This window comes from Lepisosteus platostomus, chromosome 24 (assembly GCF_059453375.1).
Source record: "Lepisosteus platostomus isolate fLepPlt1 chromosome 24, fLepPlt1.hap1, whole genome shotgun sequence".
In the NCBI taxonomy this organism is placed as follows: Eukaryota; Metazoa; Chordata; class Actinopteri; order Semionotiformes; family Lepisosteidae; genus Lepisosteus; species Lepisosteus platostomus.
This window is the reverse complement of record NC_142634.1, coordinates 17548237-17833947: the sequence shown is the minus strand read 5'-3', so window position 1 is coordinate 17833947 and position 285711 is coordinate 17548237. Positions and strand designations below refer to the sequence as shown.

At 43.8% G+C, this 285711-nt stretch overlaps 8 protein-coding genes and 3 long non-coding RNA genes across 34 annotated transcripts in view; 6 read left to right on the top strand and 5 right to left on the bottom strand.

The window, feature by feature from the left end:
- tpcn1 (two pore segment channel 1) overlaps positions 1-26554 on the top strand; it is a 29116-nt gene extending 2562 nt beyond the window's left edge. For 2 of the 3 annotated variants that reach the window (XM_088618259.1, XM_088618258.1), the window contains exons 3-28: positions 7865-7995; positions 8834-9010; positions 9638-9751; positions 10025-10155; positions 10273-10361; positions 10460-10494; positions 10896-10954; positions 11437-11536; positions 12103-12219; positions 14336-14460; positions 15543-15591; positions 15677-15740; positions 15894-15938; positions 16816-16872; positions 17581-17634; positions 18030-18102; positions 18550-18657; positions 19004-19075; positions 20038-20127; positions 20583-20698; positions 21631-21677; positions 22183-22251; positions 22643-22739; positions 23108-23247; positions 23974-24054; positions 24612-26554. In XM_088618259.1, the coding sequence (XP_088474385.1) occupies positions 7865-7995; positions 8834-9010; positions 9638-9751; positions 10025-10155; positions 10273-10361; positions 10460-10494; positions 10896-10954; positions 11437-11536; positions 12103-12219; positions 14336-14460; positions 15543-15591; positions 15677-15740; positions 15894-15938; positions 16816-16872; positions 17581-17634; positions 18030-18102; positions 18550-18657; positions 19004-19075; positions 20038-20127; positions 20583-20698; positions 21631-21677; positions 22183-22251; positions 22643-22739; positions 23108-23247; positions 23974-24054; positions 24612-24740 (2369 nt within the window). In that variant the 3' untranslated portion in view covers positions 24741-26554. Of the gene's footprint in view, positions 1-5910; positions 6227-7864; positions 7996-8833; positions 9011-9637; positions 9752-10024; positions 10156-10272; positions 10362-10459; positions 10495-10895; positions 10955-11436; positions 11537-12102; positions 12220-14335; positions 14461-15542; positions 15592-15676; positions 15741-15893; positions 15939-16815; positions 16873-17580; positions 17635-18029; positions 18103-18549; positions 18658-19003; positions 19076-20037; positions 20128-20582; positions 20699-21630; positions 21678-22182; positions 22252-22642; positions 22740-23107; positions 23248-23973; positions 24055-24611 lie in introns of all 3 variants that reach the window. The other variant, XM_088618260.1, reaches the window with a different exon arrangement.
- An 802-nt stretch (positions 26555-27356) lies between these two features.
- On the bottom strand, positions 27357-47260 carry slc8b1 (solute carrier family 8 member B1). Of its 3 annotated transcripts, none has more exons than XM_088618268.1 (16): positions 46900-47257; positions 46103-46393; positions 43994-44146; positions 43837-43889; positions 40030-40087; positions 39318-39423; positions 37864-38031; positions 36969-37082; positions 36018-36080; positions 35221-35354; positions 34778-34919; positions 34057-34178; positions 33563-33716; positions 33013-33093; positions 31914-31978; positions 27357-31332 (listed from the first exon to the last, which is right to left on the bottom strand). In XM_088618268.1, exons 2-16 carry the CDS (start codon positions 46313-46315, stop codon positions 31135-31137), a joined length of 1824 nt encoding a protein of 607 aa, XP_088474394.1. In that variant the 5' UTR covers positions 46316-46393; positions 46900-47257; the 3' UTR covers positions 27357-31134. The 3 variants fall into 3 exon arrangements, 2 of the variants coding, with proteins under 2 accessions (XP_088474394.1, XP_088474395.1); XR_015929815.1 differs by having other exon boundaries at positions 31249-31332; positions 31914-32246; positions 32884-33093; positions 46900-47260; XM_088618269.1 differs by lacking the exons at positions 43837-43889; positions 43994-44146; positions 46900-47257 and having other exon boundaries at positions 46103-46361.
- Positions 47261-48791: 1531 nt separating this feature from the next.
- Positions 48792-63825, bottom strand: LOC148641827 (acyl-CoA dehydrogenase family member 11). 3 transcript variants are annotated; one of them, XM_088618797.1, is made up of 15 exons: positions 63761-63825; positions 62261-62555; positions 61022-61254; positions 60129-60228; positions 59319-59436; positions 58500-58642; positions 56973-57122; positions 56763-56857; positions 56235-56334; positions 55088-55228; positions 54676-54768; positions 53738-53845; positions 52536-52707; positions 50913-50979; positions 48792-50365 (listed from the first exon to the last, which is right to left on the bottom strand). In XM_088618797.1, the coding sequence occupies exons 2-15, from the start codon at positions 62510-62512 to the stop codon at positions 50236-50238; spliced, it is 1902 nt and encodes a 633-aa protein (XP_088474923.1). In that variant the 5' UTR covers positions 62513-62555; positions 63761-63825; the 3' UTR covers positions 48792-50235. The 3 variants fall into 3 exon arrangements, with proteins under 3 accessions (XP_088474923.1, XP_088474922.1, XP_088474924.1); XM_088618796.1 differs by having other exon boundaries at positions 63751-63822; XM_088618798.1 differs by having other exon boundaries at positions 62261-62552; positions 63761-63805.
- On the top strand, positions 54714-55391 carry LOC148641828 (uncharacterized). The gene is made up of 2 exons (XR_015929901.1): positions 54714-54839; positions 55002-55391. It is a non-coding gene; the product is annotated as an uncharacterized LOC148641828 (long non-coding RNA).
- Positions 63824-81241, top strand: thoc5 (THO complex 5). 4 transcript variants are annotated; one of them, XM_088618792.1, is made up of 20 exons: positions 63824-63913; positions 65256-65372; positions 66033-66176; positions 66527-66640; positions 67138-67235; positions 67529-67675; positions 68205-68319; positions 68720-68852; positions 69098-69175; positions 69972-70012; positions 71055-71154; positions 72666-72774; positions 74015-74116; positions 74684-74780; positions 75195-75309; positions 76770-76873; positions 77958-78045; positions 78684-78799; positions 80409-80599; positions 81027-81241. In XM_088618792.1, exons 2-20 carry the CDS (start codon positions 65280-65282, stop codon positions 81088-81090), a joined length of 2049 nt encoding a protein of 682 aa, XP_088474918.1. In that variant the 5' UTR covers positions 63824-63913; positions 65256-65279; the 3' UTR covers positions 81091-81241. The 4 variants fall into 4 exon arrangements, with proteins under 4 accessions (XP_088474918.1, XP_088474919.1, XP_088474920.1 ...); XM_088618793.1 differs by having other exon boundaries at positions 63855-63997; XM_088618794.1 differs by lacking the exon at positions 63824-63913 and adding an exon at positions 64000-64020.
- Positions 81242-86667: 5426 nt separating this feature from the next.
- Positions 86668-96810, bottom strand: LOC148641825 (uncharacterized). The gene is made up of 4 exons (XM_088618800.1): positions 95941-96810; positions 90383-90582; positions 89613-89737; positions 86668-89119 (listed from the first exon to the last, which is right to left on the bottom strand). Exons 1-4 carry the CDS (start codon positions 96746-96748, stop codon positions 87142-87144), a joined length of 3111 nt encoding a protein of 1036 aa, XP_088474926.1. The 5' UTR covers positions 96749-96810; the 3' UTR covers positions 86668-87141.
- Positions 96811-99563: 2753 nt separating this feature from the next.
- Positions 99564-117851, top strand: LOC148641824 (uncharacterized). 2 transcript variants are annotated; one of them, XM_088618801.1, is made up of 9 exons: positions 99564-99739; positions 100870-100965; positions 104635-104833; positions 107221-107411; positions 108690-108866; positions 109471-109626; positions 112643-112780; positions 113566-113658; positions 115748-117851. In XM_088618801.1, the coding sequence occupies exons 1-9, from the start codon at positions 99725-99727 to the stop codon at positions 116162-116164; spliced, it is 1482 nt and encodes a 493-aa protein (XP_088474927.1). In that variant the 5' UTR covers positions 99564-99724; the 3' UTR covers positions 116165-117851. The 2 variants fall into 2 exon arrangements, with proteins under 2 accessions (XP_088474927.1, XP_088474928.1); XM_088618802.1 differs by lacking the exon at positions 100870-100965 and having other exon boundaries at positions 99566-99739.
- A 2354-nt stretch (positions 117852-120205) lies between these two features.
- On the top strand, positions 120206-129040 carry mzt2b (mitotic spindle organizing protein 2B). 5 transcript variants are annotated; one of them, XM_088618075.1, is made up of 5 exons: positions 120206-120331; positions 121094-121281; positions 121861-122009; positions 124234-124371; positions 127997-129040. In XM_088618075.1, exons 2-5 carry the CDS (start codon positions 121097-121099, stop codon positions 128161-128163), a joined length of 639 nt encoding a protein of 212 aa, XP_088474201.1. In that variant the 5' UTR covers positions 120206-120331; positions 121094-121096; the 3' UTR covers positions 128164-129040. The 5 variants fall into 5 exon arrangements, with proteins under 5 accessions (XP_088474201.1, XP_088474199.1, XP_088474202.1 ...); XM_088618073.1 differs by having other exon boundaries at positions 124234-124422; XM_088618074.1 differs by having other exon boundaries at positions 120262-120331; positions 121054-121281; positions 124234-124422.
- Positions 129041-129475: 435 nt separating this feature from the next.
- Positions 129476-179942, top strand: rbm19 (RNA binding motif protein 19). Of its 9 annotated transcripts, none has more exons than XR_015929853.1 (26): positions 129476-129625; positions 130876-131058; positions 133088-133219; positions 133529-133642; positions 134361-134607; positions 135222-135451; positions 135720-135782; positions 136201-136279; positions 137446-137517; positions 138589-138792; positions 139255-139385; positions 139597-139718; positions 140113-140209; positions 140750-140860; positions 141947-142147; positions 142948-143047; positions 143563-143690; positions 144668-144728; positions 145333-145412; positions 145846-145901; positions 146346-146462; positions 164455-164560; positions 168811-168931; positions 174872-174967; positions 178251-178312; positions 178344-179942. XR_015929853.1 is itself a non-coding variant. In XM_088618433.1 (25 exons), exons 1-24 carry the CDS (start codon positions 129590-129592, stop codon positions 174949-174951), a joined length of 2826 nt encoding a protein of 941 aa, XP_088474559.1. In that variant the 5' UTR covers positions 129476-129589; the 3' UTR covers positions 174952-174967; positions 178251-179942. The 9 variants fall into 9 exon arrangements, 7 of the variants coding, with proteins under 7 accessions (XP_088474559.1, XP_088474558.1, XP_088474557.1 ...); XR_015929854.1 differs by having other exon boundaries at positions 178248-178312; XM_088618433.1 differs by having other exon boundaries at positions 133574-133642; positions 178251-179942.
- On the bottom strand, positions 160906-164458 carry LOC148641822 (uncharacterized). The gene is made up of 2 exons (XR_015929857.1): positions 163954-164458; positions 160906-163225 (listed from the first exon to the last, which is right to left on the bottom strand). It is a non-coding gene; the product is annotated as an uncharacterized LOC148641822 (long non-coding RNA).
- On the bottom strand, positions 173408-212648 carry LOC148641820 (uncharacterized). 2 transcript variants are annotated; one of them, XR_015929856.1, is made up of 3 exons: positions 212520-212648; positions 175575-178019; positions 173408-175246 (listed from the first exon to the last, which is right to left on the bottom strand). It is a non-coding gene; the product is annotated as an uncharacterized LOC148641820 (long non-coding RNA). The 2 variants fall into 2 exon arrangements; XR_015929855.1 differs by having other exon boundaries at positions 173408-178019.
- Between the last annotated feature and the right edge of the window lie 73063 nt (positions 212649-285711).

Here is a 285711-nt window from a genome sequence, read left to right as displayed (position 1 = left end):
TAGACTGCTCCACAGAGGGCGCCAGAGCTATAGCTAGCAAGCCAGCTGCTGTCTGTGCTAATCACGCATCTGGAGAGACTCTAGACCTCCATCATCTGCATAGCAGGATACAACCCAGGAAGAATGACTTTGTTTTTTTTTTTATTGTGTTTACTGTTTAACCTCTTTCAGGAGAGAGAAAGGAAAAGCACAGAATCTACCAGGCACATTTCAGAGTATTTCACTAGAATGGGTTACACTTGGATTAAAGCACAGAAGCATTTTCGACTAGCACAACATGTTTGTAGAAAATATATGCAGAATAAGTCTCCTATTCAAAAATCTCATTTCATGTTTAACCAGTGGTGAAATTGGTCAACAGTGTCGGCTGTATTTGGCTGTATAAACATTTTAATTGACATTTAAAAGCAGAACAGATGGATCTGCCCCAAGATGTGAAAGATGCTTAAGCTGGATGTCTTCATCCACGCTTTTTGTGCAAGACTCACAGGTGTCCCGCTCGCTGCTTGACGTTGGTCAGTGTCATGCGCCAGATAGTGTTTTTCACGCTGATTCACCCTAGAATGCTAATGGAACATTGTCACTGCAGATGAAGGCTAACAAAAGCCATTTGTCTACAAAAGAGAAGTCACTGCTAATCTAGCCACCAGTCAGTGTGCTAATTTACAGAAGAATATTTTACTTGCAGCTCATTAAAAAGTCAAGGTGTTCTAGGAAAAGGTGTGGTTAAGAAAAGTGGGTTATTTTTGGGATGTACTTCTAAATCACTGTGTGTTACCCTGAGCAAATCACTAAACCATCTTCAGCTTTATGCTTTGCAATGTTCTTACTGACTTTGCTGCAGCTGTTGTTCTTGCGACTTTTGGCATCTGCTACAGTAAAGTCACTTTGGACAGAAGTGGTTCCCGAGTGACTGAAGCGTCCATGAACTTCAGCTGCTAAATTAGTTCATCTTTACGTGTGCATTAGTAAGCTTTCAGATTATAGTCCCCCCACGGCCTTCCACTGGAGTCACGATCCTGGCACAGAAAAATGGTATTAGTTCACTTGTGCTGTTTTTTAAATGGACAAATGTGATCACTTTTTGTAGTTTGGACAATATTTATGATGTGTATATTTATTTTATAAGGATGCATATTGACGTGGACAGGATTTCACCCTCGAACAGGGTGACATCATGTGCCCAATGGTTCTGGTTTCTTGTAAAGTGGGATACACAGAGCTACACACTGCCACGTTCAAGTGAGCTCAGATACACAGAGCTACACACTGCCACGTTCAAGTGAGCTCAGATACACAGAGCAACACACTGCCACGTTCAAGTGAGCTCAGATACACAGAGCAACACACTGCCACGTTCAAGTGAGCTCAGATACACAGAGCAACACACTGCCACGTTCAAGTGAGCTCAGATACACAGAGCAACACACTGCCATGTTCAAGTGAGCTCAGATACACAGAGCTACACACTGCCACGTTCAAGTGAGCTCAGATACACAGAGCTACACACTGCCACGTTCAAGTGAGCTCAGATACACAGAGCTACACACTGCCACGTTCAAGTGAGCTCAGATACACAGAGCTACACACTGCCACGTTCAAGTGAGCTCAGATACACAGAGCAACACACTGCCACGTTCAAGTGAGCTCAGATACACAGAGCAACACACTGCCACGTTCAAGTGAGCTCAGATACACAGAGCAACACACTGCCACGTTCAAGTGAGCTCAGATACACAGAGCTACACACTGCCACGTTCAAGTGAGCTCAGATACACAGAGCAACACACTGCCACGTTCAAGTGAGCTCAGATACACAGAGCTACACACTGCCACGTTCAAGTGAGCTCAGATACACAGAGCAACATACTGCCACGTTCAAGTGAGCTCAGATACACAGAGCTACACACTGCCACGTTCAAGTGAGCTCAGATACACAGAGCTACACACTGCCACGTTCAAGTGAGCTCAGATACACAGAGCAACACACTGCCACGTTCAAGTGAGCTCAGATACACAGAGCAACACACTGCCACGTTCAAGTGAGCTCAGATACACAGAGCTACACACTGCCACGTTCAAGTGAGCTCAGATACACAGAGCTACACACTGCCACGTTCAAGTGAGCTCAGATACACAGAGCTACACACTGCCACGTTCAAGTGAGCTCAGATACACAGAGCAACACACTGCCACGTTCAAGTGAGCTCAGATACACAGAGCAACACACTGCCACGTTCAAGTGAGCTCAGATACACAGAGCAACACACTGCCACGTTCAAGTGAGCTCAGATACACAGAGCTACACACTGCCATGTTCAAGTGAGCTCAGATACACAGAGCAACACACTGCCACGTTCAAGTGAGCTCAGATACACAGAGCTACACACTGCCATGTTCAAGTGAGCTCAGATACACAGAGCAACATACTGCCACGTTCAAGTGAGCTCAGATACACAGAGCTACACACTGCCACGTTCAAGTGAGCTCAGATACACAGAGCTACACACTGCCACGTTCAAGTGAGCTCAGATACACAGAGCTACACACTGCCACGTTCAAGTGAGCTCAGATACACAGAGCTACACACTGCCACGTTCAAGTGAGCTCAGATACACAGAGCAACACACTGCCACGTTCAAGTGAGCTCAGATACACAGAGCAACACACTGCCACGTTCAAGTGAGCTCAGATACACAGAGCTACACACTGCCACGTTCAAGTGAGCTCAGATACACAGAGCAACACACTGCCACGTTCAAGTGAGCTCAGATACACAGAGCTACACACTGCCACGTTCAAGTGAGCTCACCATTCGCCAGACTGTCCTTTGCTTTGCTGTGTTCATCTCAGTAATTTGGATTGTTGATGTGCAGTCTAAAACATATCCAGTCAAAGAGCATTTTAGTGTTCTCAGTGTGTGTGTCATCTTCTGATTCTGCTCTGGGGTGAGACTCGTACTTCCACCCAGGAAGCTCCTTAACCGCAGGAGCTGGAGCCTGTCCCAGGAGGCACCGGGCACACGGCAGTCCATCACAGGGCAGATACAGACACACGCTCACAGCTGGGCCAGTTTTCCCAGAAGCAGATTAACCTGCCAGGATGTCTTTGAAACCGGAGCACCAGGTGGAAACCCACACAAACACGGTGTGAACATGCAAACTCCATGCAAATGTAGGGATGGCACCCCAGGCATTGTGAGGCAGTAAAGCTCAACAACACTCAATTTCAGAACAACACTGGGATACGCTGAGAAAAAAAAATACATCACTTTTGGGGGGTATAAAATGGACTTTTGTGGTTTTAAGCAAATAAAATAAGCATCCCAAGCTAAGAATCACAGGTTCATGTGCCCACTAAATTAATCCTGCAGCCTTAGTGCCCTCTCACTGACTAGAAACTGCTTCCTCAGCAGCAGATGTCTGTCTGTCTGTCAGCCCCCTGGTCCCCCCAGGGGTGGGTGGAGCAGTTCTGTGCCATGGGGGTGGGGACAGTGGCTGAACCCCCCCCACCCCACCCCCAACAGAACTCTCTTTCCTCTTGTAGACTCCTGCCTCTTGCTCTATGGGAAGCGGCTGGTACTCTCTGGGTGTTTCCTTTTTCCGAACGAGGGGCGTGGGCATTAGGGGAACAGGAAAGCTGGATCATCACTGTCCCCGGGAGCTTATTTTGCCTCAAGCTTGCTGTGCACAGAAGTGATCTATACAGTGCCACTGGGGGATTGTCAGAAGAAGCTAGCCTTAAGTTGAAATGAAAGAAAGAATATGCCTTTGGATTGTTTTTTTATTTGCTGGTTCAAGAAGAAAATCAATTAATGTATTTTGGTTATTTTTTAGTTTTGTGGTCTCACTGCATTTCCAGTTATCTATCATCTCTCATTTTGTGACCTAACACCTGGGTGGAGTTGGTTTAGAATTTAGTACAGCACTTTGCAAGCTTGAGACCTCAGTGTTTTTTTTTTTCATTTTTCTCTGGATGACAGAAGAATTGCTGTGCTTTTTTTTAACCAAGGGCCAGTGTTTTACAGAGTTGGCAAAGGAGACCACATCCTGTCTTGTGGAGAATGAAAGTTAAAAGCCTGCTGTAAATCCAGTCTCAGCTTTTTGATGCTTGACTCCTGTTGGCAATTTCAGTGGAAAGCAGCGTGTCGTTCCAGAATGTGGGTTAACAGGTCTGGTTCTCCACAGAAGCCCTAAGCAGGTGGTTCTGTACCACAGGTTTTGTCTCCACACAGCCGTCAGGGCCACCTGTCGCAGTTGCAGCCGCCTGCTGTAGATTCAGAACCCGGGAGCAGGATTTCCTTGCTCATGAGGGCCTGCGCCTTTCCTTGTGAGTGCTGTACAGCACAGGGGAAGTGCTTTGGATCTGTATGGAGGATCAGAAGACGGAAAAATACGGCTTTTCATTTTATGAACCCCTGCTGTCTACAAATGGATGGACAAACTTTGTGCTAAAACCATGACAGCATTCCAGGAATAAAAAATTGCTCGATCTGGTAGCAAGAAAGTATTTTTCTTGAGAAGTGGATTTCTGTGCTGGAATAAGGAGTACGTGTTCATAAGGAGAGATGAAATTATGACTGGTTTTGCATAGGAAATAATTCTTAGCTTCAGAGATATTACCAGATCTTGTAGTATTGTATATTCAGTGACGCCAGTATCCTCAAACTTAAAAGTATTCATGGAAGAGCTGATTTAACTGTCATAGAAAGAATGGATGATTATCTCATATCTACGTGAACCACAAGCAGCTATTAAAGCACACCAAAACTATGCACAAGTTGTACTTCAATTGGTTTGAACCCAGGAGAGGTTTGTGAGCTTTGAGGGGTTAGTGAACTTCTGGTGTAGATTAGTGTGCTGATGGCTTTACGGAGGTCACAGTCTGTCTCGGTTTATGGCTTCGTGTTGCAGGCAGAAGAACAGAGAACGCAGGCTGACAGTCTATTCGCTGCAGTGCTGTGGAAGAAGTTAGCTGACATATATCTAACTCTAAATACTCTCTTTTAAAGCTCTAAAGGTTTGAGTTACTGTAATTAAAAACGTGCTTCTTTGCTTGTTTGAGTATAAACCTATTTCTTTTGGTTAGTAGAGTAGCAATTGAATCAATTATCTCTCAGTTTTTTTTCAGAGGGGTGTATACAGAGGATTTTAGCCAGATTAATTTTTCTTTGGTCATTCACTTAGATCTTCTACCAAGCCACTGCTAACAGATCACCACATGTTGCCCTTTAAGAGCAGAGAGAAACACTGTAGTCCTCACTGGGGTTCAGAACTTTGGCCTTTAAAAGATCCCTAGAGGAGAATGTAGGGTGTGCCATCTTCAGAAAACAATTATACTGTGTTTTTATTTGAAAGAATAATTATTCTCTTTTCCTGCTCTGGGAGGCTGTGGACCGTAGAGCTTATCACTTGGTTTCCATTCGGGTTCATCTAAAGAGCAAAGAACTCTTTCAGGTTGGGATCTCTGCAGAATAGTGTCCCTGACAAAAAACAGAAGTAAAGAATATTGTGAAGTTACTGAAAAATAGTCAATGCTGTGTTCAAAGGGTAAAGACTTCATAGCTGAAGAGGAACGTTCCTGTGTGTCAGCATTTACTGCAGTCGGCTGCATTAGCCCTGTTCACAGGCGGTGGGCCAGTGACTGTCTTGAGCAGTGATCTGGGAGCAGGCTGGAAACGAGACTTTCAGCTTACAGATCCAGCGTTTCAAGCCCCTACTTCCCAAACCCATTGGAAAGTAGCCTGTGATCTTCGGTCTCGCTCTGCGAGCCAGACAGCTCTGACCTGGGACCAGCGAGGGCTCTCTGCTTGTCTTATTTCTCTTTTAAGGTTTTGTTTTAGTTTCTCTGTTATTCTTGTGAAAATCCACAAGATCTTTTTTAAAGGCTTTATGCCTTTTGTTTTGGAAGTGTGTGATGCGACTTCGAAGGGAATGTTTAAGAGACAATCAGAAGACTTGCACTGAACTCAGGAGAGCCTCTGGGAGTATGACTGGCCCAGACTGGGAGTGAAGTGGAATGCAGAGACTTGCCTGAAGTGTTGCAGAGCACAAGAGAGCAGAAACTGCCAGGCTCCATCCTGTTGCAAGGCATTGACGGCGTTCCTGACTGAGGCCAGGTGCCATGCCTGGCAAGCAGACCAGCGCTGCTGGCGAAGCCCCTCCAGAGCCAGATCCAGAGACCCCTGCTCAGATATCCTCCTTTAGCCAGCTGGGTGATGCCGTGGGTATGTGTTGGCGCCAGCCTGAGATACTGTACACTTGTACAACCTGTACATTACAGACACACCCTGTCTGAAGACTACACCCTGTCTCTGTTCTGCGTTCTCAACATTTGCCTGTTCTTTCCCTATAGTCTGTCAGTTTGTGACAGCATTTACAATGCAGATCAGGGGGTTTTAGTTACTTTGCTGTTTTTTTTCCCACTTTTTATTCATATAAAGTGACGTTCTTCTCTCCAACCAGACAATCTTTTCAACCTTTTCTTACCAAAATTTCCATTTAAAATGTGAAATTATTAGAGTCATATAAAACGTCCTGCACCAGCTTTCGGCAAACAAGGATCTGGTTGTAGAGGTTCAGCAGGTGAATTTCTGCACCTGATTGTAGACTGTCACCAGAGTTTGTCGGTTTCATTCTGGTATGATCGCTGAGAGCTGCCTGGCTCCTCTTCCTGGTGCAGAGGGCTTGTTTATGTTGCCTTCCTCTCTTCCTCACTGGTACTGTGGCTGTAGAGGTGAGCTACGACGAGGACCGTTTGGTGTCTCTCTGTAGTTCTCAGCTGTAGAGGGGAGGAAGACAGTTTAGGTCTACAGTCAGCAGTACCTGCAATGCAAGTGATGTAGCTGTTGCTCAGTGGCAGGATTTCTCCTAGAATGACAGTGTGGCAGTACACATCCTTACTCCCCTGACAGCTGTTCATCTTGTGTTTAGAGCTAACTGAGACATAACTGCATGATGCGATTAATACAGTATAATCCACATTTCTCATAATTCAGTTATAGCACCTTCTGTTGCTGGTTTAAGGATTGGAGACTATTACGCTCCAGAGTAAGGGTGTTATTTTTTTACCAGAGCACAGTTCTTTGTGTTGTAGCACTGTTTCAAGGAGAGAGAAAAAACAGTAGGGAGGTGCTGTGGATAAAAAGTACAAGAGAAAGATTTTATCCTACTTGTTTCTGCTTTGATCTTCATTCCACTAAAGACGAGCAGCTGTTTGTAGCTCTAGATTCGGCAGTAGATTTGGCACCATCTGTGTGAAATTGGAGCTCTCTTGCGTGCTTGAAGAGACCAACATTGCAAGCACATTTGGGTCAGTCTGACTTTGTTCCTGAAATGACTATTTCTTTTCAGCGAAGGCCCCCAAATCTGCCCACCTTTGGATTGAAGGGAGGAAGTCAAGGCGCTGGGTTTGTAGGCATCAGTGTTCCTCACTGATTTCTTACATCAGTATGCATCTGTTAGAATTCTAAACATACCAAAAGTTGTTTTTGGATTATATTTTTCTGTGTTCCCAACTTCATATTTTTACATTCAATTCTGAATTTTCTTCAGACATTTATTTGGTTCCCAGCAGAATATGAAAATAGAGACTATCCCTCCATCTCTTGTGCTCAGGAGTTTTTCACCCAAAGCTGTTCTAAACCCGTTCCCAGCACTCTACGTAACACATGCATAGAGATGTAGCTTTGCATGCGATTGCGGCCTGAACCCTTGTCCTTCTCCAGCCTCTGCAGCAGAAATCACCAGCCCCAGTGATGACGTTGTACCTGGTGTTACGCTGGGCGTTTAGCGTGGGCTTGTGCTCTGTGCTCCCGGTTGAAGATGAGGTCACCAGTGGATTGTCTCCTCTCTGCCCTCTCTAGATGGAGGTGGCTATGACATTGTTAACAGCACAGCAGTCTCCACCCCGGGGATGCAGGACTACAGAGCTCAGTGTGGCTCCCTGCGCCAGAGCTGGGAGATGAACTACCAGGAGGCGGCGATATACCTGCAGGTGAGGAGCGGTTATTGGCCTCTGGAGATGCTACACTTTGTAAAGTGTTGTACTTGATTGCTTGTAGGTGCTTCTGCTCCTGCTTAGACCTTACTTTGGAATTACAGTTAATCATTCCAGGATAAAGAAAACCTGGAATGGCAATGTTGAGTGCAGGGAATGGATTTTTTGTACAGGTTCCAGAAGCTGTATCTGTGGGCTTCAGAGCACTGTGCAGTGCTGTGATGTTTTCCCGTCTTATTTTAATTTAGAAAAAGAGAAATATAAGCATCAACGCCAGCTGACAAATCTACAGCATGAAAATAATTAATTTAACAAATTTGGGGTTAGTCACATTTATGCATTTTTATTTCTTATTTGAAGAAGGAAACCCTTTTGTAACCTTGTCTGAAACAGACTGCCTGTGAGTTGAGGGTTGGTATGTCTGCCAATTTGTCTTTGGTTAACAAGAAACTGAAGTTCTGTTACCTCCTAGGGAAGAGCTTGCAGTTACTGCCACTCCTCCAGGTGGCACTGTCTCCCCTGTCAGACACTGCAGCATGTTCAGTGTATCAGGTGCTGAATGGTTGATGGGTGACTTTGAGGAGTGTGTCCAAACTTTATTTGTTATTCTTTCCTAGAGGATGCAGGAGCTGAGACACATATAGGTGCCCAGAACAAAATGGACAGGGATCAAAATGGCAGCGCCATTCATTTTTCTCTCATTTCTTCCTTAAATTAAAGTTGTTTTCGGCGAACCCGTCCCAAGAAGCTGTTGAATTTGTTGAACGTGGAGGTCCAGCTGGGAGTGTAGCAGCTCTCTCAGGGTGCTGTTCCTTGTGTGTGTGTTGCCTCACAGGAAGGGGAGAACAATGACAAATTCTTCACTCACCCCCGCAACACCAGGGCGCTGGCCGCCTATCTCTTTGCTCACAACCACCTGTTCTACATGATGGAGCTGGTGACTGGGCTCCTGCTCATGGTGCTGTCGCTGTGCGAGGCTCCAGCTGTGCCCAGCCTGCGCCTGGACGTCTACGTGAGTACAGCATGTTCTCCGCCTCCCACAACTCACCCAGCTGCTCTGTGGGACGGATTATTCTGGAGCTCCTGTCTGGCTTGATGAGTAAAAGTCCCCTGTCAGCTCTCCCTCGGTCATTGATCCGCTGTGGCCAGGGTTACCCAAGCAGCTGTGCATAACCAGCTTCAGGTGAGTTTGTAGTCATCCAAGGTAACAGCCAGGAATTCAAGCAGCCAGCTGTCCAGGCTGTAAGTCCTAAAAGAACCAAGACTGGGACGTCTCAGATTTAGAGACGTCTGAAAGGAAAATGTTAGACAAGCTCTTAAATGTCAAAGATTACAGGGGACCACTTTGCAATGAAGTAGAATTCCAAACTCACATATGGTATTTTTCAGAGGAGTCTGTGATCTAAAGCTTCCTCTTCAGAAACTGAGTTTGTAATTTGGAGGTTTTTTTGTTCTAGAGCAGAGAGCATCTTTCTGCAGCTTTGTTGAACGTTCCTGTCAGCAGTAGTCTTCTCATTCTAAATCCACTGTTACCCTTTAACAAGTTGAAATGGGAGTTTCCATGAACGTCTGTTTTGTCAAGCTTTTCCTCTTCACTCACACTGGCTCCTCTCCCTGCTCCTGGCTGTGGGGGCTGCAGGTTCACGCTACCCTGGAGCTGCTGGCTTTGCTGATGGTGGCCTTTGAGCTGTGCATGAAGCTCAGGTGGCTGGGCTTCCAGACCTTCATCCGCCACAAGAGGACCATGGTCAAGGTCAGAGCAGCCCGAGAGGCTCATGCTTACAGTGCATCTGGGTGGGGTCACCTGGTTTAGAGCGTCGGCTTCTTCAATGATTTCTACCAAGCATGGATGGGTACACGCCACACGAAATGAAATCTTTTCTCTTGGTGTGTTTTAATGGTTCTGAAATGTTGTTGGGTCACTGGCAGGCTGAAGGAACTCAACCTTTTTAGTTGCAGAGGTGACGCAAGTCCAGCACTGGCTTCTCTGTGGTTGACTGGTCTCGCCCTCTGTCTGTCCTCTCAGACCACCGTACTGCTGCTGCAGTTTGTGGAGGCGATAGTGGTCCTGGTCCGACAGACCTCCCACATGCGGGTGACGCGCGCACTCCGACCCATCTTCCTGGTGGACTGCCGGTACTGCGGCGCTGTCCGGAGGTAGGGGGAGGGAGATGGGCAGCCGTAGCCCCGAGTCTCTTGTAGATCAAACCATTTGAATTGCTCTGCGTTCAGCGTCTTTTCTGACTGGTGTCTCTCTCTCTCCTCTCCTTACAGGAATCTGAGGCAGATCTTCCAGTCTTTGCCTCCTTTCATTGATATTCTGCTTCTGCTTCTCTTTTTCATGGTTATTTTCTCTATTTTAGGTAAGTATTTTCCCTTTAACCCTCCTCTGAGTACACTTTATTACTATATAGTGTGTTATATTTTAAATTATTTCTGTATGTTGTTTTATTTCTTCTAGGATTTTATTTGTTTTCCCAGAATACGTCAGACCCAGTAAGTTTCTGTTTCTGAGGTTCTGTATCTTCATTTTCTTCTGTGGCAGATCAGTCCTAATCAAGTATATCACTCAGATACAGAATTTGTTTCTGGTTTTGCTTCATAAGAAAGATTACTTAGATTATTTATCTAAATCAAAACATTGGAGCATAATGTTTGGAGTTTAGGGGTGTTCTGTACTTTAGCTGAGCCTTGCAGTTAAAGTTGATTGCATTCATACTGTGGTTTAAATCACCACTGCTGATAAATCTGTATATAATGTCTTAGCTGTACCAATCATATGTTGTATATTTAAATAGAAACTCAGTCTTTATCATCTCCATCTTGTAAGCAGCTTTGGAACCTTCTTCTTTCAGCTGCAGTGTCTTTCTAACTATGCAAATGTACCTGTTTTTCAGTATTTTAACACTTTGGAAAACAGCATCGTCAGCTTGTTTGTGCTTTTAACAACAGCCAAGTAAGACCTGTCTACCTTTTTATGTTTTTACTGTTTTCTTTTAATCAAGGGTTTTAAACATCAGCCCATCTCTTCTAGTTTTCAGATCCAAGCAGTTTTCCCAATTTCCACTATGATGTGTTTTATAAAAATATTTTTTGTCTGTAAGCAATAAGGTCCAGTGAAAGCATATTACACTTCCAGATTCAGTAAAAAGGAGGTGAAAAGTTTAAGACCTGAGAAGGACTAAACCGATCCAGTAAGCTCTTAAACTGTTAATGATTTAAAGGCTGGATTGAAATACATTTCTTCGTACAGAAAGATTTGGCATTCCCAAATTGAAAGGGTCTAAAACCCAGAACAATCTAAAACCTTTTGAAATGGATCATGGACCCCGGAGCCCCTGGTCTGTAAGAGCCTGGCCAGCAGAGCACAGATGTGCGTGTAGTTCGGATTTTCTTCTCCACCTTTCCTAAAGAACAGCCCTGCTGTCGTCTGTACAGCTTTCCAGATGTGATGATGCCGGCGTATTCCAGGAACCGCTGGTCCTGCATCTTCTTTATCGTCTATCTCTCCATCGAGCTCTACTTCATCATGAACCTGGTGAGTACAGGGCGGGCGCAGGGGCAGGAGCAGGGGCAGGAGCAGGGGTAGTGGGGGCAGGAGCAGGGGCAGGAGCGTTGGGAGGGGCAGCAGGCGCAGGAGTGGGTGTGGGGAAAGTGGGGGCAGGGGCAGGAGCAGGAGCAGGGGGGGCAGGAGCAGGGGCAGGAGCAGGGGTAGTGGGGGCAGGAGCAGGGGCAGGAGCGTTGGGAGGGGCAGCAGGCGCAGGAGTGGGTGTGGGGAAAGCGGGGGCAGGGGCAGGAGCAGGAGCAGGGGGGGCAGGAGCAGGGGCAGGAGCAGGGGTAGTGGGGGCAGGAGCAGGGGCAGGAGCGTTGGGAGGGGCAGCAGGCGCAGGAGTGGGTGTGGGGAAAGCGGGGGCAGGGGCAGGAGCAGGGGTAGTGGGGGCAGGAGCAGGGGCAGGAGCGTTGGGAGGGGCAGCAGGCGCAGGAGTGGCGTCGGGGGCAGTTGTAGCGGGGGCAGAGGCAGCAGGCAGCATAGTTTAACAAAAGTGTGTTCTTAGGGAAGTCTACTCCTTTTAATCAGATCGGACTCTGTCCTTGTCTGTCTAGCTCCTGGCAGTGGTGTTTGACACTTTTAATGGTGTGGAAAAGATGAAGTTCAAATCCCTGCTTCTGCACAAGAGGTCAGCCATTGACCATGCCTTCCAGCTCCTGGTCAGCAGACAGGTGAGTGCGAAGGGAAGCCCAATCCAGATGCAGTTTGATCAGAGCACCGTGATCTGCAAGAGCTGCTACAGGGGTTCCATGTGCTTAAAGCTTGGGCTTTAACTCTGCTTGTTCAGGGTGGTAGTCTGGTTTCAGGTTTCTTACAGTTATTAAATGAAATAAAAATGGTTTAGTAGCAAAAAGCGTGTAATAGGTTTAGATAAGTCTTAACTGTTACCCAGTTTGTTAGTAATTTGTGATTAAAATTAGGACTCTGGGTTCAATTCTGGACCTGTTACAGTACCTGTTTGGAGTTTGTATGTGTCCGTGTTTGAGAGTGTTCCCTCTGGATGCTCCAGTTTCCTCTCACAGTCCTCAAAGATACTGAGTTAATTGGCCATGGTGTGAGTGAGTGTGTGTCTGTCTGTCTACATAAGAAAAGTAGTTCATTCCTTACGAGATCAGGAATTTTGATTTATTCTTTTAAATTTTTAAGTGAAAAATTATATTTTTGTTTGTTTTATAAAGAACTAGAACTTTTCCTCTTAATTGTGTGCAATACTCTTAGAAGCACTGAAATTAAAGACATTATTTAAATATACATTTATTATTGGATGCTTTTTGTCCCTCCTGAAAAATTTGTAAGATTGATCTAGGTATATAGTTTTTATTGAAATAATATTGGCTTAATCTGAACTACTACTTTCAATTTCTTTGTTCATTGACAATTTTTTCTGAGCAAATCTTTCCTGGCTGTGAAAAGAAACTTGTGAAAAGAATTGTCTAGAGTTTCTTTGTATGCTTTCAGCATTTTTTTAACTGATTGAAAACACGAGTAAAACCTGACAAAAGCATTTTCAAATTAATTCAAGCCTCAGTTGCTATGTGTCTAAGTGATGTATATTTTTGTGCATGGATACAAGTTGTGTCCAAAGAGGATTTGATACACATCACTTCCATTTTTAAGTTTTGTTTTTCAGTTTCTCACTTCTTTCATTTCCCCTTTTTCACAGTAAATCTTTTGGCGTTTCTGTTGTTATTTATTGTTCTAACTCGGTGTTCTTGAAGGGAGACACAGCTCAGAGGCATGTGTGCAGAATCCTAGTCCTCATGAGACACAAGATCTTGGTGAAGTCCATTCCCTACACCAGCTCGTAGGCACCTAGAAAGTCTGTCTTTGGAGGACTTTCGCCATGCCTCTGTGCCAATGACTGAATTTTAGGAAACTGTTTCCAGTTTTCCTGTAGAGCTTGCGTGTTCTCCCCATGTTTCTTGACAGATGCTCCAGTTTCTCCCAAAGACATGCTGGCCCACATTGCATCCCCGTGTGTTTTTGTACATGATTGAACCCCATGCTGGACTGGAATCCCATCCAGGGTGTAGTCTCACATTGAGCCCCGAGCTTCCAAGATAGACATTGGTTTGCTATGAGCCTTAATGGAAATAAGCAGCTTTCTGATAATATGTCCTGTAACTGTCCAGCCTTGGTTTGGGGGATTAAGCCACTTCACACAATGATATGGAGTTCTGAGTCTTTATTTCTGGGGTAAATTCACAAATCATATGCAGTTTACGAATTCAAATAAAAAACAATCTACCGTCTTGGCTAGATCCTCAAACAGAAAATAGATCATAACTCAGTTCCTTAAACAGGCTCCACAAGTCACCACTGTACTTCCTAACCAGTCTAAGTTCCCAAGTCTGCTCCCAAGCTCACATTCCTCACACTACCTATAGCCATGCCCACACCTGCTACACATCAGCACACAGCACAGGACTCATTGATTTGTGCAAAGCAATTACCTGATTACCAAATGCCAACAATCAAGGAACTAATTGAGTTAAACAGTTGTCAAAAGGACTAGTTTACCTCTTTGCAGCTCATATTGCTCAGGTTTAATTGGTGTGTCAGTATCTGAATACAGACAATCCTATGGCAGTTTGCTTCCTTGCTGTATGAGCTAGCAATCTGTTTTAATAAATGTTTAGGGCAGCTTTTAACTGTGCTTTTGGTGAATTATGATTTCAACAGAATATCTGAAATCTGCAAGAGATTATTCCAGAGAAGGTTGTTCTAATAAGAGACAAGATCGAATGTCCTCAGTAGCACTGTTAAGAGTAGCCTGTCTTCCTTCAGCGACCCAACGGCGTTTCCTTCAAGCAGTTCGACGGGCTGATGCGGTTTTACCGCCCGCGGATGAATGCCAGAGACCGCTTCCTCACCTTCAAGGCCCTCAACCGGTGCGGCAGCCCCCTGCTGAGGTAACCTCTTCCCTGCCCAGTCGCAAACTCGCACCCTGGAGACTCCTCTTCCCTGCTGCCAGCCGTTCTTGAATATTGTAGCCGATTAACGCGTTAGTGTTTTCATGCTGTATGTAACACAACACCGGCCAGGTGTGCCAGTTGTGTTATTTAATCAACTTTGGCTGATTGAACCAAATTGTAGAGTACAGTTTCCATTTGACACTTAAGCCTGCCGTCTTGCTGTGCAAAACTTTGAAGAGACATGAGTTTGTTTATAATTGACTGGTTCTGGCAGTCGTGGATAATTCATATTCACACCACTAATTTGAGTGATTTTTCAATTTAAGCAACAGGACATAATTCAGTCTTGAACTATTATTTTTTATCCCAGAAGATGCTTCAAGTATTCATCCTGCAGCCAGGCAGCTTCCATTAACCATGGCAGTGGAAGAGCTTGGTTAAGCCATTACCAAAGACCCTACCAGCCTATGCATAGCTTACTGGTCTTCTTCGCAGGCTGTCCTGTACACAGCCCTGTCCTCTTCTTTGCTGGAATTTATCAACAATGGAGACGGCAGATTGTAGCACATAAAGCAGTGACCCAGGCCTCAAGCTGGAATTACTCAATCCCTGGATCTCATTTTTAAGAGGGTGTTCTGTTTTAGGCTTTTTTTTATTTAAAACATTTTTTGATAATCTTAACAAGATACAAAAAAACCCCACAAAAAACTGCCAAACAAAAAAGCTCAGACTTGCTTATGCCTTTTTACAGTTTTCTAGTTCACATAAAAATTAAGTCTGCGATAGATGTAATCAATGTCATAAACAGTTACGCATGGAAGCAGTATGAATCTCATTCTTTTTCAAAACATTCAAGAAATTAACCCCGGATCCAATGGAATCGCTCCAGAATGCCTGTCCTATTGAAATAAGTCCTCTCTAGTGAAATTGAGCAGATCATCTCATTGAGCCAGCTCTGGAAACAGGGTACAATGACACATAACCATTCTTTAAGAAGAATATTTATTTTTCCCCAGATACCAGACAAGCTTTCATTCCTGTTACCCTTGCAGTAATGCTGTCTTTTTGCTGTTTTCCAGCTTGAAGGATTTTTATAACTTCTATGAAGTAATTGGCTTGAAATGGAAGGTATGTCTCTATCCGTCTCTGCTAGCTCTTGGTTTAAAGTTTAATTTGTCTTGTTTTGGCTGACCGAGCTGTGTGTTTTATTAAGGCGCGGAGGAGTGGGGAACACTGGTTTGATGATCTCCCTCACACTCCCTTCCTCATTTTCAAAGGTAAGAAGATTGTGATGAATATGCAATGCGGAATTGTGAGAATTAATTGGAATATTCCAGTTTTGTGAAACCTTCTACTTTAGTATTAGATTCTTCAGCAAGACTTCGGTTTGAAATTAAGGCCTTTAATTAGTTTTTTCTGTTCTGTTACAGGCATTAATATTCTTGTAAAATCCAAAGCTTTCCAGTATGCAATGTGTAAGTCATCTTTTATTTCCTGGTTTTTGTCTTTTGAACTGAAAATACCTACATTTCTAGCATTAGAGTGCAAAGTGCATTGAAGTGACATGCAGATAATCAAAGGAAATAAATTGAAGGGTCTTGCAATCACAGTCTTCCTTCAGAAATGCAGTGACAATAGAGGTGAGAAGAAAATTGAGCTAATCTAGATGAGGGGGAGAGACAATGACAAGATAGAGGTAATTAAAATCCAGTGATGTACACTAATACTCAAATTATAGAGCGACACCTTGAAGTGTTCCACCGTGGCAAAAATTAAATCAGAACTTTGTTATACCCACTAAATGCAAATTACAAGCCCAGTACTTACCTGTGGGTTTCAGTTAGGTAAATGAACCCACATCACGTCTTGGGTTTCTTATTCATAGTTGGCAAATGAGTGTGTTTTAATTAATCCCGGCCAGCATGTGACTGCAGATAAGTCATTCTGTTTGATACCCTCCTTGAAATGTCCAGAATAAAATTAAAGTGACCCCTAGTGTTTTATATTTAGTGACCTTTTGGTTATTAATTGCCAAAATCTCGATCAGTGCCTAAGACCAAGTGTTGTACATAACCTGGGCCAGAAGATGGTGAAATTGTTTCTATAAATTGGGCAGCATGAAGAATACCAATCATATGGTATCAAAATATTTTCTAATTTCATCCAGAATCTGTATAACAAGCCACAGATAGGATACATTTATTAGAAAAACCCTTATGGTTCTACATGGAAACTGTTAATCATAAAACATTACGTTTGCATTCTGTGAAAGCATGCGATTAGCACTCAGCATATCGTACCAAACATCCTCTCATGAATTAACTGTTGAACATTTTTTATTTTCTCTGGCAGATGCTGTTGTTGCAGTAAATGGTATTTGGATCCTTGTAGACACCTTCATGTTAAACAGTAAGAATAACCTGCTAATCCTCATCATTGAATTATTTCCAAAAAGCCAAGAAATACATTTTCACTCTTAATGCAGTCTTATGTTATTTACATTCTGAACATAATGTGTTGCTACATGTTCAGGGTACATGGGTTAGGGAATTCTAAAAAACAGTTAAACATTAAACATTTATAACTATTATTTACAATCGTGTGGCGAGTACTGTATTGTGGGAAGAAGAAATCAGATAAAACGGCATTGATGTCTTTTTAAATTATAATTGAAATACATTTAATTTAATAAAAATATCACTATTTTTTTTTGCCGTGCACGATTGTTCCTTGTGGATATATCCAGAGAGTGTGGTACTGTTGTTTCATTAAAGCCGTTTCACCTAAATCAGTATATCAGTATCAGGGCCTACACCTTTTGCTGTTTCTACATTATTTACAGCATGAAAATAGTCTTACATCAGATAAAAAACAATGCAAAGCTCCAAAGTGTCTGAGCCAGTAAAGGTCCGCACTCAGTGTACAGTCTGAGCGCTATACTTACAGTATCAGTAATTCATGTAGTCCATTTTTTAACCTTTTGTTAAGGTGAAAAGAATAATCTCAATCCTGCTTTCGCTTGGCGTAGCTTCTTCAGCTTGTGTCGCCCAAAGTGTGCAGGAAGCTGTTGTGCTACAAGTGCAGGTCATGACAGCTCTTCCTTTCGCCTGACTCTAGGTGGATTCTCCTTGTCCAAATTAGTGCCCTGGAGCTACATTTTTTTCCTCACAAGTAAGTTCACTTTTTAACCATCAAAACATGAGGCATCTGAATATTTGTTGTATCATTGAATTATTTATTCTTTTCCCCTTTTTTTGCTCAGTGTTAAAACATCTGCCTATCTGTGCTATTCTTCTCATTTCTGCCTGAGAATACTTAGAATCAACTTGAAAGCCTAATAAATGAGAGCTGTGTGAAAGATCAAATTCTGCTGATTTTAAAAATCGACGTCTTCACTGTCTGTGAGGTTTCAGACTTTGTTAGTGTTGGCACCTGACGAGGCGCCCTCTAGAGGAGTTATCACTAACACGCTTCAGTGGTGCAAGACCCCTTCCAGCCTCTAGAGGTCACTGTAAGACAAGACAAGACGAGACTAGATGAACCTCTCGAGTTTCTTTCTCTGCCAGTTTATGGTGTGGAGATGCTGTTAAAAATCTCAGGACTGGGACCCCTAGAATACTTCAGCTCTGGATGGAACCTGTAAGTATTAAAGACATTTTAAGTGTCCTTCCTAATACTTGCAACTAAGGTGATGCAAAATATTGAACAATATTCCTATTCCTATTGGGAGTTCAGTGGCTGGATTTGAGTAAACCCCAGGTAGTCAGATTGAATGGGTTCCACACGCCCACAGCTCTGTGGATAACGATGATCCCTTTGTCACTCCAGAAACTGTTTACTGATCCTGGTTCCAGCTACAGGACTTCCTTAATACTCCTACCCAAGAGCAGGAACGGGTCCTCATTTTCCGTTCCAGATGGTTTGTACAAATCAGCTGCCAGTTCTGCTGGGGATTGGGAATGGATTTTTGGAATGGGAACTGAAAACCTCAAGTGGCACCAGCCTGGACATCAGCTCTATGAGGGGTCTGTGGGGTCTTTGGCAGGAGTCTGTTTTCTGATGATCTTTTGCTGTGTGTGTCCCCAGGTTTGACTTCTCAGTCACAGTCTTTGCCTTTCTGGGCCTCCTCGTCCTGGCGTTTGATATGGAGCCCTTCTACTTCATTGTGGTGCTCAGGCCACTGCAGCTGCTCAGGTGAGGCCGGGCTACCCCGCCTGCTCTTCCCTCTCACCACAGTGTGTGCAGGCGAGCTCAGGCAGAGCAGGAGAGCGGGCTACTGTATCCTGGCAGACTCTCAGCAGGCTCTGCTCTACACTCACACCAAGAAACCTTGTTGTCTGGAGGAAAGTGAAGAAGAGCTGTCTGACTGGATATTAGAATTACTCGATTCCTCTCTTTTATCTCACTAAATGCAAAAGTGAACAAGCTGAAGTCTCCCGAGGAGCTGAAGGGGTAAATGTGCTCATTCAGAGGGCAGGGTGACAAGGATGTTTCTTGTGTGTTTTGAAATTTGATTTTTTGCCGTGTTCTTCTGTTTCAGGCTGTTTAAGATCAAGCAGAGGTACCGTAACGTCCTGGATACCATGTTTGAGCTGTTTCCCAGAATGGCCAGGTAACCTTCAGGGGCACTGTGAACAGTCCTACACTTCATATGGATCCACCCGTGTTTCACAATGGAAAAGGGCTGGAAATAGACAATTTAGACAATCTGCTGTTGATCTATTTTCAGACCAACAGAGAAAGTTTATATTACAGGTATATAGTGGGAAAGTCCCACGCTGGCAGGCTGTCATGATGTAGGAGCTGGGTGCAGAATTGTCTTTCTCACCAAAAGAGGGAGTCTGACCCTCAACACCACACTTGTGACTTTCTTCATGTAAGACTTATAGTATTCTGGACAGCACTGGACTTTATACTGGTGTGTATGCCTATAGGCCTGGTGTGTACCTGCAGTCCTCAGGAATCAGGGGACACACACCTCTGAGCTATTCCCCCTACATTAGACAAGATGGACCTTTCCAGCGGAACATACCATTCTTGTAATATCTTGAGCTGACATATTTAATATAGAAATCAGATTTGGTCAAATGTATCTGACTTAATAATTATAACCAGCACTGGAATTCCAGAATTTAAAATTCTACATTTCTCCATCTGTGTTGTAAAGTAAATTGCAGTACTTTGTTACTCTTAATTGTATTGATCCAGCTAATCTCAACTTGGAAATCTGATTAATGCCAGTTGTCAGTCAATATTCATACTTTTTTCATAGCTGTTAATTTTCACCCATTCTGTCTAGACTGCTGTTTGCTTAAAGACAGATAACAATGCCTCAGGAACATGAGAACAGTCAGCAAGAGCCTGTTAAGTTGTTATCTGTCCTTTTTTAATCAGAGAGCCTTACAGCTCACAAGTGTTCATTCAAAGTTAATGTACTACAAAGACCACCCACTGGTTTTTGATGTACTTAACATCCCTGTGGGATTGTGACGAGACTATTTTAAAGTGCCCTGCTCTATGGCATTTCATCATCAGGCTGGTGGTGATCTCTGGTGTCTGTGTTTTTATCTGCAGTCTGGGACTGACCCTCATCATTTTCTACTACTCCTTTGCCATTGTGGGGATGGAGTTCTTCGCTGGTGTTGTCTACCCAAACTGCTGCGTGTAAGATCATTAATAAAGCTAGTTTTTTATTTTAAACCCAGTTATTTACCTAGTTCTGCTGCCAGTTGTCCCAATCCTTGGTTTTGTTCTTCCTCAGTTGTTGATTGAGACATCAGAAAATTGCAGTGGTGGTCCATGTTGCTCTGCTCATATCATACAAAGATTCAGCTTTCAAAATGCTTGAACTGTGGAGAGTTTTGCTGATTGCTGCAGACGGTTCTTGCACTCCCAGTCCTGTTCGTGTGCAAATATGGCACTGGGGATAACTGGGCTGCTTTGGAAGCAGTAATGAATACAGTTATACATACATGCATGTTTGATTTTTTATTACAGAGGAATAAATAGGTTTTCCAACTCTTTCTGCAGTATTGCTCACCATATTATTCAGAAGCAATTGGTTAGCTCACAAAATCCCAAGCCTAAATACATCCTAATAGACCCGTTTTGTCTCTTAGCAACAGCACTGTGGCCGACTCCTATCGGCAGGTCAGCATCACTGTGGGCAACCGGACTGTGCTGGATGAAGGCTACTACTATCTCAACAACTTCAACAACATTCTCAGCAGCTTTGGTAGGGTTAAAGATGCCAAGGGGTGTGATTGATCGCTCTGGGTTTTTCAGTGGATGAGCAGAGTGACTACCTGACCTCTTGCCCTTCAGCTGAATTTATTTTTTCAATGAAAAATTTTATTCATTTTTGAATTCAAAAGCATCCCGTTGGTTGGCAGACCCTTTATACATACTGTAGATGTAAATATGGAATTCCTGGTGTTCACAGGACTAAGGAATGAGGGAGGTAACAACACAAAGTATGGACACATCTGTGCTTGATGGGTCACTCTTTCATAGAACTGAAACATCCCAGAAAGAACCACAACGAGACTTGACTAACTCACACCTCCATTACCCATGAGAGAGAACTAGGAAACAAGAGGAGAGAGGCATATATTATATAATTGATGTCATAACTGATCTATGTGTTAAATTTAATTTAATACTTGTACTGTATCATTTTAATCTGAAAGTTGTTTTTTTTTCTGGTAAGACTGTGATATTCAGCGCTGATCACATACTGTAGTTGGCAAATTTCACTTGCAATAATTCTAGTATTATTCTGGCTCTTGATACAGAAAGTTCAGGTATAAATGCAGTCATCATTCTCAACTTGCTTATAGGCCAAAGGTAATTAAATTGAAATCCCTAGGTGATCAACTTGCTAGATGGCCTCAGTTGTTTTAAAAAGATGAGTGAAGATTCCATACAGATCTTTGCATTGTGCCTAATAGATTTAGGTTGGTGTCAGACAAGATCAAGGCAAGATCATGACAAAATGTACATGTACATCAGACTAGTTTGTCAAATTCTTCTTCTCCATCCAAGCCTTCGTGTGGTAACAGTAACGCTGTATTTCATTGTTTCCTGATCTGAGTTGTTTCATGTCCTGCTTAGCAAGTCCTTTGTGTTGAAATGAAAAACATTTTTTGCTGTTATCCTTTCTTTCAGTGACACTGTTTGAGCTGACTGTTGTCAACAACTGGTACATAACTATGGTGAGTGTGAAGCATCATAGATGATGAGGTCTTGCTCATTTGGTTAAAGATGTGCTCCACTAGGTAATGACTAATAATTATTAGAAACTCATACGTTTGTTGCAGTAGACAGAAAAAAGGAACCTGCTCATCAACTGTAGTCTAGAAGCCAAGTCATATTGTTCTTTCACTATTGTGATGAGAACAGGCCATCAGCTCATCAGAACTAATCATTTTCTTGTATGCTGAATTCTGAAAAAAAATAAAATATATTTTGTCCATTTGCTATTTTCTTCATGAAGTTTTATTTATTAACTCATCACAAACTCTTACTTTCAGAATTTCCACTTAGGCATTTATGTTCCATACACTGTAGGCCTTGATATTACTATAGTTAGTCTTTCTTATTCCCTTTAAGAAGCTTCGTAACTCAGACTTAACTGTTGGAGCTCCTTCAGTCTGGCTGTAATAAGTCATGTCCCCGTCATGGCCTGTGTTCCTGACTCCTCTGTACTGTTCCCTTCAGGAAGGGGTAACGTCTCAAACAACACACTGGAGCCGCCTGTACTTCATGACCTTCTACATTGTGACCATGGTAAGCTCAGCCACAAGCTCGCGAATAAACAGTCTTGTTACAATTCTTCTGAGGGGAAAGACATACACTTGCAAACTTCCATTTTACTTCTGTGTTGGAGCTAAATGCTAACATGCCTCTCAGAAGCTGGGTAAACTGCCTGCTTCTCAGAAAATGCATTGAGCCAAACCTGACTGCAGCTTTTCCTCTCTGACATGACGCATGCTTCAGTTGTACACGATTCCCATTTTCTTTTGTAAAGGTAGCAACGTTTTAAAAGCATTTGGTGAAATTGCTGTACAGAAGGAGTCACTTGCACCGGGGTATTTAGCCCTGCTGATTTACTGACGCTGGCTGAGGTGGGAGACCGATGTCCGGAGGTGTAACACACCTGTCTTTCTGCCTGACGCAGGTAGTGATGACCATCATCGTGGCCTTCATTCTGGACGCCTTTGTCTTCAGAATGAACTACAGCCGCAAGAACCGCGCGCCCGTGGACGACCCAGAAGGTCAGGGAAGACTGTATTTGTGAAGACCATGCGAGAAGATATCCTTACAAAGACAGTACATCCTGAGGAATGGACGTTGTGAGAATTGGTTAGGCAGAGAGATTTTATTGTTGGTCTCTGGATAAACCTGAGCCAGGGCAGTGCCTTCAGTTATTGGTTCTTGAGAGACAGCAATTTATAAAAACATGGCACCAACACTCTGCTTTAGTAATTGAATCACTGAAACGGGAAACGGGCTGGCTTTTCCTAACTCCTGAAGCGGAAGGGTGGCTCTGGGAATACGCGTGGCCAGCTGGAAGGAGAAGAGCCGCGGCGCAGTCGTGGGTGTGGGTGAGCGCCGAGGTGACGGTGTGTCTCTCCCTCCACAGGTGAGAACGGCATCGTGTTCGAGGCAGAGGTGACGAGAGTGGAGGTGTTGGCTACTGTGGAGCTGTACAAGAAGACCTGCCCTGGGGCATCTGTCCAGTCTTCCCTGCAGGGGGTGCTGTTGAATATGGAGCGCAGTGGGGTGAGAGCTCAGTCCTGACACTCATGCATGTATCCCACCTCCCTTATACACAGGCCGGCTGATTGGTACTTAAACACTCTTTAATCCTGGGTGACCAGAGGTTTATTAATTGGGAACACATGTAAATTATTAATCATTAAAACCAGTAATTTGTTCAATCATTAGAAAAAGGTTATTTAGAGTGATCTATAAAAATTACTGGATTGTGGCTTTCTGGGGCAAAGAATGACCAGACTGCGGCTTTCTTCTTTGCACTGTTACACCCTGTGTTCTGTAAGTGCAACAGTAATTGTTATAGTGCAGAGGTTTTCAGTCTTTTCTGCCTGGGGACCAGTTTTCAAGAATTTTCTCCCAAAAAGGACGACCCAGTTAACACCAAATGTATATTTCAGTTTGATATAATGGAAAAATGCCATTATTGCTCTTTAAAATCAGAACTGCAGATTTGCCAGTGCTCTTTGAGTGTTGAGTTTTACACTCTTTACAACTTTAAAGCCACTCCACCAGGGGGAGGGAACAGCACCCCTTTATTTCTGGGGTACCCCTGGACAGTCTCTGAGGAAGCCCAGGGTGTAGACCTCAGTTTTGTTAATGAAGAAGTTAATTGTAGCCCTGTTCTGCTGTGGCCTGTTGCTCGCTGTTTTATTGTGCGTCCAACGGGAAGCAGAGCCAGACAGAATCCAGCCGGCTCTCTCAGCGTGGCCCTCTCTCTCCTGCCCCCTGCAGCACGAGCCTCTGGTGTTCCTGGGCAGGCGCTCCCGCACGAAGAGCGATCTGAGCATGACCATGTACGAGGAGGAGATCCAGGTAGGGTGTGGGGGGTTATCACACGGGCAGGGCAGCACTGACTGTGTGAACTGACCCTGAGCAAGCAGCTAGGGAATCTTAAGAGCCTTGCAACTGTTATCACAACCACTACCACCCTGCAGAATTGAAGTATTCCACTATTACACCTAGTGTGCGTTCATCTCCCATGTTATTTTTGTAATGTTTGGCTTCAGTGGTGCGGTGGTAGCATCTCTGCCTCAGACCCCTGCGACCCCGGGCTCAGGGACTGTGGTGCTGGTTCTCTCAATGTTTGTGGGGCTTTCCTCCCACTGGCGTCGGGGAGAGCTGGCCCTGGTGTGAGTGTGCGTGTCCTGCGGTAGCCTGGCGTCCTGTCCAGGGTGGTCCTGTCATGCGCCTGTTCCCAGCCGGCTCCGGCTCCCCTCACAGCCCTGTATTAGATAGCTGGATGGATGGTTTCAGAGGGGAGTTTGGATATGGAGAAATGAAGCTGCTCTCGAGATGATCGGCGCCTCTGCTTTGGGGTGGCCTGTCTCAGCAGTCACGCTGTGTGCCCTGTGTCCCGTGCCGTGTTTCAGGAGTGGTATGAGGAGTATTCCCAGCAGAGCCAGCTCCAGCAGGAAAGAGAGCCGGCAGTGAGGACCAGTGGTTCCATCAACCAGGCTGAAGCTGTGGGTGGCCGCCAGCGCTCCCGGACCGTTAACTAGGACCTCCCGGGTCAAGAACGTGCAGACCGGACTCCTGGCAGCAGGCCCGCGGGCTTCGTGTGCTGAGCTGCTCATCTGCGCTTTCCTGAGAGTGAAAAAACCTCTACCTGCCCGGATGAATACACCTGGGATCTTTCATTCCGGGAAAACATATTGAAGGTTTGCAGTTCTTAAAGGTTCTGGGGACTGGCATTTATATTTGCTCCTTAAATTACAATAAAGAAATTAATCTTTTAACTGTCACCACTTTTCTCTGGGGGGGAGTTCTGTTTGAGTGTAAAGAATGAGCTTTCTGTTTGTAGTGATGGGGAGTGTCTCCTGGACAGGCAGAACATTTGACTCACAGTACCTTAGCCATGCCTGTTTATATGAGGAAGTAGATAATTGGTCCCAGTACAATACATCAGCAGGGCAGAGTTAACTGGCTGATTGGTACTGAAAAGCTCAAGAAAAATTGTAATTATAATACATGATGTTATAGAGTTGGGTCCCTGGGTTTTGTAAGCTCCTCACATGGAGAGCAATTGATCATTATCAGTGTTTCCCAGTACATCCAAAGAGTCTTTAAATATTCCACCCATGTTTCTGTTGATCTCAAGTGGAGCAGATTCACTGTACTGGGAGCTTATAAGATTTAAACTGGTTGGGGAAATGAAGGGTACTAGAACACTTCTAGGAGAAAATATAAGCTATTACATTCCTCCTTAACAGGGCTTTATTATTTTTTTAAAATCAGGTAATGCATATAGACAAATCACGTTTTATTGCACTAAATCTGAGATCCTTTATGGTTTTTTAAAACATTTAAATTGTGGTTCTAAAGGCAAATGTACTTGCTAACAAGCAGCCTTTTGCTGCATGATGTCAGGACATTTTCAGAGCAAGTTTCCTTCTACAAAGTCCTACAACTACAAGTTATTAGTGCAGAGAGTTTTTTGAACAACTCTCTTGAACCCAATATTAAATGGGCTGATAGAAGAGTAAAGAAAAGAGCTTTATTTCTCAAGCAAGAGAGAGGAGAGGGGGTAATTTATTGGAGATTTTCAGGAATGGCAGGGCTGTTTTGTAAGAAACTCATTCTTCATTCTGCTCACTGCTGGGCTGTGGCTGATACTCTCGGTTACTTTAAACCTTTTTAAACTACGTCAACTACAGAAAGTGGTCATGCATATTGTTTTTTTATGAAACATTTAGCAGCTGGCCAGCTCTAGTCCTTTTGTCTTTTTGCAAATGTTCTTAAATGCTCAAGAAGAACTCCTGAGAAATTATTTTACAATACTGAGGGTGTCAGAAAACTCAGCCTTCTTTAAGTCTTGATATTTATACTTTTGGACAGCTTTTCAAAACCAGCTACCTCTGGGTGGCCTTGTTTTATCATACAAAACCTGACTGCTTTGTCCTTCCCCAGTCTCTTCAGGGCTGAAGCAGGCTGTTCAAAGCCATGCTGTATTCTCACAGCTCTCGAACAGGGTTCTGGGCTGGGAGAGGCGATTTCAGAATGATACAGAACATGGTCTGGCCTTGCTGCCTGCTGTTCTGGATTGCGTACAGAGTATTTGTACCTACTGTATTTATAATTTTATGCAGCACTGAATGGGTGTGCACTTATCATCTTCTTGTCAATTCAATGCCCTGCTAATCTATATTTCCTCTGTAAACTCCTGGTTATATTCAGCTTGTAACAGCCCGTGACACTTGTCACCATTTATCCTACTAAACGAAAATAATGTACTCATGTTTTAAAGAAATACAATTTTAATTTTATAATATTATTCTGTAACTGTATAATTTTGTGTATTAAATTTTACCAAATACCTTTGTGTACTGTTTTAATTTTTACCAGATCTATACTCTGTTGCTTAAAAACTGGGCCTTTCAGACTGTGTCAGTCGTAATACCAGGGCACAACCAGCTCCTCCTGTTTGATTCATATTTATGTCAAGTAAAGCCTCACTGAACAGGCATGAAAGGACTGGTATTTGAGTTGAGGCTCTGAAAACAGTGAAACTGCCACCTTTTCATTTCTTGTCTAATTAATTCCCTACTTACTGTACCAGGGGAGCAAAGTGTGCAGCTGCTGGTGCTTTTTAGTATGAATAAGTGCACAACAAATTAGGGACAAAATATAGGTCTGAGCTCCTAGTTACTGAATTAAAGTTAGAGATATTGTACTCAGTAGAAGACAAAGCTATAACAAAATAACTGGTGTGTGACTGTAGTTGGCACAGTGCCCTCTGGGAGTCCAGAGTGGAAACTGGTACTTCTAATAGACATGTTCCTCTAGCTTCCCTTTTTCAAAGGAGAGGTTTCTGCACAGCATTGTTTGTGTACGGTCTTCTGGCTCTGGTTTCAGGAGCCAGAACTTGACTTTCTGTTCAGAAACTAACAGTTCTCCCTTTCAGCAAACCACTTCATTTGTAACCATCTTCTTTGTCCTAAGTAAATTGTAAATTTTTACTTGGGAGGGAAAATGTAATTGTATCTCGAATAACCTGTATTCCAGTTTCTCTTCCTTGCTTAAACTACATGTAATAACTCAATGAAAGGCTCTGAACAATGCTCTAGATCATACTAGGAATATATTATTCTGAAGAGACAAATAAAATATTTATAATGTATATTTTAAGGTTTTATTTAATTCACATTTTGTGCAAAACATTTAAAATGCCAAATTTCAATTGATTGAAAACAGCAATTAACTCAATCAAATCAATACAAGGACCTTAATCCCAATCAACTGCTTCAAACAAACCCAAGTCGGGGTTATCAAATAGTTCCACACAGTTCTAAATCCCGTGCTGCAGATGAACAGTAAGTATAGCTACAGTATACCTGTTCAGCTCCTGAGAGTACAAAAAGGTAAAAACCAAATTAGGCATGTGAATCTGGTAACAAAATCAAGCAGTAGAAAAGTGTGCAATGTTACATCCTTTAAAAAACACAGAAATATGTATTTCATTACTTACAATCTACATGGGGCAGCAGGGAAAAACACAGGTCCAAAAAGGAACTGAACAGGATCAGAACTAGTATTAACAAGTGCAAAGAATGGCTGGATTAAATATCTTGGAATGGCAAAATGCACTAATTTCATTAGAGATGCACGGTCCAAGTATTTATTCAGATTTTTGGTTTATTTTGTGTTGAAAGAATGCTGATTAACACTTAAAATAAGAAAAAGAAAGATGATTCACTCTGTGAAGGGTTAAGGATTCGCAGCAGAATGTTTTCAGAATTCATTGTTCTACCTCATGAACAGAATGTAGAAAAAAGGCAGTAACTCTTTGGAACAACCGTCGCCTACTGTACACCCAGTGACCTAAATACTGTTCTAGTACACAATAACACGAAGAGTTCTAGAATAAGTTCCACATACTCAATTCTGAACTCTGCCCTGTTAAGATAATCTGAATAATGACTTCATGTAGCTCTGGTATTCACGTCATCTCTCCTAGAATAAAAGCATTTAAAACAAATCAAAAGGCATTAACCCTGTGAAGAAATGGTCAAACTTTCAATTCTGATCTCTTAGCTTGATCAAAACAGATAGCCACAGTATATCAATTAAAAAAAATAAAACTACATCAATGTTTTAAAATTTAAGTTTCATTGCGCAACTCATTTTTGTAAAAAAAAATATATAATTTTTTGTCCAGGCATGTGTCTTCTCATCTTATTTTTAATTCACCCCTGCTTGGGGGAAATTAAACTCCTTTTTCCCCCATCAAACAAAACGTGTGTGAGTTCAGAGGAATGTCGCCCAGCACGTTCAGACCACACCATGCAACTTAAAACTTGGCTTTCGTTTCCAGCTGGACTCCAGAAAGGAGTGAGTTAAGCCAGCTAGGCCAGTCGAGCTGCTAGGAAGAACAGCAAAAAGAAGACAAAAGTGAACTGGCTTTATACACAATGTGCAAGGACAGAATATGAATCTCCATCTAATGGAGAAACCACCAAAGAAAGAGTAACTAAAGGCATGGAAGGGAGGCATAGTAAGAAAGCCTTCACATGCAGCCTGGTGACTGCTTATATCCCGACAGGCTGAGGGCTTTTTCAAGCACACAGTCCATGACTTAGCTTTGTGACAGGAAGTCACAGAGCAGTAGCTCAGCTGATACAGACCCCTACCTTATTAAAATAAGAAACCTTGACAGAAGGTTTTCTGTACCAATGACAACACCAAAAGTCCGCCAGCATCTTCCTCTTTAACAGCACGAGACGACACTCCAAACCAGAGGGTTTTAGATAAGGATGCATGGATTTAAGAAAAGTGATGTTCCTACACAACACCACAGTAAAACGCACAGTGGGTATAACAGTGTGCCTTACTATACATGAATCGATACTATAAGCTGAAGTCCTACTGAGCGCAAAGAAAAATCCACCACAAACGCACCCAAGACGAACGTGTGTGAGCAGAGGCCAGCCTTTTCCAGCATCTTTACCACTCTTCATACAAGAAGCAATGAGTACAGCCACACAGGAAGACCACAGCACTGAACAAACGTGTGGTGTAGCTACTGTAGACGTCAGCACTATTCCACTAAACAAATACAGCCTTTTACCCTGTACACGTACTCAATATATCTGCACCCTCATTCACTCCAAATACTGAATGCAGTGTTACAAATGTTTGCTGTGGTTTACCCTACTGAAAACACTGCCAAGCAAATAAAAGGCATGGTAGAAAATGGCACCCACCAGTAAAAAGTAAAGCAAATGAAAGTAAGGAAACTGGCCAAAGCACTGTGCTTACTGCAGTATGCTTCCACATGGGTTTGATGAGCATTTCTGTAAAGCAAATGGTTCTTTTGTAACACCTTGTCTAATTCACATTGATTTTGTAAGCCGTGTGGTTGTGCCAGTTGCAGGTTTAGAGGCACTTTCTGCTTGTTTCTCAGCCAGCCCACACAACTCGCTCCTACCCTTCTGCTCTGCGATCGCTCTGTCGAGGTGTTCTAACTCTGGGCAACTTCTCTCAAAGGCTTTGTGCCCGAGTCTGCAGCTCAAGTAGAAAAGTATTCACGCCCCTGCGTTCTGTACAGGCTCCTCAGAACCTCTGCAACACAGACGAATCCAACGTGCACTGCACTGTCAACAGAAAAGAGATCAGAAGTGCTGAAGTAGCTCTGATCATCACCAAGTCCAACTCACACTCAGTCTCAGATGGACCGTGAAGGAAGACAGCCAGGAAAACCCACACATGTACAAAAGCTCTCAGTCACCATTAAATTCAACATGCCATTTTTATAAAATGAACGCCTTCATGCAAAAACAAAACTTCTAACATTTTCTTCTAATTGTAATGTAGGGGTATTTCTTCATATCAAGACACATTTAGATATTTTAGAGACTCATATATTCACATTATCTGAGCTGCTGTAGTATGTGAATCTTTAGTATTGGTGCCAAGTTAGACGTGACTGAATGTTTGGTCTGTGGCTGGTGTTAAAGAAATTGGCACCTGAAATACAGAAACCAAAATGAGGGAAGTCCATAAAGTGTTCCCCAAATTACGTTCCAGTCTAGTTTATGTAACTGGTAACTCCATCCAAAAAGGATTTCCAGCTCTACAGCCTGACAGAATAGTGAAGCTCAGAAAGCAAGACTTGAGGCAAATGGTTTTAACAGCACCTGAACATCATGTGACAACTGCAATATACCGCACAGAGCTGGCTGAATGTTCTGAGAAAATGCTCAACTGCAGTAATGAATTCATTTTCGCCCTGGAGTTCGCTCAGGGCCAGTGTTAATGCAACACAATCGAGACAGTGCCGTACAGAGTTGGATCCACAGATAAAAGGCACTGAGCTGTAACAATGGACGAAGACACTACAAACACCTAATTGAGTTTTGACTGTAGTCATAACCGTGAATAAATTTTATTCAAAATAACTAAAAGCAGCTTTCTAAGGCTCTCAGTACTCACACATGACCCAGTGCAAAAATTCTGGCTCACCATTAATTCTGCAAGATGAGTCATCAATTACCGCTGTAAGCTATCAGAAGAGCCCTTAACGGTGGTACAGGCCCAAAACAGATGGAGGCCTGAAGTGTGACAATTCATTTGTCAGAGAAAAACAGAGTGTCCATGACTGTAGTGCGTTTAAAACTCAGACCTCCACGCCAACAAATAAAGGGGTAAAATCAAATAATTTAATACAACCTCAAACTTAATATACTTATAAACTTATAAACTTAATATAATTAGACTAAAAACACAATAGTGTGTCATTTGCCTCACCTACAACAAGGCGTCTCACCTTTGAACAAAGGCACAGTTTCCAGATGAACAGAGCAAGGTTTGTTCTCCAGACTGCTGCAGTTCATGAAGACGGGGGCGCCCAGAGTCTTTCTGCTGGGAAGACGGGGTCCGACACTGGCGGCGAGCGGGTCAGGCGCCGCCCAGGCGGATCTCCCCGAACTCCGTGAGCAGGGCCACCAGCAGGAAGGCCACGTAGAAGAGCAGCAGGAAGACGCCGTAGACGCGGCTCAGGTGGAAGCACTGCAGCGGGACCAGGATGAAGGAACACGCCAGGCTGAGGCCCAGCGCCCCGGCCAGCTCCCATCCCAGCAGCCCCTCTGCCTCCAGCTGCCAATCGAACACAGGGGGACAGGCGTCAGGGACTCACACCCACCGTGAGAGCGCCACCTGCCTCCCGCAGGGCTGTCTGCACCACACTATGGACAGGATACAGGACCGCGGGTCTGTGGTTCTGAGTATTGCGCCCGCTGCTTGTCAGGATGGGCTCTGGCTCCCCTGAGACCCCAAACTGGATGTTGGAAAACAGATGGATGTTTTGCAACACAGTTGAAAGTTTTAATGGGTAGTGCTATCCTATTCTTGCTTTGATTAATTCATATCCATTTTATACATGAAAACTACTTCTACTTAAACTACTACCTGCTGCCATTTAGGTATAAAGGAAGAGCAGCAGGTAAAATGATTCATCTGAACTAACTCCGGAGGGGTTAGCAAAGTTTCCAACAGAAACCCCTTTTTTCTGCTGGATTTTGTTTTATTTTGGTGGATAAGCTGGTCAGCAGACCATTTAAAGTTCAAATGGAAACAACAGGTGAACCTTTAAGGAAACGGATTTGAGCAGTGTCGGTAGAACAATGCAGTTCCATCCTCAGCCTGGACTGAATGGAAGAGCAGGGTCTCTCTCCTACCTTGACAGGTTGATGATTGTGAAGCATCTGGACCAGACAGCCCAGTCCCACTCCAAACAGCATGTCTGAGAGAAGCTGGTTAAAGGTTCACGCCAAAGAGAAAGTTCTCCACACAGCCTTGACCAGCCGGCGGAGATGGGCCATCTAACCATCATGGGAAAACCTCTTCTTCTGGGTAAGGCAAGGCAACCGGGAGCCCCTCCAGGAGGAACAGTGCGCATGGAAAGGCTCCGTCCTGGGAAAGGTACCAGTTCATCAGGCATACTGGACTATTTACAGACACCAAGTGACTTAAGTGGAGTGTCTTGGGAAGTCAGGAGGAAACTGGAACACCTGAGGAAAACGGGGTGAACATGCTTACTCCCCACAGACCCAGAAACATGCCTTTTCAATTCTATTTCTAAATCTCTCCTGCACACATTTTTTTTTATTTTCCAGCATCATACTTCTTCACAGGGCTGAATGAAGTTGCATGAAATATCGTTACACCAGGAGCAGGACTATTCTGCTCTGCTCACACACCCCACTCACTTGGATGTTGGGGAGAGGGCAGTACCGATCTCCAGAATTCACCTGGCAGGAGTCTAGATGTTTCACTGCTGCCTCATCCCACACTAATGCATTCTGTAGTGGAGAACTCAAGAGCCGAGATCTTTGCAGTTTAAGTGCTTTCAATGGCTGGCATCCAGTAAATCCCCCCATCGTGCAGGAGATCAGTCTACACTCAAGTCACTTTGCAGGTTGGAGCGGATGACAGTTCCCACGTCATTAAGCAGACAAATTCCCTGTGTGCCCTTGGGTTGGGAGAACGCTTCTTTGCGGTTGTATTCGCAACATTGCTGGTACCCATGGGTACGGGCTGGGTGGACCATAGAAATGAGCACTTTGCTCAGGGATACAACAACACTGTCGCAGCAGGAACCTGAACCTGCACCTGCAGCCTAATCGTTACCATCAGAGTCAGCCTTACTAAAAACCCCGTGACTGTGGTCGGTGCTGCTATCACTTCCCTGCTCTGCTGTCAAGCCCAGACCCAGGGGAGGGTGACCCGGGAGGAGGTGATGGCCAGGGAGCAGCACGAGTGCGGATGAAAGGATACTGAAGATGATCCCTCCGAAGCAGGCAGAGATGGCCATGCGCGGGTACCCCTGGTGTGCTATGGTGATGTCCGAGAAGCAATCTGTGGAAGCAGATGGACACCATCATCACCGCCTTACCCCACCTCCCACACCCTCTGCACGTCTAACACCAGTTTCTCCAATTTACTCTCATTTCTGGAATAATCGCCACACTGTCCTGCCCCTTCGCCTCCTGCTGACACCAGAGGCCCACTCACTGGCTGGCTGCCATGTTTCTCACCAAAGGTAACCCCACAGGACAGACTGGACACAGGACTACATACCCAACTGATTACTGGCTTGAAGGAAGAAAGTAACTCAGCACTGCTGGCAGGTTATGAGAAGTTTTATTTTAAATGAAGCAGCTTATAAACTGTATACTCTTGCGTCTGTGTTGGATTCATATCAACCACTTATGTTCCAATCTCAGCCTGGTTTTTATGAGTCACAGAGAAATGAATGGACATGTGTAAAGCTAAATGCAACCAAATTCATTCCCAGTCTTGGAAGGTGGGAGAGGGCGTTAGGTACCTCCGATGCTGTTGCCCCAGGCCAGCAGGGTCAGGCCGAGGACTGTGTTGCTGAGGTTAAAGATCACGCCCACGGCGCGCAGCAGGCTGACCACTTCAGTAGCCGCAGCGTTGATCCACATGGCACTGACCACGAATCCCAGCAGGGAGAAAAGCTGCAGGCACAAGGAGCAAAGATCAGCCCCCTTCCGCCAGCCTCTCATTCCAGGCGTGCGGTGTAGGGATGTATGGATCAGGACGTCTGGAATCACAGCCAGTTATTCTTCTTTCACACTGCGGTGAGCATCAGTATTCGCAGTTTTCATTAGGTTGGTTAAGTGTGACTGGGGTTGGAAGACGAGCAGAAAATGCGAAGCCCTCTGGGGGCAGACTGGCACGGATTCAGCCTCAGCTAGGGAAGACACTCCGAGCTGTCATGGCCGGATTCGATCTACTGCTCTGGGAATGGGCCCGATTTTACTCCTGCCGCCCGGCAGCACGTGGAGGCGCCCTTACGAAGTGGTATCTGGGGGGCTGCTGGTTGGACGTGGTGCAGAAGACGATGGCAGCGAGGAAGAGGCCGACGAGCAGGACCAGCGCCCACACGGGAAACTCTCCCTCAATGTAGTGCAGGCCGTCTGCAAGGCAACACGCACCACAGGGTCAACACAGCCAGGGGCAGCAGACAGACACCACAGGCGCACCCCTGCTGCTTCTGTCAAGCAGCCAGCTGGGCCAGCCCACACGCACACAGCTGGGAGGTGTCAAACCACACAGATCCCTTCACACAACTTTATATTTAGACATCTAGAACCGATGACTCTCACGTCACAGAAACTATAAATGTACATCCAAAAACATTCAACGAAGCAGGCACAAACACCAGCCACTTTCCTTACACCAAAGGCCCCAAAGAAAACACTAAGCTATGCGACTGTCTATCCCACCAGCACTTATCCTTTCTGAAAGAAATGGGCAACCTCACATTTTAGTGTGGCCGCTTCAACTGTGGTGGGGACATGCGGCACAAACGCTTAAACACAGTGCTGACAGAACACAGCGGTATATACTTCTGTACAGGGGCCCCAGCAAAACTGCTGAGTGCTAGAGGACAGGGGAAAATCAACAGGAGGACACACTGGCCCATGAAGTGTAGCCTGACTGAGTCAGAGAGAGCGCTGTGCGGGGGCGGTGATGGAGAAGGGGAGGACGGACAGAGCCAAGAAAGCGAACTGACATTCTCCCGACTTGAAGGTGAGCACGCAAACCAGCGGCCCCGTGACGAGGTGGAGGCAGTTCAGAGGCCGCTTCCAGTCGCGGTCTTCTTTGTCGGGGTCCACCACTGGCACGGTGAGCAGCAGCAGCACCTCTAGCGGCACCTAGTGGAGAGGAGGAGGAAGTACAGCAGGTGGAGAGACCAATTACAAAGGAAGTTTCAAATGGCACATTTAAAACCGCATCAGCACTCAACAGGAAGCCAGTATCAAAGACCTGTAAATCACGAAAACCATACAGCCTTCATGTTCCTTGAGTCAGGTGCGTTCAAAACTAAGACATAACCTTTCTAGACTTTGCAAAATCTCAGGATATTCAAAAGTGAAGAAAACAGAATCGGGAAACGTGAAGGATGTCTATGTCGATTCTGTAAGGTCTCGGCATGGCCAGCGACCCCCGGCCTACCTTGAACACTTTGGCCGCTCTCCAGTACCACCTCTTCCTCCTCCACTTGCGGCTGTCCACTGGGTTGAGGGAGGAGAGCAGGATGTCACTCGTGGACTCGATGTAGGGGAGGAGGAGGGGCTGGTACTCGTTCTCTGAAAAGACACAAAACGTACCTCAACACACACATGGCCCGCAGCATCACCCGCCTCACACTGGTGAAGACCGATACGATTCAAGAAGAATAAAATGTACGGAAACAGACAGTAAAACCCAGTGAGACACTATGGACTAACTGCCCATCCTTTCACCAACAGACAAAACCTTCACAAGTTTGTTTTCGGACAGGATGATACAGCTCTGACGAATAAAAAATCAGTATAGAACAAGGATGCACAAAGTGAGACAGTCTCACACAATAAGTTATCATCATGTAAATGGACACCTATGAAATCCAAATTCTCATCAACATCTGGTTTAAACTCACCAAGTGTCACCATTTCCCACGTTTTGAGAAAAGATTTTACACCAACATTGTCTAGAAGCAACTATAGCTGGAATAAATGTAATATTAACGCTGTTGATATTAAGCTCGGTTTCTCAAAGCCTTACAATTACATGGACCTTTATCTAAAACAATTATAGATGTTGATTAACTTTCAATATTGTGGTTTTCTCCTGTCGTCAGGAGAAAATTAAAGACCCAGATGTGCACAAACATTCCTGCCTTTGAAGACTGAAAGCACATGGGGTCCGGGACAGTCACAGACAGCATGGGAGCCCAGGCCTCCTGGCAGCAGGAATCATGGTTAACGTACCACAGTCCTGGATGTTCTGATTGAGAAAGTTGGGAATCTCTTCATCGGAATCAGACACCAGATCTGTCAAGGCCGAGACAAACCGTTAGTGGTCAATGTACGTCCGCACTGAAGGCTGTTTTATTGCAATGCTGCAAAATGTCAGGATGCATCAAGCTAGTTAGCCTCCCATTTTGATGGGAGCTGGCACAAACTGGATAAAGAGGAGGAAATCTTCTCTCATGGACAACAACAGGACACCTCAGATGGCTCGAACCTCCAGCCATGTCTGCTATGTCCTGCATGTGTACCCTGCCTTCCTGTTCAGCCACCTGCAGCAGGTCTGTCTCCACATGAACTCCCCCTCACGGCCCCATGGGATGGTTACTGATCCTCATGCTACATGTCTTTTCACGATACAGTTGTTTGGACAGGCTAACCAGCTTTAGAAAGACTCATGCAATTATTAGGATATCTAAAAATGACATTAAAAAGATGGCTGATTAAGAAAATTCATTTCATTTTAGACATGGTCTTTCTTATGGTGAAAGTGGTTCAATTCTGTTTTTTTTTTAAATCAGAGAACATCCACCAATATAAAGAAGCCACTAGAAATAAACCAGATTAAAATACACTTTATACACTTTATTTATGCCATTTAGGGACGGTTAAGAGCTAAAGATTGAGATAATTTTTCTCAATGGGAATGGAAGTCTGTGCAGATCTGGGAACACCAGGCGGAAAATGTTCTCTCACAAAAAGAAAAAACTGACTGATTAAAATTAAAGAGATAACCACGGATTTTTAAGTTCTATACATTACAAATCAACTTTGAGTAAAATGCTTTTACTCTAATTAAAACTCTATTGCATGATCTTTTGCATGACCCTGCCTTGAACCTTCATGCGCTGAATCTCTAGGAAGCGGACTCTGCCAAGACGGACCTCTGGGCCTGTGCCTCCTCAGCCTCACCTGGTCCAGGGGTGCCATTCTGCAGAGGGCCGTTCAGGCGCTGTTTCTGCCGGTTGTAGATGTAAGCACTGACGATGACCGTGAAGACGTACACCAGATACAAGCTCAGGTAACCTGGAGGAGGACACAACCCAGCATGGCAAACTAAAACCTTACTGAGAAACACCACAGTCTTGTCCTATTTTCCTAAAATAGTCAAGAAGGGTACAGTAACCTATGAAAATAAAGATCTCGCTTCCATAGGATATCCAACAGCAGCAAGTAGAACATCTGACACAACATACTGTAACTGCATGTCAGTTGCAACCAACCAACTTCTATGGTGTTAAAATTGGGACTATAAGCATATGGTACCACCAAAGTCAAAGTAAGCATAATATATAAAAGTTATACAATGATTTACATTTCCCTTTGGGATTTACACATTTATAATTCATTTAATACTTTTATGGGTGGCATGATGGCACAGTGGCTAGCGTTGTGCCTCTCAACTCTGGGTTTAATTTCTGGACCCGGGGTACGGTCTGTGTGGAGTTTGTCTGTTCTCCCGTGTCTCTACGCGTTTCCTCCTGGTGCTCCAGTTTCCTCCCACAGTCCAGAGACATGCTGGCTGGTTAACTGGCTTCTGGGAATATGGGCCCTGGTTTGACAGTGTCTGTGTGTGTGTGTGTGTGTGTGTGTGTGTGTGTGTGTGTGTGTGTGTGTGTGTCCTGCCATGGACTGCCATTTCGTTCAGGGTCTTGTGCCCATTGCTTGGATAAAGCAGTTAGAAGACTGAAGGACGGACGAACCTCCTTCTCCCACAGGCAAAGGACAGATCAGTAAACCTTCACAACAGCCACCGTCCCCAGCCTCACGCCCCAGCCTTGCTGCTCTCCCAGCAGGGCAAGCTCACCCAGCGACTCTCCCAGGGAGATTCTGCCCCGGAAGAGGATGAGGAAGGTCCAGAAGACGGCCACCATGTAGAAGACCACATCGCGCAGGAAGGGCCGGGAAGCCACGGTGAAGGGCTTGACCAGCGCCACACTGCCGGCCACCACAGTGGTCACGAAGATCCCAGCACCTGGGGGGGCGGAGCGCACATCAGCCAAGAGACACACCCACTACACGGCTGTCTGCTCTAATCACTGGTGTCTGATCCTGACCGCAGGCTGGACACTGAGCAAAGCACGCCGAGTCCGTGCTGTGGAACGGAACCAAAACCCCAGCTTCCATCTGAGTCAAGAGTCTGCTTCTATTGAGGAGGTGGAAGATGGAATTACCCTGCTGACACTTTCAGAATCTCTTCAAGTTTATTAACTTTATTTTTCTTTCTTCACCTTCCTCGTCTTCTCGCAGGCAAGAGGCTCAGGGACTATTGCAGAGTGACAGATCGGTATCGGGTGTGAATCTAGACGGCCTCACACCAGTTCACTGGAGCCGGTCAGAAAAAGGCGATTTGGGGCAATTTCAGTATGTTTGTTCGAAATAAACTGCGTCACGTTATGAAAACGAGTTTCCAGCCCTAGGAAAGAAACAGGGGACCAGCATCCCAGTCCTACCCTGGAAAGCAACCTCGTGTGTAAGAGGAAGACCCCTGGGAAGCCACACTCTCAGGCTTGATCCACTTCTTTTACTAACTGTGGGTACTGTGACTTTTTACTCTCCGCTAACTGTTCCTGGAACTAACGTTTACACTTTCAGATGGCTGAAGAAGTGAGCACAGCACAATCTTTTTCTGAATACAAATTCATTTAATGTCTTTTCCTGTTATTTCCCCGATATCATACTTCACATCCTGTTCTTAATCCTGCTTGTAGTGTCCCATTATCTCTTCTACTTGAACTGTTATTGCTCGTCTCAACTTCCTTCTCAGACCACCCCTTGGCTTGTGACGGCCTCTGAGCCTGCTTGTTATTTTGACAGCTTCTTCGGAATTTTCCCTTTGGCTACGAGCTGCGTTTCGCCATGTTTCCTGGATCTGACCCTCGCCTGCCTGACCACAGACTTGGAGTGCGTTGGCTTCCCAAATTCCACGTCTTCCTGAATGCACAGCTGCCGCTCCCCTGTGTGCACACAGTACTGCATAGCTTCACCCGTCTGCATGCAGCGCTGGGCGTGGCCCTAGTCAGCGCACTGCTGTGCAGTTTTTCCCCATCGCATCTGCCTCCTGCCCAGCACCTGGGTCAATGCAATGAAAACAGACTGCTGCTCGTACTCTCTGCAGCAGCGGTATACTACAGAAAGCCAGTATAATAAAATCAGAAAGCAGAAAAAGTAGGGACAAGCATGCAGAAAAATTTAAATAGGAAAATGCCAAGGACATGAATCCTTCCCACTTGAGAGTGTAAAATCCCCCTCAAATCTCACCAAAGAGAGCCCCGATAGCCAGGCCTGCAGTCCGAGGATGGGTGAAAGCAGCCACTGCACTGAACACATCTGGAGCACCATTTCCAAATGCAAGGAAGGTCACACCCTGCATGGAAACAGGTCAAGGACAGAACCAAGATGCACATGAAACCCAACACTCCCACCTGTCTGGCTTGCACAAGGACAATCAGTGCCAAACTGAGCACTGTAATTCACTGGCAGGGAAGCAGTATTAGTGTGGCACCATACATGCAGTTCACACTCATGTTGATGTAGAAAGAGAATCCATTGCCCTTGACTCTGCAATATGAAGTCAGCACTAGTGTACAGCAGGAAATTATTCAAGCAGTACTATGTTTGTAACTTCCTCTCATATTAAAAAGTGATGTTTGCAACGAAAAGGCACCTTTATTATAAACTCAAGAAGTGTTAATGATAAAAACTCATTATTTTTCAATAAAGATCTTCAGCTACAATTTTTTCCAGACACTTTTAGAAAAGTGAGAGGCAACACTGGTGGTCTAAAGGTGTCTAAATATGACTAGTGACTGAATTAAGGCAGTTTTGAAAATAAATGACATTAGAAATAGGAATCATGTTTTATAAGCCCACATGACAGTTAGCATAACAGTTGTTTCCACAGCTAGTGTAACAGAAGTATACCAAGTGCGAGATGAGTCAGTGCAGGGCCCAGTGAACAGGAAAAGGATACAGCCACGTTGTGGGTCAGTCTGAGGCTGGTGGAGATAGCAGACAGGTTTGGACAGAAACTGCAGAAAGAAACGGAGACAAAGCCATCGTTAAACAGGAGAGTCAAACAACTGCGCCTGTCTAGGTAGGAACAGAGTTGTTCTGAAGCTGTAGATGTGCAAGGCAGCCCTGCTTTCCAAACACATGACAGCGAGCACACGAGTCATTAAGAAAAGGAGGCAGCGCTTAGTCACCAAAAACCATATCAGATTCACAAGGCATGAAAAAAGTCAGCAAGGGAAAACCACATACTCAAAGACACAGTGACAATCACAAACCAAGTAGCGCAGCTAACCTTTGAGTTATTTTTGAACTGTACGGAGAAACACTTCGATAAAGGTTTAACAATGATACACGAAACTGTAGACTTTTTTTAGTAAGGGCTTTTCAATGAAGTCATACAAGCTTTCAGACTAAAAAGTGAGCTTGTTTTACTCATTGGATACATGTTTCTTTTACACAGATCGGCACGTAGGCATCAAGGTGAGCATGGTGGCACAGTGGCTACCCTTGCTGCCTTACAGAGCTCGGGCCCTGGGGTGCTGCTATCTTCTCCCCGTGTTCTCCTGTCTGTGTCTGTGTGCCCTGTGAATGACTGGCGTCCCATCCAGGGTGGACCCACAGCTCACAAGTCTAGGCTCCAGCTCCCCCACAACCCTGAACTGGATGAAGCAGCTTGAAAATGGTTTAGCCATCCATCTAAATGGCCTTAACTGCACTTTAGGTGTACTGTTGAGCAGAACAAGAGTAGCAGAACAAGAACGGGGTTCACATTGCAGCAGGATGCTGCTGTAGAACGTCATTCAATTTGCTCCAACAAAATGCTTGGCTGTAGAAACTGGTCTGCAGGTTGTCTTTGTAAATGAGAACTCTTCTCATTTGACTTACAGTACAGCAGATATCTAAAGTAGCCACCCCCCCTTGGACTTCAATTTATTCTGAAATCATGTGAAGCACCCTAACTGCACACAGGTGGACTCCATTCAATAAACTGCGTTGCTTCTAAAGACATTTGGTTGCACCAGAGCCTCCTTAGGTGTGTCATAGTAAAAGGAGGTGAATACTCATGCAATCAATTATTTTCTGTTTCATATTTATAATTAATTTAGGAGGATCTGTAGATCTTTGAGCGTTTTCTGGCAATCAATGGCAAAAATCCCAGTGAAATACATTATGGTTCGATAATTAACACAATATAATGTAAAAAAGTCCAAGGGAGGGTGAATATTTTTGATAGCCACTGTACCAGACACAATAAAGGAATACAACAAACACGCCAACATCACAAACTGCACAAAGGAAAGAATTTGTCATCTTCACTCCGAGAAGAAAAGAGTGGCACGAAGGTTCTTCAGCACACTGATCACTATTTTATATACCTCCAGGTGCCTTTTGGCACATTGGTTGTCAAAAATGGTGTTCAGCTAATTTTCTTTTACTTACTGCATCACAATTCAAAGGCCAAAAGGACAGTCGGGCCTTACAGCTATTTCCTGCATTTCACCAAAAAACAAAATACAGCCAAATTACAAAATACAGCAGAGTATCAGACCGCTGATTCAACAACCAAATGATATGCAGAGGCCTCAACTTCTGGGAAAGGAGCTTCCACTTCTGCTTTCAGGGCCATTAAAACAAAACTGTATTACCCAACGTGCTGTATGAAGACAGAAAAAGATTCATGGATTCAGGGTTCGGTATAGTGAGGTTGTAGCACTTATAACAGATCTATATTTAGATCTATATTGCATTTCTAGAAGTGACTTGGGGCTGTTTACTCCAGTATGGTGATGATGTGTACAGTATGTTACAAAATCTCCAAGATAACTGCTGCAGTGACGGGTTCTTGTCTAATGCTGCACCGTGGCTGTGGCAACACTGCGAGGGTGGTCTGACAACATCCCCTGGAATCTCCAGATAAGCATTGCCACAGAACACTGGACTGAACGGCAGCATTTGTGCTATGTTGCCACAATTGTGTTTGCCTAGCTGGGTCTTTGTGTACACAGCACTCCTTTAGAACTAGATCTTGAGCACATTGGGCAATAGTGCTAGCACATCTGTTGGGCTAACAGGTGCCTTGTTGCAGAATTCTTGCTTGAAATGCCAAACAGGATATGGATACTGCCTCACTGATTAAGTCTAAACACAATAGTTTAGAATTATCTAAAATTTTTAAATAAAAGACGGGGAAGGTTAAGCTGTAAGTTTGTTTAATGTTTAAATTAAACATACTATGCTGCAACCCAGTGTTTTGCAGAAATACTGTAGCTGGGCTCTGATCAATGTCCTTCAGTTTCATGTTAATGAGCAATGTATACAATTAAAAGAACATATCCTACTTCTAAAACAAGGTTCAGATTTATAACTCATAGCAGGCACATACACACATAAAAACGTCAAGTACGCAATATATTGACCGAAATCAACATTGCTAAAAACATTCTCCATCTGCCCGTTTCACTGAAGAACTCTAAGATGAGGAACAAAAGGTCACAATCCTCCTGTTGATGTTTCTGTAAGCTAATCTCAAAGCAATCACATGAGAAGCCAGATCCCTGCGCTTTACTGAGGGCAAAAAAACTCTGCAATTGTTGAAAGGAAGGACTAGCTGGGACTCCAACACTACCTGAGAGAATTGTAAAGGAGGATCTCAAAACTGGAACATGATGTTCAAAAAATTACAAACAGCCCCTAGTTCAGGGGTTCCCAAATCCAGTCCTGTAGGTTTTCATTACAACCTTATTTAACAATCAACGAAACTTATCTGAAGCAATTTAACAGCTTTTTCCAGCTCCACGATCACTACTGATTTAAAGACACCTGTAAAAACTGTGGGCTCCAGGACCTGATTGGGGAACCAGACTAGATTTATATGAAGACTCTTTGTGGGTAAAAGCACGGTAAGTCGCATTAATGCACACTTCCACAGAAGACCCATAACTAATCAACCTCCCCATCTGTTGCCGTCTCGCCATGCCGTGGCTCCGGGTTCGATTCTGGACCTGGGATGCTCTCTGTAGGGAGAACACGCATGTTCGCACATGTTTCTCCAGGTGCTCCGGCTTCCTCCCACAGTCCAAAACATACTGGGGAAAAACTGGCCCTGGTGTGAGTGTGTGTGTGTTTCTGTCTGTGTGTGCCCTGTGATGGACTGGTGTCCCACCCAGGACGTAGCATGCCTTGTGCCTGTTGCTTGCCAGGCCAGGCTCCTGCTCCCCCATGACCCTAAACTGGACAAAGTGGGTAGAAGATGGATGGATTTAAGAGCCCACAGATGTCCTTCCATATGTAGAGCAAGATCGACAGGAAGAGTAAGAACATGTAACACTGTACATAGATGTACAGAAAACGAATTAATCTGTAGTGCATATAGTACTGCAAAATCTGCAAACCTCCACCAATTTAACTTTGGAAGGTAGTGACAAATGTTTAAGTTACAGTATGCACAGGTTACATGAATGATGATGGCACACTGGTGCACAATTCCAGTACTTTGGGCAGGTTTTCTAGATCTCTTTAAAACCTCAACCTCTGAAGACCTCTGTGAAGTGTTATATTGTTCCAGTGAAGATAGCAGTTAGCTCAGGTGGGTCATTAAGAGCTGAGGCAGAATGAAACCTGCACAGACTGTGGCCTTTCAGGACTGGATCTGTGCAACAGATTGATCTTAAAATGTTTTTCATTGCACTTGTTTTACATGTATATTTAGAGCACAAGAAAGTGTGCAAGTTCTAGGGTTTCTCTGCAAGGTGAAATAGTGACTTACAATTTGGAAGCAGTGATTCCCAGGGCCATGAACAGAAACAACAGCCAGAAAACCTGCAGAAAAAGAGACGCACAATGACAATGTCCTCTCTCTCCCCTGTGACCTTCCAAAAGCCCCGACTGGGTCAGTAGAAGAACGAAGCAAGATGCACACTCACATCGAGCAGGATGGCGAGAGGCAAGAGCTGGGGTGGGAAATGGCAGAAGACCCCCTGCAGGTAGTCGATGAAGCCGTCGTCCTGGCTGCAGTCTGGGGTGCTCTGGACAAACGTGCATCGTCGCTCCACTGACTGATTCATCACAAGGCGACACTGCAGACACACGCAGAACAGGACGTGCCTTGAGTGACCAGCCTTACACTAACCCATCCCTGAGGTTAGAAGAAAATATTCAACCTTTGAGACATCACTCAAACTGCCCCTGCTAGTCCCATCAGAGGTTTTAAACTGCTAGTGTAAAAGATTCAAAATATTCCAAGGTGTGCTGTAACCCATCTTGTTCCCAAAGTGTCAAATTGTAAGTGTTGAGGGTTGCAAGTTGTTCCATTTCAACACATAACTGGATCACTTGCCTTTTTTCTCAGGTTATTCCACAGACGAGGCTTTTAAAAATTGCATTTAGGTAATTTAAGCAACCACACCTGTAAATCATTGTGAACTTACAGTTCTACATTCAAGAATCACACATGCCAAAGCTTATCAAATACATTGAATGGCTACGTTCCTCCATTTCCGTCACATCCTAACGGCTTCACCCAGCCCGGGGGATCCGGAGTCTAGTCTGGCAAGCAACGGGCACACGGCAGGGTACACCCTGGACAGGACACCAAGCCCCCAGGGCATCACCACTGGGGAGACACATGCAGACACGCACACACTCACGCCAGGGCCAGACTCCGACAGAATCTAATTAACCTGCCAGCACACGCAAAAGGAGAACATGCAAGCTCCACACAGACAGCACTCCAGGAACTGAACCCAGGGCCCCGGTACTATTGCTAACCACTGTGCCACTGATCCAGCCACAAACATATCTGGGCCGTGTTTCAGACGTTTGTCAGAGACACTATGATGGAAAATGTCACTGGTACTGTAAATAGGGTTTTGGCTGAAGAAACGGTATGCTTTCACCCTGTGTGACACTCTGGTGTTAAAACGCATCAACTACAGATAACCCCCGGGAACCAAAACACTGTGGGCAAGGGTAGGGCAAAGACCTCCCTCTTCTGTCACTGCGCAGTACAACTTCACTTCTAAACACGAGAGCGACTAAGATGTTCAGTCTTTCTATCTTTATCTTTGCGGTACTTTATTTAATCAGCTACTTCCTACAACTGGTATTTAAGGAAATGCAATGATTTAGGTCATGTACTATTGGACTTTTTGCTGTTCCTCTCTGCAACGAATTCTTACAAAATCAGGTTCTTCATAGCTTGTGTCAACACTCACTCCAGAAGCAGGTTTAGGCTGAAATTTCACTGAAATGCCTTGGTTGAGTAGACCAGGGATCTGCTGCCCTGTAGCACAGGCCTGCCTTTGGTTTTAAAGCTTGAAAACAGATTTTTCTCGTATTTATTCTACATGATCCCCTACTTAATGTTTTCCTAAAACTGTTACCAAGCGTGACTGTTGGAATGACCACTGCTGTCTCAGGAAAGTGAAAGGTTTCCACACAGCTGAAACAGAGGAAGTAAACTGGGGAAGTATTTTAGGTAAACATGCATTTAAGATTTTATTTCCAAAGGGCTTTTCAGGCTTGCGCAAGACTAAAAAGCTTCCTCTTCACACTTTCATAATCTCGACATTTTTTTTATATTTACACAGTAGTAACGCTGTTCCAACAGAAACATGGACAAATACTTGGAGCGAACATTAGAAAAGACGTAAATGACAGCAAAACATATTAAAATCGAAATCATGAAACCGCAGCCATAAAGGCTAACATTTTTAGTTTACAGTAACAACTTTAGTTTAAAGTAATAATCTCAGGGGAACACCTTCTTGATTTGGGATGAAACTGGGTGCACACAGTAAGCACTGTAGCGAATTAAAAGCGGTGCGACTAAGCACTAGTCGCTAATTAAAGTGATGGACCAACCCGTTAAAATATTTTTGTTTTTAAAAACGTGAAGCTTCCCCAATACCACACACTGGTTTATCAGTAGAAAACAAAAAGCCTTAAGCAAGCGCAAAATTAAGGAGACAAAGTTTTAGCTTCAAATGGGGAAAAAAAACTTCTCTTCACCGAGCTGAAGTCATATGACTTACCTCGTCTGCGGCTCCTTTCGGTCCTGCGGTAAGGCTGCGCTGCACTTGGAAGTTAGTCCCGGGTCTGGTGCCGTTTGTAAGGGAGCCATATGTGAACAGCTTCTGCACAGCCTCGGGCTCCAGAGACGCGCACAGCACAAGGGGCAGCGGGATGCCCCCCAAGACCAGCCCCAGGAGACCGGCTGAAGCCCACATCCCCGACTTCACGGGCATTGTTAACTGCTGTTTCCACGGTTCCCCACTTGTCTTACTGCGCTGTCATGTGCCCATCAAAGCGACACCGGTTATGTCCTGTAAAAAAACAAACACGTTCACGCTTACATACGGTATCTCAGAGTATTTCCCAGCCCGTCCGGGAGGCGGACGCACGCCAGAACAGCACCATCAGGGGAGTCTCATGGTACACGTCTCCTGTTCTGCACTTGTTTTTGAATTGGTTTTAAACCAGAAGCGCAAAACACACCAGGACTATTTGCTGATTTTCCTCTTCATGTAGAACCACAATTCTTAACCAGTAACATGTAAATAACCAATTCACTGCATGCGAAGGTCCCTCTAATGTTCTGAAATATACCAAACTACAACTAGCCTTTAATACGAGGTTAAACCATAATTTCTTCTGATCAGAATCATAATACTGTACCCATTATGTATTCGCTTTTGCAGTGACCTGTGATAAATGTTTAATCTCGTCGGTTGCGTAACAACCTCCTTCATCAAGGTTTCTAATAAACGTCGGTGCAACTTTGCACGTCCTTTTGCATTTTAGTAAGATAAGAAAACACCGACTGCCTTACCTTTCTGCCTGCTCCACAGCCTGACATTTGTGTCAACAGCCTCGGCTGTTTAGCTCACATAATCCGGTGATTAACTACTGTAGCTGGAGTAACTTCACTTCCTAAATAAGTCACGTTGACTGAGTGGCTTTTTAAAACCCTCCTTCTTAAAGGAGAAAAGGTCCTTCTGTGGCGGAGCCGCGGCCGCTGTCTGCCGGGAAGGAGGAGGGCAGTCAGTTTTCTCTGAAGAGGTTTGGACGTTGCGGAATAACAGCTCGACTGGGATGTTTGTGAGAGTACTGGGGCGGCGAGGCACAACGTATCAAGGGCTTCCGTCTGCAAAGCGATGGTCGAGTTTTTAAACTGCTTCCGACCGCGGAGCCTGTCGCTGGATGTGTACCTACTCTGTGCTCAGTTTGCAAAAGATCAGTAACTTACCTGTCAAGGTAATGTGTAACCAGCCCGAGTGGCTCCCTAACAATAGGCCGACATGCTTCAGCTGTACAGAACGTAGGAGCCATTGATTGTTTTTCTCAAGTCTTTATATGAGAATTTTATCACATTCAGTTGCCTTTTACAATCATAAAGTTAACAAGATAGGACTTGAATTAGATGCATTTACCTTGGAACCCTATCAGAGGGCTGGAGGAAAGGGCTTTGCCTTGTCGTGTGAATCATTGAGGCCAGTAAAGTAATTGCTGGGTCAGTGGGGACAGAAGAGAAAACACTGCCCCCCATTTTCTAACCACTTCTTCAGGTCAGGGTCGCAGGGTAGCTGGAGCTGCAGGTCAGGGTTCACCCTGGACAGGATACCAGTCCATCACAGGACAGGCACACAGATACACACACGCACACACCCTGGACAGGACACCAGTCCATCACAGGACAGGCACACAGATACACACACCCTGGACAGGAAGCCAGTCCATCACAGGGCAGGCACACAGATACATACACACACACACACCCTGGACAGGACACCAGTCCATCACAGGACAGGCACACAGATACATACACACGCACAGACCCTGGACAGGACACCAGTCCATCACAGGACAGGCACACAGATACACACACCCTGGACAGGAAGCCAGTCCATCACAGGGCAGGCACACAGATACATACACACACACACACACCCTGGACAGGACACCAGTCCATCACAGGACAGGCACACAGATACACACACTCACACACCCTGGACAGGACACCAGTCCATCACAGGACAGGCACACAGATACACACACTCACACACCCTGGACAGGATACCAGTCCATCACAGGGCAGGCACACAGATACACACACCCTGGACAGGACACCAGTCCATCACAGGACAGGCACACAGATACACACACCCTGGACAGGACACCAGTCCATCACAGGGCAGGCACACAGATATACACACTCACACACCCTGGACAGGACACCAGTCCATCACAGGACAGGCACACACACTCACACACCCTGGACAGGACACCAGTCCATCACAGGACAGGCACACAGATACACACACTCGCACACCCTGGACAGGACAGGCACACAGATACACACAGTCACACACCCTGGACAGGATGCCAGTCCATCACAATGATGTTTCATACCCTGCCATCTGAAGCACTTGGAAAATGCATCCTTTCTTTATAATGCACAACTGGTATAAAGTGCTGTATAAATTGAGATAAATAGCAATTTTCATGGTAGATTATCAAAATACAGAAAAAGTATTAAACAATCCTGTGGTGTTTTTAAAACTGTGAGGATGAGACCTTTGAATGTAAGATATAATACACCTAATTTGATATTCACCTGCAGTTTCACAGACACAAATTTCCATATTATACCTTATGCTAATTTAGGTAAACAAGTCTGGTAAGAGTCTCTTTTGAATCATTTGACAGAATCAAGGACAGATATTATAATTAATGTGTTTATTTTTAAACAAATCCTATATTTTATACCATACTCTATATACTTTATTACATATGTAGAACATTTATAGAATATTTCAAACTCAGGATAAGTATCATCATAATCAGATTTTAGTGTACTTTAGGCACAACCAATATGCTACTGTCCACTTAACCACCATTGCCAAACTTACAGCCTCATTTATAAAACTATCTGTGACGTGATTGCTAGATTACACCATAATTAGAATCTACTTTTTTGAATAGCCAATTATTAATCAACAAATGTGATGATTTTAATGTTTTTGTACTAGCACAGGAGATATTTAAACAGGTCCTCTGCTTTCTTTCTCATTCAGCCAGTGGCACAAAAAGACATGTGATGAAGGTCAAAGTTCAGCTGTCCTTGACAACACTGCAGAGCTCAAAGGTGCCCAGCAACACACAGGGGTCACTGCTGCACATCGAGCAGGTATTAGGAGTAATAATTGTTTGAGATTAACAACAGAAACAAATCTGATTTCAAAGTCCCTGTATTTTAAATTGTGGTAACAGTACAAAGCTTAGGAATGTTTTATAAATCTGGTTTAAAACAATAAATGTATAATCAATATAAAATATTGACTGAAGAACATTAATGTTCTGAGAATAAAAAGTAGCTGAGAACATTTTCTCAGCCATTTTACTACCAACTTTGCCTTCCAGATGCCCTTATTCAGGGAATTCTCTGTAATCAGTTCATCTTAAACTCTTTACTGACAAGAACAAGGCAAAATGACTGACAATCAAAAATTAGATGTTACCAGTCAGGCAATGACGAGCCAACAGTACTCATCTTGACCCTTGATTTCACTGAATCAGTTTATACTCTTTCCCCTCGGACATACAATAATACACTTAAGAGTGGTACAATAAAGGTCTCACCTACAGTAGGAATACACAAGGAAGCAAAAAGCTTTTTTCAAAGGTGTACATACTTCTGGTATGAACTCTCCAAGAATGATTAAAATGGAACTGAAGCACAAAGTATGAAGGAAATAAATTCCTAGAAGATCAGTGTTTATGCTGTTACTATAAAGGTCATTTTCTGCTTTTGAACTGCTCTCAAAACCTTACAGCTACGTAGCTGCTCTACTGATCTGACCTTCACTTACAGTACATAAGAAAGTCAGGATCAAATTGTTACTCCTATTTTGATATCCTATATGATTTTTTTCTTACCACACTCCAAATTACAGTGCTTTGATCATTCCTTCATAATATTACAAATATAGTTCCTTTCTGCATAAAAATAAATTTGCAAATCATCTGTGTAATACAAGGTTCCAATATGTTTTGTAAAACAAGATAATTACATTGAAAAGATCTCTGATAACTGGCAAGCAGATGACTGCAGCAGTAACTTGGAGAAGGTCAGCCTGGAGACTGGTAACACAAATGCAGACATGGATCACAGGGCACTGTGAGTGATAACGGGACTCCCATCATACACCAGGGCTGTGTCCATGGCAACTGCCTCCTGCTCATAGCAGCCATGCGTTTCCTTGGTAACCACAGGGCACAGGTCTTGCTCACACCATCTGCAGGGTGACCAAAAAATACCCATCATTTAAAAAATGTACATAGAGTCCCACAATATCAAAAAGAACACACAGAAAACCAGTATTATTGTTAAATATTCTACCAGTACTGATGGAATTCAATTCACAACTTGACCATTATCTGCTTCAGGCCCTACATGAGGCTCAAGGTAAAACTGCCGTGTTTCTGTGAGCTCCATTTTGTGGTTGGTTTTCTGTTCTACTTGTGTGAGTGGGACACCAAGTCTAATGGCCTTTAATATGGCAGGGTTTTTACCTCTCTGCTGAAGTCCCCTGAATAGAAAGGCTTTGCATGGAGTGCAGAATAAGCCTAAACTCTTGAGGGCTACAACAAAACCTGTTTGATTTAGATAGTATGATGCAGCTTCCTACAGTATGAATACTAAAGTAGTCTGTGCAATTGACAGGACTTGGCTGGGCATCTTCAACACGGGACAGTCAGGAGCTGAATTCAGCACAGCACAGCTGTCTTTCAACAATTTTCACACCGGGCCAGTAGCTCTTGAAAGTCTTGGAGGAGATGTACCTCAGTGCAGCATACAGGTCTGTTTTTGTGGCCCCCTCCCAGGCAGCATGGTCTACCAGCAGGGCACCTGAGGGAAGACAGCGGTGAGACATTAAACAGGCATTGTGACCCCTCTTTCACTCTGCCTTACTCAGCTTACTCACACTGCTGGGCAGGGACCCAACACAACACCATTCCTTCGAGCTGGGACACCCCGTTCCCTGCCCCCCCAGAAAATACTAGCAATACATAGCACGAACTGGCACATCCAGTTCATTTTTGGATCCCTGTTTTTCCTGTTATGCACACTCTCCAGTTATACTTCCTGATTGTCTCCCACAACACAGCACAATAAAACACTCTACATAACTTTCCAACACCATTTGCTTCTCCTCTCACCCTGCCCTGGCAAACCTTTTGATTAAGATTAAGATCACTTTATTAGCCATATACAATTTCTTGCATTAGGAATTCATCTTTCGCATACCCCAGCTTGCTCTCCATGAGACACACAGAGAGGGAGAGAAGCCTGGGGTCAGAGCGCAGGGTCAGCCATTGTACAGCGCCACTGGAGCAGTTGGGGTTAAGGGCCTTGCTCAGGGGCCCAACGGAGTAGGATTCCTTTGCCAGCCACGGGATTTGAACCAGCAACCTTCCTGCCACAGGCGCAGATCCTGAGCCACAGAGCCACTGCTCCACCACTTGAGCAGCAAGTAAAGCCTTTTCCTTTAAGCAGGGTTCCTCGCACCATTAATAAAGTTCTGCAGTGAGTGCAAGACGCTAAAGGAATCAATGTAAAGACATAATATCTGTGCTGTGTACATATTTAAGGAATAAATCATGTATTAGGTTTTGATTTCTAAGCATATGTTGAAAGTAGAGAATATTTTCATAGTGAAACACTGCCCTCTGCTGACAGGCAAGAAGTAGGGCTGCAACCCAGTCCAAACAGCATTAGAAAGGCTGTACTGAAGATGCGATTATTCAGTAAAAACAAAGTATCAGAATTAAGCTAATTTTATGCACAGTATACAAAACAATTTAAATACAATTATTGGAAGCAGGGTTACCACCTTATAGCTTGATCATCACAGAAACTAAGCAAAGCTGGGCATGGTTATTACTAGGTTAGGGCATTTTTAAGGAAAGTTTGCTGCCGTGAGTGGTGTTGATGGAACCTTTCGACCAGAATCACAAAACCAGTGCCGAAACATGGTCACCAGGGACAGTGTGCTGTTTGACTTTAAACCTATGTCCTGACTACATGTTTATTAAAGATCCTGTGGCGTCCAAACGTAGCGATGTTAACCTTTAACCAACTGCCCTGCCTACATTCCATTTTGGGCTTTTACAATATGAACTTCCTAAAGATCCCCATTACTTCAATTCGAGATGACCAATTTCTTACTTCTTTGCCTGAACTGCTATATAGTGGGGCTGCTGCTGCACAATGGCTACATGTTATCCAGCTGGGGACTACACTTCAGTGACGGATGAACCGGACCTCCTCCTGTCTGTGCAGTAATTTGGCTTCAAAGGTGCTGCACAAGTGCAAGGAATTACTATTAAGTGCTGGATTTCGGTATTTATAACTGGCAGGCGAGTAAAAGCTTGGATTTAATCCTAAAACCGGCGGATAAGTACCCATGTAGATGCGTGCCAGGCTGTATGCCAGGTCTCGGGCTGCAAGCTCCAGGAAGCGAGGGGAGAGCTGTGCCACTGTCCGTACCAACTGCCCCAGCCTGCCGAGGGCGCTGTCCACTGCCGTCACAGCTGGGCCTAGTTCCCGTTTTCCTGAGGCCGTGGCCAGTTTACTCTGGAATGCAGATGGCACGTACAAGGAAGAACAGTCAAGGCATGACTTAAGACAGTACTAGAGTGAAGCCTGAGCACTAAACCCTTAACCTCGTCCGACAACAAGGAACTGTGGAGAGCCCCTTGTGAACTATACCCTTTTTGATGTATGCTGTAGTTTAGTACTGTACACACTTCATTTGTTGCAATGAAAGGGAACAAATATAAATAAAGGAATACTTCTGAGGTCAGCTACCAACATACATCTGTCCAATATCTAAAGGCTTTATCCAATACAGGGTGACACACCCGAGGAAGGCTCCACAGCCGAAACGTTGTGTTCCCTTTCTTCTCTTTTCAGCATGGAATAAACCTTTACTTGTTCCTTACCAACATACATGTGTCCATTATCTAAAGGCTTTATCCTGGAGTGACACCACAGTTGCCATTAACAGCTATTCTTGTCTTTCTGTTTACAGCAGGACTAAAACACTTTGCCTGGAACCATATCAAGACAAAATTCCTGGCTATCATTGTGCAATTTCAAATTCTTTAAATTACTTTGAGTTAAAAGAAGCTGGGTGGATGACAGAAACAGCACTACTGGATTGTGCAATCTAACAGCCGTGAAAAAGGCTGAAAAGAAACCTTTCAAAAAAGTAAAACTGAAACGAACATGATAGCTTTACAGGTTTTCACTGGCATCAGTGTATGTTGCTCTTTGTTAGAAGCTAGTTGGCCAAAGCAGCCTCAGATTGGCATTCAGAATTAAACCCTGCAAGCGTTAACACCACTCCAGTCAGGCGCTGTGGAGATCACAGCGTACAGAACAGCAAGCCGCTCCAACAGGAGGACAGGGTCAAACACTGTGTGCGCGGCTACATTCTCTCAAGAGAGTATCCAGACTTTTACTGACTGGAGATCACAAAGTGGTAGGATAGGAAACTGAAAAATAATAGGTGATTCCTCCTTTTAGGAAAGGAGGTGGCATTATTCCCCTTTGAAACTGCCTCCCAGCTGACCACACAGTTGCCCGCCTGTGTGAAACTCACCTTGGCATCAGTGAAGAAGGCTTCCAGAACCTGGCCGTGGCTCTTGGCCACACATCGCAGCACGTCCAGGGACAGGATGTTCGTGGTGCCCTCCCAGATACTCAGGACCTGCGAGAGGCAGAGACAGACATAGTGGAAACTTTAAAAGGAATAGTTTCTAGTTTATGTGCTCTCATGACAGTATTCCTCCACATATTTCACATTCTACTGTATTGTATCCAAAACAGAAATAATCATTCCTGTAACTTGCAGGCTTCATAGGGAACTTAAAGATCATCAATGGCAAAAGACCTGGAAACAGCAGAGATTTAAACCAGTCAGTTGCTTCAATGACATCCCTTCAAGTTCTAACAGAATGAAAACTATGACACAATGTGACCAGCCTTGACAAACAATCATTCAGGTTTTTATGCTTTTACTTGCTGGTGATATTTCATACTAAATGTAAATGCTGAATGTTATTCAATATCCATGGTATTGAACAGATCCATCCATTCATCTTCTAACTGCTTCCTCCAATTCAGGCTCACAGGGGAACCAGAGGCTGTCCCAGCAAGCACCAGGCGCGAGGTATGACACACCAGGGACGAGACGCCAGCCCTCACAGGAAGACACAGACACAAACACACACACACACTCACACCAGGGTGTTTTCCCAGAAGCCAATTAACCCGCCAGTAGGCCATTGGACTGTGTGAGAAAACCAGAGCACCTGGTGGAAACCAGTGAGAAGATACAAACTCCATGACGATTGCACTGCAGGAAATGAACTTAGGGCCCCAGCACTGCGAGGCAGCAATGCTCATGAATGGGACAGTACTCTTTTACTTACAAGCTAGCTTAAGAATGCTCAAGTGTATTTCTCACAATTTATCTCTCTAAAGCCCCAGATAATTCAACCCAAAGTCAGATTCTGAGCTGATCTCTGGAGACCCTACCTGTGCATCTCTCAGCATTCCTGGCAAACCCGTGTCCTCCATGTACCCCTGTCCACCGAAACACTCCAAGCCCTCAGACACCACAGACATAGCCTGGCAGAGAGAGACAAGAGGACGAAAGCAGGGCAAGAGAGAAGGATGAGAAGAAAGAAGGAAAATTAATGGTAACGTTCTTGTTGAAAATATGAATTCAAATGAACTAGCTGCCAGCAGAGTCTTAGAGTAGTTTAACAACTACTTTTCTGTCTCTTCCATGATGTTCCCAGAGTTAGTGATCTAAATCATTTTACAGCAGCTCCCTCAGAGGCTTGTACTTTCATCTCCAGAAGCCGTCCAAAACGGGCACTGGGAGTGGGAGAAATGACACGAATGTTCTCATGCCCACACTCAGCCATCTCCATACTGGCAGTACCTGTTTCCCAGTGTACAGTTTGGCCACGGGGGTCAGCAGGCGCAGCAGGTGCAGCTCCAGCTCGGAGGCCGACCCCAGCTCTTCCCGGCCCAGCAGGCGGCACACGGACATCATGAGCAGGAAGGCCGCGCGCGTCTCCACCTGGGCCCAGGGACAGACACAGCCACGTCTGCAGGGCGGCCTACTGCATACATATCCAGTACTACATCACCACTACTTAACCACACTGTGGAAGGTAGCAGAGTAATTGCAGGGATCTTTACCAAAAGGCATGTTAAGATAGAATAAAGCTGTCTTTCTTTAATAGTTGCAGCAACTAATTTCCTCCTACAAGGTGTTAAGTAATCACATATCAGAGAACAGGACAAGTACTCAAAGTGTGAGAGAAGACTGAAAAGATAAAGAGAAGACTTAGATAAAGACTGAAACTACACAAGACTGTCTCCTGCTCTTCTAATGGAGAATGTCCCACAACAAAGTCAGACATATTTTCAGAAGCTTTTATCCAAGTAATCAAAACAACATACAGCACAGTGGAGGAGTCTGTGACATTTCAATGCAATACTTCTCATCATTTGTCTTACTGCTACCGTACTGTAGTGGTTCATTTAAAACATGCAGTAGAAAACTCTTTAACAACAAAATGACAAACTGTGCCAAATACACTCTAAAGTTCAGGTTACACTTTGCTTAAATGTTTTACATTTCCAAGCTTTGTTTGCTTCTGTGTGTTTAATCAGATTTTTGTGATATTTTATACCACAAACATTCCAGAAATATTCCTCTTATTTTTCTCTGACTCCGGGTAATTTCACAGGGTCTCAGTCTGATTCACATCTGGACTTTCTGGTGACTAGTCAATCACTTGCCATGGCATCCAGCTTGGGTTCTAAATACCTCTTACTATTATTAGCACAGTTTGTCATTATCTTGTTTAAAAAAACTTGGATGAAAATAACCTAGCCTTTATGCACAGTAGTATGTTCCCCATTAACTACGAATACCTTACTGTGTTAATTGGTTAATTAGGTCTGTAACAGGAAGTGTTCTTTCCCAGGACGTCTTTCACAAGAAGTGAAAGGTATTCACATCATGGACTGCAGAACCCCCTTCTCTTCTGTAAGAGCTGGCAGCAGTTCCAGTTTACCTCCATCCTGGCCAGGGTCTGCATGTGGAGAGGATGATCCTTGAGGAACTTCCCAAAGACAAAGCGCTTTGTGGCATAGTCCCGGCCCAGAGCAATGATCCTGCCAGGGAGAGCAGATTCTTTATTGAGAATACTCCTAGAGCCCGGCGGTTTTCATTCGCTTCACGAAACAAAATCTCACTTGTCTGCCGAGATCCCTTTTTTAATACATCATACACTATTACAGCATGTATAGCACATGTGCATTATTAAGTTAATTTAGAAAATACTCTATTGGTAGTGTCACCGACCGTGCCACTTTGAAACCTGATTTGGTCTGAGATCTGAAGTCGGGGAACAGGATGCCTACTGCACAGGAGAAACATCATCTGTACAGAGACACTCAGATGGAATGCGAGTATATTTAGCACCCTTAAGATGTGCTCATTTGCTAGCGATACATCTTAAAACATTCGAGCAATAGATGAGACGCTTGAGGGAATCAGAGCTGGACTGTGTGTTGGTGTAGCAGTGAAGCCCATGACCCACCTCCTCATGCCAGCCACCGCTGACACTGTGTTGTGGAGGCGGGTTATCGTCAGCATGTTGGCAATGGAGGCCACTCCTCTGCCTTCCTCCGATACCTGAAGGAGAGAGACCGGAGAGGGATCGGCTAGGGAAGGCAATCGCGGCGGCCCTTCCTCGTCGTCTGTCTGCACAGTAGGGTCGCCGGGACACAGCCCGAGCCCTGGCGCTCACCCTGTGGGCTCGCAGGCCGTCCAGGAGCAGCTCCGCAGTGGGCACCTGCCTGGTCCCCAGCTTGTCCTTCAGCCGCTGGACCTCGATGTTGTTCAGGTGGCCCAGCTCGTCCCGCACCTCTGCGTAGAACAGCGACAGCCCCTTACTGGCCTGGGAGCACAGCACAAAGCACGGTCACCCGGTGGGCCAGGCTCCAGACCCCCACGGCCCTTTCTGGGAAAGATCTACAGGTAGAGCCACGGGTCTTGGATCATTCACCTCCGAACAAAAAGAATCGAACAGACTCCTCTGGCAGTGACTATTCTTCTACTGTAGTAGACTCCCACTCTCGTTCCTGGTTCCTTTTCCTTAATCTGCTATGGTCCTTTACCTTCCTCCTTTTCAACCGAGATTCAGGTTCTTTTCCAGTTCTAGCATCTCTCAGGGCTGTTTCTGAAATGCTTTCTCAATGTTTAACGAGAGAGTATCCCTCCATTTTCTAACCGCATCTTCCAAATCAGGGTCGCAGGGGAACCAGAGCCTGTCCTGGCCAGCAAAAGGCGCAAGGCAGGCAGGCACACCCTGGATGGGACGCCAGTCCATCGCACAGCAGACACACAGACACAAACATTTACACACTCACACCCAAAACTAATCTTCCCACAAGCTAAATAGCCTAGTAAGACTACCATGTTTTGGGATTGTGGGAAGAAAGCAGTGCACACAGAGAAATCCCATGCAAATATTAGGAGAACATACAAACTCAAACGCAAACAGCACCCTAAGTCCACAACTGAACCCAGGAGCCCAGCGCTGTGAGGCAGTAATGCTGACCACTACCCCACCAAGCTGCCTGCGAGAGAGCATAATGTGGTGAACTGAGCAGCAGCTTGTAGCTTGAAAGCTGATGTTTGTACTGCTCCACCAACCTTGCATGACATTAATCTACCTTCTCCATACCCATCCTGCCATTTGGCTTACAAGACTTCAGAAGCCGTTTTAGCCATGAAAAGTTATAACAGATTAAAGTCTGTTTAAAAGCAAAACATCGAGAAGTTGCATAGATCAAGTGCCAGTCACCAGGAGTGTGGTGATTTTCTGTGGAGGATGAAATGAGCAGCTTCCAGTAGGTACTAAGAAGAAGGAAACTTCTGAATGGAAAGTACACTACAAAGTCAAAAGACAAGGAATCGTTATTCTTTTATCCAATTAACTGAGCTTGATTCAGTCTGTAAAAATTACATAGTTTACAGAATATTTAGAAGAAGATGAGGACTGACTTCTACTCAAAGTGTGAGAAAGCAAAGGCAAAGAACCATAGAAACAGATTACAAATGGCAAAGCCATTGAACATGCTGATTTTGTATTTTGCAGGTTAAGATAATAATAATAATAATAATAATAAACGTTATTTTATATAGCGCCTTTAAAGGTGGCTTCTCAAAGCGCTTGATACAGTACAGTACAGTACTGTACAGTACAGTACAGTAAGGTACAGTACAATGCCCCTAAAAGCAGGTAAAAGGTTTATAAATATGAGATATTCACCCCTACAGTGTGGCCAAGGGAGTCCTCCACTCTCCCCAGAGTCAGGGTCATGTCAGAGTCGGTAGCAGAAGTGAACCACTTGAATCCGTACAGTCTGTAGGTCCCATCGGGCTGCAGCCGGGCTACTGTCTCCGTCCCACTGGCTGCAGGGAGGAAAGATAGAGTTGCTCACCTATAAGAATGGCAGAGCTTCACCCTGATCTACATTTCCTACATCCAAACTGGAGGCACATTGGTCTTATCTGGTTATTTGCGAGATAATCTGTTATAAATGTATTTCCTGGCAGTGGTCTCCAGAGAGCATAAGGAATGAATGAAAATGTAATACATGATGCAGAGAGAAATTCTCTAAGGCAAAATAAATCCTACTCTTACAACTAGCCTTCTTGGTGAGGTCAATACTCTGGGCTGGAAGGTCACATGTCCAGATCCCAGATGGGACACAGCAGTTGCAGCCTTGAGCAAGATACTTCTTGCAAATTGTGAACGCCGCATTTTTCAGTGAAGTTTCACTGTAAGTAATATAAATGTGGTTTGTGTTCCTGGCTTATCTGTTTAAAACTAAAATGAAAGGATTCCCCAACATATTTTCATTTCAGAATCTTCCCTTTAAAAGGCGCTAAGATGACATTGCCAAATATCTTCTATGCGTCACAGGTAAGCCCATCTCTGTTACTCTGTAACTGCAGGAGGAACATTGCCGTCGTTGGACCACCTGTACATCTCCGGAGGCAAAGCAGCTTAGAAACCACAGTCAGCATCTGTCAAGCACAGTGCGTCAGGGGCAGCTGTCAAGCACAGTGCGTCAGTGGTCCTTACCCACGTCAGAGCCCCCCTTCCGCTCTGTCATCCACTGGCCAGAGGTCCAGAACTGCTGAGGGTCGCGAGAGGTGAGCCGCTGGAAGGCTTTGTCCAGGGGTCCAGACTTCCCCAGGGACTGGAGGATAAACGCAGCAGATTGGTCCGCAGCAGCGATACCACCCTGCAACTCACAACTGGCAACTGCTGGAGCTCAGCAGGTGTGAGCCTGATCAGTACCTGGATGGGAGACGCCTGGGAAAGCTGAGGTTGCTGCTGGAAGAGGTGTCAGTGTTGGCCAGTAGGGGGCGCTCACCCTGCTGTCTGTGTTGGTCTTAAATCCCTAATATAGGGGGGCAACTATACTGTAATAAAAGGTGCCGTATTTCGGATTAAATGTAAAACAGAGATCCTGACTCTCTGTGGTCATTAAAAATCCCAAGGTATTTCTTGTAAAGAGTAGAGGTGTTAACCCCAGTGTCCTGGCCAAAGTTCTCCCCTGGCCATGGTCTCCTAATAGTCCCCATCTCTGAACTGGCTGCATCACTCTGCTCTCCTCCGCACTGACAGCTGGTGTGTGGGGAGTGTACTGGTGCACTATGGCTGCTGTCGCATCATCCAGGTGGGGCTGCACACTGGTGGTGGAGGGGATCCCCATTACCTGTAAAGTGCTTTGAGTGCAGTGTCCAGAAAAAATATTATTATTACCTTGATACAGAATTACTATATGTGAACCTGCTATGTCACCTTTTTTATAAGGGGTGCAGCCCCTGTGGGTTTGCAAAGATGTCGGCACCTCAGCGTAAACGATACAGGATGCAGTTCACTGACCTCAATGACTTTAGCTGCCCCATCAGTCATAGCCAGAGGACAGGTGTAGAGTCCAGCAGAGGGAGAGCAGAGGTATAGTTTGGACATCTGGTAAACACGGCTAAGGAAATATACACCAGTATCATCCACCTAATTTGACACTACTTTTGTAATACAGGATATACATTTTATGCCTTCAATTCGTCTACTTGAAAATGCTGTTTTGTGAAAGACTGCTCAGTATCATCTTTCATAACATGCTGGATAACTTGTTCCAGACTCCCACAAACTGCTCAGTCAAAAACTGCATCCTGTTCTTAGTTTTAAATTCACTTCCTTGTAGTAACACATCTGGACACTGCACTGTATGATTTCCGAGAAGCAATGTTTCCGTGAGGTCCACAAATATTTTGTGGTGTATAATCTGTGGTGAGTAATTTTCCACTGTTCTCTTCAGAATGCTGTGTATCCACTAGTGTTGTATTCATCAACATCAGTCTCCGTTAGCTGTTTCAGTGATGCCAATTGCATTCTAATTGCATGCAAAATTACAAGAGATATTAGCAATGGAGTTGCTTTAATGTCTTGTATTTTATTCCTAACAATCTTAGCATCAAGATAGAAGCATTTAATTACCTGTGTAATTTTGTTTCATATGATTAATACAAGATCATACTGTAAATCACAGGGTTATTATTTGCTAACTGTGTCATCCAGTTCAGGGTTGCAACGGATCCTGCTGTTTATGCTGTGAACTTACAGCAGGAACAGAGAAGGAGAACCTGACACTAGAATTTGTGATTGCATATTTTCTTTCCTTCTACTGTGCTAGGAGTCTCCATATGAGGAGAACTAACAAATGCCCATTCCAAAACTCAGGCACAAGAAACCACCAGATGTGTGTGTCACCCTACCTCCAGTCACGGAAAGTCCTCTCGTAGCCAGCAGCCACCAGCCCCTCCTGGGCCGAGATCTCCTTCATGCGGCCCCAGGCGGGGCAGGTGAGGATGCGATCAACCCGCCGACCCCAGGCGTCACAGTGTTGCAGGCGGGGGGGGGTCTCCTCACACTGCCGGCCCAGAGCGTCCACTTCACTGCAAATCCGTTCCCCAAACCGCTCCAGATCTGCCCCGACTGCGCTCACAGCCTGGAACGCACATACACTACACATGCCCATTCTGTTCTTGTAATGCCGCTATTCCTACCTGAGTGAAAGTAGCGTCCCAGGGGCATCAGGAGAACCCGAAAGCAGGCAGAGCAGGCAGGCTGGCGTGGACAGCAAGCAGGCAGAGCAGGGTGGCATAATGAGCATGCAGGCAGAAATAAACAGTCTAGAACGTAAGGTTGTAGCTGAGAGATAAAGAGGCAAAGCATAAGGGGAATCCGAAAGCAAAATTAAAGTCAAGAGATGCCAAAAACCTGAAAGTATAAGCAGAGCTGAGAATGCCAAAACTAATAACTGAAACTCTAAGACTGAGCGCAGAGAGACTGGTCTAATATTGACAGATCCCAGTGAGGGCAGTGTGGTCATTAACTACAGACGGGTGGAACAGATTTTTAACCAGAGCTCGTAGTCACGGCAATCGCCTGATTGACAGGTCTTGTTGAGGCTCCGTCGGTTGCTGTGTTGATCCTAGCGCGTCCTGTCGTGCTCCGGTGGGAGCAAGCATGACAGTTTTAACATAAGCATATCATAAGCTAATCCAAACCAGCTTCCATATTGAGATTGGAGTAGTTTCACAGACCACGAGTGGCATGGAAAACAATAACACTGCATTCCTATATGGGTCTACTTCCAAAAATTATTTCTTCGTTACATTTTTAACGACATCTGATCAGATTTCGTTTTGCACTATATCTAATTTGTCACCTCACAATGAAGTCTTAAAAGTCAAATAAGGTGAGTGCACATACCAGAATACGTACAGGTATCTATGAAGCAGCAATAAAATGACGTTGCCACCGACTTCTTTGAGGAGCAGAATGTTAACAGCTCATCAAGGTTTTGAGAAAAGACGTTTCGAGCCAGGCTGTGTATGAGGTCAGACAGGCAGCAGAAGTACCGGTCGACTGGTGTCTTGAAAGTCTGTGGATAAGGGTTTTCTCCTGTCTATGCCTATAAAGTGGTCAAGGAGAAGTAAAACCAGGCCCACCTGAGCAGGGAGGTGTCTTCTCAGGTAGCCCTGGAGCAGAGCGTCCTGCAGAAAGGGGTTCCTGAGCTGGGGCCTCTCCTGGAAGAAGCTCCCGATGGAGGACCTGGAGAAGTGAGGCCGCTCCTCCTCCTGCGGAGCCTCTGTGCGGCCCCGCGGAGCGGTGAGGTGCGAGCTCCCTCTGCTCGCCCTGCGGCTCCAGGCCCCTGCCGCTGGCCGCCCAGCCAGGGCCAGCCTCAGGACACGCGCGGCCATCAGGCACCTGCAGCACAAACGACCTGCCAGTCGCTTGCCCCTGCTTGTGAAGTGAATGTGAGGAAGCATACTGAGCTGTCTTCTGAGAACCTGTTGTCATCCGTCTTCGTTAATTCACAGTAAAGGGTGCTGATGTTTATTTACGAGTGCTTATTGCATGTCACTACAGCAGGATAGACTCAGCTTTTTCAGCTCCGTTAAGTTGCCCTCCCAACAAACAGCACAAACGATGAAACATCGATGAAACATTCATTAGTGCTGCATTTGTGCTGCTTTCGTTCCCAAAATATAGCGCCTTGTTTTTCGGGTGATCAAGTGACCGTGCACGGTGACTTTGACCTCCAGTGACCCCGTCTGCCGAGTTCAAGCGCTGTTACTGGTGCGAGAGTAACAATTCTGCAATTGTGTTTCTGTTTGCCCGGTTGGGGAGCGGTAGATTTTGCATTAACACCAGTATCTTCTGTGCGTTTGTGTGAACAGAAAAAAATAATTTGTCTTCAATATCATACCCTCAACAGTTGCAGGTGTAGCCTTAAAAAGCGAACATTAGCGAGCAACTGCATATTCTTTAAAAAAGCCTTTAACTAGTACATCTCAATACTTCGTAGCTCTTTCATTTTATAAATCAGAAAAAAACAACAAGATTCTCCTTGCGTTCTTTAAGGAATGCGGTGGGTTTCATCGTTTGTGCGTGTGTGTGGGGAGGCAACTTCACGGAGCTGGGGTTTAATAGGGATCAGTGGCTATCCAAAAACGAAGGATAATAATGTTATTATTGGCTGTCTTGAGATTTACAATCATTTTTAATTATTTCGCCAGCGTATGTAAGAAAAAAACGCATTCTTTCTACATTATCAAGCTCGACACGTTGGTCTATAATGAAATGAAATTGTATTAAACCATTCCATTAACTCTATACTAATAAAATACAATTTTTAAATATCATTTAACTTATTTACGTGTGCTTTTTCTAAAAGATAATTCACGACAGTTTATTCGCCTCCATTTCAAGTTCCCTACATTATTTAAAATATTAGCAAAACATATTGATATTTAAACCCTAAATGTACTTTGAACTATAGAGGAATACAAGAAGTAGATTAAAAGTTCGGTTTACTCCGATTGCAAAGTTATCTGCACTTTAGGCTAACTTATGATATCTCTAACATTACTAATGTGTTCCTAAAACGGAATGAGACTGACAGCACGTGTATAAATTCTGTTGTTAATAAACTTACCACACATTACCTTTCAAGTAAACTCTACCTGCGCCTTGATGTTGTTGATCTCTCTCTTCCGCCCCCTCTCGGTCGGAAAGGTAACTGCGCTGCCCCGGGATCCCCATCCGGGTCAGAGGTCAAAGTTAAAGTCCTCCATGTTTTTTTGGGGGGGGAGTTTAGGGTAAGTGTTGTGTTTAGTGAATGAAATGTTATTTTTAGTTGTTTAAAAAATACAGAGCCTTTCGTTGCCGAATTTGTGAATAAGGTTGGTGAGTGCATGATTTAACGGTGCATTGATGTATGGCTGTTTGAAGTCTGCGATAAGCAAACGGCTTTTTCTTCTGTACGCGCACTGTAACTTGTGAGTCGAAGCATTTTAATTGATCGCTGCTGCTAAGGAAGAGCCTTTGTACCTTGTTTACACTCCCTGCCCAGGAGATAAAATCTATAAAACGACTTGCAGATTAATTTATGTTTGCGAGTTGTTATGTGCGTTGTTCCTGAAAACAGAAAGCCAAGACGGTGATCATCTCGGGTGATTATGTGAACTGTCGTGGATGCGATTTTAGCAGTATTAACAAAATCAGTTATAACGATACACTCCTTTTATTTTTACTTTGATGTCCCGTTGTTTGTACATGTCAGTACTGTGAGCTACCGAAGCTTAACTCGTTTCTAATATATATTTTTTGAAGTCCTTGTTAAATCCATTTGTACTTTTTCTTTATAACTATGTACACAATGGTCACTAGTTCGCACGTTCAGGACTCTGAAACCAACTGGGAATGTGTTAAACTAGTGAAAGATACAGGGCACTTGCTCTTATATCGTCCTCACTGTTGATTTGTATATGTGCAGCTTGAGACCTTCTGTGTACCTCTTTCTGCCGTCTTGGCGTTTTAACAGCACAATTCCATCTGCTCTTCCTGAAAGAACTTGCCTGGAATTGGTGAATTGAATTAGCTAAGCATGCTGTTAACGTGTCTTAAAGAAGGATAAGTAACTGTAGCCAATAAGGATCGGATTTCTGTAGACATTCCTTAGGTCTTACAATAACAGGCTGCTTAAGACTTAATACATGCCATTAACTAAATTGTTAAAGTCAGTAATTAAAAAATCTCAGGCCAAAAAATTACTTATTGGATAGTTTTATTTAACTCAAAGGAACTGAAACCATTTTGCTATAGATGGGGATCCACTTAGTGACCTTTGAAGTGTAGTAGCCAATTACGCTACAGTATGTGCTTGTAGCCCCATTGCTACTAGAGGGAGAGAAATGAGTTCAGTTAAATTAAGAGCGAAGCCTTCATAACTCTTCTGAACAGTCCCATTGATTCTTTAATGATCAAGTAGTCAGGACCTCCCCTGCAGGTGACCGCAGCAGTGTCCTGTTGCAGGCGTGGGTAGGTTCCTCGTAAGATAAAGCCTGAGCTTTCAGTTTTGTGGTCATCTTACTTCAGCTGGGACTTACGGCCAGTCCATAACATATACCTTGCTGACCCCCTCTTCTACCCTCTCACCAGGAGCGCTCCTAGAATCGCCTGCAAATGTCGGCCGACACCCTGAAGAAGAGGAAGCCCAAAGTGATCCGAAATGAGGGTACCCCAGAATCAAAACGCAATAGGGGAGAGGGGGACCAGGTGAGGGTCGCTACTGGAACTGTCGAATCAAATGGCAGTGGCACTCATGATGCAGTAGATGGCAGTCTGCCTTCTGGGCCAGCAGGCTGGGCTGTATCAGCAGTCAGAGAAGGACTTGGCACTGAGACTGTGAACACACCAGCGGATTGATTGAGAGTGTCTGATCATAGATTTTACAGCTACAGTGCAAGAAAGGCAACCCTGCTATAATGAGCATCTTGCTACAATATGACTTTCCTGTACTAGGTCAACAGTGTGGTGTCCCACTGTAGCATGTAGTCTGCCATTTTGATCCCAGGAGTGCCTGCCCATTAGTGTGAGCTTCCTGCTTCAGCTGGGGTCCTTATTTTGAAGCATTACTTACAGTTGTGATCATCAGAGCTCTATCGGTGGTACAAATCACCCTCTGTGCCTCCTGAAGGGCTCAGCCGGCAGGCTGGGCTGTGATTGTGGGTGTGAGCCATAAATCGCATGACCTACCATGGTCTCTTATGGGGTCAGCGGCCGTGAACCACTCAGTCCCATTTACAACAGCTGAGTGAACTGGAGTAATCAGGTTGCGCCTTGCTTACTTTTTCCGGGGGGGGTTTCTGCCACAGGGGCCTGAACCTACGACTCTCCACGTGAGCCCTAATCGCTGGTTATTTTGCTGTGCTGCAGGACGTGAGAGTGTACAATGAGGAGGTGGAGCTGGAGAGCAGGGATACCAACCAGGACTACACTCTGTACAAGCAGACCTGTCAGGACCTGGCCAAACTCATGGCTGAGATCAACGAGCTGAAGACCAGTGGCAGCAAGGACAATGTGAGCCATAGTGCGACTCGTGACACTTTGAGCGATTCGTCTGTGATGAAGTGCAGGAGTGTTGCAAACCCCAGAAGAGACAGTGGGCACCCAGGAGAGGGCTGGGAGCTGCTGCCTTAATTGATCCACCTGCGTGGCAGCAGGAGTTGGCCGGGGCTGAATTCTGCAATGCTTGGGTTTTGTGGTGGAAAGCAAAGTCTTCAGAATTGCAGCTTCCAAGCATCACACTTTGGGCCTCCCTACTCTGTTCCCTCTTACGGAATGCGTCCAGGCAGGAAGTGGCAGGAGCTGCTGTTGACAGCCACAAGAGCTGATTTTCTATTTGTTTCTTTTCCTCCTGTGTCTTGCAGTCGGCAGAGATTGAAGAGAAGCGCATGATGGGGTGCATCCACTTCATGACCCTGAAGAAGCTGAACCGGCTGGCTCACATGAGGCTGAAGAAAGCCAGGGATCAGACCCACGAGGTGCGGCTGCCTTACGTTCCTGTTCTTGGGGGTGACAGGGCTTTTCCTGACCGCAGTCACTCAAATTGATTGGAAGATATGATCACTTGAACTTAATAGGAGGTCAAGTAAAAAAAATCAGAAAGTGTTAAACTTGATTGATTAATAAGCTAACGGAAGTGCAAACAATTCTTTTCCTAGGTTGCCAAGAACATTTATTTTCCCTAAGACATTGCTTGATTGACTTGGTCATCTCCAGTCTACAGTGTCAGTGAGAAAACATCACCCTTCCCAGCCTTATTAACATTCCTCCCAGAAAAAACGGTACAGAGAATGAAATGACACTTTTCAAAATAATGAAATCCTGTTCACCAAGGTGTGAATTGTTTTCTTCAGTATTGTGCAGGTCCTGTCACTCACCCACATGAGTGCTGATCTTCTGGGTTTCTTTAAGTCCTGGAGCTTTCATGAGACTTACCTCTCTCCACTCTCTCTCGCTCTTTCCCTGTCCTGTCCAGGCAAAGCAGAGAGTGGATGCTCTTCACCTCCAGCTACAGAACCTGCTGTATGAGGTGATGCACCTGCAGAAAGAGATCAGCAAGTGCCTGGAGTTCAAGTGAGTGCCCAAGTTCCCGGGAGGGGGAAAAGAGAACCAAACAAAACAAAGAAATATAAACCAATCTGACTGAGAGTCTTTGGAAATCTTGCTTTGAAAATACTGGAAACTTAAGAACAACTTCTTTGGTGTCACTGTAACAATGTCGGGAAGTTCAGATCAACTCAGCAATACAAAAACTATGAATATCTCATTGCCACTGAGGTGACAGATTTGCCCAGATCTTCACTATAACTCCCACACGTGTGATTATCAGAGAGGAGTTTGAGATCCCTGTTTCCTCCCTCCTCCAGATCGAAGCACGAGGAGATCGAGCTGGTCAGCGTGGAGGAGTTCTTCAAGGAGGCCCCCCAAGAGATCTCCCGCCCTAACCTCACCAGGGAAGACCCTCACCAGCTCACCCTGGCCCGTCTGGACTGGGAGCTCGAGCAGAGGAAGAGGTACATAGGGACAGCTCAGGGCTGGCCAGCGGCTCGATCTGCTACTTGCTCTGAATGCTTTTTGCTCAAGTAAAGTCGGTCCTCACTCATAAGGAAGCGGGTCAAAACATATCCTGAACCTACAAAGCCATGTTAGACAAATGTACTGATGCAATCAGGATTCTTTATTGCACAAATCTTCCATCCCATAAATCCTCAGGCCTCACACACAGGGGTGGGAAACATTAGTAATTAAGAAATGCCTTTGGCTCAAGACATTAAATAAAGGCAAACCAATCAGTAAAAAGCCAGGATGTGCAGCATGCTTTCTAATGCATACAAGATACTGTAAAAAAGTAAATAAAATGACTACCCCTCATCTCACAATTTACATACAACAGAAAAACCTAAGTCAGTGTAATGTCTGTGTGTTCTTTAGCTAGCTGCAAAATGTCTGAGTTGTGAAAGCACTGCTAGGGAGCTATATCTTGAATGGGAGGCCTCTCTGTGGCATATCTGTTTCATCTCTGCCCTTGCCTTTACCCTGCAGGTTGGCAGAGAAATACAAGGACTCCCTGTCCAGCAAGGAGAAGATCTTGAAGAACATCGAGATAAAGAAGGAGTACCTCAGCAGCCTGCAGCCAGGCCTCAACGCCATCATGCAGGTAAGCTCCAGAGGGCAGCCTTGGCCCCTCTGTTCCTGCGTTGGGTAACCGAGCCATGAATAAGCCGAATCGCCTGCCCCCATCTGGAACATGACTGCATGTAGTTGGCGTACCTCTTGCAGAGCTGTTCAAATAACTGTAGGTGCCAGTTCAATGTTTTCTTGTTTGGGCTCAACCTCAAATTTATTTGCTTCTGTTCATAAAATGTTGTAAGATGACATGATCTGAAAAAGGATAAAATCATACTGTGCTGTATTATACCAATTTTAATTTGCTCTATGGCTGTTATTTTTAAGATTCTGCATGTTGAATGAAGGGTTCTCCAAAGCCACACTGAGGTCTGAGGATGGGGAGTTCCTCGACCTCTGATCCTGGTCTCACTTTCTCTCTGCTCTGCCAGGCTTCGCTGCCGGTCCAGGAGTACCTGTCCATGCCCTTTGAGCAGACGCAGAAGCAGAACGAAGTGGCGCGCCATCTGCCCCCGCCTCTCTATGTGCTCCTGGTTCAGGTCAATGCGTTTGGCCAGGCCTGTGGTGAGCAGAAACTTCACTCTTTCACTATCACAGTATTATAGTACTGCGATATGCTTTTCATGGTAAAGAAAGGTCTCAGTTTATAAACTAATTTTCCAGGACCGGTTAAGGGGACAGGATTTGGCGCAGTGCTGGGGCCTTGGGTTCAGTTCTGGGCCTGAGGTGCTGCCTGTGTGGAGTTTAAATTTAAGTCATGCTAATACAGCTTGGTGAATTTAGACCTCTTGTTTTTGTGTCCCTTTCAGACAAGAACCTCTCTGTGTCCATCAGTGGGGATGTGGACGAAGCCAAGGCTCTTTCCAAGCCCCCCGAGGACTCCCTGGGTGAGTGTGTTTCCCTACAGCCACCCATCGGCATGCAACCACCCACACAGCTCAGGCGTGGTGAGACAGCAAAGTCTCCTTTATATATCCGTGCTGGCATCTCCAGTGTTGCTGTCCTACTGTGCTCAAGGCACGTAAGATGTCTTACAGTAATAAACGGGGAGTTAAGACTCCCATTATGGAGAGAGGGCAGTGAAGAACTCCTGTACCAGAGAGCAGCACTGCAGTGCCCTCACTACTGTAGGAGTACAGTAAGGAACATGGTAGCAGTGAAATTGTACAGTTTTGTAGTTATAACTTTGCATCACTATACTGCCAGTCAGCCAGGCCTTCCTTTGTTATTGACAGGCAGAATTTCAGGCACTGCGTGTGAACAAGAGCTTTAATATTCCATTGCAGGATTCCTGTTCGTTTCTGACAGTTACTTCAATGGAATAAGAAGCTGTCTCTCCCAGTGTAAAGTTCTGTAGTGGTAACTGTAGTGACTGGATTATTAAACGAGCTCACAAGTGGCTTGTTTGTTTTTTCCCTTTCTAGCTTCCTTGCAGCAGCTTGCCTGCTTCATTGGAGAAAAAGATTCCTGGCTTAAAACTAGGACGCTTATTCTTGTGTTACCATATTTTTTTTCGTTGTTTAGTTGTTAGCATGTTATTTGTGCTAAGCAGTTCTAAACCATCTGTAGTGCGTTGAACATTAATTTATGTTAAAACAAAACTCGTACTCGTACAAGAACTGGACACAGATTTGCAGTTTAATCCCCATGTTTCTCCTGAAGTGACAAATATTTCTCTTCCAGACGATGAGAGTGATTCTGATGCAGAAGAAGAACAAAATACGGTGAGTGTGAGCCAGTGTGTGATGAAACAGTGTAGTTGTTCTTACTTGCGTTTTTAATTATTTTCTAAAAAAATCAGGCATATCTCATAACCCCAGAAAGGGCATCTCACACCCCCGGTTAAGAACCATCAGGTAGAGTTCCTGTTCATGAAGCATTGCTATTCATAACAAATGTTTGGTACTCCTATTGCAAAATGGCTAGCCCTGAAGTGTTACATGGTGTGTGAAAACAAACTTTTGCAGAGTAATTAATGTGGGTTTAGGAACACTTGCAGAATGCCAGGGAATTTCAGTGGCACTGTGAATTGGTTCTACAGGAGTGAAAAGTTATCAGCTGAATTCTGTCTTGCTTATAAAACTCCTGGTCTAGATAGAAAGTTGTGGTAAACTTGTTACACTGTAGAAAAAAAAGTTGTCACTTGTCAAGCACTTTTCCTAAATTTAGTCCTGTCTCCAGTACTGAACACCTAGATTGCTTTATCAAGAAATATGATAAATGCTAATTAGTAAACTTAATTTTTAATTTTGTTTCCTGTGCTGGTTCACCTGATTCATTCTGTCCTCCTTGTAATGATGCATACATGCGTAATGCATTCAATCCTGACTTCTGTAGAAGAGATAACCACTAGATGTCATTATAATTCCACTCTTTGAATCCGATGCTACAGAACTATAAGGTGCTGAGTCATGGCATCCTTGGTATCCCACAACGCATCAGTTTCCTGTATTTTTAAAAATCCAGGCTCTCTCCACACTAAGTAAAGGATTTTTCCTTTAACATTGGTCCTGTTCAGTCATTAATACTTTGGCAGGTGCGGGTTGGTCAGAATTGTTTTAAGTTATGTGTACTGGCCATTCATGTTGAACTAGGACCTCTCGGTCACTAAGCAAGTGGAATTAGCCACGTACTCCTCACCTGCTGCTCAGCCTTTCTAAAAGGATATTTGTCCCTTTCAGGGGTGGTGAGTTTGTCTCTGCTTTTCCCTACCTGACCCCGGACTGCCCAGCTCTGATCTTAGCGCTGTGTTCTGATTGGTTGCAGAAGCGAAGGCGGCCCACCCTGGGCGTCCAGCTGGATGACAAGCGGCGAGAGATGCTGAAACGTCACCCCCTGTCGGTCTGCGTGGACCTCAAGTGTAAAGGTGAGCAGAGGAGGGCTGGAAGGATGTTAGTGACATTGGCAGGTTCTTGGTTTCTGTGCTAAAGTGAGCTCATCTGATTGTAGTTCAACATCTGCTGGTTTGGGTGTAATCAGAAGTCCCCCCTTACAGGGGAACCTATTAACTTCATCCTTTTTTTGCTACAGTGATGTGATTTTTCTAGTGAAACCTGATGACTTCTGTTCACCTCAAATCATGTCTGAGGACACTGTAAAGCAAAGGATAGGACAGTTTAAGCAGCACTGATGTTCATAACACATCTTTGGTTTTTGATTTTCTGCATTGAATATGAAGAAAAAAGCTCCCAGATGGGAGATTCCCACCTAGTGTGTGGCAGTGCAGCCTGAGTGTTGTTTTCTCCATGTGCTGTCAGCCAAAGCAAGCAAGGAAGGGAGCTCTGCATTGCAGGCGTAACTCTATCCTCGCTGGCTGCTTCTGGCCCTGCTCCGGCTCTTGCCTGGTGCTTTTCTTGCACAGCTCTGCTGAGACTGCTGCACACAGCAATCCATCAGGCCCTGGCAGCAGCAGAGCTTCTGCAGCATTTGACTCTGCATTAAAATAAAAAAATCTCAGCTCTTGAGAACTTGCAGGAATGCAGATATGGTCATGAAAAGAATGCCTGCTCTTTTTGTTTTTGTGGGGTTACAAAAGGCCTTTGGTAAGCTATTGCAGAAATGCACATTTTCTATTGTATTCTGGCTGTCTCACAAAGGAATATTTTTTTTTTATTTTTGCAACCCTTAAATTCACTATTAGAAGATCAGATATAACTGCAAAAGGGTATATATTTCAGGTAGTGGCGCTGCACAGGACACATGTAAAAATATTTGCAATACATCCCCAAATGTACTTTTACTTTACTGCTATTCTTTTTTCCCTGTTTATGCTCACATAGGCAACACAACTTGAAATTCAGTCTGACCTTCCATTGAAGATCTAGACTGATGCAGACAAGTATAAACTCACGTCCTCCAAGGCATAATAGCATCAAAGCTGTTGATTTGTAACTTGTAAAAACCTGTGAAGGGAATAGATGAGCTTTTTGTCCAGCACAGTTCTCACATGTAAAATAAAATGTTGTTGTGCCGAGTGATGGCAGAGTCATTTTGATGTGTTCTCTGCTTTTGCCACTTCATTTGCTTGACATTGTTTGTCTCTTTCATATGAAGACAAAGGAGCTGCTGTTTATTTTTTTGAGAAAAACAAGTGGAAGGTGTCTCTAAACAAAGTGATAGCGTTCTACACCAGGCGTCTGTCCATCACTTACTTCATGTGTGTGTCATTCAGGGCTTTTCCACTTGAGAGAAAGTTTGCCAGTGATGTTTATCGATATACCAAGCCAGTCAGAATGAAGTCTGCTGAGTGTTAAAAAAGTGCTCTGAAAGAGCAGTCCTGCAGCTTACCGTCAGGCGATGGTGTAAGATACAGCAAAGACATGCTGGCTCTTCTGTGTGGTGGTGCCACTCTCACTCCCTCCTTCCCTCTCTCTGCAGATGGCAGTGTGCTGCACCTCTTCTTCTACTACCTGATGAATCTGAATATCATGACAGTGAAGGCGAAAGTGTCCACAGGGACAGAGCTGCCAGGAGCCATCAGTGCAGGGTAAGCAGTCACAGCTGTCTCCAGGCAGAAGAGCTGATCCGAGATGCCCTCTGGTTCTCATGCTTACTGTACTCTGCCTTTCTGTACAGTGAGCAACAGTGAAAGGCTGGCTGACCATAAGGGTTTATATATATAGAGTAAAGGCCTCCTGGTTTCTCTGGCCTCACGTCTTGAGATGGATTCCAGCCTTATTTTTTTATTGTTTCTCGTCTTCTGTTTTTTATTGCATGTGTGCTGTTTCTTCTGTACGTAGGAAAACAGGCCTACAAGGGAATATGAGTTAAGTATATCTGTGTTGAACACAATGGCACACAGTGTGAGCTGGTGCGTAAGCCGTTCACTCATTCAGCATTTGAGCTCTTATGTTTTCAGCAGTGATGGTTTTAATCTGTTGAGATAACAGTTCCTTTTTTTGTGTGTGATGCCTGTTTTGTTTGTGGTGCCAGATTTTAGTGTGTGAGTTACTGCTGGTTTGTGGCACAAGGGTGAAGGGTTTTAAAAACTGTTCTTTTTTCATTCTGCAAATTTGGAATTACCATTTTTATATCCCCTTCTCATTTGCAAAAATTAATCAGATTGGTTTTACAGCAGTGATCTTCATAACTGCATGATCAGCTGGGGTTCTTATCAACATTGTAACTCCCACGGACAGCAATGTAAGCTCATAAGTGCCCTGCCAGATTCAGGGGTAGCTTTTGCATTGCAAACGGAGGAAAGCTTTGGCTATCTGAAGCCCAAATGACCCTAGCAACACTTAACAAACTGTTAGCATCTGGCCTATGATTAAACTTGCCCTCCAGTTGAGCATGTGTGTTAGTTAATTTTGCATTCCAAACCTTTACTTACTGGTTAAGTGGGGTTACAACTGATTTGTCAGATGCAGAACTTTTTTTTCCTCTCCCAAGGATGACACATCACAGCTTCAACTTGTAGACGTAAGATCTCCATGACCTTCGCGCCAAGTACCATTTTTAGTCATCCATAACATTCATTTAATACTTAATTTCAATAACCATAAACATGTCTCGCCATGCACTGAGGCTCATCTGTAGGAAGGAACTGGAGTGATCTTACATCTGCTGGGCTGTTAAACAGGATGATTTTTACAGTGTTACATTAGCGGAGTGTGTATCACACCCTTGATAACCATGCAGGTACAGTCTGCGTGCTGCTGTTCTGGAGGATCGGTCTGGTGTGTGTGTATAAGTTCCTAATCTTTCCATTTGGTATCTGTCTGCAGAGAGCTGCTCAACCCGGAGACTCTGCTGAGCTGTCTTTATGCTGGAGACCAAGGCACAGAGACGCCCAACCCTGCCAATCGCTACCAGTTTGATAAAGTGGGGTACGGCACCGTATTCCAACCCTCCGGCCATGGGGCACAGACAGGCAGGATATGAAAAGAGTGTGAGCTGGATCAGACAGCTGGCGGAACTTTGACCATCTGTCTCCAGTGCAGGAGGCACGCTTGGAGTTTGGGGGTGATCTCCCCAGCAGCAACTGCAAATGCAAAATAAAATGAACACAGTTCGGGTGCATAATTAGACATTTTGAAGGAGGATTTGGTACCTTTTGAGGCAGTCAAAATGAAAGATAATGCCACTATTGGAAACGCCAGCATGCAAATTGGTTATTGAAGTATTAAAAACGGTGCTATTGTTATTGGTAAATGTTTTTTCTGCCTATCACTTCAAAACGTTGATATTTTTTCCCACAGTTTAATTGCTTCAGCCACTTGAAAACAATAGATTGCAATTAAGGATGCACCTGGAGTCAGACGACAGAGTTCATGTTAGTGTCTGGCTACCTCTCGCTGTCAGATATGTGGACATGCCCATCATTGGGCTGCAGTACCTCAGTCAGGAATCTTATATTCCCTGTCACTGGCTGATCAGTGTCCGTCTCTCTGCAGGATCCTGACGTTTGGCGACTACGTGGCAGAGCTGGGTCACCCCTACATCTGGGTACAGAACCTGGGTGGCCTGCAGTTCCCTACAGACAGACCAGAGGTAAAGCCCACTCAGCACAGCCGTCCTTTGCATTCACTGCATTTCAGAAAAGCTGACATGGGTTTGTGCTGTATCCCGCATGTATGTCCCATAACACTCTCCAGAATGAACTATTTTTAATGCTTCCTCATCCCATTGTGCTTCCCCTTTGTAAAAGACGAGAGGGGGCCGTTGGCCTGATGTACACACCAGCAGTTATTCTCACTGTTCTTTGGTTAAGCCTTTACAGTGTCTTCCAGCATTGCATTTTCTTCTGTCCATGTGGCAAAACCAAGGTAGAAGCCACTCTTTTCCACTTCACTTTATAGCCCAGGGTTCTGCCTGCTTTTGTGTTTGTGCTGGCGAAACGCTTCAAATTTTCAGTTTAGTCTTTTTATCGCATCAAGATCAAGACGAGAGACTTTGTTTTAACAGCGATCAACCTCCAGAGGGAGCTCTCTCAGCGCCAGTCACATGGAGACCACCATGAAGCTTCTGAGGAACCGCCTGCAGTCCCGGCTGGCTCTGCACAAGCAGTTTGCTTCTCTGGGTGAGCTCTTTGCTGCTTGTGATCGGTTGACCAGGCCTCACTCAGTTCTTTCAGACACTTCATGTCTTCTGTTGTTCCTGAGCCTTCAATTGCTCAGCTGATACAAGCCTCTACGATAACTTCAGCAGCTCTCCAGACTGTTTTAAAGACAGAGAATCTTGCCTCCTTCTCCTGGAGTTGCTGTAGTGTTTTCTAGATGTCCTTTTCTCTCTTACCTTTCTAGATGTTTAATGCACTGTGCGTGTTTAATACTGCTTTCCAGGGTTAAAAATTGTGATTTGTGCTATTCTGAATTAATTGCACAGTTTAAGCAGCTGTAGAAGCTGAGAAATGTTCATACATGCCATTGAGCAAATCATAACAACAATTTGAAAAGGGGAGCTGTAAGAAATCCCCCAAGATCTAGACCTTGATAATTACCAGACTAACCCCTATGGGGAACTCAAACATTGTACGTTTTCTGGTTTCCCTTTGGTTTTGTCAAGTCCATTTAGAATTTGCACAAAGTTTCCTGTCAGTGATATCCTGTGGTCACTGCCTTTTTTTGTAGGAGCAAATTCTTTTGGAATTTCGGTCTTTAAATTTGTTCGTACAAATGAAGTTTCTAGACAGATGGCCCACAGTGGTGGTGAACAAGCAAGTCTTGTGATGGATGAGCCCTCCATTAACAAGACCTGTGAGAGAGCTGTGTGCTGATGTAAGGGGCCTTGATAAACTACAGTACTGCGGTTTCACTCTTCACCTGTGTTTCAGCCAGCCCTCTGTCGTTTGTGATCATACTAACTTTGATCCATCTTAGATCCGCTTATGCTGACTGAACTAGCAGCTGGGCGTTAACAACAGACTTCTCCAGAAATCACTGCCGGGAAGGGACAATGGGTAGTAAATCATAGGGGAAGCTCGATTTAGGCACTGTGCAGTGAATCCTCTCCTAAAACTAATGAGCAGCCCTCAGGGGATTGTTTAGAATTGTGTAATAGTCATAATTTGCATGCTTATATAAATATACTTTTAAATTCCTATTACTGGTCCATTATACTACATTTTTGTCTTTTGTTCACAGACACAAAATGATTAATTGTATATATGTACTGCAAATCAGGATAATTGTGTTAGGTTGCAGACATAGACCTATGTTATTGTAAAAGTAAAATGATAATTTGATGTCACAGTATTTGCATTTCAACACCGATTTGTTATAATTGTGATTATAGCCAATAACAGCTGTATTAAAATCACAATTAGCCCCAAATCTGAGGTAATTCCTCTGCATTTCTTCCTGTGCTGCACAGAGTATTTTTGGGTGCGGGCATCACGTGTCATCTTGGCACAAACTGTGCAGTGATCAGGGGTGGCGAAGGAGCGCTGGGGGGCTGGATGAGCCCGCAGGCTGTGGTTCTGGGAGACGCACTGCCGGTGTTGCAGGGGGGATGATGCCCGTTTCTGCCCTTGCTTTCCAGAGCACAGCATCCTGCCCGTGTCCGGAGAGTGCCAGCACCTTTTCCCAGCCAAGATCGTCTCCCGGCTGGCCAGGTGGACCACCACGACCTACCAGGATTACGTGGTGAGTAGTTGTCCGTCTGAAACATGAATGGAAATCTGCTGCAGAATCTGATTCTTCCTCCTGGAGCAGCAACAGCTCTCGCTCCCTGGGCTCTTGTCTTTGGAGATCAAAGCTGCGATCGATTCTCAGTTGGGGTGGATGATGGCGTTGGTATTAAAATTCAAAATTGCCGTTTTGCAAGTGATCTGCAATCCCCTAGTTAGAAGACTGCTGTACTTCTGGCCCTAGCCCAGGTTGATTTGTATTGCAAACCTGTTGAAAACGGTTGCAGTGCTGTTGCCGAGACCTGCAACACCCTTTTATTTCCAGTTGTGATAGTGTCCTTGTTTCACTTCTGCTGTCTGAAATAGTCCCCTGGGTCGACAAGTACTGCTTAGGATTTTTGTATATTCGGATCAAATATCCCCTGTCATCTTTTTTCAAAATTGAAGAGATGCAGTTCAAGCTTGCTTGAATATGACAATCCCCTGAGGCTCCATGTTGCTATTTTATTAGCTGTAAAGGTGTATCATTTTTGGAAGTTGTAGCGTTTTTTTCTGGCTGAATCTAAACATAATATTCTTTTAATTAAATTATGCTAGTGCATTGTGAAGCATGATTGTGAGAATTCTGCTAGCTTTTTTTTTATTGCTTGCCCACGTTGTTTTCCTGAGCCCCTGGGAGAATCTGCACGGAGCTTGCTGCAGCTCAGAAGCGCCCAGGCGATGTGCGTGGTGTGTATTGCGAGGTCCTGTGGGGATCCAGTTGTACTTATCAAAGGCACTCTGCCAGTGTCTGCCCACTCCATTCTTGTGTTTTTTGACAGCTCCCTTGCAGCAGTTTCTGTGTTTTCCACTCTGCCTGTGTGTCAGAAAGTTGGGAATAAGCTTTGGTTTCCTCCACACTTGAGCTCTTATTCAGTGAGGTAAGGGGAAGCAGAGGAGGGAAGAAATCAAGAATAAGAGCTTGTGCCGAGACCGGCGTGGTGCAGCGAGTAGTGTGAGGAAGCTGAAGAGGATGGCTTTGTGGGGGGGATGACTAAGCTGAAGACGAGGTGGGAGACCATCCATGGAATCAGTCAGTGACTCTCTGTGCCCAATCCCAGGAGCTGCCCTTCACCCGGCACGTCGTGGAGGCCGGGCTGGCCCAGGACACAGACCTGTACTTCATGGCTCTCGTCGAGAGGGGCACAGGTGAGCAGGCCCTGCACCGCACCGCAGCTCGTCTGCCCCTCGTACACACCTGGGACACCTCCCCAGTGTCAGCCCAGCTGCGAGTCAATCAAATTGGTCAATCAATCAAATATGGAAGAGAAATTTAGTAACAGGTTTTTTAGTACAAACCTACCTAAGGGCCCCAGTCCAGTGCTTGGGGAACAGGGCTAACAAGCTCATGATGTGTCATGCTATGCAAGTTCCTGAACTTCCTTCAAATGTCCAGTCTCCTGAAAGAAGACAGTATCCCTGTTGTGTGGCTGCAATGAAAGGTCTTTATTTAGGCTGACCGGGGCCCTTGAAGAATATTTGACCGCTGAATGTTTGTGAGGTTTCCAATGTCCAAAAATATCAGTTTTAATTATCTTTCTGACCAGACGTATATCTTAACAAAGGAGACTATGTGTCTGGCATAGTGTTTGAGCTTTAGAGCTGAGGGAATGAGACAGGAATGCTGTTGTCTCCCTGGAGGGCACTGTGACTTCTTGCCTCCCTGTGATCGATGAGGAAGGTGCCCTATAGGAGTGGCTGGGGAAACCTGAGGAAAAGTGCAGGGAGCATCCCGAAGGCGGTCTGGGACTGCGGGAATCCTCACACGCTGTGTTCTCCCCCCTCAGCCAGGCTGCAGGCTGCGGTGGTCCTCAACCCTCGCTATTCGGAGGTGTCCCCTCTTTTCACCCTGTCCCTCAGCTGGAAGGGAGAGCGCAGCGGACGCACGGACGATAACCTGAGGGTAAGAGTGGCACACCTGGTGAGGGGGGTGTGGGGGGTGTCCCTGTCAGTGTGGAGCCACACGAGAGACGGATTTCCCCAAGAAACTCCAGATAAGGTCAATTCATTCAAGGTGAATAGCTTGAGCTGTACGGTTTTGTGCTCTTAGCGGCTGGAGATTAGAATATAGTTTTTACACAGCAGTAATTCACCTGGGTCACAGTAAATTAATGTACATGTTTGTTTGTTTTTTTGACGCTTTGCTTCTGAAGCAAAATTGGAAAGTAACAAAACTTTTGCTTAGTTGGATCTTTGGATATTGGAAAAGGGTTTGATTCTAAGGAATTACGTGAGGAAATTACAGCATCCTTTCGCGATCTTTTTCTTTCAAAATTCCAAATAAAGCCTTGCCAGGAGTTAAATCAAACTCAGTAAGAATTTGTGTGATGTGGGAATGTACCGAGCGTTCCTTGCCTTGACTGTTTTCATCTTTCTGAACTTCTGTGGAAAAGACCTGCAGCAGAACTGTCATAAACTGTGCTGCAGTAGTCATCAGAATGACATCTGCAGGACAATCACATTTTGTATATCTAGATCCAAAAAATAACTTGTTTTTCAAATGTATCCTTTTAATATCCAGTGGAGCAAGCCTAAATGAATCAGTCCATGTGAGTTACAGTTTGATTACTATTTCTTTAATTTTATTCCCTATTGTGTATTAATTTTATATTCATCAAGGACTATGCAAAATAAACCCAATTGACAGAATTAATTCATATTTTTCCTGAAAAAAATTCCAAAGTTGTGTGCTTTGAGATCTGCAGCAAAGGCAGTGTTGGACTCTAGCAGCCAGACAGTGCTGAGTTAGTGGCTTTCTGTCCTAATGCAGGTTTTTCTTTTATGTGTTTTTTTTAGACTACAAAGTTCATTTTAAATCACGAGTCTTGATGAACTAAAATGCAAGTATTTTTAAATGTGCATTCCAATGTGCTCTAAACTGCATAAATAAATGGCATCCCAATTGTTTTAGTAGAAAGTTGTATCTGAACTGACTGAACAGAGACCAGGAAGTAAATTAGAAACTTACTGTCTCATCTAAAGGTCAGCAGGCAGTTCAGTATCTGGGTGTGGCAGTGTAAGTGGCAGAGTAGGACTTGAACCAGCAACCACCTCATGACCGGACCTGGATCTTAATGAGGCAATTCGTCCTATGTAGCGCCAGCGCTCCTTCCAGAAGCTAACATACGCTTGAGGTCATGTGTGTCAGATGCACAGATCCATCAGATTTTAACATCAAACACTTCAGAAAGCTGCATTCCAAACTGAACTCGGGAGGCTCTTCTTTTCTTCGTATGTCTCGAAACAGTAAGTATGAAACGAGCAGCCCGGCTGTGCGTTGAAACTGATGCCCTGGCTTCTTGAAGCTTGAGATGAGATCCTTAGATCCAGATCAGCTTTCTGGGACAAATGACTTCCTCTCAGTTGTAACGGAGCAGCAGTCCCTTGTGTTTTAAGTTGGTTTTTGCAGACACTATCCAGATTTGCCCCTGCTCATTTTTCCCATTATGAGTTCCACTGGATCCGCACAGGGGAGCAGGGATTAAGTGAAAGGAGTTGCGGTGTTTCTGCAGGCCATTGAGAGTGAAGTGAACGTCTTCAAGTCGGAGCTGCAGGGACCACACCCAGGCCACCAGCTGCTGACCAACCAGCTGCAGCGCCTGTGCCTGTGCCTGGACGTGTACCTGGAGACGGAGAGCCAGGACGACAGCGTGGAGGGGCCCCGCGAGTTCCCCCGAGAGAAGATGTGTCTGAGGACCGTGAGGTCGGTCCCCGCTGCCTGCCGAGTGCTCCGCGGAGCCCCTTCCAGGGCAGTTCACACCTGATCACGAGGTTTCCATTCGAGTGCATTGAGGCGTAGACGCGTCTTCCTTCCGTAGCTGTGCACTCATTCAGAAATGGACCGTAATTTTCATTATATCCTGTGGACAGAATACCAGTAATCCCATTGCCAGTGCCCCAAAAAAGCCATCGCATGTTGCTCAGGTGTAAGAAATAGCTGTCCTGGGAGTGCATTCACCTTGAACCCAGGCTATAATTGTGTCTGATAGAGCCCATTCCCCATGCAGTTTCTTTCTCCAATGCTAGGTGTGGCTGTACTAAGGTTACTGTATTCCTCTTCACCCGGGTTTCTTTTGGTGACTGAGCTTCTCCATTGCTGGGTCTCTAATTTGAGCTCTTGTCTCTTCTAGGGGTCCTAACCGCCTGAAACCATTCAAGTACAACCACCCTCAGGGCTTCTTCAGCCACCGCTGAGCACAGCCCCCTCGACCCCCCTCCCTGCCCCTCCACAGCGATGCACATGGAGGGAGGGGCTGATGTGGACTGAAGTCTTCACTGCTGTTCTGCATCTTTTAGATGGTGTCCTTACGTGTCTGGTTTGACTAATAAAACTTCCTTTCTCACTCTCCTGCTTTATTCCTCTGCATCATGGCAGTCCTCATGTGCAGGGTATTCAACTCTCTCCAGTGGTTTCCTTGCACTGCTCAAGAAATGCCCCCGTGCCAGAAGGACGGTAGGAAGGAAAATGTCCACAGTTGTCTACAGGAGAGAAAAGCTAGGAATATTTTCCTGGGTTTTGAGCCTTTTCCGCACATTCTCCTATTCTCCCAGCTTGGCCAAGGACAAGTAATTCCCGTTTCAAGGACAGATTGAGACTGTGGCTGGAATGTCCACACCCCTCTGCTCTTGTGCTCAGACGTGTTCTCCCCTTTTCCTGGCCGCAGTGTTTTACAGAAGATGCACAATGAGACTGAAATGTGACCAGCTCTCCCAAAACATGACTAAAGAGGAAAATTCTCAATATCAGGCTTTTGATTCTGGGTGGTTTGTTCTTACAGCTGCTTGATTTCGCAAGCTAATAGAAATGTGGTCACCAGCTCCTTTAGGAGCTGTCTTTTAAATCCTCCTAGTACAAGTTGTATATCCTGGTATCCTGTTTGATAAGTTAACCCAGAAAAGTCCAGTTTTGTGAGCCTTTCCTCCACCCTCTAAAGGTTTCTAATTTCAGTTCTGTTTCTTCTTTGGAAGCAACCCCCCTTTGAACACTTTAAACACCCTTCAAATGAATTGCAAATACGTCTTGTGCAATGTTTCCTTTTCTGAGCATTTTTTAACCCCATTCCCACATACAGTATGCAGCAGGAAGCTAAGCTGTGATTCTGTTGTACATTATCAGTCTTCATCTGTTCCAAGACAGATGTGCCATAATAAGAGCGATGGAGAGTTCTCTCCAGTTAAGCCTCTCTCTCTAGAGGACTGCAGCCTCCCTGCTTGTCTCTGTCTCCCCCCTTCCTGTCCTCTCAGCACCACCGAGAGCAACAAAGCAGTTATAAATAGACCTACTGGGTCTGCAGTGCACCAGTGCTGATTAGCATTCTGACGTACTTCAGCTCCGCTGCTCGCTGAGTCATTGAAAAGAAGCCCTCTGCAAAATTGGAAGCATGCAATCCTCTCCTTTCTCCTGGGGCTCACCGACTGACAGAGCCCCAAAGATACCCACGCATGCAGTGGCACATGTGCAGCACAAGTGCTTCACGGCATTGGGGATATCCTTTATCCTAATAGTTATGTTACTTTGATCCCTAATGGTTCTTTACTCCTGAAAGTGGAGTCGGCCAATCCACAGTCATCAACTCCATGTGACTATTGCTTGAAATTCGCTGCCTGTCTCGGCTATCTCCCTGAGACCTTTGTATTTACTCTGAATTCCTGAGAACTAATCTGAGAACTAAGTGCACACAGACTGTCCATTCAACTAATTGTGTGGTTTGTCAAAGTCATTTTGTGACTTAAGTTTGATTAAAATTCATTTCCATCGAAGAAACCCATCTTTACAAGGGGGTAAATACTTTGGCGAGGTGGTACAGTGGCACAGCGATTAGCATTGCTGCCTTGTACTGGCACCCTGGGTTCAGTTCCAGGGCTGCTGTCTGGGTGGAGTTTGTATGTTCCTCCAGGTGCTCCAGTTTACTCCCACAGTTCAGATATTCTGGTAGGTTAATCCGCCTCTCTGAGAACTGGCCCTGGTGTGAGTGTGTGTCTTGTGTGGCTGTCTGCCCCGCGATGGACTGGCAGCACCCTGCCTTGTGCCCGTTGTGTACCGAGATTGATTTGGATAAAGTGGCTGGAAAATGGAGGGGTGGAATAGTTTCACAAGGCACTGTATGTGTATACCACCCAAAAATGAAACACAGGTCACCACTGATAGAAATGCATAGTCCTGAGAAACTTCCACATATTTCCAGGCCTGCACACACCACAAAACAGCCATTCTTCACTCTTCTCCTTTTTTAGGTATTCGAATGTCCTTCTCTAATATCCAGAGGAGTACAGTTTGGCTGAATGATGAATTTTCTTTGCATAGCAATTGTTTCTACATTATAATCTGCTGTGCTTTGTAAGCTTTAATAAATTGAAGCTGTATTCTATTTTTCTTATTTTTTAATTTGCTTCTTCTTGGCTTTAATGAGATTGATTGCCTCCAGAACAGTAGCTACTTGTTCTTTCCTAGTGCAATGCCTCAAGATCTGCATCATTCTGAAAACTATGCTCACATATGCAAAGCTACAGTGCATTAAAACAGTACAGAACAAACTTCTCCTGAAATGTTACTAATAGATGGTGAGGTTTTCTGGCCAAGGGCAAATTCAGATGGTTATTTGCAGGCTGAAGGATGACATACAGTACATGGCAGAAGACCAAAATTGGATTTTAGGACGAGAGGGGTGCCCGTTAGCACTGTGTGTTTTGGCGCCGTCTACGAAAGTGAATGTCAACGCAGACATTGATGGGAGTCTAATTTTAAAGCTGTCTTTCGTGTGGTATTATCACCTACTGGCACAGATTTGAGGCCACTGAAATATTAATAAACCTCTCAGCTTCACTTTCTAAGTATCACTTGGCCTTCAAACATCTTATTGTCATCATTGTCGGATCCCTGGCAAAGTGATATAAAAAGTGAGCTTTGTTTCAGTAAGCAGATGGATTCCAAGTATCAAAGCCATTGAAACCAGAGTGGATGAGTCCAACCAGGTTTAGATGTTAATAAATCAACCGAAAACCAGAAGCATTGAGTTGGAAAAGGCCTGTAAGAACATGCTGGAGTAAACAGTACTGACATTGAAGGTTTTGTGGAGTTGAACATGCTGGAGTAAACTGTACTGATATTGAAGGTTTTGTGGAGTTGAACATGCTGGAGTAAACTGTACTGATATTGAAGGTTTTGTGGAGTTGAACATGCTGGAGTAAACTGTACTGATATTGAAGGTTTTGTGGAGTTGAACATGCTGGAGTAAACTGTACTGATATTGAAGGTTTTGTGGAGTTGTTTCTAGGTATGCGTATTGGAAAGCAAGGCAGAGCTGCACTTGACTCGCAGGTGAAGAGATCGCCCCAGATAGGACTCAAGTCATATTGCACAGTCAGACCACTCAAGCCAAACCTGGTTGTTGTAACTCTCTAGAAGAAACTGTGTTCAGTCCCCTTCTTTCTTCCGAAACAGAGTAACAAAACCCTTTTCCCTCTCTCTGAAACAGCAGCCTTTTTTAACCTGCCTCATTAATCCTCCACAGGGCCTGATACAGAGAGTCTAATTCATCACGGGTCTCTATAAAGCCTCATCAATATGCATAAGGACCGGAGCCCAGGCTTAACTTGTATTCCCACAGACAGAAGAGCATTCATGATGAATGAAAACTGGGATGAACCAGTAAAATAAGATCACCGGCGTTATAAATATTGATATCTCCTATGACCCTTCTCTCGAAGGTATAAAGATTAATGTTTTGATACATTTCTTCTTTACAGCAGGCAGATGTTAAAGGCATAGGTCTGTTGGCACTGATTACAATTAGGCCCACTCTGGCTCACTTAAATTAATGTAAGTGGTCCAGTTAGTGATCATTTAAGTACTTGGAAAGACTTTCTTGCCTCACAAGGTGAATATAACTTTCATACAAGCTGTATTCATTCAATGTAAAAATTGCATAGTGGAGGAATCCATTTGGTCTCTCTTGCACACCTAGCTGTTTAAAGTCATTTTCTTTATTATTGGTATTATTAAAATCATCAATGCCTCTTCATTAAACCCACAAGATCAAATACTGGGCCTGTGTGAATGAACCACGTTTTTGAACTGAGACACTCCACTGCACAGCACATTACTTAGATGAGTTTGTACAGTGTCATATGGAAATGAGGTAATTAGAGGCAATTCTTCAGTTCTTTTCTTTGTCAGTCCCTTTATTTGTCTTCATTTGAATTAATGATTAAGTATGCAGGGTGTTTCTTAAACAGCCCTGATTAATTCTGGTGTGGCCTACACTGATTTGTACAGTCCCAGACTGGGATCATCTATGAATTTAAAGTAATAGATGGTATTAAGATAGGTCAAGATTAAGTAGTAGAGCCTGTGAATCCTAATATGCATGCAGACATAAGGAAGCATTGCTTTGTACACAGAATTAGAAGGTTTCTCAGCAGGAATGTTTCGTCACAGTGTGTCTCCTGCAGTGTCCAATTCAATGCTGCCCACCTATGTGGATGCCTTCACCTCGGAGCTACTGTTCATAGTGTTTATCTTATTGTTTAAAATCTGATCACCTAATTAATGGAACTATCCAATTTAAAATGTTTCTAGAGGTCAGAGTACCGATGCCTAAGCAGTTCTGCTTTCCAGCACTGGAGACTTGCCAATGAGCTTTTTTGTTAATTATTATACTTTTTGGAGTTATGACATTTTGTTCAGTGGTTTTGAACCATGATTGTGTGATTGCTGTTGTAATAGATGGAAATGCAGATTAAAATTCACTTCTTTAACCAGTCTAAACTGCTATATTGAGAGCTTTTAAGACATCTTAACTCTTTTTGTTATTTTTATACAGTTTGTAAAGCTTGAGTCTGGCTCTCTTTTCCATTGATAGGGCTGGAATTTCTGATAAGATATATACTGATCCTATTTAATGCTATTTTAAAGGTTCATGTTCAATTTGAATTGGACAAATTAAATATAATGAAATTCAATTTGAATGGCACAAAACTAACAGTGTAGCCGAGATAACAGAAGTAGAAGAAAACTAAATTTATTTCACGTCTCCCTGTGAGTTTTTGGGTTCATTTTAAAATCCATCTTGCAATTTATGAGTTTTAAATCTGTTTTTCTCTGAGCTCTAAATAATCTGTTTTAATCATCTTTTTGTGCTGGGGCCCTGGGTTCGATTCTAGACCTGGGGTTCTGTCTGCTTGGCATGTATGCTCTCCTCATGTTTGCATGGGTTGGGTTTCCTCTGGGTGCTCCAGTTTCCTCCCACAGTCCAGAGACATGCTGGTGGGTTAATCGGCTTCTGTGAAAACTGGCCCTGCTGCGAGTGTGTGTGTCTGTGTCAAATCCTGCTTTGTGCTCGTTGCTTGCCGGGTTAGTCTCTGGGATAGACACTGGATTGGACGGAGCTGTTAGAAAATGTATGGTTATCAAGTTCCCTTGCTCAAGATGGAAAATGTTCAGATGTTTAAGACTCCTGCACTAACCTCTCTCTATCTGGAAACTGATATTTATATGAGCTGACTAACTCAAAAGGTCTATACAGTCCCGTTATGGACTCAATTTTCTTTTTGTAAAAGAAAACAAGAGGAAACCAGACTCACAAACTGGATTTGGGAAAACCTGCATTCAATACCAAAGGAATGCAAGACAACATACACGCAGGACATTTTTTTCCATTCTTTATTTAGCTCAGCTTGCTTATTGAGTCATATACAGTATTGCATAATCTCAGCAGTGCTCACTCAACAATCATTTGGGGTTACAGTACAGTAAGTGCATTTGTTTTCTTGAAAACCAAGAAGAAAGTTGTGTAAGGTGCATGACAAGCAGGTACTTTAAATTCTCTTCTTTTGTATTTTTTGTAAATATATTCATATATATTCCTGTGAGTCTAAGTCTTTTTTATTTAATTCAGAACTACCCTCAAAGGCTTTGTCCAGATAAAAGTTCTGTCTATATATCTCCAGTCAGTTGGACATTTATTAAATGCACTTAATTGTTAGGGCAGTTGTCACATTCAGGTGTAATAAAAGAATTCCGCATTCACTACAATCATATATAGAAGCTATCATAACACGTTTGGCCATCACAGGTGTTAATACCTAAAGACACTATTGCTTGTTTACTTACTTTGCCACCCAGTTTTCAAAAGGCTACTTGTGTCCGTTGTGTACCTCCCATCCCTCCCACCACCCCTTGTTTCCCAGAGGTCTTTGGCGTTTGTTTCCCCTGCCCCTAAGCTGTTGCTTCCTTGTCTGTTTTATTTACTTCTTGTCTTTTTCCTCGGTAGTCTTGGTCTCCTTTGTGTCGGTGCTGGAAGACTTCTCAGCTTTCTGGGTCTTGGAGTCTGCGGCCTCCTTCTTTGCTGGCTTAGTGGCTTCAACATCTTTCTTTTCCTCCTTCTTGGGCTCCGGCTTCGTCTCCTCCTTCTTGGGCTCTGGCTTCGTCTGCTCCTCCTTGGGCTCCGGTATCTTCTCTTCCTTCTTGGGCTCCGGCTTCGTCTCCTCCTTCTTGGGCTCCGGCTTCGTCTCCTCCTTCTTGGGCTCCGGCTTCGTCTCCTCCTTCTTGGCCTCCGGTTTCTTCTCTTCCTTCTTGGGCTCCGGCTTCGTCTCCTCCTTCTTGGGCTCCGGTTTCTTCTCTTCCTTCTTGGGCTCCGGCTTCGTCTCCTCCTTCTTGGGCTCCAGTTTCGTCTCCTCCTTCTTGGGCTCCGGTTTCTTCTGAGGAGCTTCCTCTTTCTTAGCTGGCTTTTCCTCATCTTTGGGCTTCTCTTCCTCCTTGGCTTTAGCTGGCGCTTTGTCTTCGGTCCTGGTCTCCTTGGGAGCTGGTGTATCTTCCTTCTTGGCAGGAGCAAGGGCTTCTTTGGGCTCAGCCTTAGGAGAGGCCTTCTCTTTCTCCTCAGCCTGGGCTTTGGGTTTCTCCTTAGCCTCCTCAGGCTTCACCTCAGTGGGCTTGGTAGGGGTCTTGGGTTCCTGCGCTTTCTTGGGAGGCTCTTCTGGCTTGCTCTCCTTCTTACCTTCCTCAGGAGCAGGTGCCTTTTCTTCTTCTTTCTTTACTGCCTCCTTGTCCTTTGGCTTTTCTTCTTTCTTGCTGTCAGGTTTCTCCTCTGCCTTGCTTTCAGCTTCCTTCTTCTTGTCATCTTTGGGAGGCTGGGGTTCTTCCTTGGGCTTCTCTTCCTGGGGGGTCTTTGCCTTCTCCTCTTCAGGAGCCTTTGGAGCAGCAGGTTTTGGCTTCTCCTCAGCTGGGGACTTGGCTTTCTCCTGGACAGGTGATTGAGGACGAGGAGATTTAGATTTCTCCTCTGCAGGAGATGTGACTTGTTCCTCAGTGGATGGTTTCCCCTCAGCTGGTGTCTCAGCTGGAGATTTGGGCTCTGGTGATTTGGCTTTATCCTCAGTGGGAGATTTTGGCTGTGGTGACTTTACTGCTGCAGACTTGGATTCCAGAGATTTCTTGGATTCATCTTCTACAGGGGGTTTTGGTGCAAGTGACTTAACAGCAGGGGTCTTGGCCTTGTCATCTGCCGGTGATTTTGGCTCTGGTGATTTTACAGCAGGTGATTTGGGTTCAGGAGATTTCTCAACAGGTGATTTGGGCTCGGGAGATTTCCCGGCAGGTGATTTTGGTTCAGGAGATTTGTCAACAGGTGATTTGGGTTCGGGAGATTTCTCGGCAGGTGATTTGGGTTCAGGAGATTTCTCGACAGGTGATTTGGGTTCGGGAGATTTCTCGGCAGGTGATTTGGGTTCGGGAGATTTCTCGGCAGGTGATTTGGGTTCAGGAGATTTCTCGACAGGTGATTTGGGTTCGGGAGATTTTTCGGCAGGTGATTTCGGTTCAGGAGATTTCTCCGCAGGTGATTTGGGCTCTGGTGATTCAGCTTTTTCTCCAGCAGGTGACTTAGAATCCTCCTCTTCTTCTCCTCCAGCAGATTTGACATCCTCTTCTTTTTCCTCTGCTGCTTCTCCTTCTGCCTCCTCTCCTTCTTCCTCAGCCTCTTCCTCTGCTTTTCCCTCCTCCTCCGCTCCCTCTTTCTCTCCCTCTTCCCCATCTTCTGTCACCTCCTCTGTCACCTGGGTCTCATCTGTCTGCTCCTCCACAATGACTGTGTCCGATTTCTCTGCCACTTTGGTTTTGTCCTCTTTCTTGACCTTGACGTGAGTGGAGATCTTAGTGGTCGTATCGATGTATGAGTAAGGGCCCAGGCCAGAGGTGAATCTGGTCTCCTCTCCTTCCAGCAGTTTTCTACAGGGAGATACAAGACAATAAAAGTTTGGAATATGTTTATTGGTTTGCTGCATTGCTGTAGGTATTTTTATTGCTACCACTTCAACCTCAGGGAAGAGCAAAGCACCTTAGGCACCCTCTGTACACATCTGTCTCTCCCTGGCATTAAAATAGATTGCAAATAGTGACAAAATCTGATGGTTGGAGTTTTAACTCTGCAGGTTATTAAATTTAAAAGATTAACATCTCTGTAAAGTAATGTTCTGTAATTATTATCTAAATCTCATCAGGGCAGTGAATCGTTTTGTAGCTTTGTTCTGCTGCAGTGGTTCTAGTATTAATATTATTGCTTTGCTGTTGTATTGCTCTGATGATCCAACAAAAGACATTTTGTTGGAGTAACATCATTTTGCTTTGCTATATGATTGCACTGAATCGGTTCCAATATCCAAAATCAACAAAACATCAAAGAACACCTCCAGAAAGATAGGGAAAAGGCTTTTCTGCACACCTGTACGCAGCAATCTCAATGTCCAGGGCCATCTTGACATTGAGCAAGTCTTGGTAGTCCCTCAGCTGAGTGGCCATCTCCCACTTAGTGCTTTTCAACTCATTGTCCAGCTGATGGATGGTCTCCTGCAAACACAGAACACCTCTGTGAAGGATTCTCACTGGCTTCATATCCATGCATTGAAACTACCATATTGTTCTGCCTTTTTCCAGCTGACAGCTATAGTCAGTGAGCACTACAATGCATGATTCTCTACTAGAGTTCTACTATGCCAAGAGTTTCAGTGAGTTAAGTTAAGTCTGCTGACATGCCATGAGCCAGCAAAGATGAGAACACAGATGACTTAAGTTGTCATGGGAGTCTGGAACAAGCTACCCAGCCATGATGTGGAACTTGATAACATCTCTTGTTTAAGAAAAACGATGGAGCACTTAGTGATTAAAAGGCAGATAAACTTTCTTATGCTCCTGAGAGTCCACAGTGGGCACTGTCCCCTACCTGGATGCAGTACATCCTGTGTCTGGTGGGACAAGCTTTTTAGACTCCCAGTCGTGGCAAAAAAATGGCACCTGCTCTATAAGGGTATCAGGATGTGAAAACGTACCTGGTACCTGCTGGTACCTGGAAAGATCTTGCTTCGTTAAAGCTCAGTTTTTATTTTAGCAGTGCCATATGAGTAAAAGAGGTGGCCTGGGAAATGGCCTCTGCAGTCATCAGCACGGAATCTGTGGGGCTAAGCGAAGGCAACGGACAGAGAGACGGTGACCTGCCTGCAGGGACACAACGTCACTGTGATGGCGGTCTTCGATCTCACAGCGCTGCCTCTCCAGAGACTCCTTGGTGCCCTTCAGGGTCTCCAGCTCTGTGGTACGAGACTGTAGCTGGCGGCGGTACTCGGCGATCTCATCCTGGGCGCTGCGGATGGCGTCGTTGTTGAAGCGCGCAGCCTCCGACAGCTTTTCCATTCGCACTGCCAAGCAACAGCCAACACAGTGGTCACCACCTCCGTGCAGAGTGAGAACCCACCAGGAGGAAGATTACTAGGGAGGTGTGCATGAAACTGCCTGCAACTGCAATGTTTTCTCTGCACGATGTTGCACAGAATAATGAGATGTCTGAGCCTCGCCTTTAACGAGTGTTCATGACCCTGGGCTCTACACACTCCGCTCTGTGTATTGTTCAGTTTTTAAACTGGCGTGTGTTTTAGGCTTGGGAATGCACACAAAGGCATCCAGTTGATCTTGGATGAGCATGTGGCAAGTGACACTTCAAAATAAAATTAAACAGTATTTGAAATGTGTCCTTTAGCAAGTGTGTTTGCTGAAGAAACAGTGCCATTCATGAAAACTGATGTGCTCATCCAAGGTCAGCTGAACAGGTTTGTGTGGATCACAAAAGACAATACACAACAGTCGATGAATCACACATTTGTTCTTAATTGTGCCAAAACAGCACTGCGAGGTAATCCAATGCAGGATGGATCTCTTGATTTACTTTCCTACTTGCTCTACAGAGAGGTCTGAGGTTGTTTTTCCTCTACTTCTTCAAGGGAGGAATTCTCTACTGCAGTTTCTTCCCCTGCCCCTTGGAGCCTCATTCTCTCTTTGTCTTTAACATCCACAGTTTTAGTTCAGTTAGAAAAGGCAGCTCCAAGACTGGACATGTTCCCCCTTTTTGCCTGTGTTAGAGGAGGAGCTACAGGACTTTCATTCCAAACACTCCAGTAAAACTCCGCTTCTCCAAACAAATACGGATTCACATCTACATATGTTGTCAGCATGGAAGTCCTTTTTTTTGTTTTTCACACTACATTGACTGACTCTTCTACCACAGAATGAATTTAGATTGTCTCTTGGTTAGACTCTGTCTGGCTGAACTCCTGTTTCAATCTTAAATGCTCCAAATATAACAACAGCCAACTGCTCTTGGAGAAAGACGCTCCTCTACAGACTTCAGACTGTTGTAAGAAGCCACATCTTTTGTTCACTGTTCTGGTGAACCAGCTGCTGTAATGCTGTCACCGAATGGGTCAAACATTAAACTGTGTTGCTAAGATCAAAGTGTACTTGGCCCTGCTGTGATTGGTAAATGGCTGCTCCAAGAGAACATCAGTTTCAAGACCTCTGTGGTGTGGAAGCCTGTGGAGTGGGTTAGGATTAACTGGGAAAGGTAGTATGGATGCTGCAGACTGCATGGCTGCTTCTGTCATTTTCATTTAACAGCAGCCTTTGGCCAAACGTTCTTCTGTAGTCTATTAATAAGTATTTGAAACTGTCTCCCACCATCTTCTATCTCTAAAGTAATGAGCCAGTCAGGACCATCAGTCATTTTGTACAGATTTCTCTATTGCTAGGCAGGACGTTAAGGGCTCTTCTGAACTGTGCACTCTCCAAAGAGTACATGCTTTCCAGATAGGGATTAGTTAGCAGGTGAGAGGTGCTGTTGTCAATAACACCCACTAATGTCTTTGGACTGGACGTGATTTAATGATGAAGAGCATTTTCAAGGACACAGCATGCACACTCAGATCTGTTATCAGTTAGGGTGTGGTAGTGAATACAAAGACACAGTGGTTCTCAAATACTTCACAATGCTTCACAATTACACTATGGAAGGATGTGTGCACAACAATCTCTTGACTAGCAATGATTGTTAATTCAGTCCAATCATTTCAGGGATAGGACATATGCTTCCAAGGCATGGCAATTTTAGCCACTTACTTTTATGAATTACCAGCTTGTTGGTAATTCATAGTGGTTACATATAGAGATGTAGATTCAACATGCCTGCATTTCTGCTGCATCCATACAGTTTGAACAATATTCAAGAAACCTGAAATGGCTCAAACTGCTCTGCAATGGGAACCTTATTTTCTGCCCTGACCAAGGACAGGACCTTCACAGCTGACAGCCCTGTTGTTTGACTGATGGGGAATGGAGCACACGGATTGGCGCGAGACACAGCCTGTCTGTCCGTGTCTCTGTTTTGTCGTGCTTCCCGTCTGCCAGATTGTCCTTGGAGCAGCCTATGTGATCTTGGCAGCGCAGAGGTCCGTGTTGTCATTGACACTGTGGATTAAACCCCATGCTCCACACAGCTCCCATGCTCCACCAGCAGTCTCACAGGCAGGTCCACACAGAGCACTCAACACCTGCACACTGCTCTCCCACAGGCATGTGCAAAACACAGAGAGAAAATAACACAGACCATGCACTGCTGACTGGTCACTTACAGTAACTCCACTAACACGCAGAGAAAACCTGCAGCCACTTCATTGCTGTGCTGTGGGTGTGTGTACTGTATGTGCCTGGGGGATGGGACTATGAAATACTGAAGATAACAGAAAATAAAATCAAGTGTTGTCCTGTTTTGACACTAGAGAACATTTTATATATCTATTCATAGATCTGGTTCAATGGTTTTGAGCATGAAAACTTTATGCCTGCATGGTTTCCCCCATTAATACCTCGCTGCAAAGGATGATGCTTAAATAAGGAACAAAGGAAAATAGAATAGTATGACTTCACAGTTTAAGCATATCATCCAAGGAGGGAGTTTAATTAAGTGACTGAAACAGAAATGACCTCTAATCCTTATTCTGCTTTTAATATTGTATGTTATTGTTGTTGAGTATGCCATAACCTCCACTAATATTTTCACTCACAGTGAAATACATTGGAAATTTTAAAAGGTGAAGGCTTGCACCTCTCTGGACAGCACCACAAACACGTTTATATCCGATAACAGGCAAACACGCACTACACTGGACAGAACATGCAAGGACACACCCACTAATCTCTCACCCAGCCGCTGCTTGTGGAGCAGATGGCGCGAAGGGCTCCCCCTAGTGTTAAGTACAGGGATAGAAATGAATAGTTCAATTTGTTAAAGATCTGTGGCTGGATTTTTAACTTCGGAAAACGGACTGTATTGTACTTTTGGAAGAGGGAACAATCAGCGGTGGTCTAGAACACTTCTTCTTATCAGTGAAGGCGCGGTATTGATTTTAACAGAACCGGCAAGGCGGTCACGAATGACTAACAGGGCTATCCTACGTGCCCCTACAGAACCTTTTTTGTGGCTAACGCCGGGTCGACTGGCATTTTGTCTCGAATACTAGATAACTTATGATTTAGCGCAGATCACAACAAAATAACTGAGACTTAAAGGGCATTCTAACTTCTTAAGCCTGTCACGGCCAAAACACTGCAAATCGCACCCCAATTTCTTTGGGTTGACCTAATGTCTTAATTGCCGAATTCCAGAGGAAGTTTAAGATCAGCCTGCGATTGAAAGCGACAGGAGCTGCGACAGGATGCCTGCGGAAAACCCGCAATGATCCACTGAAAACGACACAAGGCCGCTTTAGAGTAAAAGGGAGAAGTTCAAGCTCTAACCGGTGATATTTTGCTAAAGTGTTTTTTTTTTTTACCAAATGGTCAGTCTGAACACAGGGAAGGCAAAAACCCAAATGCTTTTATATTGCAGAAATTATAAGAAAGGTCCTCTCGTCTTTATTAAACTGTATAAATAACGTTGAAGTGCACGAATGACTATAATATAATCACAGCCTGGATCATTGAGCTCAGCTGCCTGCGGGATGTGTTGCGGGTTCCGCGCAGGTTGCTGACTCACTGCACTGCGCTTGGCACGGTACAGCCGCACATCTCTAACCTGATTCGCCTGAAGGGCTCGTTGTTGTGTGTTTTAATTCTATTGCTTCAGTGTTGCAGTTCATGACGCCACGACTGTAGGAGCTTGTAAGGCTAAAGCTGTCCAGCATCGCCGTTTGTTTGTCCCGTTTGTCTTTAAAGTCTGCTTTGACGTGCAGCTCTCTTAACTAATAAAAAAAACAATGTAACTACAAGAGCCTTTCTCTCTTAACTAATAAAAAACAATGTAACTACAAGAGCCTTTCTCTATTAACTAATAAAAAACAATGTAACTACAAGAGCCTTGCGCCTGGGACGGAATTGTTAACACTTATCTTGTCAGAAACGCTTTTCCACTCGTGACAAAAAAATATTCCCCTGACAAAAAAAAACATATTGAAAAAGCTGCATAAAAAGGCGACATACAGCTGGCAGTTTCGGGTAGAGTCGGTCATGTTAAGCAGAGCCCTGCCGGGATGGTGGGGCAGATCCCCGGCGCTGTATTGCTCTATTGCGGCAGACTGCCTGCGCGCCGTGTCAGCACTGCGGTGATCCGGGGGCTCGGCGCCCGTTTGAACTCTGAACCGCAGCGCCGCGCCTGCAACCCGCTTCAGCAGTCTCTCAGAAACACCCGTCCGACAGGGGAACAGCCTTCCGTGAGCAAGGCCTTTCAAAGTGCCGCCGGAGTTCCAGCCAGAATAAAGAGAACGAGGACGGAGACTGATTCTGTGATACGGAGATGCAAAGTGACTCCAGTGAGCCTGAAGCAGTTTAATGTACCATTAAGATGGCACCACTCACTTTTTAACGAGGATCGAATAATTCATGCTTTTCCCTCAGTATTTATTTTACATATAGACACGTTCCAATGCGGATTTCTCACCAGCTGGGAGAATGACCTTAAAATAAACGAGCTATACGAATTCCTCATTAATTGTTCTAAGTTATTTAAACGACAATATCATTTTCGTTTTACGAATTGATTTAAAGTACTGCATTTAATTAGGATACATTCTTAAGCATGCTACGTGGTGGTTTTCACAAGCATCTGACGGCCTTGTGAAGTGAAGCGTTCGATGACAAAATTGCTAAGTATTCAAAGATGAGTGCCCAATCGATAGAAATGAGCAAAACCTTTAACTAAGCGTGTCCTAAGGACTGCAATAAAAGAACATGCAGTCCACATGTTATGAGCACTACAATAGTTTAAGAGGAAAATGCCACATCATTAACTTTTCTAAATAGTGCTTTAGTGTTAAAATCTATGAGTAAATCACAAATAATCTTTCGGAACCTTTAAAATTAATATTCGAGTAAACTCGTATTTTATTTTCTTTCTAGAAGTTACAAACCATATTCCTATACCCCCTATCTACGTAGTCGATTCAGACTGAACCGTTTTTACTAAAAACTTGAAAAGTCTTGTTATTACTCTCGTACCGACTCCGGCTATTTGTTATTAGAGAGCCAGCGTGGCTTGGCACGGGCATTTAAAGAGCCTACATGAGGCTGCTATCCGGCGGTATAGTCACCAAGCCCTACCTGAAAGGTATTTCCCTTACAGAAACCTTGTTAAAGAACACTTTGGGAGACCGTGCCCGCCTGGCTGACGGGATGCGCTCGGGTGGGCGCTGCGGCGCACTGGCCTGGAGCAGCCGGCGAGGGGGGCATCTTACCTTTGAACCACTCCTCCGCCTGCTGCGCGCTTTTGGAGGTATGTCCGTCCAGCTGGCTGCGGATCTCCCGCAGGGCGCTGGTCACGTCCGCCTTGAGCGCGTCCCTGACCTCCAGCGTCACCTGCGAGCCCTGGATCTGCGACAGGAGGTCCCCCACCTCCTCCTCGTGGTTCTTCTTGAGGAAAGCCGCCTCCTCCTGCAGCGACTGCAGCTTCTTGTCCAGCTCCAGGCGGGCCAGACCGGACTCCTCGATGTATCTGGACATGGCCCGGATAGCTGCCTCTAGCTCATCCCGCGTCCGGGTCTCGTCGTCCAGCCGCTGCTTGAGGTGCTGGATGTCCTCCTCGATGTGCTCCTGCTCTAGCTGCACCTGGGCTTTCTCGCTGCTCAGCTGCACCACCACGCTCCTCAGGTCGGTGATTTCGCGCTCGTACAGCTCCCCGATGGCCGATCTGCCAGCCTGGCTCTGGCGCAGCGCCGCCGCCTCGGCTTCCAGGTTCTTGTTCTGGAGCTCCAGCTGCCGCACTTTGTCGATGTAGCCGGCAAAGCGGTCGTTGAGCAGCTGCAGCATTTCTTTCTCGTTGCGGGACCTCATGTCTCCGTTGAAGGACTCCAGGCTGTCCGCGGAGGAGAGCTGGCTGTAGCCTCCGCGGCGGTAGGAGGAAGCGGAGGATCCCCGGGACCAGGACTGCGAGTGGAAGCCACTGGAGGTCAGGGAGCCGGACGACCTGGAGACATTGCGCTGCGGGTCGCCGAGCACCTTGCGGTAGGCGGTTGTGCCGTACAGGGTATCCAAAGTGTAGCTCATCTTTCCTCTGATGAAATCAGGGGCACTGCGGCAGGCTGAGAAGCGCTGCAGCCCTTTATACTGCGGCGGGGAGGAAAAACCCAATTACTCAGCAAAGAGTGGGACAAATTCAACCTGTCCCTCTTAAAGGAGTATGCTCAGTTTTTATTAACTCGTGCAGGCAGCGTTTGTGCATCGGCTGATTCCACCTAGGGCAGGAACCAGGGGACTGCACCGCCCCCGTTTTGTGTTTAGAACTTGGTAAACCATGAAATACCCCAATTATATTTTTATTTTTACAAGCTAAAAAACAGTGGAAAGATGCAAACCATAGTCCTGGCCTAATAATTCCCTAAAGAACTCAAGTTCTCTATGAAGAGAAGCGTTAAAGTGAAACATAAGCATACAGGGACCTCGTCTTTTAACTGTTATACAAGACAGTATATATTTTCACACATTAGTCGGGTGGCACAGTGGTTAACATTGCTATCTTGCAGTGCTGGGACCCTGGGTTCAATTCTGGACCTGGGATGCTGTCTGTGTGGAGTTTGTATGTTCTGCTTGTGTTCACATGGGTTTCCTCCCACAGCCCAAAGACATACTGATAAATTGTCTGTGTGCCATGAGATGTACAATACAAACACCCCACCCAGGGTGTATCCTGCCTTGAGGCCTGTTACTTGCTGGGATAGAGTCTGCCCTGAATTGAATAAAGAGGTTTAGGAAATGGATGGATGATTAACGACTCCATCCATCTCAGAAATCTACTATTACTGCCACTGCTTTCACATCTACTATTATAAACACAAACAACCCAAAGCTGTTGAAAACAGTATGACCTGATTTTATTGATAGAAAAAAGTGCATTATCATTCAAGTTAAAACATATTCAGAATAAAAATATGTGTGGAGGTTCTAAAAAGAGCAGGGAGACCCTATAAACAAGAGGGCCAGAGGATACAGACCCTTCTGATTTAATCTGTGCTTCTGTCATGCTGCTGAAGCTCTCAACTCAGACAGTCTCTGCCTGCCCTCATCAAGTGCCTGTCCACTGCTGTGGCATTCATACCTGTCTTCCCCCACTAGTCCAGAGGAGTGGCGCTGGGACACATCCTGTAAAAACAAGAATTACTTTTGCACAAATCAGGTTAACATATGAATAAATATGGGAGTCTGATGAGCATGAGCAAACACACCTACTGTACCTGACGACCCTTCCCTGTGACAGAAATGGGATCTTCAAGCTTTCTCTCTTCTTACTCCAGATCTGTGTTTGAACACTGCAAGCAACGATTTCGCTCACACTGTCTGCTTCCCTTAGAACCCTGCTGTCAACCGAAATGACCCACAGCGCAAACTGTTCTGTCACCCCAGGGCCCACTGAGCCTCAGTGGTGTACAGCCATCATACTGCCTGAAGAGCGTGAAAATATTTACTTTACTTGTATTTGCTTTATTCCCCAGTCCCTTGAGATGGGCTGTGGGTTTAAATGTCAAAATTATTAATTGCTATGAGGAGGTCTATAAATATCCATCACTGTGCATTTAAATAATTAAGTCTTTGTGTTATAGCTCAGGGCATTATTGGAGAAGCAGTTATGTTTTATTGACCTGAAAAACTGTAGGGATTCTGATCATTGTATTGTATTAATACTTTACAGACGTATGTAGTGAATCACAGCTATTGTTATTGTAATCTAGAATAATTGATCATCATAAATAGGTAGTTATATGTGTGATTCATTTACATTTCTGTGGCTCACAACTATTTAGACAATCTACTGTAAAAACATGCAGCACTAATTGGGGATGAGGTGGGGAGTGTTTTTTTACGTTTGCAGATAATTGTATTCATGTGTGAGGCTATCACAATGTGCTTAAAGTCCCATTTGAGTGTTTAGCTGAAAGTGATCTCATTATGGGGGACAGAGAAGGTTATCTTTTAGGGTTACAGAGAGTTGGGGCACAACTGTACAGAATTCAAATACTTCCTTTCCTTGCCTACCTGTTGGAGACATGAAGATAAATATTTTTAGCAGGGTGTGTGAGGAAACTGGCCCTGTATTTTCTCAAAAGACAGAAAGAGGACTTTATTCAAGACACCTGTACTGCTTTTCACAGACATTTACAGTGTAAATAACCAGGAGTGTTGCATTAAACTTGGGCTCACATGTGAGAGAGAGAATTATAAGTGTTGTACAGCAAATTAAGTTACCTCATAATAACTTTTTATACTCATGTTGCCTGTGCTGACTTGCATGCCCTTTAGAATCAGTTCCATGTACAGTAACAGAAAACACCAAACAGAGCTGTACATGGTATACATATTACTACTTACACAATTTACTGTAAGAACATTAGTATAATCTTGTTATCACTTGGTGTCAAAGTGGCTTCTAAAAGCGCCTTAATTTTAAGACACATGGTACTTCGCCGACAACAGGGTTCAGAGCATGTACTTTTCCCCGAATGTTGCAAGGTTCGAATAAAACAGAATGCCAAGTTTTTTTTTAAACAAATATTTCCGAAAAGCTTTCATTCAGGAGCATGCATGTACGCTTTGTCCTGTATGTCCGCCTCCAAAAGCGCTTCCTGCTTTGGCAAGTTTGTTGGCGTCTGTGCATATGTCTGTACACTAGTTTATTTGTGATCTTAGATGAGCTAATCAGAGAGTTAAAAAAATCACGGTTGTAGATTGCTTTCCCCAGTTAAATCCCACACAAGGGCCGGAGGGTCTGGCGAGTACTCCTTCGTTGATTAGGGAAGCCGCACAGACAGCCGTGCAGCGTCACTGCGCTCCCGGCTCCGCCAGCGCTGTACGTCACTGTCGTAGCTTACGGAGCCCGTCTGCGCAAGTGGCGCAAGTCTGTGTGTGCAGCCACCGATGACGAACAGCGCAGAGCCCGGACCCTGCAGGCGCTATGTTCCGCTGGTTTAAACCGAGAAAAAGCCGCTAGAAGCCGGACACGGGACTCGGTTGTAACGCCTCTTCGGGGAAATGGCAGCTTTTATCGTAAGTACGCGAGGGAGCAGCTCAAAGTTTCTGCGGAGCCGTTTCCGGGGCCCCGGCTCGTTCTAATGTTTACTTCTGTAACCAAGCAAGGCCTTTTGGTGGTTTACGTTTTCCAAGCTTTAAAAGAGCAAAAAGCGGGGGTGGCACCAGCTGTTTCTCCCGAAAGTCCGCAACATTTTAAAGCGCAACGCCTAAAATGCACCCGTGAGTCCCTGCATGAAGGAGAGAGCGCGATGGCCGAAAAGTGAAAAGACGGTTTTTTAGCGGAATTTCTGGAAAGTCAAACATGGACCCTGGCGAAGCGAAAGAGGGGACAGCCGCTCTGTAGCGGGAGGCTCATGCAGGCGGCGCAGTTCGCGCTCGGCCCGGCAGGGGGCGCTGTTTCTCACGACGTGTTATTGTTCAACGCGAAACGCGTACCGGGAGCTGCACTTGGGACACCGACGCGAAAAAGCGCAAGTGTATGTGCGTGTTCGGCAATTAAAACTGCAGTTATGAAGTCATGCCAAAAAAAAAAAAAACCGGCAAGAAAAGTGCACTTTAAAATATCTTGTGTGTTGATTTGGACTGCTTTTCACTGCTGTAGCTTCTTGAGAGATTGGGCAGAGCTGCTGTGTGCAATGTATTTTATCCGTTGCTACCACAGTGTTAATAGGTGTTCCGTAGAAATATTTGACTTTTTAACGTGAGCTCTGTGAGGATGAGGCGCGATTATTTAGCGTTACGATATTTTATTCCCACCGTTGAGACGTACTGATGCATTCTTCGTGGATATCATTTTTTTTTTCTAGTTGCGTTTTGGTGTCAGAATATAACTGCTCTGCCCGATCAGAAATGTAAATTTATGTTTCTGTTTGCAGTAGTACACACCCACTTCTATTTAGCACAGTCATTCGAGACAGACGCGTAGGGGGAGCACAGGAGCTGGGCTGTGGTTCGGCCTGAACTTCGTGTTTCTTTTCAGTGGACTAAGTGTGAGGAAACAGGCTCTCACTTGTCACTCTGTTTCTCCCCGAGTCTGCGCCACTTCGACACCCTTAAACACCCAGCTCCGACCATGCTGGGCCCAGTATCCGAAGATTCAGCTGTAACAAGTCTGTCAGGCGCTTTGACATCCCCTCTTGTTTCAGATGCAGTCTTCCTGGTTGGACAGCCTAGCAGAAACGCAGTACAGTCTATCCCTGCCCGGCTCCCAGCTCCAGCCCTGGCTGGCTTCCTTCCTGCAGGTGTTATAGCTCTCTATAAATCCGCAGCACCTACAGAGCTGGCAACGTGTTTGAAAGGCTGCAGTCGAGCCAGTGGTTTGATCGTTAGGAGTTGTGTTGTTAGAATGAAAACGCGCAGGACTGCGTCTCTGCGGGACCCGGTGTTTAAATTCCCTCCTAATCTGAATGTTGTAAAGAGTCTGGGCTTCTCCTTTTCGGAACATACGCCTGTCCTGACTAATTCGTCTAGCAACATATCTTCTTAGTTAGAAATGTAAAGATCATGAAAACAAGCCTGGTTGTTGGTACCTACAGACAAGTCCATACTGAGGTGGACGCATTTCTTCAAATCCCCTTCTAGTTAGCTTATTCAGCTTTGGTAAATCTTATTTGGTGGTCGATAGGTCTGTGTTTTTGATTCCCGAATAAGCAATATGCAGCAGTGTAAGAAATATGTAAAATACTGCTGCTGTTAACCTTTATATATTGAAACTTCTGGAGTTTTTGGAGATTGGTTTCTCTTTTAGATGTTCTTGACATTTCACACAGTTTCACTACTTACTAGTTGAAGTTTTTTTTCTCTAATGTCTGACTGAAATTTTGAAGGATGACTGTGCAGGTCAAACACTCACAAAACTGCCAAACTGTTTTTAGCTGGTGCCTTCCAAAATGATGCTTTGTGCAGGCCCTGGAGATACGAACTGGAGGAGCCCAGTCCAGTTCAGAGCGGTAATAGTGTTTCCTTCCAGGCTAATTGGGTTTGCCAGGAATTCACCCACATGCCAGGTATTTGTGGGAAACTGGAATTGTGGTGCTTCCAGAGCAGTAATCATTAGAAATCAGATCTCCGATTGCGTTTCTTGTGTCATTGGGGTGAAATATCTTCACCTCAGGTGGTGAAAGCGTTCTGCCATGGGTATATCTATTTCCCTAATAACGAGATAGTTGTGTTCCTGAAAGACACTGCATTATTGAAAAAAAGCCATAATAGTAACCATTGATCCAGTGGAAATTACGGCATTAGGGGATAGAGAGTTCTGAGCCAGCATCATGACTGAAAATGTTCTATGTAGTTTGTCATACTCATTATATTTTGTATACAATCTTGTATAATGACAGGGTTTTGGTGCTAATTAAGATTTCATTAAACAAAGACTGTACTTGTTTTTCTGGCGGCTTCAGTGGTGACCGGTGATGACGGGGGCCGCTCTGAGTGCCGTGTCGGTGTCGCTGTGCTCGGTTCAGGGGCTGTGAGTGCGCTGCGTGTTGGTGTGCTTTCCATGCTGTTCTGCTGATGCGCCCAAAAGGACACTGCAGTACTGTTGCAAGAGAGAGTAGCCCCCTGAGACTGGCAGCTGACGAGGAAGCAGACAGAGCCCTTCTGAGTTTTAATGCTGCTGTGAGCAGGAAAGGCTGCAGGATATTTATTTTCCATTTGTTGATGGATTGCATCTCAGTCAGGCAGGTTTTTTTTTCTTTGCAGAAAATGTCTGTCTGCTTGATGTCTTCATTTGAGGCTTTAAGCTCAGTGTAGAAAAGTGCAGATGCTGCTGCTGCTGAGAACTGCCTTGTAGGGTTATGTGGTAAAACATACTAATTGTATTAGGCTTGTTTTATAGACGAAGGGAATTTGCTCATTTAAGCTCTGTTCTCAGAAAGAATGTGAAAGAAGCTCATGACTCAATCTGTCCAGCCGCAAGGAAATGCGACATCTTCAGAACTATAGGGAAATTTCTATCTTTTTATTATCTGAAGGAAAAAAATAGTTTCACTTTTTATAAAGTCCTAGCTATTAAAATTCTGTGCTGGGTTTGTACTGGGTGGTCCCATGCTGGTTGTGAGAAGTTGCACTGGCTTCGTGTCGATTCCCTCTGCAGAGGAGAGTGTCCTTGTTTCCCGAGACTGGCTCACCGAGTTCCTGCTGTTTCCCAGCCCCTCGTCGGAGGCTGCAGTCTGGCAGAGAGGTGGCAAGGGGTCAGGGCTGGATCGTGAGTGCGGGAGGGGGCAGTATTGATTCCCTCCCCCTCGTTTGCGCAGCAGGAGCCGGATGAGCTGTGCGCTGGGTGTTCCTCTCGGGAGCTTCACGCCCCGTCACTCCCTGTTATCCCCGGTGTTGTCCGAGCCTGCCGCAGCGCTCCGGGCGGGCTCCAGCCTGACCCTCGCCCCGCTGTCCTTGTCGCAGCGCCAGCCTCGGCCTGAGCGTGCACTCGCCGGGAAGAGCTGCTGTCAGTGCTTCCCAGCCTTGCGTCAGGAGCTGTTTCCTGCACCGTACCGCTGGAAGATTTTCCCTTCATTTCCTTTGAATCTTGCCTGCATCTGGGTAGTTTTCAAACGGTTATGGATAAGTAGGGTTTCATCAGGGAACAGCGCGCATTTCTTTGTTGTCAGTAGTCAGTTCCCATGGCTCTGAATCTGTAGAGGTGGTGTACAGTAGTCGTTGCTCTTATCAGTGCTCTGTGTTATGTGATGCTTCTAGAGAAGAAGCATGTCTTCTAGGGTTGGATGATAGTTATGTATAACATGTATCACAACATGACTTTTTAACAGTGATATTGTTTGGGAAAATAAGTATTGCGATAAAGGCTAAAGAGATTACAATCTGTTCTATGTAGCTTTTTTATAATCTATAAACATTCTGATCAATACATTCCTTTATTTTGGTTAAGACTTGTTGTTAACAGAACTTAGCAATTACACAAAGGCCAAAAATTGCAAAGATTGTAAAATACTGTGATATGAATTGTATTGTATTTTGCTTTTTACCAATAAAATATTTCTGTGAGTTAAAATATCATATCATGCAAGCAACACACACCCAGTTGCAAAAATGTGACAGAGGTGAAAGTAAAACATGATCTAAATGACACATTATTTTAATGTATATTTTTAACAGGTTAAAATAATATGAGGAACATTTTTTAGTTTATCATCCACCCTTAATGTCTTCATGATAAATATGTAATGTAATTATATAATCATTTTCAGTGTACCCTAATTGTGCTTAATCAAATAATTTGTGCTAAATTAAGGTTCAGTAGATATTTAACAGATTGTATTAGGATTTACATTGTACAGTATATTCCCCACATAAACCTGTTCCAGACCATTTTCATTTTTCGTTTTATCTTCATTGTTTGGATTTCTTAATTTTACGTATTGCTTCATTAGGTCTGATCGCTTTAAACACACGTCTCTATGGAGCAGACATACCTATTGGAACCAAATTCTCGCCTGCTCTTCCATACGTCAAACTGCAGAACGTGCTGTGTTACAGCCTCGAATGCAGGCGTTGTGCAGAGGCCTCTGAATGAATAGCGCAAGGCCATAAAATTAGGAACATCTCCCAGCGACTGAGTGGGCCTGAACAAGGCGGACTGCAGCCCAGTCCCGTTCCATTCGTCTGGCAGGAGGGCTTTCGGCTCAGGGCAGTGGTCTGTGAGATTGGTGGACCTTCGGCCGGTTCCTCCAGCTTTCAGCAGGACGGGCAACTGGGGACAAGCCGGTCAGGGAAGCTCTTGTGCAGCCGTGCACTGCCTGCTGCTGGGAGGTCCCATTCAGTCGACTGGCTGCTCCAGACATGTTGAATGATAAAAGCGAGACGAGTACAAGAACAGCGTGCGGGCTGTTTTAAACCCCATTGTTTCTCCTGCGTTGCAGGCAATTGTAACAGTACTGTTCTGCACATCCTAGGCGCACCCCTCTGTGAGGATCAAGGGCACGGAGCACAGCTACAACCCGGTCCTGTGCCAGGATGAGAAGTGCACAGCCCGGGCCAAGGGCTCCCACATGCACTGCCCCTTCTGCAGCATCGCTGAGGCCTACCAGGACCCCGTCATCCTGCGGGCGCACTACCGAGTCAAGCACGTGGACAAAGGCATCGACTTCGCAGGTACTTCGCCCCCCGTTCCGTAGGGCCTCGACAAGGGGGCTGTTGGCGCTGCGTCTTGCCGTGTGTGCGAGTGCGTGTGCTCTGCCGTCACAGAGCGTGCAAGGAAACGTCAGACTCCCTTTGCGCAGCAAATTGATTGCCTTGAGTTTTTACAAGCCTGAGCCTCTCCTGTAAACCGACACAAGGTGCTGGGTATTAGAAGATTTTTAAAGTATCTCAGCCTGTGAAGCTGTGAGGATATTGCTTTTCTGCTCATCCAGTGTAACCTCAAGATCTTGTACCATCTAAAATCAAGCTGCCAAACAGTTTGGTTCCTATTAGCTGCCCTGCTCTGGTATTCTCGAGGGTGGTTGAGGTGTTGTTTTCATCCCTGTGTCATGTCCTCTGTTGATCAGGTCTTGTACTCGTACGTCCTGATGGGAGGGAATTACTGAAAACTGATGGATATTTTGCGTTTCATTTTTTAGACCAGTGAAAAGCTGGTGGGAATAATGTTTATGTAGTTGTTATTGGTTTGTGTCACAATGAATAATCATGGTTCAGATGGATGTGTAGTAGCAAATGACAAATGTGTTTCTTCTGCTACTCTTGATCCCCACTTTGTGTTCTATTTTACTTGATGGGGGCGGCATGGGGGTGCAGTGCTCAGCATTGCCGCCTCACAGCACTGGGGCCCTGGCCACAGTTCCAGGGGTGCTGTCTGTATTGAGTTTGCATGTTCTCCCTGTGTTGCCTGCACTCACGCTAAGGAACTTTGTTTTTTATACTTGTTGATTTTGACACCTTCAGTAAATGTTGGTTGAACTGTTATATTTAGAAGGATTTTGTTTATCTTCTGAAGGAAAGTTAAAATGTTGTATTTGTCTAGTTTTGATAAAGAAAATGCACTCTGTAACTATTTTCTACTGCAGTGCCAGCCTAATTGTGGGATAATGAAAAGGGGAAAGAGTTTCTCCTTAGACTGCTTGGTTTGTTGTTTAGTGGACTCAAATTTGCCATCTGATTTTTGGAAGACCTTTATTTTTGCGTAGTCTGGGTGACTGTAATTGTAAAAAATGCAGGTGTTGTCACGTTGAGGGGATGCATGTACAGTAGCTGTGTAAATTTCCTCTTCTTCCCTAGTGTGAGAGATTAGAATTGCATTTTCCAATAGAAAGTCAGAACGCTGTACTAGTTCATGAAACCTTGTAGGAAATATATTTGGTCATATAATAAGGAAACCTATCTGATTGGATTAGTGAAAGTTATTTTTATTCAAAGTGTGAAATTGCATAGGGACAATTCTGCTGCAAACTTAAAGTCAGCAGGGTCGTGTTTTTCAAAGCGATGCACTCATGCAAACCCAGAGGAAGTGATTAAGGGCCTGTGTTTGCATCTATGCAAACTGTCAGTCCTATGGGTATCATTTTCCTGCCGAGGAAAGAGAATTTCGTGCTGTGTGGCTGAACTGTGAAATGTGCATAAACGAAATTTTGAAACCCACTTAACCATTCAGCTTGCATTGGTAAATACCTGGGACCAAACACATTGAAACGTTTTGATAACATTGTGAAACAGTCATGTAGGTCTGTCTGCTGATCTGTCAGAAAGTGACCTCACTTGGTTGATTCTGTACAGTTGGCCCGGGTCTCCTTTGCCAGTTGACCTCTGCGGAAATGAGCGAGCCCAGGTATTGATCAGCTGTGATCACGGAGCTTCAGACACTGCAGCTGACCGGAGGAAGGAGACCGCAGAGGCAGTTAGAAAGGCACGAGACGGGACTCAAAGGAACCACTTATATAACTGCCACTTTTCCTCTTATGTCACCTCTTCCTTGTTGCGTCTTCTTGCTTTTTATGTTCTTTACGGTTCTCTACTCTTTCTAGCTTGAGTGCTTTTTTTTGCCTTGCCAGCTTGAAAATAGCATAAAAGTAGCTTATGTTTAGTTTCCTCTAAGGTATTTGAGAGAAAAGCAAACTTTCTTTGGTGCCCTTTGATAAAGCTCAGTCAGAGCCTGTCCAGCTACGAGCAGAGGTGCCTGCTGGGTGAGTTGTGTTGAAAGGAAATGGAATTCAAAGAAGAATCATTGCTTACAGAAAAGAAGATGGCATAAAGTGCCTTTCTAGAAATCTCTCACCCTTGGATCAACACTTGGTAGAAAGCCACTTTTACAGCTCTATACTGTATTTCATCTCTCTGTTTTCATTGTCTGATCTGCCAGATACATTTAGGCCTGTTTGTTGTCCTCTGCAGTCCATTCTTAATTATTAAACACTTGTGTGTCTTTCTGGTCACGTTGGTCCAGCATGGTCTGGCTCCAATAACCAGGCCATACGGACGGCAGGGCCTTGTCAGTCTGCCGCCGAGCTGTGTCATGAACTGCCTCTGCCCTCTGCTCTGGTCCTCAGGCTTGAAGGTGCTGCGCTGCTGCAATCACTGTGAGATCGTGGGGACCATCAAAGGGGAGAAGAAGTTCAAAGGGGCCCACTGGCACTGCTACCGCTGCCGAAACGGCTTCAACCGCCGCGACGAGGCCGTCAAGCATTACAAGACCCACTTCCGCAACCCGCACACCACCTTCCAGATTCAGATCACCCAGGTATCGGGTCCCGGGGGGCCGAACTGTGAACAGGAGCTCAGCTTTAGTACAGGTAGAGCCCGAAGAGTGTTTGCGCCGAGCACCGCTTGAGTCCCGTGGGTCTCAAACAAGGGTTCGAACCTGGGTCACATCATGAGCCTCATGACCTAGATTCCCAGGGGTGAAACAGGGTGGGTGCTAGTTGGCCAGGGGTCTGTTGCTCTTGGGAGAATTGCAGGTGCTGCTGTTACACCTGATGTCTGCGGTTTGCGGTGATGTCAGCGAGGGCACCTGATGCTCCTTCATTTGGCACTTCTGCACCAGAGAGGCACTATGGGGCTTCTAGCATGTCTAAAGCTCATCAGATCGAAGCAGGGCTGCTGGTTCTCAGGGCTCTTGCCAAGTCTCAAACTGTAACAGATTTGATGAGAATGTAATGAAAAAAATCCATTTCATAATTACCTAATATTATTGCTGAAGGCAGCCAGGAGTGTGTAAACTATGAGTTGTGTTTGTAAAACAGTAGTTGCAGATGTGTCTTTCTTGAGATCCACCTGCCTGGCTCAGAGGTATAAAGGCAAAGCTCAGCACTTTCCTGATAGACAGCTGTCCTCCCCTGCTACATTTATGGGACTGGGTATCGATACCATTGGGTTTGTGGGCATGAATAGTGTCTTTGTTAGTTTTGCTTTGAGCAAAAAAAAAAAAACTTTTGTTTTTTTAAATGATCACATTTTATGTGCTTACGATAGTGTTTTGTTGGCTATTTTGGCAAGTTAAGGACTGCTCAATTGATGCCTTATCTATTTCAGAAAAAAAGTCTTGATTCACCATTTGAGTCAGCATTTGATGTAGCATTTTAACACAGAGGAACTTTACGTGTCTGTCGTATTTAATTTTGTGTGGGAGGAAGGAATTTCAGACACTTTCGGTTTAGGCTGTGGGATTATGGTATTCATCTAACAATCAGTGTATAACTTGAATTGTTAATGTGGTGTCCGTTAATGGTGAACTTTAATGTTCCTGGTGAGTGACTTTTAAGTAGTATTGTAACTTTACCCCAAAGTGTAACAAAACAAATAATGCTGTGAGTCCTGAGTGCCTGACAGTATTCGTGATGCACACTGACAGTGAGATGGTCCCAGGCGTGTTGCTAACGTGTTTCCAGTTTGGGTGTTTAGCCTTTGATTGCAAACGTGACCTTGATGAGGCCGCTGGGGTTCCAGGGCGCAGCTGGCCCTGTGGCTGTGGGTAGCAGCTGACGGGGGCTCTGGGCTCCTGTGGTCTGTCTGTTCCCAGGAGGTTAACAGCCGGCAGTATTATGAGCAGAGTGCGGAGGCACATCCCAAGGCCTACAGCGGACTGCCCGTCACGGCTGGCTCGAATGGGGACTACAGCACCATCGGCTCCATTCTGGCACAGACTGTTATTGCCACGGCCGCAGGCACGGAGACTCTCCTCACCGAGGTGCCCAAGGTACGCCAGGGGCCTGCTGTGGCGCCAGGGTCAGGAACTGGGTGTCAAAAATGTCCTGGCCTGCTCACCGGCCAAATGCACCTCGTTAACGCGAGAACGATGGTGCACATGAGATTTATACTTTAGCGCAGTACAGAACCAATTATCATCCTGCTGAAAGGTTACATCCACTACATGATATACAGTCATATATAAATGTACCGTTAATGCAGTGCAAAACTCAAGCATCGCATGCATGCTGTAATTGATCTAGCCTAGATTAAAGATATTTCCAAAAGATTAAAGGGAAATGTGTCCTTGTTGAAAAATTGTTTTTTTTTCTTTCTGTTTAAATAAGAGGACACGTGTGTGCAATGGTTCAAATTTGATAGCCTTGTTTGCACCCTTACATGAACTGTGGCCTAGCAGCAGTCTGAAGCTAGAGGTCTTTAACTTCCTTCTGCTTTGAGTTTCTGATTTTGGAGACTCACGCAGGCGCAGTTTGTGCAGTGTGAGATGTTATTATACATTTATACATCTAAGCTGTGCTCCTCAGCATCAATGGGTGTGGGTCTCCTGACTGAATGAACCGACGTGGCCGTCTGTGGTCTCTGCCTCTTTAAAGGACAGCAGTGTGAGCAATGGCATTGCAGTGGGAGCGGAGGAGACAGTGGGGCCCTCCCCACAGGCCACGGGCAGACAGACTCTGGTCCTCATGGACCCCGACGGAGAGACTGGCAACCTGGTCTATGAAGAAACGGCCAGCATGGTCACAGAACAGGTACCACCTCCGGGGCGCTACTGTCCGTATGCAACAGAATTTCTCCTTCCTGGTCAGGTTTGCAGCTCCAGCTTTTTTAAAATTTCGATTTGCCGATTATTTTTGTTATACCCACTCGATTCTGTGTCGTCAGTTGCGTGTTTGTTGGCCTGCAGTGGAGAGGCCTGTGTTTGCAAGCTGTGTGGCCCCACACGTCCCTCCCCCACAGCCCCGCATGCTCACCAGGTGACTGGGAGGCTGCAGGGGTCACCAGGGCTGAGGGAGCCCTGCGTGGGTAATCCCAGTCACAGTCGGCTAGTGACGTGACCCGGGCTCGAACCCTGTGCTCAGACGAGCCTCAGCCGTTCTGCGGGCCTGGTTTCCTTTCAACTCCGGTCTGCCTTTGGGGCTGATGGGACGCACAGCAAAGCTGACCATGGATTTGTGAGCTGGATTTGTGAGCTGTGGAAGTTTGATTCTGAAAAAATGCCTAGAGAGATATGTTTGAGCCTGTGCCATGCCAGTAGCAGACAGTGAGCTGGGCTGTTGGCTGTTGGCTGTTGGCTGAGTGCTGCCAGGCAGGGCTAGGATTAATTGCACGGGGCCCTCTTGGCAAAACTACAGCTCCTGCTACTTTCAGAGGCCTGCAGGCCTGAGGGACAGACAGGCTGCTCCTCCAGCCTGGGCTGTGTGTCATTGTGTTGAGCGTGCACCATGGCTCTGCAGGGGGGTGCTGGAGCGCGCTCACATCTCTACTGAGTCGGCAAGGGAGTGGCTGCCGGGGAGCTGAGACTGGGAACTGAGCCAGTGCATCATAAAAAATGAATAAAATATAAATCATCCACAATTTAACATGTCTCTGCACCACAAGCTTGATTTGTTTTGAAGGAGACATGTCTCGGTCATAATAATTTGTAACCTGGGTGTCAAGGTGGTGAGTGTTGCTGGCTCGTGGTGCTGGAGCCCTGTGTGGAGTGTGCATGGTCTCCCTGTGTTCACCTCAATTTCCTCTAAGCGCTCCAGTTTCCTCCCACACCTCCGAGACGTGCCGGTTGCCCTGGTGTGTGTTTGTAGATATGTGTGCCCTGTGATGGGCTGGCGTGCCTGCCTCGCACCCGTTGCTTGCTGGGATAGGGCAGTTAGAAACTGGATGGGTGAATAATTCTGAACCTAAAAATACAAAGGCAGATTGTGGTGCATAATATGAAACCAGAAATAAAAAAACATTATCTTGTAGTTGATTTAAACATTTTTGCAGTGCTTTCGTGCTGTATTGTGTCCTTTGGCGCCAGCTCGTCCTGTCTGTTTAATCAGGATGACTGCTTTCTGGGCTCCAAAATGCACCTGTGGCTTTGTTGAAAATACAGACACAAACACGATTTTATTTTTTTGTGTGTTTATCCGGAAAACAATAAAGCCTGCAGATGAGCTTTCTCCGTAGGATAGACGACATTTAATTTTCTTACCCGGAGGAGAGTACAGCACTGTAACACCCTCAGCAATCCAGTAAAGACTGTTAGATGAGGGCGTCTGCTGAGTCTCAGACTGTCAGTCTTTGATGATGGAATGAAAAGACAGCGAGACACTGCTGAACCATTTTAGAGTCTTTGCCTCAGGCTTCCAGTACTGTAGAAACACTCAGGTGTTTAAAAGTTGGAACAAATCAAGACTAAGTGTCAGAAATCCACCACATTTATCTGAGCACCACATTCGTAGCAACAGTTTACCATATTGCTGTAAAATGTGATGCCAGAGCACAGTTTAGTCTAGGCTCAAAGCGGGTCGCACTCGATTTCTTGCGCCATGGAGTCTCGAGGGCTGCCAGGGCTGCTGGGATATATTTAACTCCAGTGGTTGTTTGAACGGGAGAGGGAGGTGATGCCAGTCACCTTGGGCTAACACGGCTCTCGCAGCAGGAGGTGAGTCAGCAGCATTTTAATTACTGGATTGCACTTCCTGTTTCGGAGAAGGATGGGGGGGCGGCTGCCTGCAGCAGAAGGAAGAGACACTGCAATGTGGCGAACAGAAGACAGGGCTGCATGCCCCCCCCCTCGAGCAGAGTCCGAGTGGCTCCTCGCGGTGCCCCTGCTCTTTCACTGCATGTCGCGCTAGTGGCTTCAGCACAGGGACAGCCTGACAGCCGGACAGCCGGGGCACCACAGAGTCCGAGAGATCTCGTGTTCTAAATGTTTGACTGATCCTGCAGACCAACGGAAACAGAGTGCAATTCATTTCAGGTCTCCTGCCTGTGTTCTTTCGCAGCACAGGCAAGTGGTGCCTTTTCACTTCAGTTCAGTTTTTTTTACATCTGGTCTTTCTCTCATGTGTAAGTGTTTCACATGTACTTCCTGTATCGGTGTCTACGTACACGTTTCTGTATGATTTCACAACGTTCCAGCACGCTGCGATCATGCAATATTGTGTTACTAGTAATATTTGCTGGCATATAAAGGTTCATTTGTTTTTCCACTATTGCTTGTACATGGAATGGTGCACACACTTCAAGGAAACTCCACTTGTCTTCTCAGATTGCTCACTCCCAGGCAGCCTCCCTTCTCTTCGGGAAAGAAAGCTCTCATTTCGCTCCGTTATATATTTCAAGCAAGTAAACTGTAACAAGAAAAACTGAGACTTGTCTATAAAGTGTGGAGCTGGGAATTTAAACTTTAAGAACCTGAAATGTCTTCTGTTCCTTCCAGTCTAGTGTTTTACCTCTTGCTTAAAATTGCTTTCCCCATTGCCCGGACAGCCATTTTCTCTAGCATTTCTAAAATATGATAACAGTAGGGGCTTGTGGTTTCCTGTGGATCTAAGGGCAGTTTTCAGCTGCAGTTTTCCAGCTTCCTACTATTATATGTGTAATAGAGATTTGAATGCTGCATAAGAACAAACTTATATTTGTTTTTATTTGTTTATTGCAGAAGCATTGATTTCCGTTATGAAAGCTCCTCTTCCACCCTTCATCGTTATTTTCATGGTGATTGGTTTTGGTCCTTTATCTTCCTCTGCTTCCGTTTGACCCGGGTTCGGGCTGTAGGGCGGGGAGAGCCTGGACCAGGGCCTGCTGCTGGAGAAACAGCTGCTGGAGCTCCACCAGCAGAACCAGGCGCTGAGGCAGGAGAAGGACGAGATGGAGAAGAAGCTGCGGACAGAGATCCAGCAGCTGAAAGATCACGTAAGCGGGAGGGGTGGGGGAGGGGAGGAGGCTCTCCTGTTCCCCTGCAGGCTGGAGGAGACGCCGTGAGAGTTGGAGGTGAAAAGGATGTTTACTGAAGAGGAGCGCCTCAAGGGCTCAGGGGGGTGGGAGCGAAGGGATTGAAATGGGTTTTCTTGTCAGAGTAGATTAAAGGGGTTAGAAAGGCTTAAAAAGATTTGTTTCTTAAATTCAGTCTGGTTTTACCTGTATCGGTTTAAATTTTACAGGCAGTGCATGATTGAATGGTTTATTCTTTTTTTGTGATTTCCCTTCTCACATCTGGACTCTGTAAGATTAATGCATAAATAAGATATGTTATATCTTACTGGTAAGGTCTAAAAACAGTCTGATGATAGTCACTTTTCTAATAGTTTTACAACGGTCGAATTGCAAAGTCAGTACCTGATTCTGTACATGGTAACAATCCAATTAAAAATAAATCATCTTGTGTATGATATAACCCCTTTTCAACCATTTTAGATTATGTTTCCTAGTGGAAGTAGCAATTCTTTTTCCTACGGATTAGAAGGTGAAGTTTTATGCCAAGCACAGGCAGCGTAGCTGAAGATGTTCATCTAGATCAATAAGAATAACCAGGGGAAAGGGGAGAAATGTAGAGTGCTCAGCCAAGCAGGGTTACAGCTGTGGGATGAGAACAGAATCTCCCACAGTGCTGTAAGATGGACTGTACTGTATCACATGAGGATTGTCCACATGTCCTCCTTGACCCTCTCCTCCCATTTCTCATCTCCTCACCCCTGCAGATGACTGGTCTGGTTCAGGCCAACATCAAGATGTTTGAAGAGCTGCAGCTGTACCGGGCCAAGGAGGACACAGAACAGAAGATCAGTAAACTAGTGAGTCCGGTGCCTGATTGTGAACGAGAGGTGGAGATTGCACCAGGGTGAAAATCTCCACAGTGACGTCTGGGCCTGTGAAATCTTTAGAGCACATGCTGCTGAGTGTTGGTTCGTATGTATGCATAGTAGTGTATGCATGCAAAGATTGTCGATGTTTTCTCTGCTTTCATTCACTCGTACATACTAGTGCACACTGTGTGTGGACCTATGGTACATGCAGAAAACTGTACGTTTAGATGTATATATCAAGGATATGAATTGTTCCCCCTCTTTTCTTACCTGAGGCCCAGAATCTTTGGTGCAGAATAAATGTTTTCAGTGCCATTGTGAACATGAGCTCTGCAGCCTTGGTGGCAGCCTACTGCATATGTATTTTCACATGCCCATATTGGGCATAAAAAATGTATATATGTTTGAGGCTTTCCAGTGAATGAGCACCAGTAAATTGCTTCCTGTTCCAGGAATCACCTGATGTAGTTGTTGGGGCCAAAACTCATTTAATTGTACATGTATGTGCAGATGCTGTGAATTAATGTTGGCTGAGTTCACTTCTAATGTTTCGTAGTGTTTGCAGCTACAGCACATTATAGATGAACACAGCGGTCACCTTGAAGATACTGTATAGTTTATTATTATAAGTGGAAGAAACTTGCTTACATGCGTTTTTTGACTATCCTGTATTGGAACTGGATATAGACAATGTTGGAAAACCACAGTGTGCTTTTCTGCTTTCTAACACGGTATTTGTTTTGTGAGGGGTTTACTCAGTTGGATCATAGCAGGTTTTGGAGATCAGACTTTTTTCATGTATCATAAATAATTCAGATTTGTGTCCCAAACTAACATATCATATGACTACTAAGAAAATTGATATTGTAATAATGCTACATTGATGAAAAGAAGGAAGACTATGCTAAATTAAGAATTTTTTTTACATAGTCACATTTTAAATAATAAAAGAAAAATTTAGTGCATGGGGGTTTGGAATTGTTTGTGGGGGTGTGGGGGTGTGGGGGTGTGTGTGTGTGTGTGAGAGGCAGGCTGGCAATGGCTGTGTGTGTGGTTGTGTGTGTGTGTGGGGTGTGAGAGACAGGCTGCTCATGGCTGTGTGTGTGTGTGTGTGTGGGGGGGGGGGGGTGTGAGAGACAGGCTGCTCATGGCTGTGTGTGTGGTTGTGTGTGTGTGGTTGTGTGTGTGTGTGGGGTGTGAGAGACAGGCTGCTCATGGCTGTGTGTGTGGTTGTGTGTGTGTGGTTGTGTGTGTGTGTGGGGTGTGAGAGACAGGCTGCTCATGGCTGTGTGTGTGGTTGTGTGTGTGTGTGTGTGAGAGACAGGCTGCTCATGGCTGTGTGTGTGTGTGTGTGGGGGGGGGGGGGGGGTGTGAGAGACAGGCTGCTCATGGCTGTGTGTGTGTGTGTGTGTGTGTGTGGGGGGGGGGGGGGGGTGTGAGAGACAGGCTGCTCATGGCTGTGTGTGTGGTTGTGTGTGTGTGGTTGTGTGTGTGTGTGGGGTGTGAGAGACAGGCTGCTCATGGCTGTGTGTGTGGTTGTGTGTGTGTGGTTGTGTGTGTGTGTGGGGTGTGAGAGACAGGCTGCTCATGGCTGTGTGTGTGGTTGTGTGTGTGTGTGTGTGTGGGGTGTGAGAGAGAGACAGGCTGCTCATGGCTGTGTGTGTGTGTGTGTGTGTGTGAGAGACAGGCTGCTCATGGCTGTGTGTGTGGTTGTGTGTGTGTGTGTGTGTGTGTGTGTGTGTGAGAGACAGGCTGCTCATGGCTGTGTGTGTGGTTGTGTGTGTGTGTGTGTGTGTGTGTGTGTGTGTGTGTGAGAGACAGGCTGCTCATGGCTGTGTGTGTGGTGTGTGTGTGTGTGTGTGTGTGTGTGTGTGTGTGTGTGTGTGTGTGTGTGTGTGTGTGTGTGTGAGAGACAGGCTGCTCATGGCTGTGTGTGTGGTTGTGTGTGTGGTTGTGTGTGTGTGTGTGTGTGTGTGTGAGAGACAGGCTGCTCATGGCTGTGTGTGTGGTTGTGTGTGTGTGTGTGTGTGTGTGTGTGTGTGAGAGACAGGCTGCTCATGGCTGTGTGTGTGTGCAGGTGGAGACGCTGGAAGCTCAGCACCGTGAGCTGCTGCAGACCCAGCTGGCTGCCCTGCGGAAGGAAGTCCTGCGGGGGGTGCCGGCCCTGCCCGCCAGCGGCGACGGGGCCACTCTGCAGCTCAGCCTGCCCCAGGACGGCGAGGCCGAGGGCGAGGGGGTCATCTCCTTCCTGGGCTCGCCGCAGGGCAGCGGGCAGGAGGGCGAGGAGGGGGCGCTGGCCGGGCTGGAGATCGTGGAGGTCCAGCTGGAGCCGGAGACGCACCTGGCCAAGATGGACAGCCCCCCCCCCACCGTGGCCTCCCTCTACCCTGTGGATGTGTTACAGGACCAACAGGGGGCGCTCTCACCGGGGAAGCGGTCCCCCGAGGAGCAGCCGGAGGATTCGGGTGAAACCAAACGGCAGCGGACCACCTGAGGTGGACAGGCCCGCCCCATTCCTCCAGTTCCCACAGACCTGCCGCTGCAGGCCCGGTGCCCCCTGGCGGGGCACCCTGGCGCCTCAGGCAGGGGAGACTGAACTGTTGACGCAGGACCTGACCTGCACCTGTGAATCCCCACCTCTGGCTGTTCCCAGATGCCCACGTCTTGAAAGCAGCAGCTGCTTTACTGCAAGACAGGAGATGGGAGCAGCGTTTCTTACAACATTCACACAACTGGGCTTCGACCTGGACTGTCACAGTTCACAGAGGATTAAAGATCATATCTGAAGCAGAACTGTGGTTATTTATTTTACTGTACTGTATTTTATTTTTAACATTTTTAAATAGAAGGCATTGTGGAGATGATCTTTCATACCTTGTGCTAAACTCTTCCTCATCACTGACCCATTAATAAATATAATCAGTAAAGAAGGATAAACTGCCACTGATCCAGGTTAGTGTTTTAGAAGAAGATGCACTATTTTAAATGTGTAGCAGTTCAAAAACTCTTTGCAGAAAATGATAAAAAGCTGATTTGAATATGTATGGCAGAAGAGAGACTCAAGGAATGTTCCTTGCTGTCAGCTTTTCAGTGCCACAAGCTCACTGTGATTACATTCAGGCTATTCACCGAGAGTAACGTGCTTTGTAACATGCTGTGGGCTGATACCCACTGCCGTCTAGGATGGGATAAAATGAGCAGATTCTGCATTTAACGTGAAATGGGAGTCTAGCTGTTCAAAGACTGCTGAGGAAGAAGGCCTCGGTCTGCTGTGCCAGCAAGCTGCTTTGATTGCACCCAGCCTGGGGTTTGTCCCTGTCACGGGAGTGTCCATCTGGTGTCGAGTTAAGCCAAAGGATAAAATGATCAATTCATTCTGCATCCTTTAACCAGATATTCTTGTCATCTTACCCATGTTCAGTATGACAGTGTAGTTCTTTTTAAAATGTACTGTATTCCTATTGATCATAATACCTATAGTACTGTTTCCAACAGAGTATGAACGTTTCTGTAAAATGTTTTCAAATGTGTAAAATTGATGGGTGGAGTTGCAGCCTTATCAAGCTTTCCTGTGAGGACACTGCCTTCTGAATTACTTCCATAGTCTTATTATTAAAAAGGAAACTGTGTACGTCTTAGCCTTAATCTGAAGATGATTTTTGCTTTTGGGTGTTGCAGGTCAGCGATGGTAGAGACTGGTAGTGACTGAGAGGCCTATGATGTTGGATACATAAGAACGTTGTGTAATATATCACACATGTGCGCTGCTAATTTACTTCCTCATGTTATTTCATTGCTCACTCAGCAGGATTGTTTTTTCTGCCTTTATAGTACTAGTCAGCAATGAAAATAACGTTGAAGTATCTCAACACGGCTCCCGCTGGAACAAAGTAGGAGCTGGATTTTAGTGCCTGGCTGTTGCCAGCTCTCTGCTTTCTCGTTTCGCACAAAAGCTCGTCCAGGCCGCCGGAGGCAGACGTGCTGGGCGTGGGTTCTGTCACAGGAGCACTGAACAAAGCCCTTCTGTTGTTGGCGATAAGAATTGTAACAGCCACTGCAGTGAAAGACTGATGAGGGTGGGTGTTTACCTTCGGAAATGTAACAGACATTCATAAATAAGCCTTAAGAAGTTTTTGTCATCGTTTGTAAATAACAATAAAGCACCGAGATGAAGATGCCAATGTTTCAGCGTAGTAGCTACTTGCAGGTTGTTGGAAGAACACTTGATTTCTGGCAGGGCCCTGGTGTGGTTTTGAAATATCTCTTTAGCTGTTCATGATAGAAGACTTTTTGAAATCATGACTTCCAGGACATTTCATGCCAAGTTCTCAAGCCTAGCGTTTTTACTAAATTTATTAAATCAAATGTAACATAAATTGTACTGCAACTTATGAAACCACTCCTGCCATTACTGGAATTGCAAGTTCTTATTTGCTAGTCTGATTAAAAGTAATTTTGAATTAGTGGTGGCCATTTGTAAAGACAGGATAAAGATTAATAAAAATTAATCTCCTGTGATCTGAGTGTTGTAGAAATATGCTTAGATAAGAAAATGATCATAATTCACCTTTGGGGGGATAAAATAGTATTCCATATAATGACCATATTAAACCACTGAAAAAAATACAGCAACCTAAATTTGTATAAAAATATTAAATGTTTATTTTTAAATTGTTGTGCTGTCAATTTACACCGTAGGTCACAAAATGTGATACGTTATGCGGCTCCTCGTTCTTTTGACTTCTTTTTAAATTATTTTTTTTAAATACTTTGAAATCTCCCAGTTAGATTTCAACAATTAAAATGCGCTATTTGGCAAATATATGAGTCAGAAATTGAATTTAGCCATTGACAGCTAGTATTGATGGGGACGTTCAGGCTGAGGGCATTACTCTTCTTCAGGGAACGAATTTTTACTTGCCAATATATACCCAAAGGTAAAAAAAAACCTCTGTGTTGAAATACCCTACTCTCCTATGTGTACATCTCGATTCTTCCCCTGACTGCACGGTAGACACAAAGCACTGAGACATGAGAAATGTCAGCCTCAATGAAAGCTTTTAGATGTTTCTATAATTGTTCTGGCAATAGGTTGTTTTGTCAAGTCATACTTGACATATTGAACACTACTGTGATCTGTGATAAAAGTCAGAGAGCATTTGATTTAATTATTTAGCTGATTGCGTTTCTTAACTAGAGACGGAACAATACCTTTCCAGAGGCACGGCTCAGTGATAAATGCAAGTGGACATCACCATGATAGTGATAAACGCGTTACACTAAATTTCTCCATTTAATTTCAACGTCGTGCCTGCTGCTCTTGAAATATAATTACAGTTAGACAAAAGGAATGATTATATCCTGTTTTTATGAGAAATGGAAGTTATATTCGGGGCGAAGTTTATGATAGCTGGCTTTAAAACAAAGCAACACCTGGTGATCCTTTTTTTTTTTGTTGGCAGCTGAACTAAAATTCGTTTAGTGGAGTTTGACGCCCTCTACTGGACGTCCCGATTTGGTTTATCGTCTAAAATCAAATGTCCAGATGTTATAATAATAATTGCTTACACTTATAAGCGCTTTGCAGGTAAATGGGGATCCCCTCCACCCCCACCAATGTGCAGCCCCCACCTAGATGAATTATAGTTATACATTTTTATTTCAAGGTATAAAGGTATGTGTGCGCGTATTTGACGTTGTAGACCACAACCAAAATTGATCTTGAAATCTGTGCAAATGCGACTGATTTATTATGGTAGGATATGCTTCGGAATTATCCATGTTCAAATAATTCTCGTTCTGTCCTTTATAATTAATTAGTCTGAATCTTGTATCCAAAAAATCATCCAGGTGGGGCTGCACACTGGTGGTGGTGGAGGGGATCCCCATTACCTGTAAAGCGCTTTGAGTGGAGTGTCCAAAAAAGCGCTATATAAGTGTAAGCTATTATTATTATTATTATTATTATTATTATTATTATTATTATTATTAAAAAGCAACATTCATCACTATACATTTGTAGAGCTAGGTATATAGTTTACTCTAGGGTACAACAGGAGTATTTTGGGATTTGACCCGACAACCTTTCTACAGATCTAGCGAGTCATTATCTGCTGTTCATCAGAAATTAGTCCAAATTGTGATAGATAAACGATCGCTGTAATTTTTATGTCAGTCTGTGTGACGATAAACAGTGGAGTAAAAAATGGACAACATTACCAACCATGAGTGGTAACATCGGAGTTATTTTAGTTCGAAGAAACAACAACAAATTACTAGAAGCAGATTTAGCATAATTCATACAGAAAAATGCATTATTTTATTCGTTTATTTTTGGGAAAAGCGGAAAGCGAACTGGAAAATAATCACACAATGACATTCAACTTCAAACATTCTTGACGTTGTCATTCAACATGCCTTTTGTTAAAAAGGTTATCATCTTATATTATTTAAAAATATGTGCATTGATTATTTAAAGTAATTTTGAAACAGGACCGTCCAGCAGCGGTTCACATGGCACACTCTCTGCATGAGGAACTGCGGTGCGCGATCGTGTTTCCACTCGGCTCGGAGTGTAGGGGAGCACAGATAGTTTCCACCCGAGAAACTTTCTGGGTGGGACCTGCGTCGTTACGGAATTGACAGCTGTGTTATCTTTAAGGTAAGAAACATATACTCTATTAAAATGCCAGCGGTGCTATATCTCAGCACGTTGGCTGAGTTAGTAAAGGTGATGCAGTGTGTTAGCCTTAGAGAGTTTGTTTTCCTTTCTGTAGACCGAGCGAGTTTCTTGGATTTGCATTGATGAAGCAGTTGTACTCGAGCCCTGTTTTCAATTCACACGGAGTTATTCAGAATCACTCTCATTGATTCGGAATTGGCGAGCGGGCAGGGACGAATATTTGACTGATTCTAAAAACAGGTGATGCAGAAAACGTCCCTGACTGGTGTGGGATCCGCTTTGACCACCAGTAATAAACAGGATTTTGTGCTGATCTCCGCGATCTGCCGTTCATGTTTGTGATACAGCCTAATACGAACGTCCGTAGAGCAAATTAGAAAACATGATTAAACATTATTCATTAGGGCTTTTGCAATAGCAAAGCACTGCGAATATGGGGTTAGAGAGGCATGATAAGCAAAGATACAAGACACAAGTCTTGTCTATAAGATATGATTTTTAATTAAACGAAACAAAAATACCTATTCTTTTTTGTATTGAAAGCTAACAAAGTACGGTATTTTCAGTGGCCTTTAGGCGTCCTGGGAGACGTTTTGATTCCTTTAGGCAGGGGGTGTAAATATGGTCAGGTTTTAGCTAATGCTTTGTGCAGGTGTCGATGTTTCTGCTCATACTCGTTAGTCTCAATCGACAACGTGCAGCACAGAAACCGGCAGCGACGGGGTCTCTCTGCCCTGCCAGGGAATGGCGCTCTCTCAGCAGGCCGCCGCGCTGGCGCCCAGCCTGGAGCCGCCTGCCCTGGTGGCCACGGTGAGTGGGAACGTCCAGAAGTACGCCATGAAGAAAAAGAAGGTCCTCAGTGCGGAGGAGACGGACCTGTTCGAGCTGGCGCAGGCGGCCGGGATCACGGTGGACCAGGAGGTGTTCAAGTAAGGCCCAGCAGAGCACACGCACTGGTTCTGTACTGCTTGCTTCCCCTGCTGGCCTTTCCAACATGATGAGCTTCAGCTCAGTCTATTTGTCATGTGCACAAGTGCACTGAAATGCTTATTTGCATGTGCACTCCGATATAGAGCGCATCAGGGTGAGCCAGCGGTAGGGGTAGAGTTCAGTAATGTGATAGCTTGTGGGACGAAACTGTCTCTGACTCTGGAATTCATCCAGCCATCTTCCAACCGCTTCTTCCAGTTCAGGGTCATGAGGGAGCCAGAGTCTGTCCCAGGAGGACACACACACACACAGCTGATCTGCGTGTTTCATAACCTTATAGTGTGAACAGAAGTGAACAGCATGCCCAAGAATGTGTATATATTCATTCAGTTTCTTTTGTGCTGATTCATAATGCACGGTGACTTTTGTGGAAGAACAATTGCTGATCCCCAAATTTTGGGGATACAGAAAGGAACAATTTTAACAATTTTTTAAAACAGAAGAAACCTGGAGTATGACCTAAAGCAATCTGCGACAGTGTTAATGTCTCTGTAAACTTTCATGCGGTCTGTCCTCAGGATCATTGTGGACCTGCTGAAGATGAATGTTGCTCCTCTGGCCGTCTTCCAGATGCTGAAGGCCATGTGTGCTGGACAGAGGATCGCTGACACCTCGGCTGGGGAGAGTTCGTCTGGGTCCCAGCACATTGCGGCCCCTGAGCCCAGAGGTTAGACAGTGGGGGCCAAACAGGTCATGGTCAGGCTTAGGGGCTCCATGCCTTCCTCTGTGAAAGTTTACATTAGTACCTATTATTGGCAGTGTTGCGCTTTTATTATGGTGTTCATCTGGTTGCACGCAAACCTTTCCTGTAGCCCTGCCATGCTGTAGGTGTGTTTTATTATACTTTGTAAAGAACGTGCCATAATGTACTGTAGCAAATGTTCGTAAGTGTGTGTAGCGTTCAGTTAGGGTCTAGCGTAATAGGGCAAAGTGACCTGATAAAAACGTAGAAAAACATTCACAATACCCAAGTGAATTAGTGCTGAACACCATAGTAAGTAAGCAATTATCATGCAGCTTTGCTATGGTGATCACTTGCTTTTCATTGCTACAAGCCTGGCTTCTAATCCTATGGAAAAATATCAGAAGACAAATCTTTAAATATATAACGTTATCCCACAGCATCTTGATCCCACCAAGACTTATATTTCTTCAGCCTGGGCTTAAGCTGGAAGGGCTTGAATTGCACAACATTATTTTGGGTGATATTTAAGATTCTGGCTCTAGGTTCTTAGTGGGATTGGGGGGTCTCCGTAGTAATGCAGGCCACCTCCTGCCTTTGACATGCTAGGTGGGTATGTGACTTGAACGGCAGTGCAGTCTGGTGATTCTGCCATTGCATTGGCCTTTAGCACTGTGTTCATTTACAGGTGCTGCTGCCTGAGCCGCATCTGCTGTGTTTCTGTGCAAGCAGACCGATGGAGCTCAGACTGCTTGTCCTATACTCTCACATAGCTGCAGCACCCATTGCCTTTGCTAGACAGTCAGAAACTTGCTTTGCTGTACCATCTCTTACAGAGAGCTTTCCTTTCACCTGTGCTGCTCGTTATGACACAGATCATTTTCCCAGCGCTTCTCTTGATTAGTACGTACAAGGGCAGATTCACCTTCGTTGTTTGGAAGGACTCCCATCGCTGCTGCAGCATCATAAACTCTGCTCAAAGGTCACAGACGGCCTCTGCTGCCTCTGCTGAGGAAAGTCTTGGCTTCAGCTGCGCAGCTTGCAGAGTGATGCTTCTGTCCCGCATTTTGGAAGGGGGCCAAAGAACAAGCACTGTCACTCATACCGCCCCTGGCTGCTTCTGTCTCCCACACCATGCTCGTGCGCTAAAGCAAGATGCTATCACAAGGACCATTCCAGGCTTTGGCTAGAAAGTGACTTTCCCCACTGATGGGGAGCTGAGGTGTGACAGGGATTATGGGGAGGCAGTCTTCTGAGAGTGGGAGACTGTTGCAAAGCAGAGCTAATTTTAGTTTTGCTGATTTAGAGTTCTGTTTGTTTTGAATTAACAGCAGGGGAATGATTTACAGGCATAGTGCCTAGCAAGTGTTTTCTCACTGTGGTGGCCACAGTCAAGCAAATGTGCATTGATCGCTGGACCCAGTTCCTGAAATAGGAACTGTGATCATTTTTTACTTTAAGAGAGAGACAAAAGTTGTGTTGCCTGTGCCAACATAACCCATGAACTCTGCTTTAAACCATTAGTATAGTATTGTTTTTTAAAATATCTTTACAACCTTTGTTGCTAATGATCAATGAAGTCATGTTTGTACAGAGATGCATTATTGGGCTCTCTGTGAGGGGGTATTGGGGAAATCCTTGAAAATGTAATCCAGCCACTGTGCAATGACTAAACTGTGGCTTTGTAGGGAATAGTCTTTCAGGTTCAGGTGAGCTCACACCCGAAGAAGGCTCCACGGCCGAAACGTTGTGTTTTCTTTCTTTTCTTTTCAGCATGGAATAAACCTATTACTTGTTCCTATACGTCTTTAAAGTCAAGCTTAAAAGCTGTTTTGTAAAGCTTAATGATTTTAGATTACCCTTCCAATACAGCAGGGTGTGCAGTGAGATTTGAAGAATTAAAATCTGAAATTGTCACCCAGATGCAGCCCAAAACATATACATCTATCTGGCTGACTAGCAGTGTCTGCAGAGCCCTCAGCATGGATCACAGGGACATGTGTTAAGTAGTTTTGCACCTGATATCTGCTAGACTGGAATGGTCTTTGGTTAGAGCACACCTGTGCTTCTGGTGTATTTCCCTGCTGTTGTAGATAGATGGGTAGCTATCTCTGATCCTCAATAGTGAGTGTTAACGTGTTTTCTGCCATTCTTTTTTTATTTGTTCTGGTGTGTGTGTCTGTGTGTGTGTCTTTTCCTTTTCCTGAAGTGGACGACTCTTTTGTGTCTGGAAAGAGCAGTAAAATCCCTGCACCTCTCTCCCTGTCCTCTGGCCTGCGGCCTGCGAGAGTTAACACTAAGATTGTGGTCTACAGTCCTGCCGACTCTTGCTCACCCATCTCTCAAGGTCCCCCCGGTTCCTTCCAGTATACTTGCTGCCTGTTCTCTCCCTTTGCAGGTTGCGTTTATTAGTTTATCTGCTGGGGTTGGTCCGGCCTGCTATCGCACTATGAGCCAGGACACGGGCCATCCCAGGCATGGCTGCTACTCCACTGCCAAGAGGAAATTCCTGTTTGACAGCACTGGGTCAGCCCAGGAATACAGCAGTTCAGTGCATTTTGTAACAGCCTTCAGTGACTGTTACCAATCGATTTCACTGATGAAAACGGGGGGGGGTGAAAGCTCACTTTGCACCCATGAGGAGTAGGCCAGAAGGGTTCTGCTGGCTGAGCTTTGCAAATGCTCTTTGGCTTTCTTTTCCAATTTTCCATCTCGAGTTGGATGGTCTTGAATTGGAGCAGATTGGAGCTGTGGTTGCCACTCAGAGATGATCCCTACAGACAGAACAGGAGCCTCTGAACATTTTCTTTTCCAATACATTTGATCACATACAGTACCATAGCGAAGCTCCCAGAGATATTCTAATGATGCCCAGTACTACAATGTTTAAGTACTGAGCCCTGCAAGATATGCTTCCTACGTTAAGTATGTGCGTGAGCAGTGGAAATAGAGCTTGTGACATGCCTGACATTTGAGAAGCAGCATTTTAGTGGCTGTAGAGAAGCTGTACTACATAAAAGTGGGATAAAACACAAACAAATATTGATGTCTTTCCTAAAAGCAAATCTGTAACTCTCTAGTTTTTTGGACAGATGTATGCTAAAACTTTGTGACTAATGATTAACATTCTGTTCTGTGCTGTTTACTACTTTTAAATCCCTTCCTCTACTTTAGTAAGTAATAGCTCTGGTCTGGAGTTCTCCTGTGTCTGAGCTGAGTGGTGATCCCAGTGTCTGGGCCAAGAGCACATTGCGCTGCTTATACCTCCGCAGTGTAGGGAATTCTTGACAGCCGTCTGCCCTGGGAAACTGGCTCCTGGTGTGATCAGGCTAGGAGGGACGGGACGCTGGGGAACTCACAGTTCAGAATGTGAACCCTGGTAGGGCACAGATGTGCACATAGTGCTGAAAGCATGTTGGCCACCGCAAGAATGGCAGTCTTGCTTACAGCACTTTAGTTGAACCAGTGTGTGTTAAATTCACTATAAAGGAAACATGCTGAAACCATTTCAAGTAGTGAGTAGTTACTGCAGTATATCGGAAAGATTTGATCATCACACAGCCTCTACTCAGGTATTTCATTGATCCTTTAATTCAAATTTAGAATTTCAAAGAATATTCCAACCCTCAGATGATCTGAATGCATCAGTGATAAACTAATAAACTCCTGTCTTTTCCTTCTGAACTGTGTGTAGTGGCTGTTTTGAGGTGTGAGTAGTATAGTCTCATTGTGCCTGTGTCTGTGGTCAACCCTGTTGTGTACTAGGTTCTGTAAATGGTGATCTCTAGTGATGTGCCCTTATTAACACTTACTAACCATGCTGTACTGCTTGCTTTTAGTGTGCTATCTGTCTGACAAATTATATCCAGCTTACCTCAGCTGTGTACACAGCAAGAATTGTATGAGACCAAAATGTTCTATGGGACAGACAGGACAGGTTGGGAGCAATTAGACAACCTGAAAAAAAGAGGAGCATCTATTTTTGCTTTATAACATTTATAACAAAGTTTAAAAGATTGTGTTGGTCTGGAGTCTTCATCGGGACCAGATCTTTAAATACCTACAACATCTGGAACAGCTGTCCCGAGAAAACAAAAACTTTTTGAAACCCTCACATCTGTATTATATTTTGTGCTGAGAATGGATACCCCTTAATCAGACACAGTTCTTTCAGAAGAAGTTATCTTGTACAGAGCAACCTCATATTACAGGAGCAAGAATACGACTGAATTAATATGCTTGTGACACACTACCAAGCATTAAACCAAGTAGGCACCACCAACAGCAGCAGCCGGTAGCTTGGTCTCATGCAGATAGGGGTGAATTCAGCAGGTTTTGGAAGTGTTCTTATGGCAGAGTACTGTAGTTTTGTGTGCTTTATATGACAGAAGTAAATTGATATAGTGTTATTGGAGGAAGTGTGAGAACAACACTAAGATATAGTGTGTGACCATCGTGAGATTGGACACAGGTCTTCCAGTCCCTGCTCCCTGATCACGCAGAGGTGATGTTCCTCCAGGACTGTGTCTGCAGGCAATGGCCACAGACAGGCTCGACCTCGGAGGTCACATCAGTGATGTAACGCAGCGCCAGCCGGTGTCGACAGGGGTGGGCTCCGGTGACCTCGAAAGCCAATGAAACAGCTTTTCACCTTTTTGAATCTGAATTTGGACCAGCGTCTGATGACAATTAGGTCAACATTGGGTGCGAAGAGTGTTGTCAGCTCTGCTCCTAAGAGCAGTGATGCTGCTAAGTTGATATGCTTTAATGACTGGTCACCCTGTATTACCGTTCTATGTTGTAACAAATTTTCCTTTCCGTTTCCCTCTTTCTGCTGTCTGTGCACCCTTGTCTGCACAAGCAGGTTTATGTAAAAACAAAGGCAATGAGTGCTGGGCACTAGGCACTATGCTGCTGCTTCCTGAGTTCCAGGCCCAAGTGATGTTGATTGGCAAAGGGTAACAAACATTTGCACTATATTCACATGCACCTTTTACTCAACATGTGCTGAGGTGATGGTTGTAAAAAAGATGTGATACTTTTGGACAGCTATAACACAATAATGAATATCCTTTTCAGTGGTGAAAGACTGCTAGTAATGCAGGTGTCCACATGTAATCTGTACTCACCACTGACAAAATGCTTGACAGCAGATTATCCCTTTCCTATCAAAATCCCAGTTACAGATTCATTAACAGGAAATGGAAATCTGTTGAACGAGCAGTAATCATGGTTTTAGGCTTCCATGGGCCTAATCTGATCCAAAAAAGTTGTCAGAGTAGGTGGAGCCCTACTTCCTGGAAACAGCAGGATCAAAGTCTTACTGGCACAGGATCCCAAACTGCTGTGCTTATGAGAACCTCCCACCATCTGCAGTTAGGTAGGGTCTTATGGTAGTATTTTAAAAGCTAGGTAAGTAGTACATTGCATGTATTTTTAAAAGGCAACAAAAGACCTTTTTCTCCTGACATACCTATCAGACCTTTTAAAAACAAGTATAGCTTTTAACACAGCAGTACGCGACACTGCCTTTTTAAAATGAGCACCCTTCAGCAATGTGGAATTGTTTCTTTTTCCTGTCTGTGCGTGCTCTCTTTGGTTGCTTGGTATTCTGTCTCCTCTGCGAAGGCTGCTCATTTTAATTTGGCCAGTTTCCCAGCTGGGACTCCAGTGTGGCTTTTCGTGTTGTTTGGCTTGGCCCTGCATGAGGAGTCGGCTTCCTTGCTGGTGCTGCGCTTGGCTCTGGCTTTTCAGAAAAAAAGAAACAGCCAGATGACAGAAACCCCTTAAGCCACTGGTGAGTCCTAAATCCCAATCCGACATTCCGAAGTTGTTTTCGGAGGGAGGCACAAAAGAAGGGATTTGGAACAGTAGTGTTGAGACGTACGTGCTGGCTTCAGGGGGTGTCGGTGTAGTGATGGTTAGGGCTCGAATCTCACCCTTGCTCTCTTGTTTCATGTCGCGTGTCCCAGTGCGAGCGAAGGCAGGCTCCGGGGGAGCGGGACAGGCCCACGGAGAGAGGGGCGCTCGGGATGGGTCCAGCCAGCGCGTGCCCCGCCAGCCCAGCGCCTCCCGGGGGCAGAAATCAGGAAAGAGCTCTGGCAGCAGCAGCTCCTCGTCGCAGCTGACCTCCAGCTGAACGCGCTCCTCTGCGCGCTGGAGTCCACGCCTCTCCTTCTTCAGCTCGGCTCTTCCGAACGTGAGGTCTCGCTCACTGCAGCCGGCCCCTTCGCGCAAACCGCCCTGGGCTGCTAGACCTGCTTCCATCGGAGATCGTGAACAAGAGAACTGTTGATCTTACCTATCGAGAGCTAAAGGAGGAGAGACCCAACCCATCCGCACACGAGGCCTGAGCCACTGGTCATTTTGCACAGTGTTGACATCTTATTTCTTCCCTAAACGAAGTGTTGAAGTCGGATCTGACTTGCTGATGAAGACAGTCTTCCTCTCTGCACTAGCCAGTGGTATTGAGGTTGTGAAAGAGAAATCTACCGTGCAGCTGCAGAGTGTAATAACATGATGCCCAAGGAGCACCTCACTGGTGATCTGCAGTAAATTCAAGAGCACTGGGGCTGTCGCCACGCTGGGAGGCCACATGACAGAAACCCCTTAAAGAAAGATGAGAATCGATGTTCTTCCCTCTACAGTTAGAGTGAGACTTCTCCTGTGCTTCTAAATATAAAATTAGGACCAAAAATGTAAACCGCTATGTGCAGGAATCTTAGAATCTTATGTACTTGAACATGGGGAAGGGCATAGCGTAATGTTTGAACTGGGCACTCCAGAATTATTTTTATCCCATGACAAGGTGTGAACACATTTCAGCTGAGAAAAGGGGACAGCTTGTTTGCAATTCGGTTTTGCACAGCGTGGATGTTTTTTATATTTGTGTTGTATTCTTTATTTTTGGAATTCTTATTGAGCTTCTTCCTGGAGGAGTGTTTGCTGTATCTTCAGGAACTGTTTTTGAGAGATCCAAGTCTCCTGTATAGAAGAATAAACTGTGGTTTGTGTTTTGTCTGTGTGTATTCCTTCATTGTGCAGCTCCTCTGTAGCCAGTGCAAGCTTTTTAACACAGGAGAAATATGTTCACAATCTCTAGTGTTGGCCAGCCCTTGAGCAGCACAACCCTGGACATATTGTAGTTTCTCACAAGACTTAAGAACGTGTGAGAATTCACACTGTCCGTCTGTCGGCTGCCTCTGTGTCCCCAGGCGGAAGGACAATAGACAGGAAATCCTTCATCTCTGCCACTTCACTCTCAAATAATGTTAAAAAAATATTATCTCTAGAGGCACTGAATTCTGGGCTGATGATGTTTGTTTCTGTCGTGTTTGAGTTTTCCTCGCAGGTGTTAACTGCTTGTCTTAAGTCTTCTTAACCAGCAGATGGCGGTATCGGTAAAGAGCGGAAGCAGAAGCACTGTGAGGTTAAAGGTCAAACACCACGTGATCTATGTTGCCTTGTGGGCAAGATGGCAGCGTTGTGAGAGCGGCACGCTTGTTTGTTTGTGTGTGGCGAATTTGTCGTTTCACTGGGTTGTCACACTGTAAACACCAGTAAACATGTCCAGGCTTATCATCAAGAACCTCCCGAATGGGGTGAGTGTTGGGTGATCAAAACAGATGTTACAGGTAACAGGTCGAAGTGTAAAAGACACTTAGGAATCTAAGGGCTGGACTGATGTGGAGAAATTCAATTTATGTACAAAGAGCGTGAGCTCCTATAATATATTGAATGTTGGTATATGTTTTGTCGGTTATCGAAGAGCTGTCTACTGTAGGGAAACGTATTCTGAGTGGATTCAGCTGCTGTGACGCCCCGTGCGTGTTTTCGAGACCTCACCAGCTTTCTTTGATGGCATGGTTTTGCCGTTTTAATTGGAAGCTCAAGTACGTTTTTGCATTGAACAAATTATGGGAAATATGTAAACCAAAATTGATGACTACGGCTACAGCTTGTAGACTTAAAAATGGCGAATACGGGAGAAGGCTGTGTTTTTCATTTGGCAACAGCTCGAGTCGTGGTTATAGTAATATAAACCCATCTTAACCAAGACTCTTCATTATCTTTACTAACATCATCCACCTCTGTGGAGGTAAGCTGTCATATTCTCGTGTCCTTTCGTACATTTAGAAATTCGATTCTAGTTGTTTTAGATTATGAAAATGCCAGTTCCTCTGAGAGAGTGTTTGAAAAAGGCTGCTGCCTCAGGAATTCAGGGGGTTAATCAATCGGAAATACCGAATAAGTGGACTTTAGACCATAATTGCCAACATATCATACAAGTCACTTTTGAATATCTTCCTTGAAGATGTATCTTTTCACTTTCACAAGACCTTCTCAATTTGATGAAGTACATAAGATGATGGAATATTTTCTTTCAGAAATGTGGAACTGCAGTTCAGTTTCTATTTCTTTTATCATGTACCTGTCTAGGGTGGAATCATCACTTGCTTAATACTGTAGCTCAGCACTTCAGCAACAATGCCAGTGCCCGTCAGGAGAGAGACATCCCTCCATCCTGCAGTGCTGTTTGGCATTTGACACACTGCAGGTTTTAAACCGTTGTGGTTCTCTAAATCCCAGCCAGCCCCAGGCAACTCTACCAGAACATATCCCTTTTACTGCCACTGTAGGAATCACAGTCCCAGTCAGCTGGGAATAAGACTGTAGGATCTCAAATTGTCAGGGAGCAGTAAAATGTGACGTTTCCTTTGAAGAGTATGGAATTGAAGTCAGTTGAGTATTGTTCCTTGTAATCCTAATGGCCTTGATGAAGATCAGGGGGTTGTGCACGTCGGAGCGCAGGATTGCTGTCTGGGGTCTCAGCTGTGTCTGTTCCGGACAGATGAAGGAGGAGCACTTCCGCACCATGTTTGCTGCCTTTGGAACTCTGACGGACTGCGGTCTGAAGTTCACCAAGGAGGGGAAGTTCCGGAAGTTCGGCTTTGTGGGGTTCAAATCGGAGGAGGATGCAGAAAGGGCACTGAAACACTTCCACAAGAGCTTCGTGGACACCTCGAGAATCACGGTGAGAGTGTGTCACATACATGCACATGTACATACAGTTGCAAGAAGAAGTTTGTGAACCCTTTGGAATTACCTGGATTTCTGTATTAATTACTCAATAAAAATGTTGTCCAGTCTTCAACTAAGTCACAATAATAGACAAACACAATCTGCTTAAACTAATAACTCACAAACAATTGTACTTCTTGTCAATATTGAACACCGTTCAAACATTCACAGTCCAGGCTGGAAAAAGTATTTGAACCCCTGTATTTAGTAACTGGTAGAACCTCCTTTAGCAGTAATAACCTCCACCAAACGTTTCCTGTAGCTTCAGATGAGACATGCACAACGGTTAGGAGGAATTTTAGGACATTTCTCCTTACAAAACTGTTTCAGTTCATTGATATTTCTGAGATTCCTTGCGTGAACAGCTCTCTTCAGGTCACACCACATCATTGCAATTGGGTTGAGGTCTGGACTCGGACTTGGCCATTCCAGAACACAAATTTTCTTCTGTTCTGCTTCAGGTGACAGACCGCTACCCTGACATTCTCCTGTAAAATTTCTTGATACAATTTTGAATTCATTGTTCCCTCTGTGATCGCAAGCTGTCCAGGACCTGAGGCAGCAAAGCAGCCCCAAACCACGATGCTCCCTCAACCATGCTTCACAGTTGGGATGAGGTTTTGGTGTGCATGCTTTTTTTTCTCCAAACATAGTGTTGTGCCAGAGTTAAACTTTTCTCATCCGTCCACAGAACATTGTCCCAGAAGCGTTGTGGAATATCCAGGTGGCCTTTTGCAAACTTGAGACGTGCAGTGTTTTTTTTGGAGAGCAGTGGTTTCCTCCGTGGTGTCCTTCCATTAACACCCTTCTTGTTCAGTGTTTTTCTGATGGTGGACACATGAACAGAGACTTTGGCAAGTTCAGGAGATTTCTGCAGGTCCTTTGCCATTACCCTAGGGTTCTTTTTCACCTCCTTCAGCATTGCATGCAGCGCTTTTGCCCTGATCTTTGCAGGACGCCCACTCCTAGGGAGAGTAGCAACAGTACTGAATTTCCTCCATTTGTAGACAATTTGTCTTACTGTGGATTGATGAACAGCCAGGCCTTTAGAAATATTTTTGTAGCCTTTTCCAGCTTTCTTCTAAGGTCCTCTGATATGTCTTTAGATCAGGGCATGGTACACATGAACAGCCTCTTCTTGAGAAGAGCAGACTCTGTCAGTAACCATCCTTTGTCTGCCTTTTTTATAGGGCAGGGCACCTCCAACCCACACCTCCAATCTCATCTCATTGATTGGAGCACCTGACTCCAGTTAGCATTTGGAGAAGTCATTAGCCTAGAGGTTCACATACTTTTTCCAGCCTGGACTGTGTATGTTTAAACGATGTGTTCAGTACTGACCAGAAGAAGTACAATTGTTTGTGTGTTATTAGTTTAAGCAGATTGTGTTTGTCTATTGTTGTAACTTAGGTGAAGATCAGACCACATTTTTATGAATAATTAATGCAAAAATCCAGGTAATTCCAAAGGGTTCACAAACGTTTTCTTGCAAATGCCATGCACGCCTGTACGTGTCTCTGAATGTACAACTGCTGGTCACAAGTGGTGAGATAAATCGCACAATGGCTTCTGTTTAACAAGATCAGACACACACTGCTAAATTACACTGTAACATACTCACTTGTTACTGGAGCCAGAAGTGCTTCAATGCAAAGAAAATACTGCAAATAAAAAATGACAGTGGAAAATGCCATTGCAAAATCACAATTTCTATGATACTAGTCGGTCAGAAATTTCCTCTCACATTTGTTCATTGAAGCACACACCATGTTCAGAAATTAAATGAGCCTTATTTAATGGCCCAACCCTGAAAAGAAATGAGAAGATACGTCCTCTGAGAAATAAGGAGTTTGTGTCATCCTCTGAGTAAGGTGATCCCAGTTCAGTTTTAACGTACAGATGAAAGGCGAATGGGTTGCAGGCGGGTGGAGTCCAGGAGGAAGGAAGGTGTCTGCGATGACGGTTCGGTTTGCGCCCCGCAGGTGGAACAGTGCAAGTCTTTCGGAGACCCGACCAAGGCCAGAGCCTGGAGCAAACACTCCCGCGGCAGTGCAGCCCGGAACAGCGAGCAGCTCGGGGAGAAGAAGGCAGCTGCGGATCAGGGGCTGAAGAAGGTAGAGCCCTGCGGCCTGTGGCCTTCAGCCTGGGTCAATAACCAATAACAGTCATCAATCAAAATCACAATAGCAGAGATCCTGCCACGCGCAAATCACCGCGCAGTATGACTGGAGAGAGATGAGCAGTGTGCATGCTGTGTACCGTATGAAAACTGAGGTGGGGCGGTACTGTTGGGAGTAGGCGTGTGTGTCTGTCGCCAGCCTTGAGCTGTGAAGCTTGAATGAAGTTTGTTGTGAGGTTTGCTCTTTTTCAGTCTTGCCCGAACAGCAAGGCCATGAGTTTACTTTGTGATGATCTTCGTTCAGGAGAAGCAGGTGCAGAAGGGGCAGAAGGAGAAGCAGGGGCAGAAGGAGAAGCAGGTGCAGAAGGGGCAGAAGGAGCAGAAGGAGCAGAAGGGGATGCCTCCGACCCTTGGAAAGGTTCGTCTGAGCTGTCTGTCACGGAGTAGCCTGTAGTCAATACCATTCCAATATTCTTAAAAACCAGAGCTTTCAATATTTAATTAGCTTTCTTTAATATTTGAAAGTTTATTAAATTTGTGAGGAATATGGGGTTATTTTTGTTTTGATTTTATTGATAAACCGAATTCCTGCAGCCATATGTTTTCATCTGTTCTGATTTTGTTGAGGCATTCCCTAAAACAATTGCGGTGTTATACCAAGATCTTCGGTATTGCTAGAAAGAAGAGAAGGAAAGTTCTGCTGTTAATAAAGAATTATTGATATAATAGGGAATTATTTATATAATTCTTCCATTTGTTGATTATTTGAGAGAGGATCAAATATTCAACACTTAAAGATTTAATCTTCCATCTATTATAGTGAGCTCATCCTCTCCCTATATTAGATTTTTAAGTATTTGTAACAATCCAAGTCAGTTTTCTTTTGTCAGAGAGCAGTGAATGTCACTGTTTTCCTCTTGACAGGGTGGGTTGCTGGACATTAGTTCAGTGATCTTTCTTCATTTCATTTTACTGATTATCGACCCATGTTAAATCACAGGTGGTCATTTAAAGTAAGGGTTTTAAGCCGCAAATCTAATCACTTTCTAGTTCGTTAAAGCTTTTTTTCCCATCTGTTTCGTGTATTTGTTGGCTGGGGGGGCTAATTGTATTTTGTGCAAACTGGCCCCTAACAGCTCGAGGGAGATGAAGGTTTCCAGGAGTTTCTGGCTGTCCATCAGAACCGAGCTCAGGCCCCCACCTGGGCCAACGACACAGCGGCCGACCCCGCGGCTGCAAAACCGCACCGCAAGGACAGGAAGAAGAAGGCGGCCTCCGATGACTATCTCAACTTTGACTCGGAGTCCGAGTCTGAGGAGCCAGAGCAGGATGAGGAGGAGGAAGAAGAAGACGAAGACCAGGGCGAGAAAACAGAGCACCTAAGTATGTTGCCTCACACAGAACTTTATTCAGATAGTCTGAATAAAGTTAGGGTTGTCATCTTGCGTCTTCACAAAACGTATGGAATTCTGTCATGTTTTCATAACCTATATATGGGGCATTTAAAGCTTTAAGTCTGACTTTGAAGAGAAATGATTTGGCTGGCTACGACACTACTGAAGGTGTTTAGTTGTCAGTGTGCTGTTGTGCACCATTAATGGGCTTTTTTCTATGCAGCGTTTTACATTCTGGAGGCACCCTAGAACCCCGGGAACAGCCTAGTGTGGCTTTCGCCAGACTCCAAATGTTCCGTCTCTTATGCACTTGAGCTTTTGGGAAAATAAAGTTGTAACCGGTGCCAAGATGGTGAATATGACCACGGACGTTCCTGATTGTAGCCGATAGCTGCAGTGGTCAGGGTGTAACCTTGACTTGGGAACCATACTTGAAGGGGACTCATCTAATTATGTACGGGTTCTGTAAAAAACAAATTGGCTCCATTGTCATTGTTTTCATCTTAGACTGGACACCCTGAGAGTCCTTTTGCGCTCCATATCATTAGGAAACTAAAACAAAGTGTCCGGTGCCAGTTTTAAAGGCTGTGTTTTCCCCGGCAGGCCCTGGGAAGGAGGCACTGAAGACGGGCCTGTCCGACATGGACTATCTCCGCTCTAAGGTAGTGAGGCAGCAGGGGGAGAGTGAGGAGGAGGAGGACGATGACGAAGAGCTTGTGACGGAGAAGGAACCTGTGCCAGCTCAGCCCTTGGACAGCGCGTACGAGAGTGGAGACAAAGACACGGCGCACAAGAGCAAAGCGAAACTTGCCAAAGCACCCAAAACACAGGAGGTCAGTCTCCCCCTCGCATGGTTTCAGTTTTATACGTACATTTCTAACCTCTGGGTAGATGTACTGTTGTTCTTGGATATTCTCTGGCTGCTTTATGTCTTGCATGGCCTAGTTAAACCACAGCAGTGTTTAATGGAAAACTGGCCAGCCAATCGCAAGATCTCCATGTGCCTAATTCAGCATGTCCAGAGTAAGATGGCTGTGAACTGCAGAGAGTAAATGAATTATTCCAGTAAACGCTATTCCACTCATTGGCGTTTTCCCCCAGCAGACTGAGCCTACTACAGAGTTCACTGTGAAGCTGCGAGGAGCTCCATTCAACGTCACAGAGGTGAGAGGGCTGGGGATATTAGTTTCCAGTGCTTCTTAATGACTGCATAGTTCTGTTTTTTTCTTCACTGCTGCCTGGAGACTGTAGCACAGGCTGGCCCTGCTCTCTCTAGATCAATCGCTCGTCCAGACTGAGTTATTTAGCAAAATCAAACTGTAAAGAATTAGTTGGCACTGTCACATTTCTGTCATTTGTTTTGAGTTTGCTCAACTCTCCTTTCAGATGGGTCATGTTGAAATTGTAGTTCTATTTCAAACCGTTAGGTGAAGTTAGTAATAGGTGATGTGACGCAATACAAGGAAATAGATCAGCCTAGATAGGGCTGTGGCTGAGATGGAGCAGGTGATCAGCTTGTAGGGTGTGAATATGAAGATGTGGACTGGGGCGGAATCTTCTATCCTCTGTTTTCTCCCATCAGCAACAAGTGCGCGAGTTCCTGGTGCCTCTGAAACCTGTGGCCATTCGCATTGTCAGGAACGCACATGGCAACAAGACAGGTGGGCTCCTCTGCTCGTGCTCTGGCAGTGCTCACAGACCGCTCTTTCATGCCTTTTCAGACATTTAGCTCTATAATATGCTTTTGAAAAAAGGATTCTACAAAACTCTCGGGGTGTATTTTCCTGGTGCCAAAGAAAATTAGGATGCAGGACTTCGAAGACTAAAAAGTTCAACACACACTGTAAACCTAAATATTATAGCCTGCATGCCTCCACGTAAGTACTCTTTGTGACTAACATAACTAACGGATTTATAATCCGTTCATTCTGTAGCTGTATGTGTTCTACGCTAGAAATTTTACATTTGTTTGTTTAATGGATAGATGTACATATTACTGCCAGTGTTGGTGGCTGCATTTTTTTAAAGACAAATAGACATGATTTAAGTGATGTTATATAAACTGTAAGGCCATTAATGAGGTACTGCTGCATTAATCTTAAGTCATCGGTAAGCGTGGTTACAAAATCACAAAAAAGTATGTTAGGAAAATTTTGTATTAATGTCTATGAACTATTTAATTATGCTAAGAAATTGGTTGTTTTTATGCATGGAATGGTTTAAAAATAAATTTAGAAAACATATAGCTAAATTTTCCCTATAATATTCATTTTTAAGCAATGCATCAACAGAAAAGCCATAGTGGAGCAAAAAGCAAGCATCTGCAACGGTCAGTGTTTCTCCCGGCTTGTCCTGCACTTTCTGTAGGTTGGCAGGTTCTTATACGTAAGAACAGAAGAAAGCTTATGAACAACAGGGGGGGAAATTTGTGCCATCTAGCCCAATTTGTAGTTAATAATTAGTTGACATGTCTCTTGACAGTGTATCTTCACACCAAAGATGGCTGGGTAACTCCCACATTCCTTTGTGTAAAGAAGTTCCTCCCGCTGTCAGATTTAAATGCACTCCGTTTCCCCTTGTGCACGCTAGTTCTTGTTTCAGTGCTCGATCTGAAGAAATCTGCGGATGGATTTTGTCGACTTTGTATAAAGAACCGGAGATACTTCAGTAACAAGCAGTTCATAAAGCACTGCTACCTTCCTTGTCTGCGAGAGGAAATGGGATTTCTCGTGAATTTTTGTGAACACTCAGTAGCTACCGGGATGAGTCCTATTAAAGCTCTGTGAAGTGAGTGAGAAAGGCCTTCTCCTCTTGGTGTCTCTCCAAGGCTACGTGTTTGTGGATTTCCAGTCGGAGGAGGAAGTGGAGAAGGCTCTGCGCAGGAATAAGGACTATATGGGTAGGTGCCTCGCGCCGGGGGCCACACTCGCAGAGACGCCTCGCGCCGGGGGCCACACTCGCAGAGACGCCTCGCGCCGGGGGCCACACTCGCAGAGACACGAGCAGCCTGAGAGGCAGGTGGGGGAGGCTCGTTCTTTTGTCTCTGTTCCCCCTCGAGCGACCGTGTTGCACGGAGCTCCTTTCACAGGGGTCCGGAGAGGAGAGAGGGGCGTCTTGTTCGAGGTGTTGAAAGTAATTTTCCCAGTGTAGCGGCAGAGCGGCTTTGTGGCTGAAAGGTGAGGAATTTTAATTGGTTTCTCTCTGCCCTTGGCTGGTAGAGGCGGGCAGCAGGAGAGGGCTGTTGTGCAGAATGTCATCTTGAGCTGCAGAGAGCATCTTGCTTTGCTGTTTTGCCATTCTGAATGGGCCTGTCAGATGACCTCTCTGCCCCTGCTCCTTTACTCACAGTCTTTTTACTCCTGTAATTGAGGCACGGTGCCATTGTATGGAGGCAATTCCATGCGTCCATTGTAATTAACCGGAACGTGCCCTGTGTTTGTCCTTTTTTGCAAGGTCAGAGGGCAAACTAAAACACCATTCAATATTTGCGTTAATCATGCAGTCCTTTGATGTTTTCACATTCAGGAATAACCTTCGTGTGAAGAATGTATGAACTGCTCCGCTCCGCTGTGAACAGTTCAAGAGCAGGCAGTTCTTTTAATACCTTATACAGTACTGGCTTTTGAATTGGTTCCAATGGGATGCACTGTTGTTGTCCTTGACACGATTTCACCGTGTCATAATAACCCAGCGCAGAAGTGTCAGATTTAAAATGCCAGAAAAATGGCAACAAGATTTTTTTAGTTCCAACTACATTTTTCCTTATAAACCTTCAGTTGTGAGCCCATTGTTTCAAACGTTTTGTGACCGTGGTCACAAACCTCATAAGAGCATGAAATATATAAACATGGCTCCTGGTTATATAGATGTGTTTGGCCTGGATTCGCGCAGTTAACGTGGCAGAATGGAGACCACGCAGGGTCCATCTCTTATCCTTCCGCCCTGGCGCTGGATGGCTCTGTTGTTTCAGGCGGGCGCTACATCGAGGTGTTCCGTGTCGACCACGCCCTACAGGGGCGCGCCGAGGGACGGGGCAGGGAGGAGCGCTCCTGGCACCGCGAGCTGAAGGAGGATGAGGAGGAGGAGGAAGTCTCAGAGTCGGGCAGGCTGTTTGTCAGGAATCTGTCCTACACCTGCTCGGAACAGGATCTGTCTGAGCTGTTCAGCAAGTATGGTAGGTCACAGAGCACAGCCCCTCATTGCATCTGCTTCACTGGGGTATTTCTACTCTTCTGTCACTCCAACAGGCTTCCTCTGTCATGGACTGTTCTTATTTTCTCTGTGTATTTGTGCCTGAGTGGCTTAAGGTGGAATTTGCCTGTAACTGATGTAAGAAAATGCATGTAGCCATTCTTGTCATATTGTTAGTATAATGTCATATTGCACAGCAAAGCGAACAGATCTGTGTGGTTTTGAAAGGGGCAGGTTTAAAAGCGAAATTTCATGAGACACTACACGACAGTGCTGAGTCCCAGTGGAGCAAACGGACACCTGGGTTGGTACTGTTGCACTGCAGCCAGCGGAGAAGGCTGATGCCCTTTGGTGTTGTGGGGAAAGTTTCGAGAATGTCCTCTACTCTTGGAGGTTGCAAATTGTCTTACAATCACGTTCACATTGCTTCTCATTGCATCTCCAGGGCCGCTGGCTGAGACTCACTTCCCCATCGACAGCCTGACCAAGAAGCCCAAGGGCTTCGCCTTCGTCACGTACATGATCCCAGAGCATGCTGTCAAAGCCCTGGCCGAGCTCGATGGCCACGTCTTCCAGGTTAGCAGCCTCTGTCCTGGAATTTGTCCTTTTGGAATTCACTTTTCTCCTTGTCCGTCTCAGTACAGCAAACCTCAGCCTGACTTTCAGAATTTTCATTGACCCAACCGGTGAAGGCATGGCATGTCTTACCATAACCTGTGCCAGGAAAGCCGTTCTCCAGGAGCTGAGGCTTCAGATGTAACTTATTTATCTCTTTTGCGTTCTGTAGGGCCGCATGCTGCACATCCTTCCGTCCACAATGAAGAAACAGAAGACTGACCAGGACAGTGATGCACAAGGATCCTCATACAAGAAGCAGAAAGATGCTAAGGACAAAGCAAGCAGTGGCAGGTCTGAGCCCCAGCAGGAAACAGCTGATCACTGAGTACACATGCTAGCTGTGCATGCTAGCTTCCTAAACACATATGATTTCTGCGCTGTCCTTCATGTGCGGCGTACTGTAGCCCCTTTGTTACTACAACTTACTGTTTACCAAAACCGGGAAGATGCAAAAGAGCAATCCTCATGACACCTGCCTTGCGATTCATCAGTTCATTAAATGCAGAATTTTAATTTGTAAATTAGAGGGTAGATCATATTATTTTTCTTAGCATTTAATCATCAGTTCATGCATAGGGGGCCATTATCTCAGTGGTGCCCTATTTTGTAGCCCTTTTCCCCCATGAGGTCCTGCAGGTACATACCTTGGAAAGCTCCAATGTCTGTTTTGTCTGGGTCTCTGCAGCTCCCACAACTGGAATACCTTGTTTCTGGGAACCAGCGCCGTAGCCGATGCCATCGCTGAGAAGTACAACACCACAAAAAGCCGAGTTCTTGACGATGTGAGATTCGCGCACCTGGGCCAAGTTTCTCATGCCTTGGCTAATAAGAACTGATGAGCGTGTCATGTAAAATATTCTTGATATGTCAGTTTTTGTGTATTTGTTAGTATGTGTATGTAATTATCAAAAAAGAGATGAAATTAATGAAAATCAACTAATCCTTTTCTCACATTAAATATAAGAGACATTTATAGAGCAGAAAAAATATGTAAACAAAGTGACTGAGTTAAGGATTGAATGTCATTGTCAACACCAAGCTCCTGTCTCTTATGATTGCTTGTAAGGCCAGACTGGAGTAATGTTAAACATGTTTCATTTTTGCTTTATAGTTTTATCCGCATAGTTTTTAGGTATGCTGTGCTTTTAGTGCAATGTTTACAAAATTCTGCAGCTGACAAAAGCTGTTGAGTCTCATTGTTTGAGCTTCTGAAACCTGGTGTTCTGCCTTCAAGGTTAAGGACACATTTTGGCAACACGTGTCTCCGAACTGCAAATGTGAGAAAACGAATGCCTCTCCCTTGCTCTTTCTGTCCTCCTCAGGAGTCTCGGGGCAGTGTGGCAGTGCGGATGGCCTTGGGGGAGACTCAGATCGTCCAGGAGACTCGGCAGTTCCTGCTGGATAATGGAGTCAGTCTGGACTCCTTCAGCCAGGTGCGTACGCAGATCATAGATATACCTGTAGACAGACTGTTGGGAAAGGAGAAAATGTTTATTATTGAGTAGGTTTTTGACTTGTCCAGATCCTAGAGAGAGCACTGTTGCTTTCAGGACAGCTGAAGAAAGCTTGTAATTGTGCTGTAAGGCCTAGGAGTGTAATGGGGGTCATCTTTAATTTCTATGACATCATATTTACAATACTGGATCTAAAAATAACAGGCTTTATTTTTTAGGTAAGGCTATAATAGGTTAGAATGTTACTTCTACTGAAGTCTATGTACCGTATATATTAAAATGACAGATGCATGTCTCTATTATACGAGACATCACTCTAACTCCCAATATTTTTACCTTAAATCTTAAGTCCTTAAAGAAAGCTTGGCAATCCCACACAAATACATAACTACATTCGTGAGTTGTTCTGTCATCAGTAAACAAAATAAGTTCTGCGACAGCTCTCAGGATCTTAAGGCAATGCTTTTGCCCAAATTACAGGCTGAGCTACTGATATTTTCAAGTGCTTATGGATTGAGTGTTTCTTGTTGTAGTTCACACATCTTGACAGTATGATAAAGCATTAAAAATTACACGGATAGAATTTCTCATGCTGATGATTTTTTGCTGATGACATTTAGTGAGTGTGTTTCAAGGGTGCAGTGGTCTACATTGCTGCCTTGCTGTGCTGGGACTCCTGAGTTCAGTTCTGTGTGGAGTCTGCATGTTCTCCCTGTGATTGCGTGGGTTTCCTCCAGCTGCTCCAGTTTCCTCCTACATTCCAAAGACATAGTGGTGGGTTAATTGGCTTCTAGGAAGACTGGCCCTGGTGTGAGTGTGTGTGTCTGCCCTGTGATGGACTGGTGTCCTGTCCAGGGTGTGTGTCTGTGTGTGTCTGCCCTGTGATGGACTGGTGTCCTGTCCAGGGTGTACCCTGCCTTGCGCCTGTTGCTTGCCGTGATGGTCTCCCACTCTCCTGCGACCCTGACCGGGATCAAGCAGTTAGAAAGTGGATGGAGGGAGTGTTTCGACCTTGAGGTGTTTGAAAGTAACCATTGGTTACCGTGGACTGACTGCCCCCTGCAGGCTGCAGGGCCGCGAAACACCACCGTGCTGCTGGTGAAGAACCTGCCCGCGGGGGTGCAGGTGGCGGAGCTGGAGGCTGTCTTCTCCCCCCTCGGCTCTCTGGGCCGGGTCCTGCTGCCCCCCTCGGGCCTCACCGCCATCGTGGAGTTCCTGGAGCCCGCCGAGGCCAAGCGGGCCTTCAGCAGGCTGGCGTACACTAAGGTGAGGGCGCCTGCCCGCTTGGGAGCACACACTGGCACACAAGGGCAGTGAAGTCCGACCCCAGTGTGTGAAACATTCGACCTTTCTCCTCAGTCTCTCTCCCTTCTCTCCACAAGGTGGTGGTAGATCAGAAGAAGTTTTTACAGCAGCCCTTCCGTGGGAAGTGTGAGGAAACAGAAATGGTCTACAGAATAACTGTGTGACCATTTCATTCTGCCTTACGCTCCTGTTAATCCCTTCAGCCGCTGTTTTACTTGTACTTTGGTTTAAATTAAACAGTAGCAAGACACAGAAAGTGTAAGACGTTTCAATAAGAGCTGCAAACTGTAAAAGAATTACGTTCACCTGCTGTCAGCTCTTTAAAAGGAGTGTAACGGGTGTTCATAGCTTTCATGATCCTGTTGGGAATTTTCAGATTCCTTATCTTTCCTCCTTCTCCCAGGTGCCCTGCTGTGTATGGGCTATGGCCTTGTGGGGTTGTATTTGCGAGTCACAGATACAGAATATTTTGCCTGTGTTTGGCATGGAGGGCCAGAAGGCAGCTGTAAATGTTACAAAAAGACATCAGCAGTGTAATAGTGGACAGAGGGGCTACACACAGTCCCCAGTGTAAAGTCTTACAGACTTGTATGTAAATTTTTACACTGCAAGACATTACATTACAACGTTACAAGCTCTATGACAACTCGTTCTGCTGTCTGAGAAGTGAAAAAATCAAGACCCTGAGACTGCACTGCTTAACAAGTTTTCAATGGAGCGTGTGGGTTCCTGCTTTCATAATCCTGCCTGTCCCCCTGCAGTTCCAGCACGTGCCCCTCTATCTGGAGTGGGCTCCGATGGGTGTCTTCACACAGCCTGCGCCTGCAAAGCAAGAGCAGCCACCGACAGACAGTGAGCAAGGTAACTCCCTCCGTCTGCTGTTACAGAGCTGTGTCGTGTACAGATGAACACCCTTTCCCACAGTGCTGCTGTGCACCCACTGCTCCACCTGTCGCACGGCTGTCTGCACACCTGTGTGAGCGCGGGTCAGGTCCTGGTCCGTGTAGTTCCTGGGTGCTGTATTCATTAAAGTGTGTGGTGATCTCTCTGAGAGAATCGCATCCCACAAATCAACGTTCTTCACAAGCAGAATTAGTAAGAGTTCATGGATAAAAGTGTAGTGTTGCATGTTACTTATTTACATTGGGAGAATGTTTCCGGAAATTTAAATGTTGAGTAAATGTGTTACTGATTCAAATTACAGCCACCCTAATCAGATTCAGGGTTGCAGCATGACGAGACACATTCAGTTGTATATGTTGCATTTGCAATTCCAGCTTCTCATTAAATGAATCACTTCAGCATGAAGGCGACCTTTAGGGGAGATTCTGTTGTTGCCCTCCTGTTTTAACCCCTACCCCCCTCTTTTTCTCCAGTACCAGAGTCGGAGTCGAAAACAGCTGCTGAGGCTCAGAGTAGTGAGGAAGAGGAGGAGTCCATTCCCGGCTGCACGCTCTTCATCAAGAACCTCAGCTTTAGCACCACAGAGGAGACGCTGAAAAGTGTATGTTGGCAGCATTAAAACCACTAGTTTGCCATCTAGCAGGGAAAGTCGGGCATCATTAGTTTATAGAAAGAAACAGTATCTCAGAGCTGTTTCTAAGGTGCTGTGAGATCCAGCCACTTTGAGGACTGTTGTGGAAGTACAGGGTATTCAGCCCCCCCCCACCCCAAACATTCGCTACTTGCATCAGCTTTCACCCGTTTTCCCTTGCAGTTCCTCTGCATGGCTGACTGAGCGCTGCAGTTTAAACTCACATCTGTGTGGTCAACAGCTCTAGGAGCCTGGGTTCAGCTCTGGGATGGGCTCCTCTTGTATGGAGTCTGCTTGTGCCCCTGTGTGCATTACTGCACTTCTCCTGGGTGGTCTGTTTTCCTCCCTCCTCCCTTGAACACGCTGGCTATGTTGATTGGTGTCTCTAAATTGGCCCTGTGTGTGTGTGCACACCCTGTGATGGACTGCCATCCTGTCTGTGGTGCAGTCCCACCCTGTGCTCTGTGCATCGGCTGTAGGTTCTGAGTTGCCATGACACTTGCCAGGAATATGAGTCTGTCTGACAATGGAAAATAAATTCAAATGAACCAGGTGATTAAAAAAAACACTTTTCATTAGGAAGCAGAGCATAATAAAGGTTACTGAAGAGAAGATGGCCATTCGGCTGTCTTGCTGATTTAGTAGTTAGGGATTGGGGATCCTTTCTAACTGCCTTAAAGGAAACGGTATCGGCAATGTAGCTGGCTAGTTCCTGAATCCTCTGCCTACATGCATAAAAAACCTCAAGCTGAACTGTGGCTTTTAATATTCTCTGTTAGTATTCCTTGAGTTTCAAGTGCCAAAGAGCAGCTGAATCTTTTAAGAGGTTTATCTTTACATTTTACGTTTACAATCATCTTTAAGTTTTACATTAACAGTTCCACACTACATTGTGTAAGGCCTAAGGAAGGAACTCTGAACTGCGTGCTTCTGTGTTGACTCTGCAGGTTTTCTCCAAGTGTGGAGCAGTGAAGAGCTGCACGATCTCTAAGAAGAAGGACAGAGCAGGTTTGGCTTAAACACTACTGCAAACTACAAACACAAAGGGCCCAGCAGAGTTATTCTCTATATTGGAGTATGTGTCTTAAGTATGGCTGCAAGTGAAGATGATTGGCTTTTAGAATTCAGTTCTCCAGGGTGAATTGTACCTCATATTCCAGTGTGTTCCTTTGTATAATTCTAGATACTACGGATATTTATTAAAAGTATTGGCTTTGAGTGAAGATGACAAAAGCAGAAAAAATACTCGACCTTTCTCCTCAGTCTCTCTCACTTCTCTCCACAAGGTGGTGGTAGATCAGAAGAAGTTTTTACAGCAGCCCTTCTGTGGGAAGTGTGAGGAAACAGAAATGGTCTACAGAATAACTGTGTGACCATTTCATTCTGCCTTACACTCCTGTTAATCCCTTCAGCCGCTGTTTTACTTGTACTTTGGTTTAAATTAAACAGTAGCAAGACACAGAAAGTGTAAGACGTTTCAATAAGAGCTACAAACTGTAAAAGAATTACGTTCACCTGCTGTCAGCTCTTTAAAAGGAGTGTAACGGGTGTTCATAGCTTTCATGATCCTGTTGGGAATTTTCAGATTCCTTATCTCTCCTCCTTCTCCCAGGTGCCCTGCTGTCTATGGGCTACGGGTTTGTGGAGTTCAAGTCCCCCACGTCGGCACAGAAGGCCCTGAGACAGTTGCAGGTAAGAGACCCATTCCACCTTGTTTCCTCTCCCTCAGTTACTGCAAACAGTTTCTAGAGCAGGTAGCCATCAAAGCGCTCAGGATCATGGGCCTGCGCAGGCAGCTGCAGTCACAGTCGTCTGGGAAGGGAAAGATGTGTTGGCTCAGAGCCTGCTGGCTGCAGGTTTGAATCCTGGCTTTGCCACCCGTTTTCTTATTCTCAGTTGGCCAGGGGTGTCACTGATGAAATGGGTTTGTCTTGCTGTGCAACAGCAGCTGCCTGAGTGAGAACAGGCTGACTTATATAAAATGTGGACCCTCTATCTGGAAGTGCATGCGTTTTAATTCACAGTTCCCAAGTTCACAGCTGGAAAGCTGCATACCTGAAGTGTAGTAAAAAGTTCAGCCTAGAGATTGTGGAAAGTAAGTAATGAGCCTCTGTCTCCCCCTCAGCACTGCACTGTAGATGACCATCAACTAGAGGTGAAGATCTCAGAGCGAGCAACCAAGTAAGTATGAGCAAATCTGAATGAGCCAAATGTTCAGAGATCTTGAAGAGACTTCCTTTAATGACGTTGCCTGGGGTTTAGAAATATATGAAGAATGTAGTTATGTACAATAAATTCCAGGAACATTTGCCCAATCATTGAATTGTTCTTTCAGTACACGTGTTAAAACAGCAGTGTTATATGCTGACCTGTGCGGGGTCTTTGCTTGCCTGGCTTAAGGACCAGGAAATACTAACTACAGTAAGAGCACTAAGTGTCCGATCTTGTCACCCACATGGCATGGAAGTGGCCCTGTGACCATGGAGAGACAGCGTGTAGGCCGATATGTGAATGGAGCGTTTGGGGAGAACCTTTTCTCCCAAGTGTTTTTTGTTTGAAGTACATGATACAAAGCAGTGCAGAGTGTGGGGCTGGTTGGATAAGGGCTGTCTTCTGTGTCCTGAGGCCTGTCGTGGTGAGTTCTCGGAAGAAGCAGATGGCAAAGAAACAGACCACCTCCAAGATCTTGGTCCGCAACATTCCCTTCCAGGCCACCGGCAAGGAGCTGCGTGAGCTTTTCAGGTACTCTATACCTCCGCCGGTCGCCACCTCCTGACGTTCCAGTCTCTCCCATCAGTCCACATGAGGGTTTTGTGAGGGTGGGGTCCGGTAGTGTGGTTTCCATAGACTCGGTGCAGGTAAACTGTTGCTTTCAATACGAAACCTGCAAAGTCTGCTTTGACCCCGTTTTGCCTTTCCTGACTGAGTTCAGCACTTAAACGATTTGTGTGGATGTCGTGAAGAATGTGCAGGACTGTCAGTTTTCTTCCTGAAGTATTGTAAATTATCACAGCAGACTGAGTTACAGCGGAAACCCCATATATTTGGCTTCAGTTTTCTGCAAAAACATTCAGGCCGACAGCACTCATGGTCTTGCACAGCTATTAATTTCCCCTCTACTCTCAGTGTGCATCAGTTTCAAGAGTTTTTATGAAATTAGTTTCCCTATTTTTGTGATACAAGGGGAGCTTGCTGACAGAGGAGCAGACTTGTTTTTCACTCAACCGTATATTAATTGATTCAATAAAATCGGTATATTTTAATGTTCTGTTTAGTTGCTCAATACATCCTTTAGAGCACACGATGGACTCATCACTGAACGGTCCAGGTGTACAGTTGCTCTGTTGGCCTCAGCGGGGGCTCCAGGCCAGTTGCCTGCCTGCAGCTCAGTGGGCTGTGAAGGGAGCTGTGCTCAGAGAGTGTGGGGAAAACAGAGCTTTTCAGCCGAAGACATCTTCTCACTAGACTTGGGAGGGAGAAGCACATTGTCTTCGTGTGTTAGAGCACTGATTTAGATTAATTGTAGGTCTGCGTGTGAAGCTGTTGAGCACAGAGCAGAGCTCAAGCAGGGAGTGGAGCAGACTGTCATATGTTCTGTACTTGTAACTCCTCTCTGACCGACACTTGTGGACAAAAGACCTCAAGAGGCTGCGTTCCAGTTCTTCTCAGATCATTGCAGAACAGTAGATAATCAGAATAATCTATAAACCGGGTAGGTTTTTTGAGAAGATTTCATAATTGCCAGTTTGTAAGTTCTAGGGCCAGTAAAGGCATTGCAAAAATTGAGCTCCATTGTAAATAAAAAGATACATTTCTTGCGAGACTTGATTGAGTAATATAGAGCAGTTGTTGAATTTTGTTTTTCTTCTTTTTGGAAATATTCAGAGTGTATTGGTATTTTTTTATATAAACTCACTCTCTCTTCTTGTTTTACAAGCTGCCAAAGGTGTGAATTCAGAAATTGAAATTTGTGTTACTTGTAGCTGCTAAATATCTGTCTGGCCCGTTGTTCATCTGCTTATTTTGTGCATCTGTGTGGAAAAAAATCACAAGTTATATAGTATTTCACGATATGTACAAGTATTTTTATTTTAATGAAGTGGATTGCACTGTTTACTTCATATGTTCAAGTATTAACCTACAGTTATAATAGAACTGTGTGTAAAAGGGCTCTTGCTGTGACGTGATAGGACTTGCCAGTATCTTCCAGTGTTGCCTATGAGAGCTGCATCACTTGTCCAAGTGGCTGTATCACTGCTGCGGGCTCTGTGGGACAGTGTGAATGCAGTTTTGGGTGGCTGTGGTAGTGCGTATTTCTGAAGAAAGGTGTTGTGACAGGCCTACATCCCAGCAGGTGATGCCTCAGCACATGGAAAACTCACAATGGGAAGCAAAGTGCTGTGCTTGGAAAATGTATTTACTCTCATCACCATGTATAAACTAAAACCTACTCTCAACAACCCAACACCAGGTATCACCATTAGTCCCTTTTAAATGCAAAGCTTAGTCTAAGGTTAAACCCATGTGAGAATGAGACTCGGTATCTAATTAAGCAATAATACATGTGTGAACACACACAATAGTTACACCTAGTGATCTCTAGGGGCAGGTCAGCTGAAACTGATATCCTAATTCATGCTGGCCTGCCGCAAGCCATTTTGAATGTTGTAGTCACATTGGGGTGTTCATCAGCTATCAACTGGAAATTTGATTTAAAAAATGGCAATAAAAATTAAAGCAAGATTCCAATCCGTTCATTCTCTCGCCTGTTTAAGCCTTATTTGTCTACAGTACTCTGGTCTCTGATTGGAACATGCTGAGTGTACTGCAGCCTGTCTATGGTATGTCAAGGCTGCAGCTAAGTTTATTTGCTGTCAGAGCTGGTACTAGTCTGTGCCTGGCTTGTCCCAGGAGTTAGGGAACTTTTGGCACGACTGGAAGAGTAAGATAAGGTCTTTACTTATGTACCAGCTCTGAAAATAGAAATACTTATTTAGCTGCTCCTTTTGTCATGCATGAATCGCAGTCAGGTTTCTTACCGTGGGCAGAGGGAAGAAGAGCCTACTGTTGACATCATGTCCTCGTCACTGGACACGCCACATGTGCTGTGTGTAAGAACACGGGAGGGAATTCTGGAAATGCAGCGTAATGAAGAGGCCTTAATGCAGTTCCTTGTGTATGTGATTAGGAACCTTTTACTCGTGTAACCACAGTAAAGGCACAGCCGTTTCAGGAGAAGGGTTGGTGATGTCTTGCTAACTGAGAATTCTTTAAAATGGAAGTTAATTTCAGAATATTAGAAAGGGCAGGAGCCAGCTGTTACTGCTTAGGGACAACGTAAGAATATTAACTTGACTTATTTTAAAATGCAATTTTTTTGTGAAATGTAGTTTGTTAAATTAGTAGGGTAGAATCTTACCTCATCGACGTGATTTACACTATAGTGGTAAGATACTTCCCTTCACCGAAAACTTTGTGAGCGTGTTCGTTAGGCTCTTGTAAGAAATGGGTTTGAGGTTTTTTGAGGCTGGTTCAAAACCAGATGGGCTTGATGGATTGCATGGCCTCCTCTTGACCTCGGAGAGCGAGAGGGTGTGTGTGTGGCTGTGCGGGGGGAGGTGTTTGTTTATCGGCCCTTCTGCGAGGCAGGACTGCGAGCGCGCGCTGCCACCGCGGCCCAGTGAAGCAGGGAGCGGGCCCGGCGGTTTTATGTGGTGGTTTGTCATGTTTATGTGAGCCGGGCTCAGTCCTGGGCGCTCTATCGATGTTCCTGATGCTGTAATTGATGGGGCTGCATTGCTGTGATATAGCGGGGTTAATGGGCCTTGGCGCAGTGAGAGCGATGTGACAGAGCGGGGCTCCTTAACCCTTTCCTCGCCTCTGTGCCAACTCATGGGCACAGCGGGCTCTGTGAAAGCTAGGGTTTCAGCTGTGTACAGGCTCTCGGAGCGCTGCTAAACCTTGAAACACGGCTGTACCTTGAGTGTTAATTCAGTCCAGATTACACAGTTAATTTAAAGAGCTAACGATTGAATTGCTTTCCTGATCAATGTGCATCATACAAATATATTTTTTTATTTAGATGGAATTAACTGAAATATATCACCTCACCTCAGTTCATTGCTGCATTGCTTAAATGTGGAAAGCAGAAATGAGGGCTAGTGAGTGCAACACTTGATCCATCCCTTATCTTTTCTGCTCACCATGCTCACACGGAGAGCTGCACATTACCTCTGAGGAAGATATGTTTTTGTGCAATTTTAGGAGGAACGCGTCTCTCTCGGAAGCCAGTGCACGCTCACAGGTGCCCGAGCACGTCACGACTCAGTCATGTGGCAAACTCGCGAAGCTCCGCACAACAGCCCTGCCAGTTCTTCGGACTCGGTGGATCGTAGACCCCCCAGGTGGGGGTCCCACCACTGTCGTAACCTCGATATGGCAGCATCTGAACAATAGAGCTCAGTCTGTGCTCCGAGCGAGTGCCCTGACTGGATGAGCCTCTCGGATTCCCCTCGTCAAATGTTTTTCCTCATCAGTTTCACGGACCATGTCCGGATGTCGGAGTCTAGGCTGCTGCTGCTTCCCCTCACTGCTGTGCGCAGCTCCTAGTCGTTGGCAGGAAGGCATTTCCTGAGCAGCCGGGTCTGACATGAAGGGCAGTGGCTGTGCTGCACTGTGCCAACAGCGTTATTAGATGTGCAAAAGGCACATCAGGGAATCTACCCAGATTATCTTTCCATGGCACCTGGATATTGACGGGGCTGAGCAGTCCAGTCCTCGGTGTAACTTCATTAAAACAAAGCCAGTCATTGTTGTGAGGCAGCTCACTCGTTCGAACCGGCTTACCTCGGAGATCTGTGAGTAACATTGCTTAAAAAAGAGCGCGGAGTTTTCTCTCTGCCATCGACAGTGCTGTGGAATAGGGCGTATTTCACCATTGGTGAAATATATACTATTCCTTTAGTATGTTCAAGTAGAATATACATTCTTGGAAACACAAAAGAAATAGAGCCTACTGCGTTGCACCGCACATTTTCACAGTTAAGTGATATTGTTCAAATGCCTCTGTTTCAAAAGCCTAGAGGCCTGGAGGCACATCCTGGCAAACATTTTCATTATTACCATCTGGTTGTAGTATGTTAGTGAGTACCTTTGAACACAAGTCGTGCAGTATTCAGAATACTTCAGATTCCAAATATGAGCACAATAATTTTGGGTTCCCTTGTTATTTAAGCATTGATATCGGGGACATTATGTTGTGCAAATGCACATTTACTATTCTGCTTTTTTTTTAGTACAGGGAAAGCATTTTGTTACATACTTTTCTGCGGAAGGGATGAGGATCAGCATTTGTAATGTTAGTTAATTGGTTTCCCGAGAAGTACTGTTAAAACAGATAGTATTGGGGGAAACATTGTAAAAGAATGACAGGGTTGCTTTTTGAGGCTTTTAGAGTAAGCACGCACCCTATACAAAAGTAGTCATGCATGTTGTATCTCTCAGTGTTGCCTGTGTCAGCCAGCAGGGGGCAGTGTGGCTCCATTCCCACAGTGGCTGGCCCATCTGTGTGTCTGTGTCTGTGTGTGTGTTAGAGGACAGAACGGGGAAGCTGTGGTTCAGCAGCCCAGAGCGTGACTGCAATACTAGATTGGAGCGGCTGTGCGCCTTGCCGTTGGGAAGTGGAGATTAAGCAGCAGCCACTCTGTATTTATACACACTGCCTGCACTGCTGGATTCCCTGTGTTCCTGCCTGTGTGTGCGAGTGTGAGGAATTGGGTGTGTGTTTGCCTCGCTAGGTATGCTTGTGCTCTACAGTGTAAATGCATTTGTGCCTCTCTGAGTGTACGTGATCTGCTGTGTATTTATTGGGTTTTCCTTGATGCATTTACTAGCTCTGTGCTTGTGTCCAAACATTTCTGTGGTTTTAAGACTTCCTAAGCATGTATGCATGAAAAGTATCTAACAAAAAAGAATTTAACAAACTCTTAAGTCTACATATATCTTAAGATTAGAGGTTTAATTTTTCCTTTTTTTTAGTTTTGATCACATGGTTTTCCCTTTACTTTATTTCAAGCTGATTCAATCAGTTTCTTAATCAAAAATGGCAAAACTCCATTAATTGCGACTCAAGGTTAGTTGCTTTTTAACTTAATGCATGTATTGAGTCACTAATTCTTTTTTTACTCTATTTGTGATCTGAGCTCGTATCTTTCGAGTGATGTTGATTGCTCAGCTCCAAACCTGTTTAATTCAGCATCCTTTATTACTCTGGGTTTCAGTGGAAGCAAGTAGTTGGAAAAATGAAAAATGCAAACCTGACTTTTACTCTCTGCATGAATGCACAGGCCTTTTCAGTTTCACGTGGTGACTTTTATTGTGTGTTTACATTCACAGGTTTTGCTGTGAGTATGTTCTCCTTTTGCATTTCAGAGTGTCTTGCTGTTGGTGTGTGTGCCTGTGTGGGATAGCATTTTTATTTTAATGCCCACTGAAATGAGAGCATAAAAATGAATTTCAGTACTTTCTTTGCTTCCCATGAAAGATGAGAGGCAGTATTGGATGTGATCTGTTTGTCATCTGTAATAAACCAGTTTATAGAGGGATCTACATGTTTGTTCATGTATGCGTAGTGCACTATAACCATCATAACTGCAGTGCATGTTTAGAAATGTTATAGCACAAAATGTGAAAGTGTGCAATCCGTAGAAATGTATGAACAAGAGATCTTGGGTCCCATTTTCTCTGCTAGGTTTCAGGTTCAAACCATAAAACAATCCCATAGTAAAATAAATTTTAATGAGGTGGTGGCCACACTTCTCCAAAAGCAGCAAATATGCGCAGGCAAACCTTTTGTGTGATATTGAGTAAAACAACCATGATGCTTTGTCTGATTTGTAATTCTCTTTTTTATTTTCAATGAAGACATATTTCAATTCTTCACTCTTACATAAAATATGTAAGGCAGGATCTTTGCTTTGCTTCATTAGAAAACAGCCGAGATTTTTCGCTATGACAAGAAGTTGCAAGAGTAGGTATGTCTAAAGAAAGACTATGACAAAGTCACATGATTTGTCTGATTAAAGAAGCAAGGAGGAACTGCGAGGAGCTGTAGCAAGAAAGTTAAAAACCGTTCTGAAATTTACCTGCAGCCTGTGCAGTGAGTGTAGTTATGTTTATTTCCTTGCTTCAGCTAAAACATCACCAGATTCTGAAGCTACATCATGAAATAATTTTTCAGAACTTAATAGATGGACATCACCTAGGCTTCAGATCTAGTCATGTGTTATTATACTTCAAAATATTTAGTGGCAAATTAAAAGATTAAAACCAACAAAACAAAAGTGCCTTCTACTAACTGCATTGTTTTATGATTCTTGTCTTCTGACATGCAATCACATTAAGACATGTTCTAACATGCAATTTTAACACATTTTGCCCCACATATATGGATTCTCCTATTGAGAGTTTTACAGTCAGGCTAGAGGGGCTAGACTTTTATAAGTGATCTTGGAGCTTTCAGAGCTAAGCTCATCACATAAGATTGAACCAGTATTGGATTCGCAACAGACTGACAGAGGAATATAATTTTAGAAGCAGGTGGGGGTATCTTAAGTGTTTGCCCAAAGCTGAGACAGCCCTGGCTCTGTGGCACTGCATTGATCTCGTTCCTGCTTCAGGAGGCAGTGGGCAATGTGTAAATTCATGGCATTGCTTGCTTGAAGTCTCTGGAGGAGCTCTGCGCTGCAGTATGTGCATATATTCTAGTGGAGTGATGGCCCATCACAGCTTATTGATGACTTTTTTCGTATCAAATTACTGTATCAACTCCTCTAGTCATCAGCAGTTACATAGTTGTCATTGCTTTTAAACTGTAAAGGCTGTGATCTCAAAGGAAGCTGATCTGCCCCTACCTGTTGACATTGTGTAGGTGTGGAGCACATGCTAGACACTTTTCTCACTTACTGGCAAAACGGTACCACTTTTCCTCTTTTACATAAAGTGGTCCTGGGCCCTTACAGGAGTATATGAATTGTACTTTCCTACATGGTGAATTGGACATTTAGTAGTAGTTGGTCATTGCGTTTTTAGAATGCAACTTCCAAGTTATTAATATGGACAGGCTTGCTAAATGAAAGAGGGGTTTTCTTGTAACTCTTGGCTCTGTTAGCAGCTTGCACAAGGGGGCGACATGTTTGAATGTATTGTTGTTTAAGGGGTTGTGTACCACATTGTCGAAATACTCAGGAGTCAAATTACCCTTCTTTTAAAACCTTACCACACTATCCTGTAGTTACTTGGTATTGTCTGTACATTCCCATGGCAATCTCACAGAGAAGATGAGAAAAGAAGCACATTGCCCCTCATAGTAATAACTCCTCTGATCAATAAACATTGATCGGAGCTGATGTTTATGCCGTTTAATATATATACACAAGTGGAATTGCTCTTTCAGCCACTCCAGCCAAAAATCATCTTCCGTTGTAAAATGATATACAGTAAGGTCTGTCACACAAGCTAATAGTGTTGGATTGAGTCCACTGTGCTTTGTAGGCTTGGTTGTATGGGTGGGAGGCTGGCTGGGTGATGTCATTCATGTGTGCTACTCCTGCTGAAGTCTTTCAATAAGGTGTCATAGCAAAATCTTGCATTCTGTTGAAGCCTAGAAAAACAGGTCATCTTAAGAAAGGACAGCAATGATGCTAGCTCAGGTCACTGCTCATCAACGTTACTCATCTGCATTAAGCTGGAGGGGAGGCTCATACCACAGCCTGCAAATATTCTTTGTAATATTTAGGACTGGCACTTCTTGGCCTGAGTTTGCATCTCTGTTTAAACCATGTTGTATAACTATAATGACAATCCTACATCTTAAGTAAAGCCTAACTATTTTATATTTTGTGCAAACCGTGAAAGTTCTAAACACTGCTTGTGATAAATTTCCATACTTGCTTTGCTCTATTTTGTTTTTAAGACAATTTGTGATAACATCATTTGTTCAACTATTAATAAAAATACCTAAACTTAATGAAGCAAAAAGACCTTGTAAGTTAAACTAAGGAACTACAGGAATTAAATTCAAGGTAAATGGGTTGGGAGATGGGCAATCGGCACCTTTTTCAATGGTGTTGAAATTACAAATAAAGTGAAACTGATTCAGAGACATGACCAAAAAAATAATGCAGATAACAAGAAAGGACTTGCCATTTTTTTGCATATACTTTTAATTAACAATAACCTATTTTACTGACATTCATTTTCAGTTCCACACATTTTTAAAGTCTACTATGCAGTCCAACAGCCTGGACTGTTGGAAATGTATTGTGTTACAAGACAATTGCTAGATTTGTCATAAGAGTTTACTTGTCCTTTGTTTTCTGTGATAGTTTGACTCCACAGCCTGTCCATTATTGAATTTAGTTACATTTGCCTCCATATTGATCAGTTTTATAATGTTGCCATTAATTTAAGAATAGAATATTGCCTTTGATTACCTTTCGTAATGTGTCCAGTATAATGATTTCCAAAAGCACACGTTATTGCTTAGTGTATACTGTACTGTCCATGTCAGGTGCAGAGAAAGTCCTCATGATGAGCCTTAATTTAGATGATAGATCTTCACCTTGTTCCCCTCTGGATGTAGTTCTAATGAGACACTGAAAGGCTTTTTGATATAAGGCAGCCACACATCTGTCGTATTCTTGGTTTTTTGGGGGGTAATTGAAAAAATAATATATATATATATTTAGTGCTGCTAGTGGCACAGTGGTTAGCTTTCTTGCCTCGCCGTGTTGGGGCCCTGGGTTCGATTTCGATGTGGGTGACAGCACGGCGTTTGTGTGTTCTCCATCTCTTTGAGTGGATTTTCTCCTACAGTCCGAAGACATGCTGGTGGGTTAGTTGGCTTCTGGGAAAATTGTTGTGTGTGTGTGTGTGTGTGCGCGTGCGCACCCCTTGATGGACTGGTGTCCTGTCCACGGTGTGTCCTGCCTTGTGCCCACGGTTAGCCGGGCTAGGCTCCGATTCCCTGCGACCCAGATTTGGAAAGCAGCTAGCAAATAGATGGAACAATATATTTTTCATTTTCTATTCTGATACTCGTTTACATCAAGGACTATGCGAGTCTGGAACAAGCTACTAAACGATTTTACCTTCTTCTCTTTTGGCAATGTTTTTATGTTCCTAAGTTCTAATTAATTGTTGACTTGGACATGGCGTACACAAGATGTCAAGAGAGCTGTAATGTCTTACTCACACCATCAGTGAGAAAATAATTACAGAATCTTACCATCAGTGTCTGTTTCACTCACATTTTTCAGATTGTGTTTAAAATGGTTGATTATGACAGGTGGTCTCTTATATAAATAAAAAGGGCTTGACTGGATAATTTCAGCTTCCTTCTCCTTTTTGCCATAGAAATTTGAGTTCTGTCATCAGACCTGGATGCTCATTTGCATGTTGGTTATTGTGACACTTTATGGTGACACAACCCATTTATTCTGGCCACAAAACGCGGTTTTTAAATTAGTCAAAAGGCTGTGGCAGTGATTGAGCAGGGTGGTATGGACATCCTCCCTGTCCCTGTGAACTGTCTCCATCATCAATAGCCCCCCCTGCAATCAAATCAGCGCATCCTCAAAATTCTCAGTTACTGGCTGAGAAGGGCAGGGGGAGTAAGAATTTGTAGGATATTTTTAAATCTATCGAAACAAAACCATCAAGTGAATTTGAAATCTGTGCTCCTAAGAAATCCTAAAAAGAGGTACCAGCTATACTAGGAGTTTAATGTCATCTGAGGCGATGGCTGCTGGCACTTTGAAATGTGGTGCATGAGATTTGTGTGAAAGTCAAGTGCTTACTTTTTGTTTTCTTTTTTGTGCTGCTTTTCATAATCTTTCCTTTTCCACATCCTCCTTATTTCTCTCTCTCTCGATTTTCCTCTCTTCTTCCTCCTCTGCCTCCCCCTCCTCCCTCTCTCTGAAATGCGAATCTGTGGAAGAAACGGCTTGTAAATTAGCTGTGGTCTCGCTCGTGCCCAATGGCCCTCTTATCTGAATGCGGGTGTTGATTGTTGGACTGTCTCTCAGGGTGAGTGACGGCTCAGGGTTTGCTTGTGAAATGGCTGATTTTTGTCAATGTTTGTCTGTACGGCCTTATCTTCAAGCCTTATATTAACTGCCTTGTCACTTCACACAAGCCAGCGCTGTCTCTCTCCCTCTCTGGCTCTCCTGCGCTCTTTCTCTCCTGCCTGTGTGAGATTTTGACATCAGAATGCAGTGCTCACCGGACCCCCATTCTGAAGGCTGCTGGGTAATTCACAGCAGAATTCGCTGTCCCCATTTAAAGCCTGTCTAAAGATGCTCAATTTATCTCCTTCAGTCAGTATTCCTCAAATAGAATTTTTTAAAGCGATAAGACTCAGAGGCTGCAACACCTGTGGGGAGTTAAATGCTACTTTACTGAGGTTTTTGTCATCTTAAGTTAATTCTTTATGATCTGCAATTCTTTGTTTTTCCCCATAATGCCTGTTTTTTAAAAATATAAAATGTAATTAGTCTTCAAAATAAAATTTGGTATTATTTGATATTCAAATGATATTGAGGACAGAAATCAATGATTAAGAAAGTTATAAAACAAAACTAACTCAGGGTTTTAGAAAAATATATCTGTAAATAAGCATTTTCGTGGTATAGTAAATTCTGTTCTTTAGGGATTCCTTGTTTAATCTCTATTTTGAGTCGTTGAATACGTTAGTCCTAACTTGGTCTTCTAATTGGTCTCAAAGTTTTTAGTCCACCTGAGGGAATGAGATCTATAGGAAGTTAAGTATAGTCATTATATTCATATGTTTGTATTTTTTTAAGTTTTGAGATGTTGCTTAGCTTCCCTGTGTTCCGTTCCTGGTTGTTCGCCTGTGGAAAGCGGATTGCGGATTGTGGATTGAGTTTATCACTGAATTGGTAATTATACCAGAAAAGACGAAGGAAGAAACATGTATAGCGAATTGCTCTTGGTAAACTGCAATGTAGTGTTGGGTCAGTTCAATTGTGTAATAAATGTAATTGGAAATTCAAATCTTGAGGACATTAACTGAGACATTACAACAAGCTAAATGTCTGTTTTACATTGACATAGGGAAGAAATAGCATCAATGCCAACAGAGACTGCACTGAAAAACTAAATGTTTTTTTTGCAATTTAGATAATGTGAAAAACAAAAGAATGTACACCTGCCTTTACAGCACAGAACCGATTTTACAGGAGCAGAAAATAAGGACATGCACAGAGATAAGGTTTTGATTAGAAAAGTGATTTTTTTTCATAAGACATGATTAAACTTGCCAAACAATTCATGTTACAGAAAAGCAATAAAAGATGATTAAAAACAGTAGTAATGAGATCACAGGAAAAGTAAAGAATCCAGAATTGTACAGTACAGACGAGAACCATGTGAAGCATCCATTTGGAGGAAACTATGATTCCACGCATATAGCTCTCAGACAATTACCTTTAATTAAAGCAACGTCTCTTTTTTAATTGGATGCTTAAAGACTACAAATTGCAAGAAAATGGGAGTAATTTGAAGAAATTGGAGGTCTGTGAGAGATCTCAGTCCCGCTCGGTCCTGAACACCCACAGAGGAGAGAGAGGAAGAGACAGGAAAGGCTGTTTGTCCAGACAGGAGAAAAGCTCCTAGTTTCTTTCTGAAAGAAAAACTGTGGTATTTGTCTGTAACTTGAAACACATTATTTTTCTTAGGTTTCTGAAAGACTTGGTGTATATCCTTAGTGTGATTCTAATCTGCAGATTGATCAGGATAGTGTTTGTTTACTCTCAACACTGATCTTGCTCTCTCGGATAGTCCCACAGAGATCGAGGGTGTGCTGCAGACAAAGCTGAGGTAGCGCTTGGAAATTGCAAGCCGCTACAGGTGTCCTGATCCTGGCAGAAGATGCCTGACCTGTGATTAAGCACCTGTATTAGTTAAAGCCACTGAGGAGCCTCCCCACCCATGACGTTCAGTTTGTGCTGAGTGATGCTATGATGCTATTGAAGCGCTTCACTTAAAAACTGAACTATACTTTATTTCAAGATAATGAGTTCTCTCAATAGCCACACCGGAAACGAAATTATTAAATGTCCTAGTTGAGTGTGTCTGTCATAGACTGAAAATGTATGTACTGTATGTATGGAACTGAGATCCTGGGAGGTTTAGCTATGTATTGTGTGGTCATCTTTTTTTTGTTTTAATGAGATGTTACTCATGTTGCTAGAGGTCTGGGCTGAAAGATGGAGTAAGACCAAGAGGAGCAGGGGCCTGGCTGCCTGGTTTAGCCAGTGGAGTGTTAAAACGTCTGAGCACCAGCAGGCTCTGGCTGGAGCAGACCTCTTGTCGGCTGTATTAATTGTGTGGCGCTGTTCCGAACGAGGCAGAGGGGAGGAAGCTCAGTGGAGTTGACACCGCGGCGTGGTTCTCTTTTCGCACAGAAGGGGGAAAGTAGCGGCTGTTTTTTTTTTTTCCTTTTTGTTGTGTCATTTTTTTATCCGCTTTTTTTTGTAATCGGATTCTTTTAATTTGCACGCCGTCCACCGGCAGGGTTTGGGTTTCAAAGAAGGCTGGAGTGACTGACGGAGTGAAAGGAGTGGAGGGGTGGGGGCGGGGGCGGGGGGCAGCTGTTTTGTCAGTCCAGTGCTAATTGGCTCCTTGCTTTGCTCTGCACTTCACTCCCAGCCGCTGCAGAGACACTTGTCTGGCAGACGTCCTGATTAACCTGATCTGTGCCAGGCTGTTTGGCCAGTGGAGGCCAGTTACTGCAGACGGAACCCGTTTTCTTTCTGCGTGTGCTTTTAGCCGTCTTTTACTGGGGCTCCCGATAGCGTCAAATGTGCATTAGATGTGAACGTTGCTGCGCTTATGAATTATGAATTTTGAAAGAAAAATACAAGGCACAGGAGAGTGAGAGAGTAAAAGATAAATTGAGAGAGAATAATATATACACCTCTACTTGTGGATGATTAGTTGTATTATGTAGAATACACCAGTTTTGGTTGCTCCTATTTGCTGAAGCTGGTTAAAACAGTGCAGTTGGGTTATGAAGTGTAGCAGGAGACTCGCATAATGTATGGAGTTTATTTTTTTGTGCTTCTTTAAAGAGAAACAAGCACTCAACAAGCTGTACACCCAACTCTAGGAAACTCTAAAAAACCAAGAGGTTTTTTGTTTGTATTTTATGTCACCTCATTACAGTTTTTGATCCATCGTCTCTACCGTGTGTAATAAATGGCTCTGAATAGCCTCTGTTTAGCTTTGGGGAAAAAAACAGAAAAACATGATGGCTCCTGCATTTGATGGCTCTTTTTGTACCCTAGCCAGCTTATAATATTGTGCCTCTGTTTCACCACAATCACTTGGCACCGAACCTGCTGCAGAAGGTGATGCCTTCTTCCTGTAACCTGGATGTCTCATGAGGGAGACGCTGCCGTTTGGCACAGCCTGTCCTGGCGGTCTGGGCAGCTGCGGTGTGGCTCTGCCCCTGTCCTCTTCAGGTCTAGAGTAGGCCTCGTGTCTCATGCATGCGAATGCGTCCCGTTGGCCCTGGGGAGGGGTTGCCTTTCGACATCGTGCTGCTTCAGGTAATTGTGGCAGAGCTGAATTGCACTGCCGCTGGTCTCCTGCTCTGAGGGCTGAAGGTTTTTTTTTTACTAACTTGATGCTCAGAAGTGCTGGCCTTTGTTTCTCTTCTGTGCTGCTCAAGTAGCAAGTCAGATCACTTTGGGATGGCCTGTGTTTCATAGGTGAGACAGAGCTACAGCATCTCTTATTTTTTATCACTCTGCAAATGAGAGATTCTTTTGTAAGACATTGTAGAGATTGCAGAGCACTTGAAGAGAGGAGTGTTTTGTAGGAGATGTTTCTTCATGAAGCACAAGGTTACAGTACCCAGTCAGTGCATTACAGTGTAGTACCTGAAGCTTTCAACGGCTCAAGTGATGTACATGTACTGTAGGTGACCATGTGGCACAGAGTTCACGTGGACAATTGGCGCCGATTCATGTTTGCTTGTGAAAGTGATGTCAGTGTTTTAAAATACCTTTAAACCTGCATTCTTTCTCTGCAGAAACACTGTTCTGCTTTTTCAGGGAAAAATAGAAGTATTAATCCAAAACTGAAGAAATACAATATAGAATTTCTGCTGAAAAGAAGATACTTTTATTGTAATTTATTACTTTCTGGATTCTTAATATATTTTAATTAAAAACATTCATGTTATCTTGAGATAACTTAAAATCAATTTTTGCATTCACGTATTAGCCCTTAACCACTTCAATAACATCACTGATAATTAAGAATAATATATAGTTACCATTGAGTGAAAATTGTGCTATATAAGTATTACTATAAATATAAATGTACCATTATGTACCATAGTATTTAATTTATAAATTTTACTAATTGTTGGCATAATATTATGAATGCAACCCCAATACATGTGTTCATTTGTGCTTTTTAAGAGGTTTGCCTTTTAAGATGCAAAAGAACAAATCACTTGTTGCCTAATTTTCATTTATTTAGATTTTCCTTTGCCTGTCTGATTGATAGTACTATTGATCAAATTCTAATTTGGTGCTGGAAGTTGTGGTTTATGTAAAATTGGGAGAGGATGAAACGGGTCATCCTTCCTTACAGGGGTGAGGCTGTAGCGAAGCCGGAGATGTGAATTCTGCTGCAGCGGTGACTCGGACAGCCACCCTGCTGGCTGATCTAACCACTGCTGCCACTACAGGGCTCTCTCTCGCTGGGCCAGCCACCCCCCGTCCCCTGGATTAGCTCAGCACAACGCTCGCCGTGAAATTGAGAACGCCTTAATGCTAACCTGACCTGATTTCTAACAATCCCAGCACTGCTTTCATCTCACTAGGTGTTAAACAGGGAGGTGAAGCCCATTGGCTATTGACATTATTCGACTTCATGGTTTTTTTGCCAAGTCTTACGCTCAAAATGACTCCTTGGCCTCTCCTGCCAGGCTATATGAGCCAAGAGCTGGTAAGCAATCGCTGTTTCTTTGTTGTGTCGCCAGCTCAGGCTTGTGATTGCAATCCGCTGTACCCGTGATTGTGTGGCCTCCTCCACCTTTCGCCCTCCCCACACCGGCCTCAGAACGCTCCTGCCCAGGCTTGAGCTGAAAGGAATTCTTTCTGCTGCTAAAGCCCGTTAACAGGATTGGCGAGGCAAGTAGGGGTAAATGCAGGTGTGCATTGAAAAGGGGAAGTGATCCGAACAGATTTCACGTCCTCATTTTATTTCCCCTTTCCTGTTCTTACACCTGTGTTTCAGTCCACCTGCCTAATCCTTCAGTCAGAGGAACCAGACAGTTAGGTTCACGGTTAGTTGCAATAAATGTGACACTTGGTCTAGTGGCATTCTCGCAGTGCTTCTGTTAGGGAGCAGGTTTTTCATGTTATAACTCACTAAACAGGATCAGGCTTCTCGGGGCTCTGTTCCTGCACAGCTGGGGGTTTTGGGATACTCTGATTCATTTTAATGATATTACGGAGCTTGAATCTAACCTTCCTCTTACAGATTTCTCTGTATAGGTCTTTAAATTTGGTATTTGGGTATGGAAAACAATATACTTAAATGCTCTGCTATGGTAATTTGATTTAAAAACTGCAGTTTAGATACTTTCACTGACCAGTATGTATAATATATGGTTTCACAGACCTATATCGGGGGAAGTCCTTTGTATACCGAAGATAAATTTGGATAGTCCAAGAGTAGTGCTAATTAGGCTCTATGTAACCTCTGATAAAATTGTTGGTTTAGCACGGAACAATCTACGGTAGATTTGAAGTGATTGAAATGATTTGTTCGGAGCATTAGTTTGGAAGTTTATTTGAAGTGGAAGAAGCTGAGTAAACCTGTTAAAAACAGTAGAAATTAAAAGTAAGACTGAGAATCAGGGGATGGAGACTAGCCTGTCGACTTTCATTGGAGTAAAGTGCTTGTAGTGTTCTGAAATGTCCCTTGATCGTCGACAGTGATGTTATGCTCTGGCCTGTAGAAATGTCTCCTCTTTCTGTTGGGAAGGGATGTAGTTTGGCTTCCCTTCCCAGTCTTGAGGTTTGGTGTTTGGGGTGCTGGGTTTTCTCGGTGTCCGCGCTTGCAAAGGGAAGCTTTCTCTGTGAGAGCTCTGAAACGCTATGATCCGCGTGGGGGAGTGGAGAGAACACTGAGTGAAGGTAAGGCACGCCGAGGGACTGGCTCAGCTTCACCTGCTGTACCTTGACCCTGTAACACTCCTGCTTGTTCTTCGCAGCTTTGCTCATGCAGGAAACTTGGCAGCCACTGTTAGGCATTTATTGCCTAAGAAACAAAAGGGAGAAACAAAAGGGAGAGATGCAAGGGAAAAATCTATTGAATCGTGTTTTCTCTTCTGCTTGCATTAGAATTTTCTTCAGTCTGCGTCTCCCCCTTCGCAGCGTTCTGGCGGACTGCCAGTTCTGTTCCTTAAGAAAGGAGGCTGTGTTAGTACCAAGGTCTATTAAAACACATTAAGAGAGTAGCTAAATGAGTGTGAAAAGATCACGGATCAGAATGTGCAGTGGGTTTGCGATGTAGCCATTCACGCCCATGGAAATGTGATCAATCCCTCTGAGCTCATTTCTGAAAATAACATTCAGAATATTGTTGATGGGAAGAGGGGGAGTCTTTTCATACAATCAGGGTCTCTTCTCAGATTTTTGTAGATCTGAAGGAGGGCTGTTAGGCTGAACAGACCTGTCAGTCGCTCATTTATTGGGCCTTTTTCCCCCCGAGTCAGCCCCCAGGAGTGCCTGGTCTGACTTTTCTTCAAACCTAGTTCTAAATTACTTCATTAAAACTCTTAATTTAACCAATAACTGCTTTAATTAAACCCCTGTAATTGTTTAAACTCTTCAGAAGTTTCAGGTTCTTAAGTTTTCTTTGAAGTTTATTACATAAATTCAGAAATCTTCAGCTGTTGGAAAACGGAAAACCTTTTTTAACAAAGCTTGTAGTTACATAATTTAATAGGGGCCAATAATTAAAAAACGGTCTTCAGATATTCACAAGACCTGAAACGTGTCAGCCAGGGGCTGTACAGATTGATATTGAGGAATGTCTCTCTGGATTGCTGCTTTTTAATACAGAGTTCTGTGGTGCTTCAGTAAAACTTGACCATCCAGCATCATCATTCATTAAAATAATTCCCTACCTCTCCTGACTCCTGAACACACAGCGCTCATCCTGAGCTTCCTCCACTTCCCAGTATTCCCAGTCCTTCATTGACGGCACCATTGGCATGTGGTGTGCTCTTAGTAGGTTTATCTTTGTGAGCTCATTATACAAACAGGACAGTCATGATTTTGTCATGTTTTTTTTATCACCTGTTTAAATTAAAGAAAAAATGAAATTACCCCAGGCAGTTTTTACCCATTTCTGTCATGCACATAAGGTCTAAGATAAGGCTGTGAGTAATACCCCCTGAATGCTGTATATTCCTGTGTGTTTTTCTTGCTCTTGTACAGAAGGAGATTAATCTCAAAAAGTTTCATATCCCATTTCACATCTTTTGATTAACTTTGGAACATTGCTGGACATGGGAAGAAGATTGCATGGTTATACAGTGCTTTCCAAAACTCTCAATAAAATTGAATTTCTACTGATAAAGTTGTCTCCCTGTGGTAAAACAGTGCTTTCTCCCTCTCTACCACAGCACGTTTGGGGAGCTGAAGACCTTGCGTCTGCCCAAAAAAGTGAGCGGGACAGGTGCGCACAGAGGGTTCGGCTTCGTCGACTTCCTCACCAAGCAGGACGCCAAGGTGAGCGCTGGGCTTGTCGACCTCTCGCTGCTCCTCGTGCTTCAGTCCTGATTCGCTGACTTTCACGGCAACAGCCTGAAAGTAAATTGACGACTCTTAATGAAATGCAGTTTAAAAGTGAGCTGTCAGCTTCAGCTTGCTGACAGTTCCCTTATGTTTACCGTTTTTAAGGGTCCAAATTACCGTGATGGGATATGCTTATTAACTTTGACCTTTTTTTCATTTTCTTCATCGAAACATAAACATTTGTACCCTCAGCTTTACTGTCTGGTGCTGTTTGCAATATGAGCATCAAAACCTCATGTACCACACTGTTAGTGGAGCCGCTGATAGAAAATGCAGCATGTCCTGGACCTGTTGTTAACCTGATCCTGTCCCACCTGAAGGTGTTGCTCTTTGCTTTTAGTTAATAATCAGCAGAGCTTTTCACGCTTCCTTCAGTTCGTCTTTTCTTTCAAGGAAGTATCGGGTCACATTTCGGTAGCAGTAAAATACTTCAGAATGCACCTCATCAGACAGAAAGGCATGCCGAGTTTTTAACCGTTTGCTCCATTTGTTCATTTGAACATCTGAATGGTTGCCGCTGTACAGTTGACACAACCCACACGCCATGCTGACCAATTTCCAGACCTATAGCTTGCTAATTATACTTTTTCACTGTAAGCATCATTTCATCCCCACAGGATATTTACATGACTTCTGTGTATCCACACAGTTTGAGCTGGTTTTGTCTTTGTTGATTCGGTCTACCTGATGTAAATCTTGTCATATGTGCTAATGAGTAAAAATGAAAACTCAATGTCTGAGGGTTCAGTCCCGCCTAAAACGCCTGTATTCAAGGGTGTGCCGTGCCTAAAACAGTGGCGTGCATAATAGAAATTCCCGAAGATGTCAAAGACGACAGTATGTTTAACTAGGAACATGGCTGTTGCTGGACGAAGGGCCTCAGCAGTGAAGGGGGAGTGGCCCGGAGGGAGTGGGGCTTGCAGACTCGCCAGCCAGGTGGCACCCTGACAGACGCGCCGACGCATGCGCTCGGCCAGCATTCGGCTAGCATGACAGATGCATTTTGAAAGGGTCAGAGGTCACAAATCTTATGGTCAAATATTTTTTTCTGGCAGCAATTATACAATACTTTGGCAACGCAATAACGTCCTTTAAAATATCCAAATCTTTTCCTTGTTTATCCGTGATGAGGATAAGGACGTCTTATGGTAGGAGGTCCAAATTGGCTACATTTTGAGCACCTCCGTCTCCTGAACTGTTGTCTGTCTCAGTCCAGAGATCGGTCTAACTGTTTTTCCCAGGGGCAAACATTAATGGAAATCTTCATTAAGGTCAGCAAGCGATTGATTTAATATGGAATGACCCAGGAATCTTTTATGTCAAGGCAGGGAGCCTTCAGGATCAAGCTCAGTCAAGGCTGCATTTATTAGGTCAAAGGTGGGCAACCTTGGACCTAGAGGGCATCAACTCTCAATTTCTTCATAAAACCAATTATATTCTAAAGTGAAAAAGTGAAGCATTGCTTCCACTTTTTTAAATTGGCGATAACTTATAGGAATGTAAAAAAAAGTTCGACGTAAACTGAGGTCAGTGATAATTTCATGAGGGCAAGGCTACAGCTAAACAGGAGTTTTTTTTTAATTTTTAAAAATATCACAAATTCCATCTGATTTCCTTAATTGCATACAAATTCAGACAGCCAATATGATGTGACAGAGGTTAGCAGACCAGCCTGATACTCTCCTGAGGGCCAAAGAAACGTCCTGCACTGACTGGTGAAGAGAACTGAATCTTCTTAGCCTTGAGCAGAGAAGACTGTGAGAAATCAAGCGTTCAAGGTCCTTTCCGGGCACTGACGGAGTCAGAGAGTCCAGGGGATTTTTTACACAAAGGATTGCCGAGGTCTGAAGCAGCTACCCAGCCGTCTTAGCAACGCAGACCCCATGGCTTTCTAGTAACGGAGGGATACGATTCTGGGATCAATTAGCTACTAGCAACCAAATAGGCATGACAGGCCAAATGGCCTCTTATGTTCTTAATATTTAAGCTGTCCCAGCTGGAAAAGGTAGCTGCCGTTGTAAAAAAGTGTTAACATAAAAAGAGACTGAGAACTAAGCCTAAAATAATAGAACAATGCAGGTGATGCAAAGTACTTTGTTTCATTCATGGGTCTGAGTACCTGCTCCTTGACAGCCGTGGTCTACACCCTTTCCAGGAAGCTTTAAATAGTCCATGTGTAAACCCTAGAAAACATGCTGACTTGTGCTAATTAAGCAAATAATTGGTCCAATTAAGTCATCCAGAGCTCAGCTGGAGCAAAAACCAGAAGAAATTGGCTATCGAGGACCAAGCACACGCCCCCCCGTTTTCTTTACAGAATATGCACCGGTCTGCTCTGTAATATCCCAGTCCGTTATTACATTGCTGAGCCTTTTAATGGCATCTCAGCATTATGTCTAGTGCAATTAAGGAAGTGTGTGCCGTTCTCAGCTGTGGAGTAGTGTCCAGTCAAGACGGGGCTGTTCCGTCTTTATTGGGAGCCTGAATCTCTTTCTCCCGCTGCCCGGGTCTCAGCTGTCTCTCTCCGTCCTTCTCAGCCAGAGCGGGCTGATTATGACAAAGTGAAGTGACACTTCCTGCGCCCCTTTCATTTTGCCAGGCGTAGCTCGCAGAAGAGCTCTCGTCAAGCGTTCCCATTAAAGGATCACACTTGCCAGGATACAGCATTGTCCGCCTCTAACACTCCATATTTCTCCTCTTTTTTTTCTTCTTCCAGCTCACTCCATACAGTGTTGATGAAGTGAGCTTTCAGTTGTCCTGAATTTCTTTATTTTCACATCTGCTCATGTTGCTTAAATGGGTATGTTTTTAACTCTTAGTTTGGTCTTTTCTATTCCTGTGAAGACCTGGTGGGTTAGTATGTTTTCTGAAAGGAACACACGGTAACTGTTCAGTGTTCTGAAAAGCTGTGACCTGTGTTTAGATCAAATATCGGCCTGTAGCTCCTAATATTTGATCATCGATATTGAAATGCATTATTTTTTTGGTCTGTGGAAAAACAGTGTAGGTTTGAGGTTTGTGAAATAAATATTTTAGTTTTAGTTGTATGAGTATATCTCAGTGTGTTCTGCCTAGTAATCTTCAATTCAGGACTTAGCTACTGAGAGATGCCTTGAAGGACCTATACAGGGATTTTTAAACTTTGTATTCAACAGTCTAAAGAGAAAAGTCATCAAACAGTGAAAGGGGGCCATCGACCCATCTCCCCTGTTTGGGTGCTCATAGCTAATTTATCAGATGTTGTTAATTGAAAGAAATCAGACACCAAGGCTTGGTAGCCTGTTCTAGATGCCCTTTTTGTGAAAAGAAGTGTCTCCTATTCTCAGTTTTAAAAGCACTTACACATTGTTTGCATTTGACCTTAGGCTCATACATCATTGCTGTTTAGAAAAGTCCATAGTGTAAACTTTGTCAGTGCGTGCCTTTTTTATCGTTTCCCTGCATCGCCCAGTAAAGTGGAGCTTTTTCTGATGACAGTTAACTGTTAACTGAACTCCACCAATACTGGGACAGTTGGCTGAAGAGAAGACTGGATTTCCTTCAGAGAATTCCAGTCACAGCCAGCTAATGGTAAACCCCAGCTTCCGGTTCAGTGTTTTCCTTGTTTTGTGCGTTTGCCTGCCGAGTGGCTCAGGAGCGCCGGAGCGGTGTCCTTGCTGTGGAGAACAGGCTGGTCTCCCTCCCCAGACCAGGCTGCAGCTTCACTCAGTCCTGTCACACACAGCTCCACACGTCATCTGACTCCCGGAGACCCTGCGGCCGCCCTGGCAGTTCAGGAGCTGAGGCGTCACGCGCAGCTTTTGTTTTAGAGAGATTTGTAATTTTTTTTTTTTAGTTTTGTATCGGCAAAAACCGTACTGCGGGACGGTGACAGCTGTTTGTGATCGCCACGTTCGCACCCCTGTCACACCCCCTTCCCCTTCTCCTCCACATTAGCGTAACACGGCGCCAGGTTAAATAAACAGGCAGCAGTTTAGAGACATAATTACTGTTTTCTCTGATAGCATGGCACCTCCGCCAGCCTCCGCGTCTGACTGCCGCTCCTAATTGGCAGCGCTGCCTGGCGAAGTGGGAGCTGGGTCTGTTCCCTACCCTAGCTCTGCTCCCTCTTGCCGCCTGCCTGAGAGAGGCTCTGCCTTGTGAGTGCTGTCATTCTCTTTGCGGTCGTGTCTCCCTGCTCACAGAAAGCCTTCAGCGCCCTGTGTCACAGCACCCACCTGTACGGGCGCCGGCTGGTGCTGGAGTGGGCGGACTCCGAGGAGACCCTGGAGACCCTGCGCAGGAAGACGGCCGAGCACTTCCACGGTAAGGCCTGCCCCTCCTCTTCCTCTTCTCCTCCTCTTGGCTCGAGCAGCTCAGTGCGTGCCGTTGTGTGGCAACATCGCCATCCTGAAGCCCAGCCATCAAGGCTCACGACAAATCAGTTGCACTGTGTGTGCGTTTGATACCAATGTGAAGAAAGGTGAACAAGCTGCCTGAACGTCCAGCTACTGAATCTCATTTGTTTGAATTCATCCTGTTTGCCTAATGGCCTGATTTTAGGCATCAGCATAAGATCTTTCCGTTCAGACTGTCTGTATACATTTGCCATGGAAAACATTTGAGCATTGTGTTGAGTATCCCTCAGCCAACTGTAAGCGAGTGGTCCCGGATGCTGTTGCCCTCCCAGTCAATTCTGCCCAGGGCAGTAAAGTGTCTTTCTCGGGGCTCCCTGGGGCAGTGGTAAGGTGGTTGTGGGGGAAGAGTGTGTCTGTGCAGACAGTGATCGATCAACACTGTACATGTTTGTTTAGAGAGATCATTAGGCTGTTTGGCGTTAGGTCCTCAATCAATCCTTCCTGATCTGTGCTTTCCCAGTTCAGCAGTTCTGCAGGACTGGGCAATCAATTGCCTTTGGCCCAGCTTGCAGTGAGCCTGACTTGACAGTGATCGGAACTGGCTTGCATTTTACTGACAACACAAGATAAACTTTGGAGGCGGGCATCTGCCATGGTGCTTGTCGCCTTTATTTATTTTCAGTTGGAAGTGACCAATGATACTTAACCATTTGTCATCCTGTTTGGACTGCTGTTTGACTAGCTGTTCTCTTACACTACTGGTCTACCTGCATTCTCCCCAGCAGCACCTCTATGGGTGTCCTGTCTAAGGACTGACTTGCTTGGTTACTTAGATTTGACAACTTCAGGCTGCACAGTGGTACTGCAGCTCGTCACTGCGGTGCTGTGGGTGCTTGGAGAATCACAGAAGGATCTGGTATGGTGTTTGGGGAGTGAGAACAATCCACAGTCTTGTAAAGAGCTTAAGTGTATGGAATTATTATTATAATTTCCCCTGTTCACACTCAGATCAAATGATGGCTTTGACAGACATTCATTGTGATCATCAGTCTCATACAAATTATCCTCAATTGTCACGTGGATTTTTTAAAAGTAAAGGAATTTAAAAGTTAATTGCTTCTACACTGGGTAGAAGTGTGGAGTGTAGTGACCAGGGTTTTGGATGGTAACTGGGAGGTTGTGGGTCCAAATCCAAGGTCAGACATTGATGTTCTGTCCTTGAGCAAGGTACTTCAGTACATTACCCAGTTGTATAAATGGATGCAAATGTAAGTCACTTTGGATAAGAGACGGCCAGATCAGTAATACCAGTTACATCCACCAAGTCCTTTGTGAAAGCCACACCCGCCCACACACCACGCACCAGTGAAGAAAGGCTGAATCACAGCTGACTCTGAAGCCTTGAAGAATCTTTGGGAGCCAATACTGTCACTCAATGGGGAGAACCAAAATAAGATATATTGCCGTGTGCCTTTTGGAAGATGTGCTTCATATTAGACCTAGCAACCTTGTTATATTATCATAAATGAACTCAAACCCTTCTCTCAGCTTATAGAAACGCGGTTTATAGTTATTTGCTATGTGGCTTGTTCCAATACTGGCATTTTTGGTTTTGAAATCCCTTTGGATCCATTTACTTCAGCCTAGTTTGACAATCTGGATGAATTTAAAGGTGATCTGAGAAAGATGTGTCTCCCTGCCTACAGCTTCTGAAGGCTCCTGGTGCTTCTTCTGGACCAGAGCCCTCACTGCCTTGTTGTACAGTGGCCAGCAATGCCTTATTGTCATGTACTGTAGGTCCACAGGAGTTTATAGCACAAGTGTCTATATAGTAGAGTAGTTATGTTTAAAAGTGGATGAATCTTTTCTTGCTAAATCTTCTCTTGGGTGTTTTGATGCTTTTATAAGATTTGTTTTTTTAGCTAAGAGCATTAGAATGTTAGTGTTAGTTCTACATTTGGGGGAGGAGGGTTTAGGCAAATACTTACATTTAGCCTTGAATAAGCTGATTTTCTTTTAAATCCATTTACAGTTTATGGCATTTAATGAGATAGCAAGGATCTTTAGTCTGTGCGCGCGAGAGAGAGTTCTAACTTACAGAGCAGTAGAAAGAGATGAACTCATCGCACGTCTGTCCAATGTGATTGTAGGAAGCAGCAGATAGAAAAAAAAAACTTGCCAGTCTATGAAAAACACAAGGAAGAGTCCAAATGCAAGAACCCCACCGGGACCATTCAGGCTTATTTATTCTCTAACATCACATGTGGTCCCACGCCATTCTCCAAAACTGATCCTAAAGGAGACAAGCTATCTGGAGTGACAGCATGACAAGATCAAGAGCCGACTACTGAAATTACCAGTGCTTGAGTGAAAAAAAGCCACCCATCTTCAAATGGTCCTTCCTTATGGCAAATGGCAGCAAATGTTTTTTTTCCCTCCATCTTCATTCCCTTCTGTTTATCTGTCTGTTTGCCATTCTCACACTCTCTCCCTCTCCTCCCTGCTATTGTTGCTCTTAATGATGACAGTGATTCAGGGTTCATGCTTAGCTGCCTGTCGCTCTATTTCGAGACGCTTGCCTATTACCTCTCTGCAAATCCAATTTCCCTGCCCTATTGTGCTGTCTCTGCGCCTATTCATTACCACCAAGCAAATGAGACTGGGGCGCTAACTCTCAGGGGCTGGGGAGGGGGGCTGGCTTGGTCTGCATTGAAAAGGGGAAAAAATCAAACCTAATTATTGCTTATTGATTTCCTGTACTTCAAAAAAAACAGTTTTGTTTTCTTTATGCTTCAGCCCCCTTCTCTCTGTCTCTTAAACAGATTTCAGTTTGCATGTGTCTGTCATTGGGGCTTTGTTCTGGTATGTCAGTCTGTGCGTTAAGGTCTGTCACCTGTACGAAAAACTACCGTATTTGTGTGCATATATGTATGAGAATTTTTAAATGTAAAAATAGTGGAGGAATGTTTTTGGTGCAGCTATGGATGTGGCTATGTAAAAGTCTTCTTCTGTTTAGTTTGTCTTATTGTGTGCTGTGTGCCTATTCTGTCTCTTCCTAGCCGGCTTCACAACGTTCAGGTTGTCTCCGTTTCTGTCAAACGTGTTTCTGACGCTAGACTGTTTAAGGCCTCCACTGACGATTGTAGGTCCGATCTGGTCTGTGTCCAGAGATTTGCACATATGTGAACAAATGTGTACACGGGCGGAGCGGTGGCTCTGTGGCTCAGGATCTGCGCCTGTGACTGGAAGGTTGCCGGTTCAAATCCTGCGTCCGGCAGAGGAATCCTACTCTGTTGGGCCCCTGAGCAAGGCCCTTAACCCTAACTGCTCCAGGGGTGCCGTACAATGGCCGACCCTGCGCTCTGACCCCAAGCTTCTCTCCCTGTCTGTGTCTCCATGGAAAAAAGCTGGGGTATGCGAAAAGATGAATTCCTAATGCAAGAAATTGTATAGGGCTAATAAACTTACTAAAGATTAAAGAGCAGGAGTACTAAGAGTAAAGCCACAGATTAATTTACTTTCACTAGAGGCAGATGGTGGATAGTGAGGGGAGGGAGGTTATATATACAACGTATAACAAGTAGTGTAATTTTCTCGTAAACGAGTTGAAAGATATGCAACTTCTAATCCTCCAAACAACAGGCTGGCAAATCTTGTGCATTCCACACCATTTTCACACTCTGAAAACCTAATTAAAGTGATATGAAGCCCCGGCGATGTCAGTAGCCAGCTCTGTGACTGCGGCTCTCGCAGGCGGACCCTGGCGGAGCCTGTGTGCGCAGGCAGGTCTGCAGTCCCGCTGTGAGCAGGGTGACGTCCTGGTGCTCGTGAGCTCGTGGAGCGAAGGCTGGGGTCAGCGGGTCATGACGTGGGGCTTGTGGTTGCAGAAAGAAGCAGGTGGCCTGGCCCTCTGCTATCAGAGGATGCCATCGTCATGAGGTGCTGAGCTGTGTTAATGAACATCGAGTGATTCCTGAATTAAGAGGAATGCAAAGAATATCAGTTGCAGAATAAAAAACTGCAGCTGTGTGTGCGCACACGTGATCCCATTTGTCTTCTCATCCATGTGACTCAGCTGATATCCTCATAGCTCTTAAATCCAATAGGATACCTTGACAGGCAGTATGGCATTCCGAATGAGGTCTCATACTAATAGATATCCTGCTGGCAAAGTGAGATGTGTTACTGGGATTATTATCCTCAATCAGATCAGGGTAGAAGCTCAGCAGAACTGCTAGCCAACTATTCCAGATCCACAAACTTCAGGCGAAGTGCACAAGAAACTTGTTTTTTCTTTTCCATCTGCCCCCACAACATCTGTCCCTCTGAGTGGATGAGTATTAAACACTGGGTGTGTTCATATACAGGAAAGCGCATGAAATCTCTCTCTCTCTTAATTATGTGAAAATCATGTAATTACCCCAAATCACTGTAAATTACTTCATTTAACATCTTCAATTTTAAACTTTATTAAGATAATGAGGATTTCATAATTGCTTGATGAAAATCGCCAAAGCCTGTTTGCTTTCAGGAAATTGGGAGTCCTTGTGTGTGCAGTAGTTTCCTCTTTTTTGAAATGCTGTCTGTCAGTCACTTGGTTGGCGTGGGTGATGCAGATTACAGTGACAGTGGTTAATGTACTTCCCCCTTTTCAGGGGCTCAAGTGACAAGTATTTCTTGAAGGTTATTTAGAGCAGACACTTGAAATGTGTCGTTTGGCCCAAAAATATAATGAAATCGTAAACCCTGTGAATTGCTATCAACAGCCTTTAAATGACATTGGCAGCTGGAGACTTTTGCCTGCAAATTTCATGGAAATAAATAAAGTGGTTGGAGCAGTGGCATCCGGAAGGCACACGCTCTTGAAGGATCTGATCCGTGAGGCGTGGCTACTAAGACATTGGACGTTTTGGGTCATATTTGTGAAAATATGATCACTTTGGCTTGAAATAAAAGCAGTTTCTGAGGTTACAAAATGCTAATTGATCAGTGTATTTTTATTTGGTTTAATGGTTTTTCTTTGCAGGCAAAGCTGTCTCAAAGCTCTTTGAAATTAATCATTTTCAAGCAGAAGTGTTGGTAAAAGCGCATATAATTAAACAAGTCTCAAAAAACATGTGACAAGCTTGCTGATGATCCTAAAATCTAAATCCTTCACATAAATGATCTAGATACTAGTATCATCAATCAAATTTGCAGACAAAAAATAGGCAGGATGGAAAACACTTTAGAAGCAGCAAATGCATTACTAAATGTCTTAGATAACATTCAACAATGTATTACATGTAGAGAGAAAAATATGAATTATACATACAACATTGGAAGCACTAAGCATTAAGAAACAGACATTGAAAAAGATTTAGGTGATATTGTGGACAATGTGGTGAAATTATCAAAAACAACAATTTCTTGAATGCATAGTTAAAACTGTAGACGTGAATGGAGGTTGTTAAAATGATGTCATGTATCTGAGACCTCATTAAGAGTACTCTGTGGTCGCCACATGTCAAGCAGACAATGTTGCTTTTCCGAAGCAGAGGGCAATGAGCTTATCAAGATCAACACTGAAGCACCACAGTGGACACAAGTGCAAGCGAACGGGAAAGATGATTAAGACAGAAGGCACTTCCATTCTCGGATAGTGATGGCTACCCAGTCATGTTGTACAAAACAGACACAAGTAACTCCCTTTTTACAATTACATGCGTTGCAAATTTAAACCCCATAATCCTAGGGCTCAATTCTTAGAACTGTTTATGTATAAATGATTAATGAAGTATGTGAGTCCATCATGCTTTCACAACAGTTAACATTGAAGGGGGTCGGGCTCTGGGACAGTTGTTTCCTCTTGGTTTAGTGGAGTGCTGTGTTCTCACCAGCCCTGTGTTTCTCTTCCTTGTGTTTTCAGATGCCCCCAAAAGGAAGAAGCAGTCAGAAGTGATGGAAGATATCATGGAGCAGATAGAAGCTGGAGAGGAGGAGGACTAGAGGGGTCTAGTCATAGGTGGGTCTTCTCAGGTGTACACAGCCCCCTTCACAGCATATTTCCATCCTCTTGTCCAACTGCATAAACGTCCGGGATTCAGCTGCCCGTTCAGCTGTTACATCTCTGTCAGGGAGGAGGACTGAGGATGAACGGGTGTCCTCCCAATGTTTCACCCTCCTCCTCCTCCCCCCAGAAAAACTGGCTCCTGCCCTCCAGGACCCAGGGAGGCAGTTTGAAAGTAATGATTCTTCACTATTCTTCTAATCAAGCTGAATTTGCAGAAAGTCTTTCCCGTGTCTGTGTATTAAAGTTGGAGATGTCACATAGTGAAAAATACGTGTACAAGATATATTCATATAATAATTAAAAATGACTTTCATGCAGATTAGCTTTTATTACCAATAAAAACGACCATTATTTAATCATCTTGAGGAGGAAATTCAAGCAACAGCATATATTACTTAGCTTTTTTCCCCCTAGGTACATTTAGGAACTAGAGTTTAATATATTGACAGAAAATCTAGAGTAGATTCAGAAGGGTTTTGGAACGAACTGTTCTTCCCGCGCTGTGCCTAGATAAAGGTTCAGCTTGCTCGTCCTGTGTAGGAGCTTGCCCCGTGCTTACCTGTACCTGCGCTGTGGCAGTCTCCGATGCTCCTACAGCCGTGGAGGCTGGAAAGAACTCGATTTCCAGACCAGGAAAAGGATTCAGTATAACTTCAGCTGATATAGCTTAAAGATAAGGAAAAGCACGGTGCAAAAAAGGCAGGCTTGGAGCTGAACAGAAGCTTCTGTTCACAACCGTGTGAGGCTGCAGTCAAAAGAATACGCCGACTTGTCAATAACACTTCTCTCAAAGTTCTGTTAATTAATTTCACTATGCATCGATTACAGCGTCACTTACACTTAATTTAATGGATCAGGGTGCATAATTATAGTTCAAATGATTGTATGCTTATTGCTTCAATGCATAATTACAGTGACAAGGCCGTTAGGAAATTTCCAAACACTAAAATTAAAGGAAGCTTTTTTTTAAAAAAAAGTTTCACTGAACTTCATCTGTTTCAGCTTCATTGTATTACAGTTCGTGTTTCCTAAAAAAAAATAATTCATCACACTCACATTGTTTGATGAGCTGTTAATTAAGATTAGTTTTAAAGACTGGCCGCTCAATGCTCATATGATTGTATTTCCCTGACGCATGAAGAGGTCTTCAGAATACAGGTTTATTAAAAGCATACTTGAAGCTTAGAAATAAATAATTGGCCAATGTGGAAAAAAAACAAATCTTTGATCGGTTTTGTCTGCTTAAACAAAAATCAAGAGATTTGTGTGGGCAACCTTAATTGCTTTTAATTATAAACCCCTTTAAAACATAGTTCCTCACATTAATGCACAACAGCCTTTCAGTGGATTACACGCAGTACTTGGTTGGATCCTTGTGTTCTCTCAAGGAATGAAAACATTTGTCTTCTCTTTTCATGTCTTTAGATTATGCTTTGCCTCTGTTTGGAGGAGATTTTTCCAAATGAATGAATGTGCCGAATGCCGCAGCCCCATTGCAGCTCTGACTCGGGGCAGTTGTGCGTTGCACTAGTGGTGCGAGGCGTGCGGAGGCCTGTGGAGAGCCAGTGTGCGCTGCTCTCGCGCCTGGCTCCATGCACCAGGCCCCCGCGGCCGTGCGCGGGCATTGTCTTTCCCTCCTGAAAAGAGGACGCCCTGCACGCGCACCTTTGTGGAAGAGGCAATTAAAACGGAGACGTGCCAAGGCTGGAATTCATTAGAGCGATTTCGCAGCCTCGTTCTCCCCCTTGCTGAGCTACTAAAACGCCACTTAATACACCGCCGGCCCCAGATGTCCCCTTTTCCCAAGTCTGGCGTTCCTGACATATGGAGCTGGCTGCCGTGGGAGCCGGGAATGGGCGCTCTCGGTACGATCAGCGGCCGCCTGCCCCCCCCGCCTGCCTCCTCACCTGCTGCCGCTCTTCAGGTGCCTGCTGTCCTGGAAGCGGGAGCAGAGGTGTAAATAATAGGAAAGCGGGAATGTCCCACTCCGGCTCCCTGCCCTTGCCTTCTCATTTACCCTTCTCTGCCAGGAAGAGGCGGCAGGAACAAAGGAGAATGAAATTCCTGCTGATCCCGTAAAACCAATCTTTTTCGGCCTTTTCAAGAAACCTTTCCACTCAGGATCCCCAGTTTCAGCACAGTCTAACGGAGGCAGCCGTTGTAAAATTTTAAAAGCGCGATTGCGTGCATGCCGTATGCTTTGTCAGAGGGTATCTGTTGTTTAAGTAAATACAATTCATCATTTTCGATAAAACTAGAAAGAAGTTTTCCCTCAGGAACCCTCAAGCAAAATATATACACAAGAATATTTTGCCACTGCTGAGGTGCAATCATTCTAATATTGAACGTATCCAGAAATGTTGAACAGCGTTAAGAATTGAGACTTTAATGCTGTTGCTGTGCTTTGAACTACATTATGCATCTAAGATGCCTGTCATTTTTTCATGTTTGTAATTCCCAGCCTTATTAATTATGAATGAGTTACTACTTATTACTCTACTCACCATCCTTATCAATTCTCCCCTGAAAGCAGGGTTTGGGTAACAATTCCGTACATCTGTATCGAACTTATGTTGTTATTTGCCTTTATTTGGCCTGTTATATTTCTTAGGAGCTATAATATGAGAGGAAGAGTTTTGTTTCTTTATTTCACGAATATCCGTGATGACAGATAACAGTACATCTGTGCATTAAGACCTGAGAGAAATGAGTTGGCCTGTCAGTCACACTTGGAAAGAGACTCTGGTGACGTTTGCTGGGCTTGAGGACCCAGGCTTCCCGCACGTGCTTGGGTCGCAGGCAGCGAGAGACATGAGGGATTAGCCGGGAGGGGGCCAGCTCTCGGCGTAATGGGCTGCTCAGTGGGGTGAATAGCGACTCCTGAGAGGGGCTGGGTGATGTCGGTGAGGAAAACGCTGCTCTTCCTGTCGGGCACCTCGGCTCCCCTAGTTTATCACATAGTGAAGGGTTCTGCAGCACAGGGATGGTCAGAGAGGCGATTGTTCTGAAAAAGAAAACATTGCCAATTCTGAATCGGGAAGGTGTATAATAACAAAAAAAACAATTGCAGATTCCTAATTAAAAAAATAGAAGGGCGACTTGTAGAAGCCAGTGGGGGTGAGGAAGAGGTTGCTCACATGCCTGTGTGCTCTGGCATGGAGCTCGGGGCCGGATGCAATGGGGAAAGTCACTCCACTCTGTCGCCTCCTTGACTCCCTTTGCTTGTGTTCAGCAGGTCCCCTCGGGCTGTGCCAGCGAGGTAGCCCCCTTCGGACAGAGCGGCTGGCGAGCTGCCCCGCAGCCTGCAGCGCGGCCCCTGCCACAGACCACAGGCCTGCAGGCTGCGGGCACTACAGGGCAGGTTCAACACTGCCATGCTAGGAGCCAGGAGCTTGCAGATTCAGGACCCACAGCAACAGAGCAAGAACCACCCCAGTCTGGCATGTGTGGCTCTTCCACAAACCGGCTCGCTCCTCCCTTCTAGGTTTCTACTCCAGAAAGTTGCATTTGTAAATTCAGCTTTTTTTTTTCTAGTAATAAAATAAAACTAATTATATAGCTGCAAAAACTGTTTTTTGCCTTTTTTAAACAGATTTACAGATTGAATGAGCCCTGAAGGTGCTGTATTTTTTATTGTAAATTATTGTAAGATGGCATTGCAGAACAGTAGAAGAATAGATTGATTTCTATATTACAAACCGGTGTGCTGTTCTGTCTTCTCCTCTTTGTATTCACATTACTGTAAAGTTATTATAAATTTAGAGACTATACTGTAGATATAGATGCTGAGTATATATTGTCATTTTGAGTACATACTGCTGTAAAGATACCAGCTACAGGAAATGTATTGAATACATGCAGGGTATATATAGTAATTGATCTTCTGAGTGTTTAGAGGCAGTATTGTGTGTACTGTACTATATGGCACCAGGTGTCTGATTTTAGCAATGTAGCAGCTTTGCAAAAGTTACGTTGTGAGTCTGACTATGACACAGTTTAGCCTACAGTTAGTTGTTTCTCTAACTTAATACCAGGAGACACCTGGAAAGTGCAGAAACTGCCGTAGTAGTAGTAAAAAAAAAAAGATGTCTCTGTATGGAACCCTGTGGAACACCCTGAGTAAATTACGCTATTTTAAAAGCAACAAAGATTTCTTAATTGTCTCCTGGTAATCAAATAGCAGCCTAATCAATAAAGGGAAATCCCAGTGACCCCTAGAACATTTTCCATGCGATCTAGTAGGCTGCTATATGCTCTGCAAACCTACAGCATATACTGTACACTTGGTCTTTCATGGTGAATGCATTATTGCCACAAGGTAAGGTTTACATTTCTTAGCTGGGAGTTGGGAAGGTATTGTGCGAACTAGATCTTTGAAATCTGCCTGCTATATTCATCACTAATGCAGCGCCCTTTCGTTTTTTTTTCAATTTACCAAGAAATGAATTAAATTGCACGAAGACAAAGACGGCCAAGACAATGCAGGAGGATGTGTGTGCGTGTGTCCGCGTTCCGACTGCTCAGATTTGCAAAAATATTCTTTTGAAAGGCGGAATCAGACCTTGAAAGTTTTTTCTTTTTAGAGCATGCCGATATTCATAAAAATGTGAATCGTCTCGTGTATTCATCAATATTTGTGTTTAAAAAAAATACCTGTATTCTTCTGTGTGCGCGAAGTGGGGAATGTGTCCTAACAAAGGGGGAAAGTGGCCAAGTGTGTACAATACTGGCCTTGAGAACAGACTGTGACTTTGTAAGATGGTGAATGAACCCACTGCCATTCTTTACCAATGGAAAATGGTGAACTGAGGGGCTGTGGTCCATTGTAATGCTGAGCACGTATCACAAATGTGAAGGATATGTGGGTATTACAGCTGTGATTGTGCTGGAGTTATTTTATTTAAGAAAAATAAAGCTTTGAAAGGAACAGAGCATTGCCATAACTTTGTGGCCATTGAAGAACAGAAGTCTATTACTTCATCTTTTCACTTGCTCGAAACAGCAGGAACAGCAGCTGTTGTTCAGCCCTGAAATCTTTAATTAAAAAAATATATATTTACTGACAGGCCCGTTGTATCAAAACTTTTTTTTTTCCCTACTTTTGCTCTATTGTTCTCATGCCATTTTGGAAGAAAGTCAGGAAGGTAATGTGGGCACTTAGTGGAGTTGTTCTTTTTTTTTAAAATCTGTAAGTGCTCAAAAGTCCCAACATGGAAAAAAGAACAACAGCAGCACTTCCCTTCCGCCCACACCTTGACACCACTGGCCGTTTGCCCAAGGCTGCTCTGTGATAGAAGGACCAGTCCGGAATAAGAGCAGTGACTCCTTGGCTGTCTGCCATCGCGTGCTCCCTACAACTTAAACCATACAAACCAGGATCCAATAATTCCAGATGAAGGGAACCAGCCGGCCATACTGGTGGTCTCCCTGAGTGACCAAGATACGAATGAAGACTCTGTGCTGCTACTCATGTACCCAACAGCAGTGACATCGCTATCTAAGCTCAACTGCAATGCTTGGTCCTCATCATTCAACACAGCCAACAGTTCAGATTGCAGAGCTAAAAACTGCTCACAGAAACTCGTATGACCACATTAATTGGATTAATCCAAATCTTTGGGCAAGTGATACAGGCTGGATTTTGAACTGGTGACCTCTGATTTAGATGGCGCAACCTAAGCTCTGAGCAGAGGATTTTACCAGCTGAGACGCCTGAAAAACACTTTGTATTTTTGTGCTGGAATCATTATTTTCTCAGTTGTCCATTTGCTGTCACAATCAATCAAGGAGAACAAGATCACTGAATGCTGCAACAGCAACACATTTCAAATCAATGGAAAATGAAAATATGAGTATTATCAGATTTGGTAAAAAGAAATTAATCATATATTACTCTCCTTCATACAGATGAATAAGGTTCAATAATTCTGATCATGGTAGAAACATAATTAACCCTTGCTCCACAGCAAAGGCCTGCACCATTCTAATGGCCACTATTTATGAATTCTGTGTCCACTGCTGGGCAGTCACTCAGGATGCCATCTTTACCCTCTTGCTTCAGGGAGGATGAATTGCCGTGAACTGTTTACACTCGCAGACAAACATACTGGCACGGTTTAATAAGAATCCTTAACTGAAATGTGCTTATATATCAATGACTTATTTTCTGGATTTATTGACCACCGATTCCTACTGGTACTGTCTCCTTTGCAGTTTCTTTTAAAACCTCTGTTGCATGTTCTTGCTTTCTTAGTTGTGTCGGAGTCGGATATGTGCGGGTGGCGCTGTGGCTCTGAAGGCTGCTGTACAAAACGACACACAAGCAGGAAGAGAGCGGCCGGGGAGACGTTACGTCAAGAAGAGGAGCCCCCTGCCTGGCACTCTCCACCCGATCTGTGGATCCGAGGTGCTCGGGTGACGTGTGTGACACGCAGCAGCTCCATGCGACGCGAGAGGGGGTGGGGTGACGTGTCAGGGTGTCACACGTGTGTTAAACGGAGACCAGAGCAGAGCCTTGTCTAGCTGTTTACAAACACCCCAGAGCTTGTTTACCGCCGAGCTGCCTGTGTTTGTGTATGGCTGGCTGGTGTGAGCCCAGCTATTTTGGGGAGGAGTGCAGTGATTGGAAAATTGATTTTCTTCCTGATCTGGTTAACGTGGCAACAGCCTGAGTGATGCTCTCTGCGTTCTTTGGGCGAGAGCAGGTATGACACACCCAGTTTGAAATAACTAGGTGTTTCTTTGCCTCCACGCTCAGCGATTCCTGTAACAGAAAGGGTGTGTAGACTTTCCGTATAATGCCCCAAAGTCCTCAATTTTGTGGCCTAACAGCCTGAAATCAAGACACATTAAATCAGAATCTCTTTTACTGTTATTTAGACATTTCAATATACAGCCACCCCGTGACTAACTGCTCAAACAGTATGAAAAGTAGTAGTATTTGGTGGAAGCTGCTGTTGCTTGAGATACAGCCATAATTCAGTTTCGATAGGTCTGTACCAACGCAACTCACCTAGATTTATCTATTCCTCCTTGCACAGCTGCTCAAACTCAGTCAAATCGCAAGGGGACTGTTGATGGACTGCAATCTTCAAGTCTTTCCACAGATTTTCAATTGGATTGGAATCAGGTCTCTGACCTTTTTTTCTACCAACTCCTCTGTTGCTTTGAATGTGTGCTCAGGGTCGTTGTCATGTGAAAGGGTGGACTTCCTTCCCCATTTCAACTTCCTTGCAGAGGGCAACAGGTTTTCTTCATTAATCCATCTGTATTTTGTTTAATTGATTTTCTCTTAAATTCCGGACCGGTGCCCCTGTCTGTGCTACAGACAATCCACCCCTGTAACAGAATGTTGTACCCAATTTATTTCAGAGTAGGAATGGTAATCTGTCGGTGATGTGCTGTACTGGGTTTTTACCAAACGTAAAGTTTTGCATTTAGGCCAGAAAGTTCTATCCTGGAATCATCAGACTGCAAAGCTTTTTTTCCACATGGCTTCAGAATCTCCTCATTGTTGTTCTGCATACCTCAAAAGAGGCGATGTGGGTTTTTCGAGTAGTGGCTTCCTTATCGCCACCCTCCCATACAGCCCTGACTTGTGAAGAGCCTGGGATATTGTTGTGATATGTCCACACTGACCAGTCTTTGACACGACATTGCTGGCCTCTCTGATCAGGCTCCTTGCTAGGCCATTCACTTTGGAGGGATGACCTGAGCTGGTCTTGGCAGTTCCAGATGCCTTCAGCTTCTTAATGATGGCTGTGACTGTTCCAAGGGACATTTCAGGCATTTCTCCTGCTCTGTGCTGTGTCACAACTTTATCCTGGAGGTCGTTTTGATAGCTCCCCGTTGCCCAAGCTGAGTCTTTACTCTACACTGCTCGGCGGAGCAGACCTACAGGAACAGCTGATTTTATTCTAAAATCATCAGAAGCATTGTATGATTTGTTAGGCAGTTCATTACACCAGAGCCAGTTTACAATTGCTATTAATCATGGGCTTGTATACCTTTCTAACCAATTGTTCCAGGTTTTAATTTGTAATGATCATCAAATCTTCACTGGCTACCTGTAACTCAGAGTTAGAATGGAGGTTCCTTCCACTGACATATTGCTAAAGTCCTTTATTTGAAGTGAAGTCCTGCATTCCATCTTGGACAAACACTGCTGCTGCCCATCTTTTCCTACTATTTTTGGAATTTGCATTTTACAGATACTGAAATAATCTGCAGTTTAAAACAATTAAGTCATTGTGCTCCATACATTTATATTTTTCCTGTACATTGGGACTAATTATAAACACTTCCTGATTGGTAACAGTTATGGAATTGGCAGTTGGGGTGTTTTATCTTAATCCAGTGATGTCAGTGCTTTGTCCAGTGTTTTCCTGCTTTGCTGATGTGAAATGGCTACTTTTCCCAATAAGCAATCCAGATTGGCATTGCCAGTCAAGAATGGTTACAGGATCTCTGAAATTGTGTTGAAAATAACTAGGAAATCTGGTATTTTACAGTTCTGCACTGGGATGCTGAGGGATACAGTCATGTTCCCATGGATGATGCTGTCTTATCCAGATCGTGTTCCTCCGTGATCCCTGAGAGAGCTTTCCTGCCAGTAGTGTTGTAGGTGGCTGCATCCCCCCAAAGCCAATGAAAATGTGAAAAATGCTGCTGTTGTCAGATATTCCTACGGACTCTTGCTTATTCTGCTCCTCATTCGCTTTCTACCTCTCTCCCTTCTCTCTCCTTACTCTGCCACCTCCTTTCTTCCTCCTTCTCCCCCCAGATTTGTTCTGCCACTGTCTCACTCCCTCTCCTCTCTGACTTGCCCTCTCTCTCTCCATCTCTGTTCCCCCTCACCCCTCCACCACCAGACCTCTCTCTCTCTCTCTCTCTCGCAGGCACTCTCTTGGCAGTGCTGTGATTGACACTTACAAATTACCCAGCCGCGAAGGCAGCGTGTGTGACCCCTCTCTCGTCTCTGCAGCGCCCTGCGCCCGACGCCGTTTTGTCATCTAATTACTGCAAATCCCTGGCCTGCTCCCTGCTGCTGAATTTTTAATGCACCCGAAAAGAAGCCGGAGCTGCCTGCTCCAGCCATCACTCTCTGCTCTCTCTCGCCTCCTTTGCTTCTGCTGTCCATTTTCCTTCTCCACTTTATTTTGCTTTTTTCCACCTTCTTTCCTTTTAACTCTTTCTACCAGCTCTGCTCTGCCTGTCTCTCCTACCTCTGCTGCTCAGTCTGCATGTATCCACGTTCTGCTTTTAGCTTTGCACAACCTCCTAATATACCTGAATATACCCTTCTCTGCGTGTCCACCCATCTGTAATGTCTCTGTGCCTCTTCATGTGTAGGTTTCACTGCACTGAAATCTGCAAATCTCTACTTGATTACTCCCACTGCTTCTGTATGGTGTACGAAAACAGATCACTTTGAACAGATGGATCCAAGTGATCTGGTCAAACTACATGAGACTTCGTAGAAATTTATTGTTATGTCGCCATCACAAAAACAAAAGGAATCAAGGATCAGCCTAAGTACTACAGCAGTTTCATTTCTTTTACTTCAAAGAGGCATCTGGGACAGAATTGTGTTATAATGCAAAACCATGTAGTCTAGCACATTCTGCAGTATAGCAATAGATGAGTGTGCTTAACAAAGGACAATCCTTTCGGCTCTCGAAGAGATCTGCACACTGTGCTGCCTTTCAGTCCTCCTCTCTGTAATTTGCTGTGCTTTCTTCATCTCTCTCTTTTCTGCGTCTCTCACTTCGCCTGGGTGCTTCTGTTTTTTCACACAGTCTCCTTACAGCTGAACGTGTGCGTTTCCAGCTCAGACTTCGAGCCAGTCAAAAGCACGGTTTATTGCGCCTCTTGTTTTCCCTATTGTCTTGTGGCGTGTCGGCAGTAATGAGGCTGAGCACCGTGCAGAAGGCAGCTTGTTTCGGTGCGAAAGCAATCGTGTGTCAGTCGCACCTCTTTCGTGAAATTCTCACAGCTGAGTAGCCTATGTCGGCAATCAAGTAAACATGTGTCCTTTCCAACAGCAGCACTTCAGACGTGTGGCTACTTTCTTCTCTTATTCACTTGGCTGACAATTTTTTGTACCAAGTAATGTGTTCACAATTAGGCATTTTTTTATCTCCCGCAAATTGTGGAATCAGCAGTCATTAATTGGCAGGGTCAGTGCTATTACAGATGCACCAGCACAGCAGAAATGCAGACTACATACACACGTCCTTTGTAATGTATGGTATCTACCCAATGGCGTACACAGTTATTCTGAGCAGAATTATTTGGCTTTAATGCAGCACTGCTCACTAATAATACTGCAATCTCACAGGTGTCCAGCAAGTTACTCTGGTGGAGGTCGGAACCCTGTGCTGCCCTTTGAGTAGCCACAGTCCATGCAGCCATCCACGTTCTGACAGTTCTACCTAATGCAGGGTAGGAGGAGCCGAAGCCTGTCTCCACTAGCAATGGGCACAGGGCATGATGCACCATATCACAGATACAGACACACACACTCACACCAGGGCCCATTCTTCCAGAAGCCAGTTGACCGTCCAGCATGACTTTGGACAGCGGGGGGAAACCAGAGCACCCAGAGCATGAAGCTCCACACAGACGGCACCCAGGTCTGGAATTGAGCCCAGGGCCCCAGGCCAACCACTGCACCACAGGGCCACCCGTAATCAAAGCCACTATCAGTTAGTGGTTTAACTATCAGTTAATAGTTTAGACTAGATTAACGAACAGTCACTGGCCTACAGGATCTGTGGTACTGGCTTTGACCTTCATCAGTCTAGTTGCTCAAGTGCTTAACTAACTTTTATCTGAACTGCAATTTTGCTGTGCATTTGGAAGGAACTCAACAGAAGCAAAATATTTTCTAGTCTTACAAAAATGAACAGGTTTGAGTCCTGTCCAAGGGTCAAACTGGTAAGTCCTTCTATTAAATGCAGAGCCTTATGGATAAAGTATTTTCTTCCAAGCTAATTTTATCACAGTACTGTTGAAATAAGAAAAGTTCTGAGCGTTACAAAACCAAAAGGAAACATTTCAACATTTAAATTCAACCTGTGAGGGTTAAATTATCATCCTGAAACATATATGCATTTACAACTTTGTTACATTATTTTCCTGCAAAGAAAGAACAGGTGTAGTCTCAGCAGGACAGTAAATAGTTGAAAAATGTAGCCTATTGTGCTTTAAAACTGTGAAACTCAGTTGTGTAGATTAATTTTTAACATATTCACTGTCACAGTGTAAATGAGATGAAAGAAGGGATACATTCAAGAATGAAAGGAAATAAATACTACAGCACCCAATGTTCACTACATCCCCTTCAGTCTTAAAGCCTTAAGACGTTGTTTAGTTGGATAAAAGTAAGTCATTTGGTTGTACTATTTGATATAATTTCTAGTGCTATACTGAACTCGAGTGTTTCCAAATCATTTTGTTTCTTTGACTGTTTTTTGTATTTTTCCACTCATAGAGTGCTACTCTTTTAAATTGCACAATTAGACACTGGAGTATCTATCATCTCTGGACTATCTTTATTTCATTGTACAATAGATTACATTTGTTTTTTATTTAACTGTTGGGAAGATTTTAAACACATCAGCACCTAAGTGTAACATTTAAAAGTGTTACCCTCAGCTTGAGCTGAAATATACCTGTATATAGTAGGTCAAGAAAACAACTTACAGTAAATTTCCCCAAAACAGCACAGTTTACATTACAGTTTACATTACATTGTGAATTTTAAATATGTACAGAATAATAAGTACCTCTGTCCTTCAGTAGTCATTGTACCACCTTATCTGTTTGCTGAATCTGCACTGTTAATAAAATACATTTAAATAAATGCACACATTTTAAAAACATGAGAAAAAGACTTGCAGAAAAGTTTGAAAAGCTATCAGTTTTTCAGTGAAACCAAAGTTAAAAGTGAAAACAAAATGATCAGTTGATGGAATGTAAGAAAACATTGAAGAACATTGCAGAAATTTATATCACACTGTAACCAAATCAGAAGGGTCTGTATCATATAAATCAATAAAATTCAGAAGTTTCTTAGCAGGTTCTCTTAAGTTATGTGTAAAATGTACCAGTTATTAAGATAATTGTAGTGTTCAAGAGGCTCCACTGCACTCTAAAATTCAGTGAGTGGGAGCCCTCCTTTAAACTGACAACTGTTGTTTACCACATAAAAGTAACATAAGTGCCATCAAATTACATACAAACCGTAGCAGCTGCGGGACTTCCAAGAATATAATTATTCAACACCTTGAATTAATTACCTAGAGAATTCACTGCTGTTAAAACAATTGTCACCCCAATTGTCCGGGCAGACATGAGAAATTGGCCCCCTGTCTGGATTGGTCCTTTCTCAGCTCCATTCACTGTTCTGGAATAGGCACTTTGCTCAATGTGCGTCTTTGGGACAGTGGGTAAATTCTGTCTGTACCGACTGTAATCCTGAGCTTGGTTTTTATGCATCTACAGGAGATCTCGGAGTTTTGCTTGGCTAATATCCTAACTCTTCTGGTGGAGGACAGGCTCCACTATCACACGTAATCTTACTGATTGCTGTCCATGCTCACCTGTAACTATGTGTACTTCTTCATTCATTGAGCCTTTGGGAAGAGCTGGTTAAAGGGACTTTATGAGCTGTACACCAGGGCTCAGGACCTTGCTGAAGTCTACTTGCAAGCTCTGGTAGACAACTAAAAGAGGATAAAACTATTGAATCAAAGCAGGGGATGACTAATGATAAGCCACCTTTTATTCTGCTATCAGTACCCCTTAAAGGAGTGTAATCAAGACGTGTCAGTCAGTACTGCCGTCACTTGAGTGCCACACAGGGAGAGGATGCATGTTGATCATAGTCAACTGGAGTGCCGATGATGCAGAAAATATCTTGGATCTAAAGTGTTTTTGAAAAAAGTAAAGCTTTGTCGTATTGTAGCCAGCAAGAAAACCACACCCACAATTGCCCCTGGGCTGCTGTCTAAAGCTGGGAGGGGAATATGTTCTTGTGATTCTGGGACCCCACAGCTTGATGACACCATGGATCAAACACAACAGCTGTCTTGATCTGGCCTGTACAGTGCAACAGGACCAGTGAAACGGGCCGGGTCTCCAGCCCTCAGAGTAGATCCAGGAGAGAAAGGATGTGTGTGATGAGCCGCAGTGCTGTCATGAGCTGCGATTAGAAACTCAAGGCAGCTTGGCAGAGAGCCTGAGAGGCGAGAGGAGAACATCTGAGTAGCAACAGTAATGGGATGAACGTGTGGCAGGGTGGCACAGCGATTAGCACTACCCTGGGTCCGATCGCTGGGGTGCTGTCTGTGGGGAGTTTCTGGGTGCTCTGGTTTCCTCCCACAGTCCAGAGACATTCTGGAGGGTTAAATGGCTTCTGGGAAAACTGGCCCTGGTGGGAGTGTGCATGTTTGAGTCTGCGATGGCCTTGCGCCTGTAGCTCCCTGGGGTAGGCTCGGGCTCCCCAGCGACCCTGAATTGGAAGAAGCAGTAAGGAAACAGATGGATGGTATGGAAAAGGTCATTTGAAGCCGTCAGAGCAGATCCCTTCTCTGGGTTTTGGAAGGGAATGGCTAGGGATTGCAGCAAGAGCTTTGATGAAGACTGCCATTCACTGGAGCACCAGTCATTTTCACTTCATAGCTAGAAATGAGCTGAGCCTGTCTGCCCGTTGGCGAGAAGTGCAGTCTGTGGTGGGGGGAGGGGGGAGACTACAGAGGCTCTATTCTCACCTGTCAGTGAGGACTGGGGGCTGGAGGGTGGGGTAGGCTGTCACACACAGTATTTCAGACACAGCTCCCGCATAATAAAGGAGCTGAACAGTAAAAGGCCCTGCTGTGGATTCTGCCTTGACTTTAATTGGCATTCTTCACAGTAAAGCAGCCAATATATGATCACAGTGAATGTCCAGAGAAGTACATCTGCTGCAATGTCATATATCGAACATTGTTTTTTTTAAATATTCGTTCCAGAATTAATCAGAAATGCATCAGGTTGTGTGTGTGTTGCAAACAAAGAAAAAAACGCTGATGTTTTTTTTTTTTGTTAATTACCACAGGAACAGAAGAATGCTCAGTTTTCTCATGTTTTAAATTTTAAAGTCTAAAAATAATGTGAAATTTGAGCCAAATAAAGCTGCTATTAGGGCCCCCAGAGATTCATCTGTTTCTAGAACGTGTTGCTCCACACAGTATAAGTGAGAAATGCTGCTGTTCTGTTTGTGAACCTTATCTCTGATGCTGAGTTTACAAAGATACTTCACGTACAGCCAAGGCATTGTTGCACTACAGTATTATACATCCTATTTGCTGATAAAAGACCACTGTCAGGCTGTAACATGGACTCTCTTAAATGTCAGTGCATTCACTGTATGCAAAACAGAAATATCTTATCATCAGCTGTGTTGATTACAGATGTCGGTGGGACTCAGAAGGCTGAGATGGGTTTCTCTGAATTCTGTCTGGAGACTGTGGTGTAGATCAAGTGGGTTGCATACAACAATGATGTGGGCTGTGGTCCAAACTGCATGTCCCTCAAATTGAATTGCTTCTCCTAGAGCACCAGATGAGATCAAGTCTTGGATCCAGATAATCCAGAACTGGGAAGCTAAATGCTCCTATAAAACGGCATTTTGCAAGGACATTGTTTGCCCCAACCTAGTCAGATTTGGCCAGTAGCCTCGCCCAGTAGTAATCCCATGGTCAAGTCTCATGCATTAGTGGAGTGTTTATCATTCATTACCAGTCCTGCAGGGATGCCGATAACCCAGTTTTATGATCCATAAGGAACCTCTTTAATTTTACAAACGCCTTTATTTTAAAATCTACACTGCTTTAAAAAGCAAATACTCCAATGTCCTATATTGCATAATGAACTGGAGCATGCGAGTGCTGCATACTCAGTGTAAAAGCTGTGGAGATTTCTATGTGAAAGACGAGCTGCAGTCGGGCTGATAAGTGAGTGATCTTTGCTGCTAGATCTCTCATGTGAGTAATGCCTTCTGGAACTCAGGAACTGAAGGCAGAGTGTGTGACCCTTATTGTGTGGAGTGAGACTTCTGAGGCCTGTGAAAAAGCTTACCCTTCGGGGTTATTTGTAAAGCTCAAAGGCAACACTCATTTTGGTTTTCCATTCAAATCAAAACACCCAATTTCTATTTCTGATGCACACAGCCAAAGTCTGTATTTCTTTTTTTTTTAATGATTATTTTCAAGCATCTGCTGGAGGCATCGTGTGTTCTGTACTGGTGATAGAAAGTCAAGTCATTCACAGCAATGTGACCACAAACAAAAGATGCAGAAGACAATGGAAACTGTTCATTATTTATTTTTCCATTGATGAATGTTGTTTCCCTTCTAAGAATAGACTGTGTGCAGTGCGATTCCACTGCTGAATCCTCTGATCACAGGAAGAGCAGCGCTGATTTAGACAGGAATGCTGATCCTGTGGGTGGCAGTATATCTCTTTAAGAGGATTTCTGAGAAAACTCTGCGCTATAAGGAAATAGCACATGGTTTGCCTTGAAATATTTTCCCAAACACTTATGTTTACATGAGAGACCGACTGGCAGTGTTAAGCATGTCAAGCCCTTAAATAAAATTATATTTTAAAGCAGTGATGGATAATGTCTTGAACTTGAACATTGAGCGCAGAAAATGCACGCCTATGTGCTGCATAATATTTATTATATTTGAACAGCTTCAGAATAATAAACAGTTCAAATCAGTGGAGTATAAACAAATAAACTGACACTTTAACCTGTGGTCCATCTTTCCAAACAAGTATTAAGAAATGGTTGGATCTTTTTTAAAACCACTCTATAAACCACTACACTACAGACGAATGTATCCAGCCCCTGGTGATCCGGCTGTGTGTTTTGCAGCAGCGCCACGCGTGTGAAGGAAGAGCATGACCTCATTGAACAGGCTGGACGTGTGGTTCCAAGGCACACGGACACGGGATCGGTAAGGGCTCCGGAGGACGGCGGGGATGCGGGATGCAGGCACACGGGAGCCGGCTGTGCCGAGGCCCTCCCCGGCACGCGGCAGCGCTGCGGGCTCCTCGGAGCAGGAGGAGACGCGGGACGAGGCAGAGGGAGAGGAAAACAAATGGCCTCGCGCCGAAAGATAGCACTCAATCAATCATCTTTAAACAAAAGCAGCCGGGCCCGGGAGCCCTTTTAAAGGCTGCTTATTTAATTAAAAGTCCCATTTTCCATATTTATGGCCCCTTCCTTCAAATATTAACCTTCTGGGCTGCGGCAGGTTTATATTGAGTGCAGGGGGAGTTTTGCTGCTGTTCATTAATTTCAGCTAAATGTATCAGAAGCCGGCTGGGGGGACAGTGCCATTGATCGCTGGAGAGAGCTGGGGGGTGGGGGGTGGACGTGGGCACACTGAAATTGTTTTCAGGGGCTCGGTATGCCAACCGCGGGGGCAACACTCCACTTAGAGCTCAACCACGACGCCACGGCCACTGTGTCCCGACCCGTCTTAAGTCTAGGATGCCTTTTAAAGTTCTCCAGTGGCTACTGCCAGTCAAAACAAGAAAGATGTGGCTCAAGAAAGATTTTGTGGGGGACTCAGCATTTTAATTGGGACAGAGATGCTTTACGATTTTATGGTATAACGTTTTTTAGACATAATTTACCTTCACCTAGTCTACTTTGTCATCATTTTATTTTTTAAAAATCAGCCATCATTCAATACCTTTGTATGAAAAAGTAAGTGAACCCTTAGTTCTGCCAGTGTGGTTAAGAGGGTATGTAGAATCAGGTGCACCAAAACGTGCGGATTAGCGATTCTATTCATCAGGCAGTGATTCCACAGGTATAGAAAATCAGCTGGCAAACAAAATTGAGAGTGCGCAGGTCCGCAGGAACACATCCTGTGTCCTGTGACCTTCAGAGTGCTGACTGACTGTCTTCTGCTACCATGTGATCCGGCCACCAGCTTGGCGCGCTCGTCATTGCTGCTGATACCTCGCACTCATAATGCAGACATGATTACGAAAACATGCATGACCACCTAATCAAGATATAAAAGACATTTGTTTGGAAAGCACTCAATTATTCATGACGTCATGATCACTACTGTTGAAGTGCTTGCACAATAAGGCACAGGACATAAGAGTAGAAGAAAGGTTACAAAAAGCGGAGGCCATTTGTCCCTGTCCAGCCAGTTTGACAGTTAGCTTAGTTGATCCAGGGATCTCATCCAGTCGTTTCTTGAAAGAAACAAGGGTATATGAACAAACCTATACACAGGGTATATAAACAAATAGTCCCCTTCGGTCTTCTCTGCTTGTACACCGAACCAGGGGTGATGGACTCCCGAGAGGATACCCAGTTGGTTACAGCTCCAGTCTGAATCGAAGCTGGGCCATATTGCTAACTGTCTCCAGATGACCCTTGGCCTGCTGAGCCACAGTGACCCCTGCTGGTAACTGGTTTATGTAGCTCTGGCTGACAATGGGGGGCAAGAGGTGAAGCAATCTGTCTGTCCTCAGGGTGGCACCAGAGCTCTGCTCTTCACAGCCCAGATGTTCTCGATGGAAAGAGGGGCTCTTGAAAAACCTTACATTTCATGGATTTCTGGGGATCTGATGAATATAATTAGTGATGAACACGTTTTAGACAACAAAATAGAAAACTAAATCAAACTATTGTTTGCAACTGACGAGACAAAAACACCTGATACTGGTTTTTAAGTACCCAAAGAAAACTATCAACATTTATAAGATAAGATCACTTTATTAGCCATATACAATTTGTTGCATAAGAAATTTGTCTTTTCACATACCCCAGCTTGCTCTCCATGAGACACACAGACAGGGAGAGAAGCTTGGGGTCAGAGCGCAGGGTCAGCCATTTATACAGCGCCCCTGGAGCAGCTGGGGTTAAGAGCCTTGCTCATGGGCCCAACGGAGCAGGATTTATGTTAAGAAAACGGTTCCTTGGTTTTAAGAACTGCATTCCTTGGCATCACAAAGATCACAGAGGATTTAAATACAAGTGAGATCCACATGCAAACTGGTGAAAAACAGAAGGTGATGAATTTAGTGATTATATACTATTACACATATGTCTCTCTCTGTCTCCTTTTCTTAATCCAGGTTTTGTCCAAGAAAATCCCTTAGTATTAGCTTAGTATGGAACGCTCTGGTAATCAATATCACCACATCCACAGGTTAAACCACATAGAGACTCCAAGGTAAAATCTGTTGATGTTTATTCTATGGTGTAAACCCTGGGTTTCCTTTATTTTATTCTTCTGGGCATTACAGCAAGCTGAATTGTGGTCATGAAATCTCTCATGTCCCTCTCATGTCCTTGCATAAATCTTACCTTACTAACTTCACTGGCTCTTAAGGTTTAGTACAGATTGTTTTGTTAAATAAATGTGGCTTTGGGGACTGTATACTGTACTTGGAAACACTGCAGGTGTGATATGCAGCAGGGACACTGTGTCAACAGCACTGCGAACAGCAAATGTTAATCCAATAACTCCACATGTGGCTGAGAACATGGTAAACTCAAGAAGGCTTCAGCTTCCTTGGTCACTGGAAACTGGAAATGTCTGTACCGACATGATGAATGACATCTGAACACAATGGATACCGGCTGGATAGGGGCAGGAATTACTCCGACAGCATTTAAACTAGAAGGAAGGATAACTCAACAAGGGGAGGTTTATAGGGAGTAGAGTTGAAAAGGGAACCTGTGGGAAAAACATGAAAGGGCTGGGTATTAATTAGTTATACCTGAGTGCCAGGAGTTTTAGGAACAAAATCCAAAAGACAGAAGCTACTGAATTATCATGGAATTGTTATCACCAAAATATGACACAACAGGCGTAAATTACATTAGTGGAAACGCAGCATTTCAGAGAGACAGGAAAGATGGAAGAGGTCAGGTGCCATATTGACAACCTGCAGCTATGGGAGTGTCACAAATGTAAAGTGACCACCAGGAATGCAGGGTACTTGACTGTTCTACCAGCAACAGATTCCACTAGAGCTACAAGTGCACAAACCAGCACGAGACATTCATCTATTTTCAAAGTGCTGCACTGATTTCAGGGTCACAGGGAGCCAGAGTCTTCCCCAGCAAGCAACAGGCACAAGGAATGAGGGCATGAAGTCATCTGGTGGTCGCAGGGAATGTGAACACAGAAGAGAACTAATGAGCAGGAGGCTAATTAATCATCTTCTGTGGGAGTAAAACTGTTCAGATCATTTCGCCTGTCAGTGAAGGGCATGAGAGCAGAGGTCTTCCTTATTAATATTGATGATCTGGATTGTGGTATTGTTTGTAAACTAGTTTAAGTTCAAGTTTTTAGATGATACCAAAATTGAAGTTATCAAACATTGTAGAAGCAGTTCAACTTGAAAAAAGAGAAAAAAAAAAGACTGGGCAAATACTTGCCAGATGACATTAAAGTCAATAAGTGCAAAGTGTTACACACAGTTATAAAAATAACTATAAATATAAGATGGGGAATCAGATTGAAGAAACTTCTGATTTAGGTGTTTATGTTGACATATTTGCATCTTCCTGACAACATGTGGAAGCAATAAAAAGCAAAGGAAGGATCTAACCTTAGGATATATAGTAAAAGCACAGAATTTAAATAAAGGGATGTTAACATTGTACAATGTGTTCATGTTCACTCATTCACAATATTGCATACAAATGTGAACATCACATCTCAAAAAATATATTGCTGATCTGAATCCAGTCAAGACAAAAGTGCCAAGATGCATTTCTGAAGTTAAAGGAATGTCCTTCCCTGACAGGCAAAATGATCTGAACAGCTTTACTCACAAAGAAGATGAAGAGAGAACCTGTTTCAAGTATTCAAAATCTTCAAAGTTAACTCAATGGAACTGAATCAATTCTTTAACTTGTTTCACCAAAATTAAGAAGACACAAGTGGAAACCACAGCAACGTGAATTTAAAACTGTGTAATGAAGGAGATATTTACACAGTGATTCTGAAACAAACTACCCATTGATGTTGTCCAAGCTGCTACCCTGGCGTCTTTCAGCTGGTTGAGAGCCTTAAAACTATTAACCGTTAGTAACCCCATGAGATAGATGGGTGGAATGACCCTTTTCATTTGCAGTTTTTCTAATGCTCTTAAATATTTATGTTCACTTAAAATGCTTGAGGTGCTTGTGTATCACCAAGTGTGCCATTCTGACTCTGTCATGTAGGTGCTGGTTACAGCAGACATGCACCTAAAATGACAATTATTTAAAAATGACCACCATCCTCTGGGATTATACACCAGCAAGGAATGACCAGTTCACGATCTTCCAACCACTGCAAAAGGTATACTGTAGGTAAATACAAGATAGTAAGGAGACACTATATCTTGGAGGGGACACAACCTTTCTTTTCCAGTAAAGCTTTCTGAATCAACTTCATTTTCATGTAATTTAATGTCGGTTATGATGTGTATTTCTCTGAACAGGTATGGTACGGTGTCAAAAGACTTTAGTTTGAGACAGCCTTCCTGCCCCAGTAAAAAAAGACAACACTGACAGGATTCAGTATTAATCTCATGGAGAGTTGGGAAATTGATCAATAGTTAAAAGGGTTAAACATAACAATAAATAACAGTTAAAGGCATACTTTCACCAAAGGAATATGTTGATAGCAATAAAAGGTCAAAGACATGTTTATTAGATAAATAGTTTTCATTAAGATACATCTGTTGCTTTCCTAGTAACAGAACTGTTCACAGTGATTTCTGTACCTTCAGTTCCCATTGCAGGAATAACCAGTTCAACAGTTTGTTGCTTAAACCAAGTACAAAAATAAAAACCCAAATCTAACCTCAGGTTCTGTTCATACCACAATCATGCTCTTCTCTACGTACAGACAAACAACGCTAAAGAGAAGAAATACTTCAGAAGATTACTCTTTAGAATAGCTACAGTATATAAAAGATTACCACCACTGAAGCAGAAGCCTAGCACTATAGATTACTGTCATGATGCATTAATAATATTTGCTTGCAATTAAAAATTGATTCATAACATAGTATCCGACAAATAACTCTTCACCTTATTCGTACAGAAAAAATTGGGAAATAATCCATATCTGTGTGTGTCCTTAAATATCAGAACAGGTTTTAATGGTCTTTATACAATAATTGTAATACAATTGAATTCATTAAAACGGTGTGTTTTGTAGTTCTGAAACCCTTAAAAAAACTTTCATATTTCATCGATTAAGTCTGGTACCATTTCTATTCCTGTTTTCTCACTTGACAAACTGCCATTCCACTAAGCACTGGCGTATGTTTCATATACTGGTATGTTTCATGAGTGATGCACTCCTGTCTTTCTTTTATAGAAACATACAGACTAATCCAGCAATGCACTAGCTTAATCAAAACAGTACTGGGAATGGGAATCACACGTTTCTGTATGGCCATGAACTGGCAATTTTAACTGTGCAAAAGGTTAACACTTATTGTCAAAATAATTCTTTCTTAATGTTTGATTTTTTGTAGTATCTTGAGATTTGAGGATTTAATTACTGAAATCCAGTTTCAGTATGTCACAATTCATTCTATTAGCATGGATAAAGCCACTACTGTATATTTGCTATATAGATACTTTAGTATATAGCTACCATCTTCTGAAAAAAAGTCTAGCTTCTTTGAAAAAGTCCTGGAGATCTCGAATCACACAGGGAATAGGTGATTTCACTATCACTGTGGCCTTTCTGTAGCATTGGTGACCTCAGAAAAGAACCAGATGGACTAAGCATCGACACTTCAGTTCAAACACTGCTCAAAACTCACGCAGTCTCTCTCATGACTGAAGACTATAGATATAACACTACAAACGGAAAGTCATCGAATAAAATAATTGATCATAGTTTCAGTTTTCCTCAGCACTTGGTGTTTGAAGCCACATTCAGCAGTCATTTCTCTGGTAGAAAACCTGAGTTGATTTGACATACACAAAGAGTCAAAGTATTTACATACACTGTTGTGGCACACTGCAGAGCACATTCTTGGAAATCTATTAAATTCTGAAACAGAATGAAACGCCAGCACCGGGGTCCTAGCACATTTTTATGTGTGCAATTCCATTTTTTTTAAAAATCGGTCTATCAATCAGTTATTAAGAGTTCAGAAATAAGATGTCTGGGCTGGTTTGAACAAGGTCCCGGGGACAATTTGTAATGACAGGTCTTCTTTTGGAAATGGTGCTCATGCCATGCTTTATCAACAGCATTCTCCTTTAAATAAATATTTTTTGCAGCTAAGATGTACAGAAAAGAGACATTTGTACCAAACTACCAGTAATCATTTTCTAATGCCTGCACCTTCCAAATTAGTTATGGGTTTTAAGAAGTCAATGAACAATGGATTTGAATTCCTTTTCCGTTTTCTTAAACTTTATAAGCTAATCCAAAAGCAGTTGTGAATGCTTTTTTACATTTGGTCAGGCAGAGAAAATGTTTAACATGCTTTGAGTTTTGCCTAGCTCGCTAAGAAACAGCCCCCAGCGTGAAGTCTTTTATTACTTGGGCAGGTTAGATTGAAGTGCCCGTTTATGGCTTGTCCATCACGGAAATTCCATCTTTTTGTTGACTTCAGAGAAGAGCATGTCCACTAAGATAAAGGTGATGAGGAATAGGAATGATGGGGAAGAGGGATGCATGACTGCATCCTGTCCTGTTAAAGCAGAATACTTTTTCTAGCAAGAAAAACCTGCTCAAGAGAGCACCTTGCAGGCTTTCAGATTTTATAATAAGCCCCCCGTGTGACTCGCCACAAATGACATGCACTGTTACTGGGATGAGAAAAAGCCTCGCCATAATTGATGAGGAGGTAAATTCCACTTTAATGTAAATGTGGCAGCAGCGTTTCTCTTTCACACATCTGCCGAACACACGTTCTTCGATGTGAGAAATTGGAGCGGCTGCTGCTTCTCGGTTGTTCACTTTATTTTACTGGCTGGTGTCCCCCCCCCCGGCCGCCCCTCTCTCTCTCTCAGGACTGGCCCTCTGCTCCCTCCGCCGGCTGCTGAGAGGGCGTCTTCCCACCTTCCTCGGCAGGAACTTTCCGGACTGTTTCTGCTGGCCGAAACGCAAGTCGTCTCTGCCGTCCCAAGGCGCTAACCCCTGTATCGGGTTCCCTTGTACTCCAACCTGGAGGATTAACTCCTTAACACTCTCAGGGGCTCTTAGCTCTAATTACTGGTCCCGACTGCCCTGCTCTCCCCACGTCCCTAAGCTGATAGGCAGGCTGAGCCTCGAGTTTCTCCAAGCCCTGGGGCTCTACTCATTACAGGAGCCTAAACTTAAGTCTTCTCTGCTTCCTTCTTTCTGAAGACCTCATCTAAAACTCCCCCATTGGACCTTGCCTAAGTACTGTATTTGCAGCTCCTATCCCTGTGTCCTTCTATCCCTATGTCCCTGTGTCTATCCCAGTGTCTCCCTGTGCCTCCCTCACTCCCAGCCTCTGAGCACAGCTCCACACTGCTTCTCCGTCTCCCAGTTCTTCATCGTTATCTGAGGATTGGTTCTTTCCCCTTCTCTCCACATCTGCCCATCTCAGATCCCTGCACCGTTCCCAGTACAGCCGGCTGCCTCTCCCTCCCTCCCAGTGCAGCCTCCCGCCATCACAGCGTCTCCCTCCCTCCCCGTTTCCTCTGCTGCCCTGCGTCAGTCCCAGTCCCTCAGCTCCAGCTCCTGCCCTACTCTACCTCCGGGCATCACACCCCTTACTTAGCAGAAAGAGCTGGAGAATTTTAAAAAGATGGCAAAAAAAAAAAACCGCCAAGTGACTATGTGAAGCTCGCATCTCCGACCATCTGTGTGTGATTTTCCCTATCAGTCGAAATGAAATGACAGCACATTTCTCTACAGGGAGAGCCTAAGGGGGAGTGTGCATGTGTGAGGAGAGCTGGGGAGAGCTGGGTAGGAGGGGGGGGTTAGGCGAGGTGTGTGTGTGCGCGCGCGAAGGGATGGTGTGGCTGAGCGGGGCTGGGGGAGGGAGCTTGGTTTGATACAGCTAGTTTCTCTGGGGGTGTAGCACAAGCCCGGGTTATCACAGGGAAGCGTGAAGACAATAATGCGAACTGACACTTCTGAAATGAGACAGTGGTTGCTGGGGCAACGGGCCACGGGGGAGGGGCCCCCAGGAGAGTGTTCCGAGATGGAGCCTAAATGATGTTTGATTAGAACTTAAATCATTTAGGCGGGGGACAGACAGGCCTTTTGTCAGCGAGGTATGGGGAGGTGGTGGTAGAGGGGTGAGGGGGGGCAGCTGGTCACCTGGGAGCTGCTGTTGGGACTGGAATGGATTAGTTAGGTGTTGGAGGGGTGAATATTTCAGTAAGAGAAGAAATATAGAAAAGGACAGTGAAACAGAGGAAGTTTTAGCACTTCCCACACTAGGCATTCATTTTTCCTAGGACTGCGGGAGGGCCAATAAACTGTAGAATACTACCCTGTAATACAGTCTGGCAGAAAGTGTCCAGTGCACTGATTCTCCATTACCTGCACCTGATGAGGGAACCGATCTTTGATCCAACTTCTAGTAAAAATACGAATGTAGCCAACTCAGCGTAGCGCGTTTTGAGCAAACATATAGCGCGCATGTTGCCATAATTGGTTGCTGACGGTTGAGGCACAGAGTGGAAGAAAATGTTTTTTTTGTGCTGCTACAAAATTAAAGTGAACAAAGTGACACTATTTGAAGCTTAACAAAGCAGAGCCTTAGAGTTTAACTGATCTATTTTTTATACCTTCTGCTGATAATTACCCCTACTATTATGATGAGCTGCACCAGCAGTAGAAGTAGAAACCAGACTAGCTGTAAAGGACAGCCTGCCCACACAATTTCTTCAGTCAACATCCAGACCTGTTCTAGGAGACAAATGAATATAAATCAGACCCGAGGTGCAGGGGAATGCTCGCTGTCGCACCGAGTTGTGGATTGTGGTGATCTCTAATACGTAAAGAAATAGCTTAATAAGGATCTCAGATCAATAAGCTACGTAGCACTGGGAGGAGGGAGGGGTCAAGGTGAGTTAGCTTTCCGGATTTCCTCGATGATAAGCACACGAGTGGGGCGGAAGGGTGACACGGTGTAATGATATGGCCCGGGAAGGAGTGAGTGTAAGGTCTGGATGTGGAAATCCAGTCTGGAGATCTAGATTTGCATGTTTTTCCTGGAATGGGACAAACATTATGAGAAAGCACGACAAGGTGCTTTTGGGTGGGCAGTACGAGCTTCTTTTCTCAAGATGTTTCCAACACCAGCCTGTAGATGGCGCTACCACTGCAGAAAAGCAGGAGCAGAGATGGAAGAAAGCAGCACAGCAGCTCCAGATAGCCAGGCGCTGATAACCTTTGACCCAGCTGGAGCATCTTGCCTTGTTCTTTGGAAACCATGTTCCTCAATTCTCCAGTCATGCTTCAGAGAGAAATGAGAGTTTGAGAGGTCTTAGGGACATGTTTTGTCCCTAAGCAAAAGTTTTGTAATAGGTTCCTTTTTCACAAAGTGCTATCCATGACTGAATCTTTTAGAGAAGTTGCAATGCAGAAAGGTCTTAAACATGAAAAGGCAAGAAATGTCCTTAAATGACAGAAAAAAAGTAAGAAATTATGGATTTAAATAAAGGGTGAAAGAAATGTTGAGATGTTTTACACTAAGACCATCATTTTCTGAATGTTTTTTTAAATCATACAGAAGAACACCATGCTGGTGCAAATAATTATGCATTAGTAGAACAGTTTTTTTTTTAAAGATGCATAATAACTCAATATCCAATTTTTTTACACTAACAGGTCATGGGGCATGTATATAATATTATTTACATTTTAAATAGCAGGTAGATTTGTTGTTTGATCAATTTAATTCTATGCGATAACAAAATAATGAGCTCAACTTTATTTCATAAAAACACCAGGTGCTCAGTGTTTTGTATTTGAGCTGAATTACAATGCTAAAAGGAGTTGATTAAGAACCTGTATAAATAACCATTCCAAAAGACATGATATTAATTAAAGCAAGAACAGTGAAAGATACCACCATGCCCTGCATGAGTAATGAAGATCGCCTTCAATCATGCCTGCTGCTATTGGTATGATTGAAGGCAGTCTGTTTGTGAGAAGGTTGCCTGGAAATTGAGATGTTCTGCTTCAACACTCACCAGGCTTGTCCACAGAAACCTGGGACAAGCCAGGAATGCCACACTGACCCAGGACCATCAGATTCATCCGATCTATCTGTGTGATCATTTTTAGACTGCAGAGATCATAGCATGAGCAATTCCAGGAAGAAATAACCCACATATCAGCAGAAAGTCTCTGCAGCCAGCTGCATGCATGACAATGATTCCCATGCTTGGAGACCATTCAGAGGCAACAGAGAAGACTGCCATCTACTGTGGGGCAAAACATACTTGAGGTGACAGCAGACGGAGTGGCGTTTGTCACCAATGAATGCAGGCTTGCCCTCGACAGACCTGATGGAGGTTTTGTGGAAAGATCGAGGTAAATGCTGTTCTGATTTGTGTGGTTAAAACCAACTACCGGGGTTGTGGAAATGTGATGACATGCGGAGGAATCTCCTTCAGCACACGTTCAGCTTTGATGCAGATTCTGGGCAACACCACTGCTCAGCAATACATTGAGTCGACAGTTTATCCAACCCTGGACGCCAATTTGATAGTTCCAGCAAGGCAATGCAAGGCCACACAGCGCTAGGATTACAATGCTAAAAAAAACAATGCTACAGCCAACATTCGAGTCCAATAGAACATCTGTGAGATCAAAGTTTATTTATCAACAGAATACAGTGAAAACTGTATGTCCATGTAGCCATTATGGGTGATCTGCTAAAGGACCTGCAGGTTGCTTGTTTAGCAGTCTTATTGTAGAAGCTGTTCCGTAATCTGCTGGACTTTGACCGGATGCTTTGGTACATTTACCGAACGGTAGGAGAGAAACCAGTTTGTGACTGGGAAGACTGGGGTCCTTGAGAACGGACCTGGACTTCTTCAGACATCTAGCCGAGTAGATCTTTGGATGTTTGGTAACTCACAGCCGGTAATGAGCTGCACTGACTTCACCACCTTCTGCAGTGCTATCCTCCTGCTGATGACATTAACAAGAGTCAACTGTGACTGGTCAGTGCTAAAACAGTGTCTGATCTCCACCACCCATACAAAAAAACTGCTGCAGCTGTGCAGGAACTGACAGAAGATCCCATAGCAGTCAGCTCTGTGCACCAGCCATGCTAGAATTATATCAATGTGCATGGAGGCCACAGTCAATACTTAGCAGTTTCATACTGACAGATTTAGACCATTAAATCTTGGTTAATGATTTCAAAAATGTGTAATTCTTTAAGTTGTATTTTTGTTCACATATTCTAAGATTTTATTAAATGATTTAAATTTTTAAAAGACTCAATTAAAAAATCATCCAGACCAAACTGTTTTTCTTTTGTGCTTAAGTATGGGTAATGTTAAATTGCAGCTACGTAATGGTTTGGTTCAATGTCTGAAGTACTTTATTTTTCAAAGGGTTTTTTTTCTGTAGGTGGTGCAAAACGCCTACCAAGGTCTTCTGCAGAATAGTCAAAAGTATTTTGTCAGTATTATTTACTTACTCCTCCTTTCAAACTAGCTTGTTTACCGTCTTTATTTTTGTTTTTTTGTCTATTTGGTTTCAGTTACATCACAGGTAGTTTTTCTCCAGTACTTTTTGATGGTTCACCTTGACAACATATTCTGTAAAAGAGAGACTGTTCAAGTGATGAAAAAAAAGATGTTAATGAATTAAAAAGCCCAGTCATCATCTTATAAATGTATACAGTGAGCACAAGGTTTTCCAGGGCTGAACACAGAACAGCCTAGTAAATGGCTATTCAAAATATATATGCATTTTTAATCATGTCTCAGTTCCTTAGTTTTATACTAGAGATATGATGACCATTTTATATCTGGGACATTGTTTTGTTTGGCTGTCACGTCTGTCATGGAAATTATTTTGAGAGAAAGACTTAATTGAGATTGTATTCAGTTCTAGCTACCATATTACAATAATGTATATAAGTGCCTAGGACAATGTTCTGAGATTTTCTAAATTAAAGTTTCCAATATCACATTGTTTTAAAGCCATGTCATGCACTGAGGGTTTGAAGGAACTGAACTGGTCTTATCTTGAAAGGGGGAGAACATGAGGAGATAAGATACCATCCATCCATTTTCTGATTCATCCAGTTCAGGATTGTGGGGGAGCTGGAGCCTATCTTGGTAAGCAACAGGCGCAAGGCAGGGTACACCCTGGGTGGGATGCCAGTCCACTGCAGGGCACCTTCTTTAATATGCAACTATAAATTCTAATAGGCAGACAAGGACACGCACACTCACACAAAGGCCAATTCTCCTGTAAGCCAAGAAACCTACCAATACATCTTTGGATTGGGAGAGGAAACCACAGGGGAACATACAAACTCCACAGATCTGGCACCCCATGTCCAGAATTGCCGCAGGTCTCCAGCACTGTGAAGCACCAATGCTAACTATGGTACCACTGTGCCCCCGGGGACAAGACACATGTATTCAAAATCCTGAAAGACTTAGCTAAATAGACTACTTCAGACTGTAACAAAGACTTGAGAAGATTAAGTGGAAGTGTATTTTGAAATAAAATAGGTACAAAAGTAAGTAGTGTTCAAATCCTTTACCGTTATCAAACCGCATTGCACTGGCATCCACTTATGCAATAGTAACAAATTACATTTGTTAAAGTGTTTTCATGCGACTTAAAATAAAGCATTAGGGATTGTAAGGAGCTTACGAAGCAAAACGAGAATTGTTACATGAAATGAAAACGCATAGGATGTTTTGTAACATTCTCTTTCCTTACTACTAAATATTTTTTATTTAGCTTAACGCCTAACTATTCCAGTGGACGTTTACCTACAAAAAGGGAGAAATGTTAACGATAGTGTGACAGTGTAGCCTGAAAATACAGTTACAAATGGGGGTGAGGGTTGTGTTCGGTTAAGAACTCTATTCACGCACAGCTTTTGCTTGATATGTTAGTGCTCACACAAACACTTAAGAGATGTAGTCTGAACTCAGTCCATGTTACATAACAAACAGCAAGGTTTGCTACAAGTTTGCAATGTGTTTTTGTAACATTTCACACCATGATGAGTTTTAAAACTTTAATTCCAGTGCAGTTCTTTTTACACTGCTGGTTTCTGTCCAGTACAACTCGGCCTGCTATCTGACTGACTTTACTTTCAGCTGAAAGAGAAGAGCTTCCTCCAGGTCTGGATGTCCTGGAAGTGCCTTAAGTCGGAGTTTCTCTAGGAGACTCTTAGATTAATGGGAATGCACTGACTTGACTGAATGTGAACAGACAGAATAAACCTGTAGTTGTGTTACAGTGATGTGTGACACGTCTTGGCTTAAAGATCACCAGACTGCACTTCTTCCTGAAGGACGGGCGAGCCCAAGGTGAAAAACCACTCCCTGTTCGTTCAGAACCGCCCACTAAATGAGGGGGGAGTTTGAAGTGGACATTCCCAGACTGCTTGTGACCAAGATTGCCCATTCCAGCTGGGTGTTCCTCATTTTGTGCACAATATGCAAAGAAAATGTTGACTTATCAAGGGGAAAAAAATAAAACAAGCAGTAAAAATCTAATCACGATGGGCTGACTCTCATCAAGGTCCTGGAGTATTTCCTGCAGGAATATAGATTTTTATTTGTTTCTAAGGTAGAAGCATAGGGCTTTTAATCTCATTCTGTGGGGATGGCTTCAGCAGTTAAGAGATAGATAGGGAATAACACTAGACCGAAACCGGAAAAAAAGCTGCAATTGTTGCTGAAGATTTCCTTAAGTGAGCAGGCTTTGCATTTTAATTCTCGGTGCTCTGCAGAGCGTGGAGAGGTGCACTGGCCTCATGTGAAACCAATTTTCTCTATGCAAATCTCCCTCATTCTCTCCAACTCCCTGGGACTGACTCATTTTGCACACTTATGATTAAAACTGTTAGCAGGACTTACCTTTTCCACATAGCTGATATAGCAGAACAAATTGAAAGTTTGTGAGAAAGAAGCCGAGAGAGAGAGGAAAGAAAAATAAAGTGGAAGAAAAAAAAGAAAGACAAAGAGTTGGCAGTGGAATTTTGGGGAGGGTATGTTTTTTTATAGTTTGCCGTGTATTTCTTCCGGTCTGTAAAAAATATTTTCAAAGTTCGTGAGTAAAAATCACATGAGGATTGGATGGATTTGGAAAACTCTCTTTTCTCCCACACTGTACTTCATCCTGTGCAAGTTTTTATCTTACAAAAATTTCTGTTTGGAAAAACCAAGATTTTTATAAAAGTTCAAATGAAACTTAAGATATGTATATATACTGTACTGTGCACACTGTCTACAGGAAACAAGGACTGATGTTGTATTTCTTCATTTCTTTTGATTTTCCAAAATACATGTAGATTTTAAATCAGAAAGTCATAGATGTTCGGCATTTCAAGTGTACATCCGTTGGCTTTGTTGTGTTTTAAAGCCTTATAATTGTATTATGGTAATTATGATTAAAATCTAATTGAGGCAATGAATGAAGAATGGCATTTTCTAGTTCTGTTTGTCAAGCTGTTGAATTTTTAAAAACCCATCTACATTTCCGCTATAAAGGAGTATACATTTAAATATATACTTAAATGTGTTCCACTTGGGTTGTCGTTGGTTGGACACTGGATTATGGTTTTCTGCATTGTAATAAGGTAAATAATTATTTCTAATATTGATCTTTCTGATGATTGAAGGAAAGCATGAAAGAGAAACAATTCCATGTTCCACAAAAGAAACTGTAATGGGAAGTAAATGGGGGAAGCCTATCAGTGTTACACCAGACTCAAGCTTAGTAAGAAATTGTAATGTTTTGTAATACTGTAACTTCCCTTTCGAACACGCTTGTAATCAGAGGTTCATTTTGCTGGTACAGTTAGCATGACAAATTACATTTTAGCAGAAACAGTAACACTGCAAAAACATAATTGTGATACAAAACAAGACAGCAATGCTGACAAAGGCTACTTCTTTAACCTTAGCACATTGCACTTATAAAGCCTTTTCATAAAACTTTTCTAAACACAGTATATTTTTGCCCATTTACGTAAAAGTGCCCATGAATTACGAGGGCAAGGTTCAGTTTTGAGGGTTGATGCTACCTTACAGCACGAGGGTAGAATTGCAAAGTCAGCACTGAAAAGATGCAAGTTTGCTGATCTTGTGCTGTCATATTTGAAGCTGATTTTACATAACACTCTCCAGGCTGCAGATAGATTGGCCACACACCTATCGATTGGTGCCGTTTCTGCACTGTGAATAGACGTAGAGAGCCTTCTGCTTAAAATATTTTCTTGTCAAGCAGACAAATTACTGATTCTGTGCTTGTTAGTTATATGGCTAATAGGTGGAGCAGAATGCTCAACCATTAACTGTGCTTGACGTCTGCTGAGGTAGATAGAAATGAAACCTATCGCATTTGCTGTAAGTATGTTCTGCTTATTCTCAATCATATACATAGTGTGGTGGGCTATTTGGAACTCCTTGAGCTGCACCTGTCTTGTGACACATGAGCAATGTTCTGTGTTCTGAGCATGCTGAGAAGCACTCCATATGCTGCAGTGTTAGTGTCAGTTATTTTTATAACACTCAAGTTTCAGTCCTTTGATTGCTAAAAAAACACCTGTGCCATAAATGACAAGGTCCATGATAAACAGGACCAGGAAAAAATACTATGCCCCAACCTTGTTAAGATAATCCTTGCCTGAATGAATCCATTAACTTGAACTCTGTTAGCCAGGGGGAAAAGATTGCTTTCTGTGTCTGAAGGTGAGGGGCTGGGGTCTTCTTTCTGAGGAAGCAATAAGTAAGATCTCGTGCTGACAACACTTTTGATCCAGGTGTCTGTCAGAAATTGAAGTGGCCCAGTTGGAAAATGAAGCGACGGGATAAGACTTTCAAAAAGCACGGCCTCTTTTTCCAAGCGCTGTCCCGCCTGGATCGGTTCCGCTCCAGCTCTCCTCCTGACCTGCCTGGTCCTGTTTTCTTCGTGCGGGGTCACCCACCTCCTTCCCTCCTCTCCTCTTTTCCTCCGCCCCACCTGTCATTTCTTCTTCCTCCCTCAGAATCACTCCCCTTCTCTGTACCAGATCCACCCCCCCACCTCCCCTCACTGCATTATTTTCCTCTTCCCTCCTCTCCCCGTCTGTCTCCGGCTCTCCTCTCTCCCCCTCTCCCTCGCTGCCTCCTGCCGGTGCCTCTCTCACACACTGCTGGGCGCGAGATTGCCTGGAATTAGGCAGTGTCACACCACATCTCCCAGGCAGAGCCCGGCTGTAAACACAATCTGCTGGAATGGAAAGGCTAGATCATAATCAGACGCAGTCACTCTGGCAGGGGGCTAAACTCCCAGCTAAACGCTGGGGCTTTGCCTCCGGTTTATTTATTTCTGTTTGCTGTGTTGGCGCTGGAGCCCTCTCTCCTGTAGCACACAGAGCCTGAATCCAGTGCCTCCGAGAGTGCTGGCGCCCCCCTGCACAATTTCTCTAGCCCTCCTTCCCCTCTTTTGGCCACATTACACATTTAATACCAATGATGCAGCAAGAACATTTTGTTTGTTATCATTTTCCCTCCCTCTGAGAGGATTCTTCCTCTCACATAAAGCCAAAGAGACCACAGGGATTATTAAATAAGCCACCTGTTTCACCTTTTCCTCGTAATTCTGGTCAGGCAGTAAAATAATCATACAAACCCCTAATATACATGCATTTACCAAAAAATATCCATTTAGTTTCTTAAGACAACATGAATATGACATTATCCACGTAGGATAGAAACCGATAGAGCGGTTCGTGCCTGCCCCGATACTGCACAACATATAAAACAAAGGGATTTGCCTTCTCCTCTATACTAACAATGCAATTGTATCTGTCTAGTTGCTCCCTTGATTGAAAGCTGTCCACGAATCATAATTAATAACAAGCCTTGAGTATATATAGGAACCACCCAAGAATATGGGTCCAATATAGAACAAAATGAAGAGCTGTCCTTTTCCAAGTCTCTTGATCTCAATGGAAAGGTTGCTCCACACAATTAAGCATGAGAGGCACTGCAGAGTTTGCTGACATACAAGAGTCAGTTAAATATGCAGCATACAAGTGCTGTAGAAAAGACTTGGAGGCACAAGCTGAGTGTCAGAGAGAAAGAACTGTAGAAGGAGGGAGCATAAGGAAGAAGGAAAGGGTCAGAAAATAGGCGAGAGAGGACAACAGAGAGGGACCAAGGAGTAGGGAAGATGAGGGAGAGAAGGAGAAACTATAGCAGTAAGGCTGTAATGGGAAAAAAAACAGAGTGACTGAAGACAGGAAGAAATTCGACAAGGGTGGGGAAAGGGAGAAAGAGGAGACAGGAGTGACAGAGATCAAGAGAGAGAGAGAGAGAGAGAGAGAGAGAGAGAGAGCGGGCATGTGAGCGAGCAGCCACACTCCAACGCAGTTCATTCTGCTTAAGCGCGGCACACACAGGCATCTGTATTGAATGTGATTGAGAAGTAAAAAATGATTAACCCCGGGTCAGCTCTCCGCCTCAATCTGCGCACCGCTCAAAGCTCATCTCCTGCCTGATTTACAGCAGGCATGTACCGCTGCACACATTTGCATATATTTATTAAATTCAGGTTGTATTAAAGAATATAAAAGGGAGGGGGGGGCAGTTAAAGCAACAGCATCATTTTATTTCCCCTCCTGGTATCTAACTCACATGTCCCCCTGGCACACAGTTTTATCTCGCTTCTATTCTGTTTGTCTACCTTCTGTGGCTTAATGATCTCGCAAATGTCTTGCTGCTGTTACAAAATACAGGTCTGTCCTCCATGTGGAAGGAGGAGGGCTGTGGTCCACAGAGGTCTACTGGTGCTTCATTCACATCACGTGACACTTCCACCTTCCTTACGTCACCACACTCACTCAAGAGTTCCCGGGAATGCAATGCCCTTTGTTTACTGCCAACACGGCACACTGTTATCAAGGAAGCACACATTAAGAAATAGACAGGGTCTTTTATGCATCATTTAGGCAGGCCAGTTTTTCCTAGCTTGTCCGGATTCTGTGTGCAGTTTTGACAAGTTGCTGTATTTACATCTCTAGGAGTACAAAGTGTATTGGTAAGGTAGTCAAAAACTCCTTTGGAAGTTGGAGAAGTCCATCAATTTTCTCAACACTTCTTCTAATTCAAGGTTATGGTATATATGTTTATATACTGTAGGAGGAAACCAGAGCACCCAGATAAAAACATACAAACTCCTCACAGACAGAAGCCCGGGTCTGGAATTGAACCCAGGGCCCCAGCACTGTCAGGTAGCAGTGCTAACCACTGTGCCACAAATAAAATAAAATCCCCCCTCACCCCTCACCCACTCCACTCCAGCCACACCCCCTCACCCATCGCCACTCCAGATCAGCCACACCCCTCCCTCGCTGATGTCACTGCAAAGCTGTAGGCTCTTTGGAAGTTGCAGGAGTGAATGTTTCCCCTGGTTGACAAATCTGAACCTTACTGGCATGCAATAGCAAATGCAGGGGATTACTGCTGTATTAAAAGTCATTGCTGCCACATTTGGTAATCATTTTAAAACAGGTTAAGAGGAGAGAGTGTTAGAATAGTGAAGCTGAAATCACTTCTGTTCCAGCAAGCCCCATGAACCAAATCACAAAAGCATCTTGTCTGGAATACACGTTTATCATCGTGGCTTGCCTTGATACAGCATGAGCAAATCTGTGATTATGTGAGCTGATTGCAACCAGCAGTCAGTGGTCCTCTCTCAGACAACGAGCACCATATGGACTGACTTCTGAACAAGCTATATGTACTTTTGTGAGAAACGGCTTTAGTGTGCCTTTGATGTCTGAGCTCAATCACATCACATGGCATCACACACTGATGACAACAATGGAGCATCTAGACTTCATTGTAATAAAATTAAGAACAGAATCATTGTAGTGTATTCGTTGATGCCTGCCCTGTTCCACCTCAGACCAATGACTGAAATAGTTCATGCAGGGAGCATGTGTAGGCTGCAAAGGAACAAGTAAAAGTTAATTCCATCCTGAAAAGAAAAGAGACAACTATTCGGCTGTGGAGCCTTCTTAAGATGTGGCTGCTTCTTCACACCCAAAGAAGGCTCCACAGCCGAAACGTTGTGCCTGTTCTCAGCGTGGAATAAACCTTTCCTTGTTCCAGTGACTGAAATGCAAGGAGAACGGCAGAAAAAGGGGAAAAGGCCATAAAGAACGAGCTCTTGGATGGTGCCCAGCCTCTGCATAGGCACTGTGCCATTTGCCTGTTTCAGTGAGAACTGGGTCCCTGGCCTTTGCCAAAGATAGGTGGCACAGATGCCAGTATAAACGGCAACAGACACCCTTGTTCCCCGCTTTCCCCTGCGCTGGCTGCAAGCACGTGCCAAAGCCAGCCGCCATGCAGCTGTGCCCGTCCCCTGGAGCGATACAGGGGCTCCTCCAGCTATGTGTTCTGGGCCCGCGCCAGGCGAGAGCCCCTCGCCGCCAGTGTTTCCCCACCTTCCCGTCCTGGTCCCGCGCCACGGCTCTCTCCCAGCTGTGCCAGCGACGGGCACCCCAGGCGCAGACCCCCCACGTCAGGCGCCACGTCCTCCCTTTGTCTGGTAATTAGCGGTGAAATTGGTGAATTATGGGCTCCAGCACATTTACAGACACTTCACATCACACAAGCGCCACTTTAACTCTTGAAAGCCGCAGAATTCTCCGCTGCGCTCTGCAGCCGAGAGGGAGAGGTGTGCAGAGTCCCCTTCCCTCTAAAAGGTTTTTTTCCTCCCTCTTTTTTTAGCCCCATGGCCTCCCGTTTCACACAATACGAGAATGTTGACACTTTTTGTTTTGCACTTCTCACCATCGCATTTCAATTGGATCTCTTTTTTTACTGGTCGAGTCAGCTGCCGCACAGACACCACCGTTAGCTTCTCATAGTATTAATATCGCTTTGCTGCCGCTTGCATCGGTGCAGAACTCTTTCTTCACCGTCCTACTGTGGGCTTTTTGGGTATGTCGCTTTCACACAGAGCTTTGCACAAGTACAGTATTCAGACCCTTCCTGTGGTGGATGATTTTGTCATATAACAAAATGATGCATTCAGTTTTTAAACAGACAGAGGACTTCTAATTGTAAGACAAGTTGCAGTAAATGTGAGGAAAAACTAGGAAGAAAAACACTGAAATATGTGGAATGCATAAGTATTCAGACCTGTGAAGCATCTTTAGCAAGTGTATACCGACATTGCACACTGGCTCAAGATCTCTCGAGATGTTTGGGGATTGCATACAGACACCATGTGGACTTTCCAGATTTTCTTAATAGGATCCAGGTCAGGACATTTGTGAGGCTTTTTTGTATTATTTCTCATGTCTCAGTAAGAGCATAACAACCAGTGGCTTGGTGAAGGAATCCACTCAAAAACACATCAAAGTGGCAAAGTTCCAAGCATTTGTTTTTGCTTTAATGTCAAGGTTGAGGATGCACCTCTTCACCAAAGAGCAACAAAGTGTAGGAACAAGAGGGATTTCAGGTGCTGCTTCCTCTGAACTCCCACGTCTATAATCCTACCCCTCCCATAAGGCAGCTGCCAAATTTGAAATAGGTATGTAGCCCCTCCCTCAACCTCAGATTACCCAGTACAGAACTGAGCGAGGCTTTGCCATTTCAAAACACCGTCTTGGATGAAGGACCACACTTCTTCCCAGCAGAGCTGAATTCTCTGACACTGCCAACTCATACATGGAAATGGTCTGCTTCCCCATGATCACAGTCTCTCCAAGCTGTGGCAATTTTATTTTTGCAATTATAAAAAAATCAAATGTAGGTTTTCCACCAAAACACTCGCCATCCTTTTGAATTTATGAAAGTTCATTGTGTTCTGCACATATTTTCCCATTCCTTATTAGTGATAGCAACGCTCAGGTCCTTTTCCTACTTTTTTAACTCATGTAGTCTGTTGTTTCTTTTCTAGAGCTCAGTATGTCTTGATACAAGCTTGACATTATTTACTAGTGCGCTTATTTTAAGGCTGGATAATAATCTACCACCTGCCCCCCGGAACCGCCCGAGGGACCGAGCGTTTGACACACTAAGTCACTATTTACTTAAGACAAACTTCAAATTTCACAGCATTTCACCAACAGACAACCGTAGCTTTACAATACCGTTTCCAGGTCCGAAATACACCAAGCCAATCGATCACAATACCACTTTTTATCTGATGACGCACTTCAGGAGACTTCCAAAGTGCGTCGATAAGTAATCAATAACCCAGCCAAACACGACCGCAAAAGCAAAAAAATTAATAAATAAATCCCATGTATTTACCTTGTTCGGGGCATCCGTTAGACCAGAAATATATCCACAAATCGTTAACCTTACTCATCTCCAGATCTGGAGGAAACTGAGTGATATGACCATTGGAACTGAACTTTGAACTGACCGCTTCGAGAAAGCTGGTCTGATTGGTGAAAAATGCTGTCATTCATTGTATTTCCAGCCACTCCAGCCACTCAGAGCCCTAAGGGGGTGGGACTTCCCCTGGGAGGCTCTGGTTGTGTTCCAGCTGTTAATTATTGACACAGCAGGTGGTTATCAATCAGATTCTTATCGGTGGTCAGCTTTTTATACCCGAAGGCCACTCTAGAGTTTTTTTCAATGCCTAACAGAAGAAAAAGACTCTTTATAATAATAATAATAATAAAAAATATTTTATATAGCTTCTGTAAAGATGGCTTCATAAAGCGCTTTACAGAATGATTCCTTACACTTATATAGATCTTATCTGGGCACTCTACTCAAAGTGCTTTATAGGTGATGGGGATCCCTTCCACCACCACCGCCTGGATGATGCTCCAGTCCTCTCCCCACACACCAGCTCTCAGTGGGGAGGAGAGCAGAGTGATGAAGCCAGTACAGGAATTATTAGGATTATTAGGAGGCCAGGGGAAAATTTGGCATGGGTGCCAGGGTCACACTCCTACTCTTTTCGAGAAACGCCCTGGGATTTTTAATGACCACAGAGAGTCAGGACCTCGGTCTTACCTCTCATCCGAAGGATGGCGCCTGTTTACAGTATAGTGTCCCCATCGCTATACTGGGGCATTAGGACCCACATGGACCACAGGGTGAGCGCCCCCTGCTGGCCCCACTAACACCTCTTCCAGCAGCAACCTTAGTTTTTCCCAGGAGGTCTCCCATCCAGGTACTGACCAGGCTCACACCTGCTGAGCTTCAGTAGGTTCCCAGTTGTGAGCTGCAATAGCTTTTACACATTTTTATTGACTTTCAATAATTTGTATACATTGGGGGGGAATTTCATTCCAGTTCCAGTCTTCACATTTTCATCTACTTGGCAGGCCCAAAACTGAAACTTGAAAAAAATTATCTTTGAAGACAGGAAAAAATTATTGCTGTTTTTTTGTTTAATTCTGTATATCTTTGTCTGCTAAGTGAACACAATAAGAGATAAAAGAAATTTGGTTGTTTAAATTTAATGCCAAGGGAGTTAGCTTCAATTTAACACTTGAACCAGCCTACTGCTGTGTTCTGCTGCAGAGAAATAACAAAATGTTTAAGGGGAGAAAATTCCTGGCGGACACTGGGCCTGGGGACGAGTTACAGCAAGGCACTTGGACATTTCAATCATGTTCCTTGACCTCTTTCAAAAAGTCATGACGCAACTGTAGATATTGGAAAAAGTCGGTTTGCCAAACCATAAGTACCATTAGAGTCCAAAATCCTTATAGATTTCCCTGCTCCATGATTGTGAAAATGAGGTAATTCCTTTGTGAGCCCATTGTTTAAATCTTTGGTCACAAATGCTGGATCATGATCAAACCATCTTAATATTCCGATCTGCTTTTCTATTTGTTTAACATTTTTTGAATGTAAATATGGCTAGTAAATTAAATTGGTCTCACTGAAACCTGGACTGATCACCATGAACAGCTTGGACTAGAATGTAGTCAGTAAGTTGTCTCTGTCTTTCCATTGTGCTATTTCTTTATATCAGATTACATTTTTGCTACCTGCAAAGTAACACTATGCACTTGTGTCCATTTAAATGTCATCTACCAGTGGTTTGACCAGTCTTGATTTCTATCTAAATCATTTGGAATTTTTTGGGGCTTCTAATAATCCTAAAATGTATTATGGTCAAAAACCTTGAAATGCGGAAAACCATGTTTTTCTTTACCCCTGAAACAAATCTATATAATTTGAATGCACAGATGCCTGTGTAGTTCTGAAATATATAAATCTATCATTAGAATTTTTTCTTTTAAAATGTTTTTTCTGTTGAATCATTTAAATTGTGAAATATTAAGTAATAACATTTTTTAATTGTTCAGTATAAGTGAATATGTTTAATGAAAGAAAAAGGAACGTACTGTATGTTTTAGTTCATTTTGTACTTGTCCTTATAAATATTGTAGCAATTGTAGTAATTATACAGTACATTATATTCAATATATGAACTATTATTTATGTTAAACAAGATCCTCTAGTTTTCCCCAAATTGTCCTATTAAATTACTGTGATTCCTTCAGCTGCTTGATTTTAATCAGCTTCAATAAAATGCAGTTGTGAAACCTAAAGGAACTAGTTGATCACCAGTGATTTGCCCTATACTTGTTGGAGCTGTTGTACAGTATTACTGTGTGCTTTATAAACTAGTGTATATAATACAGAGTGTGTAGATTCTGCTCATCTGCAGACTTCCATTCGGAAGTGTGTGACCGAGTGATAACTGCCCAGGTTTTAATGAGCACATCAAGGGAAAGCACGCATTCCATCATCCCCTCTTCTCACAAATTAATCACATCAAATTTGATATTAATAGCTAGAATTAAAATCATGCAATGCATTAAAGTAGTAATTTAAAATTAATAACTGGTAATTACGGATGGTGTCACGTCGGGGGCAGTATATTCGTCTCCAGTCCCTTAGTCGTGGTGTTCAGCCTGACCTCTCCTGAAGCTCGCTGGCCCTGGAACAGCCTGCAAAAGCTGCAAGGAGTACATAGGTTCACAGCTGGCAACATCTGGCTTGACCAGTCCTTTCTGAAGGTTTCCTCATCGTTCTGGAGGTAGATGACTGGGAAAGAGAAAGCTTCCCTCAGTATTTCCACTGAAAGATCTTTTTCTTTCTCGTAATGATTCAGCCATTTCAACAATAATATGATGTAACCAAGTAAAGGCTCATTCTGTGCTGAAAAATGGAAAGAAAAACACAACATTTTGGCAGCTGAGCCTCCTCCAAGTGTGCAATAAATTTAGAGTTTCTATATATAGTAAAATAAAATAAAAGAATATTTCTAAAATTCCAGGTGATAGGCATTCAAGGCAATGCATGTATTTAGTCTGATAACTTTAATCAGAACTGCTCAAATCAAGAGCAGTGTTCCTTTTAAATTATATCCATGATCTAGATTCTGGTGTAGATGGTACGCAAGTCAAGTTTGTAGAAGATGCCAAAGTAGGATTAGCAAATGTTTTAGAAGATGCAAAGGAAATTCACAAAGGCTTCGATTCTCAAGGTTTCGGTCAGTCTGCTGCAACCATGCCAACATGAGAGAAGAAAGGTTGATCAACATGGTTAAACTGGTAATCAAAATAGCAAGTCTGGCTGAACACAGCATTAATTACCTCAGGATGTTTCCTTCCTTTGTTATTTCAGCAATGTACCTGTGCACAAAATTAATTTAAATTTCTGCTCCTATATATTTCTGTTTTATAAAAATGTATGATTTGCTTTTGCATATAAAGTAGGAAAGGAAATTTCAAGTACAGCTTACAAAGTAATGAAAGGTAGGTTGACAGTTAGTTAAACTGAGTTTAGATAAATTAACCCATGTGCTTTTTTTTCCAAAATAAGGTGTGCATTAGTTCTGACATGTTTTGGTTATGGTCTAAATGCTTCTGTGTTAATCTGAAACTGAGATTTTAAAACATGCTGTCATAACAATGAAAATCAAGACTTCTGATCTTGGTATCCCATAATATGCCCCATCACTAGATTTAGTTTCCTAGCAACGTGAGAGAAAGAACTGTGAGCTGTGTAGATATGAAAATGACAAAACAGCCTTGAAGAAACAGCTGCACTGAGCTACTGAGCGCAGCCTCACTCCAGTACTGCTATTGTGTAGTATCCACACATGGCCCAAACTGGCAAAAAGCAAATATAGGAATAATTATTTTTTTGGTTTTATAAAAATATCTGTGGTGCTATTTAAAGATAGTCCATGCACGGTCCTCCAGTGCCCATGCATTGTCCAAGCGCAGCTGACCTGAGTGGGGCTTGTAGCAGCGCACAGCCCTGCAGACGCACAGGGCTGGAAGCAGGGCTACTCCGTGGCCAGTCCATCACGGGCCACATACAGACAATCCACAGACACCATGTCAACTACGCGGCATTCTTTAGGGAAACAAAAACAGTTCTAGGACTTGCTTGTCGTCTTGCTGTATATAGTGTATCCTGGTGTGGAGTGGAGTATCCAGTTCTTTATATGATATATAAAATATATCACTTCTTGAATTAGGACATTTAGTTCTTACTTTAGGGTGATCAGCAACTGACATCTTGACACAGTGTTTTACTTATGAGAGTTTAAAATTTAAAAGGCCATTTGAAATAAATGGTATTTAAAAGTTTCACTGAAAGATGAAAGACAGAGATAGCAGAACAGTCTACAGGCACAACACCTTTCACACTGTTCACTGACCACCTATGACAACAGTCTTCCCTTCACATAACCTGAACTTTGAAAATCACTTTTTTTTACAAAGATACGCCCAACTTACATGAACAAATATGTGTAATTGTCTGAATTTGGGAGTTCAACCCTCTAGATGGGTGTGCTACTGGACTCCGCCCCCTCTATTTTCATGTATTATGATGTGAAATTAGTTTTTAATTCATGCATTGTTGATTTATGTGGCATTTTTCAGGAGCATGTCTTCTGCAGAAATCAAGAACTACCAGTATTCTCAGTCTCAGATGAATGTGCTACACTCACACTAGCTGTGCTCTATGCTATTTCCCCAGAACCATTCCCAAACCTGTTAGTGCTGACTATGTTGAACTAAACTAAAACTGTTTAACAAGCCTGTGCTATTTTTTTCATTTTCAAATTCTGACAATTTTGAATATTGTGAGTTAAAAAAACCTAGTGCTTCAACTAGCAAGAAATGCTCTTCTCTCGATCAGTACAGCAGTGATCTGTCTGACACCAAATGTAATTGCTTGTGAATTAACCCATCTCAAATTTGCTGAAAGAGGTCCTGGTGGTTGGCTGTTCTGTAGCAGCAGAAAGTGATGACATTCATGCCGCTACCTTAAAACAAGTGGAAGCTAACATGTTGCTGTTTACTATGATGAACTTTATAACTTGTCATTTAAACATTTACAATGCAAGAAACAAAAGCAGAATTGCAGACACCATCCTTAATTACAGCAAAGTGTGGTACTGTACTGTACAGACACAGCTGCTGCAACAGGAATTCATTCTGAAAGATATTTTTGTTGTTGAGGGAGGATACTTTGTGTGCATGTGTTTTGGATTTTTTAGAAGACATTTAAAGAAGGCATCAGAAGGCTCTCGGTGAGGCTGTGGGCAGGATTTAAATTAGATATCAGAAATATTGCATTTGCCTTTCTCCCACCGTTTCAAGCGGCTTTAATTTGGCTTGTTTTAATGTTGTCTTTGTTGGCCAGGGCCTATTTCGGGTGCTGGCATTTGAAAAAAGTATTTTGAACCCCCTCCACCCTCCCTCCTCCTTCCATCCCTCTCTGTCTCCTTCGTTCTGCCTCTCATTATCTCACTTCATTAAAAGGTGATGGCGTGCTGGAATTTCACAGAGCTGGGCCCAGACCGGCCTTTACACTGTGCCCAGGAAATTAGTGTGACATGCAATTAGCGCCCAGGGCATCTAGCCATGAGGGGAGCGAGGGAGGGGGGAGACAGAGGGGAAAGTGGCAAGAAGAGACATGTCCTTTTTCTGTTGTGATATTCACAGATCTGTCAGTCTGCAGCGCAGCTTCAAGACGAACATGGCCGTTGGTGTGGTTGTCCCAGATGGATGCTATAGTATTGTGATTATTCTCCGATCGTGACCAGCTGGTGTTCTTTAACGTGCAGCCATGAATTCTGCTAGGCGGGCAATGCAATGATTCCTGGGCCAGATGGCCAGAGTTGAGCTTATTCTTTGTTACTGTCCTCCTCTTCCTGCACCTCTAGCAGGAATCGCAGGTGAGCTAAGTTAGGGACTGGCGGCGCAGGGACTGGAGTGTCGTCTAATCTTTGCTCTTGCTGAGCTCTGATTGACTTCATTGGACTTGACTCTACTTGGCAATTGAAGGCGATTTGACTTGGTGGGCTCTTTAACACCATGTTTTGAGACTGTTTTAGATTAGAGCGTGGGATTCCCACACTTTTTTAGAAGACTGGAAAAATTGCAAAAAATATATATATTTCCAGACCTGTGAAAGCCATAGGAAAAGGAGAAGATAAATAGTGTGGGAAGGATATTGTTGATATTTACAAAATGGTTGAAGAGTGGTATTTTCCCATTATGTAGTACTGCAACTGCAAGCCTGTTGGTGTTTACGCAGGGTACCACACTATACCAAATTTGGTGGTAAATTAAAGTGATAGAAAAGAATCAAAAGAACAATCAGAAAGAGGCCATGCAGATCTTGCTTATTTTGTTGTTAGTGGCTTAATGATACAACACTTTCATTGAGTATTTCTCAATGGATTTGAGCTTCAACAGGTTTGCTGGTGGTTTTGTAGTGATCTGGGTAATGCAGCTAGTGTTGACAGTCTAAAAGCAATTGACTAACAGGGACAACATTTAAAAACTTACAAACAAGTGGAGACTATTTGGCCTATATAGTGTATGTAGTTGCTCAAAGCTATTTGAGGATCTCAATGGTTAGGGCTTTGGACTATTTGTAGATTGTGGCTTCTTGCATCCATGAGAATGTTGTGTTGTTACAAATGCACCAAGAGAAACTTAAATGTGAATGGTTAATGCCATTAAATGAGAATTAAATGAGAATTGGGTCTCAATTAATTTGTCTGGTTAAATACAACTCTACAACAAATGTGTGGGCTAAGTGGGAAAATGCAATACAAAATCACTGAAGTTGTGTGATCTAGTCTCGAATAAATTGAAGTATGTGACAACTGGATGTAAATACACATCTAAAAACATCTGTGGTCCAGTCATTATCCCCTCATGCAAGTTCATGGTTGATCTAGGTCTAGTACTGTATCCGATTTCATTCCTTCCAATGAATTAGTTTGTTTACAACTGAGCATGTGGGGGACAAAGGGACCATCACACATCACACATTGGGCAGGGAATTGGTCAGCAGTGGGAATAAAATTCCACAAGGTTTCCACACCTCATGCGGTATCTCTCCTGAAGCGTGTTAATCATGGCCATACAAGATGACTTTGTGACTTGAGGTGTCCCCACCTGTTGAGTGATGTAAGAAGAAATAAGAGGTAGAACTTGAAGGCTTGGATGATTCAGGAGTGCAGTGTAAGAACGCTCTGCAATCACTGATTTAATAATTTTTTGTTGTACATCTCATGACACAACAATGTACTTTTCCATTCCATGCCATTTAATTTTTTTTCTGGGGCGGAATACATGCAAAGCTGGTCTGTAGAGTCGTGTTGAACACCTCTGATTTATGTCTTGAGCAGCTTAGGTGTGTTTTTTTGACTGTTGAACGTGCGAGAGATCTTTTTATTTGCTTGCTAGTCATGCTTCCTGCCTCGAGCTCGCTCTGGCACTTGGAGAGAGGCGTTTCTCTTCACGTAGCTCTGAGGGATCCCTGGAGGCCTGTCAGTTGCCTCTGGCCTGCTCGCAGCCCTGGAGTGTCAGTGGCGCCTGGCTAGGCAGCTCACACTTTTGTCTCCAGCCCCCGAGGTGTGGGAGGAAGAGAACTCCAAAGTTAGGCACATGGAGCTGACACCCACTTCAACACTGCATCCTTAAGAAACCAGCGCTGGCTCCTCTAATTAGACTGCACACGGCTCCCAAGTCTCTTTCTCAGGGGAAAAAGATTACAAGCACCCTCTCTGATACCCACTTAAAACACATCCCGGATAGAATCTGCGCCGCTTGTGGTCCTGTTATTATTTTGGAAGGCCGCACTCCTCCTTTAGCTGCCTTAAGAAAGCGAGGGAAAGACTCTGTTGAATCATTCACACATTTACAAGGCCATAAAAATGCCTGTTTCCTCTTCAGCTGAAGCAGGATTTGAAAATATAGCACCTCTTTGCTGGTACTTTAGCATTGAAAGAGCAGATTGAACTTGAGTCGAAGTGTGGGAGAGACCCCCCTTTACTGTACTGCAGCCACTAAATCCAGCCCAACTAATTGGAGCTCTTAGGAGTTCATATACTCAGGTTTCTGTTTAGACAGGATCATCTGCGGTCACTATGTGGAAGGTCATTGACAAGTGAAACTGTAGGAGGAAAAACTTTCATCACACACATAAATGTATAAAAGAACTTGCTATTTATTTATACCTTAGCAATCATGTATCGAAATCTCAAAAGTGCTCGATTCAAAAGTGTCTGATTCCATTCTTTGGGTAAATCCTGGAGGGCATTAACTTCTGATCCTCTATTTTTGTCTCTACTTGTTTTCTTTTGCTTACATTAAAGCAGAACTCCCTGCATTTTTTAAAAGTTTAATTAAAGACCGTAAAAAAGTACAAAACAGCTTTTGACTCTGGCTCAGATTTGACAAGGAATGTGAGGTGCAGGGACCCAGAAGAGGAAAATGCAGACACAAGAGTATTCAGGTAAAGACTGCGGCATTCTTATGGGTGAAGGCTTCTACAGCTTTTTCCAGCTGGGTTCCTTTGTCCTCATCATCTCCTTTAATTTGACAGTGAGGATTAGATCTTGGACAATATCAATCCTGTGCCAGACAGAAGTCCTCCTGTGAAATCACAGAACAACCAATGACAAACCTGGAGGAGACAAGAAGCTCTAGTGAAAAGTTTCTCAGAGGAAGAGAAAAAGTAAGAAAGAAGAGAACGAGAGAGCAAGACTCTCTGGGGAGAGCTCTGGAGGAGCTGTGAGTGTAATTTAAGTGTGGCAGCTCTCTCTCTGTCTCAGACACTCTTAATTTCACATTAATATGTTTCAAAGCGGGACTGTAGCTGAGGCTGAGAGAGCGAGAGAGGAGGGAGAATATAATCTGGGCTAATAAATCATCCGGTCATTGGCGTTCTGGCTAATTCATAGAACAGGAGGGTGTTTATCTTACCTCCTCAGTCGCGCGTGGGGACCACAGATACTAGTCTGTTAGGCTTTGTGGCCCATTTCTCACCTTAATTTGCTGATTAGGATTTGTTTAAGAATTCCTGGATGGCCTCTAATATAGTAACACATTAATGCATACAAACACATGCACTCTTGCACAAAGAGCTCTCATCAAAAGCCTAAGAACCATTAGACCATCACGCAGAACACAATCATACTTGGAGAAAATACTGTTTTGATTCAATAGAAGGTTTTAAGAAGTTGGAAAATTTTAATCAATAAAGGTAAAAATTGTATGCATAAAACAGTGGAAAATTCAGTTTTGTGCTATTTCCTACCCTTCTAAATAATTACCATTCTGGTTAAATTTTTATTGTGCTTCATGCAATGAGAAGAAGCTTTTTGAGAAGCTTTCCTGAGCGCAAAGCAGTTGAAATCTCCACGAGCCTCTAACACTATACATATGTGTGCACGACGTCATGCCTGTGGAAGCGGTGAGAGACTCGGTAGCATATAGCCAGCAAGAACAGTGAGTTTTTAAAAATGAATACCCAGTGTGGTTTAGGCTGCATGCAAGTGTGTTAGCACAGAAATGGGTAATGCCCCCATCGCAAGCAGTCTGACTCACTTTGAGCTCATGTGCTGCATGTTGAGTAAATGTGCATCGACGGATGTGTGAAAGAAAAAAGATTGCATTGCCTTTTCAGTTTGAGTCGCACAGTCGAACACCAGCCTGCAGCTCATAGAAACTGAAGTGGATTAAGTTGTCCTGCATTGGGGGAGTCTACTGTGGGTGGTCTGGGCCTTTGCTTTTTTCTTTTTATAGACACATTTTGACCAGGTGGTCCCCCCTCTTTGTAAAGCAGTTTGTCAAATTGCTCTTTCTCCAGACACCAGATTAAACATGATGGATATATTTAGATATTTATAACATCTAAATATATTTATAACATATAAATACACCATTCAGAATTTGTATTGACATTTGCTGCTATAAATACACCTCCAAATTGATTTTTTGTAAATCTGTGTGGCTTTTTTGTTTTTTAGAATCATGATTTTCTTATTTTTTCAGCCCAATGGGGTGGGAAGACATCGGGGCTTTTGTTTCTGTCCTTGGAAAGATAAAAAGCTTTCTTACTCTTCTGTCTAAATACTGAAGTATTAATAAGCAAAGAAGAAAAGGATGTTTCATTGGAAGAGGATTGTAAGTTGTCAAAGACATTGAAATAATGAACCTGAAAAGCCAACCCTCTTCCTGACTGTAAGTGCAGCTTTTGTAGAACAGAGAAGTGAAATTATTATATACCTAGTGATCATACGGGGTGAAATCTACTGTTTTCTGTCAATAATTTGTCAGTTAATTGGCTCTTTTTTATTCTCCTACAGTGGGCAGACTTCAGTCTTTTCCAGCTCATAGACAATTGAGGAAACAGTGAGGGTCATCTGATACCACTATCCACACAGATAATCCTGCCACATAGAAATTTAAAGGCCTATTGAGCAAAGCATGGAGGAAGCAGCTTAACTCAGGCAATCTCTTCCTGAACCTAATTGTCTCATAATAACCAACAAAATTAGAAGATTCCAGTCTAATCTTTATTTGCTTTATGATTAAGCCTTATAAACCCTTACCGTAGTCAACACCAATTGGCCACCAATTACAGAGCCTTCTCTTCTTCTTAATGGTGCAGTTTCAGCACCGTTAGCATGTACAAAATTAAATTATCTGCCCAATCCATGCAAAAACAAAATGCTTTTTTTGACTACAACACTAATTGGTCCAACAATGGTAACAATTAAAATTGAGTCTGGCAGCAGGAACCATTTTTTACGCATGTACTGTCTCTAACCTCCGATAGGTGCAGTATGTGTTTATCTAGACTTGTAGCCATTCTTGTCCTGCTGGATCTCAGCAGGCTTTCACAGGTGATGCCCATACCCAAGTGATGCTCGAGCGCTACCTGCCTGGGGAGGGCCTTTATTTTAGTAGCTCCTTCCAGTTGTTATTACCACCCCATGATGATTTTTAAAGGGAAATTTCTTTTTTCCTCAGTGCACCAACAATAAAAATTATCCTCCCTACCAAAAATGTTGTGCTTTTTTAAATTTCCTAAAATCAATGTATTTAAGCAAATAATGTGAGTGGTTAGTGATTAGTGGTTAGACACCAGTATATTCAAATACATAGTGGGAGTAGTTCCCCTCCAGACCACAAGAGGGCACTGTGGAAGCACGCTGGTGGCTATCCTGTTACTTTTTCCAAAATACATTTTTGGCCCCATCCTTGGATGCGGTTATGGATTTTAGTGTGGTTGAGTAACATTTAAGCTGTAATTTTAGCTGAAGACTTAAAACCTAACCTACACAAAAAAAGCTGTTATACCTATTTATAATTTTAAAAAGTTAATTTCATTCTTTTCCCCTTCCACTGCCTTAAATATTGCTGGGCATGGATCTGCCAGTAACATGCAGGAGCATCTTTATTAAATCCCTTATTTAGTTTTTATGCTTCAGCCTTTAGTGAAAGGTTTCACATAATCGTCAGAGGGTTCCCATCAGTACACTATTCATGCCTTCCTGGATAGATCAGAGTTGTTGGTGGTAGTGGAACAGCTTTGTTGCGGTTTAAATTTTATGTGACTGATAGAAAGCAATTTATTCAAATTGTTTTTTGAATAAAGTTAATCATATCTGGCGTCCCACAAGGCTCTGTACTTGGTCCATTTCTTTTCAGTATCTATATTATCATCGGGACAAATCTCACAGAGGACACCTGAAGTTAATCAAGTGCAGTCAGCCTTGTCATTCTGGGATGTCAGAAAATGGAAGCAACGAAACTTATTGCATCAGAACTCAGATTGGCACAGAGTTATGGTGATTGTATCTATTTATCAGCTTCAAAGATTTGCCCACCTTAGTTTGACAGTTGATAGTTCTGAAATCAGTTTAGGTACTCAGGTAAAAAACCTTGGGGTCATATTTGATCAGGTTCTTGTATACAAAGGTCATGTTTGCAGTGCTGTGACGGTCTCCTTTTTCATCTTTGTAACATTTGTACTGTACACATCTCTCCCAATCTGATGCACCAAAGCCTTTGATATTGATTACTGTAATGCATGGGTGCTGGTGTATCAAATGTGTTCTTAAGTTGCAGCAAGTTCAGATCTCAGCTGCTGGTATCTTAAGCAAATGTAAAATGCATGAGCATATACCACCTGTTTAAGCTTCCTTGCATTGACTCCCTGTAGGTTTTGGAAAAAAATCAAAACACTGCTCACCTTTGAGGGCTTGAATGATTTGGCTTCTGACTACATCAGTGAGCTGTTAACCCCTACCTACATACACATAGTTTGCACTCTGTGGAATCCGGCATTTTTCTGGTTTCTTCCAGTACAAGGCTCTGGACAAAGCTAGACCACATTTTCTGTTCTATTGTTCCAAGGATGGGGAATGATCTCTCTGCCCATAGTAGATCTTGTGTAAATCCTTCCTTAAATTCACTTTCCCTCTATTTACTGTGACTGTTCTAATTTGTGTATACCTAAGTCTCTTGCTTATTTAATTGAACAGCATCTTGGGATGCTGTACCATGAAAGGACACATATAAAGTAAAGGTAATAGATTTGCACATTTACTGGTCATATAAGACATCCTAGAATTAATCTTGACCTTCCAGCAAAAAGGTCTTATTTCCAGGACATGCTGAAATTCATTGGATGAAAGGTTTATTGCTTCATATACAATTACTATGCATATTGTAAAATGTAATATGTGTTCTGCCTATGGGTTTATTAACTTATTTTTGTGTTTCAATTCTTATCTCCTGCTTGTAAATCAAAAGCAGTGTCAGTACTATATATTTCCCCTGCCCAATATTTGCTAATACTGAGCACAAGTGGGTAGGGGTTAGACGTCTTCTCACACTGTTTTCTAGGCAAGAAGAACATCACAATACAGAAATGGGCTTGATTCCAAAGCAAGGATCAAAACTGTAAAGAGTTTTACATCAACATGCATCAAATACCACACCATCAAGATTGAACCTGAGAATCTGCCGGCCTCTGCGAGTTATAACCCTCTCCAGTAATGAAGTCTCGCAACTAAAGGCTAAATCACAGGATCGAGAAAAGATTACACTACAAACAGACAAGATGAGAGTTTAGGGTGAAACAGAAAAAAAAACAGATACAAACAAAACCGTGCGAGTCAAAGGTAAGCTCTGCTTTGTCAAAACACTTAAAGCCTTCCATTCTCACTTGGTAATGAAGTGTGAGCAAACAGCAGAAGACAGAGAGAATCAAACCCTTCCCAGTCACGTTCGGGAAGGCCGCAGCCGGTCTGAGTGGTGACAGGCAGAGCAGGGGTAGCAGGCGCTGACAGTTGGGAGTGTTTCGTGACATTGTGCGCCCCATGAAAAGGCAACGGCCCTCTGAATGGGGAGGCGCAGAGAGAGACAGATTGCGTTTTAACAGCAATCGCTGTCATCTCAAACAGATGTCAGCTTCCCATCTTCCCATTGAAGGGCTGTGTTTGTATTGTTCTCTGGCCCTTCCCTGCAGGATCCCTTCGAGAGATCGGGCCCTGCTCCCTCCCTCTGCTCCTCCTCGTTTGTCTGCTGCATCCCCGTGAGGAGCAGCATGAGGGGGGTTTCCATCCCCACCTACCCCGGTATGTCACACTCTTTTATTTTTTAGATCAAGCACATGACAGTATTTAACTTGGAAAAAAAGAAGTTAACTTAAGACATTTCCAGGAAACATTTTTTCACTTGAAAATATCAAGCTGGATATCAAATTCATTCCCAATTACATAATATATCCATGACTTTCCAAGCTACTGTAGGCCCAATTTTCTTTGTTTTCTCCACTGTTATTTCGAACCAGTTTTCAATTATAAGTAGCACATATTAAACAACATTAATATCTGAACTTTTTTACTCTTTTTTTTTCAATTATGAATTGACTTGTAATGAATTGAAGGCTTAATTACTTGCTTTTAGAAAGAAATCGTACTTCTGCGGTATTTGTACCTATTTATACAGCGAGACATGTTAGTGGAGTAATATGACTTGAGTAAACTGCTCAGAGGTAGAATCACATCTAGGATGTGGTAGGAATAGGAGGTGTATTAGAGTTCAATGACAAAAATGCTACATTAAAACTACAGTTGCTACAAAGCAATGTTTAATCATGTTGTGTATAAAATCTTTTCAAACTGTCATATACTGCAGAAAAGTGCAATAATAAAACAAAACATGAGTAAAAATAAAGATATAAAAGCACAGGAAACTTATAAGATAAAATAAGAGAAAGTCCGCAGCAGTGCTGGTCTCCACTCATACAGCTGGATGGACTGCAGCACCTGGGGTACAGTACCTCACGCTGTGTCACTGCAGGGACTAGGACCCCCAGCCTGCCAGCCAGGAGGCCAAAAGATAAAGCTAGAGTAAGTAAACGATACCTTTAAAGCTATAGTGAAGAGAACAGGACATTTTTAAATGTTGATCAGTGAGTCTCTAATGGATTTGAGAAGTGAGTTCCCCAGACGATGTGCTGCGCATGAGAAAGTCTACAGCTTGTGTGGAGTCTGTCTTTGGTAGAGTGAGAGGGCATCAATAGGAAGATCTCAGATTTAGTGTTGGACTATACTCATGCAACAAGCCTTCATGATAACCTGGAGCTAGACACTTCAGAGACTTAGACATGAACAGGAGAATCTTAAAGTCCTCTTTAAGTTTCAGAGGGATCCAGGCAATTTCTAGAGGACAGAAAATATATGTCCATCATCGTGAATACAAGCAATAAAGCGTACACACCAAATAGAAAAATTACTAACACTGAAGCTTGTGGAATACACTGGGTGCTGTGAAGTATGACCCTGTTCCATTTAAAACACCCAAGATTTATGAATTGGCCTCTATTAGCCAATGCAGGATCCAAACCAAATAAGGGAAGCAGCAGATGATTTTCCAAGTGCTCCATTGTGATGTTTTGATTGACAGTATCAAAAGCTGCACTTAAGTGCAAAAGGGAGGAACATTAAATGACCCCAAGTCAGAAACCATCAGCAAAGTATTAACTGTCTTAACAAGGGCTGTTGAAGATCTGAGTTTGTCTACACCTAAACTGGAAGGATTCAAAGAGCTCATTAGATTGCAACATGAGATTGTAATTGAGTTTCCACTGCCTGGTTAAGAAGATTTGCAAGACAAGACAAATTGTGTGCTTGTGGAAAAGCAGAGGAATTCACAATCAGACCACCACTTGTGAACATCAGAGAAAATGATCCTTCCTTTAACATTATCGAAACATTGAAAGCCAGGCTGCATAGGTAACTCCAGGAGGGTACACTGGAACACTGAACAAATAAATGTTTTGATGCTTTCCTCCTTTCTCACAGAGGGAGATCATACAATCATGAGAGCCAAGGGCAATAACGTCACTAGCTCTGCATTTACACGTCAAGATTTGGTGCTAAGGTAAGAGATGGGACCTGGCAGAATGGTTGTATTCACGGCTACTGACAGTTACAGAGGCCTTCAGACATGAATGGGTGTGCTGCACAAGTTTAATAAACCATTTATGAGGAAAATAATATTAAATATTGTTTATATGTATTTAAGAATAACCAAAGTGTGGTGTTGCATGTTCGCTGTGTACAATGAGATGGAGACTGCAGTAACTGTTTTCTGTGACGGCGCCCTTTGAGGCCAACTCAGCTTCAACACTGAAATAAGTTTCTCACCATTGTGTGTTTAGGCTTGTGTTGTGTGTGTGGGGAGTAGAGTTGATATATTTCTATATTTATTTAGTGTGCTGCGGGAGGTGAAAAGGTCGAGAAGCACTGCTCCAGACAGGGTAGGTTCTGTGTTGGACAGGGATATGGGAGCAGGGAGACAGAGATAGTGGATGTTTTAAGCTTGAAAAAACAAAAAATAGAGCCAAGCCTTGTGTCGTGGCCTGGCTTGTAGCTCGTAGGCTGAGTAAAAAAGGGCTTTTCCCCCCGGGGCCGGTGAGGTCAAGGGTCAGGCTGGCGACACTGCCTGAGCGGAGAGATAAGGCCGACTTAGAGGGGAATTATTATGCTCAGCGGAACTTAGCAAGATGGGGGCTCTAATCCGGCAGCAGTTTGTGCTCATAAAGCCACGCAGATAAACATCTCCACCTCTCCCCCTTCTAATCATCTTCACACATCCGAATATCAGCCGGGTGCAGGCGTGCCCCCTCCCCTGCTCATCCGAGCGGCTCGCAGTGATCTGGGGTCTGCAGGCCGCAGGCTGGCGGGGTCTCACTCACTCCCGAGTCGGACTGTGGGGGTCAGTGTTGCATTGGGGCGGTGCTGCGCTCCCCAGCCCTCGCACCCTGTCACGTGCGTCTCTGAGACCGTGCCGTGCTCCCACGGTGCTCCCAGGCTGGAATCCCATTAGCATTCTCCAAGTCCAGGACTGCTTCCTGTGTTCCTCAGCACTGGGCTGTGGTAGCGATTCATAGCGGAAAACCTCTGAACCTGATCTCGAACAACGTTTGTCCGAGATTGTCAGTTGTGTGATCATGATTGTAGTTATTAGCTGTTTCTTTCTGTTTCACATGCTTTAAAAGAGTATTTCATATTATTATATTGCGGTCAATAAAAACAGAAATATTAAGCGCTACTATATTAAATATGTCGGTAGACTGTTACTATATGACTGGTGATAGAGCCATACAGAAACTATACTGACCTGAGATTGTACAACTGTATAATCTCTCAATAAGGAATGCCTGTTTGACAGATGACTGTACCTAATTATGACATTATTAATATACACATTGCAACATGTTCAGTTCAGTTCTGGGTTTATTTTAAGGACCTTTGTACTTTGTGGAGAGTGGGAGAATCTGTTGATTAAATAAATTTTTATATATAAAAATATTTCAAACAGCACAATATAGGGAGGGTGAATGATTAACGGTTTTACTTTACCCAGGACAACCTTTTCACGCCCTGTGGGGCTCTTGTCCTATAATTGACCAGGTCCCGGAAGGTGTTGTACTGGTAGGGCACAAACGTCTTCCTTATTTGTGAGAAAGATTGTGCACAAGGTGGAATCGCACCCCTGGTGACAGGCCAGTGAACACGTTAACATGAGAAAACCCACATGTATGCTAGGAGAACATAAAACTCCTCACAAATTGCACCAGATTGAACCATCTAGTTCCAGCATCAGAACCTGAACCCGGACCCAAGGCGGTTGAGCTACTGTCATGTCTCCCTCTTTGGAAGGATGACCATTGGAATCAACAGGGAAGAATCCATCTAAGAGGATCTTGATGCATGAGGGAGACTTTCCAGCTCCATTAGTGACTGCCAGGTCTGATCTTCCCCCAGATCACATCCTGCCTTGTGACAAGTGGCCAGCGAGGCATCTGAACTGCTTACTGAAGGCTTAGTAAAACACTTGCCAGATAGCTCCACACTCTTACATGAGCAGAGTTAGAGAAATCTGATCTGAACATTTTGAGCTAGGCAATAATGCTGCAAGCAGTGATAGTGGGACATACAGCGCATTTGAGATTTCCTGCTGGCTTCCTTAGATGTCCCATTGGACAAAAACCTCTTTAAGGCTGAGAACCTCCCTCTTGTTGCACAGCTACACTTTCTTCTGCAGGCGCTCTGCTCTTCTGAATGTTTAGAATTAATCTCAGGCTGGTGTCGTTTTACTCTTCCCTCCGAAGTTCCGGTAATGGTGTGCTTGCACTACTTTGCACTCTTAGAAATTGCCGCACGTGATCTCTTCCTGTGCCTGGCACTTCTGGAGAGAAATCCGCACGCGTCTTGCGATTTGCGCTGGGAGGAAAAGAAAGCCGCGTGCGAGCCACACGAGACAGGTTCATCTCGAAGCATAAACTGTCCCTGTGGAGCCCTGCTTCAGGAAGAGGGGGAGCGGGGAGGTGCAGGCAGAGTGAGGAGACGCCTGCCACACTACCGGCTGGGTGGAAGCTCTGCCAGGAGATAAGGTCCCCTCTCCTGGTCTCGGCGCCCTGACCCAGCAAGCCAGCCTCCCACCCTCCTGCGCCCAGCGGTTTCTTCCTTCCTCCCTGGCTCGGCGGAGCTCTGAATCAGCCCGTGAGCTGCCGCCGCCTCCCCGCCTGGTCCTTATCTTCAAGCTGCCGTCCTGAGTAATTATTATTATGTGCCGGGGAGATAATTCGAATGCAGCGGAAAAAAAATAAAAAAAGATAGGGGAGTTTTTTTTTCAAAAAAAAAAAGGCAGTAGAGGCTTCTTTGGTTGTAGGTCCTTATCTGACCTTGGGCAGAACTGGAGCTCATTGTTAGGCAAATCTCGTGTGCGGGGAAAATAGGAGGAGAGGAAGAGTGGGAGGGGGCGTTTTACCGAGAGATAGGAATGAGAGAAGGAGGGGGGCAGAGTGGGGAAAGAGGGGTAAAGGGATACAGAAGGAAGAAAAGAAGGAGGGATGGCTTAGGAAGGAGGCAGAGAATGGAAAGGAAAGATACTTGCTGAATTCTCACATTTCCTCAGACTGGAAGACTGATGCTCAGCATATCAATAAGGAATACACTGATGTGTGACATTTCTAGTGTTCTTATAATATCGCCTGTGTTTGAAGCGGAACAAATTTACTATAAAAGAACGTCTCTTTAGCCATAAATCAAATGTGCTTGTTAACATAAAATCTTACAGAATCACGCACAGCGTACGTACGTATATGCTCTCACATTTCCCATCACACTTCTTTTTTTGTCATTGCGAAGTGTTTTGATCATCCCCACTTACGAACAATCAGCACAGACGATTAAGTACAAACAGCATGTGGCTTCGTGAGGGGTAATGTGTTCTCCTTACAGGAAAGGAAAACAGTAACGAGGGCCGTGCAGCTAGCCTCAGACGTGATGATACTGTTGCAGTGAAAGTAGCACAGAACAGTTTGTAGCAGAGCATGCAGCCAGGAAAATTACACATTTGGCTTTAAACAAGCTGCATTTTCTACAGGTCTCAGTATTTCCACTGTTTGTCTGTTTATTTCAGACCTACCTATACTGTATATCACACATTCTGTTACTATCCATCTATCTACCTATCTCATATCTTAGACTCCCTCTGCTGTCGTGCTGACAAAAGCAGTTGTAGTGTTGGTGACAGGGGCGATGTTTCCTGGCTAGGTGCCCACTTGGCACTGCAGTGCCAAAGAGGCAGGCTGGCATTCTCAGAATCCTGCTAGGCCTGACAATTGTGGGGTTGAGAGGGGTTAATTCCTGGCCAGGCACAGCGGACAATGCTTCTCTCTGTGGGAGCTCTGTAGGTCTCGGAGGCACCAGCATCGTGCCAGAGTGTTGCCTGGCACTCTCTCTGAAACAGTGCTGTTGTGGCTCCACTCTGTTCTTGGCATACACCTCTGCCAGAGAACAAAACCTGTCTGATATTCCTCTCCAGCATACTTAAAGGGGAAGTCACTCTAAAGGGCATTTTAAATCCCCATACATGATGAGAGCATTCTTATGCTTTTAGTACTATTCTCTCTTTACCTGTCATTCATCAGCGCTCAAAAACAAAAGACTGTAACATTTGATGTCTTCATTGAGTAACATTTCCTTTGTTTTCTATCACATATATCACATGCAAAATAATATATTTCAGAAAAACGTCCTCAGCTGCCCAGTATAATGGTCCTGCAATAGGTTCCCTGATTGAGAAGCACATTTATCCCAGAATGCTTTATTAAGACCAAGAACACAGCTTTAGGAGATGCATATTTCTGTGAAAAGAAAATCACCACAAACAGGCAAATGGGCACAACAAACTCGAATTCTGAAATTAAGTAAAGTAATTGTTTTGTTAAAAAACAAACATTTCATATGCAAAATCTTTTGCAAATTTGCTCCAACGCCCCACTGCTTCTTCAGTGGTGTGATTTGCTTTTGCACAAAAGCTCTTTTGCTAATGAAAATCATAGAAAATTCTCAAAACAGGCGGATTACACATTTTATTGGCTTTACTATTGTGCAAGTGCAGTTAAACCATGGTTTAAAAAGGAAACATACAGGCACAAATGGTAAAGTATATTTTCTGGAAGTTTGGAATTGATCATCTTCAAAACAGAGGGCACCATCAGCCAGAATGAAGTGTACAGTAGTGTTCTCCCTCCTTCCTATACTATCTTTGTGATTCAGCTGACTGCACAGGATTCCTGAAAATAGATATAAGAGCTGCATAATGTTTGCAAAAAGCAGTTCCTATTTTTGTAGTACATCAATTATTATGTATACATTTGTATTAAATCATTTCAATAAAAAAAAATAGTATTGTGGTATTCTGGAATATACTAACACTGCTGCATATTTATATTTAAGTTCTTATTTAACATTAGGAATGTATGCAGGTATTAAAAAGTCAGGATCTCTTCAGCTTAGAACAACACAAAAAACTGAGTTTTGAAGAGAATTTGAAAATTAAGCCAAGCTCGTTCTTTTGGCCTGGTACAGTTTCCATGACTAAAACGCCTTACCTAGAAAATAAGTAAAGCACACTCAGACAGACTGGAAGCACTTGATTTGTGAGTATAATGAAGAAATTCACACTTGATATCCTGGTTTCTTAATAATTTGAATATTTTAAATCCCAGTTTAGTACTTTCTATACAATCAGATTGCATGACGCATTTTGTCACAACCGTTCTTTTCTCGACCAATCAGCAGCTAGCTGCAAACACAGCCTCACTGGCTGTGGGTCCTGGCCTTCCACCTGCCTGGTGTGGATGTCTGACTCAGAGGACAGCCCACATCTGTCAGGCAGTCTTCTCCTTGAAGTAGCTGAAGGATTCCAATGGAATTGAAAACACCTGGCAAGTGACAATGTTAGGTTTAAGGCTTATGCAACACTGGAACTAAAAATCCATAAATGAAGATTATGAACTGAAATGTATGAATTGCAGGGGACTTCAGTAAAAACCAAGAGACTGGCAGCTTGTCTGCCATGGCAGGAGTAATTAGTGTTTGTGGTGAATGAACTTGGACATTGAAAGTGAAATGATCTTTTTGCATTTATATGCTGCTTGCCAGCATTAAGAGAAATAAATGCTAGAAGCAGGTTTATTTTTGTGTTGCAGTTTTCTCCTGAGAGTCTCAGTTTCCATTAAAATGTGCTTTTTGCAAATTCAGACCTACTGTATTAAACGTTCTGTCTATAGTGTTATGTTCTTTTATAACACTATATGTCACTCTAGTACTTTAATAATTACACCGTGTTATACCTGTTCTCTTTTGTGGTTTGCTTTCCTCAAATTACCAATCTTAGAAAGCCGTGCATGAAAACCCCCTGAACCAGAAATCCTTCTCTCATTTACCCCCATCTTCCACCCTCCACTCTCCCACATCTCCTTTCATTTTCCATTTTAAAAAACAAATTGCATTGCAACACTAAATCACCAGACACTCTATGGCTCCTAATGTTTCCATCCTTCCATTTTGCGAGCCAGTACAGTCCTTCGCTGTAATCATTTCTCACACGGGTCTCCTGTCTCCTCTACTGCCCCTCCCCCCCTCGCTCTTTCTCTCCCTCTCCCTCCTAACGAAGGGCAGACGAACGATTAATTACAAGAATCGGCAGTTTTAAATCACACAGAAGGACGAACTGTTGTTCCATCGGAACGGGAGGTAATTAAAGAAACCTGCCTCTCTGGAAAAGGCAGCACGTCAGCTCCGTGCCAGACCGGCTGATTGAAATTTATGGGCCCACCTCGCAGTATTGCACACTTCACTCCCTCGCTTAACTCCTTCTCCACAGGCGCTCTCATTATGGCAACAGGGAGCCTTCCTGATCCACCGAGAGGCTCGCATGTGAACGTTTTCCATTCTATATGTTCAGTGCGAGAGGTGGGGTAGAACTGATTGGTACCTCCCCGGGTCTGTAGGTGGCACTATCTCTTGAACAGCGGAAGGTTTAATTTAGGTCAGGAGTTTGGTTGACTTGGCCAAGGTCTCCATTCTTGGAAGAGTGTCCAAAATCCTAAACTCAAGGAAGTGCGCCCTGTTGTTCTTTGCTTACAGGCAAAAAAACGTGACGCCAAAATGTGCTGTAAGCTTGGATTTGCTGACAGTTTTAAGTACAAATATACTCTCTCAGAAAGAGAAAGTTGAGAGAATGCAATGACCAGAGGAAAGTTTTGATTAGAATTTTAATCCGTTAATTACTTGCAGCTCTACCCACAATGACTTACACAGAGGCTGGAGCATGACCTGTGATGAACTGCAGTTGCTGAGTCACTGACAGCAGGCCCCCAGACTGGTGCGTAATCAGAATGAGATCCAGTGTCTCGTTCAGGTAACACAGTGGACCAGCCGCCGACACAGATCTCGACCACAGAACCAGCTCGCCAAACGTGTTGCGATTGCTTATCCCTCGCCTTGCCTTAGTTTTTCATCTCAGACTTGAGAGTAAAGTCATTAGCAGGGAAATAGATTGCGTGCTTGGTGTATAAGTGCACAAGAATCCCCAAAAAATGAAAAAAGATGCACATTCTCCTGTTCTTACAACTTCAGCAAATCAATGCAAACGCAAAGAAACCTTCAGCTCATAACATTCTAGACCTTGTTCAAAAGCGGCCTAAACAGAACCTGGGACAGAACTGTAAGTATCTACAGAGAATCTATGGAGCACAAAAATGTTTAAAACTGAAACTTGTTAAAGTTGTAATGGTTCTACACATCATTGTGCTTCCTGATGTAATACCCCACACATCTCCTCCCCAGGTCAAACAGAAATATCTATTGGCAAGAGATCAAGGCATGAGAACATCAGGAAGGGTACAAAAAGAGCTCTTGGTTTAAAACACACTTCCACAAACAGGAGTTTCCACCTGTGCTCTCTGGTCCAAGTCCAGTCGATTGTCAAAGCCTTTGGGGATTTTGAACACTTGGATCAGGTCACCATTGTAATCTTGAATCTGTTTGGGACTGAATCTGTAATGCCTTGCTAGACATTGAAATATTTTATGACATGACATTAATGTACTTTCTGCTGGACCTGTCTGCTTTAATGGATATATTGATGCGTCAGCACCATTCCAAGCAATAGTGCCACCTTTTTTAAAAAAAGAAGGGTTTTATTATTGTAAACATAGTTTTTTCATAGTTTCTATATTGTTTTTACATAGTTTTAGAGAGAAGTTAACCAATATTCACTGTGGAAGGAATTAAAACAGGACACACTAGAAGCCTCAACATATCTCAGCCAGCAGCCATATCACCCTGCAACTCACAACTGGCAACCCACTGAAGCTCAGCAGGTGTGAGCCTGGTCAGTACCTGGATGGGAGACCTCCTGGGAAAAACTAAGGTTGCTGTTGGAAGAGGTGTTAGTGGGGCCAGCAGGGGGCGCTCACCCTGTGGTCCACGTGGGTCCTAATGCCCCAGTATAGTGATGGGGACACTATACTGTAAACAGGCGTCGTCCTTCGGATGAGATGTAAAACTGAGGTCCTGACTCTCTGTGGCCATTAAAAATCCCAGGGCGCTTCTTGAAAAGAGTAGGGGTATAACCCTGGTATCCTGGCCAAATTTCCCACTGGCCCTTACCAATCATGGCCTCCTAATAATCCCCCTCTATGAATTGGCTACATTACTCTGCTCTCAGTGTTCTGGCGCACTGTGGATGCTGCACATTGGTGGTGGTGGAGGGGATCCCCATTACCTGTAAAGCGCTTTGAGTGGAGTGTCGAGAAAAGTGCTATATAAGTGTAAGCAATTATTATTATTATTAATTAACATTGGCTGTTGTGTACTGAACCCTAATATGTTGGTGTCCTCTGTGCAGAACTGGGGTCATATTGGCTATGGTGCCATTGTTATCTACGAAGCAAACAATTGCTTAATTTATAAACACTTGGCATAAACACATCACTCACAATGCAAAAATTCTCTTTTCCTCTGGCCTTACAACCATGGGTGTCACATAACTTTAGACCCCATTTTAAGTGGGCTCAGCAAGCAAACACTTTTTCTTCAAAGGCTGGCAGTGAAACAAAACAGATGCTGGTATCCATCCGTCTTCCAACTGATGCATCCAATTCAGGATCGCAGGAGTGCTGGAGCCTTTCTTGGCAAGGTTCAAGGCAGGGTACACACAGGACGTGACGCCAATCCATCGCAGGGCACACACACTCACAAAAGTCACAACAGTGACTAACTTCCCAGAAGCCATTTGTCTGGAATTGAACCCTCGGCCACAGCACTGCTGAGCCACTGCATCGCCCCAGAAGCTTATATATAGAAAACTAGTGGGGCAAGGAACTCCACAGCAAAGTGATACCGCTTACAGTATCTATGTATAATACGGACTGCGCACTCACCACGATACAAGCCTCTACCTCTGGCTCCCCAGTAGACAGGTCTCAACCCTCCCATGCTTTCTGCCTCACCCCAGTCTCCACGTGGTGTAAGGCCCTGTTCAGAAGGTGTACTGTTCTCAGGAAAAAAAATTAATATTAGGACTTGTTCTTGTTTATTGCAAAGTGTTTTTGATGTTTTGCAGATATTAAGAACACCTACCTAGAGCAATGGTATTAAAATTGAGAAATGTCATTTTGTTTATCTTTTAACAGAAAGAGTGTTTAGAACCACAAATGGATGTTAATTAAAATGAATGTATATTGTTGGTTACACCCTTTCATATAGTCTCCACACTTCTAATTATGGTACATCTCAGCATTTCTGGGTGTAATTGAAAGCTATAGATATAACACAGAAGTATTTTATATATAGTACATGAAGACTTGCCATGTCGGAAAATATTCTCACGTTTTAGGATTTGAAATGAGCTAAAAAAATAACTGTCAATAAGCCCACTCCACTACACACAGAGAAAAAACACAATCCGCCTCTCCAGTTTCTGGCAGAGCTCCTAACGGTTGATGAAAAAATGTGTGATACCGTTTCTTCAGGCACTTTCCACTTGCGAAGCTTAAGGAAAACAAGCTGTGTGAATTTGGCTTTGGAACGAGCTAACCTTCCCTCCCCTCAGTCTGCGCTTGATCTGTTTAGCTATGCATGAGCCCCGATGGTGTCTCTGCGACCTGTGAACTTCACAGATTCGAGGTAGGAGATAATGCCTTGCTCGTAGGAGAAGACGAGCCCTCTTCAAAAGACCCATCGGACATCTTCATTATCTCGGAGCGCGGTCTATTGAGCCAGACCATTGTGTGGCAGCGGTCAATACAGAAAGGTGAATTGAATGTCCGGGCGTCTCTGGCCAGCAGAGCTGTCAGCCTTCACATTGGTCTCATCAGTGGATGATCTTGTGGCCTCATGCTTTTGTTAGGTGTGCTGCAAGTCAATGTCCTTCTCCGAAGGCCACCTCTTGGATCAAAGATGCTTTCTCTTCACAATACAGCCCTTGCTCCACTCTGCCTAACCCCTGCTCTGTTCATACTAATGGAAAAAAAAAGCATTAGCATTTGCCGATACATTTTTGATCTTGGCTGGAAGTTGTGAGCCAGTGTTTCTTCGATATGAAAATCTCTGCTAGCCGGTTTTTGCAATCATTGGAAAATGTACTGTGTTGGCAGTGATCGGAACATCACCAGATTGGACCAGAAAGGTTTTATCATTGGGTTTGTGAGGACTGTAAAATGTGGACTGATCATGATTAAAGAGCTCATAACTCTTTCATTTCCAGATGGTGTTCCGGTCGTGGTAAGGTTTAGGTTTGTAATGTTTTAAACATAGATGGAGAGAGGTATTTTACATTAATTATTGCCTCAATAGCAAAGTTAACGCTCCTGTGATTTAGAAGTAACTGACATGGAATATTCAGACGTTAGACCCCACAAACGCAGATGGCCCATCACTTTCACTGTGATTATTTAATGCCAAGTTTATAGATCACGGCACAGGATTTGCAGTTGATGTTGCTTTCAAAATTCTTATACTCTTTACTTTGATTTGCGATTTGTTTTTTTCTAGAACTGAACGGGATGACTGTAGCACTTTAGGCTAATTTTCATCTTAATGGAGATGCTATATCCTCAATTCCACAATATAAGAAAAGTGTGTTTTTTGTTGGTTTATTTTGGAGACTATCAGAGTCTACTGGTGCAGTCATTATTTTTTTTATCTTTAACATGCTTTTGATTAAATGCATTTCTCTAAACTTAAGTTTTCTTGCATGGGGTATTACTTTGGCTCTTGTCTAGTGCTGGTTGGCACAGGTCTTGTGAACTTTCCTGTGTGGCATAAGAGTCAATTTGTGTATGCTGATATCTTTCTATTCTTCTGCAGCTGTTAGTGACCCTGTCTCACAGCTTTTGGGTCCTGGGTTCGATTGTGGGCAGCTTTTACAGTTTCCCTGTGTTCATGTGAGATTCATGCTCTGTTTTCTTCCCAGCTCCGTAGACATGCTGGTGAGGTTCTGTAAAGTGGCCTGCGATGGACTGATGTTTGATCCAGGCTACAGTCCTATCTTGTGCTTAATGCTGCTGTGGCCCTTTCCAGGACTGATCGGTTCCTGATCATGGATAAATGGATGACCGAACTGTGCTTATCAAAGCTTTGCTGTGCTTGCCTGTTCTCACTGTGCTTTCACCGCGTTCCTCTGCACTTAATTAAACCAGTCTGCAATCACCCAGGATTGTGGGAGCCTTATCACACACTTGCTCTATTGCTTATCTGTAGCTGTATTTTTCTGCCTCCTCAATTGAGTTGCTATGCTTGTCTATACTCACTGTTGACTTTTCACACTTCTGATAAAACTGAGTGGCTTTGCAAAACATCAAGGCCTTTTATCACCTAGTTTTGACCTCAAGACTGATGTCATTTTGGCAGCTTTCCTATTACGAACCAAAAGCTTTGCACTGGCCCATTAAAACTGGTGCAGGACTTTGAGTCAAGCTATACTGCTTTATTTCATTCTCTTTGCTGCGACAGCGTTCAAATCTCCTCCAGTGCTGTTCACCAGTGAGTGCCAAGGAAAAGTGAATGTGAAAGCAGGTCACTGTTAGTTTGAGCAGTGCCTGAGACATTGTAATATTCCAAAGGAGAACATTTGCATGATACACCATGACAGACGCTGCTATCCACGCAGGGAAGCAGAGAGAGAATGACTTGCCAGGCGTCTGCATGTACAGTATCGGCAAAATCTGACGGCCAACATGATTTGTTCCAACGGAGCCCAGGCTATCAGGCATACCTAAGCAGACTTTGACACTGTGCACACAACACGCATTCTGGCAGAGATTTAGGATATCAGCAGAATAATGTGAATGGAAATATGATGGTTTAAATGATGCCAACACTTTTAGGAGCTTCATTCTCAAGATTAAGTTGTTGTGATCCTTGCAAATTTTTGCCTTTGACCGATCATGCAAGGCCAGCTCTGTGGCATAATAAAAGTAATATTTTGGCCCTGCATTGTTTAAAGATCTGTTTTACAGCTTGAAAGGAGAAACAATGGCTTAATATGGAGAGTTGATCTTTACAAAATGGTTCTGTGAGTCCAAGTCAAGCTAAGCAAACACAAAAATGAACCTGATTATGGACAGAAAAAAAAGTTATTTTGCAACAAGTGAACAAGAAAGTGGGTTACATTTTCTTTTTTGATTAAAGATTAAGAAATTGCAGCTGAGATACAAAGATGCAAAGCAGCAGTACTTTCCCAGATAATGAGATCATGCTGACAGTGTTCGGTGATAGTTTAGCTCATTGAAGCTTGTCGGTCTGAAGGAGTTTTACCTGCTTTGCTAACAATGTTGGATCACCATTACCTCTCTAAAATAATTAGACCTGTAATAATAGCATGTGAGGTGGGGAGTACGACCACAGTAAGTCAGACAGGTACTGAGGTATCAAGCCATGCAGAGACTTCCAGGTGAGCAAGGGTTTAAGGATTTTAAATTTGACATGAAACCTGACAGGAAGCCAGTACAAGGATTCCAGGATATGAGTAATGTGATCACTTGCACTAGACCTGGTCAGAATTCTTGCTACCTGTAATAATAGAATTATTAATAATGTAATAATACCTATCCAACTCCACTAATGTGGGAGATGTTGCACATTTTTTCAAACCAGCTCTGTTCTGGACAACTTCAAGTCTACTCATGCTGGCTAACCATGCGAAGGAGGAAGATTTGGATATAGTTACACAAGAAACATAATTTAGCTCACATTTATGAAGGTGGATTGAAAAAAAGACTTCATACTGTGAGGGAGGGATAAAATGAGGCATAGAAGAACAAATGTCTTTGTGGTGAATTTTAAGAGTGAAACAAATTAATAACAGAACATGGAATAGAATCTGTTAAGACACAGTACAGTAGCTTATCGCTGATAAGTGGATATTGTTTAAATCAAGCCCTGAAGAAAACAAAATACTGAGACACTTGTCACCACATTAAGCTTATTTGTATTTTATTATCTTTGAAATTAGCCTTGCTAAAGGCTTTGTTTGTATGTCTGTATGGCATTGAATTTTAAAAACCATAGAATGAGGGATTTTGTCTGATAAGTGTTGGCTGCTGAAACCACAATTTTTTCGTTTATTTTAAAAGGAAATAATGTGGTACATCTTATAATTACACAAAGAATGGTTTGCCGAGCTTAGGCATTGTAAATAATTTGTAAATCATTTTCTTTGTTGGTGTGAATCTATTTTGACTTAATATACTTTCTGGTAAGTGATTTTGCTGTAAAGAATGGACTCTTTAAGAAACCGGCATTTAAAATTAAGCCCCTCATTTTGTGCACAGTAATAAATATAGGCGACGTACACACACACATCAATGTTATGTATATATTATGTATTTTTTTCAACCACGGTATGGGTCCAAGGTCTTTTCTGCTGCAGCTGCTACAGAATCTCAGCGGCGTCAGTAAATTACTTGCCCAAACGTCCCCTTGTGGTAATTACCTAAATGGGCTCATTCAAAAACTCTTCATTGTAGAATCAGTTAATTAATTAACGGTTTCAGTGACAAGCTGATGGCGGGAGCATGTTAAATAGGTAACTCTGGACCTTGATTTATTGTTGAAATCCCACCCTCGTTCTCTCCCCCTGCTCTTTCTCGCTGTCTCCTCAGCTCGCCGGCTCGGCTGCCTGCCATACACAGCTCTAATTCACACAGACACTGGAGCGGCAGGCCCAGTGACTGCTGCTAGACCAGAGAAGACTCCCTAATAAAAACAATCAGGCATGATATTTGGTTCAATATGCCGACTACTAACGAGGTGCAAGGGAGCAGCACACTTTTACACTTTTTCGCATCCCTATTTATGCTTGAAAAGAAATCATTTTCTTCCCTCTGCCTGGGGTAACTGTGCTGTGCAACACAAGATTTGTGAGCTATATTGTTTCATTAAGACAAGCAGAAATGCTTTTAAGGCAATATTCATTTCTGAGACCACCTGATTGCTGGGATCCCCGTTTAAATGAAATCTTAAGTTACTATCGGTGAGGTTAAAAATTCAAATGTCTTTATATTTTTATTTTTTTAATCATGCTTACATCCATTTATAACACAGCAACAATGCTGACAGTTGTGTTACCCGATCCAACACTGATCATTCTGAAAAAAAAGTTTTGTCGTAAGCCTCTTTTTAGCAATATTTCAGCAAGGATAATTTGTTTTGAGAGACTGAATAAAGAAACTTCTTACATTAACTATGTCAATTTATAATTTATTTGATTTATATTAGTTTAATTGCTAGTCTGAAAATATGAATGTTTTATGGTGTACTGAAGTCAAACATTGTGAATCTGGAAGAATTAATATCTATAACCAAAATAAAGGTGTCATAAATATTGTGTAGTGCCACTGTTTGTACTTATGCAAGGCAATAACATTTTGGATAGCAACCCTAGCTCAAAACCTAAGTTAAAAATTCCTCCTCTTCCCAGTTTTTAAATTCACTTTGCTATGGTTTTCACTTGTGTCCTCTAATTTAAGTTCACCAATTCCAAAAGCCCCCTTGACTGACTTTGAGTCTTTTGGACACTTGAATCAGGTCTCTTCATAGTCTTCTTTCTTGAAGACTAAAAAGATTAAGTTCTTTTTCTGTTCAGTTTTCTGCTGGGACATGAAACATTGATGAGTTTGAAGGCTTTGAAGTTATAATCCCATGTTATCTGACTATACATGTTATGGCTGTTACCAATGCAGAGACATTAACACTGACCTTCTGAATTTGGTATTGGTAGTTAATCTTGTGATATACTGTAGTGGTATTTCTCAGTACACTTGGGTTATAGAAGGTATGATTGCCTACTCTGGTGTTAACTGAATATAGGACTATACTGAATTGATGGCACTTAACCATCTGTGGAGATAATCAATAATCAGCTCCTTAACAGTACTCAGAATCTAGTTCTATTTCATTTTCTTGTCCTTCTGTGGTGACATAGAATATATGGTTGTCAGAATTTATTGCTTAATGGTTGCAGATGGGAGGTTTGAGGTGCATATATTGCTAATTATTGGCACTAAAACTGACACTTGAGGCACTCCATTCTTCAACATTTGTACTCTTTTCTCTTTGGCTTGGAGTGAGTGTACATGATTTGTGAAAAACACTCAGTTGTCACAGAGTGAAGATTGTATTAGAGGTCTTTATGCCACACAGAGTCATAGGCAAATGACTCATATCAAATGAGAAAATGTCACTTTTTCTACACTAGACTTAAGTAGAGTATCTTGTCAGCAGTGTACCACTTTTCCAGAAGCTAGCCTTTTCTTTTGGGAGTAGGAGATCAATGATGTTGGTCTCTGTTCTGCTCCGAAATATGCACTCCATTAATTTTTATGCTATACGTAGTAGTGAGATGGTCTGATAACTTTTTGGTTTTTCTTATGGTTTAAAGGAAAGAAATTTCATTTCTCCTGATTATTGCAAATTCTAGTATTCCCCACATACAAAACAATGATTTTTTTTCATTGTGGTAACAAGATTGATAATGAGTTCTGTGAATGTCCTGTCTGGACTAACAATCCCTAACGGTCTTCATTGCTTTAGTAGTTGCAGTGAATGCAAAGTCATTGTCAGAGATGAGAGACATTAGTTAGGCATTGACATTAGATGACTTCAGTTACTCATGGGTCATTAGCATGACCTTTGCTGTGTGCTGTGTGGTATACTGTACTTTATGTTGTTGAACATGTTAACAATGTAATTAGCGGACACGGGGCGCATTTCATTTTATAATGCCTGTGGCATCATTTTTCTTTTTTCACCACAGTAGGTGATTCCTTTCACCCTTCCTTTCTGAAACAGCAGAATCTACAGACACCATGTGGCTTCTTGATATTGAGAAAGTTGAACTTATCTGTGAATACGAAGGAGGGAGAGATGGGAGAAATGCTTGAGTAGATGGGAGTGAGAGGATTGGTAAAGAACTTTCTGTGAAAAAATAGTTTTTGAAAGTCAGTTTTTGAAGCCTAGTACTAAATTCTTAAGTCCGTGGGTGAAGTGCACTTACTGTATTTGTATGGTGACTCACTTTCCTTTGTTTTATAGCAGCCCTGCACTTCTTTCAAGCTGGTTTTGAAAGTGTTTGTGGGTTTTTGGAAGTTTTGCGTTTCATTTTCCACTTTGTTTTCACCTTCTAAATAAAATACCTCTCTTCATTTGGCGTCAACATCAGGTTTTCTTCCGTGCAATTTGTTTTTTATTTTCCTGACCACAGAAAAGACTTCCAGGAGTTCTGTGGTCTTGCCTGAGGGTGTCGAAGACCTGTGCACGCTCCTCCTTCATGTAACATGTTACCTTCTCATCTGTGCAACAAAATGACTTCTGAAGAATACTAGTATTCAGAATTTGGCCAGTTTATTAATGTGTTTCTCTGGTGTCATTTAGTTTGCTCTCAAGTTAGTCCATCTTTGATATTTATGCCAATCTGCCATTCAGAAATTCCATCTTAGTGTGCTCTGGGTTGAATGATCATAATGATCAATTATGGTATCACTTTTTCTTATCTTTGCTGTATTCATGCTGTTCTGCAAGTTATTATTATTGTCTCTGTTAATTCTAAACCAGCCTTTATTAGAGAGGTTTGTATGTATAATTTGGAGTTATCCTGAATTTAAAGACTAATTGACCAAAAATATTTATTGCAAACAAAGAAAGGATATTGCTGTCCAGAATTTGGATTTCTCTTTTACCTTGCTATTTGAGCTACACTACTATTTGGTGGATTTAATGTCAATTTCTAAACTAATATTGTGAATGTCAGATGCAATGTAGTGTAAAATCCATTGTGTGATCTAATAAACATTGAAGAATATTTCAAAAATAACTAAAGGTAAAACAGGTTAAAAAAATCTAAAATTTGTCTTGATGTTACAACTATCTAAAGAGACTTCATTATTACTATGCTTTTTTCTGTTTCTTTCTTTCAACTGGGGACCTGAAAGATTAAAAGAACATCCTTTCCATCATAAAGGGGTCTTTTGGAGAAAAAAAGGATATATGCAATTTGTTTTTTTAAATCATTTTACTTCAATATACTATGTCTTTAATTAGCTAAATGTTGCAATTATGAATAATTAAAGGAAAGCTGACAGTAACACGGTAATTCAGATCAAGATCTAATGAGAGGAAAGAAGAAACACAAATGAATATTTTTTTCTTAATTCAAAGCCAATGTAAAGATAATAACCTTTTATCCTGCTATAGCTATATTCAATGCAGACAATCTAGGCAAATGTAGTCAAGGAAAGGAGAGTTGTGGCCAATCATGCAGTCGTGTACAAATACACTGAAAATTACAGGAGGTTTATTTCTTGTACAGGATCAGTCTGGGGCAAAACAAATTGAATTAGTTCCTCCTGGTCTGAATGCCAAGTTTCGGACCTTTGGTAAGCAACTTCAGCTTCACAGAAAGTATAGTAAAGAGTCTCAAGGGATTTTGTATGAAACAGATGATACAGATTTACTCTCAACTGTAAATGAATCAAATTTGATTTACGATTATGAGGATACTGTGGTATTAAAATTAAAAAATGCTTTCCCCTGCAAACGTGCTGTACGTCTAGCTGTCTGTTAGCTTCCATCACCATCCTTGCCTTTCTAGGCATCCAGGCTGAAGAGGACATCGCCGCTCCCTCTGTGTGGAGTGTCAGCGCCAGTGTGCTCGTGTGATCCCAGCGTCGGAGCCGTGTGTGTTTGGATGATTCAATGACTGGGGCGTCGGCGCAGTTTGTCAATTTGCCGTTGCGTGGCTCTGTGTTTGCCCCCGTGTGCGTGTGTGTCAGTGTGGTCGGTGCTGTCTGCGGGGGTAATTGCATGTGCGTGCATGTGCGGGCCTGCGTGCCTGGGAGCGTATTGAATTAATCTGCTCATGAAAGGCAAGGAGGCGAGGTGCTCCTTGATGAACTGACTCTTCCCTGTCCTGTTCCCTAATCACGCCACAATGGCCCCCCTGCCAGCCCTCTCTGGCTGCCCTCTCCTGCTCCCCCCACTGTGCTCTTGTGTTGCAAATCTCAACAACTCTCCACAACACCCCCCATCCACCTCCACCGCCAAACGTCCACAGGCCCTTCTGTCTTTATCCCAGGCTTCAAAACCCTCCTAATCTGAACATCATCCCCTGAGACTAAGGGGTACAAATAGCCACCCCCTCCCCTTGCCCAGCCAATTCCACACTCCCTGCTCCCCTCTCTTGTGTTTTTTTTTATCAGTGGACAAAATGCAGGCAAGATCTTTACAAAAGCCCCCTTTTCATGGGAACTTTGTTTGCAGACAGATTAAAAAAAAGAAAAGAAAGAAAGAGGAAAAAAAGAATTTCAGCTGCTGGTTTTAAGCGTTTACAAGGCATGTTAGCGTGACTGCTGGCATGAGCATGTGGGGCAACAGAAACAGAAAGCAGAAGAGAAGAAGGGTGTCGGTGAGAAATAACCTCATGAAAGACCGGGGGGCTGTTTCCTTCTTTGTTTTTAAAACAAAATACTTAATCTATGTGAAATGGTCTAGGTCATTTCGAATAACCTACCTCTATACTTTAATCCTGTGTCTTTGGACGCAACATGAAGGTAAAATAGGAGTTACTCACCACCGCTCACAAGGGAAGGGTCTGCTCTACACTGGACACACCCTTACAGTGGAGACTGGGACATCAGAGAGCCCACTGGTGAGGGGAGACCATTGGCTACGTTGTGCTCTTGTGGTCCCATAGCTGGTCACAGTTGTACTGAAATCAGGGGCAGTTTTGAGGACTCAATCAAATCTAGTCTGCAGGTGTCGGGTGGGAGAACACCAGGGCAGCAGGTTATAAAGCACGCAGAGAGGTGGAGCATATAATAACTCCTATCCACATGGGGGCGACACAGTGGCACAGTGACTAGGATTTCTGCCTCGCAGCGCTGGGGTCCTGGGTTCAATTCTGGACCTGTGGTGCTGTCTGTGTGGAGTTTCCTCCCACGGTCCAAAGACATACCTGTGGGTCAGTAGCTTCTGGGAAATTTGGCCCCGGTGTGAGAGTCTGTGTCCAGCCTCCTGTCCAGCCTGCGCTCGCTGCTTAGCCAGTTTGGTTGTCCCCTTCTCCTGGACGAAGGGGATAGAACATGGCCGGATGGCTGGACTTCCCCGTGGGTGCACACCTGCCAGATGAAGCCAGGAGGAGGTGTAAAGCAGGGGTGCCGTCACTCTCGGCGTGGTGTGGCGTCCTCGGAGATCGCACAGTATTGGCACTAGCAGGGAGGGGCAAGCCACCCGCCTGTCTGTTGGCTCCAGGACGCCATGCAAGCTCTTTGGCATCCTGGCTCCATCAGCGCAGGATGACCTCCCCTCACTGAAGCTGCTGAGGCTCTTATTTTCAGCATCAGGAGCTAAAATCTGGCCCCAAGCCGGACGTGATCCTTTAGCAGAGATAAGTGAGAGCCCACTTGAGTTCATGTTGAGTTCAGTCCAAAACATTGTACACTTCACCGCCAGCTGATCACCATTTACAGAATTAAAAACCACTTCTTATTTTTTTTGCTTTATAACCACTGTATAATGGGTGTCATCCTATCCAGGGGTGAGTCACATGCTGTCTACTCTGCTTAAAGCTCTAGAAACCTGGTTAAGCTGTGGCTGTTGTGGATTGTACTATTTTATATGTAAACTTGAAAAATTGTATGTAGGATGGTTAGTTTCTATCCAAGATCTTGTGTTTCTTCTAGTAATTTTAACCACAGCTCAATCCTGAGGAGAATGTTTGGCATAACAATGTGTAAGACAGCAGTTCAATGTTACAATGCACAGCTTCTGTCACAGGTGATGGCTGTTTATAACGGTATGCATGATCAAAGCAGACTAGAGAGCACAGATTCTCCTACTGGATGGGACACCAGCCCACCACAGAGATTGCACCCCAGCAGTGCTGGTCCCCACTTGTGAACGGAGCAACTGGGGTAATTTCCTCATTCCAGGTACAACAGCAATGCCTAATACTGAGATATTATTAAGTGACAAGTATTGGACATTATATTCTAAATGAGGTCTTACGAGTGCATCATACAATTTTAACATATCCCACCATATAAATTCTACACCTGTGATGATATGTCCTAACATTTTGTTTGCCTTTTTAATTGCTTCCGCACATTGTCTAAAAGATTAACAGTGAATGTATCAACACTAACACCTTAGTCTTTTTCATAAGTCATCTCTTATAGTTCAGTGTTTTCTTTTTGTATTTATAGTTAGTTTTGCTACCTGCTTGCAAACCTTGCACTTGTCTACATGACATGTCACCTGCCTGCTTTATGTTTTATACTGACTATACCAGAAACTAGCTCACTGACATAAATTAGGAAGAGCTGTGGTCCCAGTACAGATCCTTGCAGTACTTTAACCTATCACCCCTATCAGATCATTCACTCCTTATCTGTACTTTTCTATTATTCACTTCTTAATCCAAACTCACATTTCCCTAAATGCGAACAAACTGTAATTTGAGAATTAATCTTTTTTGAGAGACTTTGTTAAAATACCTTTGAAAATCTAAATACACCATATAGTACGATGTGTGTTTTTCCTATTGTTCCTAACTGTTGTTCATTGTTCAAATAACAACTCAAGTTAGTTAAGCAAGACATACCTTTTCTAAATGCATATTGACTATTGTCTAGGCTCTAATATCTATATAGATTAATCTGATTAAGATTAGACTGAGGTACCATGTCATTTTTAACATTTCATTTCATCAAAACATAAAATCATAAAATATATCATTTTAATGTAAGTCAATTGTAATTAAAACTGGACAAGATTAAGATAAAAAAGTACGATCCAAAACTGACAATATCAAAATTTAGGGGCTGTCTGCCCTGTCTTTCTCACACCTGAAGAAGGCTTCACAGCTGAAACGTTGTGTTTTCTCTCTTCTCTTTTCAGCCTGAAATAAACCCATTACTTGTTCCTTTGCAGACTACACATGTTCATGCAGCTGCCCACCTGAACTAAGATCAAAATTTAGATTATTAATTATTTTGGATGATACTTTTATCCGAAGCAAATTACCTTGGTAAAAGTGGGCATTATACAGAAGCACTTCAAGTAAAGAACGTTATTCAAGGGTACAATGAGAGTACTCTGGCACAGATGTGAACTTTGAATTTTCCAGTTACAAGTCCAGAACCAGAACCAACATCTTACACTCCTGGTTAGTTGCTGCTTTGAACTTAGATTTTGCTTCATCCAGGCCAACACAAGTAAAAGATGTTGCAATGCTGCCACAACCAAAATCAGCTTTTTTCCTTAGCAGGATGCTACACACACTCTCAGTAAAGTTAGCAATATCTGTTCCTATCAGATACCAACTAGGCTGGTAAATACAATCTAGAAATAATGATTAATTTGTTCCGCAAAGTATTATTGGTCATGCATTTATGCTTTAACCTTTAAGAAAAAGAAGAGTTTTATGTCTCAGTTTTCTGATTGTAGTCACATAAAATTGACACAGAATAATTCAAATCAGACTAAAATGGTTGATTTATACTGCATTCTAAAAATGAACTTAGACGTCCAATGTACACGAGCAGAGAGCATGTAATAGACATAAAAGAGGCCTGATCATCCAGCTGTTTGTGCCATTCCTACCTGGCAGCTAAACTAACAGAGGTGCTGTTTCAATTTGCTTTCTCTCCTCTCTGGATGGAGCTGTTATGCCTTCACTTCCTGTTACAGGATGATCTGCAACCTTTATGATACAAACCTATCATTTTTATCTGTTATGCCTCATAGATAAAATACAGGAACAGGCAATATTTAAAACTGTTTTTATTAGTAATCAGCACAGATTGATATCAAGGAATGCTTTTGTTCCTCCCGTTTGACTTCACCAGAGTGATTTCTCTCTCCACTGAAAACTTACTCTGCCTCATAATTCCTGAATACAGGTACTGTATATCCCCTCTTGGTGATTGATGACTTATAGCTGGCACTATACCGCAGAGAAATGTATTTATTGATTGGCTAATGGAAAGCAACATTACAGTAGTAATTTGTAACTAGTGAAATTCAAAAGTGATATTTTGTCATTTCTCATGCGATGTGTATTGTTTACTTTGTAGTAATGAATTGATTCCCCTAATTTGCAGAGGCTTCGACTCAGTATGTGAGATATGCATTTCAGACCTGCAGTTCATTATACTGCATCTACCATTCTATCAGCTAATGTTGGTAAATAAAGAAATCTTAAATTGGGGGTTATTTTAAACTAGGTAAATCTTAATTAGGTCATCATTTCAAATGATTGTCACCCTGGTTGTTTTCTTCATCTCTGTTAAGAATGCAAATCTTCCAGGTCCAGTCTCAGGATTTTCCAATGTTTTAGCACGAGGGGATGCAATTTATTCCACATCCAGTCCTGAAACTCTCCACAGCAGACTGACACGGACACTAACCTGAGCAATTCTGCCTCACTAGTCGAAGCAGTTCTATCTAGGCATTAAGAAATGAGCGCAGGCAAAATTAGATTTAGCCACAAAGAATTCTAAAACTGAAATTAAAATTGGCCAGTAATGTTAAAAAAACACCCCGGCAGCCTGAGTTCTGCTGCAGAGCTCTCCCACAGAAGGCAATAAAAATTAGAGCACAAACAGTGGCTCTCTGCGTGGTAAATCCCCTTGTTGCTACACCCTGGCATGAAAGCAAAGAGGGGAGCCCTTCTTTTGTGCTCACAAAGGCAACTTAACATGCTTTCACACCAACAAGGGGGAAAAGGGTTTGGGGGGGTGGGGTGGGGTGGCAGTATCTTGGTCTAAAGTAGCGAACAAGAGGTGTGAATGAGATCTGATTTTCTTAGGCTTTACCTAAATCCTGTCCGTCTTTTATTCTCTGCTTGTCCCCGAACAAAACAACAAACAGCGAGCGAGAGCCAAAACAAGGGAGCTCGGGGGCTTACAAGCCTGTAATCCCCAGCACTTCTGACCTACTGTTGGTACGCTAGGCTCTGACCTCTTCATTGAGGCTTTCTGATGTGTTTCTAAAGCTCGGAGAGCCCCCCCACCCCACCCTGAAAAAGCTGATTAAATGACTACCAGTGCTGAGGAATTTTGGGCATTGAAATGTACCAGGGGAATCAAAAGAGGCTATAGGGAGCGTAAGTAGGGAAAGGCTGATCGCGTTTCTTTCTTCTACCTTTTAATTCGCCTTCAGAAGCACTCTCGTTAACATGATCTTCCCTCGTTTTCTACTCCCTTCTCCTTCTCCCTCTCGTCTTCAAAGCCTGCCGGCCGAAAGAGAAGTCACCTCTTTCTTCCTCGCCTCTTTCTTCGGGCTCCTTTCTCATTCTCCCCCCCCCCGCCTCCCTTTCTCTCTGCTCCGGCTCCGAGGAATCAGCTCACTTTCGAAGTCTTTGCATCTGAAAAAGAGAGCAATTAACCCGGGGGGAGAAGATGGCATGAAGAGGGGAGGGGGGCCTTTCTGGTGTCTTCGCTTGTACCCTCTGGATCCGTCTCTCTCGCTCTCAGAGCGGTCTGAGACTGGTTTCGAATGAGGTGGCCTTCTATTAGACCCTCAAATCTGGGACACCCATACCTGCTAAACGTAGCTCCATGTACTCGGGTCAGTTCAATAGGTAAAGAGCCCGACCTTGTCCTCTTCCAGTTCTGCACACACATGGACTATCAGTCATGCATCACAAAAACAGTAAGGCCCATCAGCCCAGAGCTCATCCCTGCTCCTGGAATGTTCAGTGGACTGGAGAGCATGCGAATCCCCCACCAGGATGACAAACCATTCCCAGCTTACTCATTACACTAACACAGCTGGGGGGACTGGAACAGCTGGGGGGAACGGAGCAGGGACTTGAGTCTACAGCCCGTCAGTTGTGCCATGCTGTGCCACCTCTTGAACTCTCGCACTCTGCCATGCAATTGTGCTTCCACGGGTGATCTATTCCACGGAGATATTGTGGGAAATATGTGAGTTGCTTTTTTGTGAATGCTGTCCCTTTTAGTTACGGAAATGAACTCTAACGACTGCTAAGAAGATTACGAGAACATTTACAAACAAGAGGAGGCCATCTGGCCCATCTGATAGTTAGTAGCTAATTGATCCAAGGATCTCGTCCAGCATGAAGCCTGGTATCAGCTTCAACCACATGGCTGTGTAGCTTGTCCCAGACTCCAGCCAACTTCTGGGTAAAGAAACGCTTCACATCCCTGATTTAAAAGCACTTCCACGTAGTTGACACTTGTGTCCTCCAGTTCGTGCTCCCCTGTTCATTCTAAAGAAATCTGCTGAATTGACTATACTGGGTCTGGCTGGGCTTGAGTAACCATGGGCAATGTTGGCTTTCTGTGAACAGTGACACCTGGGATTTGTCAGGTGCCTCTGAGCTTTCAGAGCCCTTAGCAAGAACTGCATCTCTCCTCCTGCAATCAGTGTTAGTTCCTTGTAGGAAATGTTTGAATCATGATGTTAAATGTGGTTTGGAGGTGCACATTTTAGAGAAAGCAAGCACGATGAAGTATGTCTTCATTGACCCTAGTGCTAGTAAATGCATCATAAAATCAGTTACCAATTGATTGGCAGATGCTGAAACGGACTGTGGGGTTATATAAACAAAAATAATTTGTGTTGCCAAATTTTCAAAGGATATTTTTTAGCCTTTCATTAAATGGATATCTATGAATTTTCTATAGTGTGCTGTTAATAAAAGGACTTTTGAGAATAAAGTCTCTCTCAAGTCTCTCTCTGAAGTGGTTCATAAAGCTTTGTGAAAAGAACCCAGCTTTTGTCATGCTGTCTATAAAAATAGTTTGGTGTTGAATAAGCGTCTAGGTTTTTTTTTTCATATTTGTGAATGTAACTGTACGTGGCGTGCATTTCCATAAGTCGGTTTTTAGGGTCATTTTCGTCTTGCTGTTTGGTTTTGCACAGGGCATAAAAACTGAAAGCAGAGGTCATTGTCTCGGGTTTGGTACAGTGGTCAGCATTCCCACCTCACAGCTCTGTGGCCCTGGGTTCAACTCCAGACCTGAGGTGCTACAGTATCTTCATGAAGTTCGCATGTTCTCCCCATGTTCATGTGGGTTTCCTCCCACAGTCCTAAGACTTAATTGATTTGTGATCAGACTCTCTACTAGTAGTAGTTGGGCGTTTGCGCAGGGGGGCTCAAGCTGGATGTTGTATCAGCGAACTAAAGGGCTACTTAAATCCTCATTTGTCCAAACAGTGCTTATCCCTATTGACATGTCAATCGAGCTGCAAGGCTAATAGACTGGGAGGGAATAGCAGCACAGACTCCATTCTCAGCTGGCAATTTGTTCACATTGAGTTGGAGACAGAGAAACACCAAGGAAATCCAGGTATGCAAATATGACTCATCTAAAATACACTCATTTAGGAGCATTTATTCTATGTGTGTAAACCATGACTTCCCAATCCGGATATTCATGACCCCAGCTGGTGTTTGTTCCAGCTCTGCTAGGTTACTTTAACCTTTAATTGAACAATGTGCATAGTTAGGGGTTTCTCATCATTTTCAGCTGCTAAGAAAGTGAAGTTTTTATGTTACTGGTAAAATGTAATTGTAAAATTTAGGACTCCTTAGGTGAAAAGTGCAACAAGTGCCTGTTGAGATCTATGATGCAGGTGTTGCAAGTTCGACCCTGAGTCATGTCACTGGCCTGCTTGGGTTCACCAGCTGGCAGGAGGCAAATGGCTCAGTACTGCCAGGGTTAGCACGGTTAATCAGTCAGGGTCTCTCAATGCCCAGCCAGCAGCAACCCCTGTGACTTCCCAGGTGTCCTCGTTTCCTCCCACAGTCCAGAGACATGCTGGTAGATTAATTGGCTTCTGTGAAAATTGGCTCTGGTGTGAGTGTGTGTTTGTGTATCTCTAGCTGTACCATGCAAGGTGAACCCCTCCTTGAGCCCATTGCTTGCTGGGATAGGCTCAAGCTTCCCCCCCAGCCCTGAATTTGATGAAGGGGTTAGAAAATGGATGGATGGTTTAAATGAAACAAAAATAACTTGGAATTTCTTGTACATACAACCAGTACAATAATTGTAATTGCTCATCTTTTGCTCAATAAAGTTCAACGAGCTAATGAAAATCTTAACTGGAAGGAGAAACAACAGAAAATGGGGTCACCAGGACCAGATCTGAGAAGCTCAGCTTTAAACTGGGAGAATGTTCACTTGTGAATGTTCTCTGTAGAACATTTAAGGATAATGGTAAAACTTGTGAGTATGATCATACTGTGTTATCTTGTCATTTCTTCTTTATGCAGTTTTTGTTTGATGTGCACTCATACTGAAATGTGTCAGTGATAAAAAACACTGTGAAACATAATGTAGGCTTCATGTGTCTAGGGCATTCTTCCCATCTCCTACTGGCTCTTTTTTCCCCAAAAGAGAAAGCAGCTCTTCAAGGCTTAGTAGCTAATGTAAGACTAATTTAATTAATTTTCACAATTTTCAAAAAGACAACTTGCATTCAAGCTCTGCTTAGTAAAAAATACAGAAGCTCTGTCAGTCTTATAAAAAAAGAAATCAGAGCTGATCCTTTGATTTTGTTCCAGGTAATCATCTTAAAAATGACATTCAGTAAGTAGCATATAGAAATAATATTTCCATATTCTTCTTCATATTTTACTTCTGAATAACCTGGCTCAGACTTGTGTAGTGTCGGCACCACACGTATTTGAGGTTTTACTTTATGTTATGCTCTGTTGGCTCTAGCCTTAGAAGAATTCAAGGCTGGATCTAGTTTGTCTTTTACATCATACTTCATTCTCTGTTTCTTTAGGTGTGAATACATCTTTTTTTGGACCTTAAAATTGTTCAATTTTTAAGTGACCGTTTAGTCCTATAAATGGCAAGGAATTGGAGACGTGCATGGCTGATTAAAAATGCACATTTGAGGGATCTGTTTTTTCTAAATATTGCACCATGTTGAAAAAAAGGAAATGGGGTTTATTTTTATCCAAATGGCTTTTTTTAGGTTGGTGTGCCCATTATTTCTTTGAAAAACAACAAACTCTGCTCTTCATTACAAAGAAATAACTCGAAATCAGATACCTGCCCCAAAAACAGCATCTTGAAAAGCACGGGGGGCATAAAGATTTCACCAGAGCATGTTCAGGATTCAGTTTGTTACTTTTGACAGGGGAAGCTGTATTTTTTCCTGACTCAGTATTAAATGTTTTGCATTTTTCTGGTAAGATCTTGTATTTATTTTGTGTGTCTCAGCGAGGGCCACATGAACTTGACTGTGAGCGCTGTGTACACATGTTCCTGTGAAATGTGCAGTCTTTTTATACACACCGACACTCACAACAGGTTCGCGGTGCAAGAGAGACAGAAGGCATGTTTTCGCCGCGACAGTGACGCTTTGCTGATGATGCTGATGATGCTCATTATAGATGAAGGTGCTGTGAGAACTGCCCATTCACCTGCCCCTTCCAGGTAACATCCTGCATTCGCCCCGGCTATGGATTGACATTCCAGGCCTTCCTCCAGCTTGTCCTTGAGCCTTGGACTCGCTAAGCGGGCTGATGGAAGGCAGGTGATTCTTCATGGAATTTGTCGGAGCCAGGAGCCACTGCAGAGCAGTCTGTCAGGAGGTCATGACATGCAGCTTAAAAATCCGGCGGCGCCGGAGCAGACAGGCAGGCTGAGATTGGTGAGGGGGGGGAAGGCTAGAAGCAAAGACATATCAGAGGGAGTCTGAGAGAGGGAGGAAGAGGCCGGAACACTACCGAGCACACATGCCCAAAAATACAAATCTTTGAATGTAGAATGTGAGCTAAATACAAATGTAGCTCACATTCTACATTCAAATGCCAATTAATTAAACTTAACACTATCCGGAAATTTATTTTCAGTCTTGCTTCTTATTTAGAGCAGAAAAGGGCTCTTTTGCTCCAGATCCCTTTTTAAGACCATTTTATACAAATTATCAGAAAGCAGATGACCTAGTGCAAAATAAATTATAATACTCTTAAAGCACTTTGATTTAGCTAAATTGAAACTCTTCCTATCAGAAAGTGTGATCCTTTTGTTTATGAGTGTGGTACAAGGTATCTACCAGAGGAGAAAATAAAAACAAAGACAATTGCTGATGTAGATACTTATAGATAGGTGAAACAGTCAAGGTTGCAGTTTTAACTTAGAGGCATTAAAAACACAAAAAATTGTATGTGAACCAAAAGCATTTATTGAATTTTCAGAGATAAATTTTAGCAAGCATGATTTTGGAAAATGCTGTTGCTTTGTAAGTATATCACTGCCAAGAACTAAACTTTGTTTAGTGTTTGTGTTTTCCCAGTGTTGGGTTTTTTGGCTAGCAGGGGTTACAGTGAGCTGGTGAGAGGGGTTAGGGGTATCAGGCAGGATAATAGTGGCACTCAACAACACATGGAATTATTTCAAAATGCGAATTAACCCTGTGAAAATCCATGTGGCCAAGGACAGAACATGCAAACTCCACACAGAAGGAACCCCATGATGGAACCCAGGACTTGAAAGCTGGTACGCAGCAGCCCTGCATGTCCTGCCTCTGTACCACCCTTTTCTGGGAAAGACACACTTGCTTTCTAAGACTTATCTATCCACTTCCTCCGACTCGGGGTCTATCCTGAGCAGCAATGGGCGCCAGGCGAGGAACACCCTGGGGACTGGGGCAGACACCGCCAAGCGCACACTAATTCCAGCATTTCCAACAGCCACTGAACTAACCCGTCTGTTTCTGGACTGTGGGACGAACCCAGAGCACCCGGAGGAAGCCCACGCAAACATGGGGAGAACATACAGACTCCACACAGACAGCACCGAAACTCCTCTGACAATCCCCCCCAACCCCACATTCTGACCCCCACCCCCATCGCCGCGGTGTCTCCACAGACAGCTCCATAACGGTCGTGCTTCAGAAAGGTGTTTCATTTGCTTGAGGGTTTTGCAAGTAGAGACTCACACTGCTGGCTTCCAGTGTTTCTGCTGCAGGTGCAGTGCCTCCCACACATCAAAAGAGCCCTGTGTTACTAAGAAGAAACCTCATTTTAGAACCAAGAAATAAGATGAACCAGTTTTCGCTTTTTTTCCCGCTGGTAAAAAAATACACATTAAAACCTAATTGTCATTATTATTTTTAGCTCTTATTGATGGGCTATCTGACCAGTTCTGCAAACTATACTTGCATTGTATGTGGTTTAAAGAAATTTAGGATAACTTTTAACCCCGTGATAGACTACTGTCCTGTGCAGAATGTATGCTCCCTTGAGCCCCTTGCTTGTATGAATAGACTTGGGTTCTCCTGCAACCTTGAAGCAGATGGAAAATGGATGGCTATAGCATTCATTGTGTGAATTTAAAACGCTGACAAAGCTCCTAATATAAAAATTGTACTTTGAGAGTTAAATACTGTATTTGTGCTTAGGTCAAGTCACAGGCTTTTACTGAAGAGGAATATCACCATTATAACATGCATCTGTTTATGACGGATCAGCTCCAGCGCCCGTTTCTTTCCCCTACTGCGATTATTTTATCGAATTGTGCCTCTTTAATTGCAGCGCTGATGGACTGCAGCAATGGGGATATTTACGGTGAATCCAAAAGATGAACTGAAAGGAAACAAAAATAAAATACGCAAGAAAGAATTATGTGTAAACAAGATAGAAAATGTGAATGCCGAGGTGACAGCACACCAGCACAACCTGGACAGCGGGAGATATATGACGAGGGGGAGGGGTAGACTCACGTTACAATAGGGAAAAAAGCGCGAGAGAATGTCAAAGGTTTTAGTTAACATTACACAGCCTCAATCAAACCGTGAAAACACTTCTTTAATTCGGTGATATGCAAAACACCGAGTCCTCCGCATCTGCTTGGGGTAATTTATTCCGCTTCGGTTTTGTTCCTCTCTCCAGCACTGATGTGCTTGATAAGGACCCAGCGTTATCGCCACAGAACAGGCAATTAACAGGCTCGGCCCTACCTCCCTGTCACACCGACTCTTTGTGCTCAGAATATCAAGGTCAGCGGAGCTCTGCGTGGCGTACGGAGGCGAGCCTGGCCTGCCCAGTCCGCCAGAGACGGCACAGCCACGGAGCCGACCGACGGCGCCCGGCTCTGACCCCGGCCGTCAGACACGCGGCCCAGGAGCCGCGAACAAGGTGTTCCATTCTTCCGGGAGACAATTCCTGACACGGGAGAGAGCAGGAGTGCAAGGAGAAGGGACTGCAGTAGCTGCATTTTTTTTTTTTTGCATTCCCACTACAATGACACTCGCCTGTTCCAAACATGTTTTTCTTGCTTTGACATCCAGGTGACAACCGCGCAAGAATGCACATTTAGTGCCATTGTTCAAATACGGTACATAGTATCTGATCTGAAGGCGCATGGAATAACTTAACCTGTACCTCGTTTTCTGTAATAGGACAGGGTTTAAATCCCGGACGTGATGATAGCCTGTTGGTTTTCTGTCCGACTGAGCCCTCAGTTACTTAATTGAAACGTGCACTGAACCAATCATTTGATTAAAGAGATGTTTCTCATCACTCATCTCAGCAGCTAAGTTGCAGATTTTAAGCAAGTTATACAATGTAATATTCATCTTGAAATATCTAGCAATTTAAGATGGAAACAATAAATTAATCCCTATTAATTTATTAAGCAGTTCAGCAAAGGGCTTGAATAATTAAGAGCCAAGTGGAAACAAAAATGCCTTGAGAGGCCCTGGACTAGGGTGTGGGCGTCATGGGTTTACCAAAGACATGTCTGAGAAGATCAGTACATTTCAGAGTGACTCATTATAATCCAGTATAGGGAACCTGCAGTATTCATGTGCTTTTGTCACTCATGTATGCAAACGCCTGGACTGGATCTGGCTGCTGAGCAAATGGAGGTTTGTGTCTTGATGCTCTCACCAGGTGAAGAACTGTGGTGAAAATCCAGAATAATCTGGAAGAAACATCTCTCCAGCTGAGTGTGGAGACAAGAAAAAATGAAAACTCAGACATGTCTTGTATAGGAGGAACTGCACAGAAAACCTCCATTATAGTTTATATGGGCTTTCTGTTTTCACCTCATTACATCCAAACCCAGGAATCCCCAGCCTTAGTCCTGGGGAGCAGATGTATCTGCAGATTTTCATTAGCTGGGCTTGTAATGACCTGATTCAGCTCGTTCTTGACTTGATTGGACCAGTTTCACAGCGGACGCTGCTGCTTCCAAGAGACCTAGAAACCCTGCAGGCTCTCTGGTCTCCAGCTCCAGGCGTGAGAACCCCTATCAGGTAAGGAGGGCTGTTCAAGATATGGAAGCTCGTCGTAATGAACTCGCCTTGTTTGAGCCTTTAGAACCAGCAAAAGGGAACCATTTTGCAGAGAATGCCAACATCTTGCTCTGTGCCTGTATCCGAGAGCACTGGCCTCGGGACTCAGGCAGTCCGCAGGTGGGCGCAGTGCCAGAAGGAGATGTAGCAGCCCCCTCTTGTAGCTCCAATTCCAAAGCCTCCCTGTTTAATTCTCCGTGCTGCCCAGCACCTCCACAGAATCTAGGAGAGCAGAGCTGTGAGAAAAAACAGACGGACAAAAAAACAAGCAAGAATTCGAAGAGGAGCCCCAGGTGTGACAAACCCAGGGACTTCTGTTGATTTTAGCAGTGCCACCAACTGTCAGGAATCCCGCCGACAGCACTGTAAATGCAAGTGTCTGTTCGGGGGAGGAGAGCTGTTTATACGCTTCGAAAAATATTGATCTTTTCGGAAGGGAAAACATTGGCAATAGTGCCTGCTTGGCGGGACATGTTGGTAAATAGCTTTGTCAGGCCTGGCAGATCCACTTCCATCAAGGAAATAAATAGACGCTGTGTTTGCCGGCTGTCTGCGGGAGGCAATTATGGGAAAGCTGACGCCACCACTAGCACAGCCAAATGCAAGGCAGCACTGTTTGAGTAGCTCAGTGTCACAGTGTGGGGCTGCAGTGTGTTCAGTAGCTCAGTGTCAGTATGTTGGGTTGCAGTGTGTGTTTAGTAGCTCAGTGTCACAGTGCTGGGCTGCAGTGTGCTCAGAAGCTCAGTGTCACAGTGGTGGGCTGCAGTGTGTTCAGTAGCTCGGTGTCAGTGTGCTGGGCTGCAGTGTGTTCAGTAGCTCGGTGTCAGTGTGCTGGGCTGCTGTGTGTTCAGTGGCTCGGTGTCAGTGTGCTGGGCTGCTGTGTGTTCAGTAGCTCGGTGTCAGTGTGCTGGGCTGCTGTGTGTTCAGTAGCTCAGTGTTGAAGCGCTGGGCGGAGTTGGTTTCTGTGGTTTAAATGTGTAGTGATGTGTGAAGGAAAGACAGTGGAATTGAGCTGCTTAGTTGTTAAGGAAACTTGGGTGGAATCTGTAAATCAGTGGAACTAAGAAGCTCAGTGTTTTGAGAAACAAAGTGAAAAAAGTGCTGGACTAATGTGTGGAACGTGTAGATGAGCAAGTGAGCACGGCTCTCTCCCTCCGGCTCCCTCGGTCACACTCTCTCCTGGAGTACCCCCCCTCTTCCTGCCCCTCTTCTCAGCCTGCTTGGCGTTGTTGCTCAGGTGTCGGTGGGAGACTCTGGTCATTCCCAGCTCATGCATAGCAATCAGGGGCTGTCAGCCTCGGTAATGGAGCATTGCGTGCCGCAGGGGAGAAGACCTCCTCGCTGAGCAGCAGACCTGCCAGCCGGGGAGCAGCCCTGGGTGTCATGCGGCACAGCTGATGACATCACCGAGCTCTGCCAGCCTCCAGTCGCACCCCCCACTCCCAACCACCACTACTTCACTTCCACAGTGAGATTGGTGGCTCACCCAGGCGCTGCCAACATACCTCTGGCCGTCACAGTTCTGAAACGAGATGTTCCTCGCAATCTGTCAGCTGCCCTGGGCCGCGGCTTGGCTCCTCGTGAAGTAGGAGGCATGATGGCACAGGAAACGAGCTCAAGGGCTTGGATGCGTGAAAGCATCCACGCATTTGCATACATGGCATATTGGGGTCCAGGTACCACCATGTGTCATCTGAAGTAGATGCAGTGGCCCCCTGCACACCCAGAGACTGGATTTGAAGTGGGGATCGGTGGAGGGTTTCGCTGATGCCCTGATGGGGCAGTTCGACTGGTGTTAGCGATCTCGCGTTTCACAGCCTGAGGCTCAGTATCCAATTTTAGCTGCTCGCACAATTACAGTGCTATCTATTTTGAAACCCCCAGGGTAAATATTGGGCATTATAAGAAGGTGCTTTTGGGTTAACGTTAATGCAAATGAAAGCATCTCTCGGCTCCTGGAGCCTGGCGTCCAATCTAGTGATGTGAGTGCCAGAGCCACCAGGGCTCAGGGAGTTTTCTTGCCTCAGGGGGAAGGTATAAGGACAGGGAGAGAGAAGATGTCGGAGGTGACTGTTAACTGCTGTACAAGAGAACGGATCAGAGCTCCCATTCGCATCATTAGCTGAACACTTTGGGTAGGTCTTTGAGCACCTCCCTCCATATACACACACACACACTCCTGGTCCTCCCTAGCAAAACAGACAGGACATGAATATTTAACAGTAGCTCCTCGCAAAGCACTAAGCCTGCCAATCCTTGTCAAATAGGGCCTAATCTTTTCAATTTCTGGGTGCAAATATTCACACTGGCCACTGTTTGTCACCGAGATTAATGAGCGCCAGTCTCTGTAATCCTTCGGTGCTAATTCAAGTGGCTGCAGGCAGGGACCAGGAGGGGAGGAAGGGATGCTGGGATACATACGGGACTGAGATTACTTTCCTTTGCTTTTTTTCTCAAATCTACATGTATATGTATGTCTTGTTCTTCGTCGTCTTCTAGTTTTTCCTTTCTGTGCATCGCCAGGGTGACAGTGCAGCAGGAACAAGTGCCAGAAATGGCTGGGCATAGTTGACCTTTCTGGGTTTTGTAACAGAGGCACTCAAGTGTTCCAGTGCACGAGAGAAGTGAAAAGGCGTATTAAGAGTTTAGCGTAACAGAAGAACTTTCACTCTTTCACACTTTTCACTGTGGCCCATTTTCCTCTCTACTGAAGATGGGCGAGAATGGACCACAAGAACACATTTGTGCTGCTTGAACAAGAAGACTTTCAAAGCTTCAGCGTTATTCAGAGCTATGTTATTTTTTAAGACTGCTTTAAACAATGACTTTATACTTTTGTTAATATGAATTTAAAATAAATGTATATTGCATATTCCCAATTCACAATGTGATGTGCAGTACCTTGTATAACACACATTATATATTTGTAAAGGAACAGGAGGTGTGGAAGAAGAGGGATTTCTATAGTCCTACAATCTGGGCTTGAATGTATGTCTGTACATCTCTGTAGCTTCCAGAAGGTTAGCTGTTATATTTGATTTAAGGATGATTTTACTAAAGGTGATCTCTGTTAGCACACATGAACACCCACGTCTTCTCCTTCCCTCTGCCTCTGTCTCTCTCTCTCAGCCTGTGGCTGTGTGTGCTCAGCACTAGCTCTAGGAGGATTGATAGGGGTGACACACTGTCTGGCTGTGATGCATTGAGAGCTGTCACTGGCTCATCCCATAGTGAGCGGCCCAAAGATGAGAAGCTGACCTCACTTTTCTGAGGTCAAACAAGGGTTAAGGGCATGGGGGATATATTGCACATTGTGGGAGGGAGGTAGATGCCAGGCCAGCTGTCCTGCCACCCTGCCCTGGCAGGTCCTATTGCCCTGTCTCCCTTCCTGCTCGTCTAACTCCCCAAAACCACTATAGCAAATCATTACCAACCCATTTCTTAGTCTCTAACTGCTATAATCTTCAGGCAGAAATTCAGAATGTTGTTCGCCATCGTTATTTATTAATCTGAGCCTTGGGGATTTCAAACTCCAGGTTGAAATGCAAGTTTTCAATGGTGCTAGGTGGGTACAACAGAAGACTCTTTTGAATGATTATGCTTCACACTTGGGTGTCTTGGGTGTGTGGTGGTTTGTGCTGCTGCCTCTCAATGTGTGGGTCTTGAGTTGGAGTTTTCCATGCTCTATCCATGTCAATGTGGATGGGTTTCCTCTGGAGAGTTTGAGTTTTCCATGCTCTATCCATGTCCATGTGGATGGGTTTCCTCTGGATACTCTGGTTTCCTCCCACCCCTGAAAGACATCACTAGGTTAATTGGCATCTTGAAATTTACCTCTGGTGTTTGTCCTGAGATGGGCGCCAGTAGATTTGAGTTAATTGAAGGATGATTCACCCTTTTAACTCCTTGCAAAGTGCATTTCTCTCTCTTGAGCTGCTCAGGAATGCAGGCTGACCCTGAAGATGTCACTTCTGCTATGTGTAGCCTTGTCTTAGTGAGACTTGTTCTGGGTGCTCCTCAAAGGTACAGTACTTACTCATGGGAGCATAAGAAAGGCTACAATTAAGAGGAAAGATTTTGCCATCTGGTCTGTTTGGTTTCAGATACAGTAGCTAATTCTTGCAAGATTCTCATCCAAGCATTTCAGGCATTCTTGAAAAACACTGAAAGATGCTAGGGTATTGGCTTCAACAACACAGCTGGGTAGGATCTGGAGATGATTCAGGTCCCCTAACACACTTCTCTGCTCAAGACTAAAAGAATATTCTGTGAGAGCAGAATATTCTTAAGAGCCCAGAAAAATACATAGCAGTTGGTCACTTTTATCTGGACTGATTCCACAGAAGCAGTGTCATTTTTGTGACTTACGGATCACAATGATTCACAATATTCTAAATGAGGTCTTACTAGCACATTGTAAAATTTTAACATACCATGCTTTAAATTCTACACTTTCTATACATTTTAAAATTCTGTTTGCTTACATTATTGTTCCCCCATATTTACTGTCGACAAAGGAGTTAGTTTTTGGAAGAAAATAAATAGAAATGACACCAAGCACAAGTAGTCTAACATTTACTTAATTCAAGGTTTTTGCATATTTTTTAAAGTCCTGTGAGTAAAGTAAAATCAAAGTAAACACAGGCCTGAGTTGTTTTTCCCTCATTAAATGATATTTTAGAATTCACACTTCCACACTGTAGATAGGAAAAGTGTGGCACTTGTTATCAGAATGGTCTCTTGAAAAAGAAATAACACTTCACTATAATTTTTTAATTGTGCAACTTGGCTCATTTTATATGGTCAGCAATTAAAACCTTAATACATTGAGACAGACAGCAAAGATGTGGGCATTAAGCAGTAAGTATTTTTTCAACTCGTTGCTGTCAGTGATACACATAGTGAAGGATAGTTTTTAAAAATGTAGGCTTGCAAGCCACTGTAGACAATGATCACTGGTAGAGACAGCCTGTGTTCTCTCTGGAACAATCTACACAAATGGGCTAGAGGAATCATTTCCTCAAAGACCACCAGCTGTCCACACTCAATGGCCTTGGCGATGTGGTTATATATACTACTAATTATTAATAATTCTTTGCATTAACACTCTTCATCCCATAGGATGTTAAATGGAATAAAACAGTGGGGCAGTGTTTAGCATTGCTGCCTCTCAGCCCAGGGGCCCTGAGTCCAGTTCCTGGGGTGCTGTCTGTGTGGAGTTTGCATGTTCTCCCTATGGGCTGGGTTGCCCCCGGGTGCCCTGGTTTAAAAAACATACTGGTTGTTCAATCTGCTTCTGGGAAAATTGGCCCTAGTTTGAGCATGTGCATGTTTGAGCCCCTGTGTGCCTTGCAATGGACTGGCGTCCTGTCCAGTGTGTACCCATTCTTGTGCCTAGTGCCTGCCAGTACAGGCTCTGGCTCCCCATGACCCTCAGTTCAATAAAGCAGTGAGGGAATAGATGGTGGATCTTAAAGGAGAGCATCCTCTCATCCAGGATCCAGTGCAGCAGGTGTTCTGCTCCTGCCTCACTACACACTAGATAAGACCGAGAAGTGAGAAAGAGCTGACATAAGAGCACAATTTTAGCAGGCCGGATTGAGCAAGCCAAGAGTGGAATTGAACCAGAGCAACGGGATTCACAACACTACTACTCACAAACAGTGCCGTGGGGTCTTTAAAAACCACATAGCCAAGACCCTAGTTTAATGTCTCATCTGAAGGATGGTCTCTTCTGCAGCATGTGACCCTGTCACTATACTGGACATTGTGCTCCAGATGGAACCACGTCACCTACTGGTCTACCAATACTGTGCACAGCAGCAGCTTTTTTTTTCCTTCGAAGTCTCCCATCTCTGTTAGGAGAGGTCAAACTTAAGTTCATTTTTTAGATTTGTTTAGACCAGGATTCTGGATTTAAAATGATTTCCTTAATGTAATGTTAATGTAACTGATTCTATAGGCATTTTTTGTTATACCCAACAGTAATATCACATCGTAAGTATTCTATGGTCAGGAAGAAGCTCATTATTATAGAACGTTTCCGGCTTATATTAAGCTATACAAATATTACATCTGTGATCTTGATTTGGGGATTTTAATGGAGACTTCCACCTTTGTAATGCAGTCGAGCTTCTCCTGTCCGAGTGAGATATTGCTGAGCAGAGGCTGAAGGAGAGAAGGCAGGCTGCACTTTCCTCAGATTTATAGTGGCTGTGAGAAGGCAGCAGAGCGAAGCACACAGGGAATCACTCTCCCTGGCCAGCCGTGCTCTGTGAGTCCTCTGCACACACACACCATGCACATGCAGTTTCAACACATGCTGTCGCTTTCAGACACCCAAGGCCTCTGCTCAGAAACCAGATCACTCCGGTTCAACCTGCCCCGAAACCTCAGAGCCACATTGCCGTGTCCTGTTTCCCTAAAATGCACATACTCTGAAATGAGCAGACTGCAAAAGGACAGAAATGATAAACTCACTTATACAGCTCCTTTTAATGCAGAATCAGCCTTTGGGAATCAGACATCTGAATTTTATGACTGATCAGCATTTACAAAAAGACACACTCCTTCACACACAAACACTTGCATATACCGTATATACACCACAACAATTATTTAAAATGATAAATTATACTTTGTCTTAATAAATAAAATGTAGATCTGTTAGGCACAATTATTGTGCAACGTACGTGTAATACAGTATATGTTAGTCTCTGTGAGTCATTTTATACATCGTCGTCAATCTGATCCTATGACCTTGTTTTTGATAGTCCGTAGAACAACAAGTGTCCCATCCATGGAGGAGTCATGTGCTCTTTGTCCACCTAATGTAAAAGACACCAGGATGAGCTTTGGCCAAATGAGTGTCTGCTCTTGAGTATGGATGTTTTTTAATCAGTGGAACCAGATCGATCATGTCATATTGAGCTGTGATAATCATGCTTTTCCAAACGCCTGTGCTTTAAAAGTAGGCCCATCAGTGTGCACACACTGACATTCACACAGGCGGCAGCTGAGAGTATCCCTCTGCAAGCCCAGTGCGTTTCCATGATCATACAGGAATAAACACGCGTGCAGGCTGAGAGGCACGAGCACCTACACTGCCACATTGGCTCGCTGGGTGTCTGCTGATGGGAGCTGAATTTTAATGAGCTGGGTTTGTGCACTGGTGCAGAGAAGCTCATAAACGGCCTCTATGGATCTCACTTCTTTATTTCTGTGACTCCCGTTTGCTGATATCCTGCAGTGGTGCAGCTATGCACAGAGCCCCTTTCCCTGTTCTGGGCTAATGGATTTTTCCAGAGGTTAATTGAGGGTCGTTTTTCTTCCCCCCAATGGTCCGGTCATAAAACAAATATTTTCTTTTACAAAACAAAACAGCAAGGGTTAAGAAAGGGAGATGGACTGTTGTGGTGGTGGGTATCAGAGATTTGTTAGGTTATTGATCATAATGTGTTTTTTTAATTGTTTGTCCTGGAAGATTGTTGGGACTCTGCATCCAAGAACACAGACTGTGGATCACGTCCCCTCCTTCACCTCTCTTTGTGTAAAGCAGTGAGTCCCGTTATTTGTCCCAAGAGTTTTCCACAAATGAGGCGTGCAGTTCAGTGTTTCCTGCTTGTCTAGACGGCTGTTCTGAGATCCTGGGCTCGAGAGCAGCGTCCTCGGCTCAGATGAAAGCCTCCCCTGTCAAGCAGAAACATCACAGAAGCTTGAATGTTATTTTTTCTCCAAACTCACTGTTTGCAGACTCACATCGTTCTTATTTAACTTTTGCATTGTCTGGTGATTCTACTGAGAGTTGTCAGTAGAGAGGTCTTTTTTCAGTTTATTTAAAATGCTTTTTTTAAAATAAAATATTAAAAACAGCATTTTTGGGTGGAATTCAAATATAATTCCTATTTGTTCTGTGATTTATGTACTTTTTAAATGACTAAAGCGTATATTTATGAGTGGCAGAGTGGAGCAGTGGTTAGCATTGCTGTCTTGCAGTGCTGGGGACCTGGGTTCAAATTCAGCTCTGGATTACTGTCTGTGTGGAGTTTGCACGTTCTGTCAAAGGCAGTAAAGGCAGTGCCCTGGCTTCTTTCCAAGAAACGACTGGAGCTGCAAACTTCTCCGCACGCTGGGCAGGCTAAATGCCTGCCTCCTGTTTGTAACCTTGCTTATGTTCTTCCGGCTGAAGACAGTCACAGAAAAACTTTCAGTGATGGGATCTTCTTAACCACAGTTTCCCATTTCTCCGAAGCAGGAAACCAGTGCTGTCATTCCAAAGGAAGCAGGGATCCTGTGGAAACCTCAGCTGCCCAGAAAGGTTGGAGAGGGGGCGCCTACCTAGCCCCCAAAAAACAATGAACATCTGGACAGTCCCACAGCAAAAGTGTTGCAGTGCCAGAGAGGCCACAGATTACAAAAGGGGTGTGTATTATTATTATTATTATTATTATTATTATTATTATTATTATTATTATTATTATTATTATTATTACACCTGATGCTTCCATTTTCTCTTGCTCAGTCTGGAGTAAAGAAGGCTGAACGTCATCTGAGACAAGGGAAGCACTTCAGTCTCACTCCTCTTGGCTATGGACAAGTCTGACATGCTGCATTTTAAATTAGAAGACATACTTTCACATGACATTCAGCAAGATCAGTCCACACAGAGCTGTGTCTCGAATGTGTGCGCCTACAGATCAGGTCAACAGTAAAAGTTCATTTGTGTTCAGACTGTACCCTCATCTCTTCTAAACTACTGTAGTAAATCATGTATTTACAGTGTGTTTGACATTCTCCTGCAAATATTTCATAGCCATGTCTCTCTCTTCAATTATATTTAAATTATATTCTTATAAGTAATTTGGTCAGAGGAATGGGGCTACAAACAAACATAGATTGACACTTTCACATGTATTGATTACCTTTTTAATTTTTTATCATTGCATATAAATGTTTGTGCTGAGGGACATTAACTGCTTCCAAATCTAGAAAATCCTCTGTACAGTATTGATTGTGAATTACTGTACAGCAATTTGTGAGTGTGTGGGACTTGTAACATTTTAACTGAGCATTGCTAGGGCTGTGCTATTAAATGCTTGTTAACATGCCCTGACTGGCTTTAAAAACAATCTATCTATTTAAGGTGACAATATATTGTACTACTCTGTGAAAGACGACCCTTCTAATAAATTTACTTAACAAAAATAATCATGTGATCAATAGCAATTAACCATTAATGGGGACAGTCTGAAAAGTCAAGAAGGCTCCACAGCCGAAACGTTGTGTTTCTTTTCTTCTCTTTTCAGCAGGGAATAAACCTGTTACTTGTTCCTTAGCAGCCTATGCATGCTGATGCAGCTCCCTACTTGAAAAGTACATATGTTTTCCATTCATCCATTTTCTAACGTAGTTTAGGGTCTGGGGGAGCCCGGCAAGGCGCCCCTTCCTCAGGATGCCAGTTCATCGCAGGGCAGACACAGGCACACACACACCAGGGACAATTTTCCCCAAAAAGCAAGTTTTCCTACCAGCACGTTTTTGGACAATAAGAGGAAGCTGGAGCACCCACGGAAAACCTACATGATCATGGAAAGAACATACAAACCCTACAGCCTGGGCCCCAGCACTGTCATGCAGCAATGCTAATCACTACGTCAGTCTACACAGTTTCTTTTTTATTTTCTGAAATTAAAGTGGATCTTAATTCCAGTAACAGCACACAGATTATCAATTTTATCCTCACTGATTAATGTGTGAATGGTGTTCAATAGGTTCTCACAATGTGGGCTGAGCAACAACTATCCCTTAGTTCAACTAGTGAACCCACATTTCTGACTTCTCTCCCTCATCTCCCGTGTAGTGGGGCTCCTGGCACACGCCACCCACGTGTGAAGCGCTTGGGGTCCTTCAGGATGAAAACAGCTGTATAAATGTGACTAATCCTGATCAACATTGTGAAGCTGCGATGAAGCTGCTACTGCTTTGTCAAATACAAAGTGTGTAGAATCTCAAGGTGTCTGAAAAATGGTTCTGCAATCGAAACATGACCATGGAATTAGTAAAACTGCCCATTAGTCCATAATCTAAAGACGTCATATTTCTTCCACCGTCTGTCCATGGATAAGTAGGTTAATCATAAGCGGCACGCATGCTAGTATTGCCTGCTTGTCAACGTCCATGAAGTCTTGCAAATGGTATAATATTCTTCCAGTATAATGTGCCAGTAGTTGGACCCATAGTAGTAATATGGTTCTGTCTTGTCCTCCAGGCTTAGAAATAAATTATGACCGATTGTGCTCCTACTAAAACTAGCAACCAAACAAAAGTGGTGATCATTCCACATTTGCTGCTTTCTCCAGCTACTAAATGAGGAAATGATCAAGTTTTTGATTTGAGATTCCAGACTTGGTTTGCTCACACAGCTGCGATTGGAAGGGAACAGAATTACCTGATGATGTGGGCGTCTGAGTTTGCTTTCACAACCCCCTTATATTATCTGCCTCATCATCCAAGGGGCAGAGCTGTCTGGTTAACATGCACCTCAATCAATCCATTAGTGACTGTGGGACGGGGATGAACTGGCAGCTTGAAATCTCTGCCCCTAATCCGATTAATGGAATAAATGAGGAGAAAGATCACAGTCACACTGTGTGCTGACTTACCCCCCGTCCTTGGTCATTAGCGCCGAGATTTTATTGTCAGCAGCAGGTAATTTCCCTCATTATGTCATTGTCGTAGACTCTCTCTTTTCAAAGACATATTGAATGAATCTTTTACTAGATGTATATACACTATATACATCTAGAAAATCTTGGATTCAGTGATAGGTATGCATATTTAATTGATTTTCAAACCAGACACTTGGGACTCTAAATCCATTGCTTTCCATTAATTGAAAAGGGGCTTTAGAGAATTAATTCTGTTTTTGAACTTGATACAGGTTATCATGAACAAGAGGTTTCCAAGGATGCTCAGAGATTGTTACTGAAAGTCAAAAGTTTGACAAGCTGTTGTTGCCAGGATGTGTTGAAAGTTGGTGTGTGTTGGCCCCCAACAGATCAGTCATCTTAACCAAACACGTGATGCCAATCACAGCAAGCGAAATGCATGGTGTAAGATGGCAAAACTGTAGAAAACTAGCAAAAATGCTGCGCACATTTGCCATGGTGAACTTTTTAAGATGGGTTTTTGGTTGATTTGTACCCGAATTTTGGGTTTAAAAGCATGTGTTTAATAGATGACAAACCTCCTAATAATTAGCTTACATACAGTACATCATTACTAATGAAATCCATAAAGAATTATTACCAAAAGCTGCACTGATGCTACAGTACAGTAGATTTGGTGTTCTTAGAAAGTGGGTTTCTTGTTATTTTTGCCTGCCCAAAGCCTTCAGCTGCACTTTTTGATGATCACTCATAGTGAACAGCCACATCCCCGGAACAGTAAAGTTTTTATTTACACTCGGGTTATTGTTGTGGTGAGAAGACTTGAAACGATTGTTCCTGTCACCCACCAGTATGCGACACTACTCCCCAGCGGTAGAGATGCAGAGCAGTTTGGTCATTTTCTCCTCTCGCAGCTCTGCCTGTCTGCATGCGTCTGTGAGTTTCATGATTCTCCCGCGGTCGGGAGGTTGACTCAGTGCTAATGGAGATAGTGTCTATTAGTGGCGATAAGTGAATTAGATGACAGATAAAAGCCTCTATTGAGCGCAGTTTAGGGGAAAAAAAGTCCACTTTAGGAGAGGCGGCGGCAGGGAATTGCTCTTGTGGTCTGAAGTGGGAGGTTGGATTATTGTGTGGAGGGAGCCAGGAGCCCGCCACGAGATGCAGGTGTCCCCTCATGGGATCTTTCTGTGGTTAATGTGCCTGGAGCGTCTGCACCTGTGTTGTCCCCTATACGTTCTCTTCTGCTTTCCCACTGCTTCTGTAATATTGCCTAGATTATGTCACTGACTCCAAACTCATGCCCTCCTATTCCTGCAAGTGAAGGATACTTCTACAGGAGTCAGGGATGCATCCGGCTCCTGCTATAAGCCCCTTTCATGTGCTTCCACTGAGTCAAGCTTAATTCAATACTTACAAGCAGACAGAAACTATACTGCAGACCAGTGAAAAGGAACACAAGAAATGGAATGTTTAAATGCACTGATAGATGATCTATTAGCAATAACATTTCTAGTTTCTTGGTAGTAAGTGCTTAAATCCTTCAAGGTACAGGTACTGTAGCTGTCTAAATATCAGCCTGTATTCTCCTTGGATATGGGGGTCTACACTATAAGTGTTTTAAACCACCTCTCTGGTGTGTCGTTTACAGGATCACTTGCTTGAAGTTACATTTAAATTTTATCTTTTATGTTGACTTTCCATTTTCACTGAATGCATATAGCCATGGAAAATGTTTGTAGGATGGAGGTGGCTGTACATGTTTTAGGGTGTGCTGTAGTTTGCATCTCTGTAAGGGCTGGTTTGTGTGTCTGGGCTGTGATGCTGGCTGCGTGTGAGCCCCGGTGTTTCGGTGGCACTGCTTCCCACTGTGTGCTCAGGAGGAAGGCAGGGCGAGCCTGTGTTTTAGTGTGCTTTGTTTTTTTACCCTACAACACACCTACATCAAGCCATAAAGACTTGGCATCTGAGCTGCAGTCATAATCGTAATCAGAACGTTTTGCACACGCAATGCACATCAATCCGTGAACTCCAGTAGGTGCAACATGGCAGGTGTACATCTGCTATAAAAGTAGGTCCCAATTGCCTACATGACAGCGTGCATGACTGTGTGAGAAGGAGGCAGTACAAGTGATGCAGCCTCCACAGCTCATTGGGCTCTCACAATGGAGGCACTCTGTAGCATTGTGAAGGAGACAATCGTGGTGTGTGTGTGTGTGTGTATGGGGGGAGGGGGGCTGGGCATCCCAGACATACCCCTCAGTGGGACCCCCTTAAGCATGTCCCGGCCGCGATGGCTCCCCTGACAGCCCCCTCTAATAGCTTCTTTCAGGGCTGTGAAATTGCCGGCCGCCGCTCTGCACCTGAGGGCTCGGCTGCTCTCTCTCAAAGGTGACAAACAGGCTTTTAATTCAGAGCACAAGAGGTGATGGACAGAGGCCCCGGGGAAGGCTTGCAATCAGACATCCATCATGCTAACCTCCCCCTGGGGACTGCCCACCGCTCACCGCCAGGTCTCCTCGCTGCTCTGCGGCGGCCTTCAGGAATCCGCGCTCGTGCAATGAGATCCGAAGGGCTCCGAGCACGCGGATGCGAGACTGAATGATGGGGTTTTTTATGACATCTTTGAATAGCAGCATCACTGCTATTACTTGGGCGGTGCTGCGTGGTATTGGTGAGAGCTTACTGGAGAGCTGTGGGTCTGAATCCCGGCTGGGTGTTCTGCTGTTGAACCCTTGAACACGGTGTTTCACTCGGGTCGCTCTGATCAGGTCCTCTGCAGGTGGTCAGTTTCAATGAGAATGTGTTAAATAAAGGATTGCATTTAAAATAAACCTGATTGTGTAAAAATTTGTTCAAATTAATTTTAAACCTAAATGGAAAGTTTTGTTTTTATAAATTAGTATCTGAAAATGGTAATAGAGCAATATTTTATTTACATCGCGGCTATTACTTGATACAACAACCAGCTTTATTAGCAGAAATACACTTTTCCATTCCTGATAGTTTTGCTGTAGGCTGATCTTCTCATGACACAGATACTCACGGTCCTTTTAAAGCACACTGTCCCAGTACACTGTAAGGTTAATGTTGCACATACAGTAGCTGATAACAATTCAACTGTGCACTGTAATGCTGTGTGAGCTCACTGCTTTGTGCTTTGTGTTTCACACAGTAGCTTTGTATTTGAATTTTAATGGGAGTGGTTACATACAAAATGCTTATGTTAGATGGTAAAGGTGCTCTTTTCAGGCTGACTGTAGGCTGGATGCTGTTGATTCAGTTCTGGGTTATGTCTTTAGCTCACTAGATCTGTGTTTCCAGTACAGCTGTGTGCAACTGGCAAAGCACTGCAGGACTTGGACAGGCTTCTGTTGGCCTGGGCGGTCTTGGCCCAGACTCTCTATAGAAAAATGAGCCTGGGCACGTGCTGGGCTCCTGTAGCAGTGTTGTCAGGGAGAGCCTCATCTTTTCTCCACTCAGTGCTAGTGCTCTTGTGATTCCCCGGGGCTCGGTGTGTAAGCCCCCCACACAGGCTCTGACAAGTGCACGCTTCTGGAGGAAAACAGACACAGCCCACATTCTTCTCATGCTCCTGCAAGGGTAGCAGCATGGAGACACACTCCAAACGGAAAAAGAAAAGAGAGCTTCCCATCCAAGACGTGTGTGCTGATTCTAGCATGCAAAAATGTTAGTGTCAGTGGTGCTGCTTGGGACAGCAGGGCTTTTACATTTCCTGTAGAGAATCCTATGACAGTAGCAAGCTGGAAATCCATGAGAACTCCTTTAGAACTGTGAATGAGGTCTTTCTCACCTTAGGGTTTGCAACTTGGCCTGGACACCTTCTCCACTCCGCAAGTTGTCTTTGCTGGAGAACATAGAGGAGTATTCAGTAAGCAACCACATCCGTGCCAAGACTGTGGCACTGTTTTCCATCAGTCCTCATTTTATGCAATGGAAAGGAAATGCTGTAACTACTTGTAGAGCCATATAAACAGGCATATTTAAAAGGTTTGTATGTTGGTCCTAGAACAACAGGTGTAAACTGAGTGTGTTGGAAATCTTTTCTTGAAAAGAGCTCACGGTTTCAAGCCATGCTACAGCTTCACTTAATTTCCTGAGCTTTAAGCTTTTCCCAGCTGTATGAACTTAATGAACTTTATCCAAAGTTCAATAGACCCGATCTAATTCTGCATGCAGGTGCAGTGAGATGTATGAGGCCAGCAGGTGGTGAAGTGCAGTAGTCCTGCTGTATGAGGTGTACTGCCGAGGGTTAATAGCAGGCCGTCAGACTGTCTGGCCTCACTCTTGCTCCCTGTCTTCATCACTCTAATGTCATCTGGAGAGGTAGACACATGCTCTCACTCTCTGCTCCCTGCCTGTCTGCCTCCAGACTAAAGCATGCCCAGAACTCAGAAGCTCTTGGGTCAGCCCCTCAGTCCCGTCTTCCTGCTGTCTAACGTTTATTCCACCTTAACTGCCTGGTTTTCCATTTTCCTTTGTATGGGCCCATGGCTCCAACTCTCCTTCTGTTTGATGGTTTTGCAATTCCTTAAAGCTTTTAGCTTATATCCATTGCCGTTCTGCATTTCTGTGAGTTTTTTGCATGGTAATCTTTCTATCTGTATGTCTCATGGTTCCTTGTTTCCCTGGCTGGCAGGGCTGATGGTTGGTTTTGGTTATGTGTATAAGCATAATTTACCTAACCAGAATCAGTTCACCTGCCAGAGAAACTGCTGTGACTGTTAGATATTTTTAATGCTCTGCGTTCACTTTTAAATTCTTTGCCAAACAATTTGTCTATCACACTACAAACAGACATCAAAACATCATATGCTTTGTTTTTAAATAACAATTCGTGTAATTTGCATGCCTTTGATTTCAGTATTATGAAATATTATTGGAAATTCAGTTAAGAACTGTCACCTGTTGAGGTCATTTAAAATCTGCCACCTGGGCGTGTGCACGCTTGCTTTCAGAGGCTTGTAGCTGCCAGCCTAGCTGGGTTTAAACATTTGCTGTTCTGCATTTCAGCTCCGTGTTCAATCCAGCCCTGTCAGCTGATCGGTCAGCAGTGCCTCTGCAGCCGCAGTCATCATCCTGTACGAATCCAGCAATACAAATCCCCCATATAGGCAAAGGGGCTTAATCCTATCTTCACCTACAAGACAATAGTCAGCAAGGAGAGTTTGCAAGGTTAGAGCTCTTGCCTAAATATAGCTGCCTTTGGAAAGTAGCGAAAGGCTCCATTTTCAGTCTTCAGGCCAGCAAAAAAAGAATATTAGAACCAAAAGAGACACAGCAAGAAAATGTTAAATACTGTACACTTTATTTTTGTAACACAAGAGAATCATCACTGTTCAAAGTGTTCAGGATCTCCTATATATAATCAGTGTTCTTTGTAGAACGAAAGTGAAAGGTCGAGTCCATACCAGACCCATAACAGCTTATCGGGCCAGAACTCATCTTAGTTTCTGCGGTGTTAAGCGGACTAGAGAGCATGTGGCTTTCCTCCTTCTCAGGTTACCACTGATCAATAAAACATAGTTTTAGGGAGAGGTGGATTGATGAGATTCTAAGTTATTTAACAATTTGTCCTTTTTTCAGGAACACAAATCTTAATCGTAGGTGTAGTGACAAGAGTAAGTCCTCAGAGTCACATGCCACTGCTTTTCTCATAACACCGCCTCTTTACTTAGTTGTCTCTTTCCTGGATAGCACAAAGAAGTACAGTCTAGGAGCAAAAGAAAGATTAAAGCAGGTTGTCCATGTGCTCTATCTTGATGGCTTCCTAGTAGCTTACTGACCCAAGAATGCCATCAGCCATCAGTGTGTTTTTTACAGGACTCAATGGAGAGCTAGGTAGTTTGCCATGGACTGCCACAGCTTTCTTTGTAAAGATTTATCTCCTATTTTCTATCCTGAATGTGTTTTATGCCCCAGGCCCTTGTGTCATTGTTGGCCTTAAAGACGTGCCTTGGGATGACTTGGTTAAACCCTTTTGGGCTTTTCAATACTCTTGTCAGGTCCTTGTGTAATCTTCTCTGTTCAATGTTAAAAAGTTTCAGTTCCTTTGATATATGTGAGTATAAGGGTCTTTTCAGTCCAGAATACTAGTTGTTCCTTAATTCAACACAGAGCACTGAGCTTCCGGTCAACCATTAATAGCAGCTCCTAGATAGCTAGAGCACAACCAGCCCCTTGAACCAGAGATTTAAAATAAACTCTGGGTTCTCTATATACAGGGAAGACTACAAACCCTCTTTATATCAAGATGTATTGAAACTAATATACATAAGAACATAAAAATGGTGACAAATGAACAGAAGTCCATTAGTAGCTAATTGATCTAAGTATCTCACCAGCCTCATCATCCTTCCTTCTGCAAGAGCGAGAGAATTCAGAGAGCAGTGCTGCCAGCTGGTAAATAATATTGCTGCCTTCTGTGAATCAGGGAATATCTGAAATGGTAACAGGGAGTGGTGGAGTGTTTCACTCACCAATAGCCTTGACAGCCCTGATGAAAGACCATGTGTGTGGGGATGCTATGGTGAGGGTTATACTGAATCTTGGATTGTTCAAGCTGCCAGAGGTGAGATGACGAGAACTGAAATCTCCTCTAACACAGGAATGCAGTTGGAGGACAGTGTTTTTGCAGATGATACCATTACAAGGACACAGTTCCAAGCCGGTGGTTTTTCAATTCCTGCAGTGTTGATCCTTCAACAGAACAAGTGGAGGACCTTTAGCGTTCATCACATATTTAAGACTCCAAGACAGTATGGTTCCTAGTTGTCACTGGTTTTACCAGAAGAAACAATAACCACTAATAACCACTGGTAGTAGCAGAGTAACACAACCCAGCTGATCCTATTTGGCCAGGGACACCAACCCTAGCCCTAACTGCTGCTGCGTCAGGAGATGCTGTGCTCTTGACCCAGCAGCAATCGTACCCACTACCACTTTCCCTGCCTGCCATGCTGCCAAGTATATGGCTTCCACCCAGGCCCTACAGCTCCAGCTAACCACAGGGCAGGGCTGGAACTCCTGAACTATTGGAGTTAACCCGATGGGGAGAGCTAACTTTGCTTCTTCCCTCCTGGTCTGCCCTTCCACAAGGAAGCCAGCCCACCACTATGAGAGTGCTCTCCTGGCTAGACATATCCCGGGGGAGAGCCAGCCTTGCTTCTCCCACCTATCTAGACTCACCATGTCTTTAACTAACCTGTTTATCCTTGTATCCAAGCGACGGCTGTCAACTTTCCGGCGCTGTGCTTCCCAATCCTGGTCCTGGCAGCCCTCACACCTGTTGGTTTTTGTTGCAGCTGAGCCCCCAGTTACACAATCTAACTCTCCACTGACCTAGTAATGGTAAGAAATATTTGACATGCTTGTTCTCAGCTCTTAAACATGCTGGAGCTTTAACTCTTGAATTTCATCTGTGAAATAAAATCCCAAACATGTGAATGTAAACAAAATGCAAATATTCCAATGTAGCAGGCTCTTATATCACATAAGGCTCGAGTTATCAAATGAAGGTGGGATGGGATGAAGGCCAGAGGGTGTGTGGGTCACGAGGACGATTTCTCTCCTGTTGACACTCTGTGTGTATCTCTCTCTCTTTCTTTCTGTATCCCTCTGACTGTCAGGTAAATGGTCTACCAGCGTGAGTGCACTCATTTGCACCAACATCTCCAAATAACCCTTTTAACTCCAACCATTATTACCTTAATACAGACCTCCAGACACCCTGACCAACCAACTCTCCCCACAACATCAGCTGCCCTGTTACACACCACCTTCAGTGTAGACATAGTGTTACCCTTTCTGACAGGTTGTCTAACAGCTGATGACTGTGTAGCATGCTAAAATCATATTGTATTAGGCAAAATTTCAATTTTACACAAACTCTAATCTATTATATAAAAATTGCATTGATGCATGATTTGTATGATTTACTCACTATTTACTTTCCATTTCTATTCCATTCCATAAAGTATTTTTTTTTAAATATTTGATTAAATCCGTTAGATTTGAGTGATTCTTTTTTGAGCAGCAGCATATGTGTGTGTAAACCCATGTAATACTTTTCTTTGTTGGGCAGACTTTAACTAGCTCACAGGGAAAGAATGTGCTGAATTGCCTTTATTTGTGACCTTTCCTCTCCTCTTATGTAGAGTGCAGAATTGTCTGTGCATGCATGTGCATTTTACTGTTTGCCTGAGGAGCTGTGTTTGTCATGAGAAACTGGCAGAGCACTCTGTGAACTAATAGAAAATGTCTCTTCAACTCCTGATCATATCCCGCTAGTTACACTGGCCGTTGTCGTCATTACATAACTTTGCTGGCTGAAAGTTTATTCATGGGAAATCATTGTGTGAATGGGCAACAGGTAAGCTCTAGCCAACTGTCTATTCAAGACGTTATCTGGTATATGCACTGTTGCTCCCATCAGTCTTGGTATCTAGTATTGTCAAAGCGTTAATTCTCTAAAAGATGGCACAGTGGCACAGTGGGTAGCCTAGCAGTGCTGCTGCCATGGATACAGTTCCAGACCTGTGTGGAGTTTGCGTGTTCTCCCCGTGTTCACATGGGTTTCCTCCAGGAGCTCCGGTTTCCTCCCACAGTCTGAAGATATACTGGCAGGGTAATTTCCTTCTGGGATAATTGCACCTAGGTGTGCATGTCTGTCCATCTGCCCTGCGATGGACTAGTATACTACAGTATCTGTCGCCTGTTGCTTGACAAACTAGGCTCTGTCTCCCTTGTGATGACATACTGTAGGACGTCTGTCCCAATACATCAAAATTCTCAAAGAGAGCGTGTCATCAGTTCAAAAGATGGTGGCAATAATCTTAACATGAATTAAATATTGCATAGAATGGATTTATATACAAATGTATTATTATGAGTAATATAAATGATTATAATTCAATAATTATATTTAAACATTGAATAGATATGAGGACGTCAATTGTTTGGCCAATTTTGTTACAGAAATTTGGGAGAATGCAAAGTGTGAGAGTTTCTGTTTGAAGGTACAGTATGTGTTTATGTGTTAGTGTGGGGGAGGTGTTTCTATTTCAGCAAAGGTGAGCCTCTTGTTCCCCCTGCTATCAGGTCTTGTTGGCCAGCTTTGGGAATCCTTCTGAGCTGGGATCAATAGGGTCAGACGGCCTGTTTTTCAGAGACCGCTGCTGAGATATCTCCATCTGCAACAGTCATTTGTTGCCACAGTGTCAATCAGAGTTGGCCTTCAGGAGAGGGTGTCAGAGTATTAACAAAGTCAGGACTTTAGCCCTCCTACTTAACTACATAAGTAGAAGCAGTTACTGTCAATAATTTAGTTGTTGAAACTTTCTTCTTCATACCAGTTGTAAAAAAGCATGCAACAGCTGATGGAATGCTCTGCAGCACTGTGTTTACAGTATGTGTTCACTGGTGGTAAGTATTACAGATGTCATTAATTTAAATTGCCAAACCTCCCTACACTCCAGGTGGTGAGTGATGAGATAAGTGACACACCCCCATGTGGTTTTGATATCCAGTATTAATGCTAATGGGCAGCAATTTACTTATGCTCTACCACTGGCCTTCCTTGCCATATCTAGCACCAAAGACTTGACCTTGTCAATTATTTTTGTGAAGCTGGGGAAAATGTCTTTCAAGTCTTCAGATAACAGTCACTTGATTTTCTGTATGAATATAGAGCTGATCATGAAGTGTTGTTGAAAATGAGGTTGTTTAACTTGTTAAAATTTATGTTCCATGTGTTTGTTTTAGACAGCACAAGCATTCATTCTCAAGTGTGAAACACATTCTGGTCACAAAACACCAAAGGTCAGGCATTGCTTTGTGTGCAGAGCAGCTGTATTTCCCAGCTGATGCTGACCCCCTGTCTATAGCAGAGGCTGATTAAAGGAAGGGACAAACAGGGGTTCTGGACAATGGTACTAGACTGTGGAATGCTCTCTTCCGTATGAAATACAGACTGTGTGCCGTCCTCTTTTAAAGCTTTAACTTCTTAGTCCTACACTACTAGTGTTGTGACAGAATCTTGGCAGTGTGCTTTGAATTTTTTTGTTGTTTATCTTAATGTTTTTCTGACTAATTGAAGTTTAAGTGAAATACTTTATGAGTCATCTTCAAGGCCTACGGGGTGACCCTTTGTCTTTTTTCAACTGTAGAGATTTAACTATCCTTGCTGAATCTGTCCTGCTCGCTACTTGATGGAGAATCAGAAGGGGCTTTCTTTTTCTTTTCCATTTGACAGGGTCTTGTGTAGTTTCTGATAACTGTCCTGTGAAATGCTGTGAATAATTGAAATTAAGTGGCACCAGTTGCTTGTGAGGTGTATCCCAATTCAAGTGCACAGTTAATGAGAAACCCTGTTTTTTTCTGCTTCGTGGCACTGCATTTGAAACTCAGAACAGTATGCACTTCTTATGCAAAGGCTTGTGCGAGGGTAGAACCAGCTATCTAGTCATGATGATGAATCCAGTACCCTGGCTTCTTTCAAGAAAAGGCCAGATGACATCCTGGGATCAAATACCTTCTAACTTCCAGATGTTCTGGATGAGTTGAATGGTCTCCCCTCATTTGCTGCCTTTTTTATGCTCTTACCCATAGAACACACTGAGCCCATGTGGGAGGAACACTGACAGTGTCTAATGAGAAACTGAGAAAAGGACCTTAGGTTGTTATCATACAGATCATCGGCATAAACATTTTTGAAGTGATCAATTCAGAAAAAAAAGCAATATATACGGAACACAGGTCAGTGCAGATGTTAGATATATTTCATAAAAGATGTGATATTTACCAAACATTAAATTAAATAATTGTAGTATAATAGTAAAATGTACTGGTGGTCAAAACAGGTTTATAGGAAAGAGACAAATATCAACTCTGCAGTCTGGATGTATGAACTGTATTGCTCAAATTAAAAAGTCAGCATTTGAAACAAACTCCAGTTTGCGGTGCCACTTCTGATCCCAGATCTCCATTGACTGGTTCATAATGTTAAAGGCCTGATTAGGTAATGTTTTAACTTTCATTTAATTTCTGAAATCTGAGTTCATACATTTTACCCTCGTACTCTGTAATCACTTACGAGTCAAGAGTCAAGATTGTATTATAATAAATCAGCGGTTCTACTAAAACTGTGTTTATAAGTGCTTCCTTAATAAAGATGTGGTTTTAACATAACCTCTGAAATTAATAAGTTATTATAAAGCATCATAAAATGGATTGCAGTTCTGTCAATGCAGACAAAAGGAAATTGCCCTAGTAGTGTAATTCCTCTAAATCTTACATAATTTCATTCAGTGCCGATCAGCTGGTTGAGAGATTCTCACAATGATAGATTTTTTAGATTTAAGAATTTGGCATTTCTGAACAGCTGATGTGTCCTTTTCCCAGATCAGCATCACAAATCAGTAAGTTTCCATCTACAACACTCTTCCCAGCCTCCTTTTTGTCTCAGGTCATTAAATTGAGTTTTTTTAAATCTTTTTTTATGTGGTGATATCTTTCCTCTTAACCCAATCTGTTTTGGTATGTCTTGGACTCTCTTTGTAGACAAACACCATGTACCACACCAAACTCCTCTCAGTCAGTCGGCAATAACAGGTTAAAAAACAGGCAAGATCTTGATTGCTGGCTGCATTTAGGATGGGACCTGTTCAAAAGCAAATGGAAGTATGAAAGGAATCTAAGATTAGACCAAGCCATCTGGATAATAAGAAAGATATAGGTCTGGGTGAAATGAAAGGCAAGTCCTCCACAAACTTATTGCTCCTTATATTTCTAAAACATTGGCCATCTCCCCCAAGACGATGTATGTGATAGATCTGTCGTCAATTTGCTCCGCGCCGAATTACCGATTACTAAAGGGCCAAAGGCAGAAGGCGCCCCTGCATAATTGCCACAGGATGCGCTGCATTATGGCAGCAGAGAATTCTCCGTGATAATGATTTTAATGCCATTCATGGCGGGTTTTTCTGAATCGCACACGGTCAAATGTCAGGTTGTCATCACCTCTCTCCTTGCAAGAATAGGCACAGCACGGATTGAATTTCTCAGACGTGTCAAAGTGATTGGGAAAGTACGAAAACCATCTATGCAGTAAAAATAGTTGAGGGACGTACTGAGACCCAGCCTGAGCCATGTACACACCGGTGGTGCTTTTATTCGGCTCAATACGGTACGATTTCCAGAGCAGGAGGGAAAGGAGAGGGATCCGTGGGGACGCTTCTAGTTTCAGCACCTTGGACAAGGCTCGAAGTTTCGCAGGTGGTCTCCGCCAAGTCTGATTAGTGGCTGCCGGTACGGAGTGGGATGTGTGATAAACAGGGAATATTATGGTACACAGGAAGGGAATAGAAACGCACACGCAGTAAAGAGGAAGGCAGGACGCACTGTGAGTCAAAGATAGTGGCCATGTGCCTGTCCTCGCTTCTGGAGAAGCCGCAGGTACTCGTGTTCGCATTTGGGCCGGACACGGGTTAGCGGAGATGTTAGATGCGGCCTGTTTGTCTTACTTTATTGGAAAATGACGCTTTTAGAGAAAGCTGCTGAAGGTGAAGCGCTCATCTTTCAAACTTAATAGACTGCTATGTAGTAGCACTTTATGTTTTGTTTAAAAGTGTATTGAATTAATCCCAGGCGTTTCCGTATGCACAGTTTGGGTTGCAGTTAAATGTAATGCTTACCTATTCTGTCCTGAGTTTTTTGTGAAAGTCGATGGACTGCCTATGTTGAAATCTGAAAACAAAGCTAAACTCTAGAATTAGTGAGGATTCAACTTAGAAAGGAAGTTAAAGGAGTCCCGCAAGCTGTATGTGCCATAGATAGGCGATAACAAAGCGTGAGAGTGTGAAATAGCATAACCGCGAACACAGCCCTTCAGCAAATCCGTTCAAACACAACCACACCGTACACAGACGAATTAATTTCGAGGAACATATATTCTATATGTTTGTTTTCATTCCTATTCGAATGAGCATAATCGCTTACAGAGCGGTGTTGTACAAACTGGGTGCTGTCCTCACAAGCACAAATTATTTCTTTCAGTTAATGTTACAAAGACTGAAACCTGTCAATGTGCATCAAACATTGCCTCATTGTGCACAAACATTGCCGATGACCAGAAACACATGCTGTAGTCTGGAAAAGGCTTGACTAATGTATAGAAAATTTCAGAAATAAAGTAGATGAAGAAAGTAGCTAACTCAATTAACATCCTTGATACAATGTGCTGTTTGGATTCAGACTGTTTTATATAATCACAAAGATTACTGCTAATAATAACTATTTATGTGATACACATTTGTGACACAATTTTCCAAATAACATGGTCAGATAATAGCGTTTTAGTCACAAGTGTGAGTTGTGATTTCCAAAAATAAGGAACAACCTCATAACTCGTCTTTGAGTGGTCAACCATAGTTCTGCTCTGAACTATTTTCCTTTGTAATCTGTCTGTCTGTTTTTATTCCTATTTTTATTACAGGTAATTATGTATCACAAATGGCAGCATTGCGCTACTGCAATGAGCACTGGGGGTTTGGACACATCAGCTCGTCTTTAGTTGGACGTAAACAGGACTAAGACTTCTATGGTGATTAGCAACAGGAGAACACACCAATCGCCGGTCTCATTGCCCAGCACAGCCTGCAATCATTGCGGTTCTTTTTAAGGGATTGAAGCGCGCAAAATAACAGAAAGACCAAACCTCTCCTCTGTCAAATACATTTATATGTTTTTATTGTTCCTTTTTAACTTTATTTGAGTCATTGTAAACACTTTATGTATTATATAGACACGCTTTATTCAAACGCACGTTCAGTTGGTTTTCAAAGGACATTAAAGAGTACAGATTATGCAGCAGAAAACCACCTCGAATTTATTGTCGAATTTTTTGTGAAAAAAAAACATAAGAAATATATTTGTTCTTTCGCGTATTGTATTTTTCCAGTAAACTGTGCTGTGTATTGCACCGTTGAAATCCACGTGCACCACGATTAACGAATACACACTATGTGTTAAATGTCTCATTAAAGACAACACGCGTTGTGTTAATGATTGCACAGCGCGTGTTAAATTTACAACCAACCGCGTCCTCAGTTTACGCACAAAAACAGTGTATATTAATGGCGCTCCCTGAGCTTTGTTTTAAAATATATTTGTGCACAAGACCCTTTTATTGTCTCCGGGGTTGTAACCACGAATCCTATTTGAAACAGCTATATTTAACCCCCTTTCTGCATTGTGTGACTGGACACGACACCTAAAATTACCCAACGACGCCCAGAAGATTAGTGTTCGGTAAGTGCTCCTGCTGTGTGAACACGGAGACCAAAACCAATCCCGCTGGTTTTCAAAGCTCCGAGGAGAAGTGTATACGCCAGAAAAATTAATATTCGGGTGTACAAATGTTCAAAACAGACCTGCAGTGTCTTTAATATTTGATATCTCAAGGATTTGGGGTTGGATGATTGAAAAGAAACATGCTTGTTTTCTCCGGGATATTTTCCCCTGTACAAGGTGCCTAACTGAAGGATAGCTAACTCTTAACGTTTTGTGCGTTCATTTGCAGTGTGAGATTTCAGAATCTGTGCCGCTTAAGCCGAAATGTAAGTACAAGAGCATGAAAACATTCCGGTGGACACGGTCAACACGTGAAGTTACATTTTTAATACTGAGGTGGTCAAATAAATTATAACTATGGTAAACAATACCACACGAATTGTAGTCTATTGTTGGATATAATACTACAATTATTATTATTATTATTATTATTATTATTATTATTATTATTATTATTATTATTATTATTATTATTATTATTATTATTGAAGACACACAAAGAAAAATCACTATTCTAAACGACTGTCTGTATTGAGAGTGAATATCTAGGTGTGTTTTTCCTGCTGAGTGTTCAGTTAACTGCGGGCTCGGACTGGATACATCTGATTGGCTAAAATTACTCATTACTGAAGGACCACACCTTCAGTTTTTATACAACAAAACTGCAGAGCAAAGAAAGACACAAAGGAAAACGAAAACGGAAAACCGGGAACCTAGCCTATTGTAACTGTTATTCTATGTGCAATTCGCCATGACAATACTACACAGAATAAAAAAAAAGCAGTCATAGACTGCGCAGACTGCATGTGCGATAGTGTAATCATCATGTTACACCGGATTTATACTTCAACTAGTTCTAGGAATTCCAGTCAGACCGATGTCACACGATAGCTTGTTCCTCGGTGGTAACGTTCTCTTTTAAAACCTCAAAATATCTGTCAAGAACCCCATCACTCTGTGCGTCGGTGCCGTTGCCAGGGCTCTGGGATGTGACACTCCGGGTTCAGGAGTCTTCTTGCGGACAGGAGAGAAGCGGCAAGGGGGCCGAGAGCACCCCCGCTGGCCCGGGCCCGAGGCTGCAGTCTCCTGCCCGTGACTGCGGGAGTCTCTGCTGCGCCCGCCGGCTTCCCTTTCTCTCCGCGAAACCGCAACGACTTCCCCGGAGAGAGCAAATCGCAGCTTTTTTATTATGCAGATTCACTTTTTCACACCTTAACAAAGGATAATGAAGGCAGGGATTTCAGCGTCAACAGAAAGCTATTTACCTTAACACCGCGCGGGCCAAGTTTAAAAATTCTGAGAGACAGGTGCGTGTTGTAGAATTGTTGGCGCTGCAAATGTGTTTGTATGTAGGTTTTGTATTCTGTGTGAGCGAATGGATTTTAGCACAATAAGGACAATTTGCGTTCTATTTCTAATTAAAGGGGCGAAGACAGAAGTT

Bases quoted from the DNA above. Each gene is read 5' to 3' on its own strand.
- slc8b1 (XM_088618268.1), bottom strand. From the start codon at position 46,315: ATGCCCGTGAAGTCGGGGATGTGGGCTTCAGCCGGTCTCCTGGGGCTG. The intron at 43,890-43,993 runs GTGAGTGTGCAT...CTTTTTCTGCAG, and splicing joins CTCTCGCCATCCTGCTCGAT to GTTTTCTGGCTGTTGTTTCT. The intron at 34,179-34,777 runs GTCAGTTCGCTT...GTTGCCTTGCAG, and splicing joins CACCTTCAAGTCGGGAGAAT to ACGGCCTGCACTACATTGAG.
- LOC148641827 (XM_088618797.1), bottom strand. From the start codon at position 62,512: ATGGCCGCGCGTGTCCTGAGGCTGGCCCTGGCTGGGCGGCCAGCGGCA. The intron at 56,335-56,762 runs GTGGGTCATGGG...TCTCCCTGGCAG, and splicing joins GCGGTGGCTGGCATGAGGAG to GATCATTGCTCTGGGCCGGG. The intron at 54,769-55,087 runs GTACTGCCAGTA...TCTCTCTGCCAG, and splicing joins AACTGTACACTGGGAAACAG to GCTATGTCTGTGGTGTCTGA.
- thoc5 (XM_088618792.1), top strand. From the start codon at position 65,280: ATGTCGGCCGACACCCTGAAGAAGAGGAAGCCCAAAGTGATCCGAAAT. The intron at 71,155-72,665 runs GTGAGCAGAGGA...CTCTCTCTGCAG, and splicing joins CGTGGACCTCAAGTGTAAAG to ATGGCAGTGTGCTGCACCTC. The intron at 78,046-78,683 runs GTGAGCAGGCCC...CTCCCCCCTCAG, and splicing joins TCTCGTCGAGAGGGGCACAG to CCAGGCTGCAGGCTGCGGTG.
- LOC148641825 (XM_088618800.1), bottom strand. From the start codon at position 96,748: ATGAGCTACACTTTGGATACCCTGTACGGCACAACCGCCTACCGCAAG. The intron at 89,738-90,382 runs GCAGGTCACCGT...CTGTGTTTGCAG, and splicing joins GTGACGTTGTGTCCCTGCAG to GAGACCATCCATCAGCTGGA. The intron at 89,120-89,612 runs GTGTGCAGAAAA...ATCTCCCTGTAG, and splicing joins ATTGAGATTGCTGCGTACAG to AAAACTGCTGGAAGGAGAGG.
- LOC148641824 (XM_088618801.1), top strand. The intron at 108,867-109,470 runs GTACGCCAGGGG...GCCTCTTTAAAG, and splicing joins TCCTCACCGAGGTGCCCAAG to GACAGCAGTGTGAGCAATGG. The intron at 112,781-113,565 runs GTAAGCGGGAGG...TCACCCCTGCAG, and splicing joins TCCAGCAGCTGAAAGATCAC to ATGACTGGTCTGGTTCAGGC.
- mzt2b (XM_088618073.1), top strand. From the start codon at position 121,097: ATGGCGCTCTCTCAGCAGGCCGCCGCGCTGGCGCCCAGCCTGGAGCCG. The intron at 122,010-124,233 runs GTTAGACAGTGG...CTTTTCCTGAAG, and splicing joins TGCGGCCCCTGAGCCCAGAG to TGGACGACTCTTTTGTGTCT. The intron at 124,423-127,996 runs GTTGCGTTTATT...CGCGTGTCCCAG, and splicing joins CCTGTTCTCTCCCTTTGCAG to TGCGAGCGAAGGCAGGCTCC.
- rbm19 (XM_088618427.1), top strand. From the start codon at position 129,590: ATGTCCAGGCTTATCATCAAGAACCTCCCGAATGGG. The intron at 138,793-139,254 runs GTAGGTCACAGA...TTGCATCTCCAG, and splicing joins TGAGCTGTTCAGCAAGTATG to GGCCGCTGGCTGAGACTCAC. The intron at 144,729-145,332 runs GTTTGGCTTAAA...TCCTTCTCCCAG, and splicing joins TAAGAAGAAGGACAGAGCAG to GTGCCCTGCTGTCTATGGGC.